Below are 279,425 nucleotides of genomic sequence, written 5' to 3'. Positions count from 1 at the left end.
ATATAATCCTTTGTGTATGTATACCATATATCTTTTGAAAGGATATGCAAATACTGTTAAATGTAACACAAATTTGGCCAGAAAAGAAGCCCCTGGTACAGCATACTGCAACATTTTGCAAATTTTAAAGCTGTTACCATTCTTCTTTTGAGTTCTGGCTGAAGCATGTGCCACTTCTATCATTCTGCATAGATGGCATCAGCCCAGCTGTCCCCTCATCAACTTAATCAAGATTTCAGATGAGCCGGTAGTAAGCATGACTTGGCTGAACTCTTGCCTTTCTTTCTCCAAAGAGAATATTGGTCTTAGGCTCCTGCCACATTTCTGGATTGCATCCTAAGGGACTGCTGCCTGGATAAAGTGGGGGGCTTCCCTACTCTCTCTAAAGATAACAAGACAGGGAATAAAACCTCTCCTGTATTCATTTGGCTCAAAGGAAAAGTGAACCTAATCACTGTTTAGGTGGGAAATAGGCTTGTGGTCTGGTCAGTAAGGATTGAAATGCTCTTTTCATTACTTATCTGCTACGTAACTTCAATTTCCCTGGCTGAAAATGGAGTAATAATTCCATAACCCACATGCAAACAGGCTGTGTTGAATTCTCCCATGCTTCCTTAAGATCCAACTCAGTATATTGACATTTCTGGGAACAAAAAATAAGCCAAAATCTGCACTGAAAAGTGATGAAGACCTTGACTGGAGGTTACTCGGAAAAAATAAAGGCACAGCGTTACATAACACATACGGACAGTTTTCTAGAATTCTTCCTTAGGAGCAGACATTCAGCCTCGCAGTTAAGACGCCTACATCCCACACTGGATTACCTGCATTTGAGTCCTGGTTACAGCTCAAGTAGCTTAGTTCCTGCTACCCATCTAGGAGGCCTGGATTGTGTTCCTGCCTCCTGGCTTTGGCCCTGGCCTAGACCCAGCTATTACAGGCATTTGGGGAGTGAACCAGTGGATGGGGTCTCTGCCCACCTATCTGTCTCTCACATAAATAAAAAATAATAAAACTCCTTTTAAACATTTTTACTCCCTCCTTCCTGTTTCAGTATCTACAACAGTTTCATATACATTTGTTAAGGTAATGCCAAGGTATTATAACAGAGTCTGACCCAGGTTCTTTTTTTTTTTTTTTTTTTTTAAGATTTATTTATTTATTTATTTGACAGGCAGGGTTACAGAGAGAGAGAAAAGGAGAGACAGATCTTTCATCTTCTGGTCCACTTCCCAGTTAGCCGCAACAGCCAAGGGCCAGGAACTTCCTCCATGCCTCCCACGTGAGTACAGGAGCCCAAGGACTTGGGCCATCTTCCACTTCTTTCCTAGGCGCATTAGCAGGGAACTGGATCAGAAGTGGAGCAGCAGGACTTGAACCAGCACCCATGTGGGATGCTAGCTCTGCAGGCTTTGGCTTTAACCCACTGAGCCACAGGGCCACCTGTGTTCTTTTGAAAGCATTGTTCTACATTGTCATCACTTGCTTCATATAAACAGATGGATTCCAGGGAAGAGGGAAGAGTCTGAAGACCCAGGCTCATAAATTAACATTTCACTCAGTGACAATTAGATCCAATGACTGCACCTAATGTAGCAGTTGGCAGATTGGCCACACTCCTTCATTCTGCCCTGTATCCAACCCCTTTTCAGTGTGACTTTGCAGCTTCTCCTATTGAGTCTGGTTCTCCCTTCTAGAATCTGCCTGGACCTGTGTGTGTGTGTGTGTGTGTGTGTGTGTGTGTTTTCCCTGCTAGAATGTGGCAGAGGTGATGTTGTGGCAGTTCAGAGCCTAGATTTTTAAGAGGGCTCCTGCTTTCTCCCTTGGAATCTTTCCCTACTGTCACATGGACAAGTGAACAAGTCCAATTAGCCTGCTGGATGATGAGAGACTATGTGGAGCAGAGATGAGCCAGCCCAGCTGAGCCCAGCCCACATTGCCGACCCGTGGAACAGTGAGATGCTGACATGGAGTTAGGAATGCCAAGTAGCATGAAGGGAAAAAGGAAGAAGACAGGGTTAGGCTAGGGGCACCGTCAGCACATCATGTTCCTGACAAGTCTCTGTCAGCCCAGCAAGAAGACTGTCCTTTAGAGGACATACGGAGAAAAAGCAGTATCTTCTCTCCCATCACTAGGTTCATGGCTGAAACACATATAACAAAAGACAGATAAATAAGAGACATGGATACATTTTTTAAAAAATGGGACACAGAAAACTTTGTAAATGAGGACCCAAAGAAGCGGGGAAATATATTTTTATGCTTGATTTGATGAAGAAGTGGAGAGTTGTAGAGAAGTATGAGTGGGCAAAGGTGGTACAATCAATAGTAATAGACTGGCAAAGTCTGCTTGTTCAGATTCTTTCCTGTGTTCTATGTCTTCAGAGATGATGTTTGTTTCCTCTAGGTGTAGGGTCCTAAGACCTGCTTTGGAAGAAGGTCAAAGAATTCTTTTGTGACCTGCTTCAGGGGAGAAGGGTGGGAGAAGGTCAGAGACCTTGCTGCTGCTTCTGTGTTTGCGCATGTCAAGGTGCTCTCTTCTGTGTTAGTGTGTCTTAACCTCCACCCAGGAGCCCTGCATGGGGTGGAAGCGGCTAGGCCTTTGTACCACTGCAATTCTCAGTTCTTGGCTAGGGACTCCCTTGAGATGAGAATGACCTAGTGCAAAAATTGCCAGCTAACTATACTTCTTGTTGCCCAGCAGTGAGTCCTCTATCCAGGAGGGATTTGAGTGGTGCATCTTCAAGTATGCCACATTTTGTTTGAAGCCATCTAGTGTTAAAGTTACTTGTTACGCAGCCAAAGCTGATTCACACAATTGTAAGGGAAGCTGAGAAGTAAAAGTACGCTGGGCAATGTTTTCACAAAAAGAGAGTGCAGGTATAATGATATCAAGCCTGTCAATGAGAACATAGTCCAAGACCTGGAAATGAAAATGATGCCACAAAGAGGAGTATAGCTGGCAGCTGTTTAGAGGCACAGAAGCAGTGTCCTTGGTGCATTGCTGTGACCAGTGTTGGTGGGCAGGGTGCAACTTGGTTGTGCCAAGTGGCAACTCCAGTGGTAACTTCCTTGCACCAATCTGAATATAGGCTGGATATCCCTCATCCAAAATGCTTGGGACTGGAAGTGTTTTGTGTTCCATTTTTTTTTTTTTTTGCATTTTGGAATACTTGCATATACCAAATGAGATGTCTTGGGAATGACACCCAAGAACTAAAAATGAAATTCACTATGTTTTAGACACCCTATACACCTAGATGGAGGGTAATGGTATACAGTATTTTCAATGCACCTGCATTTTGCCTGAGGGTGGGGTTTCCCACTTGTGGAATCATGTTGGCATTCGAAAGCTTTTGGATTTGGGAGCATTTTGGATTTCAGATTAGGGATGCATAACCTGAACAGTTCCAGGTCTGCTTTATGGTTTCCCAAAGATTCTATCAGGTGCCCAATTTCTTCTCCACAGATTTCCTATCCTGCTTAATTGAGAGTGGTTCTCTACTGCTTTTACTGAGACCCTGGCTGAAATGCGACACATGGCCTTTACATTTCAGCCTACATGGGCAGGGGCAGGAAACGTTCCTTCTCACCCTGGGTGGATTCTTACATCTGGAGGTGCTGTGCAAAGAGGGATGGGAGTGCCTGATGCAAAGCATTTCCCTCCTCTAGCTCAGATTACTTGACTTTGGTTTCCTGCCATTCACTTGCTACTGCGTGACCTTGGGCAACTCTCTAAAGTCTCTAAGAAGTCATTTATAATGCGTGCACCTGTGTTGTTGTGAGGCTTAATTGTGACAGAACATGTAAAAGTGATCTTTAAGTTGTTATGTACGTAACAAGGGTAAGTTATTTTTAAGTATTAAAAAAAAAGCCTACCAAGCTCTTGCTCCAAGCTTGATCCACTAATTCCCCCTTTGGGGCAGTTCAGACAGTAATTAAAGTCAGCTTACAAGCTTGTACACATTCTTCATATAATTTGAGCTTGTAGTAACTTGTTTGCATAATTAATTGGTGGTATTTACTATGCCAAATATATCTTTATAATTTTTTTCTTGCTGTATAAGTCATAGGAATCACCTACTTTAATAATTTGGTATTTTTAAAAATTTGAAAAATAAATGTTATTTGGGATCTAAAATAAAAGAAAATAACTTTAATGTAAGTGAAAATCCTAACTCTTGCAGTCACTTATGTAATCCAAGATTGATTTTAGTGTTTTTCCAATCTTAGTTTGGAGTTGGGTAAGGAGTAGGGAAAGCTTCCAGGAAACAGTCGGAATAAAAGTATTATTTTTGAGATTGTTTGTAAAATGTTGTTTGGCCTATCTATAAATTAGAATATACAAAAAAGAAAAAATTTCCAAATCCAGTTACTAGTACCTGAGTGCTCAGGTATCTGCTGTCGCGTTGTTTGTTCTGTGTGCATTTACCCACTGCTGGGTATCACACCACACCTGTCACCGTGGTGTGAGGTACTATATGATGCGTGCAAATGCTGTGGGTCAGGAATTCAGACAGGATTGGGCAAAGGCTTGTGTCTGCACCGTGGTGCTGGGGGCCTGAGCTGGGTCGCACTAGCTGCGCACTGAAGGTATCCGGTAGCTTCTTCACTCAAAGGTCTTCGGACCGAGCTGGGGTAACTCAAAGGTGGGGCTCAGCTTGGATTCCTGCCTGGTGTCTGGGTCTACAGTTTGCTTTATTCTTGTTGTGCGTGGCAGCGGCTGACTCCTTTTTTGTTGCTAAGTGATATTCCACGGTGTTCATTCACCAGGTAAGGCACTGGGTTGTTTGGGGTGATTATGAAGAAATCTGCTATTATTGGTCACTGGTTTTCATGTGGACATAAGTTTCTATTTCTCCTGAGTAAACAAGATTTGTGTTTCTCCAAGTGGGATTGCTGGGTAGTGTGTTACGTGTACTTGTATGTTTCACTGTTGAGCTGTTGCAAACTGCTTTCTCAAGTGACCTTAATACCTCGTCTGCCCCGCAGCAGGAGATGCGTGCTCACTAGCGTTTGGTATTGCCAGTTGTTCTTTTAGACACTCTGTGTATTGTTTTTGCCTGCTATGAAGAGTGCTACAATGGATATCCTTACACACATGTCCTTTGTAATTAGGTGTGACTGTGCCTGCAAGATACATTCTTAGAACCAGAATCGATAGGTCCAAGGGTGTGAAAGGTTCATTAGATTTTGTTACAACGCCTTCTGCACAAGTGCTGACAAGTTGCCCGATTACCAACTAGGTATGGCAGAACCAGTTTCCCCAAACCCTCAGCAACACAGTATGTTGTTACTCAGTATCTGTACATGCTCATCAATGAATTTTTAATTCAGATAATTACTATGTATCTACCTCGTGGCATTGTTGGGGAGGACTTAACGTAAAGCTTTTAGAGCAGTGTCTCTGTGTGCCAGTCACTGTGTGATGGCCACTGCCACTAGTTCCGTCACATTGTCGTTCGCCTCTCTAAGATCCTCATCAGTATATGCAGGAGTGCTTTTCTCTGAACAGCTCAAGTGTTCTACCCATGGAATCCTCATAAACCTCAGGTGCTGGCCAGGAAATGAGGTGCTGTGCCGTTACTTTGTTTTTATAAACTTCATTTTTAGAGTAGTTTTAGATTCATGAAAAAGTTGAATGGCGAGTCCTCATAAGCCCCAGGCTCTGCATACACACAGGTTCCTGTCCCCATCAGAAGGGTACACTTGTTACACCTGATACACCTGCTGCACTGATACAACATTTCCACCCAAAGCCCATGATTTACCTGAGGGTCTACCCTTGGTGCTGTACATTCTATGGGCACATGTATAATGACAGGCACCCGCCAACTGCCACATCTGCAGACAGTTTCACTGCCCTAAGAATCCTCTGTGTTCTGCAGTTCAGCCTTTCCTCACCCCGACCCCTGGCAACCACTAACAATTTTAGTGTCTCCATGTTTTGCCTCTCCCAGAGTGCCAGACAGTTGGAATCATGAGTAAATAGCCTTTCCAGATTGGCTTCTACCACTAAGGAGTATGCATTTAAGTTTCTTCCATGTCTTTTCATGGCTTGAAAGCACACTTCTTTTTAGCACTCAATAATATTCCACTGTCTGGATGTACCAGTTGATTTATCCACTCACCTCCTGAAGGGCATTTCAGTTGTATCCAAGTTTTGGCAATTATGAATACAACTTGTGCAGGTTTTTGTGTGGCCATATGTTTTCACTTTATTTGTGTAAAAACCAATGAGTGTGATTGCTGGATCATATGGTAGAATATGTTTAACTAACTTCCATTCTCCTACCAGCAATGGATATGAATTCCTGTTGTTACGCAACCTTGTCAGCATTTGGCGTTGTCAACTTTGAATTTTGTCCATTCTAATAGGTGTCCATTCTAATTGGCTGGAGCTGTGCTGATCCAAAGCCAGGAGCCAGGAGCTTCCTCCGGGTCTCCCGTGGCATACAGGGATCCAAGGACTTGAGCCATCTTCTGCTGCCTTCCCAGGCCATAGCAGAGAGCTGGATTGGAAGTGGAGCAGCTGGGACTCAAACCGGCGCCCATATGGGATGCCAGCACTGCAGGCAACAGCTTTACCTGTTTATGCCACAGTGCCCTCCCTCTCCTTCTTTTAATATGCAATTCTCTAGTGACATATTACAGCCTCTTTCATATGTTTATTTGCCAATTGCATATCTTTGGTGAGGTGTTTGTTCAGGTCTTTTGAACATTTTCTTATCAGATTGCTCATTTCCTTATTATTGAATTTTTTAAAAGATTTATTTGAAAGTCAAAGTTACAGAGAGAGAGAGAAAGAGAGAGAGAGAGAGAGAGTGAGAGAGAGAGAGAGATCTTCCATCTGCTGGTTTTATTCCCTGATGGCTGCAACGGCCAGCACTGAGCCAGTCCAAAGCCAGGAGCCAGGAGCTTCATCCATGTCTCCCACTGGGTGGAGGGGCCCAGATACTGTGGCAATCCTTTGCTGTTTTTCCTAGGCTACCAGCAGGGAGCTGGATCGGAAGTGGAGCAGATGGGACTCAAACCTGAGCCCATATGGGATGCTGGCATCGCAGGTGGTAGCTTTACTCACTATGCAACAGCCCTTATTACCAGCCCTTATTACTGGATTATAAGAGCTCTTTGCCTATTTTGTATAGCAGTTCTTTATCAAATGTTGTCTTTGCAACGACATTCTCTAAGTCCTTGCCTTCTCATTTTCTTGACCTTTTTTAATTTTCATGATGGCTTCCTTTTTTCTTTCACATAGAAGTATACCTTCTGTGGCCAGAGCTATGGTGTAGTGGGTAAAGCCTTGGCTTGCAGAACCGGCATCCCATACTGGTGCTGGTTCGAGTCCTGGCTGCTCCACTTCCAATCCAGCTCCCTGCTAATGTATCTGGGAAAGCAGTGTAAGATGGCCCAAGTCCTTGGGGCACTGCACCTTCATGGCAGATCTGGAAGAAACTCCTGGCTACTGGCTTCAGATGGGCATGGCTCTGGCCATTGTGGTCATTTGGGGAGTGAGTCAGGGGATGGAAGACCTCTCTCTCTCTCTGCTTCTGCCTCTCTGTAACTCTGCCTTTCAAATAAATAAATAAATCTTTAAAAAAAAAAGTATGTCTTCCCCTTCAGTGTTTTTCACATCAGGCTCCATTCTAAAAGGACTACTTGCTGGACGCACACACCTGGCACCCTCAGGTTCCAGTGTAGACTAGTTCCAATAATTCGTGTAGACATTCTTTGCTTTGAGCTTTGAAAGACCTGAGGAAGATGTTTTCAGAAAGGATTGACTCCACACTATGGGATGAGCTATGTACAGATGTAGCTTAGGTATAATGCTATACTGGGCACAGAGTTGTCATTATTTATAGGCATAGTTAAATGTGACTCTGTTTTTTCTTTCCTGCAGAGTACTGATTTCCAGATAGAATAATTGGATTTTGACAATTTATTTTCAGCCTCCTCCAATAGAATACAAGTGCTAAGTCTGCAGGGGCTTTGTTTTATTCACGACTGAGCCCCAACCAGCCCCTGGCATATAATCCGTGGTGTGTTCGTATATGATGAATAAGCTGAGTGGATTTACAAATAAATTACTTTGTAGTCCCAATCCTCAGGTACTGGTGAGACCCCAAGGCAGCTGTGGCTAAGGGAAGTGTGTCTGTTTTGGTTCTGGGCCATTCTTTTCTCTGCTTATCTCCAGACCTGCTTATGTATCCCGGACCAAGTAATTGCCACATTACTCTCTACTGTCAAGAGCAGAAGCCCTAATTGCAAGGAATCCTTGGTTCCCCTGTCTGAAATTGCTCAGAGTACAGATTTAAAGTACAGAGGATTCAAGAACTGTATTTTTATGGCTCTTGTTATAATAAATGTGACTCTACTTCTGCAAAATCCTGGCTACTGTATTAGGTAGCCATAAGTAGATGATAATCAGTGCATCCTGATAGATTGACAAATTCTCATTCATATTACTTAGGATTAACAATTGGGAAATGTGTGTCTGAAATTTTTATTAAAGCAAAGATATACAAATGGCCAATAAACACATGAAAGATGCTCAACATCACTAATAATTAGAGAAATGCAAATCTAAGCCACAATGAGAGAACACTTTGCACTCATTAGGATGGCTGTTATTAAAAAAAAAGAAGAAGAAAGAAAATAACAAGAGTTGGTGAGAATGTGGAGAAACTACTAGTGGGCATGTAAAGTGATATAACTTCTGTGGGGAACAGCATAGTGGGTTCTCAAAACATGTGATCTCAAAATTCCCCCTTGGGGTATATACCCAAGAGCAGGAACTCATGTTTGCATATAAATGTTCACAGCACCATTATACACAGTAGCCAACAGGAGTAATCTACCCAAATGCCCACTGAGGGCTGAATGGATAAACAGAATGTGATATATGCAAACAGTGGAATGTTATTCATAAAAAGGAGTTCAATTCTGTTACACCATGGGGGAACTCTGAAGACATTATGCTAGATAAAATAAGCTAATGACAGAAGGATGAGTTTTGTATGATACAAGTTATGTGAAGCACCTAGCATAGTCAAATGTCTGTTGATAAAAAACAAAAAGTACAACAGTGGCTACCAGGAGCTGAGGGCAAGTGGAATGAGGCTGCATTGTTGACTGTGCACCGAGCTCCAGGCTCGGGGGATGGGAATGTTTTAGAGAAGGGCAGTGGTGACAGCTGCACACAGAATGGATGTACCTAAGGCCATTCAGCTGTATACTAACAAATGATCGAAATGTTAAATTTTATTAGAGGATATTTTACCAGGAGAAAAAGGACCCAAAAAATAGTATATATATTTGGGTCTGACTAGTCTATCTTCATATTAACAATGTAAGTTTGGGACTGGCGCTGTGGTGTAGTGGGTGAAGCCTCTGCCTGCAATGCTGGCATCCCATAAGGGCACCAATTTGCGTCGCAGCTGCTCCACATCCAACCCAGCTCTCTGCTAATGGCCTGGGAAAAGCAGCAGAAGGCGGCCCAAGTGCTTGCACCCCTGCGCCCACTTGGGAGACCTGGAGGAAAACTCCTGACTCCTGGTTTCAACCTGGCTTGCCCCAGCTGTTGTAGCCATCTAGAGAGTGAACCAGTGAATGCAGGATCTCTCTCTGTCTCTTCCCCTTTCTGCAACTCTGATTTTCAAATAGATAAATAAATCTTTTTTAAAAATGTAAGTGAAAAAGAAATAACGACAGTGGTAATCACTGTTTAGTTCTTTCCTAAGGGCTTTGGCTATATCCATTTAATCTTCCTAACCCTATAATGAGCAGCTTCCATTATCATCTTCAATCTACAGCTAAAGAGACACAGGCAGAGACATGTCAAGGAACCTGGCAAAGGATCATGCCGTGAGTGTATGGTGCAGCCAAATCAGAGCCAGGCCAGCAAGATCCTGCAATATACTGATAAGGGGGCCAGGCCAGCATGCAAGGAAGGCCTCAGTAAGAAAGTACAAGAGGCCTTCAAAAAAATCCATACAAACCACACACTTCTGTTAACTCATTTTCCCACAGACGGTGTGCGGTGCCCTCGAGCTCCCTCCCTGCCCACAGAGCACTTGAAGCTCAGCGAACGTGACCCGCCGCCACCCGCGCTGGCCTCCGAGAGGGCCCGAGGCTGCTGCTGAGCAGTGAGGAACAGAGCTCTCCACACAGTCCCTGCGATCGGACTCGCAAACACGGACGTGCACAGGGTCTGGGGGTCCTCTGGGACGTGTGGATGTTTAGATCCCGCCAGGAGCATTTCATTTTATATCGGACGGAACCCAGTTCAGAGAGATGGAAGATTCGAAAGCTGCAGCGGAGTCATTCCTGCCTTCCACGCCACATCATTTTGCTCCGGGGTGTGGAAGTCAGCACCAACCCACCTGCCATGCCCGCACCCCAGCAAGGAAGGCACGCAGGCGGCTGGGGTGTGCCCTGAGGAGTTAGGGCCTGGATATGCCCTGCTGTGAGTTCCACTTTTCTCATCCTGACCATGCAAGAGTTGGGGAACTCAGTTCAACCATCATATGGGAAACAGCCTTACCTTCTATAAGCCAAGATCTGTGGAACGTCTCCATTTTTTTGTTCTGATAGAAAGAGCCAGTGTTAATTGAGAGAGGATTACATGCCACATGTGGTACTACACTGCTATCCCTCTTACCTCGTCCCAACGTTACAACAATCCTCCCATGAAGGTACTATTCTCAGTTTCATTTTATAGGTGGGTAGAGAGGGGAGGATGGTTTAAAAACTGCCCCAACACACACATCTGCAAAGAAATAGAGCCAGGCTTCATTCTAGGTCTTTTTGAATCTGTTGCTGGTCCCTTAACTGCCGAGGTAAGAGTTCTGTTATAAGAGAGGAATGCATTTACAATTACTCTTTATAAAAAAAAAATTTTTTTTAAATTTATTTGACAGGTAGAGTTATAGACAGTGAGAGAGAGAGACAGAGAGAAAGGTCTTCCTTCCGTTGGTTCACTCCCCAAATGGCTGCCACAGCCGGTGCTGCGCCGATCCGAAGCCAGGAGCCAGGTGCTTCTCCTGGTCTCCCATGCGGGTGCAGGGCCCGAGCACTTGGGCCATCCTCCACTGCACTCCCAGGCCACAGCAGAGAGCTGGCCTGGAAGAGGAGCAACCAGGACTAGAACCTGGTGCCCGGCACCACAGGTGGAGGATTAACCAAGTGAGCCACGGAGCCGGCCCCATATAGTTACTCTTTGACCAAGGAAAGAGAGTAAGGTTGAACAACATGAAAGGACCATTTTTGTCAAAATAGTAAAACATGTCAGTTCTACAGAGGACAATCTAGTAATTCATAACTGAGCAATGGATGAATTTCCTCTTCCACACACGGAACAGGGCAGGGAGACTAATGCACGATGCCGGAGCTGCTGTCGGGTTTTGGCATCGTCCTGACCACAGAGGTGTTCTTGCCAGCTGGGTGGGGACCCTGGGGTTACATCCTCCATCCGGGCTTGGTTGCAGAGGAAGTCCTCAGGGGACAGAGGGGAGGATTCTGGAGCAGACCTCACTCCTGGTTGGCCACACATGCTCGCTGCATTGCCCTTTGGGTAGGCCATGGACCCTGCCTGTGATGAGGGGCATCAAGGTTGTAGCCTCTTTCCTCTCCAAATAGTCGATCCTGGCCTTACTGCAAGTATGAAAAGTCATCTCAGGATTCCCTTAATTCATTGTCCTGTAGTCACAGTTACAATGTGTATATGTGTTCAGCTTATGTTGACTATGAAAAACTCTTTTCATTACTTTCTTTTTGTTTATTTGAGAGGCAGAGAGGGTGTGAGTGACGGAGACAGACATTTTCCATCCACTGGTTCACTCCACAATGCCTATAACAACCACAGTTGGGCCAGGCTGAAGCCAGGAGCCAGGAGCTCAATCTGGTTCTCCACACGGAGGGCAGGGACCCAAGTACTCAAGTCATCACTTGCTGCCTTCCAGGGTGCACACGAAAGGAAGCTGGAGTTGGTGGTGGAGCCGAGACTCCAACCCAACACTCTGATGCAGGACCTGGACTTCCCAAGCCACGTCTTCACTGCTCTCTGCCCAATGTCTGGCCCTCTCTTGCTTTCAAAGCACTGCATTTCTATTTATATAAAAACAGCTTAAAATGGGTCTTTATAATAACACATGAAAATATTGAAGTTTTTAAGAAGAAAAGAAATACTGACATCTGTGTGACTCTTGAGAACGTTGTGCTAACTGACATAAACCTGTAAAATACTGTATGACTTCATTTATATGAGGTATCTAGAGTAGGCAGACTCATAGAAAGTAGAGTGGTGGCTGCCAAGGGAAGCAGTAGGGGGATGAGGGGAAATGGAGACCTGTTGTTCAAGAAGTACAGAGTTTCAGTTTTGCAAGATGAAAAATTTCTTCTTTAAAAATACTGTGGGAGCACGGCTATGGCCCAGCAGATTAACACCCTGGCCTGAAGCGCTGGCATCCCATGTGGGTGCCGGTTCGAGACCCGGTTGCTCCATTTCCAGTCCAGCTCTCTGCTATGGCCTGGGAAAGCAGTAGAAGATGGCCCAAGTCCTTGGGGCCCTGTACCCATGTGGAAGACCAGGAGGAGGCTCCTGGCTCCTGGCTTCGGATCGGCACAGCTCTGGCCTTTGTAGCCAATTGGGGAGTGAACCATCGGATGGAAGACCTCTTTCTCTCTCTCTCTCTCTCTCTCTCTCTCTCTCTCTCTCTCGATGCCTCTCCTCTCTCTGTGTAGCTCTGACTTTCAAATAAATAAATAAATCTTTAAAAAATATTGTGTATTTGTTTTTATTTCTTTGAAAGACAGAGAGTCTGGCACTTTGGTGCAGGGGGTTATGCTACCGCCTGTAATGCCAGCATTCCATATGGGGGTACCAATTTGAATCCTAGCTGCTCAGATTTTTTTTTAAGATTTATTTTATTTATCTTAAAGACAGAGTTACAGAGAGGCAGAGGCAGAGGCAGAGGCAGAGGCAGAGAGAGAGAGAGATCTTCCATGCGCTGGAAGATGGCCGCAATGGCTGGAGCTGCGCCAATCCAAAACCAGGAGCCAGGAGCTTCTTCCAGGTCTCACACGCAGGTGCAGGGGCCCAAAGACTTGGGCCATCTTCTGTTGCTTTCCCAGACCATAGCAGAGAGCTGGATCGAAAGAGGAGCAGCCGGAACTAGAACGGGTGCCCATATGGGATGCCAGCGCTTCAGGCCAGGGCGTTAACCTGCTGCGCCACAGCGCCAGCCCCATAGCTGCTCAGCTTCTGATCCAGCTCCCTGCCAAAGCACCTGCAAAAGCAGTGGAAGATGGCCCAAGTACGTGTGCCCCACCACACACTTTGGGAGACCCAAATGAAGTTCCTGGCTCCTGAGTTCAGCTTGGCCCAGTTCTGGCTGTTGCAGACATTTGGAAAATCTCTTTCATTCTCTGTCTTCCCTTCTCTGTATATCACTCTCCCCAAATGGCCTCAATGGCTATGACTGAGCCAGGTGGAAACCAGGAGCCATGTGGGTGCAGAGGCCCAAGCACTTGGGCTATATCCCCATGCTTTCCCAGGTGCACTAGCAGGGAACTGGATTGGAAGGGAGCAGGTGGGACTCAAACCAGCACCCATATGGGATGCTGGTGTTGTAGACAGCTGCTTTACCCATTATGCCATGGGGCCAGCCCCCAGTAAACAAATCTTTTTTTTTAAGTTCTTGTATGGGCTCATTGCCTAGATCTAGGAACCAGATGAAGAGTAAATTCGTTGAGATTTATATGTATATGGGGATTTGCAAAAGACAGCTAAATCTGAAGAAATGGCTAAAGCATGATGCTTTTAGATTTTTTAGAAAAAGAACAGCACATTTCTGAAGGAGTGACAGAACAAATGGATCTCTGGACTCGAGTGGTGAATTCTAGGGATGCAACTAGGAAATAGAAGGGAGGGGTTGTAGAAGTGAGGGGGGAGGCAGTGCTGTGGCACAGAAGGTTAAGCATCCACCTGCATGGCTGGCATCCCATATGGTCACTGGTTTGTGTCCCGGCTGCTACTCTTTCGATCCAACTCTCTGTGTATAGCCTGGGAAAGCAGTGGAAAACGACCCAAGTGCTTGGGCTCCTGCACCCATGTGGGAGACCCAGAAGAAGTTCCTGGTTGCTGGCTCTGGATCAGCCCAGTTCTGGCTGTTGTGGGCATTTGGGGAGTGAACCAATGGATGGAAGTCCTCTTTCTCTGTCTCCCTCTCTCTGCCTCTAACTCTGCCTCTCATATAAATAAATAATAAGAAGTGCGTGGGAGATCAGGTGACTTCTCAGGGTTTGTTGAGGTTCATGGCAGTCCCAGTCACCAGTCTGGACATCAGGCTAGCCTCTGGCCTAACTGAGGGGAGGATACGCCTCCTCTAAGAAGCCTTCTATTTTGCTAACGGTAGGAAAGGACAGGCCCAATAGACCTTTCTACATTACAGGTCCTCAAGTGATTTTCGGCTTCAGATAATCAATACACCATGTCAGCATGTTTTTGATGGCAGGCATCCTTTATGAGCACAACAACACTGTAGGGAAGACTTTATCCTGACCCACCCCCACTGTGCAAACACCCTCCTGGGCTATTTTCAGGAAAATCAGAAACATATTCATATCTTTTTAAAAGTTTTATTCATTTATCTTTTAATTTTATTTGATGGGTGGAGAGACAGACACACAGATCTTTCACCCACTGGTTCATTCCCAAATGCCGACAACAGATGGGACTGGGCCAGGCCAAAGCCAGGAGGCGCGAACTCCATCTGGGTCTCCCATGTAGGGAACCATCACCTGCTGTTGCTTCCCAGGGTGCGTATTAGCAGGAGGCTCCAACTGGGAGCAGAGCAAGAACTGGAACCCAGACTCTTCGATATGGGGTGTCCGTCCCAGATGGAATTTTTTTTTAAAGATTTACACAGAGAGAGGAGAGGCAGAGAGAGAGATAGAGAGAGAGAGAGAGAGAAAGAGAGAGAGAGATCTTCCATCCACTGGTTCACTCCCCAATTGGCCACAACAGCCGGAGCTTCGCCAATCCGAAGCCAGGAGCCAGGAGCTTCTTCCAGGTCTCCCACGCGAGTGCAGGGGTCCAGGGACCTGAGAGAGACAGAGAGAAAGGTCTTCCTTTGCCGTTGGTTCACCCACCAAATGGCTGCCATGGCCAGCGCTGCGCTGATCCCAAGCCAGGAGCCAGGTGCTTCTCCTGGTCTCCCATGTGGGTGCAGGGCCCAAGCACTTGGGCCATCCTCCACTGCACTCCCTGGCCACAGCAGAGAGCTGGCCTGGAAGAGGAGCAAACAGGATTCCGGAATCCGGTGCCCCGACCGGGACTAGAACCCAGTGTGCCAGCACCACAGGTGGAGGATTAGCCCAGTGAGCCGCGGTGCCGGGCCGTCTTCTACTGCCTTCCCAGGCCATAGCAGAGAGCTGGATTGGAAGTGGAGCAGCCAGGTCTCGAACCGGTGCCGACGCTTCAGGCCAGGGCGTTAACCCGCTCTGCCACAGCACCAGCCCCCCAAGTGGAATCTTAATGGTTATTCTACAACACTTGCCCCTTCATATCTTATATTATCTTTAATATTGCTAGCTGAAAGTCCCCCAAAGATTGTTGTAACCCCCTCTGCCCCCACCACTGTTCAGGTGACAGGAGGTTATTGGTCATTGTGCCTTTGTTTTTAAAATGAGGAATGATGGCAGTGTGGCTGTTAGAGTTCTTTCTGCTCAACTTCTGATCTAACTCCTTGCTAATGCCCTTAGGAAGGCAGTGGGAGGATGGTCCAAGAGCTTGGGTCCCCTGCCACCCACACAAGAGTCCCAGACGGAGTTACAGGCTCCTGGTTTCAGCCTGGCCCATCTCTAGCCATTCCAGCCAGTTGGGGAGTGAATCAGTGGATAGATCTTTCTCTCCATCCTCCCCCTCCTTCTTTTTCTATCACTCTGCCTTTCAAATAAGTAAAATAAATCTGTTTTAAAAATGAGGAATGAGGGGCCATCATTGTGGCACAGTGGGTAAAGCCACAGTCTGCAATGCCAGCATCCTAATGGGTGCTGCTTCATATCCTGGCTGCTTCCCTTCTAATCCAGCTCCCTGCTAGTGGCTTGGGAAACAGCAAAAGATGGTCCAAGTGCTCGGGCTCCTGCCACCCACATGGGAGACTCAAACAAAGATCCTGGCTCCTGGCTCCTGGCTTCAGCCTGGCTCAGCCTGGCTCAGCCCAGCCCAGCACTGGCTATTGCAGCCATCTGGGGAATGAATCAGTGGGTGGAAGATTTTTTCTCTCTCTCTCTCTCTCTCTCTCTCTCTCTCTCCTGACTCTGTAACTCTGCCTTTCAAAAAATGAGGAATGAATAAGAATGTTTTATATAGTCTCTGGGATCACATTTAAGCCTCCTTGCTAATACTACATGGATAAGTGCTCCTTCGTGGACAAAAGTTCAGATGCAAAGAGTGCGATTAATGGGGCTGGTGCTGTGGCGTAGCAGGTAAAGTTGCTGCCTGCAGTGCCAGCATCCCATATGGGTGCTGGTTTGGCTCTCTGCTATGGCCTGGGAAAGCAGTGAGCAATGCCCAAGTCCTTGGGCCCTTGCACCTATATGGGAGACCTGGAAGAAGCTCCTGACTCCTGGCTTCAGATAGGCATAGCTCTGGCCATTGTGGCTATCTGGGAAGTGAACCAGCAGATGGAGGACCTCTCTCTCTCTCTCTCTCTCTCTCTCTCTCTCTCTCTCTGCCTCTGCCTCTCTGTAACTCAGCCTTTCAAATAAATAAATAAATTAATTTTTAAAAAGAGTGAGATTGGCCGGCGCCGTGGCTCACTAGGCTAATCCTCCGCCTTGCGGCGCCGGCACACCAGGTTCTAGTCCCAGTCGGGGCGCCGGATTCTGTCCCGGTTGCCCCTCTTCCAGGCCAGCTCTCTGCTGTGGCCAGGGAGTGCAGTGGAGGATGGCCCAAGTGCTTGGGCCCTGCACCCCATGGGAGACCTGGATAAGTACCTGGCTTCTGCCATCGGATCAGCGTGGTGCGCCGGCCGTAGCGCGCCGGCCGCAGCGCGCCAGCCGCGGCGGCCATTGGAGGGTGAACCAATGGCAAAGGAAGACCTTTCTCTGTTTCTCTCTCTCACTGTCCACTCTGCCTGTCAAAAAAAAAAAAAAAAAGAGTGAGATTAAGAGAAGTCACAGGAGTTTTACAAGAATAAGATAATTATATGTTAGAAGTGAGGCAGTCATAAGTCTAATGCAAGAGATAAAAGAAGATATTATGTGTAATTAAGCAACTTCAAGATCAAAGAACCTAAACAAGTGACGTGGACATGGGCATATTAATTTCTAATCCAGGTTCTTTTTTCACACGGAGATAAAAATTCTAATTGCAGACCAGTAATGTGAGCAAATAGGAACAGGACATCCGATTTGAGTGTGGGCTGCTGCCCTACAAGGAGAAATACCTGTCATGACTGAATCAGAGGTTGCCCGTGGAAGAGAGAAAATGAGAGTGGTACCCCTAAGTGTGGGCCGTGATGAAAACAGACCTCTTCCCTGCTTTCTGCCTCTTTTCATGAGGTAAGGGATGGTACTTCAATCAGATATACACTTGGGACAGGGTCTTAGCATGCATCCTGGCCCAGGATGAGATAGGTGCAACCTGGGAAGGTGGGTGTATGAAGCCAACAGTTAAAGAGAAAAACATTAGTTTGCAGGGGTACAAGAGTTCTAGTTCATCTAAACTTCAACTAACTGCCCAGGTACACCATATCACAAGGTCTTAGAAGCTTTCAAGGTACTCTCTGTAGGTAGGGACTTTATACGACGAACTCCGCTCTAAAATTTGTTCTGTACTGAAGGCAAGGACTGGGGGTTTCTTTGGACAAAACTCTCAGTGAACATCATGAGGCAAAAGTCTTACAAAGTCATCCTTGGTGCCTCTGAGAGATTTCTATTTTTCCTGTTTCTGTTGCTCTCTAAATCATATGAATATTTCAGATGGCTATGGCCTTCTCATTTTATGACTTCATTTTATTACTAGTCAATAATCATGAGTTATTAAAACTGTCTTTTCAATTGATCTGCCTTAAATAATGCCTCATGAGTGATTATTCACTGTTAAGTTGGGCCATAGATCTTGGGTGTTGCAATCAGCTGCCAGTGATGGAAGTCTGCATTTGGGCTCACATCGGTTTGGTCAGCCTTGCTGAGAAACTCTATCTGTGTAGGCTGCTGTGATTGCTCTGGTCATGAAATAATGATGGGTGTGCTTTAGAACATAGCGTTTACAGTTTCATTCATTTTATTTTATTTTTTTAAGATTTATTTATTTTATTTGAAAGTCAGAGTTACACAGAGAGGAGAGGCAGAGAGAGAGTTATTCTATCCACTGGTTCACTCCCCAGATGGCCGCAGTGGCCGGAATGTGCCGATCCGAAGCCAGGAGCCAGGAGCTTCCTCCAGGTCTCCTACACAGGTGCAGGAGCCCAAGGACTTGGGCCATCTTCTACTGCTTTCCCAGGCCACAGCAGAGAGCTGGATCAGAAGTGGAACAGCTGGGACTAGAACCAGCACCTATATGGGGTACCGGCCCTTCAGGCCAGGGCGTTAACACACTGCGCCACAGCGTTGGCCCCATCGTTTATTTTAAATAAACATTTAGCCTTGTCCAGGCTATTGGACCTGAGGTGTCTGAGCAAGTCTTAGCTATGCTTTTACCCAATTACTAGAGATAAAATAACTCAGTGTTCACTAGGTCTGAGTTTGATTTTGCAAGAATATTAGATTTTAGCCATTCTTACACAAAGACTTGGCAACTTTACAAAAAGATACAGATACAAGTTATTTCCATGTGTATATTTCTTTTGTTAAGCTTTTTAAAAAAACATGGATTTGCCTTTATTTCAGAACAATGAAGTAGCTAATGGTACAAATAACCACACACTACCTAATTCTCCTGAAGGAATATCTATTGGTCCAAATAATTTTTTATTACTCAGCTTAGATCAGACACAGAACTACGGCTTTCTGGTAAGACACAGGGTATTGAGTTAAGTTTCAATTTCAGATAAACTTTGAATAATTTTTAGTATCATATCCTAATTATTAAATGATACAAACTTACAGTAAAACAATGTGTTATTTATCTGGAATTCAATTTTAGCTAGGTGTCCTATATTTTTATTTGTTAAATCTAGAATCCCTACACCAAACACATTGGATTCTGAAAAATAAAATAATTAATTGTAATATGTAATATAACATTTTTAAATGGGAAAATTAAATAAGAAATGAGAGCTTCTGATAGGAGCTGCTAGCAGAAATCCCATTTCCTATTATATAAATAAAGTAAGACATTGAAAATATGGATAAGGAGCCGGCGCCGTGGCTCAATAGGCTAATCCTCCACCTTGCGGCGCCGGTACACCGGGTTCTAGTCCCGGTTGGGGTGCCGGATTCTGTCCCGGTTGCCCCTCTTCCAGGCCAGCTCTCTGCTATGGCCAGGGAGTGCAGTGGAGGATGGCCCAGGTGCTTGGGCCCTGCACCCCATGGGAGACCAGGAAAAGCACCTGGCTCCTGGCTCCTGCCATCGGATCAGCGCGGTGCGCCGGCTGCAGCGGCGGCCATTGGAGGGTGAACCAACGGCAAAGGAAGACCTTTCCCTCTCTGTCTCTCTCTCTCACTGTCCACTCTGCCTGTCAAAAAAAAAAAATATATATATGGATAAGGAACAGGAAGTTATTAATATGATCAGGGAGATTTGAAAAAATAGTAACTTTCTAGAGATAGAAAATAAATGAAATTTAAAATTCAACTTTAGGAGTGGGCATTTAGCCTGCTGGTTAAGAAACCTGCATCACATATCAGGTACCTGGGTTTGATTCCTGCCTCTAGTTCCTGACTACAGCTTCTTGCTAATGCAGACCCTGGGGGACAGTGGTGATGCTCAGGTAATTTGGTTCTTGCCTCTCCGTATGAGACCTGGATTTCATTCTGGCTCCCAGCTTCCAACCCAGTCCAGTCCTGGCCGTTGTGAGCATTTGGGGAGAGAACCAACAGCGAGAGCTCTATCTTATCTATTTACCTACCTATCTAATATCTCTCTGCCTCTCAAATTATGAATAAACCTCAATTTCATGCAATGGAAGAGAAAATAGAAGGTGAAGTTGGAATAAATTACCCAAAATGCAGCCAAGAAAGGTAGAAATATGACAGTTACAAAAGAGCAGAAAAATGAGGTTTAACATGCCCAAAAGGAAGTCCAAAGAGAAAGAAAAGAGAAAATGGGGTTCAGATAATATTTGAAAAGATAATGACTGAGAAATTTCCAAGCGATGAGAAACACCAATCTTAAAATGCAGTCATGTCTGGTAACTCCCAAGCAACATCCACAGAAAGAAACGCACATCAAGACACCCCCCAGAGAAACTGGGGAACAGCAAGACCAGATCTTCAAAGCAACCAGAATGAAAGAAGAGATCACTTATAATGAAAGAGGGATTACTTATAAGGAATGGAAGAGCTAAATTCTCAACAGAAAAAATGCCTGTCAATCTAGAATTGTACGTCTCATGAAATTATTTTTCAAGAACGAGAGGAGGAAAAGACAATTTCACATGAACTATGCAGTGCCCACTACCAAGAGTCCTAGACGGACGGAAGCTCTAAAGGCTGTCACTGGCACAGATGGAACTTGGCTCTAGAGAAAAGATCTGTGAAGCAGGAAGGAATCATAAGCAAAGAGAGAGAAATCCGAGAGTTCTTTAATAAACAAGAGTCACTGTGCACTAACTTCCCAGGCAGGACCTCTGTCCCCGAAGGGTTGTACCATGAGACTTAACAGTAAAACTTGTTCTCAAGAATCACTTCCTTTTAGTGTATTAAATGGAGGGTATGTCTCATAAGTTATAGCTATACCTAAGAGCTCGCAAACGGTGTATCATCCTTGGGTTCTTCTTTAAAGACAATTAAGTTTCTAAAAGGAAAGAAGGGGGAGGAAGGAAAGGAAAAGAGGAAGAGGGGAGAAAAAGGCAAAACCACCTTCGGGAAGCAGTAGCATAGAACGGCCCTTGTCTAGACTGCTGAGGATCAGTTCTCTTGATTTTTCTATTCCATTCTTTCCTTTTTTTCTTTTTCTTTTTCTTACTTGGACTAACCAGGAAAAGGAGGAGAGGGGGGAGAGTGGGTGGGAGGGCAGGTATGGTGGGAAAAATTACTATGCTCCTAATGTTATATTAATGAGAAACATACAAATTAAAGAGTACTTTAAAAAGTTCATAAAGGCCAGCGCCGCGGCTCACTAGGCTAATCCTCTGCCTTGCGGCACCGGCACACCGGGTTCTAGTCCCGGTCCGGGCGCCGGATTCTGTCCCGGTTGCCCCTCTTCCAGGCCAGCTCTCTGCTGTGGCCCAGGAGTGCAGTGGAGGATGGCCCAAGTCCTTGGGCCCTACACCCCATGGGAGACCAGGATAAGTACCTGGCTCCTGCCATTGGATCAGCACGGTGCGCCGGCCGCAGCACGTCGGTCGCGGCAGCCATTGGAGGGTGAACCAACGGCAAAGGAAGACCTTTCTCTCTGTCTCTCTCTCTCACTGTCCACTCTGCCTGTCAAAAAAAAAAAAAAAAAAGTTCATGGAAAAATCAAATTAAAAGATAAGTTGATTTCAGTACAATATTTTTTGACATCCAAGTGCAGTTTTTCATAATATACATTTCCTATGAATTTTTGAAGACTCTTTTGGTATGTGCAGGTCAATTTGAAAAATATTCACTATTTAAAATAACAACATATTGCTTGTAGAATAATAAAAGAACTAAAACATAAGATATTTAAGGTCTTTGTACTGTGATGGGATGTCTAAGAAATTAAAAAGATGTAATTATTTTGGTGCAAAAGTGTTTAAATCCATATATAATATATTCAAAAAATCCATGGAAACTGAATATTATAAAAAAGCTGCACGGATTTCATTTTTGCACCAAAATAAGCTTATTTTTAATTCCATTTTTCCATGTACTTTTTGAAGTTTTTTAGCAGAGGTAGATTAAATAGCTCTATCAATCAATTGATAGATGATAGATACTCTAACAGAGAAAGAATTCAGAAAATTGTGGCAAGGACAGTGGGAACTCAGTCATTTCAAGTAAGATAAGAAGAAAAAAAAAAAAAACAGAAAAACGTGTGACAGCTAAAGTGTCAGCGGTGGAGCCTGCACGCACTATGATTCAGCCGCCTGGGGACAGCAGGGAGAGACGGCTCATCCTGATCACCAGGAGTCCCCTGTCTGGACCCCACGCTTGCCACAGGGGCTGGCATGGGGGGAGTGCAGAGATCCAGGACACAATGCCCGAACAGTGAGCAGTGTTCAGGCAAGTGTCAATGTCGTTAGTCCAGGAGACCCAGCACAGTGGGGTGTCAGGGCAGCAGGTGCAGAAGTCAGAGTGGCACTGATGAGTGGAGCCGGGGCAGCGGCAGCTCCAGGACGGCAGTTAGCAGTGGTCGCTTCCAGGCCTCCCTCCACGGGGTGCAGAGAGGGCTGCCGGGCTGCAGAAAGACAACAGCAGGCCAGGGCAGGGCCACTGGGCGGAGAATGAGGGGGGAATCCAGGCCAGCTGGTAGCAAAGAATATTTGAGGAGCCCTGCAAGATCCAGTCTTGGGGTTTGGACCCTGGTTTCCAAGTGCTCATGAAGCTGGAGACACAGCCAGGAAGTCTTCCAATCCTCACCCCTCTTTTCCAATCACTCTCCCTGTTAGGTCAGACACGTTTTTATTTGTATTTTCTACTGATGAATCTACACTCTTAGAACTTCAATGTCAGAAATTGTCCCTGAGGTTTTTTAAAATATTGACTTATTTGTGAGATGGAGAGAGAGCGAGCGAGCAAGAGAGTGCGCACTCCTGTCCATTGGCTCATTCCCAAATGCTCACAACAGCCAGGGCTGAGCCAGGAACTCATTCCTGACCCCTCATGTAGGTGACAGGAACCCAGATGTTTGATCCATCACCACTGCCTTCCAGGGTCTGCATAACAGGAAGTTGGAGCCATAGTTGGGTATTGAACTCAGATTCTCACATGTGGGATGCAGGTGTTTTAACCACTAGGTTAAATGCCTACCTCATGCCTGTTTTGTTTTTTTTTTTTTTTTTTTTTTTTTTTTTTTTTTTTTTGACAGGCAGAGTGGATAGAGAGTGGACAGTGAGAGAGAGAGACAGAGAAAGGTCTTCCTTTTCCGTTGGTTCACTGCGCTGATCCAAAGCCAGGAGCCAGGTGCTTCTCCTGGTCTCCCATCCAGGTGCAGGGCCCAAGCACTTGGGCCATCCTCCACTGCACTCCCGGGCCACAGCAGAGAGCTGGCCTGGAAGAGGGGCAACCGGGACAGAATCCGGCGCCCCAACTGGGATTAGAACCCCGTGTGCCGGCGCCGCAGTCAGAGGATTAGCCTATTGAGCTGCGGCGCTGGCCGTCCCATATCTGTTTTTACACTGAAATTCCAGATACTAATTCATGCCTCAATAAGATTGTAAGTCTGCAACAAAACCAAATGAACCATAATGCTTTTGTTGTTATTGTTTTTAAAGCAAACCCTTTCATCAGTAACAGCCAAATGGCAACATCAATTCTTCTGATACTATTTACCAATAGGCTTGCATAAATCATTGCCAACCTTAAAAAAAATAAAACTATTGTTAGGAAAGCTTTAATGGTAAAAGGGAAACAAACAATGTCCCCCAGAGTTACATTTGTTATGGAAATATAATACCATCTGTAACAAAGTATGAAATTTAAAAAAAAACAAACTAGTAACTCCGGGAGCTCTGAGAAATCGTTCCTTGATTCATTCAACATTTGTTATGTGCCTTTCCTATGCCAGTCCCTGTGCTGGTGATAAACCTATGAATTAGACATAGACTCTGAAGGACTTAATGCCAGCAGAGGGAGAGGAATATGTAAAACAAACAGCTAACAACAACAACAAAATAATGTGAAAAAGTCTTTACTAAGTGAATGAACAAGAATTGACTTTTATTATCAAGCACTCGATGAAATGCTCCAGATCAGGGATCAAGAACAATCATCAAAGTCAATTTCAGCAGTCAAATGTAACCCTCCTGACAGGCATGTGCAGTTGGTGCATTGCTATAGTCTGTCTTCCTTCTATAGACGAAGACACTGAGCTCCAGGAAATGTAAAGATTTGCCTAAGTTAGTCAACAGTGGGGCTAGGATTCAAACCAGAGACCTCTGGCAGTGAGGAGGTGACCCATGATAAACAACAGGATGCTTCCTATCAGGGGATTTGGAGGAGATGGGGTGATAGTAGGGCAGTCCTGGAAAGAGAAGAGAATATGCAAGGGGATGGGACACAGGATCCTTGGGGAAGCCGGGAGCAGTCCTAAGGGATGCAGCACCGGGGAGGTGTGGTAGGGAGGAGGCAGGAGCCAGAGCAAGGAATGCTGAGTTTGTTCCATCAAAAGCATGCAAGTGACAGGATCTGAATTACATTTCAGAACAATTACCCTGGCAGCAGTGTGGGTGAGAGCAAGACAGGCAGGAAAACTATTTGTCTCCCTGGCTCAGGAGACCCAGACAGTAAGGCCACTCTTGAGAATATATCCTAAATGACATCTCTGACATCTGCTCAGAGCGAGCCGTGCCACTGTTTGCATTCACAGAAAGCCCTCAACAGCCTTCAACAGAGAATACATAGGTCAATGGTAGAATGGTCCCATGGTAGAATACCATAAAGTGATAACATGCGTGAGAGCATCATGTGTCAACAGGAAGAAGAAATTAAGTGAAGAAAGCAGGTTTCAGAGGACGGGTACACTATGCTATCCTTTTAGTAGTTTTTTTTTTTTTTTTTTTTTACAGGCAGAGTGGACAGTGAGAGAGAGAGAGACAGAGAGAAAGGTCTTCCTTTTGCCGTTGGTTCACTCTCCAATGGCCACCGCAATTGGCACTGCGGCTGGCGCATCTCGCTGATCCGAAGCTAGGAGCCAGGTGCTTCTCCTGGTCTCCCATGCGGGTGCAGGGCCCAAGCACTTGGGCCATCCTCCACTGCACTCCCAGGCCACAGCAGAGAGCTGGCGTGGAAGAGGGGCAACTGGGACAGAATCCGGTGCCCTGACCGGGACTAGAACCCGGTGTGCCGGCGCCGCAAGGTGGAGGATTAGCCTAGTGAGCCGCGGCGCCGGCCCCTTTTAGTAGTTTTAACACCTACAAAGCAATGCTTTAAAATTTTTTATGGTTGTATAAATATCTAGAGAAAGAACACAGCACACATGAGATTCACAACAGCAAGTTAACTAGAGAGCCTGGGGCACAAGGGACTTGGAGATAGCAGCCAGGCTAGTCAAGGTGGGTTTAAGTATACATCATAGCTGGTGCCACGGTTCACTAGGCTAATCTTCCACCTGCGGTGCCAGCACACCGGGTTCTAGTCCCTGTCGGGGCGCCGGATTCTGTCCCGGTTGCCCCTCTTCCAGGCCAGCTCTCTGCTGTGGCCCGGGAGTGCAGTGGAGGATGGCCCAAGTGCTTGGGCCAGGAGGAAGCACCTGGCTCCTGGCTGCAGACCAGCGCAGCATGCCTGCCATAGTGGCCATTTGGTGGGTGAAACTATGGAGGGAAGACCTTTCTCTCTGTCTCTCTCTCACTGTCAATAAATAAATAAACAAATAAATAAACACCATAATATATGCCATATATTTCATACATCTACATTTCTTTTTTTAAAATTTTGTTTATTTGAAAGCGTTACAGAGAGAGAAACAGATAGATAGATGATAAATAGATAGATAGATAGATAATCTTCCATCTGCTGGTTCACTCCCCAGATAGCCACAATGGCTAGTGCTGGGCCAGGCTGAATCCAGGAGTTTCTTCTGGGTTTCCCACATGGGTGGCAGGGGTCCAAACACTTGAGCCATCCTCCACTGCTTTTCCCAGGCCATTAGCAGGAAACTGGATTGGAAGTGGTACAGCCAGGACTCGAAAAGGTACCCATATGGGATGCCAGTGTTGCAGGCAGGAGTTTCACCTGCTGTGCCACAGTGCAGGCCCCGTCTACATTTCTTTAAATAAAATGGCAAGTATGACAACATTAAGACTGGTAAAACAAGTGGTCAGAACACACTTGCTTATTATTCCATACACTCAACTGTGTATTTAAAAAATGACATTTTTGGAAAGTTAAGCTATTATGCAAAAGCATACACTTCGTTCAACAAAGAGAAAGGAAGAAAGAGAAAGCGTTTTCTCTGCAATGCAACCAGGAACAGAGAGCTGGAAGACCACTGGCAGATCTTGGCAAGAGGTGCCAGGGCTGCTGCTGTGGCAGTGGGAATGTGGAGGCCACGACAGACAGGAGGGATGTGATGGTTGGGTCACAGGAAGCGGGGGAGTGAGGAGAATCTGAATGATTCCCAGCATTCTGGCTGGTGTTCCTGCGTGGGTGGCACATCCAAGAAAGGGAATGTTAGAAGTAACAGGTTTGGCTGGGGTGTGGTGCATGGGGATCAGTTTCAGACTTGTTCTGTTGAATTTCTTCCAGGAAGAAACGTCCAGTATGCAAGTTGATAATCAGGCCAGGGGTTAAAGGACTGGGAAAGCAATAGAAATGTGGTTATCGCTAGCATTTGGGGGAAACCATGAGAGTAAATGAGATTATGTCTTAAATAGGTACACACTATGCATAACAATTAAAACACATTTTAATGGGAGATGAATTCAGGTATGAGGGTTATCACACGTAAGTAAAATACTATTCCTGACTTGTGCTCATTGTATTTGAAACTTTTACAAGGTTGAGTAACCCGCGTATGACAAATCCCACGACCATGTTCCAGAGTGCGTGCTGTCCTAACCCCCCATCTCCACAAGGAGATAACCATCCACCAGCAAAAAAGACACTGCCAATCAGCAACGGGAAACCAACGTGATGCTGGCAGCACAGCCGAGGCTCAGAATCACCTGGGGAGTTCACAGAAGCCATGCAGGGTGCAGGCTGATTGAACCAGGATCCTGGGATGGGGCCTGAGAATCACAACTTTGAAAAGCTCCATGGTCAGGCTGGTCATCAGTCAGGTCTTTGAGCCCCAGTGACAGCCTGTGGACAGCAGCTGTCGTCTGATACAGCGGCGCCTGTCTGCCTTTGTGACTACCGATCCTTCATTGCAACCTGTGTCTCAATTTCCTCATCCGTAAACGAAGATGAAAATAGGACCCACGCTTGTAGCTGTTGTGAGGATTAAATGAGTTCATTTATGCCAACTACTTATCATTGGTGTTTGGCTTAATGGTGTAAACAATCAAATATAGTAGTGACTATAAGTATTATTTTTATTAACATACGTCACTAGGATTTCGGAACACTATTTTTGCTAATTAAAATATTCTAATGATTTTTTCAAAAGAAGAATAAAATTCTTACACGTGAGTCTTTTGTGCCAGGACTGCCATCCAGCCTTCCAGCCTCCGGAGGCGTGACCTGCCTTTATTTCCTTGCCACAGGATGTTTACGCGGAGCAACTGGAAGCGCAAGGCTGAGAGCGAGCTCCCGCCAGCCTGTGGGAGTTCCGGCATTCAAGAGAAGGCGGATTCCTACTCAGCTGGCTCTCCTGATGGACCAGGTGTCTCACAAGCCTGCTGATGGTTAGGATTCCTGGCAGTTTCAGAGGCAATGTTCCCATGGTTAAGAAACTCGCTCCTCGGTGAATTTAGTTTGTTGGACTTCAGGCCTGTGCATGCCCCAAAGATCTAATTCCATCAACTTCCTGTGTTAGACAGATCACATTACACCCACATTTTTGAAGGGAAAATCCCCTACATTATTATAGTGGACACAGATTATTCATCTAAACAGGTTCATAAGGATTCAAAAGAACGCATGTACATTAGATACATTCTGTACCAATATTATGATCACTCTCTACTAACTATGCACCTTGGGTAAATTTTATGAATACTGTGCTGGCTCATTTGACAGTTAGAATTCCTCTATGTTGAACGTCGCTCAGTAGTTTTAACTTAATGAGAAGCTAATAATTCTAAGATTTTCACCTACAAAGTAGTTAATTATTTCTAAGCAATTACTAGCACATTTAAATAGCTAAGTGAAAGGAGGCCAAGTTGAGAGAGGGCATGAAATGATGCAACACCAAAATTTCAACACATAAAAAAAAATGCTCAACCATACTAGTCATCAGGGAAACGCAAATTAAAATCACAAGAAAAGTACCAGCACACACTAAAACCAGAAGAAATGACAATGTGACTACTGACAAGGACCAGCTCTCAGATGCTGGTGAGAAGGCAAAATAGTACCACCACTTTGGAAAACAGTTTGACAATTTATGAAGTTGACTATGTGTATCAGGGTATTTCAGTTTGTGGAGAATGAGATTAAGAAATGTTTATTTTGATGCAAGATGTTTTTAAATCGATGCAGATTTTCATGATATGCATTTTCATGGACTTTCTGAAGACCCTCTGTATGAATAGATTTTAAAAAATTCCTTGTACTAGAATACAATTATCTTTCAATTTCATTTCCTGTGAACATTCTGAGGTACCCTCATATTACTTTTTGACCCAGCAATCTCATTCTTAGGTATTTATCCAAGAGAAATGAAAACTTAGGTTCTTACAAAACCCTTTACACAAATACTCATTTCAGCTTTATTTACAATTATCCCAAATCTCCTCCTGGAGTGAATGGATGTTCTCTGTGGTGTATGCACATGGAAGACTGAACAGTGCTTCCCTAGAAGCTACCCCTGTCCTAATACCTAGAATCTTGAGTGATATCTTATATGGAAAAAAAAAAGGCCCGATCTGATCTGATAATGCTAAGGACCTTGGGCTGGGGAGATTCACATGTGTCCTAATAAGAGGGAAGTAATGGGGAATTTTGACTCAAGAAGACTAAAGAGGGGGCACTGTCACCTCAGAGGCAGGTGATGTGGCCCTAAGCCCAGGAATCTGGCAGCCTCCAGAAGCTGGAACAGGCAAGGAAGAACTTTGCCCCTAGATTGTCCAGAGGCCCCGCTCAGACCTTGATTTTGACCCAGTGGTGGATGTTGGTGAGAGAATAAATTTCTATTGCTTTTAGCTACCATATTTGTGGTAATTTGTGATAACAGAAGTAGGAAACTAATGCTCTACATAGTGGGATAACACCTGCTGATAGAAAAGAATGAAATATTGATATACATAACAACATAAACGAATCACAGATGCATATGCTTAGTGAAATAAACCACAGAGGCCATATACTGCATGACTTCACTTATGTACGTTCTTGAAAACACAAATCTACAAGGAAAGACAACAGATCCGTGGTAGCCAGGGCTGAGGGTGATCACCCTGGGGCAGCCTAAAGGAACTGTTTCACAATGACACAATGTTCTGAACCTTGACTGCGATGGTGGCTTATATACTCTCTGTCTGTGTTTTTCAAAGCCATAAAACTGTATAGCAAGGAAGGTAAATTTTACTGTTTGTATGTTTAAAAATAAAAATTTAAAAATAACTCAAGCTTTAGCAGCCAGGAAAAAATGTTGGAGTGTTAAACTTCAAAGGTCACATAACACAAGTCTCTGCCCAAAGAGGCACTGGGTTTCAGCTCAGATCTCAATCAGGAGATTTCTCTTTCCAGAAGTTAACCCCGTGGAGACTGACTTCTGTGTATCACAAAGTAGAGGAACTGAGAGCATATTCTCAGTTGACTGGAGAGGGCACAGAGCTCATACAAGAGAGGAGAGAGAGCTCAGGGCCACAAGGAGAAAGAGACTCCTCATTCCCTGGACACCTGCTAGCAGGGTGTGCAGAGGGAACAAACTTCTTCAAGAACTGTCCTCAAGGTGAATTGGAAATAACAAAGTTTGAGAATTTCTGCAAAGAGCCAAAGATACAAGAAAGTGACCTCTTACTGCTTGCAGATCTGAGTGAGACAAGAATCAAGAGGCACGGCTGTTTAGACAGCACCAGATGAAAGACAGACCAGAGCAGGGGCCAGCGCTGTGGGGTAGCAGGTAAAGCTGCCAGCTCAAAGCTGACATCCCATTTAGGTACTGGTTCAGGTCCTGCCTGCTCTACTTCCAGTCCAGCTCCCTGCTAATGGCCTGGTAAAAAGCAGAGGAAGATGGCCCAAGTGCTTGAGCCCCTGCTACCCACATGGGAGACCTGAAGGAAGCTCCTGGCTCCTGGCTTTGGCATGGTCCAGCCCTGGCTGTTGCAACTATCTGGGGAGTGAATCCGTGGATGGAAGACCTCTCTCTCTCTGAAACTCTTTCAAATGAATAAACAAATCTTAAAAAAAAAAAAAAAAAAAAAAAAAAAAAAAAAAAAGGAGGCCGGCACCACGGCTCACTAGGCTAATCCTCCACCTGCGGCACTGGCACCCTGGGTTCTAGTCCCGGTTGGGGCGCCGGATTCTGTCCCGGTTGCTCCTCTTCCACAGCTCTCTGCTGTGGCCCAGGAGTGCAGTGGAGGATGGCCCAAGTCCTTGGGCCCTGCACCTGCATGGGAGACCAGGAGGAGGCACCCGGCTCCTGGCTTTGGATTGGCGCAGCACTCCGGCCGAAGCGGCCACTTGGGGGGTGAATCAACGGAAAAAGGAAGACTTTCTCTCTCTCTCTCTCTGTCTAACTCTGCCTGTCCAAAAAAAAAGAAAAAAAAAAAAAAAAAAAAAAAAAAAAAAAAAGACCAGAGCAGAGAGCAGAGACCATACTCAGTTATTCCAAAGTTGCTAAAGTGCTTTTACTCAGGGGAACTGGGTGTTAACAGAATCTCTCTCTCTGCCTGTAACGCTGATAATGCACAGGATGTAATCAAGCTTATATGTAGTTTCTTGTTCTACATGCTAGTTCTGTTGTTCACGCTTCTTCTGTGGATTTCATAAAGTTCAAAATGGAAGCAACTCTCTCTGGTATTCCTGCCTTACAGGGTTGACAATGAAAACCAAGTTAGATGTTGGAAGATATTTATCAAAAATGACCATTTCTGTTTTGAAACACTGTAAATATCACCACTGTAAGTTGTGGGGCCTCAAAACTCAAGCAGTGAATGATGCAGTCTTGTTATTTTTTGGGCAAGTTACAAAAAGGTCAGCTGAGCATTCTAGGAGTTCAGCTTTGCCATTCAATCTATCCTTGTCCTTGCTGGCAGTTGAAGTCACCTGGTGGCAGTTTATTGACATAAATATTTCTGGGGATAATTCTGGGTCCTGTGTCTGGCTGGGTCTTCTGGAACAGCAGCGCTAGGACACCAGGCAACTATTGGTTGGCTGGCATGATCCTGATGGCCTAATCCAGAGAGAGTAGACCAAGAATATACTTTGGACTCAGGGACTCAAGAGTTGGAATTGTATATGGTTTTCCTGTTAGGCCTACCTATTATCTCCATATCATTCTGCAGAAGATAAGAATTTTAACTGGCCTCCTTTGGGAATCAGGGCTAGATGGATAATGGAAGCCAAGTGACAGCTGCATTATATTTGAAGCAATCTCAATGCAGGGTGTTTTATTGCTGTGCGTTTTTGTTTGTTTCCTTATCTTTGACAGCAAGCTGAAACAATCTGTTCAGCTAGCCTTATCTTGAAGAAGAAAAGAACCCCACAGTCCTAAATGCGGTGCTCCTGAGTCTGCCCCTTCTCAGATATACCCTTCATTTCCCTGCTCTGCAGCTCTGTTTCCCAGGCCTATGTATCACCTGGATTTGGCCAATGGGAGCCTGTGGTAGGCGCAATAATGACCCCCTAACACTGTTACTTTTCTCACTGTAATCACAGGAGCCTTCAACAGAAGAGGACTTTCTCAGTCCAGGTCTCCTACATGGGTGGCAGAGACCACCATCATCTGCTGCCTCCCAGTATCAGCAGGGAGCTGGAACTGGAAGTCAAACTGGGGCTCAATCCCAGGAGCTCTGACAAGGGATGTGGGCAGCCCAACCTGTATCTAAACTGCTGTGCCAAATACCTGCCTGGTGTATATAAATACCTATCCATGTAGACATAGATACACGTTGATACATATATATCATAATTTTTTAAAATCTCCTTGTAATTTGGGACATTTAGGTATTTCTATTATTATGTTATTATAAACAATGCTGCAGTGGACATCTTTATGCCAAATCTCTCGTTTATTCTTCTAGCTCTTCTTTCTGCTCCTTTTCCTCCTCTGAGCTCCACTCTCCTTTAGGGATTCCATTAACTAGTTTCCCTGATCTCCAGCTTCCAGTAAACACCCTGCCCTAGCAGGAGCTTGGATGAAAGGACCAGGATGAGATCAGAGAATGGGTTCCCAGCTCCCTCTTGTGAGGTCTCCTACCGTTCGTTGGCTGTGCTTGACGGCAGGGCACGTTTTTTAAGGTGACCAACTCTACCCAATCCTCTCTTCCTAGTTCTCAGGACCAGTCCCTCCTTTGTCCTTTTCTTTTTGGCCTAATGGTGGTGACAGCTCTGCTGCTGCTGCTGCTGCTGCTGCTGCTGCTGCTGTCAGCCCTGGGTACCTGCACCATCCCTGGGGTTTTCCTACAACTCCCCCACACCACTGTGCATTAAATTCAGGCATCCTACTTCAAGTGTGCCAGTTATTCTGACTGCTAAACCTTTGCACCTAAATGCCTATGCATATCTTTATTTTTTCAAGTAAGTTCTTATATGGAGACTTCTCTAGGACATTGAATACATTTGTTTGAAAGTTGTGTGATAGATGTTTTGGCATTAATTTTAGGTCAACTATTTATAATCTTGATGACAGAGAAAGCCACCCTTTCCAAAATGTGTAATTTATACCCTAGATCCAACCAGATAAGGATATACCTAAAAATGTAAAAGGGTAACGAAATTGTCAAGGAATACAATCCACCATTTACTTTGATATTTTGAAAGTTCTGAAAACCCCAAATATTCTTGACTTTTTAATAAACCTATTTTGGGAAGAACTATTTAGTATTCTCCAGGCAAAAATATGACTTAGGAAAGAAAATCTGAACAGTTGATGTTGGTTTATAGCACAGAATAAGTAAGTCTCCTACGTGTCAGTTTTCCTCTGGGCTTCTGAGATACCATTCATCCAGTTCCTTACACAGGTAGCTATGTTCTCACAGTTTGTCTTTGCTTTTCTATTTAATGCCAGAGGCTCTTGACAAGATATCTTATGTTGGAACTTTTCTCTGACAATAACAAATTTAAAGCAGGTGTGGCAGCTTTGAATATTTTTTTTTTTTTTTGACAGGCAGAGTGGACAGTGAGAGAGAGAGACAGAGAGAAAGGTCTTCCTTTGCCGTTGGTTCACCCTCCAATGGCTGCCGTGGCTGGCACGTTGCGGCCGGCGCACCACACTGATCCGATGGCAGGAGCCAGGTACTTCTCCTGGTCTCCCATGGGGTGCAGGGCCCAAGCACTTGGGCCATCCTCCACTGCCTTCCCGGGCCACAGCAGAGAGCTGGCCTGGAAGAGGGGCAACCGGGACAGAATCCGGCACCCCGACCGGGACTAGAGCCCGGTGTGCCGGCGCCGCTAGGCGGAGGATTAGCCTAGTGAGCCGTGGTGCCGGCCGTGAATATCTTCTACAAACTCAAGGGTACAAGAAATATTATACTGTTTAGATGCTGAGCCATAGGAACTCGATGGTTTTGCCAGTCCAAAACATTCAAATATCAGCAATTTCATATGCTTTACCTTAGAAATTTTCTCTAAACCAATTTAATCCTATTTTGAATCGCCATCTTTCCATTTGGTAAGAAAGTTAACCTCAAACAAATTTTAAAAAGAAAATAAAGTTGGCCGGTGCCACGGCTCACTAGGCTAATCCTCCGCCTAGCGGCGCCGGCACACCGGGTTCTAGTCCCGGTCGGGGCGCCGGATTCTGTCCCGGTTGCCCCTCTTCCAGGCCAGCCCTCTGCTGTGGCCAGGGAGTGCAGTGGAGGATGGCCCAGGTGCTTGGGCCCTGCACCCCATGGGAGACCAGGAAAAGCACCTGGCTCCTGGCTCCTGCCATCGGATCAGCGCGGTGCGCTGGCCGCAGCGCGCCGGCCGCGGCGGCCATTGGAGGGTGAACCAACGGCAAAGGAAGACCTTTCTCTCTGTCTCTCTCTCACTGTCCACTCTGCCTGTCAAAAAATAAATAAATAAATAAATAAATAAATAAATAAAGTTAACTTCAGTCCTTTGTAGGGGTTCTCTCCACCTTGCCTTTCATCTATTCCATCCTTTATCCTCCCTCCAACCTCCTCCCCTCCCTAGGACTATGTCAAGGTTCCAGAGAAGCAGGGGGGTGTAGGGAAGGGAGGGGCATCCGGTTAGGTGGATGCTGTACCCTGCATGCCCCTTTTCTGCCTCTGTCCTTTTCTGGGAGCCTGGGAACCAAGAGAGGCAGCCTAGGGATTTTTTCTCTGGGATCTTACTCCTTCCACTCTAGCACAGCACTGAGTGCAAAGGGCTGCCAAGGCTTACCATCAAGGAGATGGATCCCTGTCCACAGTGCCTGGAACATCAGTAAATATTGATTGAAGGAATAAATCAATGATCTGATGTGGTCAACCCAAGCATAGTAAGCAGAGTGAGCAGAAAAATGCAATTGCAAACACTAATGTGGCAGGCAGCCTTCTAATTACTTTACATACATTAACTCCCTCAGTCCTGGAAATGACTACAGGAGCTGCTTAAAAGAGGAGAGCTAAGTCAACTTCTTCAGTGTGTGGCAGACCCCTGCAGTCTGACTTGAAAGCCTGTATGTTTAAACACTAGTCTACACTGCAGCCCAAGGCATGGAATGAAGGACACTTTCTACTTTTGTAGAGAAAGAACAGAGCTTTCAGTGCCCTGGGATGTTAGATGTCGCCTCGACACAGATTTCACCAGTCATGCTTCTACGTGACACTTAAGATCACTCACAAATCCTGGGTGTCATCCCAGCACGCAGCCAGCTCACTGGCATTCCTATCTGGCATACTTTTCAGGGCTGGTCCTGTGAGAAAGACAGCTAACAGCAACAATTGCTGGATGATGAATGGCTAGAAGTAGGGCAGCTTGAAGCATAACGGGGACAAGGAATGCAATCAGGAAATGCTGACCTGGAACTTGGAACAGGGTGAGTTAGGCTGTGATGGATGGAAGGCAGCAGCTGCACGTACAGCATGCTGGCACGTACAGTCTGGGCAACACTGCTTAATCTGAATTGAAACCGGCAGCGTGAGTGGTGGAGAGGCGAGCAAAGCCACTAACCAAAGTACAGACCCTTTATTCATCTTTCCAATCGCACTCACTCTTGGGAACACAACTTTCCAGTGAGATGAACACAACTCATTCTTGTTCAGCATAATTTTTAATACGATAAAGAACCATGAAACAAGACCGTGGGCCCAGCACCACCTATTATGAGGCTTCTGGTACAAACAGGGAAGGACTGGCAGAAGAAACTTCAAGCCAGGATCATACAGCCGTGTCTGAGCCAATCTCTGAACAAGGTCCCTGCTTACTTCTCTGAAATGGTAGCTCTGACGTGCAGAAAGGAACTCATGAGCACAAGCAGAGTATAACAGGGTCCGCTCAACAGCATCTCAAAGTTGAAAGCCCCCTTTGTTACTTTCCTCACTCCACACCATGCTTTCAGCTCTTGTATCTCAGCCAAGGTCAGAACTCTGGACCTCCTGGTGGTCACCAGGGTCAAATCAGAAAAAAATCTAACCCCGGACATTTAGTGCACCTGTCAGGTTTCATGTTGTCCTGGATTCAGTTTTCCAACATGTAGGAAGGGCACACTTCATGGGTCTATGACTTTTTATTCTAGGCTTCAAATGAGACTTGAAATGAATGATTAAAGTTAAGAAAAAAAATCTTGAGGCCAGGGCCAGTGCTGTGGTGTAGCAGGTAAAGCCACCGCCTGCAGTGCTGGCACCCCAACATGGGCGCCGGGTCAAGTTCCGGCTGCTCCACTTCTGATCTAGTTTTCCGCTATGGCCTGGCAAAGCAGTAAAAGATGGCCGAAGCCCTTGGGCTCCTGCCTCCATGTGGGAGACCAGGAAGACACTCCAGGCTCCTGGCTTTGGATGGGCACAGCTCCAGCCATTGTGGCCATCTGGGGAATGAACCAGCAGAAGGAGGACCGCCCCCCACCCCCATCTCTGCCTCTCTGTAACTCTGCTTTTCAAATAAATAAATATTTAAAAAAGTAAATAAAAATATTGGGGCCGCCCTGTGGTACAGTGAGTTAAAGCCCTAGCCTGCAGTGCTGGAATCCCATATGGGCACTGGTTCAAGTCCTGGCTGCTCAACTTCTGATCCAGCTCCCTGCTAATGCACCTGAGAAAGCAGCAGAGAATGGCTCAAGTCCTTGGGCCCCTGCACCCATGTGGGAGACCCAGAAGAAGCTACTGGCTCCTGGCTCTGGATCAGCTCAGCTTTAGCCCCTGTGGCCATTTGGGGAGTGAAACAGTGGATGGAGGGCCTCTCTCTTTGTCTCTACTTCTCCGTCTTTCAAACAAATAACGAAATCTTTAAAAATCTATTAAAAAGAAAATATTTTACTTACTTTTAAAATTTAAGGGACCGGTGCTATGGCATAGTGGGTTAAAGCCCCAGCCTGCAGTGCCGACATCCCATATGGGCGCCAGTTCTGGTCCTGCCTGCTCCTCTTCCGATCCAGCTCTCTGCTATGGCCTGGGAAAGCAGTAGAAGATGGCCCAAGTCCTTGGGCCCCTGTACCCACGTGGGAGACCTGGAGGAAGCTCCTGGCTCCTGGCTTTGGATCAGCTCAGCTCTGGCTGTGGTGGTCATTTGGGGAGTGAACCAGCGGAATGGAAGACCTCTCTCTCTCTCTCTGGCTCTACTCTCTGTAACTCCTCTGTCTTTCAAAATAAATAAAATAATTCTTTAATAAAATGTAAGGATTTTCCTAAAGTCAGCCTCTAAAACAAAATTGTAATTCAAGTCATGGTACCTTCACATTTATGAAACTAAGTCCAGATCTAAGTGTAAAAGATTAATGATTTCCTTATATGAGCTCTTTAGATGATTTATTAAGGACTTAGTAATTTATATAATAATGAAATTCTAGGCCTAGAAGAAATTCAAAGACAGCCTCATAAAACTCCTTGGTGTGATGATAACTAGGGGATGAAACGACATCCTACACCATACGTTTGAGGACTGATACGTGCAGTGCTACCAGAGACGTCATTCCCCCTCCTCCTGGTTCCAGCCGACCATGCTCCTGGTCCATTTCTGCCCCTGAGCGTGCAGAGTAGCACGCTCTGGCATGCTCGTTTTGGTACCCTCTCCATCTTCTCCTTCGCCAGAGCCTCTGCCTGTAACCTCCAGGCTTGGAGGGGGAATGCTATTAGTGGGGTCCCCTTCAAGACTCCAGAACTTTATGGAGTCTTTTCATGGTGACACCTCCTACTGCAATTCACTCCTCTCTATAGCCTCTCAGAAGGAAAAATCACAATCATCCTATTTCCAAGCAGGAGTCATTTTTTTTTTTTTGACAGGTAGAGTTATAGACACTGAGAGAGAGAGAGAGAGAGAGAGAGAGAGAGAGAGAGAAAGGTCTTCCTTCCATTGGTTCACTCCCCAAATGGCCGCTTCGGCTGGCACTGTGCTGATCCAAAGCCAGGAGCCAGGTGCTTCTTCCTGGTCTCCCACATGGGTGCAGGGGCCCAAGCACCTGGGCCATCCTCCACTGCCCTCCCGGGCCACAGCAGAGAGCTGGACTGGAAGAGGAGCAACTGTGACTAGAACCCAGTGCCCATATGGGATGCCAGTGCCATAGGCAGAGGATTAACCAAGTGAGCCACAGCGTCGGCCCCTGGATTCATCTTTATTTTGCTGCCTTCCATCCATCAAAGCCTAACTCACCCCACTCCGAGTTCCAGGTCAGCATTTCCCAATTGCATTCCTTGTCTGTTACGCTTCGTGCTGCCTACTTCATTCCCATCCATGTCACACCAAGTTAAGTGCACAGTTGGTTCTCAATTTACTATTGAATGCACCAGGTTCAGCTCTGGAAACCTTCCTTAAAGTGAAAGTTTTAAAGATAAAGAATGGTGATGAAACACCAGGACATGTAGCTGATGTAGACATCAGCTATGTGGTTATGCCAGTTACATTTACTCATATATCCCTTTCATTTACTCTTCACAAGAACCCGAGTATTAGGTTTTATTCTCTCCCGTTTTCCATAGAAGGAACTTGAGGTTCTGAGATATCAGGAAACTGGCCCAAGGTTGTACAACAGTGGGTTGCTGAATGTCAAGGGAATGGAATTTTACAGTGGGTAGGTAGTCTTTTGTATCTGGCTTCTTCCACTTAACATAATGGCTTACATTTGTTTATTTATTGTGGTAAAGCATTTACTGTTACATCCATCTTAACGTAGATATTTCAGTGATATGAAGTACGTTCATAAAGTACTTCCAAAACTTTCACCCCAAATGGAAACTCCATACCTATGATTACGCAACCATCCCTCTTCCTGTAAGTCTCTGACAATCACAGATCTCCTCTTGTTCCTATGGAGTTGTCTATTCCGAATATTTCATATAAGTGAGGTCATACAATATATAGCCTTGTCTGTCTGGCTTCTTTCACTTGGCCTAATGTTTTCAAGATTCATTCACATTGGGGCCAGTATTGCATTGTAGTGGGTTAGGCTTCCACCTGTGACACCAGCATCCCACATGGGTGGCGATTTTGTGTCCTGGCTGCTCTACTTTTGATCCAGCTCCCTGCTAGTGGCCTGTGAAAGCAGAGAAAGATGGCCTACAACCTGGGCCCCTGCCACACACATGGGAGACCTGGAAAAAGCTCCAGGCTCCTGACTTTGGCCTGGCCCTGCCCTGGCCATTGCAGCCATCTGGGGTATAAATCCGTGGACAAAAGGTCTCTGTCTCTGTAATTCTGACACTCCTACAAATAATGTTGTTATGGACATTGGTGTATAAATAATCTGTTGAGTCCTTGATTTCAATCCTTTCCAGTACATACCTAGAAGTAAAAGTATTTGATTATGTGGTAATTTTCTGTTCAATCACCATTTTCCAGTGGCTGTATCATGTTCTTCTCACTAACAATGTACAGTGATTCCAATTTCTCCACATTCTCACCAATGTTTTCTGTGTTTTTCAAAAATAAAAGCCATCATAATTGGTGTGAAATGGTATCTCACTATGGTTTTGATTTGCATTTCCCATGTGACTAATGAGAGTGAGCATCTAGGCACGAGTTTGCTGGCCATCTGTATGTCATCTCTGAAGACGTATCTATGTAAATCCTTTGTCCATTTTTAACATAGGTCCTTCTCCTTGGTTGAGTTCTAAGACTCCTTCATCTATCTAGACACATCATACTCATGGATTCAACCCACACATGTGACTTACAAATATTTTCCACCATTGCATGGGTTGGCTTCTTGATTTCTTGACAGTGTACTGTCACATGCACTGGTTTGAGCTCCGACATGCAGGTCATTGATCCATTTTGAGTTAAATTTTGTACACACTTGCCATGGTTTGAATGTTTGTGTCTCTACCAAAATTCATGTTGAAATGGAATCCACAATGCAGTAGTATTAAGATGTGGGGCCTTTGGGAGGAGATGAGGTCATGAGGGCTCCTCTTTGCTGAATGGGACTAAGGCTGTTATAAAAGAAGCTTCACACATGTTTCGTCCTCTTGCCCTTTCACCTTGTGCCAGGTGAAGACACAACAGTAGTCCCCCGCTGGAGGACACCGTTTGGAGGTAGAGAGGGCAGGCCCTCGGTGCCTTGTTCCTGGATTTCCAGCCTCTAGAACTATGAGAAATTAATTTTTGTTCTTTATAAATTCCTCAATCAGCCGGCGCCGCGGCTCACTAGGCTAATCCTCCGCCTAGCGGCGCCGGCACACCAGGTTCTAGTCCCGGTCAGGGCGCCGGATTCTGTCCCGGTTGCCCCTCTTCCAGGCCAGCTCTCTGCTGTGGCCCGGGAGTGCAGTGGAGGATGGCCCAGGTGCTTGGGCCCTGCACCCCATGGGAGACCAGGAAAAGCACCTGGCTCCTGGCTCCTGCCATCGGATCAGCGCGGTGCGCCGGCCGCAGCGCGCCGGCCGCAGCGGCCATTGGAGGGTGAACCAACGGCAAAGGAAGACCTTTCTCTCTGTCTCTCTCTCTCACTGTCCACTCTGCCTGTCAAAAAAAAAAAAAAATTCCTCAATCTATGATATTCCAGTTTTTCCAGCATTACTTGTTGAAGACACTATTCTTAATCCCCATTGAATTATTGTGGCACCCTTGTCAAAAATCAATTGACCACAGATGAATTGCTTTGTTTTTCTCTGGGCTCTCGATTCAATTCCATTGATCTCTATATCTATCCTTATGCCAATACCATACTGACTTGATTTCTGTAGCTTTGTAATAGGTTTCAGAATTGAGACATGAGATTCCATGACTTTGTTTATTTTTTAAAGTGTTTTGGCAATTGGGGTCCCTTGTATGCCATATGAATTTTAGGGCTGGCTTTTCTGTTTCTGCAAAAAGTGGCCATTGGAGGGTGGTATCTGGCCTGATAGTTAAGCTGCATGTTGGATTTCAGTCCAAGGTTTGAGTTCCAGCTCCATTATCAATTCCAGCTTCCTGCTAATCCATACCCTCAGAGGCAGCTGATGATGGCTCAAGAAGTCAGTCCCTGTGACCCACATGGGAGATCTGGACTGAGTTCTGCGCTCTTGGCCTTGGCTTGGCCCAACCCTGGATGTTGTGGGCATTTGGGGAGTGAACCAGCAGGTGGGAGCTCTGTCTCCCTCAAATAAAATAAATTATAAACAAACAAATGAATGAACTAAATAGGATGTCTATCTTCTTTACATATTCTGAATACAAGTACTTTTCTGGATATCTGTATTGCAGATGTCTTTGTCTTCTTCCAGGCTCCAGTTTGTATTTCTTTTCTTTTTTTGTATTTATTTATTTAAAAGGAAGAGAAGATATATATATCTATATATCTATATCTATATATATATACACACACACACACATATATACACATATATATATACACATACACACACACACACACACACACACACACACATATATATATAGAGAGAGAGAGAATCTTCCATCTTCTAGTTCACTCCCAAATGGCTGCAACAGCCAGGGCTGGACCAGGCCAAAGCCAGGAGCCAGGAGCCTCCTTAAGGTCTCCCATGTGGTTAGCAGGGGCCCAAGGATTTGGGCACATTAGCAAGAAACTAGATGGGAAGTGGAGCAGCTGGGACTCAAACTGCCCATTTGGGATGCTGCACTGTAGGCAACTGCTTAACCTGCTGCGCCATAGCGCTGGCCCAAAGTTCTTAATTCTAATGAAGTATGATTTTAATGTTCTGTGTTATGTTTATATTTTTTATCTCAGATTTGATAATTTTTTGTCCACCGCAATATTTTGATCATATTCTGTTGTATTTTCTTCTAAAAGTATTACTTTACTCTTCTTATTTTCATATGGTCTTCAATCCTTTCCAAATTAGTGTTTTGTGTGTATTTATTGCAAGGTAGGAATCATATTCCTTTTGCCCAGTTGATGCACAACTATTTACTGAAGGAGAGGATGCATAAAATTTAAACTATGAATGGTATGTGAGGAATGGAAGGCAGTGATACTCTAAAATGAGGGCATGCATGCCAGTAGCAATGGAATGACATTTAGGAAGGGGTAAATAGGCCTGTTTGAGGTGGATTTCTTTTTTTTAATGGTTTATTTATTTATTTGAAAGGCAGAGTCACAGAGAGCCAGAGGCATACACACACACACACACACACACACAGGGGTGAGAGAGAGAGAGAGAGAGAGAGGTCTTCCATCTGCTGGTTCATTCCCCAAATGGCCACAATGGCCAGAGCTGGGCCAATATGAAGCCAGGAGCCAGGAGCTTCTTCTGGGTCTCCCAAATGGGTACAGGGACCCAAGGACTTAGGCCATCTTTTACTGCTTTCTCAGGCCATAGCAGGGAGCTGGATCAGAAGAGGAGCAGTTGGGACTCAAACCCCGGTGCCCACTTGAGATGCCAGCACAGCAGGTGGTGGCTTTGCCCACTGCACTGCAGATCCAGATCCCCTCAAATTTTTAACATCCACAAGAGCATTTCAGGCATGGAAAGCCAAGAGACTATGGCAAAAAATGTCGTACATGAAAGACCTCGGTGGGTGAGACCCCAGTGGAAAAAAGTGATTATCAAAGAAGGAGGTACTTCCACTTTGCTTATAGTCTTATCTAAATACTGAAGGAGTTTGTGAATTCAAAAGGCTTCCATAGCCTAGGCAGCTCATGTCAAGAGCCTTGGGTGATCACTGACATCATACATAAGAGTGTTAATTGTTAAATTAACAACAGGAGTCAATGTACTAACTCCCCATGCAGGACCTCTTTCCTCAAAGAGTTGTATTATGAGAGTTAACAATAAAACTTGTTCTCAAAGATTTATTTTGTTTTAGTGTATTAAGTGGAGGATATTCTTATGTCTCTTATGTCTCGTAGGTTTTAGTTATCCTAAGTGTCCAACTCCATTGCATGATTTCTTAGGTGCATCCTTAATTAATGATAAAACTCATTCCCAAGTACTTACTTTTTAAAAAAAAATATTTATTTTATTTATTTGAAAGACAGAGTTACAGAGAGAGGTAGAGACAGAGAGGTCAGTCCTCCATCTGGATTCACTCTCTGAATGGCTGCAACCGCCAGAGCTGTGCTGATCCAAAACCAGGAGCCAGGAGCTTCTCCTGTGTCTCCCACATGGGTTCAGGGGCCTCAGGACTTGGGCCATCTTCTACTGCTTTCCCAGGCTATAGCAGAGAGCTGGATTGGAAGTGGAACGGGCACCCATATGGGATGATGGTACTGCAGACTGGGGCTTTCACTCACTCTTTCACAGCGCCGGCCCTAAGGACTTACTTTCTTTTAATGTGTTAAATGTAGGATATCATGTCTCATAAGTTATAGTTATGTCTAAGTGCTCACAAAAGATGTATCATTCTTGGGTGTTTCTTTAAAGTTAATTAAATTTCTAAAAAAAAAAGAAATGAAATTAACTTTGAGATGCAATGACTTTGAACAGCCCTTGTCTCCACTGTTGAGGAACAGTTTTTTTTTTTTCATGCAAATTGTTGTATTCTTTACTTAGTATAAAGATGGTCTTCTGTGAATACAGTTAATTGAAAATAGATCTTGGTGGAGAATGGGACTGGTAATGGGAGAGGAAGGAGGAGGAGGGGTAGAAGTGTGGGTGGGAGGGTGGGTATAGTGTGTAGGGAGAATCACTTTATTCCTGCAGTTGTACTTATGGAATGCATTAAGTTTGCATTCCTTAAATAAAAGGTTTCTTTGGGGGAAAAAGAAATTCAGACCAGGAGGTCTGCTGTGGATCACAAGTAATTTGCAAATTACACTCTGAGAAACACTCGTACAGTTAGTGTGAGTACTACACTGTTTCTATCTTTCTGAGATAAAAGTGATAGAATGACTTTATTTTTTAATTTTTATTTATTTATTTTTTGACAGGCAGAGTGGACAGTGAGAGAGAGAGACAGAGAGAAAGGTCTTCCTTTTGCCGTTGGTTCACCCCCCCAATGGCTGCTGTGGCCGCCACGCTGCGGCCGGTGCACTTCGCTGATCCGAAGCCAGGAGCCAGGTGCTTCCTCCTGGTCTCCCATGCGGGTGCAGGGCACAAGCACTTGGGCCATCCTCCACTGCCCTACCGGGCCACAGCAGAGAGCTGGCCTGGAAGAGGAGCAACCGGGACAGAATCTGGCGCCCTGACCGGGACTAGAACCCGGTGTGCCAGCGCCGCAGGCGGAGGATTAGCCTAGTGAGCTGCAGCGCCAGCCCATAGAATTACTTCAATAACTTTGTAGATTTCCTAAGTGTCAGTTTATAGTCCACTCCAGTATTAAAAAAAAAAAAAAAAAGCCAAGCCCACAAATCTCTTTCAAATAACTTCTATTTAACTTGGACCCTCTCTCTGAGGTTGCTGTGGGACAAAAGCCTTAGATTCTCAGAAGCCCTGCTGTTTAAACAGAGGGAGTCTGCAGGATGCACTCCTAGCATCCTCGGACTGTCTCTAAGAGTCTATGAGGCACCACCTCAAATTTCCCTGGTCTCTCAATAAAGATCCTACAGCTCTATCATAAATCTGATTTTTGCTCTGAAATCACTGGAGAATTGTTTACCACCTATAATGGACTCGTAGAATGGATTAGACATATGAAAGATGTTGGAAAAACGCTAAGGGGCCATTCAGGCCTGAAGCTTTGTGTAATGCTCTAGCTGTTGAAACTCTTCTTAATCCAAACATTTTTCTTTCCTTTCAGGGTTATCTTTCCTTTTCTCAGTGCTAAATGCCTTTGGACAAAAGTATTTATGGAACTTCTTGGTAGAGCATTGATGCCGGGATGGAGGCTTTGCTTCACATTGTATGTTCTGCTCTTGGGCTAGAAGCGGAAAGGAGTTAGTTGCTGCTCACATTTGTGCCCCCGCAGTGGTTTTCTTTACAAACTCCTGAGCCAATGTGAATTGAGATCTCATATAGCAATTCTAATGCATGCAATAGAAGAAGTAAAGTTTTAAAATAACGACTTTTAAAGTCAAAAAAGGGAAAACGTGGTTTAAAAAATCTTTCTTTAAAAAGCCCCTTTCTTTCCTGTCAACTTCGTGGGAGGCAGATTCTAACAAACTGACATGAGATTCCAAGCATAATGAGTATTTCTTGTTCTTAGTATTTAAAATCACAGCTGATTGTTCTGTAAATTCTTCTCTTCATTGTTGCCCTTGATTCATTAGAACATAATGCCAGACCAGTTGTCTATTTCCCCCATTATTTGGTGGACAGTAGCACCAGCGGAGGTTTTGTGGGAGGGTATTGTTTATCACATTTGTTTCTCTTCTGAAATGAAACAAATCTTAATCTTGGTTTTTGAGTTCTACCCTGTGATTGGTGCCATAAGCCAAGTCCATATGGAAGCAAATCTTTTGACAATCACAGATCTCATTACCAAGACACAATAGAAAATGAGACTGATGTACAATACTTACAAGACCAAGGTCCCTCCTCAACAAGCTCTCATTGAGTGGTGATTTTTGATGAGATGCTAGAGAACACTGCGGTTTTGAAAGTTCAAGCTCAGAACCGTTATAGATGCGACATACTCAGTGGGTTAAATGTCCAAGTGTAAGTCTTGGTCAGATGAGGAAATAAATGCCTGGGGAACATGACAAATTGCACACTAAAACCAAAATCATAAAGTTTAAATGATAGGGCATAATCGAGTAGAGGGAAGAAGTTTGACTAATGGATACTAAGTGATAGACTAGAGAAAAAGCTTTGGTGTTCTATTGCACAGTAGGGTAAACCAGTACATAAAGATTCTCTCTCTCTCTCTCTCTGTCTCTCCCTCAACTCTGCTGTTCAAAAAAAAAAAAAAAAAAAAACTGGAGTGATTATAATGATAATGTACTGTATATATTTAAAAATGCTAGAAGGAGTTTGAATGTTCTTATCATAAAGAAATGATAAATGCTTGAGTAGATACGTTTATTCTGATTTGAACATTATACGTGTATCAAGTCACCACATGGTAGTCCTTAAATGTATATGATTTTATGTATCCATTAAAAACTTAAAAAGTAGATTAGAAAAATCATAAAAAGTAAAAATAAATAATAGAACAATTACAAGTAGAAGTATTTGAGTTAGATAAGAAGATTTCTGTGGTCCCTTCTAGAGCAAAAAATCTTCTATACTACTGGAAAAATTAGCCTAATAAGAGAATTAATTGAAAGGTAAAGAATAAGGTAGTGTATCATTTCTAGAAAATTCTAGAGTATATTGCAAAAAATGAACTGAAGTGTATGACATCCAACACTTTCTGTCTTTTCCTGCAACTCATCAGGGGGTGTCACTGTCCTCAGAGGCACCCAAGCCAATGAAGATAATGTCTGTGAACAGAAGTAAAGTAAAAAAGAGGGGAGCCAATGTTACTAACCAAAATCTTCCTTGGGATGCAAAGTAAGCTGCAGTGTCCTGAAGGATGTGTTTTGGGAGGGTAGGGGCAGATTCTGTCCTACATAAGCAAGATCCACTGAAAGCAAATTAATTGAGTGTCTTCAAGGTGTCAGTGAAGTTGGCTGCCTGACCAACTATCCCCATTTGCCAAGGCCTGGGGTGGGGTTTCCTGGGATGTGAGATTTTGAGTGATAAAACTGGGAAAAATCTCCAGCAAACTGGCACAAGTAGGCAATGGTCACATCCCCTTGATGGTATAGGCCTCATGAGCTCAGAGGAGCACATCCCTCTGTCTTGCTGTTCAGTCATATGAGAAATAGAAACACAAAACAGCCAGATGGAAGCCTCAATTTTCAGTTCAAATAGGACTATGTCTCCTGATAGAAGCATTCTTCCCTTGGGAAGACCTCTCAATCTGCAGTTATCAGAGCGAAAAAAAAAAAACTTGAGTAGATCATCAGGTATAATGATGGGAATAAGCACCTCACTTTTCCCTCTTGGTTTCTGCACCTATATATTCTGTCTATGGAGTTATAAATGCATACATACATACATATGGATAGCTGATTTATGGCATATATTGCTTCTTGTAGAACAGCCCTCTCATATTTGTAGGCATTGTCTCTCTTTTGTCATTCAAATTCAGTCTTTGACAGCCATTCTAATCATTCTGTGGTGTCAGCTACTTCTGTACATCCTTTGGGCCTTACTTAGCCCATCGCCCCAATCTCTCAGCTGTGGAATGAGTTTCTTTGTCAGAAGCAATTTTAACTGGCATCTCAGAAGAACCCCGTGGGTGACATGACCGAAGTCTAGGAAAGAGAAGTTTCTCGAGAAGTAATCAGTGGTGTCATATACAACCGAGAGATTCTACCAGAGAAACATTGAGACGTTTCGCTGGAGTCAGCAGCAGGAATATCATGGGTAAATCTGGTAAAAAGCGTCTCTGAATCTAGTTGTAGATGCAGAAGCAGATTACTGTGATATAAAGAGGGAAGGAACAGTGAAAATACACAGTCAAGTGAGTGCCTCTTACCCAACAAATCAACCAAGAAAACACCTGTCTTTGTAGGAGCTGAGGTAGAGACGATGGTCTGGAGTTTGAAGGAACCTTTTTTTTTTTCCATTTAAGTAAAGAGAGCCCTGATGCACTAAGAGCTGACAGAGAAGGAGAGGTTAATGATGCAGACAGGAAGGGCATTACTGATGAAGCAGGGAGATCCCTGGGGAGGCCGAGAGGGCTGACATCCAGAGCTCTGAGTCATGAGATTTGGCATATAGAGAAATTATCCTACAGTTTTCATAGAATAATGGTTTGTTATGGAGCTTGGAATCTGTTTACTTCTTTTCATAAATATGAAATGTACCAAACAATATGTAGAAGTACCAAAAGGTGGCTTTTAAAAATTGTTGACAGGATCAAAAGACACTTACACTGGAGCTGTAGTCAGATGTCAAGGGAACAAAGCTTACAAAGGTGAATCATGGGGTTGTTGGACTACAGGGAGGAAAAACACTGGGCAAGGACTGCCTGGGACCCAGGAGTCGTCTTGAAGGTGCTGAATATCAGTCAACAAACCAAAGAATGGTTTATAAAGTGAGCACCAGAGGTGGGCGTCGGGTGCAGCAGTTAGGATGCTGCTTAGGATGCCAGCATTCTGTCACCCTCTGTGTCTCAGCCTTCCAAATAAAGTGAAAAAATAACTTCAGAGGAGAACACCATTCTAGAGAATGTACTTTTTGAGTGCACGTTTCCTATTCCAACACCTAATGTGATGGCATATTTGCTGACTTGACTTCGTTTGTTGCTACTGACCTGTCCTCAGGTTATATTCTTCTTTTTTTTCTTTTAAATTTTAGACAGCCTTGGTTTTATTATAAAGGAGACATGGAAACGATTTACATGATGAAAGATTGCAGCCCTTCAGTGGAATGGGCAGCTTTATGTGATGCCATTTCAGTAGAGATTTCAGTCTACATATTTCTCAAGAATGTCATCATCTCTAAGTAAAAAACAATCTTTTTCATCTAGAACTACTTTCATGCTTCCACATTCTGGAAGACGAACTTTATCTCCAACTTTCACACTCATCGGGTGAATCTTTCCTTTAGAGCCTGATCCCACAGCTACAGCTGTTGCTTGCAGTACTTTTCTTCGAGATTTTTTTCTGGGAGCACAGTGCCTCTAGTTATTGTTTCCATGACACCCCTTTCAACCAATACTCACAGAGCAGAAGAGACTTCCTAAATGTCCTGCCATGGTCCCCGTGCTGCAGCAATGTCATATTCTTAAAAGAGTTATTTGGGCAGCAGTGGTGACGGTTAATGCTGACATATCCACACCATCCTCTTGCCTTCACCCTCTGTGTTGGAAGTGCAGGTGGAAGAGAGGGTCTCCCCTAATCCCACAATCCCCACAACTGAGTAGCCTGCATTGACCACATTTTTTATTTAGGCTTTTCTAAAGACCTAATAGTAAACAATTAAAACTGATAAAACCTACCAAAGCCAACTTGTAATGTGAGGATAAAAGAATTATGGAGTAATCTTCCATGAACCTGAGCATCACTCATGAATCTTAATAGCAAAAGGGTAGCTTCTACTATTTAATGAGAGCCATAAAGCAAGTTTATGACAGGACCCCAAAGAAGAGACCTGGAGAAGGAAGACCTGTGAGAAGCTGTATTAGAGAACGCAGAAGACTCCTAGGTTTGCTTTCAGAACCTCTAAGTATTTACAGAGAAATGTGACCATCACACAAGATAAAAAGTGAAAGACCAGACTCATTTTTGTCTTTACAGTTTTTTGTTTTCTGCAAATTTTCCACAATAATTATGTTTTTTCCAGATTTTTTTCCTCTCAGTATATTATTGCAAAAAATTGTCAAACATATAGAAAGGTTGAGTAACAGTGTAATGTACACCTGCACACTCAGCATTTAGACTCAACAAATGGTGTCAAGTAGATCTGCATCCAAGTGGTATTTGCCAGCCCTGTGTCCTTGTGCTACTAATTTATTCTGTATGTTCCTTCTACTACAATATACTGGGTGAGCTAGTGTACGTTAAATATGGGCACAGTGCTTCTGCACAGGAAATGTAGACTGGTTCTTTCTCCCTATTTAACCCACCAATTTCTGACTCATCGGGCAGCCTTTGAGGCTAGAAGACATAAAGGCGATCTCAATCATGCTAAATTATGTCGCATTCTAAGTCTAACCAGCCACTCCTGCCCAAATTTCCCAGGAAACATCCCAGTGATGTCTTGCACTTATATGAAGAGAGCAGAGATTCTTTTCTGCTTATCGGAGATTTCTTTCAGCTCTTTAGAGAAATGGAAGAAAGCTGTCCTATGTATCCATTACTGCAGGACAAACTATCCAAAAATCACAAAAATGGTTTTATTTCTTTTCAGTCAGAGATTCCAACAGGGCTTGGCTAGTGATTCTTCTACTCTGTGTGATATCAAGTAAGGTCACTTGGTGCTACGTAGCTTGTGGTGTGGTTGATCTGAGGGCCAAGAAGGCAGACAAGGAGACAGTTGGAAGGCTGGGTTCAGCTGTCCGCCCTCCCTCTGCATGTAGTCTCAGTGCATCTCCTACGTGGTCTCTACAGCGAGGTATCCGGACTTTTTCACGCTAGCTCAGGGCTCTAAGATCAATGGTTTTAAGAGGGAGTGGAACTGCTGGGTCTCATAGCCTGGGCCCACAACTTCTGCCACATTCCATGGGTATAACAATCACAGAGCACTTCCCAATTCAAGTGGAATTGATGAAAAGTGGAATTGATGAAAAGTGGAATTCATGAAAAGAGTGGCAAATGATTTCTGGTCACCTTTAATCTGTCACAAAAGCACTTGAATGCCACATGCTTGAAGAGGTCACAAGTCAAAGGGGCACAATGTGGACCTCTCTCGCGAGCCAGATACTCTGTTAGAACAGCTCATGACTTCCAGATCTGCAGCTGGAGAGGTCCAGGAGCCTCCCCACTCCGTGGTCTGAGTAAAAGTACACCTGGAATCTTCCTTACACTTCCGGTTCTGTAAATCACTTCTACTATACGCTCATGTCTGCCATCCCTGATCCCGTAGAGTCAGCAGATAACAATCTGTTACTCGCCCATTACTGAAATCTCTACACAACCCAGCACTTCTGGGAAATCTACCGCTGACAAAACGGGAATAGGCAGCTTTCTCTTCCTCTGCTGGACAGATGTTCACTCTCTCTTTAAACTTTTCCAAAACTCAGAATGAAGTCCACTTTAGTTAAATTATAAAAAAAGAGAGGAGTACTTTTTAAGTAACAGTGTTCTACTTCACAGCTTTCCATAAAATCCAATGTCATAGCTATTTCAACAAGAGATAACTCAGATGCCAGGTGTGCTAATCCTTTTAACAAGTTAGTTACTGGTTTCAGTAACATTGGAGGGTAATAAGCAGCAGCCAGAGTTAATTATATCTTAGGTTCATTACATATTAATTATAGTTAATTGCAATACATTATACTACGCTGCAAAACTTAGAGGGTTGGAATTCCTAATGAGGCTTGCCATGCATAACATTTCTAGCAAATCTTTGTTTTGATGTGAAATAGAAAGCTTATAAACACTGAGGCATCCAACCACTTCCCTTTCAAAGTCAATCACCCAGAAAAGCTGCATGACAAAGTAGTTAGCTTTTCATCACCATAAACACCTAAGATAAGCTACTAACGGAAGAAGGAGGTTGATTTTGGCTCACGATTTTGAAGGTTCACAGTCCAAGAATGGGCAGCCTCCATTGGCTCTGTGGTCTGTCTGGCGAAGGCCCGGGTGGCAATGTCAGACTTGTGCAGAGGAAGGAAGGGTCATATAGCCAGCCAGCAATCAGAGAGCAACTGGATCTTGTCAGGCCCTTAGAACCAACGCTCCAGGGAGACCCACCTGCCTGGGGCATGCTCCCAGGGCCCCAGGGCCCATTGCCTAAACCTCTCAATTGGAGGGCTTCCACCTTCCCAGCACTATCAACCAACACTCTGGGATTCAAACTTTAGGAGTTTGCCTTAGTCTGGAGACCATACCCTATCCAAACCATAGCAGACAGGTCTTTAAAAAGCTCATGGAAGGGTCTGCATTGTGGCATTGTGGGTAAAGCCACCGCCTGTGACTCGGGCATCCCATATGGGCGTTGGTTTGTGTCCAGGCTGCTCTCTGCTAATGGGCCTGGGAAGGCACCCATGTGGAGACCTGGAGGAAGCTCCTGGCTCCTGGCTGCCGCCTGGACCAGCCCAGCCCTGGCCATTGTGGCCATTTGGGAAGTGTACCAGCCCATGGAGGAACTCTCTGTCCCTCTCTCTGTAACTCTGCCTTTCAAAATAAATAAATCTTTAAAAAAATTTCATGGAAAATGTGTATTATGAAATAATTATGCATGGATTAAAACATTTTTCACCAAAATAACTTTTTCTTTGAAGTCCATTTTTGTAGGAAATTTTTAAAACATTCTTGTAGTTGACACATTTGCGGCCATTGTTTCAACCTACGTAACAGAAATAAATGATCCTTGACTGTATTGTAGATATATACATAAATTCTACTTATTGATCTATTTGTAAATGTACATAAATATTAACAGTCTCTAAAATGACTTTGTGTATTTACTTGTCAGGAGTAAAGTTTTTTGATTCTAACCGACAAGGTGCTTTAAGTACTAACCCGAGGACACGACACGGGTTGGTCGTAAACTAAGCAAGAGCCCTAAACTGCACAGCAGAAATGATTCATTTTCCCTTTGAATTCAGAGACTGATGGCTTCCCCTCCAACCCAGCCGGGTCTTGGGGCACCCGCTGGAGGGCAGGCAGCCAGGGGATCCCTGGCACGGAGGGCGGGAGCCGAGTGACCCTGACAAGAAGGGAAGAGGTGGCCGCAAGTGGCGTGGAAATGACCAGGTCTTTAGAGAACTCTGCGAAAGACGGGCAGTCTTCTCAGCGTCTCGGGCTGCTACTACACACCGCTCGGTTTTCATGGGCACTCTGCAGGTGCCCCGGGGAAACTCAGGCACACGTCCGAGGGACTTCTCCGTCGGTGTAGACACTGCTGTGCCGTCCGGTCCGTGGAGAGCGCTCGGGCCGGTCCCCGCTTCCTCAGCGCGGCTAGGCTGCTCGCTCGGGGAGCATGCGGGTCCTCGCGTGCCCTCGCAGCTTGGGGACAGGGCTGCGAGGTCTGGCACCCGGCCCGCGCGGGGCCCTGAACGCGCAACCGGGGAGACCGCGGCCGTCCTTTCGCACACAGCAAACGCTAGCGGGGGTTCCGGCCAAGCCTTTTCTTTTCCTTCGTTTCCAGTTATCGCCCCCCCCCCCACCCCCCCACCCCCGCTCGAACCAGCTGGCAGGCACAAACAGCTCCCTAATATTTGCGCACAATTTATCTGGGTCGGTTTCTCGTGTCTCTCCACCCGAAGGAGGATTTAAAAAGAGAAAGTCTGGAGACGGAGGGTTTTTCGGTTTCCAGACATTTCTGTGGAGAAATCCAGGCAGGGCCGGGAAAGTCTAGGGCCATCTGCTGAAGGTAGGGGCCAGGTGCTGCTTCCCGGGCCAGGGCGGTGTGAGACCAACCCAGCCTCAGGGGCCGGGAGCGACCATCCGGCTGCTGAGCCGCGCCCTCCGCCGGGCTGCGCGCCCTGGGCTCGGGAGCAGAAGGCGAGAGCACGAGCCGGCCCACGCCCCGGGTGCCCGAGCGCGCGGGGCCCGAGGCCGAGCGGAGCCTGTCCCTTTAAGGGGCCGGTCTCCGGGCACCGCCGGCCCAGACGCCGGGACGTGCCGGAGCCGCCCCGCCCCGAAGCCGCCCGTTTCCTTTCTGGCGGCGCGGCGGCACCTGAGCGACTGCGGCGGCGGCGGCGGCGGCGCCTCCTCGAGCAGGCATCTCGGGCTGGAGTGCCGGCGCCGCCGCGTCTTCTCGATCTCCCCTCCCAGCCGCTCAGGGTGAGGGCAAGCAGGCCGCGCTGGGCCCGGGCGCGGGGTCCCGGAGGGAGGGCAGCTCCGGCCGCGGGGCCCGGGGCGGGCGGGCCGCGCCGGGCGGGGGGCGCGGCCGCACGGCCGGAACATCACCCGCGGCGCCGCTCGTCCGCTAGGCCTCGGGCGCCCGGGGGCCGCCACCTGGCTCCTGCCCACGCCGGGCCGCCGCAGCGGGCGGGCTTGGCGGGGCCGAGTGGGCCTCGCCGGGCCGCGCAGGGCCTGACCCCTGTTCTGCCGCGGCGGCCGGGAGCGTGGCTGGGGACTCTCCCGCGGGGACGTCTCCTGAGGGCGAGGTCGGCCCGAGAGGGCCCTGGGGTGACCGAGGCGTCTATTTTTAGCCAACCCTGAGGGCCCCCGGGAGGGAAGGCGGATTACCGCCTGCTCCGCCGGGGGCCCGGAGGGCGTGCGTGTCCCGTGGCGTCGGTGGCCAGAGCTGGGCCACGCTTACGCCATGCTGGAATGTCGCTCTCGCCGCGCCCTCCGGGTCCTTGGGGGGCACCGGCCTCCCCCAGCGCCCCCCTTCTCGCCTGGTGCCCGGCAGGGCTCGCTGTGGGGCGGCGGATGGGGACTGGAGTTTGGAAAAACGAGTGGACGGCCCGCGAGACGGGCGAAGTTAGCCTTCTGCTCCCCGAGGGGTGTGTCTTGCTCGGGCGTCCCCTCCCCCTCCGCGCCCAACAATGAGCTGTTTGGCGTCGGGGAACCTGGGCCGAAAACCAAACTGGCGGCCCAGAGCCGTCTCCCCCGCCGTCGGAGCCGGTGTGGAATGCGCGGCCCCGCTCGTGGGTGGCGGAGGGACGCGGGAGCGCGGCGCCCTAAGCGCGCCCCGCTGCACCTGGAAGGGGCTGGGAGCGGGCGAGCCAGCGTGAACCATCCCTTCCGGGAGGAAGGAGGAAGCCGGGTCCCCCACTGTGGGGTCCCTACCCGGGACGGATTCCTGAGCAGCGGCTGTATGACTGAGCGCTGCGTGCAGAGCTACGGCCGGCGTTAACTGTTCAAAGTTGTGGGTGTCTTTTTTGAGCTGCTTCGGTGGGACGTCTTGAGGAATGTAGATGCCCATAGCCGGCCCAAAGAGAACGGCCTGGGGTTGACTCCACCCTGGAGATGGCGTGGGCGTTGTCTTCCAAGCTTGAATTTGGCCAAATTAGGCGGCACTTGTTCCCACAGCCTCACCTAGCAGGTTCACCGCACCGGCACCCGCGGCTGCAGTTTGGCCCAAGGCAGTTGCCGGTAGGACTTGAGAAAGACTTTCCAAGAACAATTAATGCATGGGTATTCTTTTGTGCTGATCTGTATTTTGGGTAGAGGTGCCTTGCACTGACTTCAGTATTTGATGTTCTTTGGTAAACAGAGCTTTTCTGTTTCTTCCCTTTTTAGTTGAAAGATCTACCTGGGCTTACGGTTGTAGGTTCTGAGTTTGTTATAACCCCACCCCAACGCTGGCTTACAAATGTTCTGATTGTGTAGCTGGTGACATAGCCGACAGTTTCTCAGCCGTCAGGTGTGCTTGCAGAATATGATGTTATATTTACTTTACCTTTCTGAGGCTCATACTGAAACTTAAAATACAACTAGACTACTGAACATTTTTCTTTAGTGTATTAAACAGTTCAAAGTTGTAAAGGATACCAACTGTTTAACCCTTTCCTGATTTGGTGCTAGCATTAATGGAGACCTGTTACTTTACCATTTGTTCCATATATATGTATATATTAATATATAAAAGAGCCCCACTACTGAGATATCACCATGTTGGCTTTCAGTAGTTTTTTAAATTACTTTATTTGAAAGGCTGAGAGAGGGAGGGTGGGGGTGGGGAGAGAGAGACAGATATAGAGACACCATTCCTTCCATGTGGTGGTTCACTGCCCAAATGGCCACAGTGGCTGGAGTCGGCTCACGCCCAAGCTAGGAGCCTTGGACCTGCATCCCGCAGGGACCCAAGTACTTGGACCATCATCCACTGCTTTCCCTTGTGCATTAGCAGGGAGTTGGTTAGGGATGGCCAGGACTCTAACCGGTTTATCCTATATGGATGCTGGAATTCCAGGTGTTGACTGAACCTGCTGTGCCACCATGGTCCCCTAATTTACATATTTTGATATCCTGCCTTAATAGTAGTAGTTTCTTCTGCTTAAGGTAGTGTTTTTTTTCCCAAAAATCTCTTATTCCAAGCTGCCCTAAAATTGAAGATTTTAGTCTACTTTTAGTAAGGCGATCATTCTAAGAATCACGTCAGTGTGGTTTTTCTAAAGGGTACAAGAATTGAAGACTGTATGTTCATTTGTTCTTGTTTTGCGTTTTACTTAAATATATTGAATATGTATTTTTAATTGTGGATTTATTAGTTTTTTATAGCTAAGGAAGTTTAAGTATAAAAGACTTTTTTTTTTTTTTTTTTGGACAGGCAGAGTGGACAGTGAGAGAGAGAGAGACAGAGAGAAAGGTCTTCCTTTTTACTGTTGGTTCACCCTCCAGTGGCCGCCGCACTGCGCTGATCTGAAGCCAGGAGTCAGGTGCTTCTCCTGGTCTCCCATGGGGTGCAGGGCCCAACGACCTGGACCATCCTCCACTGCCTTCCTGGGCCACAGCAGAGAGCTGGACAGGAAGAGGAGCGACCGGGACAGAATCCGGTGCCCCGATTGGGACTAGAACCCAGTGTACTGGCGCTGCAGGTGGAGGATTAGCCTATTGAGCCGCAGCACCGGCCAAGTATAAAAGACTTCTAATACTTTAAACATTTTAAATTGTTAATAAACTTGATAGAAAGCTTTAGGTTTCTTAGGAATCTGACATAAATGTTAGTGTACAATCTGGAAATTTAGAGAAACTGCATTAAAAGGAGATCTGTTGAACTGCTAGTTAGGTATACTGTTTGTTTTGAAGGTATAGCAGAACTCTTCTAGAAGTAAGAAACTTTTTCTAGATGTGACATTGGTATTTACCTGTGCACAGAGTTGCATTTCGTTGCTTTCAGTTATCTTTTTTTTTTTAAAGATTTATTTGAAAGGCAGAGTTAGAGAGAGATCTTCCATCCGCTGGTTCACACCCCAGATAGCCACAATGTCTGGAGCTGGGCCAATTCAAAGCCAGGATCTACATCGGGGTCTCCCATGTGGGTGCAGGGGCCCAAGGAATTGAGCCATCTTCCCCTGCTTTCCCAGGTACATTAGCAGGGAGTTGGATAGAAAGTGGAGCAGCTGGGACTCAAACCGGTGCTCATGTGGAATGCCGGAGCTGCGGCAACAGCTTTACCCACTATGCCACAGCGCCAGCCCCTGCTTTCAGTTCTTGGCAATGTGATTTTGGGTGTTCTGATCTGCAAAATGTAATTGATGTGCAGATCACTGGGAAAGCACTGGCTTAGATAAGAATATAAGGTGTTTTTTTTTTTTTTTTTAATGACAGAGTTGAATAATAAGGAAAAAAACCTTATGAACTAAGGAATTTAAGTTAATCTGAAGTCTAGAAGAAGGAAAGAAATGACAAAACTGTATGGTGTATGCCAGGTTGTTGAATTGGTACTTAAATGTATTTCTGTTCTTTGAGAGGTGGGTTTCGGTTATTTCTCTTTCTTTTTTAAAAATGAGTGTTAAAAGGAAAATGGGCAAGATATACTTTAAATATTAAGAGTAATTTTACTAAAGACTCCAGTAGGAAATAACAGTATCCCTAGGACATGTATAGAAAATGCTCAACTCCTTTTTTTAGATTTATTTATTTATTTGAAAGAGTTACAGAGGGAGGGAGACGCAGTGGGAGATATTCCATCCTGTGGTTCCTTAGATGTCTCTCACATGGGTGGCAGGGGCCTAAGTACTGACGTCATCTGCTGCTGCTTTCTGAGGCCATTGGGTAGGAACTGGATTGGAAGTGGAGCAGCTGGGACTTGAAACTGGGCCCATATGGGATGCCAGCATCCCAGATAGCAGCTTTACCTGCTGTGCCACAATGCTGGCCCCTCAATCCCCCCCCCTTTTTTTTTGAGATTTTATTTATTTATATGAGAGGTAGAGTTACAGACAATGAGAGGGAGAGAGAGAGAAAGGTCTTCCATCCACTGGTTTAACTTTCCAGATAGCTGCAATGGCTGGAGCTGAGCCGATCCGAAGCCAGGAGCTAGGAGCTTCTTCCGGGTCTCCCATTTGGATTCAGGGGCTCAAGTGCTTGGGCCATCTTCCAGTGTTTTCCCAGGCCATAGCCGAGAGTTGGATTGGAAGAGGAGCAACTGGGACTAGAACCAGCCGCATATGGAATGCCAGTGCTGAAGGTGGATTAACCTGCACCGCAGCGCTGGCCTCTTCAACTCCTTTTTTAAAAGCATTTTTCCCCCCAAGAGACAGAGCTTTCCCGTCTACTGATTCAGTCCCCAGATGCCTACTGGCTGGGGCTGGGTGGGGCTGGAAGGGAATTCCATTTTTTGTTTTCCTTGTGGGTGGCAGGAACTCAATCACTTGAGCTATCTCTACTGCCTCCCAATGTCTGTATAAGCAGGAAGCTGGAGTCAGGAGCCAGAGCTGCCTTTTTGAATCTGCATTAACAGGAAGCTGAAATCAGAACCCAGGTATTCCAGTATGGTGCCTGAGCGTCTTAACTTGTGTCTTAGCTGAAGGCTAAATGCTTGCTCCTCAACTCCTTAAAATCTTCAGTCTGGTTTCAGCAAAATGATTTGTGTACTAAATACAATTGAAATTGTTTATAGTGTTTCTTCCATGACACCCTAGATATTTGGGTTCTCTCCTTAATGATTGTGTTGTCCATCCTATCCTTATAGCTTATCCTCTCTTAAAGTTGACACGCTCAGTCTTTGGTTTGTTTTTTCTTTTTATATTCCTCTGGCCATCTTCTCGAGTGTTATTGCTTTAAATACCTGTATGCTGACGGCTGCCATATTTCTGTCTCTGGTCCAGACTTTCCTCCTACGCTCTAGACAACTTATTAGGTCTATCCACCTGAACGTGTAGTTATCAACCCAGACTTCCCGATTCTTCTGTAAACCTACCTGAAATGTGGTCTGACTTATTTGTATCTGATGGCAGCTCTGTCCAACACTCGAGTCATCCCTTTCTTACCCTTGACATTCTGTGCTTTTTCTTATCTTGAAAGCGGGTCCAGAATCCAGTCATGTCTTATTGCCTACATTATTTACCAGCCTTGTCCAAGCCATTCTTTGTGTCTTGCTTAGATTTTTCCAGTTAGCCACTTTTTATTTATTTATTTATTTATTTGAAAGTCAGAGTTACACAGAGAGAGCGAGCTTCCATCTGATGGTTCACTCCCCAGTTGGCCACAACAGCTAGAGCTGGGCTGATCCAAAGCCAGGAGCCAGGAGCTTCTTCTGGGTCTCCCACATAGGTGCAGGGGTCCAAGGACTTGAGCCATCTTCTGCTTTCCCAGGCCACAGCAGAGAGTTGGATCGGAAGTGGGCGCCTATATTCGATGCTGGCGCTTCAGGCCAGGGTGTTAACCCACTGCCCCACAGCACTGGCCCCAGTTAGCCACTTTTTAAAAACACTGTTAACACCTGTGCTAGTGCTAGTGCTAACTGCCATTTGCTGTTTCACTTCCTAAATGCCTGCGATGTCCAGGCCTGGGACAAGGCCAAAGTTGGGAACTGGGAGCTCAGTCCATGTCTCTCATGGTGTGTGTCAGGATCCCAATTACCTGAGCCATCAACGTTGCCTCCCAGGTGCTGCATTAGCAGGAAGTTCGAGTCAGGAACCGCAGCAGAGGCTCAAACCAGGCACTCCATAGGGATTATGGATTTCCTACCTGATGTCTTTACTGCTGGGCCTGATGTGCACCCCTTCGTTAGCTTATTAACTGACCTCCCTGCTTTTGTAGTGGCAATCTACAGGCATCTTATTAAAGCAGCCGGATCAAATCACTTCTCTCCTCAAAATCCTGTAGTCACTTCCCGTTGTAGAATAAAGGCTGAAGTCCTTATGGCCTATACAGCCTTGCAGAATCTGGGCACTCCCACTCTCCCCGTCTTCCCCTTAAGGCTCAATTTATGGCTGCTCTCCCCAGGCTTGCTTCCCTGCAGCCCCAGAGGCTGTTGGACCTCTTTGGATCACTTTCTCCCTAAGATACTGGCTTAGGTGAGTCTCTTGTCCGCTTTTGTTCTTGACTCTTTAAATGTCACTCTCAAATTTCTACCTGACTCTCTTAGTTAAAACTGCACTCCCCTACTTTTGTTGGTACTTGTATACTGCTGTTTCTCCATAACACTTGGAACCTTTTGTTATACTATGTAGTTTCCTTATTGATTATATCTCTTGTTTTCCCCTGCCCTCAAACACCATAATCAAGCTCTGTGAGGGCAGGAATTTTGTTTGTTTATTGATGGGTCAAGGGTTTAGAGGATTGTCTGGCAGGTGGATGGTCAGTAAGGATTTGTTGAATGAATGAATTAAACCTATTCTGCAGTTCTTTGACGGATACCTCATTCGTGGATGTGTGCAGTTTTCAGTTGGCTCCTTTCCTCTCCTAGGAACCAGCAGAGGGTTGAAACGAGTGGCTGGGAGCCTTTGGGAACCCGATGCTAGCAGGAGTGATGTTAGAGTGTGATTGAGATCCTTGTTCCTGTCCAGTGTGATTAGACCTTAATTCAAAAAGTAGATTGAAAAAATAAGGGCTCAGAATACACTTGTACCTTAAGTGTTTTACATAGTACAAACTTAATTTTACTTTTATTTTTATTTGCCTGTATTTTTATTTGGACCAAGCTTCCTCCTTCCCTCTCTTTCTTTCTCTTAAAGGTATGTATTTAAAAGGCAGAGTTAACAGAGAAGGAGAGACAGAGATCTTCCAGTTGCTGGTTCACTTCCCAAATGGCTGTAATGGCTTGTACTAGGCCATGTCAAAGCCAGAATCTTCAACCATGTCTGCCACACAGGTGGCAGGGACTCAAATGCTTGGGCCATCATCTGCTGCTTTCCCAGGCATATTAGCAGGAAGCTGGATTATTGGAAATGGAGTAGCCAGGATTCAAACTGGCCCTTGGATATGGGATGGTGACTTAACCTGCTGTGCCATGATGCTGGTCCCCAATCTGTTTCTTAGACTAGGGAGTTTCTTGATCATCCTTCCATGAATTGTACCCTAATTTAAAACATTATCTGTGGTTTCTAGTATTGGTTACTTTAAAGTGGAATGAAAGTGTAGGCCCTGGCAAAGTCCAGGTATAGAACCCTTCTAGACTTTTCTAGTCTTCACTATTCCCTTCCTAGGATTTAACTTAGTTTCCCTAGAAATAACATCTTTTGGCTTTATTCTCATATTTAATTTATTTACGCAAGTACCTGTGTAGGTCAGTACACTGTTAGCCAGAAGCAGCTTTCAGTGGACACCAGCCTATTTTTACAAAATTGGAGCGTGTTCGTTAATTCAGAGAGGTCCTTTAAGATAGCTTCCCCTTTCAGTAGGCTTTGTAGGGGCTGTAGCAGTTTAGCAGTTTACCATTACTGGAGGAGTATGTTATTTACTCATATTTCTTTATTTTTTAAAGATTTATATATTTATTTGAAAGTCAGAGTTACACAGAGAGGAAAGGCAGAGAGAGAGAGGTTTCCGTCCAATGGTTCACTCCCCAGATGGCCGCAACAGCCGGAGCTGTGCTGATCTGAGGCCAGGAGCTTCTTCCAGGTCTCCCACTTGGGTGCAGGGGCCCAAGGACTTGGGCCATCTCTGCTTTCCCAGGCCATAGCAGAGAGCTGGATCAGAAGTGGAGCAGCCAGGTCTCGAACCGGCGCCCATATTCGATGCTGGCGCTTCAGGCCAGGGCACTGTGCCACAGTGCCGGCCCCTCATATTTATTTGAGTGAGTAATATTTTAAAGTGCAGTTAGTTAATCAGAACTCAGTTGAGCTTTAGTAAGTATGTTGTCTATCGAAAGATGTGCTGTTAGACTACATTTTCACAGGAAAATGTGGGACAATTGTTTTTCTTGCAAAGAGTCATTTGAATTGCCAAAACAGTCAGCTTTGGTGTAATAAGTGTAGTTAGGTGACCTACAGATCTTAGAACTTTTTACCTCTTAAGATTTTATTCAAGTTCTTTATTACTCAGTTCTTTAGTTATATAACGTCTATGTGAGCTAGGGAGTTTGAATTTGGCTTTCATATTTAGTAGTACATACTGAATGTGTGATCCTATCTCTTAAGTGAGGTTCATTAAGAAATTATCTTAATTGCTCTATAAGTGATAGCTAACATTAGAGTGCTCATTTGTTGTCATGCACTGTTAATACAGTATTGTATTATATACAGTATACAATAAAGTATAGCATTGTATCCTCCCCACATTCTTTTTTTTTTTTTTTTTTGGATAGGCAGAGTTAGAGAAGGTGAGACAGAAAGGTCTTCCTTCCTTTGGTTACCCCCCAAATGGCTGCTATGTCCTGGCACGCGCCGATCCAAAGCCAGGAGCCAGGTGTGTCCTCTCTTCCTGGTCTCCTATGTGGGTGCAGGGCCCAAGCACTTGGGCCATCCTCCACTGCCTTCCCTGGCCACAGCAGAGAGCTGGACTGGAAGAGGAGCAACCAGGACAGAATCGGGCTCCCCAACCAGGACTAGAACCCTGGGGTGCTGGCGCCGCAGGCAGAGGATTAGCCAAGTGAGCCACGGCGCCAGCCACCGCACAGTCTTAGAGAGTAGATAACTGTTTGGAAACTAAAGAGATAAGTTATATAGTTTGTCCACAGACAGCACATAAGAACTTGAATTTAAACTGAGATATTCTGACTTTAGAGCTCATTCTTAACTCACTGAACTGTCTGTTTTCTAACAGGAGAAAGATGCACTTGTGTATGATGTGAGAAAACTAAATTAAGTTTATAAAGATTTTCCTTCTGAAGGTAGAGGATTAACTCCTAACAATGACTTAAATTTGAGTATGTGAATTCCAAATGGGGAAAATAGTAAGAGCTACTTAAAACCAAATGCTATGACATGTTTTAAATTCTTTTATTTATTAATTTGAAGGGGTTTGGGGCAAAAGAGAGATCTTCCATCTGTTGGTTCACTTCTTAAGTGTCCACAACAGTCAGGGCTGGGCTAGTGCAAAGCCAGGAGCCCAGGACTCAGTCTGGGTCTGTCTCACATGGGTGGCAGGACAGAACTACCTAATCTGTTACCTGAGGCTTACAAAGGGGGCATTAGCAGGAAGCTGGAAGTGGAAGTGGCTCTGGGACTCAAACCCAGGCATTTTGATATGAGATGTGGGCACCCCAAGTAGCATCTTATCCGCTGTGCCATGCACTTACTCCATATAAAATGGTTTAGTTAGATGGAAAGCAGTGGGTAGACTGTGATCCTTTTGAATTTCCAAGAATTTTTTTTCTGTCTAGATTTTTGTGTTTTGTGCATTATGAATCACTGTCATGATTTTATAGATAAAAATCTTAGATTTTTTTGAGATTTTTTCTTCTCAGCTTATCTCAGAAAGGCTGACCTTGAATTCTCTAATTACACATCCTCTCTCCTCTGTGTCCCAGTTTTGTTTTTCTTCATTGCATTATCAGTCACCATCTGACCTTAAACTACTTACTATGCCCACAGAAGATAAGCTGTGTGAGGTGGGGACTCTGTCCTCCTCATCGCTGTGACTGTATTTCTGGCCCTTCGGTGCTGGTGCTCAGTTTGAATGAGTGCAAGGCCTTATATGAAAGTTACCGTGACTCGTGAGTCTTCTGCTTTACTTGTCGTCGAGTGGTGTTTGGAATGCCACGTAAAGTGAAGCTGCAAGAACAAGGGTTTCAGGTTGACTCTTGGGAGAGTGGAATGGAAAACATTCCAAAGAGTTTCAGCAAAATGCTTCCTTATAGGACCAATTAATCTTGTTGATCAGTTACATATGTGTTCTGAGTGGCATCTCTACATAAATAACTTAGTGATTACAAGTGTTGTCTTGGAAATTTTGACAAGCTAAGCTACATTGAAAGGTTCCAAGTGGCTGTTGCTGAACATGTAAGATGTTTCCTTAAATCTTTAATTTCCATGTATAAGTTGATTCCTTTATGTGTTGCTGACCTTTGGGTAAGTCATGTTCATTTGAAATGTGTTCTGTGGTTACTTTACTTTGTCCTTATGCCCTGGACGTCTGAGGTTCACTGAATGTCGTCATCTGTGAAGTGTGCTTCTCAAGGTTGTCATTACTTAGTGGTCTTATTTCTAGGTACAACTTCAGGTACTGTGCTGTATGGTCTTTGTGACTGGTACACCAGTGCTGATGAATGGGATTCATTTCTTAAATAACTTCCAGTTTGATTCGGATGTTAACAGTAATTAATTTTTATTTTCTTAAAGATTTTATTTATTTATTTGAGAGGCAGAGACAGAGGGAGAGACAGGGAGAAGGTCTTCCATCCGCTGGTGCACTCCCCAGATAGCTGCAGTGGCTGGAGCTGGGGCTGATCCGAAGTCAGGAGCTGAGAGCTTCTTGTGGGCCTCCCACGAGGGGGAAGGGGCCCAAGCACTTGGGCCATTTTCTGCTTTTTCAGGCCATAGCAGCGAGCTGGATCAGAAGAAGAGTACCTGGGACTCAAACCGGCACCTATATGGGATGGCGGTGCTGCAGGTAGAGGCTTAGCCCTCTACCCCACAGTGCTGGCCCCCAGAAATAATTTTTTTAAACATTTATTGTTGTATATTTGAAAGGCATATTAAAGAGAGAGAGAGATATTCCTTCTGAGAGGGAGAGACAGCAAAATCTTCCATCCACTGGTTCACTTCCCAAATGGCTGCAATAGCTGGGATTGTGCTAGGCTTAAGCCAGGAGTCCAAGCACTTGGGCCATCTTCTGTTGTTTTCCCAGGCACATTAGCAAGGGCGCTGTGTTGGAAGTGGAGATTTGTGTCTTGAACCAGCGCCCATACAGGATGCCGCTGTCACAGGTGGTGGCTTAATCTGCTGTGCCATATTAATAGTAATTGTACGTTTAAGTTTGACCCTTTGTAAATGTTGCTTAGTTCTTTTGTCTTTTTTGGGGGGAGGGCTATAACTTGAAGTATAAGTGTTTCAGAGCTCAAAATTTTTGGAACAATTTTCAAGTAAAGTACACGTTTACACATTGGAATTATGTGTAAAATACAGTTCATGCATTTACATTGTCTGAAACTGGAGAAGAATAATTCATAAATATAAATTAGTTGCAAAATGAGCAAAGATTCAGCTTTGCTCTGTTTTTTAAGGTTTTATTTTTTTTATTTGAAAGGTGGAGTTAACAGAGAGAGACAGAGATCTTCCATCTGTTGGTTCACTTCCCAAATGGCGACAATGGCCAGGACTAGGCCAAGCTAAAGCCAGGAGCCTGGAACTCCATCTGGGTCTCCCTTGTTGGTGGCTGGGGCCCAAGCACTTGGGCCATCTGCTGCTTTCCTAGGCATGTTAGCATGGAGCTGAAGTGGAAATGGAGCAGTAGAATTCAGACCACTTCCATATGGGATGCTGTTTCACAGGCTTAATCCCCTGACTACTCTTCTAGCACTGATTATCTGGCAGAAATAGGTATTTCCCATCCTTTTAGTGTTAATGTAATTTTTGTTAAAGACAAAAAAAAAAATCCCAACCGCATTTAAAATAACATAATTTTTTGGGGCCGGTGCTGTGGCACAGTAGGTTAATCCTCCGCCTGCGACACTGGCATCCCATATGGGTGCTGGTTCTAGTCCCAGCTGCTCCTCTTCCAATCCCGCTCTCTGCTATGGCCTGGGAAAGCAGTGGAGGAAGGCCCAAGTGCTTGGGCCCCTGCACCCGCATAGGAGACCAGGAGGAAGCACCCGGCTCCTGGCTTCAGATCGGACACAGTTTGGGCTGTTGCGGCTATTTGGGGAGTGAACCAGAGGAAGGAAGATCTTTCTCTCTGTCTCTCCCTCTCACTATCTGTAACTCTACCTCTCAAATAAATAAATAAAATTTAAAAAAAGTCACCATTTCAGTTTTCTAAGGAATAATGTGTAGACAAAGATCACTGTTAGCTGCTAATTCCACAGAAACATCCAGACACGGGGCATTCCCCAGTGGAAGTAGCACATACCAGTTCTGCTTTAGGCTTGCTCTCAAATCAAAGTCCAGACATTTGATCTAGTCTCCAAACTTTACTCATTGAAAGGAAATAGAAACACTAAAAATACCTGTTGGGACTACTGGGATGTCATCAACAAAATTCAGATTCTGGGATGACATTTGGCCTAGCAGTTGAGAAGCCACTTAGGATGCCTGCATTCAGTGCCTGGTTTTAAGTCCTTGCTCCCTTCTCATTCCAGCTTTCTGCTAATGCACTTCCTGGGAAGGAACAGGTGATGGCCCAAGTAGCTGGTTTCTTGCCACCTACACAGCTGTGTGGGAGACGTGGATTAAAAAATGAGCTCCTTGCTTTGACTTGGCCCAGCTCTGTCTGTTGTGGGCATTTGGCAATGAAGCAGCAGATGGAAGCTCTTTGTGTCTGTTAAGTGAATACAACAAATACATAATAATTAAAAAGTACAAACAAATTCAGACTGGAAACCTACAGTCTAACCACATTCCTGCCCCCCCCCCCCCATCCAGAGTTCTAAGAAAGAGATAGAGGGATGGTAGATGAGACACAAGAAATAATCAAATAATAATAAAGAATATTTACAAAGTTGGCAAGCAAACGTGAACACTCTTGATAATTGGTATTAAGGAATTGTTTTTGATTTGCTGTGAGACTAGATATTTTATCCCCTCATTTCCTCCTTCCATCTTCCCACTTCTTTTAAGATTAACACTTTTTTTAAAGATTTTACTTATTTGAGAGGTGAGCTCCAGAGAGAGAGAGAAACAGAAATGTCTTACATCTGCTGGTTCACTCCCCAAATAGCTTCAATGGCTGGAGCTGGGCCTGTCTGAAGGCGGGAGCCAGGAGCCCAAGCACTTGGACCATCTTCCACTGGTTTCCCAGGCCATAGGCAGAGAGCTGGATCAGAAGAGGAGCATCCGAGACATGAACCAGCACCCATATGGGATGCTGGCACCATAGGTGGAGGCTTAGCTTACTACACCACAGTGCCAGCCCCCTACCACTGTGTTTTACAAGTATTTTTTTTTTTTTTTTAAGATTTATTTACTGGAGTGGCTAGTGCTGTGGCATGGTGGGTAAAGCCGTCCCTACAATGCGGGCATCTCATATGGGTGCCGGTTTGAGTCCTGGCTGCTGCATTTCAGATCTAGCTCCCTGAACCCACACGGGAGACCCAGAAGAAACTCCTGGCTCCTGGCTTCGAATCTCCTCAGCTCATTTGGGTAATGCGCCAGTGGATGGAAGACCTCTCCTCTGTATGCCTCTGCCTCTCTTTACCTTTTCCTTTCAAGTAAATAAATAAATCTTAGAAAAAGATTTATTTACTGGAAATACAGTAGGGGCAGAGACAGACCTCCTGTCTGCTGGTTCACTCCCCAAATGGTTACAGTGGCCAGGGCTGGGCCAGGAGGAAGGCAGGAGTCTGGAACTCCAGGTCTTTCATGTAGGTGCAGGGGCCTTAGCACTTGGGCCATCTTCTTTTTTACCAGGCGCATTAGCAGGGAGCTGGATCAGAAGTAGAGCAACCAGGACTCATACTGGTGCTCATATGGTATGCCACAATGCCAGCCTTGCTTTTTACAAGTTTTGCAAATCACGCCCTCTGTCTTTACCCCTAGTATCATGCAGAGAACCTCATTCTCTTCAGGAGCTGTACTTCTGACTTGACAGTATTCATTTAGTCCTCTTCCCTGTTCCTTCTTTATATTCCAGTTGGGCCTGGGGTACTGTTTTAAATTTTTAGTGCATTTCTGACCCAGGAAGATATTTATTTTAGTTTTGAATTCAGCCATCTTTTAAATAATTGTTTGTTTCATGCCATTACTAAGTGTTAGAAGGATCCTTACAGGAAATCTAACTCTTTATTTTTATCTGTTTTGTTCTTCTTGAAACTCAGCTTGTTATATCCTGGATAACAATATTATTTTCTTCTTTTGCTCAAATATGTCCTCTTTTAATCTTGTTAGAAATTATTCAACGCCATTGAAAAAAATCTGATTTTAGTATCATGCCTATTGATGGTTATAATTAGTATCCTTTAGCCTACAAGTATGCTGCTTGGCTGTGCAGGTTGGTCTCATGTTTTTTCAGTATGTTTTGAAATCACTAGTCCAACTAAAGATAAATAAATTTATTTTAAAGGTTAGAACCGCTGCGGCTCAATAGGCTAATCCTCTGCCTAGCGGCGCCGGCACGCCGGCTTCTAGTCCCAGTCGGGGCGCCGGATTCTGTCCCGGTTGCCCCTCTTTCAGGCCAGCTCTCTGCTATGGCCCGGGAGTGCAGTGGAGGATGGCCCAAGTCCTTGGGCCCTGCACCCCATGGGAGACCAGGATAAGTACCTGGCTCCTGCCTTTGGATCAGCGCGGTGCGCCTGCCGCAGCGGCCATTGGAGGGTGAACCAACGGCAAAGGAAGACCTTCCTCTCTGTCTCTCTCTCTCTGTCCACTCTGCCTGTAAAAAAAAGAAAACAAAAAAGAACTTCCGTCCTTTGCCATCTGAACTCTTATTTTTTTTTTATTCCCCTCAAACTCGAAAATTATTTGTTTAATAACTAGGATTCTTAATTCTTGATAATTCTGCTGCTAAAGGAAAAGCCATAAAATGGAAACATGCTTCCCTTAATTTTAGTGGGAAACTATGCTCTAATACCATCTCAACCAGTTTTTCCACATAGGTAAATATTAATCTACAGAGAGGATGAGTTTATATAAGAAAGTCATTTGAAAGTAAGTAATATAATGAAGGCCAGTTGTATTTGCTGAGGCAGAAAGAGAATTTGGTGAGGTGCCATTCTTAGAATAGTCTGTTCTTTGATGTCATTTTCTTCATCAATTTCAGCCCTTTTTGGAACTTAGAATTCTCTTGCATTTAGCCTACACTTAAAAATTAATTTGTGGCACAGAATGCACCATGAAGGCCTAACTTTACAAGCACTTTATTTTTTAAATTTTTTATTTTTATTTTTATTTTTTTTGACAGGCAGAGTTAGACAGTGAGAGAGAGAGAGAGAGAAAGGTCTTCCTTCCATTGGTTCACACCTGAAATGGCCGCCACAGCCGGCGTTGTGCCAGTCAGGAGCCAGGTGCTTCCTCCTGGTCTCCCATGCAGGTGCAAGGCCCAAGCACTTGAGCCATCCTCCACTGCCTTCCTGGGCCACAGCAGAGAGCTGGACTGGAAGAGGAACAATCAGGACAGAACTGGTGCCCCAACCGGGACTAGAACCCGGGGTGCAGGCGCTGCAGGTGGAGGATTAGCCTGGTGATCTGTGGCGCCTGCTTTATTTATTTATTTTTTTTTGACAGGCAGAGTTAGACAATGAGAGAGAGATGGAGAGAAAGGTCTTCCTTTTTCCGTTGGTTCACCCACCAAAGTGGCTGCGCTGTGCTGATCTGAAGCCAGGAGCCAGGTGCTTCTCTTGGTCTCCCATGGGGTGCAAGGCCCAAGTACTTGGACCATCCTCCACTGCACTCCCGGGCCACAGCAGAGAGCTGGACTGGAAGAGGGGCAACCAGGACAGAATCCGGTGCCCGGACCGGGACTAGAACCCGGGGTGCCAGTGCTGCAGGTGGAGGATTAGCCTAGTGAGTTGTGTTGCCGGCCCTACAAGCACTTTAAACAGTGTGGAAATCAAATACAAAGGGAAGGGTTACAGGAGGTGATAGTGTTTCACACCCATGCATGTGAAGCAGAACATTCTGTGTCCATCTAATGGTTGTGTACAGTACAGCTTTGTTACCCGGGATGTGCTCTGACTGGAAAGCATTATGTTGAATAAAAATTAGAGTGCACGAGGTCATAATGTGGAAATTTTACTCTTTATATGATATTTTGTATATGTTTAGGCAAAGAGTCGTTAATAATAAAAGAGGTCCTTGCTTGAAAAGTAGTATTTTCAAGAATCATTTTGATGAAAATCAGTTAACTGAACAATTCATTATGAGAGGTAGTCTGTAAAGTTTAATACCATCATATCCTTGCTTTTCTTAATGAGCTATTGAAATTGCTGCTGCTCCAACTAGGTAAATAAAAGAGTAGCAAGGAGTAACAAAGGGAAAAAATTTATTTTATGAAACATTTAGTTGGTTTGCCTTTTGTTTTCATGCTTGTGTTTAACACATCATTTACAAACTGGCAAGTTTATCATGAGTAATTGTTTAAAATGTTAGTAAGGTCAGGAAAGGAAGTCCTTTGATGCATGATTAAGATATTTTCTAAACCATTAAGTGACAACTTTGGGTCATGGTTGTCTAACCTTTAAAATTTTCCCAATTTATGCTACTATTCAGCTATGTTCAGGATTTAGCTATCTTGTCTCTAAATGTTTTGCCAAAATTAGACATTATATAAAATGTTTTGGGTTTTTCTGATTTAATAATCCTTTTGTTTTTTTAAACAGGCACTAGAATGACTTCTTCACAGTCACTGATTTATAGTGTATTACTTCTTGACACCCCTGCATTGTTTTTTTTTTTTTTTTTTTTTTTTTTTGACAGAGTGGACAGTGAGAGAGAGACAGAGAGGTCTTCCTTTTGCCGTTGGTTCACCCTCCAATGGCCGCCGCGGCCGGCACACCGCGCTGATCCGAAGCCAGGAGCCAGGTGCTTCTCCTGGTCTCCCTTGGGGTGCAGGGCCCAAGCACTTGGGCCATGCTTTACTGCATTCCCGGGCCACAGCAGAGAGCTGGCCTGGAAGAGGAGCAACTGGACAGAATCTGGTGCCCCGACGGGGACTAGAACCTGGTGTGCTGGCGCCGCTAGGCAGAGGATTAGCCTATTGAACTGCGGCGCCGGCTGACACTCCTGCATTTTTTAGTGACAGCATTTTCTTTTACCTAAAGTGAATTTACCAGTTTTAGTGTGGCTATTTTCTATTTTTAGTTTTAACTTAACTCTTCTGGCATTTTTTAAAAAAGATTTTATTTATTTATTATTTGAAAGGCAGAGTTACAGAGAGGCAGAGGCAGAGAGAGAGGGAGAGCAGTCTTCCATCCACTGGTTCACTCCCCAAATGGCTGCAGTAGCTGGATCTGGGCTTATCCAAAGCCAGGAGCCAGAAGCTTTCTTGAGGTCTCCCATGTGGGTACAGGTACAGGGGCCCAAGGACTTGGGGCTGTCTTCCACTGCTTTTCCAGGCCTGAGCAGAGAGCTGGATTGGAAGTGGAGCAGCCAGGATTCAAACCGGTGCCCACATGGGATGCCAGCACTGCAGGTGGTGGCTTTACCCGTTATGCCACAGCACTGCCCTGGCATCTTCTGATAGTAGGGAAAGCAGGAGCCTTTCCTAGAACTTGAAATGTAGGATTTGGGCGGCTACATCCTATCTATCCAGAGGTGATGTTTATCTTTGTTATGACTATGGTGTAACCATGGCTTCCAAGGACAGTCCCCGGAACAGGGAGGCATAGGATAGGGCCTTCTATTTGTGGCTCTATTTTAGTTTTCTGATAACTGATTGCCTTTCAAATTCTTTTTTTTTTTTTTTAAAGATTTATTTATTAATTTGAAAGAGTTACACAGAGAGAGAAGGAGAGGCAGAGAGAGAGAGAAGTCTTCCATTCGCTGGTTCACTCCCCAGTTGGCTGCAATGTCTTGAGCTGTGCTGATCTGAAGCCAGGAGCCGGGAGCTTCTTCTTGGTCTCCCATGTGGGTGCAGGGGCCCAAGGACTTGGGCCATCCTCTACTGCTTTCCCAGGCCATAGCATAGAGCTGGATTGGAAGTGGAGCAGCTGGGACTTGAACCGGCACCCATGTGGGATGCCAGCACTGCAGGCGGTAGCTTTACCCACTACCCCACAGCGACGGCCCTTCAACTTCTCTTAACTTGGAAATTTTCCCTCTCCACCCCCGAAGTTATATTTGTTTGAAAGGCAGAGATAGAGAGAGAAGGAGAGAAGAGAGATCTCTCATTTGCTGGTTCACTCCCCAAATGGCTGCAATGCCTGGGGCTGGGCCAGGCCGAAGTCAGGAGCCAGGAGTTTCTTCTGGGTCTCCTGTATGGGTGCAGAGACCCAAAGACTTGGGCCATCTTCCACTGCTTTCTCGGGCACATTAGCAGGGAGCTGGATACTTACCTGAGAGCTGGATCCAGGTCTCTGGGATGCTGGCACAGCAAGCGGAGGCTTAACCCATTATACCACAATGCCAACCCCAAATAATTTATATCTTTTTTTTTTTTTTAAGATTTATTTATTTGAAAAGCAGAGTTAGAAAGATGTCTTCCATGTGCTGCTTTCATTCCCTCAAATGCCTGTAAACTGCCAGGCTGATCCCAGGGCAAAACCAGAAGCCTGGGTCTCCCATGTGTATGGCAAGCAGCTAAATACTTGAGCCATCATCTGTTTCCCAGAGTGCACATTAGTAGGAAGCTTGCTGGGCAGCAGAGAAGCTGGGAATCCATCCAGGCTCTTGTCCCACATAGTGCCTTTTTTTTTTCCCTTTTAAAAATTTTATTTATTTATTTGAAACTCAGAGTTACAGAGAGGAAAAGGCACAGAGAGAAAGAGAGAGAGGGGTCTTCCATCCGCTGGTTCACTCCCCAGATGGCTGCAATGTCCAGAGCTACACCAGTCCAAAGCCAGGAGACAGGAGCTTCTTCTGGGTCTCCCCCATGGGTTCAGGGGCCCAAGGACTTGGGCCATCCTCCACTGCTTTCCCGGGCCATAGCAGGTAGCTGGATTGGAAGAGGAGCAGCCAGGACTCGAACCGGCGCCCATATGGGATGCTGGCACTGCAGGTGGCAGGCAGCTTTACCCACTATGCCGCAGCGCTGCCCCCCCCCCCCATGTAGTATTTTAACTGTTGCATCAAATGACTGCCTCTTAAGATTCTTAATTAGCTAATTTCTTTCATCCTCTTTTGCTTAAGTTTCTTACTGGGAGTGAAGTCAGAAGAAAGGAGCTTTTTTTGGATAAACTGTAGTTTTTTTGCTGTTGTAGAATTAAACATTTGTTGAAATATATAAGTTATACTTACTTTCCGCTCATAGTAATTCCATCTGTGCTTTCAGTGTTTCATTTTTCAGTCACATATTCCTTTTGCAGCTTCAATAATATTATAAAGTTCATATCATGATAAAATGTCTTATTTTGTGTTTCAGAGTACTAGTTAATCCAAATAGGATTGGTATATATTGTATTAAGTATGGTTTATTTTGAAGGAAAATGCAAAAGGAAGGACTCAAAAGGACTAGCTGTGTAAAGTTGAGTTGATTTATAGTCAAGGAAGTAGGCCCCCCCCCTTTTTTTTTTCTGCTTCCCAGGTTTATTCTGGATGCGCTGTAGTCAACCAGGTTTTGGAAGTGCTATGCATGGAGTACTGTGTGGGCTCTTTGATAGTGGGTACAGGAAAAAGTATAGATGAGGAAGAGTTATTCATTTGGCATGCTAAACTTTGAGTAGGAAAAAGTAAACCTTGTTTAGGGAGTAAAATATCTGTAGTGAATTTTTTAAAAAAATATTTATTGGAAAGAGCTACAGAGGAAAGGAGAGACAGCTCTCTGTCTTATCAAATTAAAAACAAGGGAAAAAAAGAAACTGGGAATTTGCAGAATAACATTTAAAGTTGAAATTAAAAAGTAGATATGTAGGTTTGTGGTGTAGCAGGTTAAGCCTCCATCTGCGATGCCACCATCCTATGTGGGCACCAGTTCAAGACCTGGCTGCTCCACTCTCCATTTAGCTCCCTGCTAAAGCACCGGGGAAAGCAGTGGAAGATGATCCAAGTCCTTGGGCCCCTGTGCCAACATAAGAGACCTGAAAGAAGCTCAGCTATTATGGCCTTTTGGGGAGTGGACTGGTAGATGGAAGATCTCTCTCCTCTCTCTGTAACTCTGCCTTGCAAAAAAAAAAAAAAAAAAAAAAAAAAAGTAGGTATGTAATAATTACATATAGAAGTTGGAATGTATACTATAAAATAGATTATGTAATTTTTAGAAAAGTTAACCAGACTTTCAGTACTCATTGGTATACTTTATTAGAAAATGCTGTGAATTTTGTATGACTTTGTAGTTGGAAGCTTATAACTTAGGAGGCAGAGAGGATTTTTTTTTTTTGCTAGCATTTATTTTTCTGGCCTTAGAAAAATTTTTTAGGTAAAAAGGTCATCTGAAATGTTATATGAAAGGGTATTGGCTTAATTGCAGTCATATTCTGGTTGGAAGACTTAGTCACACACACAAAAACTTCTGAATTAGTAAATTTCATGTGCAGTATTGATTGCTGACATTAATAATTATACATTACTTCTGAAAACTAATATTCCACTGTTTAACTGGGTCTAGGAGTCTTTGTTAATAGTTATTGTTTCTTTGGAGATTTTATTTCATTATCTTCCGTCTTCTTGCTGACTAATAGGTAATTCTAATTTTACTTCTTCATAGATGGTCTTTTCTGTGTTGCTTTTAAGACTTGCTTTGCATCTTTAGAATGATAGTGTTACTATAATATGCTTAAATATATATATATATATTTTAAAATTCTGTTCAGATTTTGTTGCCCTTCCTGAATTGGAAGATTGATGTTTTCAACAGTTTTTGAAAATTCTCAACCATTCCCTCATCAGATACTACCTTTGTTACCAATTTGCTTATTAATCTGAAATATTAATAAGCCTTGTGGGTTCTTGCCACAAATTCAAAAAATAATTCTGAATACTGGCACCAATAAACCAGGCAGCATGATAAGTTTTTAAGCTTTTTATTTAGTGAGATAAATGCATAGGAGAGGGAAGCCGTTAGTCTAATCTAAGGGAGAAGGGAAAGTCTAGAAATTAAGTTGGAATCCATACCAAGCATAAAGCAGGCCAAAAGCCACTTGCAGCAAGTGTTTGGTTTTGAGCAGTTATTAACAGCTTATCACAGGGAGCAGAGTGAAGGCAGAGAGTGATTTTGGGGTGTTCCTCACCTTTTACATGCTTTACAAAGGGGAGTGGTTTCATGGTCTGTTGGGCAGGTGGGTGCCCAGGTGTGGTCAGGTAGGGACGTGAGGTCACATGGGGGCCATGGTGGAGGGTGTGGTCTCCAGCTTACAGACCTAGTAGGCTTTGTTCTATCTGTCTGCCTATATCACTTTATTTATTTTTTTATTTTAAGACTTATTTTTTTCTTTGAAAGCCAGGGTTACAGAGAGGCAGAGAAAGAGGGAGGCTTCCATTCAGAGAGGGGGGAGGAGGGGGGGGGAGGGAGGCAGAGAGAGAGAGAGAGAGAGAGAGAAAGAAAAGCTGGGAGCCAGGAGTTTCTTCCAGGTCTCCCACATGGTGCAGGGGCCCAAGGTCTTGGGCCATCTTCTACTGCTTTCCCAGGCCATAGCAGAGAGATGGATTGGAAGTGGAGCAGCTGGGACTCAAACCGGCACCCATATGGTATGCTGGCACTGCATCCCTTTACCCTCTACACCACAGTGCTGCCCCACCTTTATTCTTTTTCACCTTGAATTCCCATTTTACTTGATCTTTTCATTTTTAGCCTTCATTTGCATTAATTTTTCTTCATATTTTCCCTTATGTATCCCTCTATGCTATATTGTCAGCTGTTATCAGATCCGTTTGATAATTCTTTAACTTTGTATACTTATGAGTCCAGTTTTTAATTCTGGGTATGTTTGTCTATGTGTGTGCATGTATTTGTATTTCTGCAGGTCTTTCTAATTTCTCTCTGTGTGTATGTTTTCTGAGAGCTTGATTTCTTTTATAGCTGAAAGAATTTTTTATGGTCTCTTATATTTTGTTATCTGGAGTTCTTTTGGATGTACTGCCTGTTCACATCTACTAGCTCTTGTTCATTTTTTGTTTTAAATGTGTATGTATTTTCATCTACTTGAAAGGTAGAGTGACAGAGATAGAAAGAGAGAGAGAAAGGGGGGGTGGGAGGGGAGAGAGAGAGGGAGGGAAATTTTGACAGAGATCTTCCCGTTTGCAGTTTCTCTTCTCCAATGCCTACAACAGCCAGGGCTGAAGCCTGGCCTTCCATGTGGGTGGCAGGGCACTAACTACTGTAGTTAACCTCTGTTGCCTCTTAGGCTGTGCATTAGCAAGAATTTAGATCCCAGGGGAGTAGGGGATTCAAATGGAACTCAAATGGCATCCCAAGTGGTGGCTTAACCTGTTGTGTTACAGCAGCTTCTCTTGTTCATTTCTGATTGCAAATTTATCTTCAGCAGGAGTATATCTCCAAATACTATACTGTGAGGACATGGCTGGGATACAAGGAATTTTTCTCGAGAGGGGTTTTGTTTTCTTCCTAAGACTGAGAATTTCATCAGGGCTTCTATAACCTTTGAGCCATCTTTCCATTAATGTATTTTTGGTAAGAGGGGGGTGAGCGTGTTCTGGATTGGCAGAGATTGTAGATGGAAATCCCAGTTCAGAGTTACAGATTGTTAATGGCGATTTTGTTTTCTCTGACTTTTGGAAAAGCAGATGAGGTTTCTATGTATTTTTCTTACTGTGTTAATATGGTGGTTCCCCCGCCCCCCTTTTCCCTTTTTGTTCTCTGAAGGTGGAGCCCTCCGAAAGCCCTACTGTATGTGCTTTTTATTATTTCCACTTCCCCAGTTTGCAGCTCAAGGGCACTTAGCCTTAAATTGGCATTAACACTTTACATTCTTTTTTTTTTTTTTTTTTTTTTTTTTTTTTAAATTTATTTGACAGAGTTAGTGAGAGAGAGAAACAGAGAGAAAGGTCTTCCTTCTGTTGATTCACCCCCCAAATGGCTGCCACGGCCAGAGCTGTGCCTATCTGAAGCCAGGAGCCAGGTACTTCTTCCTGGTCTCCCATGCGGGTGCAGGGCCCCAAGCACTTGGGCCACAGCAGAGAGCTAGACTGGAAGAGGAGCAACCGGGACTAGAACCCAGCACCCATAGGGGCGCCGACGCTGCAGGTAGAGGATTAACCAAGTGAGCCATGGCGCCGGCCCGCCCAACACTTTAAATTCTTATTTGATCTCTTCTCCCACCCTCCCCCACCAGCCAGAATTTCCCTTAATTTCCAGAAAACTTGCCTATTTAAAGCAAAAACAGTTTCTCCTTTTTAGTTGAAAGAATTACAGCTCGTATGTATGAGTTACACAGAGAGAGAAAGATTTTCCATCCTCTGGTTCACTCCCAAATTGGCCGCAACGGCTGGAGCTTCACTGATCCGAGGCCAGGAGCTTCTTCCGGGTCTCCCATGTGGGTGCAGGGGCCCAAGAAGTTGGGCTGTCTCCTGCTCTTTTCCCAGGCCATAGCAGAGAGATGGATCGGAAGAGGAGCAGCCGGGACTCAAACTGGCACCCATGTGGGATGCCAGCACTGCAGGCAGCAGCTTTACCCACTATGCACAGTACTGGCCCCTTTAACTCAATATTTTTAGAAATGGATTCTCCAAATCTTTTTTTTTTTTTTTGGGTAATTGCCTGGGGTCTAATTGCCAATCTGCTCCTCCCCCGCATTTAAGATTTATTTTTTTTTATTTGAGAGGTAGATTTACAGATAGCGGGAGAGACAGAGAGAAAGTTCTTCTATCTGCTGGTTCACTCCCCAAGTGGCTGCAACAGCCAGAGCTGGACCAAAGCCAGGAGCTTCTTCCAGCTCTCACACATGGGTGCAGGGGCCCAAGCACTTGGGCTATCTTGCGCTGCTTTCCCAGGCCATTAGCAAAGAGCTGGATTGGAAGATGAGCAGCTGGGACTCAAACTGGTGCCCATATGGAATACTGACACCACATGCGGAGGCTTAACCTACTATACCATAGCACCACCCCCCTCATTAGTTTTTTTAAAGTATTATTTAACAAATTATAAAAGTAATAGTTCATTGTGGGAAAATATCAACATTCTGAAGATTATGAAGTGAAAAGTTAACAGGAAAAGTAGTTACAAGTCATCACAGAGTTAGTGGTTTCCTGATGTGTCCTTCCAGGAGTTTTCTATACATGTATTGTCATAACTATATACTGTTTTGCTGTTTCCTTTTTTTTTTTTTTGAAGATTTATTTATTTATTTGAAAGTTAGAATAAGGCAGAGAAAAAGAGGGGTCTTCCATCCACTGGTTCATTCCCCAGTTGTTGCAGTGGCTGGAGCTGTGCTGATCTGGAGCCAGGACCCAGGCGTTCTGGGTCTCCCATGTGGGTGCAGGGGCCCAAGCACTTGGGCCATCTTCTACTGCTTTCCCAGGCCATAGCAGAGAGCTAGATCGGAAGTAGAGCAGCTGGGACTCGAGCCAACGCCCATATGGGATACTGGCACTGCAGGCAGTGGCTTTTACACCACAGTGCCAGCTCCGCTGCTTGCTTTTTATGTATGTTCTGGTTTACTTAAAATATATTTTAAGTGTCTGCCTTATCACATATGAAGCTCTAATGCATGCTTATTGAGCCATTTCTTTAATGCTGGGCACAAGGTTCTTTTTATTTATTTGAAAGAATGACAGGGAGAGAGGGAAACGGATGGAGAGATTCTCCGTCTGCTGGTTCTCTACCTACACACCTGCCCAACAGCCAGGGCTGGGCCAGGCAGAAAGCCAGGCACCAGGAATTCCCTTCAGACTCCCATATGGATGGCAGGAACCCAAGTACTTGGCCATCATCCCTTGCCTTCCCATGCGCATTAACTGGGAGTTAGGTTGAAGTGGAGTAGCCAAGACTTGAACTGGTCCTCTGATATGGGATGTGTGTTTACCAAGTGGCAGCTGTTAACCTGCTGAATCATAGGCCAACCCCTTCTTTCAAGTTCTGTAAGGTTACATTGTTAACAGTGAATACACTTGAGTATATCTTCCTATTTGTATGATTGTAGAATAAATGATCTCTTGAAGGGTAGGCACTATTTTTATACTTTGATAAAAACCTTTTCAGATTTCTGAGTTGTGCTAGTTACCCTCAAACTAACATTGTGAGAGTACTCATGCCTTTGATTACCAATCATAGAGAAAAGAAGTGTGTGTGTGTGTGTGTGTGTATGTGTGTGTGTGTGTGTATGTGCACTTGTGCATGCGAGAATGCATGCATGCAATTTTCTTAGACGGCTTCATTGAAGTATAACTGCTTACAGTAACAGTATATATTTAAAGTGCACAACCTAAGTGTTGTCCTATATACACTTGTGAAAATGTGTACGTCCAAAATTTCCTGATCTCCCTTGTAGTTCCTCCTTTTGCACTTCTTTCTGCCTCCTAACCCAAGTATAAAGAGGTCACATACTGTTTTATTTCTATTTCTTTTATGTGACTGAGGTTGCATTTTAAAAAATACACTTAAATTGGGTATCTTTTTCTCTTCTGGATAACTTGTCAGCATATCCTCTTCCCTGGTTCATCTCTTTCTCAGTTTTAAAGGATTTCTGTAAGTTGAGGCAACTAGATCTTCGTAATAAAAAAACAATTTTCTTTTTTTTGTTTACTTTGTCTTAGGTCTTTTGAGGGTAGTTATCTGTTTTTGCTGTAAAATCTGTATCACATCTTTTCAGATTTACTAGTGTTTTTTGAGGTGATGGGGAATGACTCTAGGTTTTACATGGGACATAGAAAAGCCTTTAACAGAACAAGAAAATTGAAATTATTGGGGAGCTCAAGAGAGCTGGTATCCACTGGTTTACCCCTCACTGGCTGTGGCCTGAGCGAGGAGCTGTAACTCAGTGCAGGTCTCATACATGGGAGGAAGGGACCTGATCACTTTATCCAAGCATATGGCTTTAAGTATAATTCATATACTGAATATCTCCTGATTTATTTCTCCATTCTGCATTTCTCAGCCTGGCCAAGCACTCTGTTAGGTGAGGATGTCTAGCAAACAGCTGTCTAAAACTTCACGCCTGATCTTCAACCCCAGCTGTCACCAATCTGCATCTTCTCCATCTCAGTATAAGGGCAACTCCATTGCATTTGGCTTAGTCTGAAAACTATAGAGTCATCCTGATTTTGCTCGTTTTCTTGCACCTTTATATCTTTCTAACCTGTGAGCAGTTCTTCTTAGCCCTACTTTCATAATCTGTCTACCATTTGGCCACTTTTTTTACTGTCTCACTTGCTCCAACTTTTGCTATCACATCACCTCTAGATTAATTCAGTTTTCTCCGCTTTCACTTTTTTCCTAAACCAGCCCCTACTCAGAATTCTTCACTGTCTTCCCGTGTTACGAGGAGTACTAGCCACAGGCCTTCAGTAGCCTGTAGGAAACTACATGGTTTGTTAACTGTTCTCCTGATTCACATTATTCATTGACCTCATCTTCTGTTTTCCTCTCTTTATTTGTTCTACTGAACCAGGTTGTCCATCTTGGTCTTGTTCACCTATGCCAGGTATGTTACTTTCGGTGCAATCTTTGTACTTCCTCTTCCCCCGTTTGCTCTGCTCTCTTGTTCACTTAGATATAAACAATAATGTGGCTCTGTTATTTAGGTTAGGACTTTATTCAAGTATCTCTTCTTTTTTTGTTCTTCTAATGAATCCTCCCTGGAAATTTTTTTTTTTTTTTTTTTTTTAAACAGGCAGAGTGGACAGTGAGAGAGAGAGAGACAGAGAGAAAGGTCTTCCTTTGCCGTTGGTTCACCCTCCAATGGCCGCCGTGGCCGGCGCACTGCACTGATCCAAAGGCAGGAGCCAGGTGCTTCTCCTGGTCTCCCATGGGGTGCAGGGCCCAAGCACTTGGGCCATCCTCCACTGCACTCCCGGGCCATAGCAGAGAGCTGGCCTGGAAGAGGGGCAACCGGGACAGAATCTGGTGCCCCAACCGGGACTACAACCTGGTGTGCCGGCGCCGCAGGCGGAAGATTAGCCTATTGAGTCGGGGCGCCGGCCTTGAAATTCTTTTTAAAGTAGTAACCACTATCTACTTCTCACTTCCCCCCATCATTCTTCCCTGCTTATCATTTTTACTGCTTAGTGATCTTTTCATATACTGTATAGTAATTGTTGGTTTGTCACTTAGTGGAATGTTACCTTTGTCAGTGCAAGGTCTGTGACTTTTTTATTGCTGTTTATTTAGAATATCCTAGAACAGTACTGACATGTACATATATTTTGCTAAATAAATGAGAGAATGAATAATGAAGACATGAGGAAGATAGTATTTGAAATGATATTCAGAGGTATGATTTGAGCTGAGCTTTGAAGCATAGTTGAAGATTTGATATAAAACACAAGGTAAAGATTTTTAGGTTAGATTGTAGGGAGAACGAGAAGTACTTTAAATTGAGCTTCATTATTTTATTTTTTAAGAGTTAGAAGGAAAGACAGAGAGTCTTCCATCTGCTGGTTCATTTCCCAAATGGCTGTATAGGCTGGGGCTGGGCCAGGGCTGGGCTGAAGTCAGGAGCCAGCAATTTCATCTGGGTAGCAGGGACCGAAGAACTTGGGACATCTTCCACTGCTTTCCTAGGTAGATTAGAAGGGAGTTGGATGGGAAGCAGAGCAGCTGGGACTTGAATCAGTGCTCTTGTAGGATGCCTGTGCTGTAGGCTGCAGCTTAACCTGCTGTGCCACAATGGCAACTGCTAAATTGTAGAAAGTGGCTCCTAGGGGCGGTGCTGTGGCGCAGTGTGTTAAGACTGTCTGTGGTGCTGGCATCCCATATGGATGCCGGTTCTAGTCCTGGCTGCTCCTTTTCCAATCCAGCTCTTTGCTTATGGCCTGGGAAAGCAGTAGAAGATGGCCCAGGCGCTTGGGCCCCTGCACCCATGTGGGAGACACAGAAGAGGCTCCTGGCTCCTGGCTCCTGGCTCCTGGCTCCTGGCTCCTGGCTCCTGGCTTTGAATTAGCGGAGCTCTGGCTGTTGCAGCCATTTGGGGAAGACCTTTCTCTGTCTCTCCCTCTCACTGTCTGTAACTCTCTTAAATAAATAAATAAATAAATCTTAAAAGAAAGTGGCTCCTTTGGTTGCTTGATGTAGAAGCCACAGTTATCTTCACTGCTGATTTTGTCAACTTAGTTGATTGCTGGCTGCTAGCTGATTTTGCTTTATAATTTTTCAAAATTATATCTAGAACTACCAGACATGAATCTATTCTTATATTCTTAATCCTATCAAGTGGTTACATTGATTATGGAAGTCTTCTAAACTAGAAATGCGGGAGTTATTTTAGATTCTTCACTTCCAGGTTGTTGCCTTTATTATTAGTTGTTCCACGCAAGTATTTCTATTTTATCAGATATGGTTGAATCATGGAAAGCAGTTTGGTTTCCTTGCACTTCTTTTTAACCTGTCCGTTGGGTTTTAAGTTGATTATTTTTTATTTGTGAACATCCTAATTCAGGTCTGCCCAGTAACTTTTGGTACTTTCTGTTCTCTGCCCACCTTCCCAATTCCTTCATTCATAAATAAATAAATAAATAAATAAAATATCTATCTATTTATCTAAATATAAATTTGAAAGAGACAGACTGAGAGAGCCAGAGATTGATTTCCTGTCTGCTGGTTCATTCCCTAAGTGTCCATAACCTCCAGGATTGGGCCAGGCCAAAACTAGAACCAGGAATTCAGTCACATCTCACATGGGTGGCAAGTACTTGGACCATCACTTGCTACCTCTAAGGGTGTGCTTTAACAAGAAGCTGGAATGGAGAGCAGAGCCAGAGCTGGAACCCAGGCGTGCCAATGTGTGGACATCTAAAGTGTCTTGTTAACTGCTGCACTGAATGCCCATCCCCCAATGCCTTCTTGTTATGTGTGTATTTTATAACCTGTAACTGTTAATTCCAGAACCTTGAATCTTTAGGGATCTAATTCTTCCGATTGCTCTGCTGCCTCTTAGTCATGGTGAGGTATCTCTCATATGGCTGGGTGCTCCTATCTGGTGCTTTTTTTTTTTTTTTACAGGCAGAGTGGACAGTGGAGAGAGAGAGAGAAAGGTCTTCCTTTTGCCGTTAGTTCACCCTCCAATGGCCGCCACGGCCAGCGCGCTGCAGCCAGCGCGCTGCAGCCAGCGCACCACACTGATCCAAAGCCAGGAGCCAGGTGCTTCTCCTGGTCTCCCATGGGGTGCAGGGCCCAAGCACTTGGGCCATCCTCCACTGCCTTCCTGGGCCACAGCAGAGAGCTGGCCTGGAAGAGGGGCAACCGGGACAGAATCCGGCACCCTAACCGGGACTAGAACCCGGGGTGCCAGCGCCGCAGGCAGAAGATGAGCCTAGTGAGCTGCAGCGCCAACCTTGGATGCTCCTATCTGGATAACAGCCTTTGAAAATCTGGAGGCGCAGAGCTTGGGGGAGGATTCTAGCACAGAGGGTGTTTTTGGGTCTTCCACGTGCACTCTGAGCATCACTAGCTTGAGACCAGTATAAATTTTTTGGGTTAACATTTCTGAAACCCTGTAAATAGTTTGTACCCTAACATCATGTAAAAAGAAATTCTTGGGTGCTAAATTTTAGAGAAGACCCTGAGTGAAGGCAGAATTTGGACCAAAAGCCCAAGAGTCCTGGCTTTCATTTTTAGTGCTTTATTATATTACTGTTGAGCAATCTTAAAATAGTTTACTTTTGCTCAGGATGTATCTGGAACATAGCATGCACACATTATTTGAAGGTTAGCAACTATACAATGCCTAATATTTAATTTTAGCAAGAGGAGCTCATAAAATACTGTACTGAATTCTGTTGTAGAATGACAATCTGATTAAATGATACTTGGCCACTAATTATAGACCTTATTGCCATAGACTTCTTCCTGTTAAACCAGTTTTCTTAAGAAAAGACCAACTTGTCTGTTTAAAAACAGAAAAAGAAGCTACATAAGATATTGTGGATTTAAAGAAAGGGAAATAAGGTGTGAGTGTTGACGCTTGGATTCAGGTGATTAAATTACAGTCCCCCCCCCCCCCCTTTTAATGAACTTTTCAAGTATTTTTATTTTATTTATTTTTTCCCTAAAGCAAAAATTTGAACTAATTTTTAAAAGATTTATTTATTTATTTGAGAGGCAGAGAGAGAGAGAGATATCTCTGGTTCACTCCCAAAATGGCTGCAGCGGCCGGAGCCGAGTCAGTCTGGAGCCAAGAGCCAGTTCCGGGTCTCCCATGTGGGTACAGTGGCCCAAGCACTTGGGCCATCTTCTACTGCCTTCCCAGGCCATAAGCAGAGAGCTGAATTGGATGAGGAGCAGCTGGGATGTGAACCAGAGCCCGTGTGGGATGCTGGTGCCACAGGCGGAGATTTAACCTACCACACCAGAGCGCCAGATCCCAAAATTTGAACTATTCTTGTTTTATCCTTTTCCTTCCTAGCCAAGTTAGAGTAGTCTTTGTAAAGAAAAATAAATCCGAAACAAAATCCAGTAATTCTCTTTAAAAGCATTCCTGGTTGACCAGTAGTACTGAGTTAAACACATAGATATGTCTAATCAGTGTAAAACCTGGATAGTTCATGTTAATTAACATAAACCCTCAGGGAAGAACAGTATTATATAGAGTTTCTTTCTTTTAGTTTTTTTTTTTTTTTTTTTAAAGCACATGATTCTTTTTCCCCTTCAGCTTGTCTTTGTGAGTAATGAGATTTTAAAAATTGCTTAGGGAAGTGTGGACTGTTAAATTATAGGTCATACACAAAGTTTAATAATATGCCTGTTGAACAAACTATTTTGTTCTCAAATTCCATTGATGACTGATTTCAGACTTAGATAATTGCTGCTGTAACTTAAATATGCTGTGCATTTTTTAATGGGATATAAATTAATTGAGAGACAGAGTTTAATAAGTTCAAGTTGATTGTGTTAACAGTAGAAGATTCTTATCTGTCTTGGCAGTTAATAGACAAGTGTGAATAGCTTTATTTTGTCTTGTAAAATTCATGATTTCTGTTAACATGGTTCTGGTAAAGTTGATAATGTATAAATGCAGATTTATCCAACTTAAAAGCAGGTGTTTTCTAAGGTCTAAGGTAATCCTTTGAGTAGTGATTTCTCTGTTCAGGTGGAATTTGGATTCTTTATCCAGTCATTATCTGTTCAGAAACCCTTCAAACTGATCATTTAAAGAATTAAAAAATCCTTAGATTTTATTTGTATATTGAAAGTGCAGAAGTTGACTGATTCTTTATCCCAAGCATACCCTCTGGGGCTTCCTTGTATCTACCTTACACAGCTCAATCTTCTCCACAACAAAACACAAGCCACTTTCATTTGGCTCATACATATTCATAGGAACATTGATGTCTAGAATCTAAAAGTAGAGACCATCAGGTGAGGGTTAAGGCATCTATCTTTAAGTCTGATCTCGGTGATCAAATTGCTTGCTCACTCCTTCCTTCTTTCCCTCTTTCCTTTATTCTCTCTTCCCTCTGTTCCACCATTTGGGTAGGATGGTGATAACCAACCAGCCTTGCCTTTGCCATATAACTTGTTTCATTAGTAAGTTGTACCTTCAAAAGAATTGAGAAAAGCATCTAATTTGTGGCTTATTACAAAGCCAAATCCTAACATTTATTTTTTTCTTCTATATCCTTGATGTATCTCAGCATGTCATGAAGCTGTTAGTCACTGGAATGAAGATGCCAGCAGTTTGTGTATGGTCTTAAATCTCTAAATGAAGAAATGAACTATCTTTTTTTTTTTTTTTTGCCTTAAGAGTAAGGATTTCTGATGACTATCCAAATGTTGGTAATAGTTAATACTTCTTTGCTTTCACATATTGTAGTATTCATAAACATTGTGCAATTATGGCCGGCGCCGCGGCTCACTAGGCTAATCCTCTGCCTAGCGGCGCCAGCACACCGGGTTCTAGTCCCGGTCGGGGTGCCGGATTCTGTCCCGGTTGCCCCTCTTCCAGGCCAGCTCTCTGCTGTGGCCAGGGAGCACAGTGGAGGATGGCCCAAGTGCTTGTGCCCTGCACCGCATGGGAGACCAGGAGAAGCACCTGGCTCCTGGCTTCGGATTAGCGCGGTGTGCCGGCAGTGGCGGCCATTGGAGGGTGAACCAACGGCAAAGGAAGACCTTTCTCTCTGTCTCTCTCTGTCCACTCTGCCTTTAAAAAAAAAAAAAAAAATTGTGCAGTTAAAAGATAAAAAGTAAATACTCAGACCAGAAGTGAATATTTGGTAGGAATAATGAACAATAAAGTTTATTTTCCCTCCCATTAGGATCTTTTCACATAACTTAAAAATGGAAGGACTTGTTACAGTTACTCTAATTACCACTCATTTTTCTTTCATAGTTTATTTGAATTGTAGCTGGCAAAGTGATCAAGTATGTGATTTAAACAACTAACCTATTTAAATTTGTAGATTAGGTAGGTTAGGTCTGAAATGCTACTTTAAATGAGCAGATGATTTGTAAACTTACTTTTTATAAAACTGAAGTAATTTTTTTTGTTTCTCCTTCATTTAGGTTTTATAGGATCACATTAACAAAAGCACCATGGAGTTTTATGAGTCAACATATTTTATCGTCCTTATCCCTTCCGTCGTTATTACAGTAATTTTCCTCTTCTTCTGGCTTTTCATGAAAGAAACATTGTATGATGAAGTTCTTGCAAAACAGAAGAGAGAACAAAAGCTTATTCCTGCCAAAACGGATAAAAAGAAGGCAGAAAAGAAAAAAAATAAAAAGAAAGAAATACAGAATGGAAACCTCCATGAGTCTGATTCTGAGAGCGTACCTCGAGACTTTAAATTATCTGATGCCTTGGCTGTAGAAGATGAGCAAGTTGTGCCTGTTCCGTTGAATGTGGTTGAAACTTCTAGTGTTAGGGAAAGAAAAAAGAAGGAAAAGAAACAAAAACCTGTCCTTGAAGAGCAGGTCATCAAAGAAAGTGATGGATCGAAGATTCCTGGCAAAAAAGTAGAGCCCGTCCCAGTTACTAAACAGCCCACTCCACCCTCCGAAGCTCCTGCCTTAAAGAAGAAACCAGGGCAGAAGAAGTCTAAAAATGGAAGCGGTATTATAATCTATTTGACTTTACTGCATGATTCTGTTTCTCCTAATAACTTTAGGTCTTTGCAATTTAGACACGTCATGAAATATGCACACTGGAGCTTAAATACTGATTCTGAAACGGGGATGATTATTTTTCACTGATGGATTTACTTTTGTTAATATTAGTTGCTGTAATGGTGATCACAAAACAGCACTTAAAACTGAACTTTATATTATAAATATGGGAAAAACCCTTAGTGGGATATTATAAAATACAACTTTGGTGGTTTTACCAATACAACCAAGGACCTGTAAATATCAGCAGTTAGAAATTTCTACATTTATTTCAACAACACTTTATAATCAATGTAATAAGAGTTAAAGATGAGAAGATAAATTATAGTGTCTTTGACTGCATTTTGCAAACATTTATCACATAATTGTTTTATGGTGGGCATTGTGCTAGATATTAGGTTAGGAGGTGAATGGTGCATTTTCAATGTCACTTGCTAGCTATAGACACATAAACAGGTCATTAGAATAGAAAATGTTTAGTCTAATGATCAAGGTTTATCTAAACCATTGTAGGAATTCTGAGGTAGGCACTCAGAGCATGTAATGCCTAAAAGTAATTTTAAAGTTTGTGTAAGTTTGAGCTAGATTTTTTTTTTTTTTTTTTTTTTTTTTTTTTTTTTGGTGGATGGGGACAGTCATCCCTCTGGGTCCATGGGTTCTGCATATTTGGATTCATCCAACCACAGATCAAAAAAAGAAGAAAGTTGTAGTGAATGTATACAAAATTTATTTGGTTGTCATTCGTTCCTAAGCAATATAGTAAAACAACTATGTGGCATTTACATTATATTAGGTGTGTTAAGTTCTATGCAAATACTATACTATTTTATATAAGGGACTTGAGCACCTGTGGATTTGGGTATCCTAGGGGAAGGGTCCTGGGGCTAATGCCCTGTGGATATCAAGGGACAACTATACAGTGGAAAGGGCTTGAGAAATGGTGCAGTGATGTGTGGAACTGCAGATAGTTTGCTTGTATGAAAGGAATTGACATGTTTGTTAACAGAACTTGTGGTGTGTTAAAATTAGTTGTATTGAATTTTTTTTTTTTTTTTTTTTTTTTTTTTTTGACAGGCAGAGTGGACAGTGAGAGAGAGAGACAGAGAGAAAGGTCTTCCTTTTGCCGTTGGTTCACCCTCCAATGGCCGCCGCTGCAGCCGGCGCACCGCGCTGATCCTGGCAGGAGCCAGGAGCCAGGTGCTTTTCCTGGTCTCCCATGGGGTGCAGGGCCCAAGCACCTGGGCCATCCTCCACTGCACTCCCTGGCCACAGCAGAGAGCTGGCCTGGAAGAGGGGCGACCGGGACAGAATCCGGCGCCCCAACCGGGACTAGAACCCGGTGTGCCGGCGCCGCAAGGTGGAGGATTAGCCTATTGAGCCACGGCGCCGGCCCTTAAAGGTATTTTTTTTTTTTTGACAGGCAGAGTGGACAGTGAGAGAGAGAGACAGAGAGAAAGGTCTTCCTTTGCGGTTGGTTCACCCTCCAATGGCCGCTGCGGCCGGCGCGCTGCGGCCGGCGCACCGCGCTGATCCGATGGCAGGAGCCAGGAGCCGGGTGCTTTTCCTGGTCTCCCATGGGGTGCAGGGCCCAAGCACCTGGGCCATCCTCCACTGCACTCCCGGGCCACAGCAGAGAGCTGGCCTGGAAGAGGGGCAACCGGGACAGAATCCAGCGCCCCGACCGGGACTAGAACCCGGTGTGCCGGCGCCGCTAGGCGGAGGATTAGCCTAGTGAGCCGCGGCGCCGGCCTCAGTTGTATTGAATTTTAAGTATTTGCTTGCCAACTGTAATCAAGGCATGGTACTAGAGAAAGAAAAGTAAGTACCACATGTTTTAGCAGAGTAGGAGGACATGTAAGCCATTACTACAATGTGATTTATATAGATGTACACAGCATAGGAGAAACACAGAAGCCAAAGCAGCTATTTCTTAGGAGGACAACATATAAATTGGGTCTTTATGACTGAATCTCTTCACCAAGCGAATAGGGGAGTCTTACTCCACAGTGACGGAACAGCATGTGTGAAGGCAGAGATACAGTATTATCATTGAGCTGTTTAAAATGAGAGTGGTAGGGAACAACACTGAAAAGATCGCGGTGCTAGATAATGAAGATTTTTGTATACAGTGTTAAGTAGCTGGGACTTTGTAAGTTGCAGCCACTGTTTAGATTTTCAAGCAGATTAATTATGTGATTACATTTACATCTTAGATTTCGTTGTCAGAAAACCTTGTGAAGACAATTTTCATGGGATATAGGTCAGCCAGTTAATAGGTCATTATAGTTTTTCCAAAGTTAAGATATAAAACTAACATGGTAATAATAAAAATACAAAATAGACATACAAATGACAAGACTGACCTCTTTATGCAGGGCTATGGCAGATGAAGGAAAAGACAGGATCAGTGCTGATCTCCCAAGTTCTAAAGTCAAGGTCAGCAAATTGTAACCTGTGAGTCAAGTCTGGCCTGCCTCCTAATTTTTACGACCCAAGAACTGAGAATAGTTTTTACATTTTAAATGGCTGGTTAAAAAATCGAAAGAATAATATTTTGAGAAATGTGGGAATTATGAGTCAAACCTTAGTATCTGTAAGTTTTTTTTTTTTAATTTTTAAAATTTAAGAGGCAGAGACAGAGCCAAACAGAAAGCGTTCTCATCTGATTGACTCCTCAGATGCCTACAACATCTGGAGAGTGGGAGGTGAAACTGGGAGCTGGGAACTCATTTCAGATCTCCAGGGGGATGGCAGGAACCCAGCTACTTGAGCTGTCACCACTGCCCCCAAGGTCCTCATTAGCTACAAGCTGGAATCAAGAGCTGGGAATTGAAGATGGGCACTTTGATGTGGAGCGAGGGCATCCTAACTGGTGTCTTAACTGGGTGGCAAGATGTCTGCTCCCGTAACGTTTGTTGAATGTAGCTAAGTCATTCATGTTCATCCAGACATGCCCAGCTTTTACACTGGAGTGGTGACTTGACTAGTTGTGACAGAGGCTGTGTGGCCTGTAAAACCTAACATTTTCACACTCTGCCCTTTTACAGAAAAAGCTTGGCAAATCCTTGGTTGTTATAAGCCCTAAGATAGAGACTATTAGAGGTTAAATGTGTTTGGTTCCAACACTTGCAGTTTGTCTTCCAGATGCCTGTTTGGCCGTCTGCATGGAGAGCAACAGAGTGCAGTAGGGAATGTCAGTGCAGAGCCTAAGGCTACGGTGTATATTCAGGAGCCATAGCATGAAGGTAGTTGAAGTCATTCAGTGTTCATAAGGTCATCCAAGGGAAATACCTAACTTGAAGATGACTCTGAAGAATACTGTTATCTGAAGAGTTCAGTGGAAGCAGTTCACAAGGGAGACTTGGGACCAGAATGGCATAGCTGGTAAAGCCTCCACCTATAATGCAGGCATCCTACATGGGTTCATGCGCCGGCAGCTCCGCTTTGGATCCAGCGCCCTGCTAATGTGCCTAGGAAAGCAGCAGAGGATGGCCCAAGTACTTGGGCCTCTCCACCATGTGGAAGACCTGAATAAAGCTTCTGGCTTTTGCCTGGCTCAGCCCTGGCCATTGCGGCCATTTGGGGAGTGAAGCAGTGTATAGAAGATCTCCTCCTCCCTCCCTCCCTCCCTTCCTCTCTGTAATTCTTCCTCTCAAATAAATAAATCTTAAAACAAAAAAAAGGATTCTCATGGGAGGTGATAAAGAATTTTGTATTTTGTTTATTTTTATTGTGGTAAGATACATAGAACATGGGGCCTTACCTTTTTAACCATTAAATAATATTTAATTGAAAGGCAAAGAGGACAGAGATTTGTCATCTACTTGTTTACTCCCGAAATGACCACAACAGCTGGGTCTGTGCCAAGCTGAAGCCTGGATCTGGGAACTCAACCTAGGTCTCCCACATTGGCTGCAGGGCCTCAACTGCTTGAGCCACACCAACTGCCTTCTAGGCTGTGCATGAACAAGAAATTGAAATAGGGAGTCAAGGCCAAACTTGAACCCAGGCATTATTTTATGGGTATGTGGGTTTATCATTAGGTATCTTAACCATGGCACCAAATACCTGCTTATGTATTTATTTGTGTGTCTCCCTCTCTAACTGTTTCAGGGGATAGGGGGAGAGACAGAGGGAGAGAGAGAGGGAGAGAGGATCTTCTATCTGCTGATTCACTCCCCAGATGGCCACAATGGCCAGGGCTGGGCCGCCCTGAAGCTAGGAGCCAGGAGCTTCTTCCAAGTCTCCCATGTGGGTGGCAGGGGCCCAGGCATTTGGGTCATGTTCTGCTGCTTTTCCCAGGCCAATTTTAAGGAGCTGGATCATAAATGGAGCAGCTGGGACATGAACCAGAGCCCACATGGGATGCTGATGTGTAGGTAGCGGCTTTACACTCTACACCTCAAGGCTGGCTCTCATTTTAACCATTTTTAAAGGTCCTGTTCATTCACATACTTGTGTAGTTACCACCACCTGCTATCTCTAGAACTTATGTTCATCTTCCCTAACTGAAACTTTATACTCATTAATAACACTAGTTTCACATTCCTCCTTCTCCAGCCCCTGTCAATCACCATTTTATTTCTGGTTTTAGGACTCCCATCCTGTAGGAGCTTCAGATAAAATCACATTATGTGCTCTTTTTTAAAAATTTATTTTAAGATTTATTTATTTATTTGAAGGAGAAGGAGAGGCAAAGAGAGAGGGGTCTTCCATCCGCTGGTTCACTCCCCGATTGGCCGCGACGGCCGGAGCTGAGCCGATCTGAAGCAGGGAGCCAGGAGCTTCTTCAGGGTCTCCCACGCAGGTGCAGGGGCTCAAGGACTTGGGCCATCTTCTGCTTTCCCAGGCTATAGCAGAGAGCTGGATCGTAAGTGGAGCAGTCAGGACTCGAATCGGCACCCCTATGGGATGCTGACACTGCAGGTAGCAGCTTTACCTGCCACTGCGCTGGCCCCCGTTATGTGCTCTTTAGTTGCTGGCTTATTTCACGTAACATAATGAAGAGGAAAGACTTTTTTAGAAAGAGATAGTGACTCAACAGTGTGAATAGTGAACCGTATGAATGTTAATGTGTAGTCAGGCAAGGATTGATGGGATTTATTTGTAGGGTATGACATTTGGGACATGAGGGACCTGAGTTCATCCTTTTGTTTACTGGAAGAGGTAAAAATCAGGTTGCAGTAGTTGAGAAGTGATCTATAGAAAAGGCAGTACAGACAAGGGTGTTGGAAGCTAGAGATAACAGGATGGAAGGAATTTTTATTTCCTAGGATGTAAGATGTGGGAGGCTTATAAGCCAAATTGGGCTGGAAGTGGCTTTGGAATGAGTTCTAAATGAAGAGGCAAGAACCTGAAAGTGTTTTGGTGTGGTAGAGTAAGCAAACTAGAATGATAAGTTATTGGTGAGAGTTAAAAATCAGACTTTAAAATTGTAGTGTTACAGCACTTGAGACTTACTGATAATTGTGCGTTTTCTGTTGTGTTCATAGTTTGCTATGATGATTGTTTTTCACTTATGTTTAATAAAGATGACCAGGATAAAAAGGTGGAAACTCTCATGGCATCCTCAAAAAAGCAAGAAGTATTACCTTCCCATCCAGAGACTAAACAAGAAAGTGGAACGGCAAAGAAGAAAGTGTCATCAAAGAAGCAGAAGACAGAAAATGGTGAAATGTGTAGATAAGTATTTTATAAATGCTAATTCTAGAAGAGTACACGAGGACAGGGACTGTGGAGACCTCATATGCTCTGAAATTGCTGGTAGTACTTATTTATTTATTTGAGAAGCACAAAGAGAACATTGAGAGAGATCCTCTGTCTGCTGGTATACTCCCTCAGTGCCTGCAATATCCAGGGCTTGGCCAGGCTACAACCAAGAGCTTGGAGTTCAGTACCATCCGAGCTCTGGGACTCAACTGCGTGAACCATCGCCTCCTGTGTCTCAGGGTCTGCATTTGGAGGAACCTGGAATCAAACTTAGGCATGGGTGTCTTCACTGCTAGGCCACCCTGCGTCAGTAGTTTAATGTGTACTGTAGCAACTAATTCTAGTACAGGTCTAACATTCTCTTTAGCATCGTGGTTTTGTCATGCCTTAACAGAAGGGCAGAGTATAAATTTGTGATGAAAAAAGTTATTTGAAAGTTAAGAAGGGCTCAGGTTTGGAAGAAATCATAATGTGGGGCTGGCATTGCACAACACATTAAGCTGCTGACTGCAATGCTGGCATCCCATTTGTGTGCTGGTTTGAGTCCTGACTACTCCATTTCCCAGTCCAGCTCTCTGGTAATGTGCCTGGGAAAGCAGCAGAAGATGGCCTAAGTACTTGGGCCCCTGCTGCTCATGTAGGAGACTTGGATGGAGTTCCAAGCTCCTGACTTTGGCCTGGTCCAGCTCTGACTGCTGCAGACTCTTGGGAAATGAACCAGTAGATGAAAGTGTGCGCTCGCTCGCTTTCTCTCTCTCTCTCTCTCTCTGTCTCTGTCTCTCTTTCTCTCTGTAACTCTGCCTTTCAAGTAAATATATAAATATTTTTTTAAAAAAGTAAATAGCATACAAAGTATATAGAAAAAAATTCCTAAATATTTGTACCTTTAAATACCAGAGGTTATGCTTACGGACATTAGCTAGATTACTCTCCATTCTCTGCTATTTCCTAAACAAGATGTGCCTGGGTATATAGTAAGCATATATAGTAAGCATATAGACAGAGCAGTTTTTTTTGTTAGGAATTTTCCAAAAGAGCTTGTCTTTGAAATTTGTGTAGATTAAACAACAAGTAATTTCTAGATAATATTGGGCTATAGTATCAACCAATGCTAGAAAACAGTAAAATTGGAAAGGAAAAAAATGAAATTTTATTACTTGAATTAAAATTATGAGTTATAAAACATTAAGTATATGAGAGACATTACCGAATATATTTAATAAAATTGTTAATATTTAACATTTAAAAATTAATTTAAAAACAGAAACAGAGATCTCTCATCCACTGGTTTACTCCCTAAATGCCTCCAACAGCCAGGGCTGGGCCAGACTGAAGCCTGGAGTTGGGAACTCAATGTAGGGCTCCTACCTGAGTGGCAGGAACCCAACTATTTGAGTTGCTACCTGCTGCTTCCAGAGTGTGCATTAGCGGGAAGCTGTCACAGGAAGTGGAGGTGGGACACAGAACCAGGCACTCTGCCAGTATGGGGTGGGAGGGTCCCAAGGGACATCTTAGCTGTTGTGCTGAATGCCTGCCCCTAATATTTAAATTTTAAAAAATTTATTTATTTGAAAGGCAGAGTAACAGAGAAGAGAAGAGAGATCGTCTATCCATTAATTCACTCCCCAAATAGCTGAAACAGCCTGGGTAGAAGTCAGGGACCCAGAACTCCCTCATCCTGATCTCTCACATGGGTAGCAGGGCCCAAGTACTTGGGCCACTTTTCACTCCTTTCCCAGGTGCACTTGTAGGAAACTAGATCAGAAGCAGCCAGGGCTTCAACCTGGCTTGAATATGAGATGCCTGCATTGCAAGCAGTGGCTTAACCCAATGTGCCACAAACCAGTTTCACATATTTAATTTTATATAAGAGAATTGTATCTGCAAAAAAGCTCTTTTTGAAAAGATAGGATGTAGAAATTTCCATCTGGGTCTGGAAATTTGAATCTCTAACCAAGAGACATCAATTTTGGAGGTCTTTAGGAATAAAATATGGAGGCTTCCTTCTCTATTTTAATGTTATTCTGGAAGTTTTGGGAAATGTAGTAAGATGTGCCATGGGAATTAGCAGCATAATTGTTAGAAATTAGAAGATACTTGCAAGGAACAATGACTATGATTTTTGTATTTAATAAGTGAAAGGAAGTTAATTAAAATTAATTGCAAGAAGAATTGAGCAAAGTACCAACATAAATAAAACTTAGTAGTTTTCTTTGAGCACTGATTAATGTGAATTGATTTTTATATTAAAACAAAACAAATGAAAAGGAAAGTTTGGATTTTAAATACTGTTAAAGGAGATATGCTACACATTTTTAGATTATTTAAATTTTTACATTGTTTACTATAAAGTAGTGAGCTGATGGTGCTCAATTAGAAATGTGGTTTTGACTTGTTAAATGATGAAGTAGGAATTTAAACAGCTAATATTGGAGCTTTGAAAATAAATGCATTTTTCATTAAATTTAAGTGTGCTTGCATGTTTAGTTTGTTTTTAAAAATTCTTATTATGATTTTGTTGAACTTAAATTGCAGTCTTGGTAGATGAACCCCTTATTCACGCAACTACTTATATTCCTTTGATGGATAATGCTAACTCAAATCCTGTGATGGATAAGAGAGAGGTTATTGATCTGATTAAACCTGACCAAGTAGAAGGGATCCAGAAATCTGGGGCTAAAAAACTGAAGACTGAAACTGACAAAGGTAATTGCAGAATGTTAAGATATAAAAACACACTTTTGAGTTCTGAGAGTGACAAATACATCTTCCCTTTCAAGCAGTGCATTGCAAACACTGATAGAATCTGTGTAGTGAAAGTCTCCATGGTCATCTGCTAGTCCAACCTTGATTTTGCAGACCTGGACGCTGGCATTTGACTGGCACAAGGGTCCCACAGATATTTTGCTATCTGGGGATCTTTTCCCTACCTGTCTTCTATCAGATTTCAGGGTCATTGACAATTACCTTTTTTTTTTAATTATTATTATTTTTCAGAGCTGTTTTCAGGTCAGAGCAAAATTATGTGGAAACATAGAGTTCCTATATACTGCCTGTTTCCACAAATGCACACAGCAGGCTTTAAAAACTTGGAATGTAGGTGAAGGGTTTTGGTTTAACGGGTAGAGATTCTTTATATGGAAGTTGGTGTCTGAGGGCCGGCCCTGTGAGAATTGGGGTGGGTGAGTCCAGGAACTTTGTGATGCATAGATTTTTGTTGTTCATTTATTGATTTGATAGGCAGAGACAGACAGACATAGCTTCTATCTGCTAGTTCACTCCCCATATGGCCAGAGATAGATACAGACAGACCTTCCATTCATTCCTCTCATATGGCCAGAGAGAGAGATGCCTTCCATCTGCTGGTTCACTTCCTACATGACTGCAGCAGCCAGGGCTGGGCCATGCTGAAGCAAGGAGCCCAGTACTCCACCCACGTGGGTGGCAGGGACTCAGCCCCTTGAGCTGTCACCTGTTGCTTCCCAGGATTGCATCACAGGGAGCTGGATTGGAAGACGCTCTGATATCAGAAGTGGCTGCTCAAGTAGAAGTTTAGCCTGCTGCACCACAGTGCCCACCCCAAGGATTTTGTTGTGTATTATCATTATCTTAGAGTTTATTTTTTCATCTATGGAATTTGGCTTATATCTCTGAGGATTATTTAAATTGAATGGAAATATCATAAACATATTTCGTGCACATAACTAGCATATATTAGATGCTTAACTGATTTTTAAAGTGAAGGCATACTGGCATTTTAGTACTTTTGAGTTTGAGAAAGCTTTCAGTTAATGTGATTATTCTGTATTATGGATGGTAAACACCTTCCCCTTGCTCTTGATTGGAACATTTATTATTTGACAAGAAGTATAAATCTGTTTTCTTTTGGTTATTGACTTTCTGGGCCAGAAATTCTAGGTGCTTACCTTTGCTGAGGTTATTGCTTACGTCTTTTAAAATGTCAACTCCCTGTTTTTTTTCTTAATTAAGAAAATGCTGAAGTGAAATTTAAAGATTTTCTTCTGTCCTTGAAGACTATGATGTTTTCTGAAGATGAGGCCCTGTGTGTTGTGAACCTGCTAAAGGAGAAGTCTGGTGTGATACAAGATGCTTTAAAGAAGGTAAGCATATTTGTTGATGATATTTGTGAGCAGTAATTAGAAGTACACCATACAGCACTTCTGCCAGAATGATCATTATCTACTCTCATCCCTAATACCTCAAAACATGGAATCACATCTAGAAGTTCTGTAGGACTTCAGAAATTATTTCATATACCGATACTAATCAGGGTACTTGCATAGTTTAATCATGCAACTTTTGAGTCATCTGATGCTTGACAGTGGCCAGTTGCTTTAAACTGAGATTTCTGTGGCTTTAAAGCCCTTTGCCATTTGGACAAGGTGTACCCTGCGTTGCTCTGACTGAAGTACTGAACTCTAGATCAGATGATTTCTGGATAATGTATGTAGAATGTTTTTGTAACTGAGGATAGCATATTCAAAGAGCCTAGGGACTATTGTTGCTTGATGTGTGTGTGTGTCTAATATTACCCTTCTAAAATAAGTAATTTTTGTATGGCAGAATCACTACTATGGCTGATAAAAAAATTGTAAAATCTCAAAAATCCTGTGGAGTTAACTTTTGTATTCTTATGCGCCGGGCTCACTTCTAATGCCACTTACACTCTAAATACTGGGAAAGGTATTAAGTTTTCAAGCATTACTTATGTAAGATAAGATGACGTGGTATCTAGTGTCTAAGATTAGATGATTGACTTAACTGTCCACAACACACAGGACCTCATCTTCAGAAAACATCATAGTCTTCAAGGACAGAAGAAAATCTTTAAATTTCACTTCAGCATTTACTCTGAAAATGTAGTTAACACTTATTTATGCCCCATTCCACCCTGTAACCACTTACCTGCTTTAAAAGCTTAAGTGTTCTTTTTCTCTTTTTGTTTTTAAAGATTTATTTATTTATTTGAAAGAGTTACACAGAGAGAGAAGGAGAGGGAGAGAGAGAGAGAGAGAGGTCTTCCATCTGCAGGTTCACTCCCCAGTTGGCCACAATGGTCGGGAGTCACGATGGTCTGAAGCCAGGAGCCAGGAGATTCCCCTGGGTCTTCCACCTGAGTGCAGGGGCCCAAGGACTTGGGCCATCTTCTACTACCTTTCCACGCCATAGCAGAGAGCTAGATTGGAAGTGGAGCAGCCGGGACTCAAACCAGTGCCCATATGGGATGCTGACACTACAGATGGCGACTTTACCTGCTATGACACAGCACAGACCCCCTTTTGTTCTGTAGTCCAATCTGTTACTTCTCACCTGATTTCCTGATGTAGTCTCAATTCATGTTTCTGCTTTTCATTTTAGCTATCTCAGCCATTTTTCCATATAACTCTGAAGTGATTTTATTTTGTTATGCACTGCTTTAAAAATCTTTCAGTGCCTTTCTCTCTCTACTTAAGACACAGTCTTCCAAGCTCTTTAAGAGTCCTATATGTGTGTCTCTCTTAAACCTCATCTGGTCTCATTGGATTCCCTTGTTATGTTGCACCCATACGCAGTCTTCTCCAGTTCCTCTAGCATACTAGACTGCTTTCCTTCTGTCTCCTGCCCTGCCCCATTTCTGTCCATGCCTAATGCCTCCTTTAGGTCTCTGCATTAATACCATCTTCTGGTATAAGGCAGACTTGAGTTCATAGTCTAAATTGTTTTTCCTGATGTTCTGTCTCATAACTGGAGTTTTTATCATAGCATTGTAAGTCTGCCCTGACTTCCAAGTGTCTGTTAACAGTGCATTTTAGAAATTGTGACGTTTTGTAAGGTCTGTGCTTGTTAGATCATCTCCATGTGGTACCTGCCAGTGGTAGCTTAGAGTAAACAAGGTATTTGGGGGTAATCAGAATATAAAGTGATAAACTCTAAATGACTTTGAATACACTGTTCGATTGTTCTGTTGCAGAGAACTTTTCTTGAATGAAGAATTTTCCTTTGGTTCATTTTATTTTAATTGGATGAGTACATACCTAAAAAAAATTGTTGGCTTTTTTTTTTGGAAATTGGGAAAAGCTCCCAGCAGGAAGAAACCTCTGCCTAGCTGTTGGCTGGCGTTGTGGCTGCAATGCTGGCATCCCACATTGGTGCTGCTTCCACTGCAATCCAGTTCCATGCTAATGTGCTTGGAAAAGCAGAGGAAGATGGCCCAAGTCCTTGGGCCCCTGCACCCACATGGGAGACCCAGATGAAGCTCCTGGCTTTGGCGTGGCCCAGCCCTGGCTGTTGCAACCATTTGGGGAGTGAACCAGTGGATGGAAGATCCTCTCTCCCTCTCTCTCTTTAACTCTGCCTTGCAAATAAGTAAAATCTTTAAGCCAAATAAGTAAATAAATAAAACATTCTTTTTTAAAATTAAAAAAGTTGGTTTTTTTAAAGATTCATTTATTTATTTGAAAGAGTTACACGCAGAGAAGGGAGAAGGAGAGGCAGAGAGAGAGACAGACAGACAGACTCTGGTCTTCCATCTGATGGTTCACTCCCCAGTTGGCTGCAATGGCCAGAGCTGCGCTGATCTGAAGCCAGGAGCCAGAAGCTTCTTCCGGGTCTCCCACGCGAGTGCAGGGAGCAACGGTCCAAGGACTTGAGCCATCTTCTGCTTTCCCAGGCCATAGCAGAGAGCTGGATCAGAAGTGGAGCAGCCGGGACTCAAACCAGTGCCCATATGGGATGCCGACACTGCAGGCTGTGGCTTTACCCACTATGCCACAGCGCTGGCCCCAAAATTATTTTTTAAGTGTGTGCTGACTAAGGATATTGCTGGTGGCTTAGTGGGCAGCAGTAGTCATTTTATTGTTTGAGGCAGCTTTGAATTCTTGAGGCTGAGTGGTAAATGGGACTACTGTTTATTTTAGCAGGTCTAGGGAGTAGGTCAGGCCTGTGAAAAGGCAGGATTTGAAACAGAGCAAGTGTTTTGAAACTGCTCACATTTCCCCCTTTCCTTGGAGATGTTTGGCTTTGGGTGAAAGTCTTGTTCTTGATTTCTCACGGGGTGATTCTGTGCTCTACTGAAGGAACTCTGACCTTGTAGGTCTCCTGTATCTTTTTTTTTATTTTTTATTTTTTTATTTTTTTTGACAGGCAGAGTGGACAGTGAGAGAGAGACAGAGAGAAAGGTCTTCCTTTTGCCATTGGTTCACCCTCCAATGGCTGCCGCAGCCGGCGCGCTGCAGCGCGGCGCACCGCGCTGATCCGGTGGCAGGAGCCAGGTGCTTCTCCTGGTCTCCCATGGGGTGCAGGGCCCAAGCACTTGGGCCATCCTCCACTGCACTTCCCTGGCCACAGCAGAGAGCTGGCCTGGAAGAGGGGCAACCAGGACAGAATCCGGCGCCCCGACCGGGACTAGAAGCCGGTGTGCCGGTGCCGCAAGGCGGAGGATTAGCCTAGTAAGCTGCAGCGCCGGCCTGGTCTCCTGTATCTTAGAAAGCCTAGTGGAATATAATTTCACCCTCTTCCTGCCGTAGAAATTGAGTCTTGTTCAGACCTTTTAATAGATTTCAAAGTCCCAGATGTCAGTGGATTCTCATACCTAACTAAAGGCCATTCAGAGGCAGAAGGAGGGTCAGTACAGGGGCAGTGGCAGAGAGCAGAGAGAGTTAGAGGACTTACTGACCAGTTACATATAGTGGCTAACAAAGAGTCTAGGGTGACTGTTCCCTCTCCTGAGTAACCAGAGAGCATGTGTGATAAAGATGTTGTGAACATTTATAGAGAGTAGGGGATGCTGAAAGGTGTTTTAGGCCTCCCCTGTGCCATTTTTGTGGATATAATCATTTCACCCTGGAGCATCTACTTCTCGAACTGAAGAAAGGCTGCGGGGGGAGTGCGTGAGGAAAGCAGTGCACCATCACCACTGCGTGCTTGGTGGATGTGTGTCCGATGAAGCAACATGTGCAGAGTGGGAAGGCAGCTCGAGAATGAATCCTCACAGCACCGGCAGCCAGAGGGCGATAAGCTCAGCAAGAGGGCACTGAAGAGGAGCGAAACACCACGAGGTGGTGGAATCACAGACGCCTAGGAAGATAGAGAGTACAGGGCGACGAGGGGTGGGCAGAGAGGTCAGGGTGGAGAAGAATGAAAAACTGGGTTCGTGTCCTTAGTGACAGCAGCTGTGGTTTCATTTCAGAATTAGACTATAAATAAATGACAAATGAATGGGAAAGGTGACAGTGAGTATCCACCATAAGTGAGCTTTAGGTAGGAAGGGTAGAGTAGAGTGAAAGCTGGAGGGCTGCACAGATGGAGAGGAGGTGCTGCGTTGTGTGTGCACATGCCCATGCGTTTTAGTGCAGAGTGTATCCCAGGCTCCGAACTCAGATTTCCTGCATTCTAATCCAGGGTCCAGCACTTTAAGCTTTATGGCTCTAAATAAATTACTGAACTTCACTGTATCAGTTTGTTCTTCTCTGAAATGGGAATGATAATACATCTGTGAGAGTTAAATGAAATATATGCATACATGTTAGGTACTTAGAGTACCTAGAGTAACTGCTTGTACTTATAGTAATTGCTGGAAACTGTTAACTGATAATGCATTTACCAGTGAGAGAATGACTGATTTTATTTATTATTTTTAGGATTGACCTTTAAATATACTTCTCTCAATTAGATCATTTACCCTTTAAATTATGCTGTATAAACAGGATAAACTATTATTTTGCTGCACTGCTGATTTTTTTTTTTGTTCTCCTTTCCTTTCACTTTTATTAATTATGGCATTTCAGTTTGCTAGATAATTGTGATACTTAATACCTGTCCCTTGACTACAATTCACATGTTTGTTTCAGTCTTCCGTTTCATGGTGGGTTCAAATCTCAACACCATTTCTTTTGTTATAGCTTCTTTATTCTGTTGATTGACTCAGGTTGTTTTTTTTCTGGAATTTTTTCAAGAAGGGATCATGGACACTATTTTGTCCAAGTTGGGCAAGTAAAGATGCTTCCTTGTTGTTTTTATACTTGAATGACAGTTTGGTGAGGTATACTATTCCTGTGTTTCACCCTCTTTCCTTGAAGAATTTTCTTGAATTTGTTGTTCACTTTGTGTACATTCATATTGCTGGCTAGAGGTCTGAAGCCAGCCTGAATTTTGTAATCTTTTCCTGCATTTTTACCAGATTATACTCTCACAATGAAACTTTGAGTGATTAATCAAGTGTTTATTTTTTATTGGCCATTTCTGCTCTCTGCTTGACTGCATACTTCAAGAGACTGAGTTAGAAGTACAGCAGTAAATTTACTAAAATATGTCTTGACATTGATTCCTCTATTAATTTTCCCTTAGATGTAGCATGTCTTTTCAGTGATTAGATTAAAAGTCAACTTTTTATTACTGGTGGGTTCTGTGTTATGTTCTTGAAATAACAGAAATCATGAGTATCAGGTCAGTGATAAGAGAGCTAACGTGTCTCTTCTTAACTTCTATTTCTCAGTCTTTGTAAAAACAGAACAGTACCTAAACAGAGAAAATCGTTTTTACTTTTTTTTTATTTGTTTGCATCCTGCAACTCTCTGGCCAGTACTGTGCTTTTAGGACCGTGTCCTTTTCTGTTTCCTGCTTCAGCTTAGATTTTATTTCTGAGACTATTAATTTTATTCCACTTTGATTTTTTTCTTTAGATTTATTTATTTGAAAGAGTTGTAGCGAGAAAGAGGGAAAAACAGAGAGATCTTCCATCTGCTGGTTCATCCCTCAAATGATCATGGTGGCCAGAGGGCTGGGCCAGGCCAAAGCCAGGAGCCGGAGCTTTACCTGAGTCTCTCATGTGGGTGCAGGGGCCTAAGCACGTGGGCCATCCTCTGTTGCTTTCTCCACTTCTATTTTTGATAGCTTATTTTATGTTATTTTCTCTGAGCTCTCTCTTATAAACTCTGTTCTTTTATTTTTGTAGAGGTGAAAACTGTATTTGTATATTAGATTTTTAAAAATCATGTTGATGTTTTTAATCGTACTTTGTGGTTGCTCTTTGGCTATCTTTTTCTTGTGGCTTTTGTACATTTGTGTTTTCCTCCCTTCCCCTCCCCTCCCTTTCTCTCCCCTCCCCTCCCCTCTCCTCGAGGTAGAGTTACAGTCAGGGAGAGACAGAGAGAAAGGTCTTCCATCCAGGGCTGGTGCTGTGGCTTAGCAGATAAAGCTGCTGCCTGGGATGTTGGCACCCCATATGGGTGCCGGTTCGAGACCTGGCTGCACCACTTCCTATCCAGCTCTCTGCTATGGCCTGGGAAAGCAGTAGAAGATGGCCCAAGTGCTTGGGCCCCTACACCCACATGGGAGACCTGGAGGAATCTCCTGACTCCTGGCTTTGGATTGGCCCAGCTCCAGCCATTGCGGCCATTTGGGGAGTGAACCAGCGGATGAAAGACCTCTCTCTCTGTCCCTCCCTCTCATTCTCTGCCTCTGCCTCTGCCTTTGCCTCTGCCTCTAACTCTTTGAAATAAATAAATAAATCTTTTTTTTTTTTTTAAAGGTCTTCCATCCCCTAGTTTACTCCCCAGATAGCTGTAAAAGCCAGAGCTGAGCTGATCCAAAGCCAGGAGCCAGGAGCTTCCGGGTCTCCCACATGGGGCCCAAGCACTTGGGCCATCTTCTGCTTTCCTAGGCCATAGCAGAGAGCTAGATGGGAAGTTGAGCAACTGGGACTGAAACCAGTGCCCATATGGGATGCCTGCACCGCAGGCAGAAGCTTAGCCCACTATGCCACAGTGCTGACCTCTTTATTTTCCTTTTAAAAAGATTTATTTATTTGAAGGGCAGGGTGACAGAGAGGGAAAGACAGAGAAAAAGAGATCTTCCATTGCTAGTTCACTCCTTAAATGGCTGCAGCAGCCAGGGCTGGGCCAGGGTGAAGTCAAGAGCTTGGAACTCCCATCTGGGTCTCCTCTGTGTGTGGTAAGGGCCCATATCCTTGGCCGTCATTTGCTGTTTTCTCTCACGTGTAGTGGAGCAGCCAGGACTGAACCTGGTGGTCTGGCCTGGAATGCTGGCATTGCAGGTGTTGGCTTAACCTGCTGCGCCGTAGTGCTGGCACCTTTTTCTATTTTTGGTGTCCTGTATGAACCTTGTTTTCTTTCTCTTTGACTAATATTTCTCTTCGATGAGCGGTGCTCCCTCTGGATCATCTGTGTGCAGGAAGGTGATACTGGTGAAGGGCTAAGGCTGGTGGGTGTTCTCCTTTTGGGCAGGGTGTGCAATTGAATTCTTTGGCCATTTTGCTTTTTCCCAAGTAAAATGCTCAGGGACTTACTACAGTGTCACCTTCTACTCTGTCTCACTAGCTGGCTGTTCTTTTTAGGAGTTTGTGTTTTTTTGTGTTGTTTTCTTCCTTTCTTCTGTTTGGGACCTCCTTCCAAGAACGTTTCTGCTTTCCGTCTTTGTATTTGTTCTTCATATCAAATGAAAGCTGGTTGGTTTTACCTTACCTGTTAACTTCAGAGGACGCTGCACCAGTGTGGTACTTCTGTCACCTTGGGCGTATTCTGACAGGGTTGTTGAGTACGTGAGTTCAATTTTCACTACTTTTGCACCCTTTCCTGAAATTACGCTTTGAGGTAATAGATGACTGTTTCATTGATGATAGTTTGCATTTGTTTCATATTGTGTCTTTTGGTGTCCTTCTATGAAAAGGGGTGAAATCACTATCTTGACTCTGGGTTTAAAACTTCAGGTTTTGTAATTCTTTTTTAAAATTTATTTCTTGTTTGATAAATATCTTACTGATAATTTTATAATATATTTTTTTAAACAGAATATATAATGTTACAATGATTTCTGAATTATAGTTCACTGATCAGTATTTCAGTCATTTTATTTGCCCACAACTAAAATTGGTACTTCATTTTGATAATTTTCATTTCTTTAGCTCTTGTTCACTAATTATGCATTTGTTCTTAAACTGCAGTCCAGTAAAGGAGAATTGACCGCACTTGTGCATCAGCTCCAGGAAAAGGACAAGTTGCTGGCAGCTGTGAAGGAGGATGCTGCTGCCTCAAAGGATCGGTGTAAGCAGCTAGCACAGGTGAGGACCTCCAGACACCTGCTGAAGCAGGGGCTGCGAAGCAGTCCAGAAATTGTCCACCGTCCCTGATTCAGTCACTTACACGATAAGTTTATAGCCAACAAAAGTACTTGTAGAAATTTGGGAGGGAAGGGGTGTGTCGCATTCTTCCATGTTACTATGTGCTAGAGTTGAATTATGAATTTCAAATAATGGTACTTATAGATATGCTAGTTTCAGAATAGCAGATGCATTCTATTCAGGTGCATGGGAGTTTAATTGGATCTGACCTCGCTCTATTCTCTGTGGTGTGATCGTGGTTAAGTCTATGTTATAGGATCAATGTTAAGCTTTTACATAGTTACCTCAGTACAGAGATTCTTGTGATGGCTCTTTATTACTTTTAACCTGAGCAGTTTTAGTCCAAGAGATTGTCTTACTTTGTTTTCTTTTTTTAAAAGAACTTTTTAATATCATGTGGTCTGAGAACTATAGAAAACGTGATCACACTCCTCTTGAAGTGCTCTTTCTCCTTCAGAGATTAAGTGTAGTAGAGTAAAGGAGGTTTACTTATGAATCATTCACTTAGCTAAGTAATATCACCAAGAGCATGGCCTTATTTGAAGGTAAATCATTTGTGTGATTTCAAAGTTAAATAAAACTCAATGGAAATTCCTGGTTAGATTAAAATCAAAGCTGTTAATAAAAATAGGTGTCTCTTACAATTAGAAACCTTAGTACAGCTTTATGTGACTATTATTTTTTGCCTGCAATGAAAAAAATTAGGAATAGGTGAACATGAGGTGGGCCTATGGCATGGAGGGGTAAGCCACTGCTTGGGATGCTTGTATCCCACATCGTAGTGCCTGTTTGAGTCCTCGCTATTCTGCTCTAATCCAGCTTCCTGCCAGTGCTTCTTGGGAGGTCTCAGAAGATGGCTCAAATGCCACCCATACAGGGGACCTGGATGGAGTTCCAGACTCCTGGCTTCATCCTCTTCTAGCCCTGGCTCTTGTAGGTGTCTGGGGAGTGAACCTGTAGATGGAAGATCCCTCTCAGCTCTCTGTTGCGTACTCTTTCTGTCATTCTGCCTTGTGAGTAAACGAAAATAAACAAACTACCAAGAACAAGAATAGATGAATTGATTTTTTTAAGGTAACTCACTGAATTCTATATTTTGGATGTGTATACTTCTTTTTTTGTTTTAAGATTTATTTTTATTTGAAAGTCAGAGTTACACAGAGAGAGAAGAGAGGCAGAGAGAGAGAGGGAGAGGTCCTCCGTTTCCTGGTTCACTCCCCAATTGGCTACAGTGGCCGGAGCTGCACTGATCCGAAGCCAGGAGCTTCCTCCGGGCCTCCCACGCAGGTGCAGAAGCCCAAGCACTTCAGCCATCTTCTACTACTTTCCTAGGCCAGAGCAGAGAGCTGGACTGGAAGTGGAGCAGTTGGGACCCGAACTAGCGCCCATATGGGATGCCTGCACTGCAGACAGTGGCTTTACCTGCTACGCCACAGCGCTGGCCCCGGATGTGTATACTTCTTAGATCAGTATAACAATTTGCAAATATAAATGTATTAACAGAATTATTATATAAATATATAAATTAACAGGGACAACTATAAATTTCTTTAAAATTTTAAGTTTTCTCAAGCTTTTTTTAAAAATTTATTTATTTATTTGAAAGAGTTACACAGAGAAGGAGAAACAGAGAGAGGTCGGTCATCCATCCACTGGTTCACTCCCCAGTTGGCCACAACGGCCAGAGCTGCACCGATCTGGGAGCCAGGAGGTTCTTCTAGTCTCCCATATGGTTGCAGGGGCCCAAGAACTTGAACCATCTTGCACTGCTTTCCCAGGCCATAGCAGAGAGCTGGATTGGAAGTGGAGCAGCCAGGACTCGAACTGGTGCCCACATGGGATGCTGGCACTGCAGGCAGCGTCTTTACTGCTACGCCACAGCACCAGCCCCTCAAAAATGTTTTTAGAGCAAGGACATGGACTAACTGTACCTGCAGATAACTTTAGAACCTCTAGGTTTTCATGTACTTTGGTGATTAATATTTGTTTTAGGAATATATAGTACTTGCAAAAGTCAATGAAATTACCTTTTGAGATTTGATTTGAGAAGAGGATAAAACTTTTCTTTTTTTGTTTTTATGTACCTTTGTTGCAAGCTTCTTTTCTACAATAGATTTGTTCCAGTCTCTTCCTCTGGGAGAAATAATCTATTTTGCCTTTTTAGGCTTTTTTCCTAGGCCTCTTCAGTACCCTAAAGGAGGAATGGTACCTGGAATAATAGAGAGTTAAGTGTTATGTTTTAAATTGTTCTTTCTTATAATCAAGTTAGAATGTAGGACTTATTCTAGGTGCATCGTCTTTAACTCTGAAACCAGAAACTGCATTTGAAATAAGAGTGAACAGAGTGGCCAAGTGTTTGTGAAGGGAACTGGTATGAAGAGCTGGTGACATGTATAAGATTGTTTTTTAAACTTGATTATTCAAACAAGCACTTCCTGGTTCAGCATCCATGATCATTTTACTGACGTTAAAAAATGTTTTCTTACATTTATAGGCTTATTTTGATAACTGGTTTTTTTATAATTTTTTTTCTGATTTTCTCTCCTAGGAGATAATGACAGAGAAGGAACGAAGCAACGTGGTTATTGCAAGGATGAAAGATCGGATTGGAACCTTAGAAAAGGAACATAATGTATTTCAAAACAAAATGCATGTCAGTTTTCAAGAGACTCAAAAGATGCAGATAAAGGTATAATTTCATTCTTTGAAAGCAAGATGAAATATGTTTATTTAATTAGCAAACTTTTAAATACCTCTGATGTGCAAAGCCCTGTGTTCTGTCATCAACATGTAGTGACTGTTAAACTCACTCCTTTTCATTAAGTTAGCTTATCTGCTTCTGGTCTCCCTAACTCATCCCCACCTATAAAAGTAGCTAACTTAATGAAAAGGAGTGAGTTTAACAGTCACTACATGTTGATGACAGAACACAGGGCTTTGCACATAAGAGGTATTTAGCATTGGGTACTTAGGAGCAATGGAGATGGGAGGTAGGGAAGACAATATCCAGGCTGTGTTGAATCTTCTGAAACAATTAGATATGGTCAAGTAAGATAGTGAAGAAATGGACACTGAGTACAAGTTACTCAGGGTGGCTTCTTAGTTCTGTCCCTAGAGCTGATGGCTCAGTGGGTCAATGAGTGTCCTCCAGGCATTCTGATACAAGTTGTCTAATATTAACAGTTTGTGAGAAATACAGTTAGAGTTGTGGTTACAGCATTTTGATGTAGTGGGTTAAGCCACTGCTTGTGATGCTGGCAAGCCATATGGGTGTGGATTCGATTCCTGGCTGCTCCACTTCTGTCTAGCTGCCTGCTAGTGCACCTGGGAAAGCAGTGGAAGATGGCCCATGTGCTTGGGCCCCTGCACCTAAGTAGGAGACTCAGTGAAGCTCAAGACTCCTGGTTTCAGCCTGGCCTAGCCCTGGCTGTTGGAGCCATTTGGGGAGTGAACCAGTAGATGAAAGATACTTCTTGGGGCTGGCGCCGTGGCTCACTTGGTTAATCCTCCGCCTGTGGTGCCGGCATTCCATATGGGCGCCGGGTTCTAGTCCTGGTTGCTCCTCTTCCAGTCCAGCTCTCTGCTGTGGCCAGGGAAGGCAGTGGAAGATGGCCCAAGTGCTTGGGCTCCTGTACCCGCATGGGAGACCAGGAGAAAGCACCTGGGTCCTGGTTTTGGATCAGCATAGCTCTGGCCGTAGTGGCCATTTGGAGAGTGAACCAATGGAAGAAGACCTTTCTCTCTGTTTCTCTCTCTCTCTCACTAACTCTCTGTCAAATAAAAATAGAAAGAAAGAAAGAAAGATGCCCCCCCCTCTCTTTTCCTCTCTTTAACTCTGCCTTTCAAATAAATAAATAAATCTTGAAAACAGCAGCAACAAAAACAGAGTTGTGGTACCTGGGGATCAGGACTGGCATCAAGAATAATCTGTCTGTGAGTGAGATCCCAGTGGAAAGAAAGGGCCATCAAAGAAGGAGGTACCTTTCTCTGAAGGGAGGAGAGAACTTCCACTTTGATTATGGCGTTGTCTAAATAAGGTCGGAGTTTGTGAACTCAAGAGGCTTCCATAGCCTTGGCAGCTCATGACAAGAGCCTCGGGTGATTACTGACATCATAAATAAGAGTGTCAGTTGTTAAGTCAACAACAGGAGTCACTGTGCACTTACTCCCCATGTAGAACCTCTGTCCTTAATGTGTTGTACTATGAGAATTAATTGCAAAACTAGTCTTCAAACAGTACTTTATAATTTGTGTATCTGTGTGGGTGCAAACTGTTGAAATCTTTACTTAGTATAGAGTTGATCTTCTGTGTATAAAGCTAATTAAAAATGAATCTTAATAAAGGATGGGATGGGAGAGGGAGTAGAAGGTGGGATGGTTTGTGGTTGGAGGATGGTTATGGGGGGAAGAACCACTATAATCCAAAAGTTATACTTTCAAAATTTATATTTATTAAATAAAAATTTTTTATTAAAAATAAGTATAATTAGGTATTTTCTACACATTATTTTCTTTTCAACGAGGTTTATATATAAAGTTACTAAGATTTTAAAAGAGGAGGGGATTTAAGATGTTAAATAATGTGTTGAGCTAGCCAGTAAGGAAGCTAGAATCAGCTCTCATGTCTGCCTCCTCTCTTTGCACTTTGGCTCCATTCCAGACACATCTCCATCTCCCAAAGTTAAACATTTTTTTTTTGTATAGTTTATAAGCAACTGCGTGTGGAGACAGAGCATTCTCTCAATCTTTATGGTAGTTCTAAGCCTCTAAGTCTTTATGTAAAACAGAGATTTGTATTACATTTATTGGAAATGTGGATGAGTATATAAGTCATACCTCCATATCCTTGAATTTCACATATTTGGATCCAGTTGATAATAGGTCAAAAACATTTACAAATAAAATTGCATGTACTGGAAGACCAGGAAGGCAGTAAAGGAACTTAAGCAACCCAGCAGTGTAATTATATTAGTATTTTAAATTACTACTCTGGCATCAGAGCAGAGATTAGAACGAGGGAACGTTGAAGGCTTTTGCAGGAATTTAGTCAGAGACCAAGGCCCTGGGTTCAGATATTAGATATTGTCAGTGGGAGGATGACTTTGAGTAGGGCAAGAGAACTAGATAGGGCTTAGTGTTAGAGCAGGGAGGTGACCTTGAAGGACTCCAGGGTTTTGGCTTAAATGACCTTCGGTTTCTTCTGTCACTATTTCGGGAGGTTCAGTTCTTACCATCTGTCTTTTCTGTGATTCTAGTTAGGTCTGGGCTAGTTAGTATATCTTTTCTTTGTTACCAGAATTTTTTTTTTAAAAACAGATAAAAAATCATTGTTAATGATAAGGAGGCTGTTGAAGATCATGGCTTGGGTCTGCTTGCCAAGTGCACATATAATGCTGCCCTTAATTGAGTTTTCTGGACTAGTGATTTATTAAAATTATTTCCATTTGGTGGCAAATGCTTCCATTTGGAATGTGTGCCATTAGCTCAGGTTCATTAACATGTGTCAGAACTCACAGTCTTGGTGATCAGGTTATTTTTATTTTCCAGTATTATGAAGCATTATTTATCCTTACGCTTGACTCCTTTGGCTTCTTTCTTTTTTGACCAGTCTATAATTTGGTCTGAAATCTTAAGGAGACTTTATTTTTAGTTATTCTTTCCATCAGTTCATAGCTCCTTAGTTTGTTATTTCACACTAGCATAATTGTAGCTCCTTACTAGGTTTCTCATTTACTAAGTGTTCTAACTTGTGATTGGTATTCTTTTTGTTAAAGATTATTTATTTATTTATTTGAAAGTCACAGTTGTCAGAGAAGGAGAGGCAGAGGCAGAGAGAGACATTGTCCATCAGCTGGTTCACTTCCAAATGGGCACAACCATCAGGGCTGGGCCAGGCTGTCTAACTCTGCCTGTCTAAAAAACAATATGTATATTATATATATAATTTTTATATATATAATCACTAACAGTGAAAAAGAAGTGAGTCATGCCGTTGTCAGGTCTTTCCTCATCCACAGCTCCTACTTGATCCTCTGTCTTCCCATTTCCCAGCCACTTGAATTATTCTCCCTTCCATCAGCTAGGTTATTGAAGTACTGATCTTCCTAGCCTCAAGTGTTCTTTTCTTCTTGATTCTGTTTATTGCCCATTTGAAAGTTAGTCATATGCATTGTAGCAACATCTTTTATTGAAGATGAAAGATGTTTAAGGGATTGATCTTTTTCTTTGATTACTTGGAGGACAATTTATACATTCTGTATGAGTTCTCTGAAAAATAAAAACATATGTACTGTAGTTTTTAATTGTTATTAAGATTATCAATAACTTTTTTTTTAGATTTTTTTTTATTTGACAGTAGAGTTACAGACAGTGAGAGAGACAGAGAGAAAGGTCTTCCTTCTGTAAGTTCACTCCCCAAATGGACGCAACTGCTGCAGCTGCGCCGATCTGAAGCCAGGAGCTGGGAGGGTCCTCCTGGTCTCCCACATGGGTGCAGGGGCCCAAGGACTTGGGCCATCCTTTATTGCTTTCCCAGGCCATAGCAGAGAGCTGGACTGGAAGAGGAGCAGCCAGGACTAGAACCGGCCTCCATATGGGATGCTGGCATTGCAGGCAGAGGATTAACCTAGTGTGCCACGGTGCTGGCCCAAGATTATCAGTAACTGTTAATTTCCCTCTCTCTTTTTTTTTTTTTTTTAAAGATTTATTTATTTATTTGAAAGGCAGAAAGACAAAGGGGGAGAGACAGAGAAAAAAATCTTCCATCTGCTGGTTCACTCCCCAAATGACTACAACAGCCTGGACTGGGCCAGTCTAAAGCCAGGAGCCTGAAACTCCTTTTAGGTCTCCTACCTGGGTGGCAGGGGCCCAGGTACTTGGGCCTTCTTCCACTGCTTTTCCTGGGAACATTAGCAGGGAACGGAAATGGAAGCAGAGCTGTGAGGGCTCAAACCTGTGCTCTCCATATTAGTTTCTCTTAAAGTAAGCAACATTATTTCATATAATAAAGTAATGCTTTGGGCCGACACTGTGGAACAGCAGGTTAACACCCTGGCCTGGGCCACCGGCATCCCATATGGGCGCTGGTTCGAGTCCCAGCTGCTCCACTTCCGATCCAGCTCTCTGCTATGGCCTGGGATAGCAGTAGAAGATGGCCCAAGTCCTTGGAGACCTGGAAGAAGCTCCCGGCTCCTGGCTTCAGATTGGCGTAGTTCCGGCCTTTGTGGCAAATTGGGGAGTGAACCATCGGAAGGAAGACCTCTCTCTCTCTGCCTCTCCTCTCTCTGTGTAACTCTGACTTTCAAGTAAAATAATAAAATAAATAAATAAATCTTAAAAAAAAATTAAAGTAATGCCTGTCCTCGTAAGAGTCAATGTTCTTTACCTTTTGATCCTGTAGCTCTGAAATTAAAAAATTAGACCTCAGGAGAAAATGAGAATGATGGTTGCCAAGGATTGGAAGAGGGAAAAATGGGGAGTGATTACTTAGTACAGTTTTTTGTTTGCTTGTTTTTTTTTTTTTTTTAATTATCAATTTGAGAGGCAGAGAGAGGGTGAGTGAGCACACTCCCCCATCCACTGATTTCCTTTCCAAGTTCTCACAATACCTGGGGCCAGAGCTGGCAATGCAGTCTGAGCCTCCTGCTTGGGTGGCAGTTGCCTGAGCCATCATGGCTGCTTCCCATGGTTTTCATTAGCAGAAAGCTGGAGCCAGGCGCTGGAGCCAGAATTGCCATCCAGGCACTCCAGTTTCTAATGCGGATATCCTAACTTATGCACCTGCTTCTAGAGTTTTGTGTTAAAAGATGAAAAGAGTTATGAAGATGAATGTAGTTATGGATGCACAACATTATGATACCACTGAACTGTGCATTTGACTGTGGTTAAGAATGGTGCATTTTACATTGTGCACACTATGGTAGTAAAAAACAGATTAGAATCTTCAGCAAGGAAGTAGATTTTTCTGTTATCACTTATTTGATTATAGCTCAATTTGTAGTCTAATATAAATATATTGAAAATATTTTCAAGTTCTGTAGTTTTAGAATACTAAAAACTTTTATTTAAATATGTTTCCAGGGGCTGGCATTGTGGTGTAGTGTATGAAGTTGCCACCTGCAATGCCAGCATCCCATATGGGTGCCAGTTTGTGTCCTGGCTGCTCCACTTCTGATCCAGCTTTCTGGGACAAGCAGCAGAGGACAGCCTAAGTACTCGGGCCCCGGCTACCCACCTGGGAAACCTGGAGGAGGCTCTTGGCTCCTGGCTTTGTCTTGGACCAGTCCTCGCCTTTAGGGCCATCTGGGGAGTAAACCAGCTGATGGAAGATCTCTATCTCTATCTCTCCCTCTCTCTCTGATTTTCAAACAGATAAATAAACGATCTTAACAAAAAAAAAATACATATACATAAAAATACATATACATTAAAGATACATACATATGTATCCAATATGAAATTGACATGTTTTCCAAGATCAGAACAGGTTTAATTTCCTATCAGGTAGAAAGAGAGTATTTTTTTTAAAAGATTTATTTTATTTATTTGAAAAGGCAGAGTTACAGAGAGGTCTTCCATCTACTGGTTCATTCCCCAGATGGCTGCAATGGCCAGAGCTGCGCTGATCCAAAGTCAGGAGCCAGGAGCTTCTTCCAGATCTCCCACATGGGTGCAGGGGCCCAAGGACTTGGGCCATCTTCCACTGCTTTCCCAGGCCATAGCAGAGAGCTGGATCAGAAAAGTAGCAGCCGGGACTAGAGCAGGCGCCCATATGGGATGCGGGTGCTTCCGGTCAGGGCTTTAACCCACTGTGCCACAGCGCTGTCCCCAGGCAGAGTCTTAACTCATCTTTTAGTTCTGAAATAGTCATCTCTGTATGTGTTTATATTTCTAATGTGATAGCAGCTAGCACCTACTTGTATTCAGATTTTTGAATGCTGTGACAACTTGTGTTTACTTTGCATTCATTACTAAAAAAATGTAATTCTTCCTTTAGATTTGTTTATATTTATTTGACAAGAATGATTTAAAATTTCATTCTGTTGATACTTTTCACATTCTAATCAAATAAAATTCTTTTTAAAAGGTAGCTTTGACCATCTTTGTTTTCTAAATCTTATGTGTGTAAAACAATTAGTTTCAGCAAGTTCGTGAGCAGATGGAAGCAGAGATAGCTCACTTGAAGCAGGAAAATGGTATACTGAGAGATGCTGTCAGCAACACTACAAACCAACTGGAGAGCAAGTATGTTTCTAATTGCTTTAGTTTTCAATGAATAGCAAAGTCATTTTCTTGAATTCATGGAGTGATATTTGATGGTAATGGGCTACACTTGTTTCTTACATTTGTTTCTTTTTTTTTTTTTATTTTTTTATTTTTTTTTATTTTTTATTTTTTGACAGGCAGAGTGGACAGTGAGAGAGAGAGACAGAGAGAAAGGTCTTCCTTTGCCGTTGGTTCACCCTCCAATGGCCGCCGCGGCCGGCGCGCTGCGGCCGGCGCACCGCGCTGATCCGATGGCAGGAGCCAGGAGCCAGGTGCTTTTCCTGGTCTCCCATGGGGTGCAGGGCCCAAGCACCTGGGCCATCCTCCACTGCACTCCCTGGCCACAGCAGAGGGCTGGCCTGGAAGAGGGGCAACCGGGACAGAATCCGGCGCCCCGACCAGGACTAGAACCCGGTGTGCCGGCGCCGCTAGGTGGAGGATTAGCCTACTGAGCCGCGGCGCCAGCCTACATTTGTTTCTAAAATAAATTACTTTTCAAAGACAGTTCTCTGGCTGTGTGAAGAACTTCAGCTATTTAAAAATTCGTATTTATGTATTGTATGAAAATTGCATATTTATATAAATTTATTTATATTTTATATTTAAATACTAGTGCAGCGAGTCAAACAGTCTACAAATTTATGAGACAGAATTTAGAAGTTTTAAATCATTTACCCCCTTCAACAGTAGTTTTCAAACTTCATTATTCACCTGGCATGTTAGTTGAAAAATAAGTCTCATCTCTAATAAGTATGATCCTTGTCTGGGAATCCGCATAGTAAGGCACATTCCAGTGACAGTGATGTGGTTAGTTCTAGAGCTGTTCTTTGAGAAGCAGTCCCTTAGAGAGACCAACAGTATGCTTACCTAGAGTCAGATTTCTGGTTAATTTTAATAGGTTTTCAGAAGACCGTTTGATGCACTGTTTACTCATACTCATGAATTGGTGGTCATCTGTTGCTTTTGATATTTTGTAGTTGCTTTACATAATTTGTATAATTACTATAATTATTCACTCAACCTTCATTTCTAGCAGTTATTGTGTTATTTTTCACTTGGCTATAAGTAGAATTACTTGCTCAGCAAAACTAAAAAAAAATTCATTTCTTATATGTGTTATAATGAAAGTTTCTAATCCAGTTACTGTTTTTAGGCAGTCTGCGGAACTAAATAAACTGCGCCAGGATTATGCTAGATTGGTGAATGAGCTGACTGAGAAAACAGGAAAGCTCCAGCAAGAAGAGGTCCAAAAGAAGAATGCTGAGCAAGCAGTTACTCAGCTGAAGGTAGTGTATTCCCACATGGATTTATCGTTTCATGAATAATGTTGGTATTTGTTTTGATGACTTGCATGTGTATATGTGTTGGTTTGATAAACATAGGTTGAGCCTTAATGGGACTGAAAAATGTATGCTTTGATGAAAGAATTGCATATAATCTTGAATTTGAAGTTGAAGACTGTCTGTAGGTATGTAGGTATGAAATTAGGGGCTGGTATTGTGTCACAGTACGCTAAGCTATTGCTTGCAATTCTGGCATATCAGCATATCAGAGTGCCAGCCAGAGTCCCAGATGTTCCACTTCCAATCCAGCTCCCTGCTAATGTGCTTGGGTAGGCAGAGGAGGATGGCCCAAGTATTTGCCTTCTGTAAGAGACCCAGATGAAGCTCTGGGCTCCTGGATTCTGTCCAAACAGCCCTCAGCCCTGGCCATTTGGGGAGTGGATCAGTGGATGGAAGATGTCTGTCTTTCTCTGTCTTTTTCTCTCTCTCTGCCTTTCAAATACATCTTAAATTAACTGATTGACATGTATAAGTAGTAGAATTTCCTCTTATAAATGGAGGTTTGGGTTTATATATATATATAAGGCAAAAATTGTGTAAAATTGCATTTAATATCCATTTTGTCGTCCATAAATTAGACTTTTCAGTAAGTCCAATAGAGTATTTTTCTTTCAGCATTGGAATAGATGTTTTTTTTTGCTTGTATAGAAGACCCAGGTCGTGTTCCAGTGGCTTGTACTTGAGCTGTGATATACAAAAAAATCACTTACTGTGTTTCTAGCCAGCACAGTGGCACTTGGTTCAATGAGTTGCTCGTACTATCAGGAGACAAGTGGGGCTGCTCAGGCCAGCTGAGAGAGGAGCGGATTATCTTCTCTCCTGTCGTATGCACTGTGGACCATGTGTACATTGGGTGGAATGATAGAGAATTGCCCCATTTATTAAGGGATTTGTTGAAATTGTAGTTGGGTTTGTATAAGCTCAATGTACTAGATACCTACCTAGATGACTGATTTCCTCATACCTTGATAGTTCTAGAGTAGCACAGGTTAAAAGGGCTTTGAGACTGATTGAATGGAAAATAGTGAATTTGTATTTCTTGAAAGTTTTTGGGTCCCACGTGAGACCATTAAAAGCTGAGTGTACTTTTGTTTCGTCTTGGTCTTGCTGGCAGGTTTGCTGCTGGCATTTTTTTTTTTTTAAAGCTTTATTTATTTATTTGAAAAAGATACACACAGAGAGAAGGAGAGGCAGAGAGAGAGAGCGAGCGAGAGCGATCGATGAGTTGATCTTCCATTCACTGGATGACCTCAGCGGCCAGAGCTGTGCCAATCTGAAGCCAGGAGCTAGGAGCTTCTTCTGGGTCACCTGTGTGGTTGCAGGGGCCCAAGGACTTGGGCCATTTTCCACTGCTTTCCCAGGCCATAGCAGAGAACTGGATGGGAATTGGAGCAGCCGGGTCTCGAACCGGCACTCATGTTGGGATGCCAGCACTGCAGGCAGTGGCTTAACCCGCTACGCATCAGCGCCAGGCCCGCTGCTGGCATTTATGGATGGAAGTCTATTGTCTGTGAATATAGATAAATAGATACTGAGAGTAAAGATTGTAGTCCAAATTGGAGTGTTGTGCTAAAAGTATATGACCTCAAAATAGGAAATTTAGGTACTTCCTGAGGTTTAGCAGTGAAGATAACTGTTCTGTATTTTGAGAGCTTATCAGCTGGAAATCAATGGACAACATATCATAGCTGAGTGGATCAGATATGTACACAGAAGTAGCTAGCTATCCTGATCCAACAATAAAAAAACTGAGTTTCTGATCTAATCTCCAATCTGTAAACCTGTATATTGGGAGGACAAGATGGCTGTGGCTGCTATATAAATCTTTCAAACTGTGCGTATCTGCATATCATATTAAAATGTAGGAAACTCATGGCAATAAGCAATTTTAAGACACAACTAACAGTAGAAAATGCTTTTTCCTTATTAAATTTTAAATCTCAAGTTTATGTTATCTTGTCTCTCTCTCCCTGTAAATATCAAGGTTCAACTACAGGAAGCTGAGAGAAGATGGGAAGAAGTTCAGAGCTACATCAGGAAGAGAACAGCAGAACATGAGGCAGCACAGCAAGGTGAGGGGAAGAGATACTCATTTAAATGGTGTATAAAATTGGGGGTGAAATTTCCTCCCCTGTCCATTTGTGAAGAAAGTACAATTGGGCATTTTGGTTATAGTGCAATAAAAATAGCTTTTATACTTTGAAAATATATTTATTTTCTTGGCATTTGTTGGGATTTTACAATAAAAACCTATGACTTTGGCTGAAGCAGTAAGTTTTCGCCAGAGTTACAGTACATAATAATGTAAGGGAGGGAGCATGGGCGGTGTGCTTTCATGTAGTTACTCCTTTTGTTCCTTGATAGCTCTTCATTTTGTTTTTTAAGAAAAGATTCAATTCTGTGTTGTGAAGAGAAAAATAGAGCATTACCAATCCAAGTGGTTTACTTAAAACTGTGCCACTTAATAAATAACTTTTACTGCTCACTTATTCATAATTTGATGGATCCATCTGGGAGATAATGGAACTTGTACTGTGTGTTTTCTGTGTATCTCTCCTACCACCTTTTTCCCCATGCAAGAGGGTGATCTGGCAAAATGTAGTTTCAGATGAAAGTAAGGAATTTTGGCTCGTTAAACCTTTAGTTTCCTCCGTCTCTCCCCCAGGAATAAACCTCTGGTTCAATGTCTAAGTGCACCCAAAATATTTGATGACCTATTTCTCTTTATGTAAAGTTTATATTAAGAACATTAGCTCTCTGTTGTGGCCTGGGAGTGCAGTGGAGGATGGCCCAAGTGCCTGGGCCCTGCACCCCATGGGAGACCAGGAGAAACACCTGGCTCCTGCCATTGGATCAGCACGGTGCGCTGGCCACAGCACGCCGGCTGCGGTGGCCATTGGAGGGTGAACCAACGGCAAAAGGAAGATCTTTCTCTCTGTCTCTCTCTCTCACTGTCCACTCTGCCTGTCAAAAAAAAAAAAAAAAAAAAGAACATTAGCTTATTTTTGAAGTTTATATTTCATCAGTAAAGCACACAAATTATCCTAAAAGACTGTAACAATAAACTACATATAACTGTGGACATTAATACCTCCCTCTTGCCAAAAGCAGTTGCTCTGAATTTTTACATTTTGCCTTTAGTGTTTTACTTGGTATTTCAGAACAGTATACTTAATACTGCTTGATGGGCATCCACCTTCCTGTTACAGAAAAAGAGGACTTAACACATTTACCCCATTTGTACTACCTGTCCCTCATTCTTCCAATATGGTTATACAAGCTTTTTGATTATATCATTATTGTTTGTTTATATAATTACGACTATAATTCAATGCTGAGCCAAGAAATATGTTAAAAGTGATTTTTTTTCTTAAAAGTTTGTTTTGTTAACAGTAATTGTACATCTTTGTGGGGTATAATGTGATATAATGTGATATTTACACATTGTGTAATGATTAACTCAGGATATTTAGGTTAGTCATGATCTGAGACATTTATGATTTCTTTGAGATGAGATAGTTCAAAATGTTCCCTTCTAGTTATTTTGAGTTACACAGTACAGTACTATTGACTATAATCATTCTTTTGTGCAATGGAAAACCAGAAGGTATTCCTCCCGTCTCTGTGACTTTACATGTATTGAACCTCTTCCTGTCCCCTCTGCCCTGAATCCTTTGAACTACTGTGTATTTCCTAGAGCTAGTCATTGGTTTATTTCTTTACCTATTTGTTCTTTTGTCTTAATGTTTAAAATTTTACCTATGGTTAAACTCCTCTTAATACCTACACACGCACCCATATATCCATCTCAGCATGATAAATAGTAAGTAAGAATGTATCAGTTTTTCTTGGTGATCTCCCTCCTAAAATCTTCCGTCTTCCTCGCTGTTGCACTTGTTGCTCTCTAGGTTGGCATCATACCTGTCTCCCTTGCTTTTCTCTCTCTCTACCCTGTATCGTGGGTCCTAGGTATTGCCATCTTTCTTGCATTTCTCCTTCATTTTAATAGAGCATGTCTTTCAACAGCTGCATGCATGAAAGTGTGCCTTCAGGTACATTTGTTGAATTGAATTTTGTGGATCTGAAAATGCTTTTATTATTGTCTTTACCTTTTTTGGCTGGATATAGAGTTTTTTTTTTTTTTTTTTTTTAAAGATTTATTTAGTTACACAGAGAGGGAAGGGAGAGGAAGAGAGAGAGAGAGAATCGATCAATTGATCGATCTTCCTTTCACTTGTTCACTCCCCAATTGGCCGCAATGGCTGGAGCTGTGCCTATCCAAATCCAGGAGTCAGGAGCCTCTTTTGGGTTTCCCATGTGGGCGCATGGTCCCAAGGACTTGGGCCATCTTCTGCTGATCTGAAGCCAGGAGCTTCCTGCAGGTCTTCCCATTGTGGTGCGGGGGCCCACTGGTTTCCCAGGCCATAGCTGAGAGCTGGATCGGAAGTGGAGCAGCCAGGATTCAAACTGGCACCTATATGGGATTTCAGCACTGTAGGCAGTGGCTTTACCTGCTACACCACAGTGCTGGTCCCAATATAGAGCTTTTAAGTTTGCAAATAATTTCTGCCACAGAATTTTGAAGACGTTGATGTGATGTTTTAGCTTTTACTGTTAGTGTTAAGAAATAGTCTACTCATTTGAGGTCTAGTCCCAGATATGACCATTTGTGTTTAGTTTTCAAGAGTTCTGTGTTGAGTTGTATTGTTATTAGTGTCTTGTTATAGAGGTGTTTCCTTTTGAGACACACACACACACACACACACATTTTCTTTCCTGCTTTCTGTCTTTGGTGTTCATCACCTATCCATCTTCTCTACTGCCTCCATTTTTAATTTATGTTATGAAACAGAAAGGCATCTGTTAGGCTGATAACTCCATTTTATTTTTCTCTTTCTGGAACACTTTTCCCTTTTTCTTTGCCAACTTAGTTATTATCACTATTCACTTTGTCTTCATTTATTGTGATTTTTGAGTTACATTTATTTTCTGATTGCCTAAAGACAATTTGTGTTTGTTTCCCATTTCTCCTTCTTGTTTGGGCTTATTAAAGAGAGAGAAACAGAAAGGTCATAACATTTTAAATCAGAACATTTGTTCATCTTTAGATAATGGATTTTTTTTTTTTCCAGCATGTTTTGATGTAGTGGAATATGGGTATTTCCAGGTAGCAGAGTTTAGGGAATTTGCAAGAAATGTACTACATGACTTCATTAAAGTTTCTTTGGGAAAATCTTTCAAGAAATGATGTAATGGTTTTTATGTGAACCATTCCATTTTTAATGTGTACCATTTGGTTAACATGCTTATTCAGTGTTTACTGTGTTCCAAACCTTGGGCACAGCTCTGGATATTGGGAAAGGGCAATGTCTGATTTCAAAAAGCTCACTCCCTAGGATAGGAGATGAATTAATACAGTGTGGCAGGTGCTTTTATGAAAGTAAGCAGAGGCTGCAGCAAGAGTATGCAGGAGAGGGAGTGGGAGAGATGCAAGGAAAGTTTTCTAGGTGAGATAATGCCTGTCATCAAGACTAAGAGGAGTAGCTAAAAAAAGGAAGAGACCTTTTGTGAAAAGGTAATATTTTGTTACAGATTTGCAGAGTAAATTTGTGGCCAAAGAAAATGAAGTACAGAGTCTGCATAGTAAGCTTACAGATAATTTGGTATCAAAGCAACAGTTGGAACAAAGACTAATGCAGTTAATGGAATCAGAGCAAAAAAGGGTGAACAAAGAAGAGGCTCTACAAATGCAAGTTCAGGTATCTCTTTTTCATTCTTTAAAAAAAAATGAAGGTGGGCGGTATTTGGACATGTGTGTCTAGAAGAGAGCAAGGGCTACCTCGTCCTACTTCTGGAGTGGTGGCAAATCATTACTTAGCCTTTGAGCACTGTACATTATATGGTGTGTTTGAAGCTGTATGCACATATAGTCTATGCTCAATGTGTTAGATTAGGGAGAGCATAACATACCCTTAATTTCCACATTACAAATTAACTCAGAATATAATTCCTGGTCACTGTTGTTAATAATGCCTTTTAGAATCTAAGAATGAATCTTAAAAAATAAACAGATATAACTCATTGTGTTTATATACATGAGATACTTATTAACAGCACATTTTCCCTCTGTTTTTAATTGCTACTTGTAAAAGGATATTTTGGAGCAGAATGAAGCTTTGAAAGCTCAAATTCAACAATTCCATTCCCAGATCGCAGCTCAGGTAATGGTGCTTTGTTATTGCTTATCAATAATATTAGCTTCACAGCCACTTAAACAGCCTTCTGAGTGCCTGGTGAAGCTGGGACCCGAACTGGCTCCCATATAGGATGACAGTGCTGCAGGCGGCGGCTTTACCTGTTATGCCACAGTGCTGGCCCCCTTTATAGAATTCTCAGTTGTTTATAGCAAAAGTATTAGTTTAGAAAACTAACTGTAAAAGTTAAGTTTCAGATAAGTTCACACTCTCAAAGCTTTGAGCAATTTTCCTAATTGCTTTCTTTGTAGAAACTACTGCCTAGAATTGGGAGAATTATGTTCTAGGGGGAAAAAGTGTGGGTGTGGGGCTGCATGGATGTGTTATCAACTCAGATTGAGAGCTTTAGTTAACCAGCTGTGAGATAGTTCTAGAAAGTTTATCAGAAACCAAGTAATTCAAGAACGTTTGAATTTATAAATCCTTTTAGAAAGTAAAGATGAACATGTGTATTACCAAACTGTTGAATTATCTTATTCATGAAGTAGATTATTCATTATTGAAAATTGTTACTAAGGTGAAGCAACTAGCCCAGGAATCAAATAAAATGGCCTTTGTGGCTGTTTTTCCTATAAATTTGTTTCTTGTCACTCAGGTAGTTTCCAGGACTGTCAGCTTGTTCTGATCTAAATGTCTTGTGATACATTTAACCGCTGATACTGGCTGTTGGTGGTTAGACAGGCTTTGAGAGTAGTAGCTATTCTTTGTTGAACACCCACCAGGGGCCAGAGACTTCTTTAACAACTTTATATGTAGATTAATTTGTCTTCCAATTTTCGAAGCTGTGTTGTGATTATTACACAACTTTTGAGCTTTCTTTCAAATGATTTTATGTTGACATTGTTTTTCTTTCTTAGACCTCCGCTTCAGCTCTAGCAGAAGAATTACATAAAGTGTAAGCCTACCTTTCCAAACTTCTCTTACGATTGTGTAGTCACCACTAACTGATATTTGTTAGATTTGATACTTAATGACAAACTTGATGCTCTGTCCTGTTTGCGAAATACTCTGACCTAGATTTGGACCTACCTTTTTTCTCTTTTTTTCCTTTTAGTTAGTTGGGTCCATACATATTATACATTCTGTTTTTGTGTATTCATGATAGAAAGTGGAAGACTTTGTTTCATTGTGGGTGTTAGTAATTATGTGGAAGAGGTCATTTTGTTTTTTGAGTAATGCAAGTAAATTCATTTTTGTATCTAATAAGTAGTTGTGGCCATTCTGTGTTTAGCTTTGTGGTAAGGTACCCCAAACAAAGGTCTATGCTTATCTCTGTGTATATGTTGTGTAATTTTGTATAGATACAGATAACTGGAATTCAGAAATCTGGAACGTGAAATCTGGTTTTGATATTGCCAGCCTTCTAAGCCTAAACAAATGAATTAATTTCTGCAACCTTGAGACTTAATATAGAAGTTTGTATTTTAAGTAGCTGCAGTAATGCATTGTGATAGTTATTAGTAAACTGAAAGGATCAGTAGAGAGCAGGCACAATTTTATGAGAGACTATTTTAGTAAGATAGTGCTGTTTAAGGCTTTTAAATCTTTAATTTGTGATTTGACTTCTAAATGTTTATTGAATATGCAAATATATTTCCTTTAAAGGATTGCAGAAAAGGATAAGCAGATAAAAGAGACTGAAGATTCTTTAGCAAATGAACAAGATCATTTAGCAAGTAAAGAGGAGGAACTTAAGGTACAGTACTTCTTTTTCTATTTTTCAGGTTTATTTAATTACTTGAAAGGCAGAGTTGTGCAGAGAGGGAGAGTGAGAGGGAGACAGACAGAGAGAGAGAGAGAGAGAGAGAGATTGATTTTGTTCACTTCCCAAATGGCTGCAACAGCTGAGGCAGATCCAGGCTGAAGCTAGGAGCCTGGAGCTTCTTCCGTGTCTCCCACGTGGGTGCAGGGGCTGAAGCACTTGAGCCATGTTCTTCTGCTTTCCCAGGCATATCAGCAGGGAGCTGGATTGGAATTGGAAATGGAGCAGCCAGGACTCAAACTGCATTCATATGGGATGCTGGCGTTGATGCTGCAGCTTTACCTGCTCTCCTGCCATGCAGGCCCCGGTACAATAATTCTTAGAAAAGGCTGCAGCAGTTTACAGGATTTGACACTGTGTAACACTTGCATATATTCAAGATGAATGCATACATGTGAAGAATGGAAAAACTTCAGAACTCACTTGAAAAATGTACCCCTTTGCTAAACTACAACATCCTCTTTAGTTCTCTTGAGAGGAAAAAAAAATCAAAGGACTTTTCTCACATGATATAATTCACATTAATTTTAGGAAAAGGCTTATAAGAATTGGTAGTTTCTCTTTCTGATTTAGGAAATTTATAGTTTGAAACTTTTGCTTAACTCATAGGAAGCTCTCAGAGATGCTTTGCAACTTTTAAGTCAGTTATGTTAGTTGTAATAGAGTATTCTTTTTCCTTGTTCTAGGATATACAGAATATGAATTTCTTACTGAAAGCTGAAGTGCAGAAATTACAGACCCTGGCAAATGAGCAGGTGGGTATTTATTGCTTTTGAGCACTTATGTTAGAATTTGAATTTCTTCTTTTTTTTATTGCTATTTCAAGTGCCAATTTCCTTGTGTAAACAATAAATATAGTGGTTTCTTTGTGTAATTGTATGGTGCATTTTGTAAGCTTGCTTTTGTTGACCATGATCTTCCAACCTGTTCGATATTACTATTTCACATTGAAATAACGTTTGATTCAGTGAATCAGTCACTTTTAAGTTAAGAGAGGCGTCAGTTAAAACTGTTTATGTGCTGGTTTGGTTTAGCTTTTGCTGTTAAATTTAAAAAGGATACACTTTTTTTTTAGGGCAGCAGTTGACATGTGAGTAGTAAAAATCAGATGGCCAAAAAGAAATGTATGTTATTCCTGTAACTTATTTCAAATATATGAGAATGATAACTTTAGTATGTAAAAATAAGTGAAAGAATGGTTTTGAGTACCTTCTGGGAGTGATACAGTTCTCTTCTCATTTCTGACAGGCTGCTGCTGCTCACGAATTAGAGAAGATGCAGAAAAGGTGATGAACGTATTGTATATAGAAACATGCAGATGTTTATGTTGAAGTCTAATTGTTGCAGAAAGTATTGCTGCTTATAGCAGATAGTTATATACGTGGTTTATGTACACTTTCTCAATGTATGAACTATTTTAATTGATGGTTTTTTCCCTTAGTATTCATGTTAAAGATGATAAAATAAGATTGCTTGAAGAGCAGCTACAATGTGAAATTTCAAACAAAATGGAAGAATTTAAGGTATGTGATGAAGCTTGTGAACTCAACTTCCTTATAATAATAACCTTTTATGATTTTCAGTTGAAGAGAATCTAGAAATAGTAATTTTTACAAGTGTGTTTGGATTTCAGAACTTTTTTGTACCAAAATAAACGTCTCTTAATCATTTTCCATGGACTTTTTTTTTGTAGAAAAGACTTAACTTAAAAGATTCATTTATTTATTTGAAAGAGTGACAAAGAGGGAGAGACACAGGGAAAGAGGTCTTCCACCCCCCTGGTTCATAACCCAAATGCCGGCCGGCACCGTGGCTCACTAGGCTAATCCTCTGCCTGCGGTGCCGGCATCCTGGGTTCTAGTCCCGGTCAGGGCGCCGGTTCTGTCCCGGTTGCTCCTCTTCCAGTCCAACTCTCTGCTGTGGCCTGGGAGTGCAGTGGAGGATGGCCCAAGTGCTTGGGCCCTGCACCCCATGGGAGACCAGGAGAAGCACCTGGCTCCTGGCTTTGGATCAGCGCGGTGTGCCAGCCGCAGTGGCCATTGAGGGGTGAACCAACGGAAAAGGAAGACCTTTCTCTGTCTTTCTCTCTCACTGTCCACTCTGCCTGTCAAAAAAAAAAAAAAAAAAAAAAAAAAAAAAAGTCATAACCCAAATGCCAACAACAGCTGGCAAAGCCAGGAGCCTGGACCCTTCATTAAGTTCCACAATTTGGGTGGCTGGAACTCAAGTACATGGGCCATCACTTTTGCCTCACAGGCACAGTAGCAGGAAGCTGGATTGGAACCAGAGGTGAGACTTGATCCCAGGCACTCTGATAAGGGATGTGGACTCATCCTTCCATGAACTCTTTGAAGTACCTTCATATATAAAGTTTCTCTGAAATAACATTTCTATGGTTTATTTGGGGGCTTGTACAGTGAACTTTATAATGATTTTATTTTGTCCAGATCATGTTCCCTGTTCTAATAGACTTGTGTGATTTATTTGTCCTTTTTCTTGGCAGTTTTCAGTTGATAGTTTGTGTTGGTGATTGTTTTATCTTTCTCCATTTTGCTGCAGTATTGGTCTCTAGTGATAGCCAGCTATTTTGACAGTCTGTCAGTGAGATTTGAGTTCTTATGTATATAAGAACTGTATATAATTTACCTGTACTTTGAGTACTTGATCCAATAATAAGGGTTTGATTGTTAAAGAACCCATTCAAATGTTTGCTTTGTTTCCTGTTTCTTAATAAACTGTAAATTGATATTCTTTCTTCCAGATCCTGAATGACCAAAACAAAGCTTTAAAAGTGGAGGTTCAGAAGTTACAGACCATTATTTCTGAACAGGTAAGGCTTTTCAGACATTAAAAAGTAGAAATACCCACTATAAAACATAACTTGATTTCTTCTTAGTAATCAACTCACTTATAGGAAATTCTACTCAAGCTTAGTTGTGTCTTTTAATTGCATTTCTATTCCTCTTGTGTTCATCAAGTATCTAAATCAGGAAACTTTTTCTTATCTGAGATGAAGCTAATGCTAATCTGCTTGTAGGCACTTAAAAAAAAAAAGATAATAGAATGCATACAGAGGACCTCTTTAAGCCATTTTGGTACATTCGGCTCTCAGGGTAAAAGTCCTGCCCTCGCCTTTTAGAACTTCAATTTCTTCTTTTAGGCAGCAAGTTTTCTTAAAAAAGACAATGGACTTGAAATCTATTACGAGCACTGAAAAGCAGTGATGTTGATCAAATCGTCTACATTTCTGATACCGCACATCCCAGATCTTTCACACTGAGATGGTACTTAACATAATTTGTCAGATTTAAATGGGGAGGTTTATTGTATATAGCGCACATCTAATCCTTAATTCTTTCCCTTCATACTTATTTTTTCTGTCTTATCTCCAACCCATACCATCATCAGTCTTCTGTATTTATAGGAAGTCATCAAAACTACACCAGCTTCAAACAGGCTTGGCTCCATAAAATGGAGCCCAGCAGTGTCTGTTCTCTGGCTATTTCTGAGTCACCTGTGTTACACAGCTCTTCAACTTAGACTTTTACAAAGTATTCTAGATACTCTCGACGTTAGAATAAATGCTTGCATGTTTCAGTAACATTAAATTTTTGGCATATACTTTTTTTTTTTTAAGAATTATTTATTCATTTGAAAAAGTTAGAAACAGAGAGAGAGAGAGAGAGAGATTCCACCCACAGGTTCACTCCCCAAGAGCCACAACAGCCAGGGCTGGGCCAGGCTGAAGCCAGGAGCTTCTTCCAGTTCTCCCATGTCGGTGCAGGGGCCCAGACTTGGGCCATCTCAGATGCGCTGCTTTTCCAGGCCATTAGCAGGTAGCTGGATTGGGAGCAGAACAGCCAGGGCTCAAGCAGCACTCATATGAGGTAAAAAATTCTTTCCTCCACTTGCTCTTTTCTGCCATTGAAGCTCTCAGTTGTATTTTTTTATTTCATTGATTGATGATTTCATCTCCAAAATTTCTATTTTTTCTTTTTTTTTTTTTTAAAGATTTTATTTATTTGAGAGGTAGAGTTAGAGAGAGATGGCCAGACAGAGAGAAAGGTCTTCTATCTGCTGATTTACTCCCCAAATGGCTATAATGGCCAGAACTGGGCTGATAAGAAGCCAAGAGCCAGGATTTTCTTTGGGTCTCCCACACGGGCACAAGGGCCCAAGCACTTGGGCCGTCTTCCACTGATTTCTTAGGCCATAGCAGGGAGCTGGATCGAAAGAGGAGCAGCTGGAACATGGACAGTGCCCATATGAAGTGCCGGTGCTGCAGGCGGAGGCTTAGTCCACTATGCCACAGCACCAGCCCCTATTTTTTCTTCTTAACGAGTTCTGTCTCCTTAGTAATATTTTCATTCATGTCACTCTGATTTCCTTATTTCCTTAATCTATGTGTATTTTCTTGCATCTCATTGAGTTTCCTTACAATCGTTTTGAATTCTATATCTGTCATTTCATAGCTTTCCTTCAGTTCAGGATCTAATTCTGGAGGAATATTGTGTTCTTTTGGAGGCGTCTTGCTACCTTGCTTCTTCATGTCTCCAGTGTCCCTATGTTGACGTCTGCCCATCTGGTGTATTGGTCATTTCCTCTTTATGGACTAGATTTTATTGTAAGAGTTTATGGTTTACCCGGAATGCAGTTTCTCTTGGTTTGTTGCTTTAGCTTTGGTTCTAAGTGAGCCCAGGAGTGTGTAGTCTCTGAGTGATTTCTTTTGTCTTGATCGGTGTCGGCTGTGTCCATAAGTGACACAGTGGTCTGGTCTGCTTCCGTCCGTAGGGACAGAAGTGTGGCTAGGAGAGGAATAAGGGTTTCTTTGGCCGTGCACCTTTGTTCACAGAGAGTCCCATTCAGTCTCCCTGGCAAATATGGTGGCCAGGACCTTGTTCTTGGTGCTGAGGGAACAAGGGTACTGCTCTCTTGTCCCACTGGCAAGCCTGAGTGGTGCTGGGGCTCATGGCATTGATTGCTGTGGCTCTAGGACTGTGTGATACAGATGGACCCTTCCTCAGCTCCTGCTAGGAGACTCCAACGTGCTGTGACTTCTGATACCCACAGCCATAGTTGTAGGGCTAGTTGATGTGAACTGGTCCCTGTTCCAATCATACAGTGTGACTGTAAGATACACAGAAGATTTTATTCTGAAGGTGTGAGTTTAGGGAGGTGGAATGTAGTTAGATTCTTCCATATGTCCACCGGGTAGATTCTAGTGGCGCTGAGAAGTTTATGATGAATTGTTCCAGTCCTGGTGCTGCATGATACAGTGGGGTCATTACCCAGACCTCCCAGGGTGGGAGCAGATTGTTTAAGAGGCTGCTTTTATTGTAAGCCCCCAGAAGCTGGGGTGAGTTCTCCTTGCTCACATAGGGTACATGAGCAAAGTTCTGGGGCTAATGCCCCAAAACTCCCACAGTTGCAAAATGTGGGGGGTCTGTTCTTTGCCTCATAGGTCACTTGACTGACTGTGATGTGGCAGGAGAATAGAGATGTGCAGTGGGAGTTTCTCTGCAGAGCGTGTGGTGCCTGCGGGAGTGCGGGAGGGGGAGGAGGCACGGGAGCCTCCCTGCTACAAGCCTGGCAGGTGCTCAGACCCCAGTCAGCGCTCCAGGCTTGAGTCAAATAAGCGGGAGACTGGAATTCCTTCTCAGCTAAAACTGCGGGCCTGGGGTGCGTGGCAGTTTCTTCCTACTTTGATAGTTTTATATTGGAGGCTCACAGCTGGCAGTGGGCTGTGCCACGTGACTGGTTGTACCAGTGTCTGTCTTAGTCCTCTTGTCCCATGGAGCCTTCATTGTTTTTTTTTTCACTTCACCGAAAATTTCCAGCAGTCAGACACCTGGAAACATAGCTCTTCTTTTATTCTTTTCATATCCCAGAGAAGCTTAAGTTAGTGTGGCCATACATACCCTCTTCAGCCAACTTGGACCTGCTTCATAGGATTTTTTTTTTTATTTAAAAGATTTTTATTTATTTAAGAGGTAGAGGTACAGACAGGGAGAGACGGAGAGGTCTTCCATCCACTGGTTCACTTAACAAATGGCTGCAACGGCTGGAGATGAGCTGATCCAAAGCCAGGAGCCAGGTGCTTCTCCTGGTCTCCCATGGGGTGCAGGGCCCAAGCACTTGGGCCATCCTCCACTGCCTTCCAGGGCCACAGCAGAGAGCTGGACTGGAAGAGGAGCAACCGGGATAGAACCGGTGCCCTGACCGGCACTAGAACCCAGGGTCCCGGCGCCGCAGGCTATTGAGCTGTGGCACCGGCTGTTGTGAACATTTGAGTATGAACCAGTGAATAGGAGTTCTGTCTCCCAAGTAAATAAATCAAACAAACAAACAAAAACATTTGAGTTAGTAAAAAAGTAGTGTTAACTCTTTTTCTGAGATAGCATTCATCAAAAATAAAGATGGACAAAAACCCAGGTTCATGAAGCATTTTAAACTTACTATGTGATTTGTTTTCATAGTATAAATCTGATTTTATTTTTGACAATTCTGTCTCCTTTCTGATGGTAAGATACTTTTTTTTTTCCCATTGGAAGTTCTTCCTATGCTCCCCTGCCTTCCTTATGAATTCTAGAAGGAAGGAAAAAAAATTAGGCTATTTTGATATTTGAGATGACTGAAACTGAGGAGCTGACCTTAGGGATTCAGGAGAAGAGATTTTAGAATTATGTAAGAAGTCTGCTGTGGCCTGGGAGTGCAGTGGAGGATGGCCCAAGTGCTTGGGCCCTGCACCCCATGGGAGACCAGGATAAGTACCTGGCTCCTGCCTTCAGATCAGCGCGGTGCGCTGGCCGCAGCACGCTGGCCGTGGCGGCCATTGGAGGGTGAACCAATGGCAAAAGGAAGACCTTTCTCTGTCTCTCTCTCACTATCCACTCTGCCTGTCAAAAAAAAAAAAAAAAAGAATTATGTAAGAAGTAGAATCTTAGGCCTTCTGTTTGCCAGTGGAAGAACTGATTTGTGAAAAATGTTTGTAATAATAAGAATGGGAAAAAATTAAGAAATGAACAAGATTAGAAGAGTGGGTTCAGGGGATAAGGGGTTGGCAAAAGAGAATGTTCCTTAAGGCAAAAACCTCCAGACTCCTTTTGTCAGTGTGCAACTGCTTGAATGCTGCGGTAAACTGCTTGTGGACACAGTAAGTTCTAGCAGTGTGGACTTGGGATATACAGGAGGAGGCTGAGAGACATGGCAAAGGAGAGTCAGCTTCCATTTCATGTTTTAATGCTTTAAAAAGAGAATGTGTTTGTGTTTTTTTCCAGTTTGTGATCAGTTTTAAAGCATTCTCTATCTTGGTCTGAATGGTGGTTATGTAACATCTGTGTATACCTTGAGCTGCAAACAGGATTTGGGCACATGCCTATGTAAATGTCATACCTTATAGAAAATAAATAACTGCCTCTTTTCTTACTTGTGAGACCGGAAAGCCTTGAAATTACTGTATGTGAAGGACTGGATTAATGTAAACTGATACATATTCTCTTTAACCACAAGTTATAGTTTGTAATGATTCAAAAATTATTCAGAGGGGAGTAGGAGACACAGAGAAGTTGGTAGTTGGGATGCCCATGTTCCGTGTCTAAGTACTTTGAATCCACTTCTGATGAAGCATTTCCTAACATGCACCCTGGGAGGCTCAGGTGCTTGGATCTGCTACTCTCCTGGAGATCTAGATTGCAATCAGAACTTCTCACTTTGGCCTGTCCAGCCTTAGCTGTTGGGAGCATTTTGGGGAGTGACTTTGTGGATAAAAGATCTCTTTCTTTTCTTTCTTTTCCTTTTTTTTTTTTTTTTTTTTTTGCCTTTCAAGTGGAATGAAAATAAAACATTCAAAAATTTTCTGTTAAACATTATTCATGTTGGGGCCGGTGCTTTGGCATAGTGGTTAAACCCCTGCCTACAATGCTGGCATCCCATATGGGCACCAGTTTGAGTCCTGGCTGTTCCACTTCTGATCTAGCTCTCTGCTATGGTTTGGGAAAGCAGTAGAATATGGCCCAAGTGCTTGGGTTCCTGCACCCGCGTGGGAAGCCCAGAAGAAGCTCCTGGCTCCTGGCTTTAGATCAACACAGCTCTGGCTATTGTGGCCATTTGGGGAGTGAACCAGCAGATGGAAAACCTCTATCTCTCTTTGCCTCTGTGTGACTCTCTTTCAGATAAATAAATCTTTAAAAATAGATTTTCTTAAGCTAGTTTTACTTTATGGAAATTTGATAAAATTAAACTTTTTTTTATGTTGTTTTTCATTTTAGCCTAGTAAAGATGTTGTGGAACAAATGGAAAAATGGTAAGGTTTTAGACTTTCTTTTACTGTTTGGATAATTGATTTGTCAAATCTGAAATAAAAAATTATTAACTACATTAATATGTATTCTTAAAATTCTCTTTATACTTTGTAATGGAAGAAAATGTGTGCTATTAATGACCTGGGGTGACAGTACGGTTTATGATTGTCCTATGTGGCAGTGCTTCGCTTGCTTAGGCTATCGTATAACAAGCATCATTGGAACACATTTTAATAGTGGTAAGGAAGTACCCTCAGATCAAAATCCATGATCCTCAGAAGCCATGCCAGAAGTAAAAGTTGATAAGGGGTGATAGGCAAAGGTATTTCTCCTTGAAGATACTTAAAAATGATTAAGGGAGAGAGAGGAAGAGAAGGAAATGTGGTTATCTTCTTAGAACTGTTCTTACGAAATACATGAAATCTGTTCTCTTTTTATTAATAAAAATAAAAGAAATATTTCCCTTGGAAAATAATTTACACATGTGTTTTAAATTTACAATTTTCAGCATTCAAGAAAAAGATGAGAAGTTAAAGACTGTAGAAGAATTACTTGAAACTGGACTTATTCAGGTGGCCACTAAAGAGGAGGAACTGAATGTAAAGCATTTTTGAGATTTGTTTTCTTTGAACATGAAAGGGTTTCATTGTGATTTGTATGAGGTTTTTCCTATAGTTTTTGAACTCAGTTACTCACATTTTAATAGATTTATTTACTGTCTTTTTTCATTATTTTAAAGATTTTTTAAAAAAAGATATATATACATATACAAATATGTGGTTGATTGTAGCATTTACTAGTTTAATGAGGTGTAGTTACTGTTACAGTCTGCAGTACGTTTTCCCACTTGCATCCATGTCCAAATTACCACCTAATGATAACTAGTGGATATCATGGATTCATTAAATGATGTTGGAAGCCAGAGGAAAAAAGAACCTGCAATTCTCTTTTATTGTCATTAGCCATAACTAAGTTGATTAAGATATGTTTGCTGGGAGAAGTAAGATGTTTTTGAATTTAGGGAGAGTCAGGTAGTATACTATGTGTTTTTGTGATTTTGGAATATAAGTAAAAATACTTGTGGGGAATAATTGAATTAGTAATTCATTTGGGTATCTATAGGAAATACAGAATTACAGAACAAGTGGAACTTTTGGGTCTTGAGAAAGGAAAAGTAGCAGCTTAGAAGAAGTGAGAAGCGGGTCTATTTTGAGGTTTCCTAGCTTTCCAGAAAATAAAATGTGTTGTGCTTATGTCTTTGAAAAAGGCAATAAGAACAGAGCATTCATCTCTCACGAAAGAAGTGCAAGACCTAAAGGCTAAGCAAAATGATCAGGTAATGTGCATGGGAGATCCTACAACTGTTCTCTTTTAAACAGTGAACATATCTATTACATAAAAACACACCAAGTCCAAGGGTTGGCGCCGTGGCTCACTAGGTTAATCCTCTGCCTGCGGCGCCGGCATTCCATGTGGGTGCCGGTTCTAGTCCCGGTTGCTCTTCTTCCAGTCCAGCTCTCTGCTGTGGCCCGGGAGGGCAGTGGAGGGTGGCCCAAGTGCTTGGGCCCTTGCACCCACATGGGAAACTGGGAAGAAGCACCTGGCTCCTGGCTCCGGATCGGTGCAGTGGTGGCCATTTGGGGGGTGAATTAACAGAAGGAATACCTTTCTTTCTGTCTCTCTCTCACACTGTCTGTAAGTCTACCTGTCAAAAAAACAAAACAAAAAACAAAAACAAACAAACAAAAAAAACCAAGTCTTTTCATCTGTTCTTCCTTTTTCCAGGTAAAATTTGTTGATTAGGGCTTTTATCTATCAATGACTAGTGATTTGATTATCAGTAATAGAGACTTCACCAGGCATGTGTAGAGTAGTCTAGAAAGGTAGTGGTAATTGTTTCTAATAGTTAAAGAGGCTGCCTGAAATCAGGCAGTTTTTTCATTTTTCTCTCATCTAGATAATTCTATTAATTCTTTTGGCCTACATTTATAAGTAGTCTTACAGTTTCTTATTTTCACAATGGTTATTGTCTTCATTAAAGGAATCTACAAAGAATGAATTTGAGTTTACTTTTCTTACTTCGATTTTGACAGTGGAAAATTTAAGGATACTATACTTTTCTATTTCTGACTCATTTATATTTTGATCATATGACTAAATGAGGATATCTTGATGTTTCCAGGTTTCTTTTGCAACTCTTGTTGAAGAACTTAAGAAAGTGTAAGTGATAATAATATTATTAAACTGGTCTTTTCTTTTGGTTCCCTTTTTTTTTACTGATTATGAATTAATTTTATTGCGTAATTGGGACAGCCAATGTATATTAGTTTGTTACACTAGAATTTCTCATCGATGGAATAGGAAACTTGGCTGTAATCACCTAAGTATTTTAAAAAAAAATAAAAATCTATTTTTGGGGGGCAGCTGTTTGATGTGGCAGTTAAGCTGCTTGGTGGGGGACACCACATTTTATTTTGGAGTTCCTGTGTGGGAATCCTAGCTCTACTTCTGATTATGGCTTCCACCACAGGAAGGACTGTCCACTGCTTCCTGCTAGTGCAAACCCTGGGGAGCAACAGTGGTGACTCACATGGTTGGAGCCCTGGACTGAATTCTTGGCTCCTGGCTGTGGCTCCGTGGCTATTGAGGACATTCAAAGAATGAGCTCATAGTAGGAGCACTGTCCGTCTCTGTCTCTCTGCTTCTCAAATAATAAAATTAAAAAAAAATCCTTTTCTGTAATTGATTCCATTTTTTATGAAATCAGTTAATTTTCTCTAAAGTTTGCTGCCATAATTGTTTAAAAGTTTTGTCATAGCTTTCAGAGCCCTGGAAGCCAGTATTGTTGGATGGAACTTACTGTCCTGTGATCTTTGGGGTACAAATTTTACTTACTCTGTGTGCTTTTGAAGCACATCACCAACTTCTTGGGTGCGTAGGCTTTAGCCTACTGGTAGTTGTTGATTCTCATTTAGGAGGAACTTTAGTATTTTTTTTCCCCTTTCTGTGCAAAGATAGGTTGTGGGGGATAGCATTGTATTGCAGCAGGTAAAAGCTGCCTCCTGCAATGTATTCAGCATCCCACATGGGCGCTGGTTCATGTCTGGCTGCTCCACTTCTGATCCAGCTCCTTGCTAATGGCCTGGGAAAAACAGAAGATGGCCCATGTGCTTGTGCTCCTGCTACCTACAGGGGAGACCTGGAAGCAGCTCTTGGCTCTTGGCTTTGGTCTGGTGTGGCCCTGGCTGTTGCAGCCATTTGGAGAGTGAACCAGCGGTTAGAAGATCTCTTCTCACCATCGCTCCTTCTCTCTCTGTAACTCTTACTTTCAGATAAGGAAATAAAATCTTAAAAAAAAGGGGGCCCATGTTAAGGCATAGTGGGCTAGTCTTCTGCTTGCGGTGCTGACATTCCATATGGGCGCCAGTTCATGTCTAGGCTGCTTCTCTTCCCGTCCAGCTCTCTGCTGTAGCCTGGGAAAGCAGTGGAAGATGGCCCAAGTGCTTGGGCCCCTGTACCCACATGGGAGACCTGGTAGGAGCTCCTGGCTCCTGGCTTTGGATTGGCTCAGCTCTGGCCATTGAAGCCATTTGGGGAGTGAACCAGCAGATGGAAGCATTTTCTCTCTGTTTTTCCCTGTCTGTGTCTGTAACTCTGCCTCTCAAATAAATAAGTAAAAAAAATTTTTTTAAAAAAAAGATATGTTGCCATTTTACTTAAAATGGGAAGGGGTTGGAGAGCCTTTAGCTTATTATTATGTGTGCTGTTTTTATGTCTTAGTTGGTGGGTCTTGGTGATCTCTATTGGGTCTTGGTGACCTGTATTCAAATGAATACTGTATTTCTTCATTTAGGATTCATGAAAAAGATGGAAAGATCAAGTCTGTGGAAGAGCTTCTGGAAGCTGAACTTCTCAAAGTGGCTAATAAGGAAAAAATTGTTCAGGTATTGGGAGAGAAAGAACTGTATATTCCACTTTTTGTCTATCAATTTTAGTTAATCTCATTTAATTTCATGTGTTTGTCTGTGCATTGCATCTTACGTGAACTCCGTGTCTCCATTGTCCAATCCTGTCTGCTTTGTCATTGTCAAGGATTTGACACAGGAGATAGAGGCTCTGAAGGAAGAAATAGGAAGTGTCCAGCTTGGAAAGGCTCAGCAGGTAACAATCCCGGAGCCACAGCATGGCAGACTTACTGGTTACGTGTTGTGTACGAGTGTTTCTAATTACTCAGAAAATTGTTGTTAGTAGTATGCTGTAAGCATATTGGGTTATGTACTGTTTATTTTATTTATTTTTTACCTGATTTGAGTTGATGTTCTTGATATTTACATTCACTTATCCTTAAACATTGCAAACTTTGAAGGTTCTGCCCCAGAAAAGTATCTCTATTAATGTTGTATTTTATTACTCTGCCAACTTTTGAAACACAACACTTGGTAATTTTTTTTTTAAAACTGTGAACCAAATGATGTTTCTTATATTGCTTAACCTCTGCCTGTTGAACAAAGAACAGGTTTTGTTGAGAGATTTCAGAGGTAGAAATAATAACTAAAAATAGATGCGTTTTGGTGAATTTAATCTGATATGGTAAAAAATGATGTGATTACATGTAAGAGATGATTCATCCATCGGATTAATTCAACAATATTTAACTTCCTCCTCCTTGTCAAAACACTGTGCTAAGGCCGGCGCCGCGGCTCAACAGGCTAATCCTCCACCTAGCGGCACTGGCATACCAGGTTCTGTCCCGGTTGCTCCTCTTTCAGGCCAGCTCTCTGCTATGGCCTGGGAGTGCAGTGGAGGATGGCCCAAGTGCTTGGGCCCTGCACCCCGTGGGAGACCAGGAGAAGCACCTGGCTCCTGGCTTTGGATCAGTGTGGTGTGCCGGCCACGGCGGCCATTGGAGGATGAACCAACCTTTCTCTCTGTCTCTCTCTCTCACTGTCCACTCTGCCTGTCAAAAAAAAAAAAAAAAAAAAAACAACAACAAAAAAACAAAACACTGTGCTAGTGATTAGAGATGATGTGTGAATGAAACGAGGCCTGATGAGAAGATCACACTGCTCTAATGTAGATGCGGAAAGGCTTCTCCTGAGAAATTTGAAATCGAAGTCAAGGTCTGCAGGGGCTATGGGAAGAGAGTTGGAGAGAAGAGGCAGTGACTGTGTGTGATTAAGAAAAATGAAATGAAAGGTAGATGGTATAGTATAGGAACAGAGTGGAGAGGAGCTCTGGTGTGGTAGGGCGACATGTAGGGGAGTGACTTAATATTCTGATTTTCACAGCTGTAGAAATGTCACATTATTTAGACTTATTCATTACCAACTTCCTTGTCTTGTCACCACTTATATTTTTAGTTTGTGACTTCTTCTGTCATTGGAGTCAAGAGAAGATGAAATCAAAACACATCTCATTTTGGCACAAAAATTTTTCCTAGAGTCTTTGTAATTTGAAATGTATTTGTTGTGAACATCTTTATCATAAAGGTTAGTAAGATAAATTGAATGGATTATGAATTGCTTTATTTTTCTATTTTTTGTATTTCAGTTATCTCTCACTTCTCAAATTCAGGAGCCTCAGAACTTGTAAGTATTCTTTTTCTCATACGTCCCCCCCCCCCAGCTTTAAAGATTTATTTATTTATTTATTTGAAAAGCAGAGTTTCAGAGAGGCAGAGAGAGAGAGAGAGAGAGAGAGAGAGAGAGAGAGAGGTCTTTCACCCTCTGGTTCACTCCCCAAAATGGCCACAGTGGCTGGAGCTGGGCCGATTTGGAGCCTGGAGCCTGGAGCTTCTTCCAGGTCTCCCACATGGGTGGAGGGGCCCAAGGACTTGGGCCATCTTCCACTGCTGTCCCAGGCCATAGCAGAGAGCTGGATTGGAAGAGGACCAGCCAGGACTCGAAGCAGTGCCCATATGGGATACCAGCACTGCAGGTGGCAGCTTGACCCATTATGCCTCAGCTCTGGCACCTCTCATTCCCTTTAATATCTCTTCCACAGGTTAAACACTAATATAATGAAAATCATGGTTTCTGTTTGATTTCAAGTAATATTTTTAGAAAATACCAAATTGTCTCAAAAGGCTTAAGTTTTTCATTATGCTTGAACATTATCAGTTTTCTGGTGGGAAGGAGAAAGGCTGAGAAATCTTTATATGTATGTGTGTGTGTATATATAAATATATATATATAAATTCAGTATACCTTTTTTAAATTAAAAAATATTTTTAAAGATTTTATTTATTTACTTGAGAGATAAATTTACAGACAGTGAGAGGGAGAGTTAGAGAAAGGTCTTCTGTCTGCTGGTTTACTCTCCAGATCACCACGGTGACTAGTGCTGAGCCATTCCAAAGCCAGGAGTTTCTTCTGGGTGTCCCACGTGAGTGCAGGGACCCAAGTGCTTGTGCCATCTTCTACTACTTTCCCAGGCCATAGCAGAGCGCTGGATTGGAAGAGGAGCAGCCAGGACTAGAACTGGCGCCCATATGGGATGCTGGCTCTGCAGGTGTAGAATAAAACTCACTGTGCCAAGGTGCCGGCCCTGGGGAATCTTAATTTTCGTGATTTATAATCTGAAATGACCTTAAACTGAGATGTTTCTCTTTACCTGTGTTAATAGTTATATGAAACTGGATATATATTTCCTACCAAATCCAGTCAGAAGGAGCTGTCTGAAGTTGCTGATATTGACTTCAGCAGGCTGATATAGGGTTGCAGTAGAACAATCTTAATGTTTTCCATTTCCAGATCCTCAGTGATAGAACAGTTTTTGTTAGTTACCCTAGAATGATTTTCTTTGAGCATTCATACTTCCCAGTTTGATTATGTTTTCAAAATTTTATGTACCTTTATAATAAAATTTTTTTGAAGATTTTATTTATTTGAGAAGTAGAGTTACAGATAGTGAGAAGGACACACAGAGAGAGAGGTCTTCCCTCCACTGGTTTACTCCCCAGATAGCCGCAACGGCTGGAGCTGTGCCGATCCGAAGCCAGGAGCCAGGTCCCTCTTCCCAGTTTCCCACAAGGGTGCAGGGGCCCAAACACCTGGGCCATCCTCCACTGCTCTCCCAGGCCACAGGAGAGAGCTGGATTGGAAGAAGGGCAGCTGGGACTAGAACTGGCACCCATATGGGATGCCGACGCTACAGGTGGAGGATTAACCTACTGTGCTATGGCGCCGCCCCTGTAATAAAATGTTTTTTAGTTTATTTTAATTAGTTTGGGCTCTGAGTAATACTCCAGTATTTTTGTTTTTAATGGTCAATGTTGCTTTTTATGGTTGTATAGCATTTTCATTTATTGTTTTTAATTTTTGTCAGATTAAAAGGAAAGGAGGAACAAATGAATACCATGAAGGCTATTTTAGAAGAGAAGGAGAAAGACCTTGCTGATAGAGGAAAATGGTTACAGGTGAGGAGGTAAAAATAAAAGTTAAAAAAAAACCCTCCTTTATGCTTGAATATCAATTAAATTCACGTCTACTCTTTTTAAGGATCTTCAAGAAGAAAATGAATCTTTAAAAGCTCATATTCAGAAGGTAACACAGCATAACTTGAAAGAGGTATAGTTGAAACAATTACCAACATACTACAAAAAGAATTAGAAATCCCTTATCTCATTTACTAGAAAGTCAATAAGTTCATATGTTTTGAGTTTCTTCGCCAGAGAAACTATCTTGTAGCATAGTTTTGGTATTGCTGGTAAACATAAGTTAACTTGTATACCTGTCAAGTCACATACTTCATTAACTGATTTGTCAAGCTTAAGTGTATTTCTTTGTCATTACTTTTTCAAGTGATCTCTTAAACTCATCCTTGACTGTTTTATTGTATTAAGGTAATCCTTTAAGAAATAAATATTAAACTTAATAAAGAATACCTTTTGATTTTATTTTATAAATGGCTCCATCTTAAATTTACATGTATTGTGTTTTTACTTTGTTGGTAACTATGTATTATTTTTTTTTTCATCAATATTATTGTTTAAAATGTCAATTTGTTTCCTAGGCACGTTCTGCATCACAGTTAGAAGAGCTTGAGACTGTGTAAGTGTATTTTAGCTGGCATTTTGAAGAACTTATCACTGGTTTCCAGAATGGCTTAAATGTTGTGATGGGTTTCTTTTTCTTTTCTTTTTTTTTTTTAAGAAGGCTTTTATTTAATGAATACAAATTTCATATGTACAGTTTTTAGAAATATAGTGGTTCTTCCCCCCCATTTCTGCTCTCCCACCCCCACTCCCATCGCACCTCCTACTCCCATCCTACCTCCTACTCCCTCTCCTATCCCATTCTTCATTAAGGTTCATTTTTAATTAACTTTATATACAGAGGACAAACTGTATACTAAGTAAAGATTTCAACAGTTTGCACATACAAACATCAGGTATAAAGTACAGATTGAGAGCAAGTTTTACAGTTAATTCTCATAGTACAACTCCTTAAGGACAGAGGTCCTACATGGGGAGTAAGAACACAGCGACTCTTGTTGTTGATTTAACAATTAACACTCTATTTTTTACGTCAGTGACCACCCAAGGCTCTTGACGTGAGCTGCCATGGCTATGGAAGCCTTTTGAGTCCACAAACTTCATCGGTATTTAGACAGGGCCATATGCAAAGTGGAAGTTCTCCTCCCTTCAGAGAAAAGTACATCCTTCTTTGATGGCCCCTTCTTTCCATTAGGGTCTCACTCACAGAGATCCTTCATGCAGAACATTTTTTTGCCACTATGTCTTGTCTTCCCGTGCCTGACATACTCTCAAGGGCTTTTCAGCCATATCCGAATGCTTTAGGGGCTGATTCTGAGGTCAGAAGGGTATATAGACCTTATCTTTTTTGCCCCTAAAGAATTAAATTTAAAGACATTTTCTTTGATGTAAAGTTCATCAGTTACAGTGATTTCTGTTTTTCAAGAAGTGTCCATTTGAAACTGTGCCTTTTCAAGTAAAATATTGAAGACAGTTACTAAATCATTTTTATGGAAACAAAGGAGACAATTTTATTCTTGGCACCAGGATTGCTAGTTTATGTAAGCAGTGTTTATCGCTTAGCTATTGTGTAACTGTCAAAGTACTTCTCTCTCATCTGCCACTAAGAACCTTAGAGGCTTGTTTGTGGTCTCCTTTTAGTATGTTTATAGGTCATAGAACTACATAATTTTAGTTTCATGTGTCTGCCTTACATTTTCCTTGCCCTTTGTTTTCTTTTTTAAATTAGTAGACTATTTTGGAGGGAGCAGTTATAAGTTTACAGAGAAACTTGAGCGATGTATCCGAGTACTCCCATGTACCTGCCCTCCTACCCACTCCAGCCTTGATTTTCTCTGTTACTGACATCCTGCCTTACTGCGCTACATTTGTTAACATTGACAAACCAGTAGCAGCAATACATGATGATGTATCTGTCATTGTAGAGTCACACAAAATAATGTCACTGCCTAAAAAGCTGTGCTGTAGTCATTCATACCTCCCTTCCTTCCTTTGACCCATACCTTCCAGTCCCTGGCAACCATTGATCTCACCTTCTCTGTAGTTTCACCTTGTCCAGAGGGTCAGAGTTGGGCTCATACAGTGTGTAGCCTTTTCAGATTGGCTTCTTTGACTTAGTGACATGTATTTATGATTGTCCCTTTTCATTGTGCAGTCTCCCTCTCATGTACAGTGCTTTGTCATTTTTTTATATGCACCTGTAAGCTTCTTAACATTCTTTCTAGATTAAGGTAGAATAAAAATAGTGTTTAAATTAGCAAATACTTGAGAGTGTATGATGTGAACTCTGGTATTAGGGATATTGAAAAGGATAAGATAGATTCCTGCCCTGAAAAAACAGTTAAAGAGATAATTTTAATAGTGTCAAGTTTTATACTAGAAGTCTGTTGCTTAGGATTTCAAGGGCATTTAAGACTCATATGGGCTTGACAGATTGATTTATATTTAGGTTGAGTAAAGGAGAACCAGATTAAATTATATGTAGCATCACTTTAGCACACAAGTTAGACATATTGTAATTTCCAGGGCTACTGAATTATAGCTAAGATTGTTGGGACCAAAAACTGATTTTTAAAAAAAATACATTTTAGGGACAGAGAGTGAGATGTGTATACACACACACACACACACACAGATCTTCCCTCCCTCCCCTTGTCTGCTGATTCACTCCCCAATTGCCTACAGCTAGAACTGGACCAGGCCGAAGGTAGAAACTGGAAACCCCATCAAGGTCTCCATTGTGGGTGGCAGGACCCAACTACATGAGCTATCAACTGCTGGCTTGGTCAGGGTGCACATTAAGAGGGAGCAGGGACTGGAACTCAGCCAGTCAGTCTTATATGGGAACAGCTAAGGCAAATGCCCACCCCTCATTCATTTTAGGTAATATGTTGAGGAAATAACAGTTTTGCTCTTGGCGTTTGTTCTATTAGAGTTTCTTCTTAGATAAGGCCATATTTGTTTAACAAATGTTTTATCTAAAATGAACCATAGCAATTTAGAAGGTCTTTAACTTTGAGTGGAATGATCCTGGATATACTGTCTTTTAAAACAAAGTATAAGTTGGTGCAATGTGGAGAAAAGGAACTGAAGGCATTGTTTCTGCCATCTTTTTGCTTAGGGGTAATGGTAATGTTGGACTATGGTTTTTCTTTTCTTATGTACATTAGTAAATATAAAGTCTTTGAAAAATTCTAGGTTGAAAGAAAAAGAAAATGAAATGAAGAAAGTAGAAACTACACTAAAAGAAAGGGAGAGTGATCTTTCTAGCAAAACAAAGCTATTACAGGTGAATATGTTTACTAAAAATTAGTATTATGTGAATTATTGCCTTTGCATGTTTTTTTTAAAGTTTTAAGTGCTACAAAAGGAAATAAAATACAGAGCGCATCTCCCTCTGACCCAGATACTAGATCTCATTCCTGGGAAATAACTACTGTCAATTGCTGGTATATCTTTGTAGAAAGAATTCATGGATAAAATGTGTACACATGTTTAGACTTTGTTATTTTTAAAAACATACTGTAATTATACACGTTTGTGTTTTGTTTCCTCCCAAATTCACAGTGTTTTGAGATCTTTCCCTGTAAACACGTATCTGCCTCTAACTTTTACTAGCTTTGTGGCATTGTGTCATTCTATCATTTATGCAGTAGTCATTTATATAACAATATAGTTTATGGTTATTTAGGATTATTTAGGATTGATTTTCCTGTCACAAAAATGTTACAGTAAATGTTTTTGTGCATATATTTTGACTACTTTTTCTAGAATATCTGTATTATACAATCCTATAAATGAACTCATAAAGTGAATTCTGGGTCAAAAGAGTGCATATAGGTGTTTTTATTTTTATTTTTTTTAAAGAATTGAATAATGTAGCTTTGACAATCAGTATCTTCTCCCCTTCATGTAGCTGGTATTCAAAGTACTTAGAGAATATTGAGTTGAGATAGCAGATTTGTGGATACCTTTATTGTTATGGATTGGCTGTTCCTGCTCACTTTTCATACTCCAGGGATTCTGTTGTATTTTCTCTTACTCCTAAGCAGGTTAATTTATTAGTTGTTTATTTTTTGGAAGACAAACAGGATGGTGTAAGTGTCCCAAGTGGCATCTTAATGCCTGTTCCAAATGCCTGTCCAGGTCCATAGGCGATTAGATAATACTTGTGCTCCAGAAGTGCTCTTACTATTTACACGCTCACCAACAGAGAGCCATTTCCCTTCTTCTGCTTCAGTGCTGACAAAGATGTAAACATTTGATGTTATGCCTGAAGTGATGGTAGGGGATTTTGTTATATGAAATGTTTATTTTCATATACTTGCAAAGCAGACAAAGTGGGCAGAGAGAGAGATCTGTCGATTGAGCTTCCTTCTACTGGTTAACTTTCCAGATGCCCACAACAGCCAGGCGGGGCTAGACCAGAAATCGAGAACCTGGAACTCCATCTAGGTCTCCCATGTGGATGGCAGGGACCCAATTTTTTGAGTCATCACCATCTGTGAGGGTTGTTATAATTTGCATTTTACTGTGAGAGGACCTATACAACTCTTCCTGTGTTTAAGCCATTTATATAATTTTTTTATTTTTTCCTTATTCATTTATAAGATCCTTTTTATATAATAAGAGAAATTAACTTTTATGTGAGGTGATTTATTTTCCCCAGTTTTACTTTTAACTTCATTTTTGTTTTTTCTCTTCATTTGGAAGTGTTAAACTTATATACTCAAGTAAATATAATTTACTGAATTTAAAGTCTTGTGAAGAAAGATCTCTCACTCTGATCATAAATTTTTTACATGCTTTCTTCTCATGTTGACAGTTTCTTTTTATTTAGACATTTTATTCATGTAATTTATTTCAGTGAGTTATGTAAATAATATTTTAAGCTGTTTTAAGAAAGGGCTAGCCATATTACTAAACAATCCATCATTGCTGCAGTGGTTCTTTCTAGGGAACATCTTTGATGGTCCCAGCTGGGGAAGAGGGTTCTACTGCATCTGGTAGGTGGAGACCATGGATGTTGCTAATGTCCTACAGTGCTATGATAGAACAACTCCTCACAACAAAGAAACAACCAGCCCCAAATGCAGCAGACATTGAAGTTGAGAACCCTTGCTGTACTGAATTGAAACATTACCATATACTAAATTCTTGCAGGTGTTTGCATTCTATTTTATGTTGTTGAAACACACCTATTCCCAGGCTAGTACTAAATATAATTAGTATATTTGCACGATTAATGTAGGGCCTTATCTACTTTTTTTTTAAGATTTTATTTATTTATTTTAGAGATAGAGTTACACACAGTGAGAGGAAAAGACAGAGAGAAAGGTCTTCCTTCTGCTGGTTCACTCCCCAGATGGCCACTCTGGCCAATCTGAAGCCAGGAGCCAGGAGCTTTTTCCAGGTCTCTCACACAGGTGCAGGGGCCCAAGCACTTGGGCCATCTTCTACTATTTTTCCAGGCCATAGCAGAGTGCTGAATCTGAAAAGTAGCAGCCAGGACTAGAACTGGAGCCCATATGGAATGCTGGTGCCACAGGCAGAGGATTAACCTACTGTGCCACAGCACTGGCCCTGCCTTATCTACTTTTTAAAATTGTATTTTGAAATTTTCCTTGTTTGTATATGTTCAGTAGTTTTTATGGAAACTAAAAATCTGTCTAGGTATTCATGTTCAATTTTTGTTTACATAGGAGGTACAAGATGAAAACAAATTGTTGAAGTCCCAAATTGAGCAGCTTAAACAACAGAACTACCAGCAGGTAAGGTACTACTGGATGTCTTGCCTTTTATTTATGTAATGCAAAATTATTTAACCAGTTTCTGTTAATGCCACTTTTGCATTCTCATTGAGAATAAGGTGTGATATTTTATTCATGTATTTCACAATTTTCCTATAAAACAGAACAATTTGCTATGCCATATTCAAGATAAAATGATCTATAATTTTGGGCAGACATTTGGCCTGGTAGTTATGAGGCCTGCTGTGCTGCCCATGTCCCACATTTGAGTATATACCTTTTTTTTTTTTTTTTAAGATTTATTTACTGAAAAGGTAGAGTCACAGAGAGAAGGGGAGAGACACAGAAAGAGAGAGATCTTCCATCTGCTGGTTCATTCCCCAGATAGCTGCAACAGTGGATCTGGGCCACGTTAAATCTGGGATCTTGGAACTTCATCCTGGTCTCCCAATGGGTGGCAAAAGCCCAAGTACTTGAGCCATTAACTGATGCCTTCCCAGGTTCAATAGCAGGAATTTGGATTGGCACTGGAGTAGCTGGTACTTGAACTGGCACTCTGATGTGGAATGCCAACATTGTAGTCAGTGGTTTAACCTGCTGTATCACATATCTGACCCTGGTACTTGATTTTGATACCCAGCTCCAGCTTTTGACTGCAGCTTCCTGCTAAAGGCAACTCTGGGAGGCCGTGGTGATGGCTCAAGTATTGACTTCTGGCCAAGACCTGGATTGAATTGGTGGCTCACTGCTTTGGCCTATTATGGACATTTGGAAAGTAAACCAGTACATGGAAGTGTTTCTGTCTTTCTCTTTTATTTTTTTATTTTTTATTTTTTGACAGGCAGAGTGGACAGTGAGAGAGAGAGAGAGACAGAGAGAAAGGTCTTCCTTTGCTGTTGGTTCACCTTCCAATGGCTGCCGCGGCCAGCATGCTGCGGCCAGCGTGCTGCGGCTGGCGCACCGCGCTGATTCAAAGGCAGGAGCCAGGTGCTTCTCCTGGTCTCCCATGGGGTGCAGGGCCCGAGCACTTGGGCCATCCTCCACCGCACTCCCGGGCCACAGCAGAGAGCTGGCTTGGAAGAGGGGCAACCAGGACAGAATCCGGCGCCCCGACCGGGACTAGAACCTGGTGTGCTGGCGCCGCAAGGTGGAGGATTAGCTATTGAGCCGCGGCACCGGCCCTGTGTTTCTGTCTCTCTAAAAAAAACCTGTAATTTCTAAAACATACAGCAATAATATTACTATCCATATTCTAGCTCTGTTTTATATGTATATGTTTTCTGATTATCTAGAATATTTTTCTTAGCAAGTCAATTAAAATCGTAATGTTGTCAGTTTAGATGTATGTGTATACCCCATTTTCCTTCTGTTTAAACAAAACAGCAGTAGTTGGAGGGGAACTAACAAATGTTTAGTATTAAAGGCAATACTCTACCACTATTTAAAATAACCTTTTCACAGTGTAATTCTACAAGGTAAAAATCAAAAGAAATGTGTGTGTGTGTTCAAAATAAATGTATGTGTGTTTTAAGATATGTTACCGAAAATTTCCTTCAAATTACTTGATGAGTGTATACAATAGACTAGAAAGTAATGGGGCCGGCGCCATGGCTCACTTGTTTAATCCTCTGCTTTCGGTGGCGCCGGCATCCCATATGGGTGCAGGGTTCTAGTCCCAGTTGCTCCTCTTCAGTCCAGCTTTCTGCTGTGGCCCAGGAGGGCAGTGGAGGATGGTCTAGGTGCTTGGGCCTTGTACCTGCATGGGAGAGCAGGAAAAAGCACCTAGCTCCTGGCTTTGGGTCGGCGTAGTGCCAGCTGTAGCGGCCATTTTGTGGGGTGAACCAACGAAAGGAAGACCTTTCTCTCTGTCTCTCTCTATCTCACTGTCTATATCTCTACCTGTCCAAAAAAAAAAAAAAAAAGTATCTAAAGGGCCAGAAGAATTCAAATCCTTATTGACAAGAGGCTTAGTGATTAGTTTGGGAGATTGTAGTCAGCAAGGAATAAATACCATATGTGAATGCCATGTACTTTAACATATTATATAAAATAACCTTTTTGTTAGATGTGAAGATATTAACTTTCCTAGTTTTTCTTTGGATTTCATTTATGCTTTTATTTTTTGGAAGCTCAAACTTTTTATGTAATCAAATATGAACTGTAGAATATAAAAACTTAAGATATCTCAGTACTTTGCACAAAGAAATTGGTAAATGCTTATTAACTAGTTTATGTAATGACAAGATTGGATTTAGCAGTCAGTGCAGTTTATAAATTTGTACATATTTTTACTGAAATCACTTGATTAAAGACAAGGTGATAGTACATATGGAATGTAAGGTATTTTTACTTTCGGTGTTGTTTTAGTTTATATCTAATAATTTAATTGTTTAAGTCTTCTAGAAAGCTTTGTTTTGAAATAATGTTTAATTTTTTTAATAGACATCTTCTTTTCCCCCTCATGAAGAACTATTAAAAGTGTAAGTAATACACTTGATTCACAGTTTGGAAAGTAGCTGTTTTTATGTTCTACAGCAGTTTTCAGATAAACACGTGAATGTAACTGCAAATAGTTAAATATAATTTTTACACTTTTGTTTGAGTACTTGAACTACAGGTCACTGGAGCTTAATTATTCCTTTGGCTGACTAATTCACCTTGTTGTAATAGTTGAGTTTGAGTATTGTTGAACAAGATTCTTGGTCTTGCTTTTTTTCCTCAGTCAGCCAGCAAACACTGAATCCAATTCTCCCTTGCTTTGAGCTCTTTCCTCACTCACCTTCAGTTATGCTGCTTGTTCTCCTGAGTCTTCTTTCTTGGGGATGTCATTGTGGAATTGAGTGATGCAAATGTTGGTTTAACTTCTGCATTTCTAAGAAGACTCAAACTCTATATGGTTGCTGTTTTAAGGAGAACTTTTTTTTTTAACTGAAAAATATTTTTCTTGCTGGCTTGTAGTTTCTTTATGAAAGTATATTTGATTAAGATCATTTCAGATAAGTTGTAGTATATTTCAAGATATTAAATGTCCACCAAGAATGTTAATAGGTAATGAAAGTAATCTGAATGTTCTTCTCCGTGGGCTTACCTACAAAGCTGATTGTTTACCATGTTAGAATTAGTAAGTATTAAATTAAGTCTTGAATTTGATTACGTGAAGCAAGAGTTAGCAAACATTTTCTGTAAAGGGATTAATAGTAAATATTTTATGTTTTGTGGGCCATGTAGATCTGTTTCTTTTTATTTAAAATAATCCTTTAAGTACATAAAAACTGTGCTTACTTTGAGCATCATACACGACACACTTTTGGCTGGGCTCACTGCCATAGTTTGCTAACTCTTTATTCTTTAGAAGTAGCTGTTTTGTGATTAACTTTCCACCCAAAGTATTCTCAGCTTTAACAGAATTGCATTATGGATCCTTGCCATGAAGTTTGTGTCTGGGAAATAACTAACTCATTAGACAGGACCAGAAAACAACTCAATCCTACAATGTGTGAGAATGGCAAAAGGACACCTAATCAGATTAATATTGTACTTTTGCTTTGGGTTAGCCACATGAAGTCATAACTTGTTTCGTTCTTTTCTGAAGAAAAAGTATGCACACATGCATACACATAGTAATTAAGTGATTTTCTACATCAGTTTTCACTGCTATGAAAACAGCTACTGCTGTGACCCAGCTGAAAAGAGAAGTAACTACAGCTACACAGATTCTCATTCATGAACTTTCTTAGGGCATGGGATTTCTCATTAGCACAAACCTCAGCATGTCAAGCAAATCTTATTTTAAAAATAATTTCTGAAAGTAAGAATTCACGAGATGGGCTTTCTATGGTAATCAGCTAGTAGCTAAGCTGTTAAGTTAGTTCATTTTTTTCAAAGCATCATCTACCTGTTGGTTACTTGTAGTGACAAATGTTGATAGCAGGGGTAATAAACTGCATTACTTTTTCCCTAAACTCTTGCTGTATGTGTTAATGTTCTGGCTTAGAATTTCGGAAAGAGAAAAAGAAATAACTGAGCTCCAGAACGAGTTAAAATCTTTGAAGGACGCTGTTGAACACCAGAGGAAGAAAAACAACGTAAGCAGATCTTGGTCACAATCAGGCTTTCTTTTTATTACTCCTCCCTTGGAGTACAGCTCAGGAATCATTCTTTAAATCTTTTACTTTAGATTTCTGAATCTTTGTGTAGCCTTTGGAGGGGGAGGACATTACTAATTATTTTATTGGAGAGTAGATTTTAAAAAGTAAGTAAACAGATTAATTTTTACACCTAAATATTTTAAAATTGATGTTAATATTATACCTTTTCTTTTTAATAAAAATGCAGCTGAGTTTTTGTTAAATTTTAATTTTAGAAAAGTAATTCTTTCAACCTAGTATTTAAAATCAAAGGTAATTCCTCTTACTTAGATTGGGCTAGCCATTTTTGTAGTCTAAAAGTAATGTCAGTATCCAGATCAAATATTTTTTGAAGTCTTCTGGAACCTCTCTTTTTCAGCTGAGGAGAAGTTCAAATTTTAACAATTAAATATGTTAAAATATGAATATATTTATATAAATGTGGGAAGAAATAGTACTTTAAGAAATTGAAGTCCTGCTATTCTTACCGAATACCGACAAATAGCAAATTTAACTGAATTCTTTACATTCTTTCTAACTAGAGGTAATGCCTATCCTAAACATTCTTACCACAGAGAGAATTTTTATACACAGAAAGTATGATTGCTAATACTTGAGCAAAACTAAAATGTTACTGAAGTCTGAGGGAGTATTGACAGTAAATGGGAATATGTTTTATAATATCAGTTAAAATTTTCAAAGTTTGTATTAAATTTTAACAACTTGTTGTTTTCCTGCACCTCTGAGTTTGTCAAAATTAGGTACATGCGTTGCCCTTTGTATGTTGGGTAACATCACTAACAGCATTGCCAGCCATAAAACTTGAGGTGAACCTGCTGAAAAACTGCTAACATCTTACCTGTGTTTCATTATCGGTATTCTGAGAGGAGGGCGTGGTAACGCCTGTCTAGTGCAGCAGCGGCGCCGGAGGCATTGCAGCGTGAGGAAAGAGCCAGGACACTGGAGCCAGCAGATCGCGGCGCTCGTCTGTTCTGGGTCTCCACCTCTTTGGCTGTGTATACTTGGCCAGATTTCTTAACTGACTTGAGCTATGGTTTCCCATTGGTAAAATACAAATACTTCACTGAGTTGTTGTAAGGATTAATGAGAATTTGTGGTACTTCAAGTGCAGTGTTTGGCACATAATTAAGCATACAATATGGCGATTATTGGTTTTTTTATTTTTGCTTTTTATGTGTAGATTTCTAATAGTGAAGAAAGACTGAACTATAGTAGATTGTCTTTATTTTGGCCAATGAAATGCCATTAAAAATCTAGGTCTTTCAGAGTCCAGTTTTCAGTGGCCTTTGTTTCTTCTCCGAGAACATGTTTGCTAGCTCCCTAGCCTCCCCCTTTGCCTCGTCAGCTCATTGATGTGATTCCTATCGGGTTGCTTTGTGGCATACACATTTGACCATGCCAAGGTAGACACAGAAGACAGTGAGCTACTACTGTGTCGTTTGCAGGTAGATAAGAAATGTGCTACTTTTTTTTAAAACATAGAGGAAAAATGGTGTGCTGCAGTGGAATGTCCCCCGAGTGATGCTGGCCTTGTTTTAAAATCGAATGAAAGCTTTTTCCAATGTTTGTGTATTTGCTCTGTCTTCAGTCCTCCAACGTTCAGTGTACCTGAAATCACATTTATAATCTTGGTTTGTGTGTTTACTTTTGAATGCTTTCTTCTCTGTCACATGTGCAAAGTAATTATTTTAAAAGCTAGCATATTTGGTGTGTACTAAAACATGGAAATGGGCACCTTTATTTTCTCATTCAAACTTCTAAACATTGCTTTTTATTTTTTTGCTAATATACATATTTTCCCATTGAAATAATTTTGCAGTAACCAGCATTTAAATGCAGTGCAAAATACTGATGAAGTAAAAAGCAAAAATCTTTCAATAATGGATAAACTGAAATCATTCTTTCTAAAAATGATTAGGAACTTCGGGAGAAAAACTGGGAAGCAATGGAAGCATTGGCCTCAACTGAAAAAATGCTGCAGGACAAAGTGCACAAGACTTCCAAGGTTGTAATGCTGCCTCCTAGAAGCAATCCATTGAACAGAGAAAATCTGCAGCTTGTCTTAAAATCAGACTAAAGCATTTAATTTTACTGCAATTTAAATATAAAGTTTCCTTATCATCCGCATTTATCATCTCTGTCATCTCTGCTTTTTTTCATCTACTCCCTGAAGCTTTAGTAGAAGGCATGCTGATTTGTTGTGATTACTACTTGTTTGAGCTTTGGTGAGCACTACTTGAAGCTGAAGAGTTGCAGAAGACCTGGGATATCCGTGCAGTCCCTTGTCAGACAGAAGTGTACCCGTTGTTGTTGGATAGGAGACTGGGAGTGACAGCCCTGAGTCAAAGAAATCTAGCTGAGTTAACAGCGTGTTTGAGTATCTAAGATGAAATTATGCACAGTGAACTAGGTTTTTTGGGAGCATGTCAAGAAGAGCCAGACAACATGGAAAAATGAGGAACGTCTTAAGAAATACAGGAAAGGGGTCAGTTCTGGGAGTGCTGCTGGTGATGGTTCCCTAGAGGAGATAGACAAACTAGATTCTGAAGCAACTGAATAGTGGATGTTGTATGTCTTGTGTAGTATTAGTATCAAGGGGAAATACTCCTGATCAGAGTGTGTAAAGTACTTTTGAAACACATGATTCTGTCTGAATTTGAATGTGCCAACTCAGTCAAGTATTCTACAAATTCCCAGCAAGAATACATGTGGAAAAGGGGTACTGAATTTTGCAGATGAGTTAATGAAGGCACCTGCATGGCTGAGTTCAGCATTCTAAAAAGTTATTTTGTCTGCTGAGGTGATCTAGTGCATTTTGAATACAGGTCTTAATGATGTTTGTATGTAGGACTTCCAAAGTGAATATAATTTTAGAAACTTTATGGAGTGTATGTTTGTAGTTATATTTCCTTTAGTTTAGTGAATTTGTGTGCATTTATGTACCTGTTCACCTTGCTGTAATTTTCAATAACACGTAAGTTCATAGGTTTGATTCAACTGATAGGCATTGAGACTAGGGAAATTTAGGCCAGACAGTAGAGAAATCTAGGTCAAGTAGGATGTTGTTTAATTTCAAATAGTTGCAACTGTGCAGTCATTTTTATCATAACAATGGTTATGGAATGGTTTCTGGTTGTTTCTATAGCTGTTTTTAATTGTTATGAGCTACCATTACAGTTTTGTTTTATTATTGAGACTGTGTATCTTGGAAGTGCTAGCCACGTCATTCCTGCAAGAAATTGTTTGCCACCTACTATTGCCATTCTTGCATGTTATGTTTCCAAAAGAAAGTTTAGGTTTATGTGCCTGAAGGTATCTTACACAGGTAACGATCTACATATATTAGAATTCATAGTATTTAGATGTCAGCAGAATTTAGATAACCCTTAGTATAGGTATAAAATTATGTGATTGACCCAGTGCCATGAATTGTACTGAAGAGGGAACTATATAAAAAACCTTTAGTGGTTTTTGTTTGCTTGTTCGTTTCTTTGTTTAGCTTTGAAAGACTATCACAGAGAGAGAGAGAGAGAGAGAGAGAGAGAGAGAATATGATCTTCCAACTGATGGTTCATTTCCCATAAGACAACAACAGCCAGGTCTGGGCCAGGCCAAAGCCAGGAGTCAGGAACTCTGTCCTGGTGTCCCAAATAGGTGGCAGGGGCCAAAGCACTTGGGCCATCTTCCACTGCCTTCCCAGGGATTATGGCCTATTGGGTTAAGGCACTTCTTGCAATGCTACCATCCTATATTGGTTTGAGTCCTGGCTGCTCTGCTTTTGACAGTTAATGTTTTAGATGCTGGGAATAAGTAATTATTTTTATAACAGAGGATACTCTTGAGTGTCTACTATAAATGATAGGTTTACTTTAAAGATATTTTAATTGTATTTATAGATGTTAAGAATGATAATAATACCAGGTCTTTCCCAGGGGTTAAAATGGAGTGGGAATTGCTATCTGCATACAGACTGTCCTGTCAAACCATAGCCTGTGAGCTAAAATTGTACAGAGCAGAGGTAATTTCTTACCTCCGTGGCTCTTGATTACTAGTTACTTCTTTTAGATTCTTTTTCCCCTGGGAAGTTTTCAAAAATCTTCTGTTTCACAGTATCTGTTTTCCCCACTGATTCCCTTTAAAGGTTGCTCTAGCACCATTCTGGTCAGATAATAAGAAATACCTCTTCATTATCTCTGAAGTAACACTTAATTATTTGCCCTGAATTAACATACCTCATTTCATGCAGTTAAGTGTATTTCTGAAATTTAGTGGACATTATTGAATTATTGAAAATACTCCATCAAGACACCTATTTAAAAAATAGTGCCACTAATATAATAACTTTGTTTCTAGAATATGATGAAATCTCTGGCTTTTTATTGTGTAAATTTAGATTTTTATGTGATTAGATTTTCTTAAGTTGAAGTTGGTGCATGTTAAATTAGTAATAGGTTTTAAAGATCACATCTGAATGGTGGGGTAGAAACGTAGTTAAGATGGTGCCGGCTTGCATGCGTTCTTGTCACCTGTTGAACTTTACGAGTCTTGTCTTGAGATGATTTTCTTGGCTTGGTTTAGATGTACATTTTTACAGGTGTCTCTTTTAATGTTGTAGAGATAATTTGAACAGATTTTTTGTTTTTTGGCGTGAGATCAAATCGTCCTAATTTTGACAAACCATGGTTTTGAGTGTATAATTGATATCCATTAAATTTTGACTTAAAACCAACCAAGTTAGACTAACACAGTTGTAATATTTATCTTTAAATTTATGACTGATGGAGACTATATGCAAGTACCAGGATTAGTTGTCTTGATGCTTAGTCTTAGTGAAGGTAGTGACTGTTTTTCCTTGTTCTCTTTCTTCTTTTTCCCATTGTACCACCTATCAAATTTTGATGGTCATTTTTGCTTTGTTTATCATGAGTGGCTTCACGACCTTGAAGCTGGAATTAATAAAAGTGGCTTTTTGATTCCCATGGCATTATAGTTCATTAGTGATAGATACTTTTATATGGATTTATTAGCCAGAGGCTGCTTACGCTCAGTTTTAGTAAGGTAGTTTTTAAAGTTGTAGTTGTAGCAAATGTTTTATGTGTATTTTGTTTTTTTTTTTTTTTTTTTTTTTGGGGGGGGTGCATGCATGTTTGTTTTGAATTATTCCTGGAGAGACAAATCATTCGATTTTTAAATACTTATGAAAACGTCCATATTGTCAGATACAATTTTGACTTGGTTAATTTAAGACGTTTTCTGTTTAGGATGCTTTAGAGATTTTGCAGATTTTTTTCTGAAGCATTTTAATATCCTAAAATGGGAACTTTTAACATTTGTCAATATTAAATAATTTCCTTAAATTGACTTTTTTCTCTCATTAAAAGACCATAGCTCTTTTTGAAAAACAAAAAAACATTAGGTTTGATTTGGTTTGTCTTCTACTTTAGGAAAGACAACAACATGTGGAAGCTGTTGAGTTGGAGGCTAAAGAAGTTCTCAAAAAATTGTTTCCAAAAGTGTCTGTCCCTTCCAATTTGGTAAGATTAATGTTATTATTGTTCTTCATATGATGCGTTGTCATTATTAAGAAAGTTGGGAATAGCAGCATCTGTCGCCTGTGCTTGGTTTTAGTAATCCACTGACGCTGTAATCTTTGCCACTATTAACCTGAGGTGCTTTCCAGTGGTTAAGATAAATAACTTGGTTCAAAACTGATTTCTGTTTACTCACCTGATGTTTTTATTGTGTTCTTTAAATTTTGCTTATGAGACATTTTTAAAAGATTATAAAGATCATAATTGGGAAAGATGCTTCTGAATGGTTAATAAAACCAATAATGTTCTTAATGGCTATATTCAAAGTAGAATTTGATTTTAAGTGACTGCTTTTTAGTTTTAGCAATACTTTATTTCTTTGTACGTTTGATGCTATAAATCAGTTTCTTTACATTTCAAAGTTGAAGATTCTAGTTGCCTGTTAACTTATGTAAGCAAAAGTCCTGAAGATAATGTAGAACAACGTGCTTTACTTAAGATTGTACATTTTTTAAGTTGGAGAAAAAAGTTACTTTTGTTCAAAGAATTGATACAGTAAATACTTAAGGGCAGAGAAAGCCAGTGAGTGTGCATATGAGTTTCCTAAAGTGGTAGGTCTTTATTTATTTTAATGCAAAATTGTAGAATGGCTCAAAAGTAGAATAGCATAAAGATATCCCACTTAAGCAGTTATTAGTATCTGAAATGTGTAACACATAAAATCTTACTGTGCTACCAGTAATGTGCTTCCTAGCTTAGTTTGAAGAACTCAACCATCAGAGTGTCTCATCTGTAAATATTCCAGTACATATTCCTTTAAAACTTTGTGAAATTAATTTTCTTTTATTTGAAAAGCAGACAGAGCTAGACAGACAGCTAGTTCTGCTATTTCTCTTCCCAAACACCCTTTGGGGCTGAGCCAGGTTGGCGTCAGGAGCCAGGAGCTCCATTCTGGTCTCCTACATGGATGACAGAGAGTCAGTTACTTGAGTCATCACTCTGCCTTGAATGGTGCAGATTAGTTTGGAAAGTGGATCAGAAGAGGAGGAGCCAGGACTCAGTAAGTTCTCTGATATGGAGTTGAGCATCCCAAGCCATGTTTTCACGGCTGTGCCAAATGCCCACCCTCAGCATGTATTTCTAAAAGGTGAGAATTCCTATGAGTGCCAGTTCTGTCCTGGCTGTTCTGCTTCCAGTCCAGCTCCCTGCTAATGGCCTGAGAAGGACAGTGGAGAATGGCCCAAGTGTGTGGGTCCTTGCCACCCAGATGGGAGACCCAGATGAAGCTCCTGACTGGCCTGGCCCAGCCTTCTGTTGTGGCCATGTGGGGAGTGAACCAGCAGATGCAAGCTTGATCTCTCTTTAATCTCTCTCTCTCTGCCTCTCTGACTCTTCCTCTCTCTTTCAAATAGATAAATAAATCTTTTTTCTTAAAGATAAAAATTCCTTTAGAAAATACTAACATTGAATTTAAAAGAATATGCTTAATTTTGTGTGTAGGGGTGCCAAGAAATTTATGGAAAAACAGAGTGGGAAGAGTGCACATATTCCATGAACTTTCTAGGGTTCCCTCATATCTGTCATTAAAGCTTGCATTTCTCCCGTTGTCATGTATGTTCTATAAGTAATAACAACCTAATATAGTTTGTTTTAATCAGGACTCATAAGGTCGACATGTGACTGGATATTTAGATCTTTTTTATTTTCTTGGTTCTCCTTTTTTTCTCCTCCTCCCATCCCTGCACTTCTTTGTTTTTGTTTCTTTTCTTTAAAACCTGGTGGTCTCTGAAGCAGTTTCCTGCAGTTTGGATTTAACTGACTGCATCCCTTTGGTGTGTCAGCATATTTCTTTATCCTTTGTGTATTCCATGAATTGGTAATTGGTAGAAACCCGAACAGATTCAGGCATGGTGTTTGGGGTGGGGTGAGCTGGGGGCAGGGCCATCCCATAGTTGGTATCATGCATTTCCTTCTGGAGGCCCATTGGAGCTTATTGAGGCTGCCGGCCCAGTCCTTTGGACACACATTGGGAAGCTTTGATAGCTTCTGTGCTTTGTATTACCGCAAGATGCTCGTGATGGATTGTATACATTCCATGCCCTAATCCTGGACTCAGCTTTTTCTCTAAGATCTAGCTTTGCAGGTGTGGGTTCCAGGGATGGTGTGAATAAACTTAATGTCCAGTTGTATGTGTAGTCTGAGAAAATGTAACAGAATGAATAGAAAGGGAGAGACAGAGAGGGAGGCCTTCCAACTCTCCAGTTGGCTTCATGGCCAGAGCTGGGCAGATATGAAGCCAGGAGCTTCTTCCAGGTCTCCTTTGTGGTTCCTGGGACCCAAGCACTTGGGCCATCTTCCACTGCTTTCCCAGGCCATCAGCAAGGAGCTGGATCAGAAGTGGAGCAGTTGGGACTTCAACCTGCGCCCATACGGGATGCTGGTGCTGAAGGTGGTAGCTTAACATACCACAAAGGGGCCACAGGTCTTAGCACAAACTTAATGAAAATGCAGTTCTTTTAAAATGAACGGATTGTGCTTGCTTCAGCAGTACATATACTAAAATGAACAGACTCAGAGCTAGCATTGTGGTGTAGAATGTTAAGCCTCCACCTGCAGAGTTGGCATTCCCACATGGGTGCTGGTTCCAGTCTCCGCTGCTCCACTTCTGATCCAGCTCCCTGCTTATGTGCCTGGGAAAGCAGAGGAGGATGACTCAAGTCCTTGGGTCCATACATCCACGTGGGAGACCTGATAGAAGCTCTCGGCTTTGGCCTGGCCCAGCCCTGGTTGTTGTGGCTATTTGGCGAGTGAACCAGTGGATAGATCTCTCTGTAACTCTGTGTTTGTAAGAGAGAGACAGAGAGGTCTTCTACCTGCTGGTTCGCTTCCCAAATGGCCCCAGTGGCTGGAGCTGGGCTGATCTTAAGCCAGGAACCATTAGTGAAAAAAGACTCTTTGAAAGCTAATTGGATACTAAAGATATGTGTTATGGAGTGATCTCAACCTCTATTCTGTTTTTTATTCGTATTTGATATTGACTGTTTCCTTGAGAATCTTGATAAAGCCCCATAAGGAGTTAGTAGAAATTTTGTGAGTTCTTTTTTCTTGAATTAAACTAAATCAGAGACCTAAGAGCAAGAAGAGGATATTATATTTAAAGTATTGAACAAATACTCCTCATTGGAGTTTGAAATTCACTCAAGAAGCCTCAACAGTTTAGAATTTGGAATAATTGGCCGGCGCCGCGGCTCACTAGGCTAATCCTCCGCCTAGCGGCGCCGGCACACCGGGTTCTAGTCCCGGTCGGGGCGCCGGATTCTGTCCCGGTTGCCCCTCTTCCAGGCCAGCCCTCTGCTGTGGCCCGGGAGTGCAGTGGAGGATGGCCCAGGTGCTTGGGCCCTGCACCCCATGGGAGACCAGGAAAAGCACCTGGATCCTGGCTCCTGCCATCGGATCAGCGCGGTGCGCCGGCCGCAGCGCGCCGGCCGCGGCGGCCATTGGAGGGTGAACCAACGGCAAAGGAAGACCTTTCTCTCTGTCTCTCTCTCTCACTGTCCACTCTGCCTGTCAAAAAAAAAAAAAAAAGAATTTGGAATAATGACAAAGTATAATTAATGCATGTATTATTTACATTGGCTGACCTGTCAGCATAAATTTTTTGTTGCATTTATATAAGTATATATTTGCATATGCAGATCATGTCTCATGACCTTTAAGATAATTCATAATACTTCTTTAAGATTAACTTTTAAAAAAAAAGATTTATTTATTTTATTTGAAAGGCAAAGTTACAGAGAGGAAGGAAAGACCCACAGAAATCTTCCATCTGCTGGTTCACTCTCCAGATGACAATGACCAGGGCTGGACCGAGCCAAAGGCAGGAGCTAGGAGCTTTGGGTCTACCACATTGCGGTGGGGGGGGGGGGGGGGCGGCGGCGGCAAGGATTTGTGCCATCATCTGCTGACTTCACAGGCACATTAACATGGAGCTGGATCGGAAGTGGAGCAGCCGAGGCTTGAACTGGCACCCATATGGGATGCCAGTGTCACAAATAGTGGCTTAACCCTCTGTCTCACAATGCTGGTCCCAAGATTCACTTATTTTGAAATTCAGAGGGAGAGAGAAAGAGAGATCTTCCATCCAACTACTGGTTTACTCCCTAGATGGCTGCAACCTCTAGTGCTGAGCCAGGCTGAAACCAGGAGCTTCATCCAGGTCTCCTGCATGGGTAACAGGAGCCCAAACACTTCTGCTGCTTTTCCCAGGCCATTACTAGGGAGGTAGATTGGAAATGGCAGCCAGGACACAAACCAGTGCCTATCTGGGACTTCAACCTGAAGTTGCAGGCTGTAGCTTACCTACTATGTCACAGTGTTGACTCCCCTAATATGCAGTTCCTAATTTGAATGAATAATTCTTAGGGCATCTTCAAATCTGAAATCTTAATAGAGTGTCTTCACTTGGACTCTTCGTTTATGAATTGAAAACATTTAGTTTTCAAGAACTATTTTGCTTTAGAGAAAGTTTTAAAAATTAATCATTCTGGTTTTCTGTGTTTTAAAGATTGGTGCTAGTGATTATAGATGCCATATTCGAACATATGGTCTTCTACCTGTGAGTCCATCATTCAGTTGTTGGTATTCTTAGTCAGGAAAAATAAGATTTTACTTTGATGATGGTAGCATAGAGATATTTTTAGTGTTTCTCAAAATTGAATTATGTTCACTTTATGTAGCAGTTACAGTGCTCTCTGAAATATCTGGCAGGGTGGTGATGTGCATGTAAGTTTCTTTTATAATTGGCTAATTTGTTATTTTGAATGATCTGTTTCATTTAGTTTTTTTTTTTTTTTTTTTTTTAATTGACAGCTTTCACTTTTTCTTCCACAGAGTTACAGTGAATGGTTGCGTGGATTTGAAAAGAAGGCAAAAGAATGTGGAGCTGGATCTTCAGGTTCAGAGGAGGTTAAGGTTAGTTCAAGAAGTGAGCTATCTGTATTTTAACCAAACATAATAACAAGAAGTAAATTGCAGGTTGTTTTCATGTGCTTGGGAAAGATAATGATATATGATATATTATTGGTAAAATAGTGATCTTTTGAGAAAGTATAAAATTATTTCATTTTATATAAATTTTTAGAATACTGTAAATCTACTTCAATTTGATTTTCTGCATGGCTAGTACTTGCCAGTTCTGTAACTGTATCTTATGTTTTATTATCCTATACTCTCTTTTTAGCTTGAGCTTTAAAAGTAAAGATAATTGAGAATAGGTTACTGACTGGTTTGCTGGTGGGTCCCCAGATACAGCATTAAGACTATTGAGAAACTGGGTTGTTAATTATCCTTAGCTAGTAAGGTTGAAGAATTCATTAGTATTATTTCCCATATCTTCAGTGGTGTGAATAAAATCCCCTTTTCCCATGTAGCATAGATACTGTGGCCTTCACACGGGGATCTGCTCTGATTTTACCATCTGACTACTGTGTAACAAACCTGTTTATTCCAAAATTGTGTAGTATGTTTTCTAGTAAGAGCATAATTAGCAAAAGCCAAATGACCAAAAAGATCATTGAGATTAATTGCTACTTAGAAAGGTTGAGAATTAGAGTTCCATTATAAAACACTTTGGAACTATTTATCATAATAAACCACTAAGTGTTGCAAAAATTTGAAGCACCAAACTTACTGGTAAAAATTATAGAACTTGATTTCATTCTTTGCAGGTTCTAGAGCACAAGTTGAAAGAAGCTGAGGAAATGCACACATTGTTACAGCTAGAGTGTGAAAAATATAAATCCGTACTCGCAGAAACAGTAGGAAATGATTTTTAATCTACATTTTTATTTTATTTTTAAATTAGTAACTATTTCCTTCCCGGCCTGAATAGTTTATTGTGGCATTAGAATATGATTTTTTCAGAACACCTATACTTTTGTCTGTAGGAAGGAATTTTACAGAAGCTTCAGAGAAGTGTGGAGCAAGAAGAAAATAAATGGAAAGTTAAGGTCGACGAATCACAAAAGACTATTAAACAGGTATTTTTGAAAAGAGCTAGGAGCAGTGGATCTCCAGGTGGAGGACCTAGGTTCCTCTTCGCATCACCTAGGAATGAAATGCAGTGGTAGTGAAGCAGGGCTGGAGGCAGCAGTCTGCTTTAGTGAGGCCCTGGGCCGATTCTGATGGACCCCCTCCCCTGCCGAAAACCACTGAGTTTTAGAGGATGGCTAATGGAACATAAAGTACTCTGTAAGTTCTAGAACTAATGTATGATAACATAGGTTAAAAATCTGGGTTCAAAAATTAGTTATTAAAATATTGATATTTAATCCCTGTCAGTATTCAAGAAAAACTTAAGACATTTTTGTGTTTGTGGGACTTGAGTGTTACTGTGTGGTGTTAATTTTTCTCCCATTTGCTTGAATGTAGTAAACAGTACCATCTGTTACTTTCTTGGGCTATTTGTGCAGAATTTAGGGCTACTGGTACTTTATGTTAATACCTTTGGTGATTAAATGTAGGAGATTATCTGTTAATTGTTAATTAAAAATTATGCACTTTAAGCATGCCTAATTAAAATACCATGCAAATGAAGTAAGTTTTGACCACAGTTTCTATCAGGTTATATGGGATTCTATCATTTTTAGGCCTTTTAAAAATTTATGACTTCTAGGAGCTGGCACTTCGACGTAGTAGGCTACGCTGGCATCCCATGTGGGTGCCCATTTGTGGCCTGGCTGTTCCTCTTTACTCCAGCTCTCTGCTTATGGCCTGGGAAAGCAGTAGATTTCCCAAGTGTGTGGACCCCTATACTGGCCTGGGAGACCCGGAAGAAGCTCCTGGCTCCTGGCTTCGGATTGGCCCAGCTCTGGCTGTTGTAGCCATTTGGGGAGTGAACCAGCAGATGGAAGACCTTTCTCTCCCTCTCTCTTTCTATAATTCTACCTCTCAAATAAGTAAATAAAATCTGAAAAAAAATTTATGATTTCTATTAAGACACATTGAAAATCTCTGAAATGTCGTGTGTGTGTATTTATTTATTTATTTATTTGAAAGTCGCAGTTACAGAGAGAGAGAGAGAAAGAATATTTTCCATCTGCTTGCTGGTACACTCCCCAGAGGACTGCAATAGTCGGCACTGAGCGAGACTGAATCCAGGAGCCAGGTGCTTCTTCTGGGTCTCCCACATAGGTGGCAGGGGCCCAAGTACTTGGGCCATCTTCTGCTGCTTTTCCCAGGCCATTAGCAGGGAGCTGGTTTGGAAGAGGAGCAGCCGGGACTCAAACCGCACCCGTGTGGGATTTTTGTGCTGGAGGAGGCTACTTACCTGTTTTCCACAGTGCTTGCCCCTGAAGTGTCTTAATTGGTTCACAGTTCTACAAAGCAGAAACTCAATATCCTTGATAACTTTACTTGGTCATATAATTGTTTCACATTTCAGATGCAGTCATCATTCACATCATCAGAACAAGAGCTAGAACGATTAAGAAGAGAAAATAAAGATATTGAAAATGTATGTTATTTGTTGATTTGGCATGAACTCAATGTTAGCATTAAGGATTGTCTAAAGATCTGTGTTTTAAGATTACTTTTATCTGGTGATACAGTTATGCACTTAATATTTCATGTAATGTTTGAGTTGCTATACTTAGGAATATAATAAAGCTGTAATTTTACATTATGGGCAAACATCATGAAAGGACATCTTAAATGTGTTAACTTTTCCTTCTTTGTTGCATTGCTAGCTAAGAAGAGAACGAGAGCATTTGGAAATGGAGCTAGAGAAGGCAGAAATTGAACGATCTACCTATGTTACGGAAGTCAGAGAGGTACTTACAATAGAATTTTTCACACTTGCTTCTCAATTCAAATTAAGTTTATAACAGTGATAAGGTAGTTCAACATTAACTATTTGTGGCAGAGCGTCCAAGTAGCTACAAAACATGGAATAACATAAGGAGATGAATTTTAAACTCTAAACTTCATTGCAGCTGAAAGATCTGTTGACTGAATTGCAGAAAAAACTTGATGATTCATATTCTGAAGCAGTAAGACAGAATGAAGAGCTAAATTTGGTAAGAAGCTTGTTCTCCACTGGGCATCAAGTAGGCTCTGAAAACACTTGTGTTGACCTGTGGAGAAACCATCCAAACTGTTTCCTTGCTAACCTTCTTAGCTTGGCATTTGTAAGTTCAGACAATCTTCATATTCTGATGACTCCTGAGATGATCTGTCTTTGCTTGACTCCTAAGATGATTCTTTTCTTATCTTTTAACAATAGCATGTTTGGCTTTCAGCTCTTGATTTTCAGATTTTTTTTTCTATGTTTTATAAAGCCTTATTTCTTGAACAGCATTACTTTCAATGACTAAAGAAACAAAGGCTGAGTTGTGAAGGTTATTTGTAAAGCATACTTAGTATTAGAGCTATTTATGGTGAGAATCTCTGTTGGAGTCAGCAGCAGTATACTTTGGGAAGAAGTTCAGAAGCATGGTGGTTCTTGATGTGAACCTTAAATTTGCACACAGTACAGACTTCTTATTGGCCTAACTTCTGAGAGTATTGAAGACTAAAGATACTACTTTTTGTTCAAGGGCACTAATCCAGTCCTGTTTGTTATTTTCAGTAGATTTTTTTTGTCTGTAAGTTATAAATAAAAACTTGTGAAATTCTTTATCAGTATATTATTTAGAGCATGGTAGTCCTATGGAGTTAGCTAAATGTCTTAAGATACACATCATCCTGTATTAATGGTTCCTAAGTTTTCCACTGATTGTGACAGGCTTAGCTGTTAGACAGATATGGCTGCCTTGTTCTGTTTCAAATACAGTCATGTCTTCCTGTGACAAAATTGTTAAAGCATGGGATTAAATTTTTAAAACATATCCAGATAAACTCCAGGAAGATTATGTAAGTTTGCCCCTGACTCCAAGTTAACCTTGCCCAATTTGGAGTCTCTCATTACACTGCTGCATGTACTGAGGAAGACTACTCATTTGTTGGTGGTTGGTCTTCTGTATTATGGTAATGACTTTATTAGGAATCAGTATTTAGAGTAGTACTACATGGAACCATGTACGCACACCTCTCTTAAATGAAATGATTGTTTCACTTACTAGTGCTTTGCTTTAATTGAATTCATTCACATTGCTGTTTAAGACTCGTTTTATGTTTGCTGTACATTGCACAGATCAGACCTATGATATGTCGTGGCCGAAAGTCCTTGCCCTCAAATATGAAAGGTCATTTGAAAGTAGCTGTTGGAGATTTTACTTTTGACCCTGGTGCTCAGTGGCTGACCCAGCAGTAGCATCAAACCCATAGGATTGTGCCCCGTATTCTCTATCTTGTTTTCTGTTTCTGGGAAGAGACCATTTTGAGTGGTAATTGTTTGGGTTGGTTGTTTTGGAGGTTTTTTGTCTTGAGTTTGGAATCTTTATTTTAGTCTGTTCCTTTGCTCAGAATAGTTGTTACCACATTTTAAGGTAAAATAATTTTGTTTGCCTATACATGCTTTGTGCGTTCTTGGGCCAAAAGATTCACCTCTTTGACATAAAGTATTGAACTACTATTGGGGTATTTAAATTGAGTTTGTCAAATAATTTCCAAGTGGAATGCCCCCTATTAAATCTTCCTTCAATTTTAAATCTTATATTTTCCCATTTTGGATCTCCAGAACTGTTTGAAAAATCATACCATGGAGGGTGGAAGGCAAAAACAGTTGATGAGTTGAATACAAGAAAGTGTTTTTTGGGGCAATATAGTCTTTTTCCTTATTTCTATTCAATTGGAACGATTTCCAAAGAGGCATTATATATTGGCCCCAGAGTTTTATATAAGCTTTGTAACTGATAAATTGGTCATTGAGAAGTCTTTTTTTTTTTTTTTTAAGATTTATTCATTTATTTGAGAGGCAGAGTCACAGAGGGAGGGAGACACAAAGAGAAAGGTCTTCTGTCCCTGGTTCACTTCCCAAATGGCCACAGCTGCTGGAGTTGGGCTGATGTGAAGCCAGGAGCTGGGAGCTTCCTCTGGGTCTCCCATGTGGGTGCAGGGCCAAGCACTTGGGACATCATCTGCTGCTTTCCCAGGCTCATTAGCAGGGAAGTGGATTGGAAGTGATGCAGCGGAGACTCGAACCAGTGTCCATATGGGATGTTGGTGCCACAGGTGGTGCCTAACCAATGGCGCCATAGCGCCAGCCCTTGAGAAGGCTATCTTAAGACATTTCTTATTGGTGTAAGTTAGGCCAGTGTGGACTTTCGCTGTACTTGCTTTATCCTGTTAAATGTCTTTTAAAACATCACAGAATTGACTCTTTTAATTGAAATGTATAAAGAAATACTTTAAGAACCAATTTTATTAATTGGTAAAATTTGCTTTCCTTTTGATTTGGAATAATTTCAATAACTATTTTATGAATAGTGGTTTATTTTTCGAGGCAGTTTACTAGGTTTTGATGGTTTTGTTTTTACATTTGCAGTTTTCTGCTGTAAACTCTAGTTCATTTCTGAAGCCTTTCTTACCTTTAGCTTTACAGATGGGAACTCCACTGCTTAGCTTTTCTATATATCTGGTGCAGCATATTGGCTAATCTCCTGTGCATAGTAACTGTTGGTGATTTCATTCTTTTACATTCATTCTTCAGTTCTAGAAGTGTCAGCATAATTGAAGGATGCAAATGAAGTTAATTGTGGTGTTGTTTTATTTTTACAGTTGAAGACACAGTTAAATGAAACACACACAAAACTTAAAACTGAGCAAAATGAAAGAAAGAAAGTAGCTGGTGATTTGTATAAGGTATGACACTAACTTGTCCTAGAGCTGCCATGTCCTGGGCCTGTGTGTGCCTCCAGTCATTTTGCATCATTCTGTTAACTTGCTTATAAATTTAGGCAGGTTGTTACAGTTTTTTAGAACTAAACTTCTTGACTTGTTTTTCCATTCTTAATTTACATCATCATCCAATTTATATAATTATTTTATAGAGTATAGAGTAAAATTTTAAATTTAATTGGAGTTATTTTTGAAAACTTGGTTAAATTAAGGTCTGATTGTATAGCTACTCACAAAGAATGCTTTATTAGAAACCAACAAGTATGTAAGTGTCTAGTGTTTGAGTGTGTTCCTTTCATTTTCTTGTTTGAATAGATAACTTTTCTTATAATCTCATATACAAATGGATGACATTTAGGATTGCATGTCTTATCCTGTGCTTTAAGTTGACAAGTTACTTGTTTGTGGTATTGTTTGGAGATATTTTAGTAGTGTTATTCATGTGTGCTTATGTCTCAGCTGCCTTAGAGCTGTGCTAGTGTTGTGGGGGAGTCCAGCATTCACTACACTACACATGGAATGAGGGTACCTGTATCTGTCTATTCTCGCTAGTATAGACTGTCACACTTTGTAATATTCGATATTTTAATAATTTTTTTAAAAAGATTTATTTCTTTTGAAAGAGAGAGATATCGTCTGTCCGCTGGTTCGCTCTCCAGATGGCCACAATGGCCAGGGCTGGGCCAGGCTGAATCTAGGAACCAGGAGCTTCTTCAGGTCTCCGCTGCTTTCTCAGGCTAGTAGCAGGGAACTGGATTGGAAGTGGAGCAACCAGAACAGGAACCAGCACCCACATGGGATGCCGGCATCACAGGTGACAGCTTTACCTGCTCTGCCACAGTGCCGGCCTCCTAAATTAATTTTTAAAAGTATTTTGTTCTCATTTGAGAGAATGCCTGTTAGTTTAATGTACATTTAAGCTAAATCCATCCTGTAGTGTTCCTGGAGAAGCTAAAGCCTGATTTATAGACAACTACTAGAAAGTATAAGACTGTCTCAGATAACTTCTACAGTGAAAACTGGTGGGACTGGAATGTAAAAACTGGGAATCCAAAGCTTAATTCTGAATTACATGCAGTAAAGGGGAAAACCATGCTCATAGCAGTGCCAACATTTGAAGTGGAGTCTTAACACAGTGCATCACCTACAATGGAGGTAGCTAACTGGAAGAGGTTACCAAAAGAATAAACAGACTGATTCAGTTTAAAAAAAAGTATTCTGCTTTAAAAAAAATCGCCTTTTGAAAAATTAAAAGAAATATTTTTGTTGGTTCTGGTGCTAAGAGCTTATAACTATTATTATGCAGAAATCTAGGAATAAAGAAGTACTTCCAATTATTTTACTGTAAATGTGAACTTGGGAAGCTTGTTTCCGAGTCTAACATTTTAATATATATTGTATACTGTCAGAAGCTGAACAAATCAGTTACCTTAATAGTTCGTTTAAATTTTTGACCTCTGGATTAAAATACAAAGCTTGCAATTTTAGCTTAGCAATGTAGTTTCTCACAGTACAAAGGATATAAAACAGAAGCTCAAAGATGTAGACATGTGATGTTATTTATGATTGCTAAAATGGCAATGATAGGCAAAAGTTAACTGTCCCATATCTACACACTAGAAATACTGTGTGACATTCAGTGTGAAATGCATATGAATATTTATTGACTGAAAAGGTTAGCAAAATACTTTGTAAAAGAGCCAACTATAAAAGAGCATTATGTTAAGGCCTATTTCTATGAAGTTTGCTGCTGATTTTCTATAAGCACGTGATATGAACAGAGAGGGAGTAGGGGTCAGCAACCCACAGACTGTTTTAGGGTTTGTGGGCAACATGGGGTCTCTTTTGGATATTCTTGTGTGATTCTTTATTTTAACATAAATATTTAAAGATGTAAAAAACTGTGAGCTGTGAGTACCCAGGCTGAGGCCACATTTGGCTGACCCCTGGTCTAGACCAGTATTGATCTAAATACCAACTGTGGTATACAATTTCTGTATTATTTGAACTTTTTAAAGAGTGAGCTTATGTTTGTTTTTGTTTAATCTGATGGGGGAAGAAGCTTTTTCAATTTGGAGGAAAAGCCTTTAATTTTGAGAGGAACTTTGATCTTAATCAAATATGTACTAAAACCACTGTGTATACTTTGATTTACCAGATATTTTATTTAGTAGCTGTTATATTGCTTTCTGTTCAGGCCCAACAGTCACTGGAGCTGATCCAGTCAAAAATAGTGAAAGTTGCTGAAGACACTACAGTTATTGGGAACAGTGATATTTCCCCAGAAATGGTATGCATCTTATTTAGCTTTGAATCTCTGGACTAATTACCTTGTAAAGTGAAGAATAAATTTTATATATGTAAAACATATATATACGTGTTGCAGACACATACACACAAACACCATCAAACTCTGGGAAAGAATGTGCTTCGTGTCAGTTATGTTGCACCCTTAACAAAAGTTATCTTCAAGACATTTCATCTTTACAGTGCAGTGTTTTATGGAGGTTCTTTTCACTTTGTGTAGATTTTAAGATTTTTATGTGGAGAGGTATTATGGCATAGTGTTTGTGAGTGTGAACTCTGGAGATAGACTACACGTCTGCATCCTGGCCTGCCAGTTAGTAGCTGTGTGACTTTGGGCAAATTCTGTAACTGCTCCATGCTTTAGTTGCCCCATCTGTAAAAGGCAGTGGTAGAAGTACCTGTCTTGTAGGGCTGTTGAAAGGAATAAATGAGCCAACTTATAAGATACTTATACTTGGCACTTAGTATACTATGTTAACTATTTCACCTTTTTTAAAAAAAAAATTAATTGAGAAAGAGCAAGAGTTCTTCTTCTTCTTTTTTTTTTTTTTTTTTTTTTAATTTTAATTGGGAAGGAGAGATGGAAAGAGCTCTCATCCTCTCGTTTACTCCCCAGATGCTGTGATGTCAGGTACTGGGCCAGGGCCCAGGCTGGGAGCTAGGAACTGAATGCAGGTCCCCCTTGGGGTGGCAGAAACCCAGTTACTTGAGTCATCACCTGCTGCCTCCCAGGGCCTGCATTGGCAGCAGGCTGGAGTCAGAAGTTAGAGCTGAGTACTGAACCCAGGTACTCTGATGTGGGTCGCAAGCATCTCAAATGCTAGGCTAAGTACTTGTTCTTCTGACTTTTATTGTTATAGTGTACTCTTTGCTGTGCAAGTTTTTTTTAAAGGAAAAATTGGCATATTTCTGATACTTGCAGGTTTTAGATTTCTCCCTTCGTGGCCAAATGACAACAGTTATAGTACAGTCTTTTTTAAAAAAAAATTCATTTATTTATATGAAACCAGAGTTACAGAGAAAGAGAGTTCTATCCACTGGTTGGCTCCCCAAAAGGCTGCAATTGCCAGGCCTTGGCCAAGCTGAAGCCAGGAGGCAGGAGCTTCTTCCTGATCTCCCACGTGGTTTCAGGGACCCAAGCACCTGGACCATCCTCTGCTGCTATCCCAGGCCATCAGCAGGGAGCTGGACTGGAAGTGAAGCAGCCACGTCTCAAACTGGCACCCATATGGGATGCTGGAGTCACAGGTGGTGGCTTAACCCACCACACCACAGTGCCAGTCCCCTGTAGTATAGTTTCCTTTGTTGCTAGAAAGTTTGTACCTCTAGTTAGCAAACAGTGCTTCTCTGTGGTTTTTGCTAATTTTTGATGTTATATTGTTTTTGAGCTTTGTATTTTCTGTTTTTGGTTGCAAATTCCTCTTCCTTATGTTTGGAGTTTCTCATCATTTCCGTCTCCTTTTCAGGAGTCTTCTGAGAAGGAGACAATGTCCGTAAGTCTAAATCAGATCGTGACACAGCTACAGCAGTTGCTTCAGACAGTAAACCAACAGCTCACAAAGGAGAAGTAGCATGACCAGGTGTGCTGGTGAGGACAACCGAAGTGTTGCTATTGGTGGGTGCTGGGGGGAGAGAGGGAGAGAGAGAGATGTATGTTTCCCTTCATTAAAAGAAGCTCTTATTTCACTAGAGGAAATATTCCTTTCTTTCGCAACTTCCAGTCAGATGACAGCCTTTAGCTTTTTCAGTTATCTTTCTATGTTGTGCGTATTTCAAAGGTATTGTAGCTCATAGTGGGGAGCAACCTTCACCTTTGCCTACTTTAACCTTTTAATCAAACAGATCGCCTTATGACTTGGCTACCTGGGTGTTTTCATTGCCGCAGCTACTTGGTTAGTTTATTCTGATCTTTGTTCAGGTAAAATATTTATGTGATCTCTTTTTCTCTCTCTCTTTCCCTCCCTCCCTCTCCCCCCTTCTTCACCTCTCTCTCATGATTTGGTAAAATAAAATGATGGTAACATTTTTACTGAGGTGAGATTGTTAAACTGAAAATCACGCCATCACAGTTTCATTGAATTGGAGGCTGGATTCTTGGTCATTTTATCTGTTTTGGCACTGCTACCAGGAGCCACAGCATTTACAATCCTTGGAGGGGTGTTTGCGTTCATAACATCAGTATTCTGTTTTGTGATGGTTCCCTTATTTACCAGAAGCTTCTGTTTAATCCAAGTGGTCCTTATCAGAAAAAGCCTGTTTGTGGCAAAGAAGATTTGTAATTTATTACTTCTTTTTAGTTAATACTAAGAATTAAACCTATTTCCCTATGTTTCTTCAATAAAAAAGTTTGCTTTTGAAGATCATCTAAGAAATATCTTCTTTATTCCTGAAACGAGTCTTCAATTGAAGCTAAATAAACCTGTTATTAACTAAGTCATGTTATAAGTTCTTATTACTCATATAACCTTGAAAGGTTGCATTTCTTAGCATTTAAAAATGACTTGTATTCTAACTGGTGAATGTAGGGTTATGTTTGTTTTGTTATATGGGTTTTACCTATTTTATGTGTGACTTAAGTCATAGTACTTAGGATAATTATAGTATTTGAGTTCACATTGCATACTTGGTATTCTTCTTTTGAAGCTGTTTGCTTTAAAATTAGCATGGAATCCTAGATACCCAAAGGGGCAGCTTGTCATGGAACTGCCCTTTCAGCCCCATGCATAGCACTGTGAAAGCTACAGATGTTCCAGGGACTGGATCAGCATCTGGGAAAAGTTGGGGTGGACCATGTTGATGGCCCAGACCATAGTTGTCTAGCTTTTGCACAATGACTACTCTCTGGCCTGTGCTTTCATTTAAAATGCTTATTTTTGTCAGTTACCTTTAAGAAATCTTTCTAAATAATAAAACCAGCTCATTTTTTATGTACAGCAAAAGTAATTAGACCTTGTCTCAATGTTTTGTCCTGCATTTTTTTTTTCCTCTTCCACATTAGGAAATAGCCTTGCTTCATGGAGAAGTGCTTCTGTCTCACTTCCCCATAACTTCAGTCTCTTTCTCCATACATTCTTGATGTTGAGATGTCTCACTGACTCTGTGTACTAATTTCAGGTTGCCTTCTTAAGTTTTTACATCTCTACTTAACAAAGATCTTAAAATAAGAAACTATTCTCATAGTATCTGTTTCTTTACTTGCTATTAATTCCCTTGTCCACGGCAGAATGGCTTCTCTTTCTGATGTTCATTCCAGTGAAACCAATTTTGCTGATGTCACTAGTGATTTCCTAATTGCTATATCTAATACAGGCCCTTCTTTTACATTGGCAGGTTGATTGTCCTGAAACCAAAGATCTGAAATTCAAATGCTCCAGAATCCGAAACTTTGAACACTGGGGTGATGCTCAGAGAGTTTTAGATTTTGAAGCTTTTTGGATTTCAGGTTTTTGGATTAGGGTTGCTCAACTGGTAAACTCTGTGGAAATATTCCAAAGTCTGAAAAAGTTCTGAAATTTGAAACACTTCTGCTCCCAGGCATTTCAGACAGGAGATACCGAGCCTGTAATGAGACCGAAGGTAGTTGGGAAATAGGTTAGCATGCGTGCTGAAGTTAGTCAGCAGCTTTGTTTCCACAGAGCTGAAACAATGAGGAGGCCCCTTGACTTCAGATGTCCTCAGGATTCTCTCGTCAGCATCTCGTAGTATTTTCTTTTCTTGCTGTGATGGTCCATTTATGTTAAGTCTTGTGAACCATTTTGACTTGCATGTTTCCATGTTCACTTTAATGGTATTTGCATTGGAGACTTACACTTAACATTGATAACACCACATTTTTTATTCCTGATTTATAAAATCAAAGTAACTTATTAAAATAAACACATCTGCCCTGATGACCTAGCTGGTTGGCAAGCAGCTTCCCTAAGTGAAAATGCAGCATTCTTTTGTCAGCTGATGAATATAGATCCAAACTTGGTGAACGGAAGAATGGCTGGCTTAGTGCCTCATGGATAGTATGAGACCAGAGCTCCGCCAGGCACTTGTGAGCTCTCTCCTCCCTTAGGTTCAAGCCAGTATTGACAGTGGTCACTCCTTACCCTTGAAAAGTTGACCTCACCCTCAGCTGACACTTTTGCGCAATGTATTCACCCTCTGGTGTGTGCTCTTAAAGCTGCTATCAGATGATTAAATTGAAGATAGTTTTTTTTGTTTGTTTGTTTGTTTGTTTGTTTTGGGGGGGGTGGGGAGGGTTGTTTATTTGAAAGGCAGAGAGAGACATAGAGGGAGATCCCATCCATTAGTTCAGTCCCCTAAATGTCTGTCACAGGCAGGCTGGGCCAAGCTGAAGCCAGGAGCCTAGAACTCCATCTAGGTCTCTGATGTGGGTAGCAGAGACCCAAATACTTGAGCCATCACCGGCCGCCTCCGAGGGTATGCAAAAGGAGGGAGCTGGATCAGAAGACTAGAATTAGCACTCTGTTACAGGATGCCAGCATCCCAAGCTGCTTGTACCAAAATGCGGGCCCTGAAAATGTAAATATTTTAATCATCATAATGTAGATAACAGGTTAATTAATATCTGATGTCAAGAAACTTTTTTTTTTTTTTAAAGGATTCTATTTGTTTATCTGAAAGAGTTAGCGAATGAGAAAGAGAGGTATCTTCCATCCACTGGGTCACTCCCCAATAGGCTGCAATAGCCTGTACTTTGCCTGGCTGAAGCCAGGAGTCAGGAGCTTCTTCGGGTCTCCCATATGTGTACAGGGGCCCAAGCATTTGGGCCATCTTCCACTGCTTTCCCAGGCACATTAGCAGGATGCTGAATTGGAAGTGGATTAGCCAGAACTTGAACTGGTGCCCATATAGGATGCCAGCCTCACAGGCATTGGCTTAATCTGCTATGCTACAACACTGAATGCAAAGAAGCCTTGTTCAATATGCACTACAAATAAACATGACTTATTCAAGATTGTTCTGTGCATGTTCAATAAAGGGAAGCTGTTATTTTAAAATGAAAAATGACTCTGCAGTAATTTAGATTTTCTAAGTCCAGATATACACTACTTGGAATTTCTGAGAGCTGCAGGGGTCAGATGTATTTAGTGTATATCCCTAACTTGTAAAAATCTTCGCCCTTCTTTCCCTTTGGAGGTTGTCTTTTCCATTTCCTGCTCAGCCCACACCTATACAGAAAGGCTGCCACCTCCCTCTCTCCTTTTTGGGAAGTGACGGAATTGATTAAGATGACTTGTGTGTGGATTCGCAACACTGATGCTTACAGTGTGCTGCTTTTGTTCCCAGATACTGATTTTTCCTGTTCACTGGCCTGCTCTCTGGGTGTTGTAGGTGTATTTCTGACCGAATCAGGAGACTTCACTATCCCACTTTCCCTCCTGTTGGAACCAGTTTGTGGAGTCCTGTGAAAGGTGGATAGTCGTAGCTGCGCTGGATGAGTGTGCCTAAGCGTGCTTCCAACATCTGGGGACTCCTCTGAGCACTAGATGGGGGTTAGATTTTATTCCTGTGGTACAGCAGACCCAGGGAGACTCTGCACCTTGCCCTCCGCTAGCCGGGGGAAGCTGGAATTTAAATAAAGGTGGTCTGGTCCAGGGCCTGGCTCCTCATTTCTGCTTTTCTCCTCCCTGATTCAGGTGCTCTGTTCCCCGGTTCCTTGTGTCTCTGCTTTCTTTACTCCTCATTCTGATTCCTTGGTGCCAGCATCTTAGGAGTTTCTCTGGTTAAATCTGACTTTTTCCTTAAATTGGTACTTGGTTTGTCAGTGATGAGTTGGGGAGACCTGCAATAGTATGTGTAGAAAATTGAGATGAAGGTGTGTGTGTGTGTGTGTGTGTTGGCACATGTCTGTGCACGAACTCTCCCTGCTGCTTTGAGAAGTAGAAGTAGTCTTGTGTTTCTCAAAGAAGAAGTCCTTTTGTGGTGCTGCTGAAGCACAGGAGTTAGTAGGCCAGGTGGAAGGAGCTTTTATCTCTGTGCCCCCCGCTCGGCTTTCGCGCAAGCAGGCTTTCGTTTTTGCAGTGTTTCTGTGGCACGTCAGGGTCTAGTGAAGGCTGTGTAGGCCTCTGATCAACAACAGTTGGTGCTAACTTTGCTTTTTAACCTTCTAATTGTTTCTTTTCCTCTCTGCTCTTTATCATGAAAAACTTCACACATAAAATTAAAAGAATAGGGGCAGACTTTGGGGCTAGTTATTAAGCTGCCCTTTGGGACAGCTGTGTTTCACATCTGACTGCCTGGATTCAGTCCCCATCTTATTCCAGCTTCCTGCTGCTGTGGACCCTGGGAGTCTGGTGATGGCTCAAGGACTTGGGTTGCTGCCACTCATGTGGGAGACCTGGATTGAGTTTGAGCTTCTGGTCTCAGTCCCCTTAGTTCTCCCAGCCTTTGTGGATAGCTGGGAAGTGAAGCAGTCAATGGAAGCATTTCCTGTCACTGTCTCTCTACCACTGAAATGTTAAAAACAGGCAACAGAATAGTGTGAACATCTATCAAATCTTATATCCACTTTATCTCTATGTACATCCATCTGTGTTTTGTTGACCTTAAGCATTTGAAAGTGAGTTTCAGTCATCATGGCCTGTCACCCCTGAGCACTTCAGTATGCATCTCCTGAGAACCAGAGTGTTCTCTTCCAAGCCTGGCGTGTTCTTATATCCAGTGTTAAGCTCACATTCAGGTGTCTTCAGTTGCAGCCAGAATAGCATTTTGGTTATTGTCCCCCAACCAGTACCCAAAGCAAAATTTACATGTTGCATTTGCTGAAGACCTTTTACTCTCTCTCTCTCATGACTTTTAAAATTTAATTTTTTAGTCATCTGACTTGGAAATCTTTGTATGATTTCAGAAAATCCCACGTAGATTCCTCATGGGCGGAGAGTTGTCAGTTTCAGCCCCTTGCTCTTCAGGTGCTCTCACCTTAGCTTTCCATGCTCTGGAGTAGGCGGTGCCTAGAGGGCTGGTGTTAGGGCGCAGAAGCATCCGTATCTGAGTGCTAGTCTGAACCCCCACTGCTCTGCTTCTCATCCAGCTCCTCAGTGCACCTGGGAAAGCAGCAGAGAATGGCTGAAGTGCTGGGCCTCTTGCACCTCCATGGGAGACCAGGATGGAGTTCCAGGCTTCTGACTTTGGCCTGGCCCGGCCCTGGCTGTTGGGGCCATTTGGGGAGTGAGCCAGTGGCTGGAAGACCTCTCGGTGTCTGTCACTCTGCCTATCAAATAAATACATAGGCCTGTGAAATGTCTGCCTGCAAACTTTGTTCTGAATCCTGAGGTTTTTATCGTTTTGATTAGCATTAGTGTGAATCACGTGGTGTATAGTTGAAAGGGCCGTGCTTGGGCAGACGGGGTAAATACAAGACAGATGTCTTCTGGTTGCCTTTTGTTGCCCTGTTGTTAAAATGGATTTCTTTCTCGTCTTTTACAGAATGAAGTAATTGGGAAAACTGTTCATTCAAGGATAACAGAAGGCATTGTATTATATTTTGCCAAATTAAAGCCTTATTTATGTTTTCACCCTTTCTACTTTGTCAGAAACACTGAACAGAGTTTTGTCTTTTCTAATCCTTGTTAGACTACTGATTTAAAGAGAGAAAAATAAAAGAAGCCAACTCTGTAGACACCTTCAGAGTTTAGTTTTATAATAAAAACTGTTTGAATAATTAGACCTTTACATTCCTGAAGATAAAATAAACATGTAATCTTTTATTTTGCTCAATAAAATTGTTCAGATGATCCAAGTGGTAAAGACAATGTAAAATTTCACATTTTAATACTGATGTTGTACACTGTTTCACTTAACATTTTGGGGAGTAATTGCCTCTGACTTCAACTCAAGAAAACACTGTTTTGTTGCTAATGTAACCTGTTTTTGTAATGGCATCAGCAAATAAAGGGATGCTTATTATTCAAACTTGACTTCCTGTGGTTTGCACTGAGCTTTAATGCGTTTTGTTTTACTACAGACCAAGGTTAATCTAGAACGTAGTTACGTAGTTACGGCAGCCATGGAACACGATAGGATGGCCTCGTTCCGGCATGGTGCTTCTGACTGGAGCTTGGGGTCTTCTCTGGTTCTGTGCGGGGTAGATGGATCCCAGGTGCACTGTGGGTTGCAGGAAGTGTAAGCAGTTAGGGCTTCAGACCTGCACTTCAAAGAGGAAGATGACTTCATTTTTGCTATGACTGTTATTTCTGAAGTAATGATTGACTTTTCAGTTTCCTCTTTCAAGCAATGTGTTACACAGTTAACATCTGTTACCTTGTTTGTTTAAAGTTCCCTTTTTAAAAAAATTACTATTAACAGGTTTCTTGTGCCACTGCGTATCCAAGTACCTGTTAGGGCTCCCAGAAGCCCTGGCTGCGGCTCAGCGCGGCAGTGGGCCTCCCCAGGCGCGTCTGCTCTCTGTGGGGCTGCCGTCTCTCGGCGGCGGTTGACCTGGATCTGCTCCCTGCTAGCCCTTCTCAGGGAGCTTTGCTGCCCGTCCACCGTCCTCCCTGCCCTTTCTGTCCCGCTGTAGTTGCTGTCTGTGACGTGAAGGAGTTTCTCATACACACTTGGTTACTCCTGTCCCCAACAGAAAGTCCGCCCTGTGAGTGCATGATTTGTCTCTTTGGGTCTTTGCTGTGTCTCTAACCCAAAGAAAATGCCTGACATTTAATTGTCCTCTGATACTTTAATGAAAGAATGGATGGAATTCATTATTAGGGCCTGCGAATTCACTAATGTGCTGCCTCCTAACCTCGCCACCTCATAGCATACATGGCAGCTAGTATTTCTGAGGTGGACAGGGACAGGTGGGTCAGACCACTCAGACCCGTGTTGACGGGCGTGGGGCCTTAGTGGCGCTCATGCCTGACCTGGGTGCGTTCAAAAAATCCCTGGAAAATTGATCTGCAGTCCAGACAGGGTGACGTCAGCCTCTGTCCTTTTCCCTCTGCCATGGCCCGTGAAGCTGCTGACACCTGCCGTCAAACCACGAGCAGCCCTCTTCGTGTTTGGAAGGGTTTGGGGCTGCCTTGACTTTGCCGTGGCCGTGCTGACAGGTTCCTGGGGGTAGGTGACGGTGGCTAAGACATCCTGGCTTCAGCTGCTTTAGTGCTGATAGAACAAAAATGAAAGCTCTTCCTACTACTCCCGTCAGAGCCAAGTCCCTCATAAGAATTGTCTAATTCTTTGTAAAATATACAAATATAGAAATGTGCATTTGTGTTTTAACTTCCCTGTGTGGATATTTTAGAAAAGGAAACCCCGGGGACACAGTCTGTCTCCTGTGTTTCTGACCGCCCTCCGCATCCCACCCACACAGTGCTTTTTCTTTGCTTCTGAAGGAGCAGGTAGCTCACAGCATCGCCGGTTCCAACTTGGGACAGCTGTTTGTCGTTAGTGGCTTTTATATGGAATTATCATTGAAGGTACTTCAAAGAACTGACGGAAAAATGGAACTAGAAGTTTATTTTGATTCTAAAAAGCTGAAGCCCATGCAGCTTTTTTCCACACTGCACATTTTCCATGAACTTGTGGAAGCCCCTTTGTTAGAAGGACTTGTCTCCCGGTGCTTGTATCCATCCCTCCTATGTCCTCAGCCCAGAACGCGCCTCACTTTCCCACAGTGTTGTTCGTATATCCAAAGATAGCAGCTTGCTCCGAGTCCACTCGGTTTTCAGTGAAAGGTTCCTGATCGCTTAGTTGTACCAGACAATGCAAGGCCGCCGCACTAGCCGCCCTGTGCCATCTTTCCCCACCGCGCCCCTCTTCCAGGGTGTTGTCAGCTCCCAGGAGAAGGACCCAGTGTCATCCGACTCCAGGAACTCCACTTGTCACTCAATGTGGCAGGCATCTGAGAACGTTACTGTGGGTGGGAAGGCTCACAGGAAGAGGGGAAGGCAGCGTGTGGGTGGGAGCAGACTTGCTGGTCTCTGCAGAGGAAGTGGGAGCTGTGGAAGAGAGAGGTGGACGTGGGTTCGCTGTGATCAAACCAAGTTTCCTGGAGGGAGGGGACAGCGGGCAAGGCATCCAGGCTTGAGTGGGTTTATTCTTGATAGAAATAACAGTTTTTAAGTCTATGTTTTATTCTAACAGGTTTTAACTAATTATGTCTGGCATCTTGGTCAGCCTTTTTTATCATTTTTTTAACTATTGTGTATTCAACTTATGTTTAAGTTTTTCATCCTTTTTGCTGCCTTTGGGTTTGTTTTCCTCATTGTCAACTTGAATGTAAAATTTACCTTATTTTCAGTTCTTGTTTTCTAAATCATGTTAGACTATAAATTTGCCTCTGGACTTCTCTGCCATTGATATGTACAGATTTTGGCCCAACTCCTTGGGCCTGTGTACCGGTGTGGGAGACCTGGAAGAAACTCCTGGCTCCTGGTTTTGGATCGGCACAGCTCTGGCTGTTGCAGCCATTTGGGGAGTTGAACCAGCAGATGGAAGACCTCTCTCTCCCTCTCTTTCTTCTCTCTCTCCCCACCTCTTCCTCTCTGTAATTCTGCCTTTCAAATAAATTTTTCAAAAAATTTTGTTACTTTTCAGTCCTTAACGTTAAAAATAATCATGAATATTTCAAACAGAAAACCGCGGTACATGAGGCAAAAGCCCATGTACTCTTCCTGTTAACCCTAGCATTTTGTCACCCTGACGTTTTCAGTAGAAGTATAGGCACGAGTGTGGTGCAGGGTCCTGTGTACCCTCCCTGGTCCCATTCCCTCCTCCAGATGAGGCCACTGTGGTAAGGTTGAGGCTTAGCATTTGTGTTACACAGCTGATACCTGTGTACAGATCCATGTGCCTAGTGCTGTTTTGCATGTTTTCAAAGTTTTAATCACTGTCATTTGCCTTATTTGCTCAAAAATTAGCTTTAAAATTTACAGATGGTTCAATTAATTGATTTTGAGCTATGAAAATGTGCTGTAGTTTATTTGTACAACAGCTCTGCTAAGGGACATTTCGGTTGAGGGATTTGTTTTGGGCAGTGGTTTTATACCCTCCACTTCCACGGATTTCCTAAAGGAATGTTTTCTAATCGTTGGGCCAGTGAACATGACCTGTGGGACACCAATTTCCTGAATTTGTGGAGACTTCAGAAGAAAGAAATCACAAAACATAGTTCACCTCGGTTTAGAATAAAAGAGGGTTTCAGCAAGAATGTGAGGCTTTGGCATGAAATGACTTTATCTGGAGTAGTTTGTAAATGACTATTCAGGGCGGGTTATTACCCTCTGATGCTAGAAATGAGAAAGCCCTGGTTAATCCTTATTTCCCAGTGGCCGTAAGGACACGGGAAATGACGCAGACAGGAGGGGGGGGTCTCTAGTTTCTGCATCCTTCGGCTCATGCTGTGGGGGAGGTGGCAGTTAGCAGTTAGGAGCAGGTTCTCCCTGAGCTCTTTAGTCAGGAAGGAGTTCTAGGAATGTCAGTGCCAAGTCCAAAGGGTACCTGTCTGCCTGCTGAATGCTGTATTCATTACAGAACGTCTACTGTACACCATTGTGGCTTTAATCCGTAGACCATACTTACTGCAGGAAACGGAAGTTGGCTCACTTACCTGGAGAAATTAGGTTCCATCACCACCTGAATTGTGCAGACTCCTGGGACTCCTGTCTGGTTTTTCTCTTGCTGTCTGTATAAGTAAAAGCAAAATGTGGCTGTAGCACGTTCTACCCAAATGCAGTATTGAATTTTTTTCCAATAATTCTTTTGTTGCCTAGTGTAGGGTCAATGCTTGTAAATGTCTCAAACAGTTGAAAAAGAGAGTATGTGTTCTACTTGTTAAATTCACTTGTGTTCATGGATTTAGCCCTTCTTCCCAGACTCGGTTTCTGATTCTGCTGGTCTGTGGTGGGGCTGAACAGTGTGTATTCGGAACAGATTCCCAAGTGATTGAGGCCAGTGTTCTGGGAGCACGCTTGGAAAAGCACGCAGCGTAGCTTTCCATTTTCTTCTGTAATTTCTTACAAAATGAGAGCTCTTGTTGCCTTCAGACATTGCTAAATACTAGTTATTTGCAGGTGTGGGGAGAGGCTGCGCCAGCGCACACGTCACAGGTGAGGATTCTCAAGGAGTCATAGTTTGAGATCTGGCAGGCAGGGGGGAGTGAGGAGACAGCAGGGTCTCTGCGCTGCCCCCGGGTCTGCCCTCCAGCTCCCTCCTCGCAGTGTGGGCACCGCCACTGGGTGGATCCACCTTCCCGCTGATACTCTCTGTGATCTCTGTTTGCTATGTTAATACTAATGAGGACTTGTTGAGCTTTAAGATTTATTTATTTATTTATTTGAAAGAGTTACACAGAGAGCTATCTTCCATCTGCTGGTTCACTCCCCAATTGGCCGCAATGGCTGGAACTGTGCTGATCTGAAGCCAGGAGCCAGGAGCTTCCTCCTGGTCTCCCATGCGGGTGCAGGGGCCCAAGGACTTGGGCCATCTTCCACTGCTTTCCCAGGCCATAGCAGAGAGCTGGTTGGGAAGTGGAGCAGCCAGGTCTCAAACCGGCGCCCATATGGGATGCCGGCACTGCAGGCAGCAGCTTTTCCTGCTACACCACAGCGCTGGCCCCTTGTTGAGCTTTTCATCTGCTAGCACCCTTCTCCCTACAGGTTCATCGTCCCCCCATCTCACCCTGCAGTCAGCCCCATGAAGCCAGGAGCGTTTCCTAACTCCTGCCTCGTCGGGCTGGCGCAAGATGCTCAGAAGTCCTCAGATTGGAGTGAGTGGTAGTTGTCACTGCCTGGGCGCCAAGTCCTCTGCTCTGTAATCACTACGTTCTTCTTCTTTTTTAAGATTTATTTCTTTGAGAGGTAGAGTTACAGACAGTGAGAGGGAGAGACAGAGAGAGAGAGAGAAAGAGGTCTTCCATCTGCTGGTTTACGCCTCACATGGCTGCAACGGCCAGAGCTGGGCTGATCTGAAGCCAGGAGCCAGGAGCTTCTTCTGGGTCTCCCATGTGGGTACAAGGGCCCAAGGACTTGGCCCATCTTCCACTGCTTTCCCAGGCCAAAGCAGAGAGCTGGATCGGGAGAGGAGCTGTCTGGACCCCGACCACAGATGGCTTTGGGCACCAGCTAACTTGTTCCAAAAAGTCTAACAGAGGGAGGAGGACTGAGGGAGACCAGGAGTGAGACCGAGCATCCCTTACAGCCCAGCCTCTGGTTTTGAGTTAAAGCAGACATACTGGGTGAGTTTTTCTCTGGCCCCTCCTGAGGTCCCACTGGGGTGGTAGTGGGGAGCTGTAGAAGGTGTCGGCTGAGTGTATTTGTATGTAAGTGAAAGCAAAGCGCTCTTAGCACCCACACACCTGCACTACAGCAAATACTGAGGGTCCCCCCCTCTGGCTGGAGGCAGACGATACTAGAGGAAAACTTGAATGTGCAGGGGAATGAAGAGTTCTGAAAAGCATAGATATGCAGAGAAACACAAAACACTATTCTTCTTTTCTTAAAAAGTTTCTTTAAAGGGTAACTAGATTTTAAAGTAGAGCAACATGTGTAGATGTAAAATAATGACAAAAGGTGCACAGAACCCTAATGTTTATTGCAGCACAATTCACAATAGCCAAGACCTGGAACCAACCTAAATGCCCATCAAAGGTAGACTGGATAAAGAAATTATGGGATATGTACTCTAGAATACTATACCGCAGTAAGAAACAACAAAATCCAGTCATTTGCAACAAAATGGAGGAATCTGGAACACATCATGCTGAGTGAAATAAGCCAGTCCCAAAGGGACAAATACCATATGTTCTCCCTGATCGGTGACAACTGACTGAACACCAAAAAGGAAACCTGTTGAAGTGAAATGGACACTATGAGAAACGGTGACTTGATCAGCATAGCCCTGACTGTTAATGAACAACTTAATACATTATCCCTCTTAGTAGTTTTTTCTGTCTGTTCTACTTAATATGACTGGTTTAATTCTGTAATTAATACACAGTTATTCTTAAGTGTTGAAATTTAACTGAAATGTGATCCCTGTTAAACATAAGAGTGGGAATAAGAGAGGGAAGAGATGTACAATTTGGGACATGCTCAAGCTGACTTGCCCCAAATGGTAGAGTTAGAAACATACCAGGGGACTCCAATTCAATCCCATCAAGGTGGCATGTACCAATGCCATCTCACTAGTCCAAGTGATCAATTTCAGTTCACAATTGATCATAATGAAAGGACTAAGAGTCAAAGGGAGCACATAAATTAGTCTAGTACCTGCTAACACTAACCGATAGAATAAATAAAGGGGAGAGTGATCCAACATGGGAAGCGAGATACTCAGCAGACTCATAGAATGGCAGATGTCCTAAACAGCACTCTGGCCTCAGAATCAGCCCTAAAGCCATTCGGATCTGGCTGAAAAGCCCATGAGAGTATTTCAGGCATGGAAAGCCAAGACACTCTGGCAAAAAAAAAAAAAAAAAAAAAAAAAAAAAACTAAATGAAAGATCTCTGTGAGTGAGATCCCAGTGGAAAGAACAGGTCTTCAAAGAAGGAGGTACCTTTCTCTGAAGGGAGGAGAGAACCTCCACTTTGACTATGACCTTGTCTAAACAAGATAAGAGAGAACTCAAGGGGCTTCCATAGCCTTGGAAACTCATGACTGGAGCATAGGGAGATTACTGATGCCATAAACAGGAGTGTCAATTTGTAAAGTCAACAACAGGAGTCACTGTGCACTTACTCCTCATGTAGGATCTTTGTCCTTAATGTGCTGTACATTGAGACTTAATGCTATAACGAGTACTCAAACAGTATATTTCACTTTGTGTTTCTATGGGGGTGCAAACGGTTGAAATCTTTACTTAATGTATACTAAACTGATCTTCTGTAAAAAAAAAAAAGAAGAAATTATCAATTCTCAACTTGACTCTCACTGGGATTAAACATGATAATAGGTCTGATCTGATTTCATCATCATTTAAAAAATCATCTATTATTTTTCACTTTATGTTTCTGTGTGGGAGCAAACTGTTGAAATCTTTACTTAATGTATGCTAAACTGATCTGTATATAAAGAGAAATGAAAATGAATCTTGATGTGAATGGAAGGGGAGAGGGAGTGGGAAAGGGGAGGGTTGCGGGTGGGAGGGACGTTATGGGGGGGAAAGCCATTGTAATCCATAAGCCGTACTTTGGAAATTTATATTCATTAAATAAAAGTTAAAAAAAAAAAAAGGTGCACAGAAGACTTGGGATACGTGGAATCACAACGTTCCTGGCTGTGACATGAGGTGGTACCGTATAGACTAATCTCGAACTAAAACCATGATGCGGAACTGCATAGCTGAGAAGACAAGGGAGTAAAGTACTGAAAAGACTCATGGAAAGAAGGAGAGAAGCACAGCCAAGAACAGTGTTAAAACCAACCAACCAACAGGCCACGACGGAGGGAAAAACTGAACCAAGCACGGATCCCAACGCTGCGGAACTGGACACCACAACAGGACGCTGGCGACCCAGAACAGGAAGGCAGAGGGAGGCGAGCTCTCGGATTGCCTGGCGTCTCGGCCTGGGAGTGATGTCCCGAATTCTGTGCTGGGGAGAACTGAGCAGCGCTGCAGTCTGAGTTGAAGAGAGGGTTTGGAGCAGCCCGAGCAGTTGGAGGTTGTGGGCAGAGTCTCAGGAGGAGGCCGCCATGGGAAAGAAAGCCTGTTCGTGCATAAGTGAAACTGAGCTGTGGACATTTCAGGCAGAGTAATGGCTCCTGGACACTTAAAGTGTGTATGAAGCAGTTTGCTATAAGCAGGCAATGTGGTATGTCTGGCCCCCAGGCGTCTAACCTCAGTGTTCACAGTAAAAATCTTCATGCTGCTCCTCCAACACACACGCACACACACACACACACACAATTCAGCATCAGTGGAGACCCCATCAAAGTCCAGGCCACCACAGTGAAGGTCCAAATTACAATCGTGACCTTAGTGGCTTACAGAAACATGTTTTTATACTCCTGGAGACCAGAAGCCCCCCAAGCAGTCCCAGGGGCTAAAGAGATCAGGACTGGTTTTGGGGAGGCTAACAGAAACTGTTCCCTGCCCTTGTCCAGTTTCGGAGGCCTCCTGCGTTCCCCACTTCCTCCCGTCACCCCAACCTCTCATCTCTCGTCACATCGCCTACTTTCCCCTCCGGCCTTGGTATTTCTCCTCGAGAGAATCAGATTCAATAAGACACATGCACACATGCATACATCTCACACACGTGCTCCCACACACACATGCTCACACAGGGTTCCAGGCACACACATGCTCCCACGCGTGCACTTAACACGTGAACACACGCACATGTGCACACACAGAGCACGTTACAAAGTGGAATGGGATTCTGAAATCTGCAGAATTCTGCAAACGGATGTGGAAAATGATGTTGCTGCTCTTAATTCCTGCACCTACGCAGGAAGGGGAGTTAGAGACGAGGAGAGAACTTTCCAGAGTGCTGTTACCGTGCCAACCACATCCCCTTGGGAGGGGCATGCATGGGGCCATCCTGAATGCCGATGCTGTAACCCCTGCACTTGGGAATCCGAGTGCACGGGGGATCAGCTACCCCCGGGGAACCCAAAGGCTGAGAGACGGCCGCACGGGAGAGGGGACTGTGCCACCGGGCCTGCGCCTCCCAAGGCTTTCAGGAGAAAGCGTGTGTGGACAGCTGCCACAGACTAGACGTGCGCCATGGGAAGGAGAAGCCATCGTGTTGTCCTGGGCGTCACCAGGAGGAAGGAGGCCCTCAGCAGGCGGAAGCTGAAGATGCTACCAGGAGGAGGAAAGAGCACCGAGGGGGAGGAAATGTCCTTGCTCCCAGGGGAGCGGCCGGGGCGGGACCCCCATGGTTGGACCCAGAGTTGGCCGAGTCATACCAAGAAGCTCAATGCGGGCGCTGAGGCCGGGCACGCGGTGGGGGAGGGGAGTGGCTTCTGCTGGGCTCAGCCGCCAGGGTGTGTGAGCGGCCCCCACAGCCTGAGCACACCCACCCCGGGGCGCTGTGACAAAGACGAGGCGACAGGGGGTTCTCCATCAGAGGCAGTCCTTCCCGCGGGGCCACCAGCGCGATTCCATGGTTACCGCTTCCAGGAGCCAGGCAGAAGGGTGGGGCTGGGGCCACGGGAAGGAACTTCACAGGCGTGCAGGTGCTGCCAAGGCGGGGGGGGGGGGTCGGGGGGCACTGAGCCCAGTCAGGGACAGCTCCCGCGAGGTCTACGCTGAGGCTGAGCGGGACATGGAGGCAGAGAGGGAATGCGGGGAAGTGGGGAGCAGAACGTGGAGTGGGAGGCCCAGGAGAGGGAGGCGGGGCAGGGGTAGTTGCGTTAGGTTCCATCTTCGTCTAAAATCAGAGGTGGGGAAACTTTTTTTTTCCCGTAGGGCCATCGGGTATTTATAACAGGATTCACAGGCCATACAGGATGATCAACTTAAACCAATTAGTAGCCTTATGGATTTCAACTCCCACGTGGTTGAGGGGGGAGGGGGAGAGCGGACCAAATGATAATAGTAACGTGAACATTCCATGCATGGGATTTCCCTCAAAGGATTTCTGAGTTCTGGTTTAGGAATCTGCTTGCTTAATTGTCACCTGTGCTTCGGAACCTTCCTGATCATGTGTGGCCTGGCTACCCAACGCCCTCCCACGCTCCTCTCCCTGGCTGCCTCCTACCAGAGGGGCTGAAAAGCCAAGGACCATTCATTCCCCCTTCCCTTGTAGCCAAGAGTGGCCATGTAACCTAGCCCTGGGCTGTGAACCCTGAGGAGCCTGCAGGAGACGCTCCGGAAGAACAAAAGTTCTCTTGATTGAAAAAAGAAAAAGGAACACGTGAGCTGGTGTAGCCCTTTTACCTCTGCCTTTTCCTGCCTTGAACACTGACATGATGGCAGGAGATGCAGCAGGCATTTTGTGACCATGAAGGAAAGGCCAAAGGAGTTGCAGAACAGGCCCTGAAATCATTGAAACTGACTCAACACAGCCACCTCTCACCTCAAATATTCTGAGAATATAAAAAACACTGGGGCTGGGGCTGTGGCATAGCGGGTAAAGCTGCCGCCTGTGGTGCCAGCATCCCCCATAGGTGCCGGTTCGAGTCCTGGCTGCTCCACTTCTAATCCAGCTCCCGGCTAGTGTGCTTGGGAAAGCAGTTGAAGATGGCCCAAGTGCTTGGGCCTCTACACCCATGTTGGAGACCTGGAAGAAGCTCCTGCTCCTGGCTTCAGCCATTGCGGCCACTTGGGGAGTGAACCAGTAGATGGAAGAGCTAGCTGGCTCTAATTCTGCCTTTCAAATAAATAAATAAATCTTAAAAACAAACAAACAAACAAAAGCAGCATTCTGCTCCCTCAACACAAAACCCAAACCAAAAAGCACGTAGCGTTGCACACACACAGGCTTGGTCACGTGGCCAATGTCTCACATCCCCGAGCGGGGACTTTCCAAGGAGCCTTCCTAGTGCACGGTGGAAGCCCCCCCCCACCTTCCGCGGCCTGGAGGCACCAGGGTGGCTGTCCCCCCGGCCGTAGGAGGGGGGCATCAGGATGCAGAAGCCTTGCAGATCCCATTTGCCCCTTCTGCTGCTTCTCCTGCGAATGAGCTCCTAAGACCCCAGGGAGATGCGGAAGAGTCTGGACTCCTCCGAGGAGCAGAGAGAGGCCACACCTGTCACGAGGGCAGCCCAGGTGGCCCCCGGTCGTGTGAAAGGTGTTTACCCGGGATCCACCTGTCAGCTCTTCACCCTGCCATCTGCTATGTCCGGGTGCGGAAGCTGTTTTTGGTAGCTGACTTCAGGAATCCCTCCTTACCACCCCAAGCCTGCAACTGCTCTGCAGTTCTTTCTCTCTCACTCCACACGCACACATCAGCAGCTTTCCCAGCGACAATGAGCTGGGTTCAGAGGCTCAAGGTGCTCCCTACCTGATTCCCACCCCCCCCCTTTTTTTTTAAATTTGACAGAGCTATAGACAGAGAGAGACAGAGAGAAAGGTCTTCCTTCTGTTAATTCACCCCCCAAATGGCCGCAAAGGCTGGCGTTGCGCTGATCCGAAGCCAGGAGCCAGGTGCCTCTTCCTGGTCTCCCACCGGGTGCAGGGGTCCAAGCACTTGGGCCATCCTCCACTGCCCTTCGGACCACAGCAGAGAGCTGGACTGGAAGAGGAGCAACCGGGACTAGAACCGGCGTCCATATGGGATGCAGGCGCTGCAGGCAGAGGATTAACCAAGTGAGCCACGGCGCTGGACCCCCACCCTTTCTTAGGGCCCTACGATCCGCTTTGACCCCTGGGGATAAAGTCTTTGAAGAAGAGAATTGTCCTGGGCAAAGCCTGGTCTGAATGGGCTCTTCTGGCTGGACTTGGCTCCCGGGGTGCCTGGGAGTAGACAGGAAGTCTCAATGGCTCAGGAGGGGCTTCCTGGGGGTTTGCACTTCTTGCAATGCCAAGGTTCTCCTTGAGGAGGGGCCTGAGAGATGGGTCAGGAGCCAGGCCACGGAAGGAAGAGGCATGGGTAACGCAGGGACAGGGGACAAGAGAAGGCAGCCGAAGCAGTTAGAGCAACCAGTCCTTCGGCGACAGACAGGGGAGAGTCGCCGCCCAAGAGTCTCAGAAGCCACAACTGGGATTCCAAAGAGGGGAAGATGCCGCTCACAGCAGCCTGGCCTGGCCGCACCACGCGGCGAGGTCTTGCCCCACACCAGGCACGGCCCGCGAGGCGCGGTTAAGCGGCTTTGTCACTGTTGCAGCCTGTGCGGCTCAGCCCCTCCCCTCTCTGCATGGACGGAAGCCAAGACTCAGCATTGAAGCCTCAGGCTCAAAACCACAGAGGGGGCCTGGCGACCTCACTGTAAAGCTCCGGGCTGTTTTCTCTCTCTGATTTCCATGACCAGGCGCCAGGGCGGTGTCAGAGTGAGATGAGGTGGTGATAGAACACGTCCTATTTCCCAGAGTTCTTCTTCTTCTTCTTCTTTTTTTTTAATTTATTTATTTGAAAGTCAGAGTTACACAGAGAGAAGAGGCAGAGACAGAGAGAGAGAGAGAGGTCTTCCATCCCCTGGTTCATTCCCCAGATGGCCGCAATGGCCAGAGCTGTGCCAATCCGAAGCCAGGAGCCAGGAGCTTCTTCCGGGTCTCCCACGAGGGTGCAGGGGCCCAAGGACTTGAGCCACCTTCTACTGCTTTCCCAGGCCATAGCAGAGAGCTGGATCGGAAGTGGAGCAGCCAGGTCTTGAACCGGCACCCATAATGGGATGCCAGCATTTCAGGCCAGGGCGTTAACCCGCTGTGCCACAGTGCTGGCCCCGATAAATAACCAGAGTTCTTTGGATGTGCGAGCTGAGCCGGTGACAGTGCATGGAGGAGCGTGCAGCGCTGTAAGGGTTCAACGGGGCTTGATGAGCCTAGGCCTTGGCGGGTCGTCAGGTTTTCCCACCTCCACCCGTGGAGACTCACGGTATTTCACATATCCAGTCACTAGGGGGAGGCAAGAGACAATGCACATACCAAACGTCGTTTTGCAAGGAAAGTGTTTTTCTTGTGAACGAGGGATTGAAAATAGGTAAACCAAGGTTTGTGTTGTGGACACCTTGAACATCACAATTAATAATAACCTTTAAGGGTGATAACTCATTGCATTTAAAAAAGAACCTCTCAGTCTATGTTTATTACTAAAAAACAAAAAAAGAATGGGAGAAGAAGCCCTTCTAATTGTAGAAGAATGTCAATTAATAGTCCCAGGTGAATGATAGAATTACAAAGCACAGTTCTCAGCCACCATCACAGTAATTGATGTAGGCAGAGCTATTAATGGATGCTAAAACCATTGGGTCAAAGGTTGTGAGTCTCAGAGTGTCATCCCATAGGTGAGTTACTGATGTCAACAGAAAACAGTGCTTTTGTGGTAGGAAATCTGGGAGACAACACCTTAACTAAGTGACAGAATTCCATCGATAACGGACACGCGGACAGCGTGGCCTCTGGTGAGACACACGGGGACACAACAGCAGCTGTGTAGAATTCCTGCCAAAACGTTGAATCCGCATCTAGTGCAGACTGAGGCACACTCGACTCCACAACTGGCTGGGGTGGTTCAAAAGGTCAAAGTCATGCTGTTTCGGTGGTTCTCCTAGACTCGAGATGGACACGGCACGGAGCTGAAACACAAGGTGTGATTTTCGCCTGAATCCTGGCTATGGGGCTCGGGGAGGAACTGATATCTAAAGGACATTATTAGGACAGCCGAGCAAATCTGAATGTGGGCTACGGTATTATGATCAATGTTAAAATCATAATTTGGCCGATAAAAGAACTGAAATGAGACATTATTATTTATGCCTGTCTCAGAAAGACAATCTCTGTTGTTCTAAAAGTCTCTGTCTTACAAGTTGCTCAATATTCCTGTGATCCTCACTCCTTTTCTGATCTTCTCTCAATTTTCTTTCCTTATTTTTTTGCTACAGAGAACTCACAAAGAAATGAGGAAAAATAGAGAAATGGCAGTTTAAGGGGCACCATTGTTTGTAAATTTATCGTTTAAATTTCATTTCTCCACAAAATTTTTAAAAATGTATTCAAGAGGCAGAGAGAGAGAGATGGATGGAGAGAGCTCTTTCGGCTGGTCCACTCCCTAAATGCCTACAACAGCCAGGAACCAGGAAGTCAATCCAGATCTCCCACTTGAGTGGCAGGAACCCAATTGCTTGAGCTGTCACCGCTGCCTATCAGGGTCTGCATTATCAGGAAACTGGTGGTCAGGAGCCAGAGTTGGGAATCAAACTCTGATGGGCGCTGGTGTCTTGTCATCCTAACCGCTGCACCCAACATCAGCCACTAGAGGGCAGTATCATTAGTGTTCAGTGTGGGACATTTGTGGTAGGGCCACAGCCTTCAGTGGCAGGAACCACTTCTGTATTTTTAATTTTTTTGCAGGGGGTGTAGGAGGGGGCAAGCACTTGTCTGGCATTGTTTGGTTTGAGTAATATTTGCTTCCTTTGGGTTCTGAAAATTTACTTATTTATGTGGCATAGGTGGTTAAGCAGCTGCCTGTGACGCCGGCATTCCGTAAGGGCACCAGTTCATATCCTGCTGCTCCACTTCCGATCTAGCTCCCTGCTGATGTGCCTGGGAAAGCAGTGGAAGATGGCCCAAGTGCTTGGGCCCCTGCGTCTGCGTGGGAGACCTGGAAGAAGCTCCTGGCTTTTGCCTGGCCCGGCCCTGACCATTGTGGCCATCTGGGGAGTGAACCAGAGGATGGAAGATCGCTCTCTGGCTCTCCTCTTTCTGTAGTTCTTTCAAATAAGTCTAAAAAAATTGCACACTTTCTTTGCTCTAATTCTACACCCAGGGCAGAAGCTGGCAGTCCTCGTCACTGGGCCGGGTGCTGGTGCACTCTGTGGGTGACACCGGGCAGGGAAGGTCACAGCTCCATGCCAAGAGCAGAAGAGTCGTTGCTATATAAATTATTGTTATTCCTTATTACTACTTGAATTCCAACAGTCACATTGTCCGAAGGCACATCAGTGGATTTTATAAACAGCAGCACTGGCCATTGGAGGGTGAACCAACGGCAAAGGAAGACCTTTCTCTCTGTCTCTCTCTGTCCACTCTGCCTGTAAAAAAAAAAAAAAAAAAAAAAAAAGTGCACACTGTCAGAGCCGAGCTACAGGTGTGTGTGTGGGGGGGGGGGTGTGCTGAAAGGATGCCCAGCTCCGGGTAACCCTGATCACAGGCGCTGTTCCCCATGTGTTTCTTGGGGCTCCCTGTGGGCAGGCTGACCCCACAGAGGTGCAGAAGTTTGGGGGATTGGTGATAGTAACAAGGCCCCGAGGGCAGCCTTGTGGGGTGCTGGCACCCCGTCTTAATGCAGATGGGATACTCCAGGGTTCTCACGCCCCTGAAACGGTGGGCTGGGGAAGACACAGCGGGTGTGCACGGACATTTGTTTAAACTTGATGAGATCAACTGGCTCTGATTCAGACGTGAAATTGGTGTCCATAAAACTAGTGCTAATCCTTGAGGGTCTGGGTCGGAGGCTGTGGAATCTTCATGTTCGTAGCGAATTCGCTGGGTCTCGTTGCAGCCGAAGCCACCGAGCAGGCCCGCCCGGGCTGCCCACGGCAGGTGGGAGCCGTGTTCTCGGCCTGTTGCGGTTTGTGCGCCTGGTCTCCCGCACTGAGAACCACCTTTTACTTCAGCCCGGGGCTCCTGGTTCACGGGCACGCCCCTCCCCTCTGCTGGCCCCAGTGCCCCGGGAGGTGACAGCTGGACCCTACCTGGCTGTGCACTGCTACTGAGGTGGGGGACAGCCCACTGCAGACACGGAACCCAGTTTCTCAGGAATTCAGGCCTGCCACCAGGGCTCTGCTCACCAGGCATCTCCTCCACAGAAGGTGCGGTACAGGACACAGGCCAGCAGCCGCCTCCTTTAGCCGGAAAGATGGGACACTGGGAGGAATAAAGCAGCTTGTGAGTGATGAGGGCAGGTGGTGAGGGAGAGGCACGCGCGGCTCTTTGCTGGCTTCATCATTGACCCGCGGTGGCCCAAGGGGACAGCCCCGATCTCCTCCCATCAGTGCCGTGTGTGCAGGTGCCATGAGGCTCGGAGGGTTGTTCCCAGGCCCCAGGGTCACTTAGGCAGGCTCGGGGGCAGGGAGCCCGTGCTGCACGTCGGGCTCCCAGGCCTTCAGATGCTGGGTGCACTCAGAATTGAGACAGCTGTGCTGAAAACTGGGCGTGAGAGACAATGGTCTCCCTGGGGGGCATCACTCATTTCAGTTCACCTGGCTCCAAGGTTCAGGGCTTGCTCCACCTCAGCTGTGGCAGGGATGATTGGCGGGGCTCTGACATGGGTCAGTGCCTAGACTCTCTGCCTCCTCTCAGCACCATGGGCGGGAGTGAGCATCACGCACAGGCGTGGGACCTGGCTTCCCAGGGCCAATGGGCCACTTGGTACAGCTCAGAAACCCCAAATGGGACCTTGGTCCCACGGGGCCAATGAGGCTCCAGGTGAATAAGCAAATCCTCCCTCCAGCCTTCTCTGTGCGGCCTGGTTGGAGAGGCCCAGGGCAGACAGCAGGTCCGCTCATGCGGAAACAGCTGCATCTCTTCGAGGCTCGTTGGGAAGCAGTGGGCAGCGCGATCAGGCATCAGCTGCCTTTACTCTCCCTCCTTCTCCGCACCGCTTGCCTTCCCCACCTTGCCTGTTCCCTGCTTCCCAAAGCTTTGGTCCTTGCCTTGGGATACATTTTCAAGGACTCCAGGCTGAGCATCACCCAACATGGGCTGTAGAAGTTTCTTCTGTGCTTTTCCTCTAGGTCACTGTCCTGTACCATTCAATGCTGAGGGATGTTGACTTAGTCCTTGGGCCAGGTTGTCCAAAAAGCAGGGCCCAGTGGCTCTGATAGGGGAGGTGTATGTGTGGCCCGGGGGACCCGATCACCAGGGGTGCATGACATTGGCCACCAACTTTCACTTTCTTGTGACTTGCCTCTTTTGCCTTGCCGGCCCCGTCTCTTCTGTCTGTGCCCTGGGAGGGCTGCCCTTGGCATTCACGTGTTGTACTGAGATGATCCCAATTCCTCTGGCTGAGCCTGTGTCTTTCCTTACTAATACGGGGAATGGTGGCTCACTCCCCGAGGACTCTGTTGTGAACGGGGCGGGGGGTGGTATTAGAAAGCTTCAAGCCATACATTTTCATTCTGATCTCTCTGAATGAGGCCCCTTGCTCTGATGTGGCGGCCACATTCCAGTGGAATGCTTCACGGATGAATTCCAGCCAGCTGAGCATCTTGTCAACCTGCAGGGACATAAGAGCTGGACATTTTCTTTCCCTGGATTAAGAAAATGCTGAGTGTGCGATGTCCTGGTTTCCTCTGACGACAGCCCCCTTCCTGGTGAGTGCTGTGGCCATCGGTGCACCGTGAGAAGCCGAGGGTCAGTGGAGGCACATTTGCTCACCCTTTCTATCGGCTCTGGTACAATGGTGATATTGCCTAAGATTCTACGGGCTATCAGTTCTCTAAAAATGCAGCGTAAGTCTTTTAGAACTTTTGTCCCCAAGTTCTCGGGTAGCTGTCAGGGTGGAAACTCCCAAGCAGAGAGGCTGGCTCTTTCTGCCAAGTCCACTGTGAGGGGCTGCCCCGGCCACACCCCTGTGATAGAAGGAGGAGGAGTGTCCCCTGGGCTGGGTCAGATGGAGGGAAGATGGAGGAAGTGCATGGAGAGGCAGGGCAAGCCCCTCCGCACTGCACAGTCTGCACCGTGCTGTCCTTTTTCTCCTCAAAGTCTCCAGGGAGACAGCTCTGGGGCATGCAGGTGCACTGTGGGGGCCACGCTCTTTAAGCTGAGTCACTCCTTATTACAGGAAAAGGTGCCCTTCCTGGGGTCTTCAAAGAAGCCCCATCTGGGCATAGGGTGCAGGGGCAATGAGCTCAGAAGCAGTGGTCGCCCAGGCCCGCTCTGGAGGGAGCTTGCTCATGGAAGAACATACGGCGTGATGAGAGGCAGCGACGTTGGGTGAAGGTGAAGAGGGAGACGAAGTGCTAGATTGTGCACAGGAGAACTGCGGTGGTCCAGGGGCCAGAATCAGGCCAAGAGTTCCGAGAGCCCATTGCCCGAGCCTTGGATCTCTTTCTCCTTCAGCCGTCAACCCCACCATTCGCCTCTCTGGCTTGTGAGCCTCCCTGTCCTTTTGGCCCCCAGGAGACAGGAGGATCCCCTCTAGATCCCGGAGTCTGGATTCTTCTGGGAAGATCTTCCTGCTCTTCCACGTTGGGCACCCGTTTGTGGCTAATGGCTGAACACCGGCCACCTGTGTTGGCTGTGTGTGTCACGGTGACGACCAGGATGACACAGAGGGGTGCATTTGGAGTCTAAGACTTTCTGCTAAGGGGTCTTAGGGCGGGCAGAGCTGTAAGCAGGGACATGTGTCCGGCATTCGGTTGGTCTGGTCGTATCTTCGGTGCCAGGATGTCTGACTGCTGTTTGGTGCGAGCTGCTTGCAGCACGGACTGCAGACTCCTCCGCGAGAGGTCTGGCTTCCCTGTCTCAGGAGACTCGGCGGCACTGTGGGTTGGTAGGTTTTTACTGCAGGGCCTCTGAGAGCAGACGCGGCCTCACAGCTGCTTTTGTCTCCTGACTTTCCTCCTGTCTGCACAAACCTGAAACTAGACCAGCCAGACCCTCCCTTTAAAGAAGGCTGGGTAAATTCCCGTGGAGCAAGGTGACAGCTTAGTGCTTCGATGTGGTGTAGTTCTGCTGTTTCTCTACATGTTTTGCTCCTCTCTCTTCTCCCTCCCCTACTTGGCTTTTTTGTAGGTTAATGGAGTAAGGGCCTTGGTAGGCTACTGCAGCACCAGGGGTGCTGGTCTTTGTGCCATGCTGAGTGGTAACTACAGTTCAAGGTCAAGAAAGGAAAACACCTTAGTCTGTAAACCTAGGGTATTTCGGTAGACCTCGTTCCCTCTCTGTGCTGAGGCACTCTAAATGCTAATTTTATTTTTCTGATAATCTGGGTGCCTCCTAGAATAGTGGTTTTAAAAAGTGTTTAAAGAACCAGAGCCCTTGGCCGGCGCTGCGTCTCAATAGGCTAATCCTCCACCTTGCAGCGCTGGCACACCGGGTTCTAGTCCCAGTCGGGGCGCCAGATTCTGTCCCGGTTGCCCCTCTTCCAGGCCAGCTCTCTGCTGTGGCCAGGGAGTGCAGTGGAGGATGGCCCAAGTGCTTGGGCCCTGCACCCCATGGGAGACCAGGAGAAGCACCTGGCTCCTGGCTTCGGATCAGAGCAGTGCACCGGCTGCAGCGCGCCAGCCGTGGCAGCCATTGGAGAGTGAACCAACGGCAAAGGAAGACCTTTCTCTCTGTCTCTTTCTCACTGTCCACTATGCCTGTTCAAAACAAAACAAAACAAAACAAAACAAAACAAAACAAAACAAAACAAAACACCAGAGCCCTCCTCCAGTGAAAAATCATGTTCGTGATGTATTCAACAGATAAAGTGGAAGCCCTGAGTGTGGCCACCCCCTGAACCTTGTTTTTCTCCCTTTTTCTCTTTTGTTAGTCCCTCTGTTAACCCCAGCACTTGGCAGGACAGTGAAACACTACCATGTCAGCAGGCAGAGTGAGCTGCCGAATTTTGGTATGTATTGACAAGATCAAGATACACTGGTTTGACAAAAGCACTTTCAGATATTAGTGGTCCAGATGTTATGGCCTCTCTACCAGCCCATTTAACAGTGAATTTCTGCCCAGAGGGAAGTAACAATGTAGGTTGTGTACCTGGCATGTGGGTATTTGTATGGTGGTGGTGGTGGTATTGACACCCATTTCTACCACAGCCTCTCCGAGTTAGCCCAGAACACAAGTGTGTGAGGAAGATGTCCAGGAAGCCACAGATCTGCCTAGGGCCCAAGAGGGAGAGATTCTTCCATCATTTTTGAATCCAGGCTCCTTGACAGTCCAAAAGCCAAAGGGCTTCCCTCTCTCACTGATATCTTGATCTTCTCTTTATTCAGTGCAGCTGGTCTGTTCTGGTTGACTTGAAGGTTGTTGATAACAAATTCATGATTTGGGTGACTGTTTCTTAGTTGTCTTAAGCCTTATGAATTTGGATTGACCTCTGCTTCCCAGCATGGATTCTCAAACCTCATCTGTTTCCGATTCCCATTGGTAGTAGATCCCATGGATCCTTTATCAACTGTGCTGGGCGTGAGTCTTTCTCAATCAGCACAGCTAAGGAGATGCAGAGAAGACAGATTGAGCTGAAGATTGTTGATGGATGAGGTCCTTTATAGGATTCTGATTGCTATGGTCTAGACATGGTTTGAGTTTGTCTCCAAACATCTGTGTGTTGGAAGCTTGGTCTCCAGTTTGTGGTGTGAGAGGGAGAGTCTTTAAGAGGTTGGTTTAGCGCAAGGTAATTAGGTCCTTGGGTGGGTTGCCCTTGGGAGGGATGAATGCTGGTGTTCCTCTGTGAGCCAGTTCTCATGAGAGTGAGTTGTTCTGAGAGCAAGACTGGCTCATTCCTGGGACTTTGGCTTCTTATCTTGCCGTGTGATCTCTCCTTGTCATATGTGCTCCCACTGTGATGCCATCTGCCAGGATGTGATGTAGCCAAGGGGACCCTCACCTGAGGCCCAACAGATAGGACTGCCAGATCTTGGACTTCCAGCCCTCAAAAGGGCGAGTTAACAAAGCTCTCTTCTTTGCAAAGTACCTGCCTCAGGCACTTAGACTACTGTTATAGCAATAGACTACTGCTACTCTAACCTATGTTGGCCAACAGCTATTACCCTGAAGCCTCCTCTCATCAGTGATTCTCTGTGATCACAGCATTTGTTAGTTTCAACCTCTTCATGTGAAAGAAGCCAACAAAGACTTGGAAGTAGCATATGGGCTTAGTCTAATGTATCAGATCCTAATCAATTACCTCTATTTCTGAGATATCGGGAGGAGAACTCAATAAGTTCTTGTTGAGGTGGATTCGTTCTGAGAGGAGGAGCGTGGTAGGGGCAAGAGGCGTGGAGTCACCACACAAACCCTTGGAGCCAGGTGAAAGCAGGCCAGAGGCAAGCAGCCTGCAGACTCATTTATTTCAGTTGGTACAGCAGCTTAAATAGCCAAGGCAGCCAATCCAGTCAAGGGGCAGTCTATGCCCTAACCAATCACAGCCTGTTGCCAGTTAGGCTCTGTTGTCAGCGGCCATCTTGGCATTTAAATGTGGTGGAATGAGAAGGCCATGCTATTTAAGCTGCTGTACCAACTGAAATAAATGAGTCTGCAGGCTGCTTGCCTCTGGCCTGCTTTCACCTGACTCCTGGGGTCTGTGTGGTGACTCTGTGCCTCTTGCCCCCACCACACTCCTCCTCTCAGAACAAATCCACATCAGCAAGTTCTGTTAGTGCATGCCTGAGTGATGGCTAGTTGGCATGCATTTAAAAGCTCCCAGGGACTCTCATTAATTGCTGTTGTCTTCATCTGGAGGGGGATTTGTTGTATCTGATCTTGTGTTAATTGTGATATCTTGGGGTTAGTGTAAACCATGTGGTCCTACCTGAAAACATCATAAAAATGGGAATTTAAAATTTTCTAGAGGTATTAAAATGATATTCATTGAATTCTCTCTTCAATTTATTGATCCCACTGTACTGCATTCTTACCTGTCAGTTCTGATGGAGCCCACCTACTCCCTCCAGGGTAGTTCACCCTCTCCCTGGAGTTGGGCATGAGTCCCCTCTCTTGCCTTCCTACTATGGCAATTCTCTGAAAACACTATTAACTGTTTTACTTGGTATATAAAAAGGCAGTGGTGCAATGAGGTTCAATATGAATGCAGAAGCTGGCATTCATATCATGTGTTAAAGGGCTGAAAAACATGAAGTAATGAACTTCATTTATGAAGTGGGTGTTGACTATCATTGATTAGGGTTTTCTTTAATCAGTGATGATGAATTTGCCATTCATTGGTTCAATAACTATCAATAGATCACATTCACTGTGTTCTATTATTTTGCTTTTTTTTTTTTTTTTTTTTTTTTGAGAGGGAGAGAACAGAAGGGAAGAGAACTTCTGTTTACTATTTCATCCCCAAATGCCTGCAACAACTGGGACCAGGCCAGGGCCAGAGCTGGAAGTCAGGAATTCAGTCCAGGTCTTTCATGTGGATGGTAGGAATCCAATCACTTGAGCCATCAGCACTGCCTCCCAGGGCCTACAATAGTAGGAAGTTGAATCCAGATACTCTGCTATAGGATGCAGGCATTTTAATTGGAGTTATCACAACTAAGCTAATTGTGCTTTCTCATTTGGTCTTTCTTTATATGCTCAATAACCTATTTCCTGATTAACTGTCTAGTGTTAGGGAAAGTGAAATGTAATCACGGTGCACTACATTAATCCCTTGATGGAGGTGAAGCACCTGTGACCCAATTACTTCCTAGTGGTCCCACCACATCTCAGTGCATTGAGGACCAAGCCTCAGCATAAGTTTGGTGTGGAGAGACCACATGCAAACCCTAGTACCTACCTCCTAGGGTTGATGTTAAATGGGATCATCCGTGAAAGGTTTATAGAATATTAAGTGGCACAGGGTAAATTCCCATGAATGCTGGCCATTATTATAACTATTATAATTGTAATCCTGGTTTCTATAATTTTCCTTAGTTTTCAGTGAAACAGTAATGTACAGTGATCATTGCATGTGAATTATGACAATAGCCTTTTAATTTATGTGATCCTTGTCTCAGTGCTTGCTGCTGAAAATGCTGTGCTGAGGCACAGTATTTTGTTTCTCCACCTCTCAAGCCACAAAAGGAGGAGTGTAGCAGTAGGAAGAAGGACTGAAGTAGAAGGCAGGGGACACAGACTTGGATGGAGCACCGTTTTGACTATGGAACACACTTGGGTTAATTCTTTAAGCACGTTTATGTTCCCTTTCCCCATGTGCAAAGCAGAACTTTTAGAAACCATAGTATGGCCGTGAGAACCTTGAGACATGGCTGCATTATGACTTCATATATATTTTCGAGATTTTTTTGTGCATTGTGGCATAAGTGAGCAAAAGCATCTATCCTAAGCCTCTGGGTGCTGTGGAAGTCTTTTAAGGTAGTAAAACCCCAGTCGTAGTGTTTATTGAGCTTCTAGTGTTACACTAGGTTTTGTATGTTTATTATCTCATTTATTCTCTATAGCAACATAATGAGTAGATAGTATTATTCCCATTTTCAGATCAGACTGAGTCTGTAAGAGTTGTCATGATGCTTTCAAGGTCACATGGTTAGTGAGAAGCAGAGAAAGGATTGAAAGCCAGACCTATGTTAAGCAATGTCTCTGCGGTGGTCATTAGGGCTGTTTATACTTCCGTGCTAGAACATTTCATTGTTGATGCAGGATTCTCCAGGGCACTGCTGTTCCCTCTGAAATGTGATTGGCTGCTCCATCAGCCTGCAGCCTGGAGTGACACCCTCCCAGCCCAAGACGGCCGGCCAGTGGGGTGTAATAAACCTCTGTAATTCTCAGTCATAAGATTTGGGGGTTCTTTGTTCCTGCAGTTTGGGCCTGGCAGACAATTTGGTAAAATAAGCAAACAAAACCACACACACACACACACACACACACACAATGTGTAAGGATTTGTCCTTTAACCCAACAAATAGTTGTAGGACTCCATTGTTTCTAGCTTTCCCTTCTCTTCCAAGGTCTGGTTACCCCCATTTCTCTTGGTTTTGTATCTCTGTGGCATGGGTGCTACCTTGGCTAGGATGTGGTCTGTACCCGGGTAAGCAGATTGAATCTATTTCTGGTGACATCTATCCTTACTGTCACCCAGTTACTGGCAATTAACATTTAAATATCAAGCCAGCACCTGGGGTGGAGCCCTGAGTAGCAGGCCTTCATGAATCCCAGCTGATGGTTATTAATTCAACGAGTATAGTTGTAAATGGGCTAAGAACACACAAGGGAAGCGATTGCAAGTGCTCTTGTCAGTGTGGGCTCACTCCACTGAGAAATGATTCTGATCTGCTTTTGCCTCATTCCCTGAAAACACGAGATACGGTTGGCTTTAATCTAAGTGCTCCTTTAGTTTCTTGTCCAGATATTAAACAAGGCTCTGGTGGGGTGGAAAAGCCCTCCCTGGAATGAATTGTTCTAAGTGGCTCAGAGGTCGCAGTCACTTTCTAGCTAACGTGAACTGGCAGGCAAAACCCTTTCCCTGGAGAGGATTTATGTGCTCAGGGTTACCTGGCTATTTTTTTTTTTTTATGCTGAGTTAGAGAAGTCAGGGTAGATAAAAATGAAACGACCCATTATCAAGTAATCAATGAAAAAGCTGTACTTCTGCAATGTTTCTGGATCGATATACAAGTTACGTTTCAGAGAGAAGAATTATTCTTGTGTAATTCAGAGCAGAACAAGGCCTATTTCCAGCCAACCTCCCCAAATGCACTGCATGGGAAAGCAGAGAAAGAAGATACTAACCCACCGGGGACAAACCAACCAAACGAAAACCACCGTGAGTGCTCTCTGCAAAGCCCCTCTCCAAGACAGTGCCCGGCAAGACTTCTTTCGGGCACTTGGCTTGGAAAACCCTGATCCAGGGCCGCGTGCTGTGGGAGGTCACGGGGGTGGGTGGATGAGGCTCCGGAGAAAAGGCTTGTTCACACCCTCAGGGCGGGAGTGTAAGGTGGCAGAGGCTTTCTGGAAGGCAAATGGCACGGTATCTACCAGAATTTGAATTGCTGTGCTCTTTGACTTAGCAATCCAATTCCAGGGAGTTACTCTCTCAATGCAGTCACACATGTATGTGAAAGTGTGAGGATGTTTCTTGTTTGTGATGGTAAAAACAGAAACACAACTTGAAAGTGTCCATCAAAAAGAGAACAGTTAATCAAATTATATACCAATACATATATGTATCAATAGCATTCATATCCACTAGATTACATATCAATGCTGTTGAATATTCTTTTAAATTCATTTAAAAGAATGAAATATGGGACTGACACTGTGGCGTAGTGGGTAAAGCCGCCACCTGCAGTGCTGGCATCCCATATGGGTGCCGGTTCAAGATCCCGCTCTCTGCTATGGCCTGGGAAAGCAGAAGAAGATGGCCCAAGTCCTTGAGCCCCTGCACCCATGTGGGAGACTGGAGGAAGCTCCTGGCTCCTGGCTTTAGATTGGCACAGCTAAAGCCATTGCAGCCATCTGGGGAGCGAACTAGAGGATGGAAGACTTCTCTCTCTCTCTACCTCTCCTTCTCTCTCTGTGTAACTCTGATTTTCAAGTAAATAAATAAATCTTTAAAAATTAAAAAGAATGAAGTATATACACATATACATACTTCATATATATATATGAAGTGCTTCATATATATATATGGTACTTTCACAAAAAATGGAATTAAAATATAAGTTTAATTTAAAATATTTTATTTGGGAGGCAGAGAGAGAGAGTTCTTAACTGCTGGTTCACTCCCTGAATGCCTGTAATGGCTGGGGTTGAAGCCAGGAGCTGGCAACTTCATCCAGGTCTCCTATGTATGCATGTATTGAAATGTTGTATTGTAGTACTTAAAATGTGCAAGTATTACATGTTAACCCAAAAATTTAAAGCAAAATTGAAAGAGCTAAGTTTATTTTGGTGTAAAGCTTTAATAATCCATGTATGGTTTTTCATAATAAGCATTTTCTATGACCCCTCAGAAGTACTGATTTGTGACCTTGGGAAGTTAATCAGTCTCTCACTGCATGTTCCATTTGTAAAAGAGGTATAACAATCTTAAATGTTTGTTGAGTGACAGGATAAATGAATACATGTGTGTACAAACATTTTTATTTGTGGAAAGAGTACATTTTATAAAGGTAACTGAGAAACTCACTAGGAAGAGCCACGCTTAGAATCCCAGGACTCTCACTTGGGATTTGGGGGTGGAGAGTGGGGAGAGAAAGGAGGCTGTGCAGGGTGCACTGTGCCAGGCCATGTACTGTACTGTGCATGATCATTTTCATTGAATTCTCACCATCATCTGTTTAGGAGAATTGTCCCCAATTTACAGATGTGCTAATGCAGTTCAGGGACTCTTAGCAGAGCTCAACAGTTATGGGTAGCAGAACCAGGCTTCAGGCTAGGTCTAAGGTCCAAGCCCAAGTTTCCTACCACCTCCTTCCATGCTGAGACCATGTCTTACTCATCTCTGAATTCTCAGTGTGTTGAAAAGCACAGGGCCTGGCTCCATAATGTTTATTACTGTTAATGAGATACTGGCTTAAGCAGTTGTGGACACTGACATAGATCATCCCTTTATGTTCTTTAACAGGTGGGAATTAAATTTTTCTTAATGTTTAAGGGCTAAAAACAATCACGTGATCCCACCTGCATCAGCATGGACTAAGTTTTGCTGCAGTGACAAACAGATGCATGAATCTTAGTGAATTCCTATTTGTTACACATACTTCATGGACTGACTACTACTCTGCCCCTCCTTCCCTTCATTTTTGGGACCCAGGCCAAAGAAGCAGCTTTCTGGGACATTGAGGGTCTCACCGGAGAGGAGGAGGAGATGCAGGAACCATGCAGTGGCTCTGAAGCCTTCTGTGTGGGAGCAGCATCCGTCAACTCCACTCCCACCTCACTAGCCCCTCTGGCTCTGTTGGCCAAGCATGGACACAACACATATTTTTCCCATAGACAGAGTCCATGGACAGAGCCCAGAGGAGCAGGCTGGTATAAGAGGCAGCGATTATTTTGAACAGCAATGCAATATACCAGACTACCTTACTGCAAAGTTTGTTACAAGGCCCTGAAAGTAGACAGTGCCTTCTATTTCTGTTTAATATCTAAAATGAAGTTCTTTTACTTCCTAATGCCAGTGCTATCTTCTCTAGATAATAAACTCAACATAATTTTTCCGAGAGTCAAACTCGGCCATCCTCGAAGTGCGTTGTGGAACCTCAGTCATCCCTAAGACACTTTCAGTGGGTCTTTGAGGTCAAAATGATTTTACTACTACTACTACCATGTCATCAGCCTTTTCATTCTCATTCTCTCATGAATATACAGGGGGGTTTCCAGATGTGATATCAGAACAGGTTGAGCACAAAAGCTGATGTGAGAGTTTAGTTATCTTCTATGAAATCAGACATTAAAGAGATTCCCAAAATGTAAAATCACTCTTCTCATTACTGTTTTTTTAAAGTTTATTTGATAGAGAGGTACATGTGCATGTACAGAGAAAGAAGAGTGAGAGAAGGGGAGGGAGATAAACACACACACACACACACACACAAACCCCTCTCCCGATCTCTGATTCACTCACAGAATGCCTGCAATGGCTAAGAGTTGGGCTGGGGCCGGGGCTGAAACTGGGAACTGAGAGCTCAATCCAAGTCTCCCACCTTGATGGCAGCAACCCAATAATTTGAGCCATCACCGCTGTCTCCCAGGATCTGCATTAGTAGGAAGCTGGAGTCAGGAGCCAAGTCAAATCCAGGTATACCTATGGCTAATGTTTTTGTTTTAGAAAATATTATTGAGAGAGGTTCCAAGATGACGGAATAGGGAGGGAGCTCACTGATAGTCCAGGAAAAGATAGTTTAATAAAAGTAGAGATAGTGTAGTCTCAGGGAAGAGTTAGGGGAAAAACAGCAGAGGAAACTCTTCCAGAATTAGAAGGACATTGTGAATCTATGTGGAGGGCACGGGTACCCATGGCTGAGGACCCCAGCTTCCGAGAGTCTTTGCACCAGCACTGGAAAGGGAGGTGAGGCGAAACCGCAGTAGCCCGAGACACTGGTGGAAAAGCAGCAGGAAGAACCTAGATGGAACGAGGCTTGAAGCCCCATGGGAGAAAGTACACCAGCCTAACTAGAGGGGAGAAAAAAGGGATAATACGAACAGGATTCTCTCTCTCCACTCACCTTACAGAGGCTTGCAAGACAATAGAGTAGGAGCCATTTTGGACATATGTAACTGCTGCACTAGCTCAGGGCTGTGTCCGTCCTCAGCCAAGCAGAAAAGCCTGACTCTGGTGGGGAGCAATAACAGGAGACTAAGACCTAGTGAATGTGTGGAGCTTATGAACCAGGACTGTGGAAACAAACAAACAAACAAAAAAACAAAACAAAACTGAGGGTGTGTGGGAGAACTCATGGTGTGGCTAAGACATGAGTAGTCTCATGGGAGATGCCACAAATTCGGGCGGCCTTGGCTACCCAGTGAGAGACATTGCAGGGGAATCTGAGCTTACACTGAGGACTGCGCAGATCCTTTGTGAGGTCCTTGGGACAGAGCAGAGGAATATTATACCCACAGGGGCTAGCGCTCAGGCTCTGATCACCATCAAGGAGAAGAGCTGAGCAGAATTACTTCCCTTCTGATTTTAAAAAAAAAAGGAGAGAAGATTTTACCACGCCAAACCCTGAAGAACTGGACAGAGCTCTCTGGCCACCCCCACCACAAGCCTCTAGAGATTCACCAAAAGCAGACAGTCCACTTAATCTAGAGTCACAGTATAACAAGAAAAGCTACCACAGGAAAAAAAAAAAACACAGAAGAAACCAAATATCTCCACAATGCCAAACAACAAATGCAAAAACTGAGGAAACAAGAACAAGGAGGACAACATGATGCTCCCAAAAGAACATGACACTCCAATACAAGATTATGAAGATGATGAGATAGAAGAAATGCAAGAAATGGAACTGAAAACATTTATGATAAGAGTATTTAGAAGTAACCAAAAACAAATGCATGAGCTACTGAAATCCATGCAGGACATGACAGAAAATCTCTCTTGTGAAAATGAAATCTTAAGGAGGAATCAAAATGAAATGATGAATTTAATAGAACATGAAATTGAGATATTGAAAGAAATCAAAATGAAGAATTCAATAGAACAAATAAAAAACACAGTTGAGACCCTTAAAAACAGAATCAGTGAGGCAGAAGAGAGAATATCGGACTTAGAAGACAGAGCACAGGAGAGTATACAGTCAAACCAAAGAAAAAAAGAAGAAATTAGAAATCTAAAAAATATTGTTGGGAATCTATAGGATACTATTAAAAACCCCAACATTCAGGTTCTAGGAGTTCCTGAAGGCATGGAGAGAAAGGATTAGAAGGCCTTTTTTAGTGAAATACTAGCAGAAAACTTGCTGGGTTTGGAGAAAGAAAGAGACATCCAAGTACAGGAAGCACACAGAACTCCCAATAAACATGACCAGAAGATATTCTCACCATGAAACATTGTAATCAAATTAACCACAGTGAACCATAAAAGATTCTAAAATGTGCAAGAGAGAAATGCCAGATTACTCTCTGAGGATCTCCAATTAGACTCACAGCAGACTTCTCATCAGAAACCCTACAGGCTAGGAGGGAATGGTGAGATATAGCCCAAGTACTAAGAGAAAAAGGACTGGCAGCCCAGAATATTATATCCTGCAAAGCTCTCATCTGTGAATGAAGGTGAAATGAAGACCTTCATAGCAAATAGAAATTGAAAGAATTTGTCACCACTCGTCCACCCCTGCAAAAGATGCTTAAAGATGTATTGCACACAGAAACATAGAAACACGGTCATCAATACGAAAGAAGGTAAAGGAAGAAAATCAGTAAAAGGTCACAGGAAGTTCAAACTAAATATTAGAAATATCTTTGGAAAAATGGCAGGGCAAAGTCACTACTTATCAATAGTCACATTGAATGTAAATGGCTTCAAATCTCCAGTTAAAAGATACAGGCTGGCTGAATGTATTAAAAAACAAAACCCATCTATTTGCTGCTTACAAGAAACACATCTCTCCAACAAAGGTGCATGCAGACTGAAAGTGAAAGGTTGGAAAAAGATATTCCATGCCAACAGAAACCAAAAAAGAGCTGGCGTAGCCATCTTAATATCAGACAAAATAAACTTTAACACAAAAACTGTTAAGAGAGTCAAAGAGGGGCACTATATAATAATTAAGGGATCAGTTCAACAGGAAGATGTAACTAGTATAAACATATACACACCTAATTACAGGGCACCGGGTTATTTAAAAGATATGTCAAGGGACTTAAAGGGAGACTTAGACTCCAATACAATAGTATTGGGAGACTTCAATACTCCACTTTCAGCAATGGACAGATCAACCAGACAGAAGATCAATAAGGAAATAGCAGATTTAATCGACACTATAGACCAAATAGATCTAACAGATATCTATAGAAGTTTTCATCCTACACTTGAAGAATACACATTTTTCTCAGCAGTACATGCAACTTACTCTAGGACTGACCACATACTAGGCCATAAAGCAAGTCTCAGCAAATCCAAAAGAATCAAAATAATACAATGCATCTTCTCAAATCACAATGGAATGAAGCTGGAAATGATCAACTCAGGAATCCCTAGAGCATATGCAAACACATGGAGACTGAACAACATGCTCCTGAATGAACAGTGAGTCACAGAAGAAATCAAAAGAGAAATCAAAAACTTTCTGGAAGCAAATGAAGATAACAACACAGCATATCAAAACTTATGGGATACAACAAAAGCAGTGCAAAGAGGAAAGTTTATAGCAATAGGTGCCTACATCAAGAAATTGGAAAGGCACCAAATAAATGAGCTATCAGTGCATCTCAAGGATCTAGAAAAACCGCAGCAAAACTTACCCAAAACTAGTAGGAGAAGAGAAATAATTAAAATTAAGAAATCAACAGAATTGAATCCCAAAAAATTACAAAAGATCAACAAAGTGAAGAACTGTTTTTTTGAGAAAATAAAATTGACACACCATTGGCCCAACTAACTAAGAAAAGGAGAGAAGACCCAAATCAATAAAATCAGAGATGAAAAAGGAAATGTAACAACAGACACCACAGAAATAAAAAGAGTCATCAGAAATTACTACAAAGAGTTGTATGCCAGCAAACTGGGAAATTTATCAGATAGATTCCTGAACACATGCAACCTACCTAAATTGAACCATAAAGACATAGAAAACCAAAACAGACCCATAGCTAAGACAGAAATTAAATCAGTAATAAAGGCCCTCCCAACAAAGAAAAGCCCAGGACCAGATGGCTACACTGCTGAATTCTACCAGACATTTAAGGAGGAACTAATTGTAATTCTCCTCAAACTATTCAAGACAATTGAAAGAGAGGGAACCCTCCTAAATTCTTTCTATGAAGCCAGTATCACATTAATTCCTAAACCTGAAAGAGATGCAGCATTGATAGAGAATTACAGACCAATTTCCCTGATGAACATAGACCCAAAAATCCTCAATAAAATTCTGGCCAATAGAATGCAACAACACATCAGAAAGATCATCCACCCAGACCAAGTGGGATTTATCCCTGGTATGCAGGATGGTTCAACATTCACAAATCAATCAACGTGATACACCACATTAACAAACTGCAGAAGAAAAACCATAAGATCATCTCAATTGATGCAGAGAAAGCATTTGATAAAATACAACACCCTTTCATGATGAAACTCTAAGCAAATTGGGTATAGAAGGAACATTCCACAACACAATCAAGGCAATTATGAAAAATCCATGGCCAGCATCCTATTTAATAGGGAAAAGTTGGAAGCATTTCCACTGAGATCTAGTACCAGACAGGGATGCCCACTCTCACCATTGCTATTCAATATAGTACTGGAAGTTTTAGCCAGAGCCATTAGGCAAGAAAAAGAAATTAAAGGGATACCAATTGGGAAGGAAGAAGTCAAACTATCCCTTTTTGCAGATGATATGGTTCTGTGTTTAGGGGATCCAAAGAACTCTACTAAGAGACTATTGGAACTCATAGAAGAGTTTGGCAAAGTAGCAGGATATAAAATCAATGCACAAAAATCAACAGCCTTTGTATACACAGGCAATGCTACAGCTGAGAAAGAACTGCTAATCCCATTCACAATAGCTACAAATCAATCAAATACCTTGGAATCAACTTAACCAAGGACGTTAAAAATCTCTATGATGAGAATTACAAAATCTTAAAGAAAGAAATAGAGGATACCAAAAAATGGAAACATCTTCCATGCTCATGGATTGGAAGAATCAATATCTTCAAAATGTCCATTCTCCCAAAAGCAATTTATAGATTCAATGCAATACCAATCAAAATACCAAAGACATTCTTCTCAGATCTGGAAAAAATGATGCTGAAATTCATATGGAGGCACAGGAGACCTCGAATAGCTAAAGCAAACTTGTACAACAAAAACAAAGCCGGAGGCATCACAATACCAGATTTCAGGACATACTACATGGCAGTTATAATCAAGACAGCATGGTACTGGTACAGAAACAGATAGATAGACCAATGGAACAGAATAGAAACACCAGAAATCAATCCAAACATCTACAGCCAACTTCTATTTGATCAAGGATCTAAAACCAATTCCTGGAGCAAGGACAGTCTCTTCATCAAATGATGCTGGGAAAACTGGATCTCCAGATGCAGAAGCATGAAGCAAGACCCCTACCTTACACCTTACCCAAAAATCCACTCAATATGGATTAAAGATCTAAATCTATGACCCAACACCATCAAATTATTAGAGAACATTGGAGAAACCCTGCAAGATACAGACACAGGCAAAAATTTTTTGGAAAAAACCCCAGAGGCACAGGCAGTCAAAGCCAAAATTAACAATTGGGATTACACCAAATTGAGAAACTGCTGTACTGCAAAAGAAACAGTCAGGAAAGTGAAGAGACAACCGACAGGATGGGAAAAAATATTTGCAAATTATGCAACCAAAAAAAGATTAATAACAAGAATCTACAAAGAGATCAAGAAACTCCAACACAACAAAACAAACATCCCACTTAAGAGATGGGCCAAGGACCTAAATAGATATTTTTCAAAAGAGGAAATCCAAATGGCCAACAGACACATGAAAAAATTCTCAGGATCACTAGCCATCAGGAAATGCAAATCAAAACCAAAATGAGGTTTCACCTCACCCTGGTTAGAATGGCTTACATACAGAAATTAACTGACAACAGATGCTGATAAGGATGTGGGGAAAAAGACACACTAATCTTTTGGTTGGAATGCAAACTGGTAAAGCCACTATGGAAGACAGTTTGGAAATTCCTCAGAAACCTGAATATAGCCCTACCACATGATCCAGTCATCCCACTCCTTAGAATTTACCCAAAGGAAATTAAATTGGCAAATAAAAGAGCTGTCTGCACCTCAATGTTTATTGCAGCTCAATTCACAATAGCTAAGACCTGGAATCAACCTAAATGCCCATCAACAGAAGACTGGATAAAGAAATTATGGGACATGTACTCTTTAAAATACTATACAGCAGTAAAAAAAATGAAATCCGGTCATTTGCATCAAAATGGAGGAATCTGGAAAACATCATACTGTGTGAAATAAGCCAGTCCCAGAGGGACAAATATCATATGTTCTCCCTGATCAGTGACAACTAACTGAGCACCTAAAAGGAAACCTTGTAGAAGTGAAACTGACACTGTGAGAAACGATGACTTGATCAGCCCTTGTCCTGACTGTGGAGGAACAGCTTACTATTTTATTCCTTTTAGGTTTTTTTTGTTCTACTTAATACCATTGGTTGAACTCTTTAATTAACACACAGTTATTCTTAGATGTTTAAATTTAACTGAGAAGCGATCCCCATTAAATATAAGAGTGGGAATAAGAGGGAGGAGATGTACAGTTTGGCACATGCTCAATCGGACTTGCCCCAAATGGTAGAGTTAGAAACGTGCCAGGGGATTCCAATTCAATCCCATCCAGGTGGCCTATGCCAATGCCATCTCACTAGTCCAAGTGATCAGTTTCAGTTCATATTTGATCATAATGATAGGATTAAGAGTCAAAGGGATCACATAAACAAGACTAGTGTCTGCTAATATTAACTGATAGAATTAAAAACAAGAGAATGATCCAACATGGGAAGCGGGATACACAGCAGACTCATAGAATGGCAGATGTCCCAAACAGCACTCTGGCCTCAATGTCCCTTAAGACATTTGGATCTGGCTAAAAAGCCCGTGAGAGTTTATCAGGCATGAAAAGCCAAGACACTGTGGCAAAACAACAACAACAACAACAACAACAAACCAACCAACAACACCTAAATGAAAGATCTCTGTGAGATCCCAACGGAAAGAACAGGGCCATCAAAGAAGGAGTTACCTTTCTCTGAAGGGAGGAGACAACTTCCACTTTGACTACGGCCTTGTGAACTCAAGAGGCTTCCATAGCCTTGGCAGCTCATTACAAGAGCCTCTGGTGATTACTGACGTCATAAATAAGAGTGTCATTTGTTAAACCAACAATGGGAGTCACTGTGCACCTGCTCTCCATGTAGGATCTCTGTCCTTTATGTGTTGGACTATGCAAATTAACGATAAAACTACTACTCAAACAGTACTTTATACTTTGTGTGTGTGCAAACTGTTGAAATCTTTGCTTAGTATATACTCAGTTGATCTTCTATATATAAAGATAATTGAAAATGAATCTTGATGAAGAATGGGATGGGAGAGGGAGTGGGAGATGGGATGGTTGCAGATGGGAGGGAGGTTATGAGGGGGGAAAAAGCCACTATAATCCAAAAGTTGTACTTTGGAAATTTATATTTATTAAATAAAAGTTGAAAAAATATTGTCACATTTTATAAAAATCTTTAATGTTTATTTTCTTATGAGATTAGTAACTTTTTCATTTTAATTTCTAATATGGCAAGTAGCAATACTTGTACTACATCATCACAAAAGCTCTTTTGGGTGTCCTTAATAATCTTTCAAGAGTATAGAATGGGGGCTGGCATTGTGGCGTAGCTGGTAAAGCTGCTGCCTACAACACCAACATTCCACATGGGCACTGGTTCGTGTCCTGGCTGCTGCTATACTTCTGATCCAGCTCCCTGCAAATGGCCTGGAAAAACAAACACCTGAACCCCTGCCACCAATGTGGGGGACCAGGAGGAAGCTCCCAGCTTTGGCCTGGCCCAGCCCTGGCTGTTGTGGCCATCTGGGGCATGAACCAGCAGATGGAAGATCTCTCCCTCCCCCTCTCTCTGTGGAACTCAGACTTTGAAATAAATAAATAAATCTTGAAAAACAAAAGAGTATAAAATGTTTCTGAGAACAAAGTGCTTGAGAACGTATGTCTTCTTGAATTTTTTAAAGTTAGTTTTATCAGATTCAATGTGCTTCATAGAATTGACAAGTAAAAGGCAGAAGGACCCTAGTTTAGTGTGAATATAGACAATACCATAAACAATAATTGAATGGAGAACTTCTGTCTTAAAGGGATTGTGACAGGCCCTGCTGTCTTGGTGAGAATGTTAGTTGGGAAGATCATTAAACATGGTTAAAGTTTCCTTAGCTCTCCTGGAGACAGCACTGAGCCCAGTGGGTTCTTAAGAACATTGTTATTTTTCATAATCACCAGTGTTCCATATCTTGTACTTCTACAGGAGAGCAATGATTAGTTTGTTAAAGAATATTGGTGGCATCAATTATTTCCAGCTTGGAGAAGTTCGCAGCTTGGTGCTGCGTCAGTAATGCAACAGAAACACACTGCTTTCTACTACGAGGCACGGCGAAGTGAACGTTGTCTCAGAACTGTGTCATCGTGTCTCCCTGGCTTCCACGCAGGGTTGAAGACACGCCCCGTCCATGTGGATGAATCACCGGAGTGAAGAATGCTCCGTGCAGAGCCTTGCCTCGGGCTCCACTGTGCTTCCTCCTCTGAACTCAGCAGGCCAAGCCCCACTGGTTGTTCAGCTTCCCTCTGCCTTTGTCTTTGCGCCTTGCCAGTGCTCCCCTCCCCAAGGAGCATCACCCAAGAAGAGGACTGGACTTTGTGAGCAGTCTTTTTCTTCTGACACAGAATTCTTAGGCAAGAACTGCACAGCACAGTCTTGAAAGAGCCTCTGGGCACGGAGATTTGTGAGATTTGTGAGGGGGTGTGGTGTTGGAATTTAATGTCAGGAAGAACTTTGCTTCTTAGGGGAAGCCGACAGAGCCTATAGTTACTACCAATCATTCTGTTTTATTTCTTTTTTTTAAATGTACTTATTTGGGACTCGTATTGTATACAGTGGCTTAAAGCCATCTCCTGCAACGCCTGCATCCCACATGGGTGCCAGTTCAAGTCCTAGCTGCTTCACTTCTGATCCGCTGGTTCACTCCCCAAATGCCCACAACAGTGAGGGCTGGGCCAGGCTGAAGCCAGGAGCCGGGAACTCCATCCTGGTCTCCCACATGGGTGGCAGGGACCCACATACTTGGATCATTCTCTCTGCCTTCCCAGATGCATTAGCAGGAAGCTGGATTGGAGGCGCCACTCACCAAGAAGCAGCCTAACCTGCTGCACCTCCACGCTGGCCCCAAGCATTTTGCTTTCTGCCTTGGCTTCCAGGACACTTGGTGCTCTCACCTGATATTTAATTTTGGTGATTTTTATTGCAGTTGACTACAAGCCACTTGCATTTTGGATACGTGATATGAATATATAATATTCATATGAAATATATTAATAAAGGAACAATAACAAATCTCAGTTGGATGTGGGGCAGCCTGTAAGTGTGGGCAGTGGCCATAGCTATAGCATTTTGAGGGGCCCAGCAGAGTCAGACACTCCTCCTCAAGACCATGATATATCTGCCACTGTTACCGGGTATCCCTCCATCAGTGGGGTTCTCATCAGAGGAAGTATTTTGTGCATAGAAAGCTGCTATGTTACAAAGAATCCTTGCTCTGTAAGGCAAATGCTAACCTACTGGACCTTTTGAGGGCTGGGCAGGGGCTTGTGCCTGGCTGGCTTGAGAGCTTAGCCATTGGAGGTGTGGCAGGAACCTAGAGTTACTGCAAGGGGCAGGCTGGGTCATGTGGGTTATCTGGCATCCTAGGGAAACAGGAGGGGCCTGGCCTTGGGGCAGTAGTGTGGGGAGGCTGGGCTACCAGTGTGGGAAGGAAAGAGGAGCGTCAGTGTCCTTGGTCTCATCCTTGGCAGGTTCTAAGGCTGCTGATGACAGGTGTGGGTGGAGGGTGAGGGTCTATGGGAGCACCTTGGCCATTTAAGAGTTCAGTCGGTGGTGTGCTGTTTCCTGGAGGGGTGTCTGCAGCACTGGCTAGCCCCTGCAGTAGAGGGATTAGTGATCGCTAAGACTTGTGCTTGTCCTCTTGTCTGCCTGCATTCGCCTCCAACTGTTGCTGTACAACAGTTAGGGGTGTGCACAACTTGTCTTCTTCCTGATTTAAAAATGTTTATTTTCATTTACTTGAAAGGCAGAGCGAGAGGGAGAGGGAGAGGGAGAGATCTTGGATTCCTTGCTTTGCTTCCCCGTGATCATGCTCTGTTTGCTCCTTTAGGGGACTCATAGGAACACATTCTTGACACTGATTTTTTTTTAATGAAATTTCCTAATGCATTACTCCTTTAATGCATTACTGGATTCTTTTTGAAAAGGTTTTTGTCAGTTAAAAAAATTTGTTTTCTTTTAATTTGAAAGGCAGATGGAGAAAGATCTTCCATCTGCTGGTTCATTCTCCAAATGCTGACAGCAGCCAAGACTGGGCTAAGCTGAAGTCAGGAGCCTAGAATTCAACCCAGGAAGCTAGATTGGAAGCAGATGAGCTAGGACTCAAACCAGGCACTTTGATAAGGGACACAGGCACTCCAGGTAGCAGCTTAAACACTGAGCCAAATATCCACCCCTTGCCAGGTTTCCAATTCAGTGGCTTTTCTGAAAGCTATTGATGAGGTTTACTTCTTTATGCTCTGGAAGAGGGTAACTTTATAAAATGTAAAAGAATTCATCCAGGGATCCATCTAGGCTGGGTAGTTTGTTCAGTGGCAACTTTTTGCAACACTTGCAATTTTCTTCAAAGTTATTGATCATCTTTCCCCCTGTATTACTTGTTTGAATTTTGATATATACGCTCCCAGAAATTTTTTATTTCATCCAGGCTTTCAAATTTATTAACATAAAGCTGTACATCATATTCTATTATTATTTTATACAACATTATTTTTAATGTCTGCATAATGTTCCATCATGTGGATATGACATAATTCGTATAAGCAGTTTTACATTTTAGTAGTTGCTGACTGATAAATGGGGCCAAGTCTTTCTTCTGGAGTTCTGATGCCAACTCAGCTCTAGGTGCTCTTGCTGAGAGAAGCAGAGCAAAGGGACCGGGCCTTTGGATTCAGGTCTTGGCGCTGCTACTTAATAGAGTGGGACATCGAGGGAAATAAATTAATCTCCCTATATTTAGTATTCTTGAGAGTGGGGCTCAAGATAGCAGTTCCTTCTTCAGCCAGGGGAAAGAAAGAAAACCCCCTCTAGATATCTTAGCAGAAGGAGATTTAATACAGGATGCTGTGAGTGTGCACAATTGTTAAGAGCTGGAGAAGCAGCCGGTAGTCTACACCTGCTGGATGAGTCCCTGTCACAGCGCTGCCCTGCCAGGGGAGTCGCTGTCCTGAAGCCACCCCCGTGGGAGCTGTTGAGTTCAAGAGCACGCCACTGAAAGGTCATGCTGCTGTTACTGAAGAGGGATGTCAGTCCTCCTGCAGAGAGACCGCCCGTCTCCCACCTCTGCTTGCCAGATGAAGCTCCCCCAAGGGGCAGGAAGTGGCCTCTGCCTCCTTCCCACCATTCTGGACTCACACCCACAGGGAAATCCCAGCCTCCAAAGGAGAGTGGGACATGTGCTTTATGACCTCTTAGCACAGAGGCCAAGCAAGCCCCACTCACAGAATCTACTGCAGCACCCCTGAGGGATGGTTCCGAAGATGAAAGAATTCACGTGGGTGCGCAGTGAGGAGCATGAGATAGCAGCGGTGCCAATGGCTATTTATTATTTATTATGGCACATCATGTGCCGGGGACTATGATTATTTACCAAGGTTGGGAAAACTAGGATGTCTTTGCTGTCCTCAAACTATTCCCAGTTTATGGAAGAGGTAGATATTAAGGAAATAATTATATCACAGTAAGAAAAAAATCTGTGAGAAGATAGGGAACCAGGTAAACTGTTGATGGTGTGTGTCAATTCATGTATTCACTCATTACAAAATTAAGTTGATTGGCACCATTCAATACTGAGGGCTGGTACTCAGTGTGGGGGTGTAGAATTAGTCAAGAGGTGTCGACTCTGCTCTGTGGTGTCTGTGTGTTGAGTTGGGGGAGGGTGGAATCAGGGAGAAGTCGGAAGAAAAGGCTTCAGATGAGAGGAGTCACTCAGGCTGGATCTTTAGGGATGCAGGAGATTTTAGGCTGAGAAGGAAAGAAGGCAAGTAGAGAATCAGGTGACGCCAGGCTTGTTGGTATCGTTGAGGCAGCGTTTCCCAGAATACTGCTCCCTGGAGTGGTTCCTTGAAGAGATCCTTCTGCGTCCACAGCGACTGGAAGCACACTAGAACACAGAGAAGGCTTGCAGTAGAACGTTAGCTTTGTTACACTCAGTGTTTGCTAGGTTTTCAACCACAGAAAGCTCCTTGGACCTGTGGCCTCTTAGGGTGAACCACTCAGGGGAAGCTGGGGGTGAGCATCTCTCCATCACTTACTCCAGGACCTGGCACTTAGTAAGTGTGCGAAGAATATCTGGGATGAAAAATTGATGAATGGATGAGGAAGTGATTTAGGAGAGCACTCGGGTATCTCAATTCTCATACTGAGGTTTTTAAAATCTCTTCCTCTTTAGCCAATGAGGAAGCATTTCCAGAAAGATACAGAGGGCTTCTCTCGTGCTGATTGGGCAGAGCCTGCCCCTTCCAATGAAGTACAGGATGCAGGCAGTGCCTGGTATCCACTTCCACCGTAAAATTACTCATTGTGCATCTGAAATTCAAATTTCACCAAGCATCCTATATTTCTATTTGCTAAATCTGGCAACCTCTGCCTAAGGGGACAATATGGAAACCTTTCAGCTTGTTAATGTTACTTGCTAATCACCTTGAAAAGTGATTCATAAACAGACGAGTATTTTGCTTTCCTGTCTGTCGGAGGGTCAATCCTGTTAAGTGGGTCTAAGAAGATAAACCGATTATGTACAACTTAGTTTCTTTCTGGTTGCTACTGAGAAGGAAAGCTTTTGTGTAAACACAGGAGTGACAAAGCATTTATTTCATCAGCCTGGCTGCACCACCTGTCAGACAGCAGCCGGTGAATTCTGGTCAGGCTGGCCCCGTACACCTTGCTCATAGGAGGGGCACAGGCAGAGTCCATGACACACGCATGAAAGAACAGGGAGGCAAACTCCTGAGAAATGGGGAGTTTCCACCTCGCAGGGGGGGCCCACTTGCTGTTCAACACCCCAAGCCCAGCCCACGTGTCTTGGAGGTGGTCCTTGGAGCCACAAAAGGCTTGGAGCTTGGACCCTTGGATCCCTTCATTTTGGGCAGGGCAGGCCTGGAGATAGAGCGCAAACTGTCCTGCTGTCCAAAGCTCTCTTGTTCCTCCTCCATCTTTGTTCTGCCTGGCAGCGATGCCCTGAGACCTCTCACAAACTATCCATTATGACTTTGCCAGGAGAATCCTGACCTTCACACATTAAACAGTTACAAGAGACCAGTAATGGTCTTGATGCCATTGACTTAGGCTGTTCATTTTGCTTTCGTCTCAGCATGGGTGCAAATTTGATGTGGTTTTGTAAACCGAAACTTAAAACCTAGTGTGTGTTTAGATGGTTTTCTGCACGACACTCTTCATGTGGTTATTTCGCAGCATGTACAGGGATGGTTCTGCTTTTGCAGAGAAGGGCGGTGACATGCTTTAGGCATTGATTAATTGCAGGCTCGTTCATTGGCTTGCTCATTTTACAAACATTAAAAAGAAAAACTATATACAATGTGCTAGAAAACATGTGCAAGGCACAGGTGAAACATAAATATAGCAGTCTGTGTTTGAGGAGCTGAGAGGTTAAACAAATATTTGCGATCTGCTGTGATTAGTCAATAGAGGTTAGTCCAGGGTGCTGCAAGGGGAGGGGCTGAGCCATCAGCATCAGCTCCACCTGTGGGAGGTGGCGGGAAGGAAGAGCTGCACAGAGAAGATTTATGAGCTGAATCCCAAGAATAAATAGGTTTTTTTCTAAGTGCAGAGGGTGTTTGCATGGGAAAAGCATGCAAAGGCAGGGAAATGTGGAGAGGGACAATTCGTTATTCCGTGAGAGACTCGAAGGCTATAGATCCATTGGGATCCAGAAAGAAAACAGCGTCACTTCCACAGTTACTTTTATTTAAAAGTAAACCTTACTAATATTCAGTACATGGTTTACCATTGGGCATATAGAATTTATCAACATGATAGTCCCAGATTACGATTTTGTGACTTTATCATAGTGCAAAAGTGATAGACATTTGGCTAGCCATGTGCCCTAGGGGCCCCTCTCTCATTGCTGGTGGCAGCAGCCCCCAATCCTGTTCGTGCTCACAGGGGAGACCACGGACGCTCTGTGGTGTACTGTGTTGCTGAGCAATGCTATTCAATACAGTGGGTGCATTTAATGTGTTTTTCACCTACTATATATGTGTATATATATATTAATATATCACGGGCTTATTAGGCTAAAGCCCGTGTAAGCCAAGCATTTACACACATACCTGTCTGAAGGGTTATGTGCTCAAAAATGCTTTACCAAAAGGGGGCGCACTATGATCAAAATAATTTGGCTACAGCTTCTGGAGTGGCAGAAATAGGGTTCAATTCATGGCTCCCAACTTGGGCTGCAACTTGGCATAATTATATTTATTTGAGTCTAAGATATCCCCAAGTATGATCTGTGGATACAGAATGCCTAGAAATGTTTGATAAACAAAAACTAAAATTAAAAAACCTGAACTCCTAGGATCAATAGAATTGGCAACTCTTGGGAAGAGGGCCCCAGAACCGGTGTGTCTAACGTATTCCCCCGGGGGTATTTCTGGGCTTAGCTCAGGCTGCTGCATGAACATACCGCATGCTGGGGAAAGCTTAAACAACAGGCATTTATCTCCTCACAGTTCTGGAGGGGGAAGCCCAGGAGTGGGGTTCCTGCAGGGTGCAGTTCCTGGTGAGGACTCTTCCTGGCTGGCAGATGGCTGCCTGCTTGCTGTGTCCTTGCACGGTGAGGGGAACAAGCTCTCACAGGTCTTCCCATCTTATTAGGGCACGGGTTTTGTCTGATCAGGGCTGTACTCCGATGCCCTCGCTTAACCTTAATGACCTAATTGAGGGTTCTGTCTCTACAATAGTCATACGAAGTGGTTAAGGCTTCCTTAGGAGTTTTAGGGGGACCCAGTTCAGGCCACAGCACTTATGTTCATGGAAGTTTGAGGACCACCATCCAACCCTAGACAGTAGAGCTGGGGAGCGCTCCTGATGGTGGCCCCTTTGCTCCCAAGTCTGACCTGAGAGCAAGAGGCAGAGAAATTTGGGATTTTCAGCTCCTTCCCTTCTTTTTCCTTCCCAACTAGTGCCGCCTTCCACATGCATAATGGGAGCCACAAATGTGGATTATGCATAGGCAGTCTTCTCCTAGCCACGGAGAAAACAAAGTGAAACAGGTGAAATTACTTTTAGCAGGTAGTTTACTGTATCCAAAAACGTTATCCTTTCTATATAAAACCAGTGATTGACAACTAATGGTATAATGTGTTGGCACAAGCTCTTTGAAATACTGTGAGGCTTATTTTTTTGAAAGATTTTATTTATTTATTTGAGAGTTAGAGTTACAGACAGTGAGAAGGAGAGACACAGAGAAAGGTCTTTCTTCCATTGGTTCACTCCCCAAATGGCTGCAACAGCTGGAGGCTGTGTCGATCTGAAGCCAGGAGCCAGGTGCTTCTTCCCAGTCTCTCATGTGAGTACGGGGGTCCAAGGACTTGGGCCATCTTCTACTGCTTTCCTAGGCCATAGCAGAGAGCTGGACTGGAAGAGGGGCAGCTGGGACTAGAACTGGCACCCATATGGGGTGCCGGTGCTGCAGGCGGAGGATTAACCTGCTGTGCCACAGAGCCGGGCCCTGTGAGGCTTATTTTGTCCTTTTGTTTTTGCTCATGTCAGTTTGGACCAGCCAGGTCTCGGTTGCTCAGTGGCCACAGGAGACTAATGGCTGCTGTGCTGGACTTCAGTGAGGGAAAATTCCAGCCGCCAGTTCAGTGCCTGAGGCGGCAAAGCAGACAGGTGCGTCCTGCAACGCACTGCACGAGGAGCACGAGCTGCGAGACAGGCTTCAGGAGCGTGATTAGCCCTGAAATGTTTTTGTTAACAGCACTCTCCTCTAACCAGGAGCTTAAGATGTCAGGTTTCAGCAAAGAACAGAAGCTGACAGCTCACCCTAGCTGTTGAAGAGGTTGTCACCCTTCCCCGCTCTGCTTGCCGCTGACCTAAGAAGTCGCAGGCTGCCCCGCTGGCTGCTGACGGACTCGTGCTGGCTCGGCGACAGTTCGCCCTGAAATTAAAACTGAGCCGCGTTTGATTTATCACCCCCAGCTGTCATTCCTCACCTCCACTAAAACTTTCCTAGGGCCACAATACAGGCTGCTTCTAAGGTTCAAGACTGGATCTCGACTGTGGCGAACATAGTGATCGGAAGAGAGACTCCTTCAAACCCAGCAGTGTCTGCCATCGGTGTTGGGGGTGGGGAGGGTATAGAGGAAGTCTCTTGAGTTTTATTGAATGAAGAGAGAATTCGGCTAATTATCTGGCAAGATCAAATTCGGGATCCTCAGGGCTGCTCAGGGTTTTCTGAGTTTACAGGTCATGGAGCTGAGAGCAGCGATACAGCTCCTGCCCCAGGTGTGGTGGCAGGTGAGGGAAGCAACATTTGCAGCAGGATCTTATTGTGAGTGCGTAAGTGCTCAGTACACTCCTCCTTCCAAGCCTGCCTTCCCTCCCCTGCTTGCTTCTCTCCCTGGCCCTCTCCTGCCCTCTCTTCCTCCTGGGTCTGAGCCAGACCTCGGATTTAGCCACTCTGGTATTCACCGGACTCTGTGACCTCTGGACAAGAGGATGCCTGGAAGGCTTGGGTCTTCCTTATGTGGGGCAACCCTGAGACCCTCCCTGCCCCCAGTCTGCACTAGCCTGGATTTAGAATGGGATTGGAGTGACTCCAGTTTGGTGGGGAGCCGCTGGAAGTGAGAATGTGAGGGACTGCTGCAGCAACAGTGTTGCGCCCTCCTAGGCTCTCCCTGAGAGGGCTGTCCCTCTATTCCAGGGCCATCGTGGGAGTCACCAGGGACGGGGGTGGCACCATCCTGCGTCTGGAACCTGCTCAGTGTGAGTGCTCAGCTTTCTCAAGTAGAATTTATGTCGCAGACGGGAAATCCAATGTGAATGTCACTTGCTCTCCATGTTGGATGAAAAGGGACAACTTGTGTGTCCTGTGTGGTGGAACTTGAATTTCACAGATGAGAGGCATGAAAACAACCTCACAAAACTGTAAAGGCTTTTATTTAAGCCAGCACTTCCCATTCTAACAAGTGAGAATATGCATCATGGCAGGGTCTAAATTCTTATTTCTAGGAGCAGGAGCATTTAAAAGTTTTTGCTAGTCTACAGTTTGTGTGTCCATATCAATCTGTTTTGCTAAGATATCTTTTATTGTTATGAAAGAATGTGTTCAGAATTCAGTTCTAAAATGCATACCATTTTTTCTTTTCTCAGAGATTTATTTATTTGAAAGACTGAGTGAGAGAGAGAGAGACGAGAAAGGGAGAGGATCTTCCATCTACTGATTCACTTCTTAAATGGCTTCAACAGCCAGGGCTGGGTCAGGTCAAAGCCAGGAGTCTGGAACTCTCGCACTCTCTCCAGCTCTCCCAGGTGGGTGGCAGGGGCCCACGTACTTGGCCATCTTCTGCGGCTTTCCCAGGTGCATTAGCAGGGAGCTGGATCAGAAGCACAGCAGCCAGAACTTGAACCAGCACTCCAATATGGGATGCCAGCATTGCAAGCAGACACTTAACCTGCTGTGCCACAGTGCTGGCCCCTAGTTTCTTTTTGTTCTACCAGTGGAGTACATTGTGACTAGAGCTACCTCCCATCTCTTGGGGCACGTGGTGGAACATAAATCTTTGTATGTGATACAGACACACTCATAAAATATGAATGGCTAATACTGAGGAGTTTTATGCAACAGGCATTGTTTTAGGAGCTCTGTGATTCTTCACTCATTTGTTCCTGACATAATCTCCCATAATGTAGATACTGTTGTTACCCCCACTTTATAGCAGCAGAGTGGTTACGGAAGGCCTCTAATGTGGCGGCCACATGTGGCTTTTGAGCACTTGAAATGAGGCCAGTCCAAACTGAGGTATTCACTGAGAGTAAAATGTGTGCCAGAATTTGAAGACTCAGTATCAGAAAAAGAATGCAAAATAACTCTTGTAATTATAGTATTTCCTGTTGGTTAAATGTTGAACTAACTTTTTAGATACAGTTTCTCACTGATGGTGGCTCAGCTTCCCATTTTTCTTGACTGTGTGCTCGTGTAAGAGGTGTGCACTCAGTAGAAACTGAGCTTCAGAGTTTGAATTTGGGTCTTCTCCTGGGCCCTTGCCAATGCAGCAAGATATTCACGCAGCGCTGGGCTTCAGCAGGACTATGTGTCCCAGCTGGCCTCCCGAGCATGAAACAAAACAACCCATGTGCTGTGTTGGTCTGCGTTGCTAAGCGAGGGCGTTCTGCAAGTTAGGTGGTTAGGTGTATCGAATGCATTTTCAACTTAGAATATTTTCAGCTTACAATGGGTCCATTGTGTTATAACCCCATCATAAGTTGAGGAGCATCTTCTATTGGGATAAATAAAATATATTGTTACAATTAATTTCACCCCTTTCTTTAAAAAAGTGTGGTTTCTAGAGAACTTAAAATTACATGTGTGGCATGCTGTTGCTAGCATTCCAGTCGGTGCTGGCCTAGGCAGTTTGCTCATTCCTCTTTCTTTCTCTCTCTCTCTCTCCCTCCCTCTCTCTCCCTCTCCCTCTCCCCCTCTCCCTCCCTCCCTCCCATCCTTCCGTCTTTCTTTCTTAAGATTTATTTATTTGAAAGGCAGAGTGGCAGAGTTAGAGAGCGAGAGCGAGCGAGGGAGCAAAAGAGATATCTTCCATACACTGGTTCACTCTCCGAACGGCTGCAATGGCCAGAGCTGGGCTTCCAGATCTCTCACATGGGTGCAAGGGCCCAAGGTCTTGAGCCATCTTCTGCTGCTTTTTAGCGGGGAGCTTGATTGGAAGTGGAGCAGCTGGGACTTGAACGGAGCCCATATGGAATGCTGGCAGATGGCAGCTTAACCTGCTACGCCATTGTACTGGCCCTACTCATTTTTGTTTCTTCTCATTCACTCATGAATTCTGGCCCCCAGGAAGTGCCCAGAGTTGCTAGACTCTGAGGATAGAGCAGTTAAAATACAGATTTGGCTCCTCCTGTTCCCAAGTAGCTCCAGTTCTAAAAGGTAGGTAGTAGGGAACTGTAAGAATTATTGATGTATGTATTTAAATAATTACCATAATTATTAGGTTTAAAGAGGAAGAAAGGGGTAGCTGGAGAGATCACACTAAGGGCTTCCAATCCTGGGGGGCCATCCAGTGAATATGAGGGGACTTCCAAAAGTTCTTGGAAGATAGTATGAAAACATGAGTTTATTGTGTTGCAAAAATGTTTTGAAATCCGTGCATGGTTTTTTCATAATAGTTTTCTCCATGAATTTGTTGAAGACCCCTCTTGCATGCTTGATTTCAAACTTATGTACACCAAAATAAATGTATCTTTATTCCACTGTCAATGAGCTGTCTGATTGGCTTGGATTGGTTCAGCAAATATTTGTTGAGTGAATGAATGGCCCTGGGAGATTAAAGGAGGCTTTCCTAAGGAAATAACTTACAAATAGGGTTCTGGGGATTTAGGAGAGTTGGGTGGGGTGCTGGTAGCTTTTGCTGTGGCCCCAGGCCCGTTGTATGAAGTGGCATTGGTGACTCTCCCCACTGGGTCAGGGACAGTTGTCTCTGGTTGGCTCTCAACTGCATATCTATGCCCGGGAGTTTTGTGCAATAGGCAGAAGCTAGGGGCACTGTGTTCCTTGGGAGGAACAGGAGTGGTTCTCTGTCACGGGGGCATCTTCGGGAGAAGGGTAGAGGGGAGGCACCCTTCCACCCACCCTGCAGCACCCCTGGCCTCAGTGTCTCCCACTTGGAGGTCTCTGGTTGCCTCCTTTCCCTTTCCTCTTCACCCCCACAGGCTTTGTCTCTGTAGCATTTCCCTTTACTGCACAAGTCACTCGACAGGTTTTGCTTTTGTTGTTTCTGCCCAGCATAAATGAGCTCTCCAGTAGGGAGAATGACTTTTAAATCTTTTGTGACCCTGGAGCACAAAACGTTCCCAATTTCTTCCCCTGAGTGGTTTCCATTTCTGTGGCAAGTTACAATAGAGTGCTTATTGTCAATAACACTGTGGCAACAGAGGCGGCTACAGGCTGGTGTTTTGCTACCCAGCTAAGTGGCCGGTGTTTGCTGCCTGTAACTGGCCCTGAGTGGGAGGCACAGATGGCAGGAACCTGGCCTGGGCACAGAGGGCAGTTGTGGGCAGCCTGGGAGGAATGTTGGGCACCTGCCCTTGGACCCCTGGGGGGTTGATCTTGGCTGAGTCCCCTTGGGTTCTCTGCAGATCTGACTTGGTGTTGCCAAGGTACCCAATGAGCCAGAAAGCAATCAAACCAGCATAACCCAGCAGGGGGTGATTTTACTGGGTTCCAGGCCTGTATATCTTACCTGGATCTTATCCTGGGCTTCAGCACAGAGAGGTGTGTCTCAGGCCGGCCTACTATTTTGGCAAGGAAATTAGGCACCATGTCCTGAATGTGCTGGGCACCTAAAAACATTTGCCAAATCAGTGGATAACAATTTGCAGTGAAGAATATGACTTTTCATTAATTTGCCACACATGTACCACCTGGGTGGAACGTGAAGCCAGCAAAGCATAATGATGTGGTGTGGTAAACATCGCTGGCTTTGCTCTAAGATGGTCCTAAAACCCAACTGGATTTCCCTTGGGCTAGCTGTCTCCGAAGTCTCTGCCTGCTCAAAGTTTTCATGAGTCTGTGAGCCATGCCTAGCCAGGGATAAACTTTGTGCCTCCCTGGGGGTGACGATCACTTCCTTCTGTAGCAGGGACTCTCAGCCTGGGCACTGTTGACCTTTGGGGCTGGCTAACTCTCTGTGGCAGGGCCTGTCCTGTGCCCTGTGGGGTGCTGAGCAGTGTCCTGAACTCTACCCACGAGATGCCAAGGGCACCTCCTGACTTCCTGGTGAGCAGTGACAAGCAAAGATGCTTCCAGACACCGCCCAGTGCCCCTGTCTGAGAACCACTGGTCCAAGGGCTAAGATAGGAAAAAGTGCATCATGCAAAGCCGGTCTCCACTGGAGTAGCTCCTAATGCATGCGGGCTTTGTGGCCTTACCGTCTCACTGCAGTTACTTAGCAGGCATCAAAGTCGCCTGTGCCCCCTTAGTGCCCTGGGTGGGGACAAGGGCCCCCTTAAGCACAGAATGACCTTGGAGGTGGTTAACCGAACAAGGACTGCATCTGGCTGTCTCCCTCTTCTGTTCCTTATGTAGGGCAGTGGTTCTAGATCCTTACAAAAGCCTACTTCACTGCCCATTTAACGGGAGGCAGCTGGGGGCTGAGTGTCCATATTTTCCCAAAGCTTCTTAGGTGATTCGACTGCAGCTGGGGCTGAGAGGCCCTGGCTGGCCAATGGCACAGGTGGTGCTGTGGGGTGTCTGGCTCAGCTTTAGGAGGTGGATGAAACCAGCAACAATAACAGTTCCCTCCCCAGGGCGGGGCCAAGTGAAGGAGAGACCTTGGGCTCATACATCCCCTCTCCCTCCGGCCTTCTGCCCTCTCCCACTTCTTCCCCACCCGCTCTTCCCTCTGGGTCCCAGCCAGACCCCAAGGCACTCTTGGTGTCTCCGCATGGCTGGTGTGGAGTGACATCTCCCTGTGGAGCCACCTTGCTTGCCTGCACCTGGGAAGAGCCAGCTCCTGCCCATGTGTAGAGGCCGGGGGCCATGCCAGGGGCTTGGAGGGCACCCCTGGTGTGTTGTCAGAGAAGCCCTGTGAAGGACCGTCAGCCAATGCGAGCCTGGCCTGTGGGTTCTGCTCTCTGGCTTGGTTGGTTGTTGAATAGGGGACGGAATGGGAGGGTGAAGGCAGAGCCTACACACCCAGTACGCCTGGGTCACAAGGGTGGCTGAAGGTGACTGGAAAGGAGACATTCCATTCATTCTTCCACTCATTTTTATTTTCTTTTTAAAGAGTCCCCTGCAGAGGCTCGCCTGGGAATTGGACCAATGCCTTGGTTATGTTTAATTACCTTTGAAAAGAGTGCTCAGTGTCCCTCTGTTGGCCTGCCTGGAGGCTACTGACTGGCACAGCACTTGACCAGAGCACAGGGGCTCCCGTGAACATCCGACAGGAGCCTGAGGTCTAACCCGTACCCCCCACCACTTTATCAAGCAGAAATGAGCCATCACGGATGTGTGAGTGTGGTGAGGGAGTAGCCTGGTGAGTAAGCACCAACATTACAAACACACAAAATTATTTCCCCAGCACATTCTCTTCCCTTGGACTGCAGTATTTGTAAAACACACGAAATGAATGTGCCGCCATGGTTTACAAGACAGCGGTAGCTCTGAGTAGATGATTTTTAACCAGCAACTTCGAGTATGTGCCTTGGTTCTGCCTTAGAAACCTGTCATGGACATTTCATGGGGCCAGTGGGTAGCATCAGGGCCGATTTTGCCTCCCCAGGAATTTGTCTGGTTGTTACACCTAGGGGAGGGACTGCCCCTGGGATGTCGTTTGTCTGGTTGTCATACCTAAGGGAGGGACTGCTGGTATGTAATGAGTAGAGGCCTGGGATGCTGCTGACACCTTACATGCATGAACACCCTCCATCACAAAACATTTTCGAGCCCAAAATGTCAGCAGTGCTGTGTGTGAAATCCTGTGTTAGATAATGCACGCGTGCACAGTGCCGCCCTGGGATGTGAATCTCACACACCCAGGCCTCACCTGTTGAGACAGCTAGCTTGGCTCGGTCACGGTCATGGTCATCGTCATGGCTGGACCTGTGCACGTTGTGGCCAAATGCCACGTAACTCTACTCATAACCATATTTCCTACTCTGTGTGGAATGCAGAGTTGGGCCCCTTATGCATATTATTTCATTGGATTCTCACAATAGTCCTTGATGATGGAGACCAGGGAGTGGCACTTTGGACAAAAGAAACTTCCTGGCCAAGGTCACACAGCAAGGGACTCTTGGTTCATGACCAGGTCTCCCCTCTGCGGGTCCTGAGTGTCTGTTCCCAGGAAAACCAAGGGAAAAGCCTGTGGCTGAGCATCTGGATTCTTTCAATCAGCTTTGGGACAGATTTTTTTTTTTTCCCCAAGAGGTGGTCTTCCCTACTCTTCCTTTGAGTGATCTGCAGTTGGATTAAGTCCTCACCTTGGTCATTTTTGAACCCTACTTTTTTTCATTTCTCATGACTAAGTGATCTTGGTCAGTATCTCCCAGAAATGACAGCAACAACATTTCACACCATGGGCAGGGGACCTGGCCTGGGTTTCTCAGGTCACAGACCAGGGCGGCAGCTCCCTGGCTTCTCTGGATATTCCCAGATGTTTGTCATCAGCCAGAGTAACACTGCTTTGTGCCCAATGGGCTGTGAGGGGGATGGAAGCTTAGGGATGCTCCAGGCTGCCCACGACTGGTATCTTGGAAGATTCCTGTCCATGACACAGGTGATGTGACCCCAGGGTGCTCTCTGGACTTCTATGGTGACATCAGGCCAGATGCCTGCTTCTAAGACAAATTCCCCCACAGGCATGTGACACTGCTGCTTTGGGTCTTGATTTCTGTATCTAGAAATGAGAGGATAGGGACAGGTATTTGGCTTAGCAGTTAAGACACCTGCAACCCATGTTAGAGTGCCTGCCTCCAAGTCCTGGCTCCCATCCTAATTCCAGCTCCCTGCTAATGCACACGCTAGGAGGCAGCAGTGATGGATCAAGTTTCTGGATCCCTGCTACCCATGTGGGAGACCCAGATTTGAGTTTATGGCTCCCTGCTTCATCCCAGCTCAGTCCTGGCCTTTGCAGGCATCTGAGGAGTGAACCAGCAGAAAGGGGTACTCTCTGTGTTTCTCTCTCTCAAACAATAAAGTGTGAATATTTTTTAATAAGGAGATGTGCACTTTGCAGCTCCTTTTCCTTTTCTAGCTCGGTAATTCTGCAGCTCAACTCAGGGGGCAGTTTGAGCTGAATCGGAGGAATATGAGTGGAGGGGGCAGGTCTGAGGAGCGTCTCATTTCCCAAATCAGAAGGGAGGCAGAGACTTCAGAGTAGGGGTCTTCTGATCAGACTTCTGGAACCTTCCGTGACCTTTGCAGTGGTTTCCCCCACCCCCATCTCGTTATTTTGCTTTCTTTTGATTGATGGGCAGTGAAGCCCTGAAAGTGGGGGGTGAGACCTAGGAGGAAGAAGGCAGACCGAGGCCAGGCCCCCCAGTCACACCATCCCTTGACCTCCTTCTCCGTGTTCACAGCTCCCTGGAGACTTGCTGTTGTGGAGAAGGCCAGGGAACCTCCCTCAGCTTCTCCTGGCTGAATACCCCTGAGTCAGCACTCGGTCTTTCTTTCTCTACCAGATCCGCCTCCCTCTTCCCCTGCCCTGCCTCCCCTTCTCAGAGAGGGAGAATCCCTCTCCACCAAGGTTCTCTCCAATGCCTGCAGTGAACCACAGAGCTCCTGGCCTGGGGCCTGCCTTTCCTGTGTTGGGAGGAACCTGAAGCAGAAGAGGGGGTGCTTCCTGCTCTGCTCTGATTTGAAAGCAGGGGTCCTCGTCTCACCTGACTCTTGAAGGAGCAGCTGTAGTCATTCTCACCTGGCCACACTAGCAAGCCAAGGACCCTTGGAAGATGAAAGATGCTGATAAGGGTCAGGATTTGCATCCAGGGCTGAACTGGGCAAACCTGGATGGGCTGCTTCCTGCCCTAATCCTGGCTGTCCTGGGTGCTTCAGGGCTGACCAAACAAGTTAGGCCAGTCCTGTGTCCTTGGCAATGAGTGATAAGAGCTCCAGCGAGTAGAAGAGGCTCGAACAGGATTTGTTTTCTGACTTGCTCTTTGCTTAAAGGGCTCTTGGTGCAAGTGGGAATTTGGATTTCAGGAGCAACAGTACACGTGTAAAATCCATTCTTTAAAGCCGAGCTCGGAGCAGGCCCGGGGCAAAATCACGATGTCTGTGAAGTGTGCTTCAAGTTCCGCCAGCTCCTTGCTTCTGCCTGCATTTTCTTCTTTCTTTATCTTTCCATCTGTCCCCCAGCTTCACAGTCACCTTTCCCCTTTAGTGAGGGAAAGATGGCTGCCACGGCTCTGTTTGTTAGATTCCTAGATAGTTTTACCTTTGCAGAACAAGTGGTCTTTCACCAAAGAAGAAGAGCTGCCAATGTTTAGTAGAAAGAATGGCGCACTGCAACAAAAATAGCATTTGCTCTGTGTGCCGCCAGCTGTGGTCGGCACTGTGGCTTCCTTACCCTGTGGCCATCCGATCAACCCCTCCTTCTCCCTGGCAGAGCCCTGATGTCCGGCTGGCCTTGCACCCTCCTGGGCTCCAGGCGGGCCGTATCGCAGGGTTAGGAAGTGCATGTCGCCTTGGTCTAATCTGATCCTGTGCCTGGATTCCTGCTGCCAGGAATTGGCTTCTTTACGGAAATAGGAGGCAAACCTGCAATAGACACAAGTGGCTTCTGGGAAAAGCTATGCCTTTCAAGATACTCAGGCTCTCTGGGGGGAAGACCTGCCCTCCTGCTGGCCACTGTTGCTGCGTGGTGTTTTCTGCCATTTTGCAGTAAGAAGAGAGACCCATTGGAGTATGGTGGGAAATATGTGACTACTTGTTGGCATTAAACACACACACACACACTTAACATTCTTGGGACTTCTTTTTTGGTGAGATACTAAATTCTTTATATATACAAAGATGCTTCAAAGACTTCATGGGAAATAGAATTAAAAGATAAGTTTAGTGCAAAAAATTGAAATCCTTGTATAGTCTTTTTATAACATGCATTTCCAATAATGTTTTGAAGACTCCTTGTATACATGGATTTCAATTTTTTTTTGCCAGGATTTCAATTTTTTTGTACTGAAATAAACAGTTCCATTTCCCAGCCTTTGATATACCATGTGTATTTCAATGATAATTTTTTAGTTTTCTTAGAGCCAAATCCATTCTAATGAGTGCTGTGCTAAATGCTTAATGTAGGTTATCTCACTTGATCTTCCCAACTTTATACTGATAAGAAGATGAGTGTTCAGAAAACTTAAATAACTTTCCCGAATCACAAAAACAGCAAGTGAGCCCTCAAAGCCAGATGCTTGCTTTCTTTTTTTAAATTTATTTTTATTTTAATTTATTTAAAAAGTGTATTTATTTATTTGAAAGAGTTACACAGAGAGAGGAGAGACAGAGATCTTCCATCTGCTGGTTCACTCCCCAATTGGCTGCAATGGCTGGAGCTGTGCTGATATGAAGCCAGGAGCTTTTTCTAAGTCACACATAGGTGCAGGGGTCCAAGGACTTGGGCCATCTAGTGCTTCGTTCCCAGGCCATAGCAGAAAGCTGGATCGGAAGTGGTGCAGCCAGGTCTGGAACTGGCGCCCATATGGGATGCTGGTGCTTCAGGCCAGGGCGTTAACCCGCTGCGCCACAGTGCTGGCTCCATGACACTTGTTTTCAAAATGCCTGACTTTCAACCAATATAATCAAAAATCCACCTCTTGCCCCAACCTCCCTCTGCGACCTTAACCTTAGTAAGGTAAGTCCCTTAACCTTGCTGGGCCTCAGTTGTCTCATCACTGTACTGAACGGCCTCCAGTGTCTTTTCAAGTGATTTCTTTAAGATTTCTTTTATTTATTTTGAAAGAGTTACAGAGAGGAGAGACACAGAGAGATCTTTCATCTGCTGGTTCACTCCCTGAATGGCCACAACAGCCAGGACTGGGCCAGGCTGAAGCCAGGAGCTAGTAGTTTCTTCGGGGTCTCCCACATGGCAGTAGGGCCCAAGCACTTGGAACATCTTCTGCTACCTGTGTTAGCGGAGAGCTGAATTGGAAGTGGAGTAGCCGGGACTTGAACTGATACCCATATGGGATGTTGCCACTGCTGGTAGTGGTCCTGTCTTTTCCATTTTATTCTAGAAATAAAATTGTAGCTTTAAAATTGTCAGTCCTTGGTCTAGGCACTGTTGTGCAAGAATGGAGTTCTGCATTTAGTTAATAACCTAGGTGGAAAAAAGAAACATTGTTGTGACATACCAGGGGCTCACAGTCAAGGTCGTGCCCTAGGCGTGCCCTCATGGGGCAGTCACTGCTGCTTGGTGGCTGCTGACTGGTTTCTGCAGCTGACAGCAGCGTTACCACCTTACTGAGCACCGAGGGCCCTCGCCACTGTGCTCACGTTGAATTCTAGGCTATTCTTAAGGTTTCACTTGCTTCAGGGTCAAAGCCTCAGGTGGAAGCATTTGGGTCAGAAGGACATGAGTCGTGGGCCTTATTCACTAAGGCCTGGGTGGTCAGAAGGAACCATGAAACAAGGATTTGAGTGTGAGGCTTTTGTTTGGTTGGTAATCCAAGGAAACGTTGTCAGGGGAGTGAGGAAGTCAGACAGCGAAGGAAAGAAACAAAAGGTTTGCTATCAAGCAAATTGTGCTGTGAGTGGCTTGAGCTGAATTCTGCTGGGGAGTTCTGAGAAACAGCGTGGACCATGTCCTGCAGCGTTTTCCCACCAAGCAGCAAGGGAGATGGCTTATTACCCATCAACCCTCGACCGTCATTGGTTGAGGGTCTGCAGGTGCAAAAGGGAAGTAACATTCCCCACGCATCCTGCTTCCTGTGTGAGCACGGTGGGCTCTCCTGGCTGGAAAAGGCTCTCAGCACTGAGTCTCGAGGGCAGCACTTCGGAGCCCAGATGCACAGGCACCAGGCCTTGGCTGCTTCTCCCACAAACCCAAGAAGGACGCTCAGAAGCCAGACAACGCTGCGTGGCAGATTTACAGAGAGACAGAGGGAGAGGGAGAGGGAGAGGGAGAGGGAGAGGGAGAGACAGAGGGAGAGGGAGAGAGAGAGAGAGAGAGAGAGAGGAGGAGGAGGAGGGAGGAGGGAGGAGGGAGGAGGGAGTCAGATAGAAAGGGAGGGAGGGAGGAAGGGAGGGAGGGAGGGAGGGAGAGAGGTCTTCCATTCACTGATTCACTTCCCAAATGGTCGCAATGTCTAGAGCTGTGCCAATTTGAAGCCAGGAGCCAGGAACTTCTTCTGGTCTCCCACATGGATGCAGGGGCCCAAGGACTTGAGCCACCTTCTACTGCTTTCCCAGGCCATAGCAGAGAGCTGGATAGGAAGTGGAGCAGCCAGGACTCGAACCAGTGCCCATATGGGATGTTGGCACTGCAGGTGGCAGCTTTACCCACTACAGCACAGCGCTGGCCCCGAATGCTAATTTATTTTTCATATTCTTGAAAGGCAGAACAACAGAGATAGGGCTCCACTGGTTACCTGACAAATGGCTATAACAGCTAGGGCTCTGCTAGATCAAAGCTGGAGCCTTGAATTCCATTCTGGTCTCCCACATGCGTAGAACCAAGCGCTTGAACCATCATCACTTCCGCCTTCCAGGACACATCAGCAGGAAACTGGATCCGAAGCAGAGTAGCAGGACTTGAACCAGGCACTCCTCTAAGGCATGCAGGTGTCTCAAGTGGTAGCTTAACCTGCTGAGCCACAAACACCAGCCCGACACTAAATTATAATTCCACCCTCCTAAAGAAATAATTTCTGAATATGAAATCCTTTGCCTTCTGAAATGACAGAGGCTACTTCTTTTCCATTTGTGTGATTTGTCTTCAAATGAGAGGGGTGAGCTGCCTCTCTAGATACCTTCTGAAAACATCGCTCTGCAGAGGACAAAAGTAGCAATGCCAGCTCATATGTTAAGAGCTCTGAGAAGTCCCCCAGTAAGTCACCCCCCAAACCAATGTGCACATGGAATCCTGTTCTCAGGGGCATCTGTTAGCATTCCTGCAATTCCTGGACACAGATTAGCTGGTTTGCCTTCTTTCAACAAAGTTGTTGGTGTTGACCCCCAAATGCTACAGACTTTGGAATTAAGTGCTTGATTTGCACATATATATTCTTTAGTAAGCTTTTTTGGGCAAACTTAAGGACATCTTTTCCCACCTCTTCGTTTGCTCAGGACTTTAGTTCAGGACTTTTGTCACTGTACAGCTGGAAAGACAAGGGCGAGAAGCAAAGGGGCCTGTCCCTTCCTCCCATAAAGTGTCCTTGGCTTCTGCAAACACTGGCTGCTTCCACCCACACAGTGAAACCCGGCTGCTCTTTTGTGCTCTGAAGAGCCGTCTTCCCGCTGTTGCGAGCATGAGAAATTAAAATCGCAAATATAGGGTGTGATTCACCTTCTCCTCTTCAGCCTTTTCCTGATGCACCTACCGACCAGCCGTGTCTGCTGCCTTTGCAGAAAGAGACCCTGAGCAGAAGGTCATGAGAATGACCGTGGCCTCCCAGGTGCCTTTGCCAGGCCACCCCATGTGACTGGGTGTAGGAGGTGCCTTGGAGAAGCCAAGGGCCATGGGCTCTGAGCCAGGAGGGAAACTTGAAAGTCATTGAGGCCACACTTTCCAGTCTACAAATGAAGCAGCTGCAGCCAGAGAGGTTAAGTGCTTTGGCCCAAATCACAAAGCACAGAGATGGCTTCTTCCCATGGCCCTCTTTGCTTTCCTTTCTGCTCCTTTGTGTGTGTGTGTGTGTGTGTGTGTGTGTGTAAAGGAGATGGGTGGGGTTTATGGCTTCATGAATCTAATTTTTACCTTTCCCCTCTTGTAGCCAAGAAATACATTGCTGGGCTTAAGATCTCTTTCATTCATTCAATAAATATTTATTAAGTGCTTGCGGGGTGTGAGGCCTGGTGCCAGGGCATTCTCCCACTGTTTCTATTAGACATGATTTATTTCACTCTGAAGCTGGTGGAATGAGGCCCCTAGGCCAGTTGCTGTGTGCACAAAAAATACCAGTCTTTATTTTTTGGGTTCTGGCAGCAGGCACATTGTGCCCAGTCACTAAGGAACACCACTGTTGTTTTCTGCACCTTGGGGTCTCTTGATCCAAGACGGTCCATGTCTGAGGTCTCCAACTTGAAGTCACTGTGTATCTATTTCCTTGGAGGGGACAAGGGGCGGTCCCCTTCCTTGAAGACTGTGCTGGTATGGGATGGTCCAAGGGTGATGCACTTCTGCTGGCCCCATCTTCAGTGTGAGGGTCCTAGCTCAGCTGATTGAGGTTGCCTCCCAAATTCTTGCAGACTCTCAGAGTCTAGGGAAGACAAGAAGGGACTGGCAGGTGCTTGTTCTGGCCTGGAGGTGGCCAAAGTCCCTAGGGGAGGTCAGGTGTCACCCTGAAGTATTCAAACTTAAATTCAATAGTTACTGAGCACCTGCTATGTGCCAGCCACTGTTATATGGGTGCTTGTACAGGTGACTTCAGAAAACTCATGGACACATAAAATTAAAAAGGATATTTATTATGGTGCAAAATATTGAAATCCATGCATAGCTTTTCATAATATGAATTTTCCACAAACTTTTTGAAGACTCTGAATCCATCAGTGAACAAAACAGGCAAAGATTTCTGCCACTTGGAATGCACATACCAACTGGCTGGCACCTTCTTGTGAATTCTCTGGCAACTCAGTCCAGAGAGTGAATGTGGCTGATCGCTAGGATGGAGTAAGGGGGGACCATCCATCCAAGAGGGCTTTCAAAGGAATAAATGTTGGCCGTTCCTCAGTTTCTGTGGGCCCTCACTTTTGCTGTGCTCTCAACACAAGCCGAGATTGCCCATGTCTTTCCATTGAATGGAGACCTCTGATCTCCTGACACACTCAGAGCTGTGGACAGCTGGTAGCTGTGGGAGGACCCACCTCACTGTCATCATTCCACCTGTAGAGAAGGTGGGGCACTTTGGTGATTGGGGCCAATGTGTTGACCTTATTTCTACCATCAACGTGGTGAAGAGAGTCAAGGAGGATGCCTGTGCAGTGTTCTAGAAATCAGAACTATCAAAGACAAGCACTTTGCAGCCTCATCAAGTGAAAAGGTTAAGGAAGAGGCGGTCCCATTACAGCCAAGGTTTTCAAACAGCAGTCTTTAGATCAGCAGCGTGTTTGTTACATGTGACTTTATAAGTGTTTTTGCTCAAGATAAACTTACCTTTCAATTTCATTTTCCTCAAGACTTTTTGAAGCTTACCAATAATTTGCTTAAAAAATTATTTCAAATCTCAGTGGCTTAATGAAGCTAACCATTCTTATCTCCCAGTTTCTGTGGGTCAAGATTGTGGGTCAGGTGGCTTGGCTGGGAGCCCCAGGCTCAGGCTGTCTCACATGAGGCTGTGATCAGAAGGCTCCCTTCAGTCTGGGAGGGGACTGCACTTCCAAGTTCACTCACCTGGCTGTGGCTGGGCCCCCAGGTCTCAGCACATGGGACTCTTCACAGGAGTGTTTCCTGACCTGGCAGCTGGCCACCCCCAGAGCCAGTGATCGGAGAGAGTGAGAAAGTAGCCAAGGCAGAAGTCCCAGGCTGCAGATAACCTGAATTTGGAAACGATGGCCCATCACTTCTGTTAAGCCTGTGTGTGGCAAGCAGACAAGGAAGCCCAGTCCGCCTTCACTCAGTGGAAGGTATTACAAGGGTCAGAATACCAGGAGGGGAGAATGATTGTGGGAAATCTTAGAGGCTGCCCACCCACCTGGGAACTTTTAGGAATGCAAAGTGTTGGGTCTCATCCCAGACCTACTACATCAGAAACTCTGGGGTGGCCAGGAGTATGTGTTTTAACTAGCCTTCCACGTAATTGTGACACATGCCAAAGTTCTATAACCATTGTCTTAGGATGGAGGGTGGTGTCTTGGGTGTTGTGTGCCCTATTATCTCTGCTTCAACTCAGCTCAGCTGTGTCGTGGGGAAGACATTGTAGCAATATGGATATGAATGGATATGGCTGTGTTCCCGTAAAACTGTGTTTACAAAAACAGGCAATGGGTGGGATTTGGCCTGCTAGGCTGTGTACATTGTCTGCTCATGCCCCAGAGTAGCAGAACAGCTGTATGTTATCTGCATTGGATGGAATTACTTCCAAGTTTCTTTTTTTTTTTTTTTTCATTGTTTCTTTTTATCAGGCAAAGTTGTTTTCTCTTTCCTCCAAGATTGTCTAATACTTACTTCCCAGCCCCTGTGTGATCACCAAGACTCAGAACAAGGGGGTGGGCATAGGCTTGAGTTGCCAGGTGCTGCTGTGTTCCCAGGGAATCACCAACTCTTGGGGATCATTTAAGAGAGAGACTAGAGGCCGGTGCTTCGGCTCACTAGGCTAATCCTCCGCCTTGTGGCGCCGGCACACCGGGTTCTAGTCCTGGTCGGGGCACTGGATTCTATCCCGGTTGCCCCTCTTCCAGGCCAGCTCTCTGCTGTGGCCCGGGAAGGCAGTGGAGGATGGCCCAAGTGCTTGGGCCCTGCACCCGCATGGGAGACCAGGAGAAGCACCTGGCTCCTGGCTTCAGATCAGCCCAGTGCACCAGCAGCAGCGGCCATGGGGGGGGGGGGGGAGGTGAACCAACGGAAAAGACCTTTCTCTCTGTCTCTCTCTCTGATTGTCCACTCTGCCTGTCCAAAAAAAAAAAAAAAAAAAAAAAAAAGACTGGAGATATGTGTGGGCTCTGGAGTGAGGCAGATGTGAGCGTGAAAGCTGGTTCTACCAGCACTGTGACCATGAGAAGTTACTTAGACCTTCTGTGCCTCAGCTCACTCAGCTGTAAAAGAGATAACAACAACGCTCACCCCACACAGTGGTCAAAAGGAGGTGGCCTAATTGCCTGCTGTTGTGTGACACATCACCCCATGTTTAGGGACATACAGCAACAACGGCTGGGGAGGTCTGCTCAGTGCGGTCCCCTGGGGCTGCTGCAGGATCTGCAGGCTGCATCAAGATGGTTTCCTCTGTCACTCCCGTGACGGGCAGTGGGCACTGGCTGTCACTGGAGCATGTTGGCTTTCCTCCACACGGTACCTCCTGTGGCTGGGGTTCTCACAGCGTGGCGTGGTAGCTGGGTTCCTAGGGGAAACACCCCAAGTTCGTGTGTATCTCGAGAGCCCTCACACATCACTTCTGCAGCAAGTCACAGATGCCAGAGCAGAAGTGGCAAAAAAATGTGTGGCCTTCTTCAAGCCAGTTGAGGAGTGAATGAAATGAGTCCCAAGAGGTGCTTGTCAGGGGTCTGGGCTAGGCCAGACAGTAAACATGAAGCACAGTCAGCCCTCGGGGGCAGGCATTAGGTCTGGTGGTTGCGATGCCGATGTGCTGTATCCGAGTGCCTGGGTTTGATGCCTGGCTCTGGGTCTTGCCTGCGACTTCCTGCTAATGCAGAGCGGAAGGCAGTGGTGATGGCTTCCTGGGTTAGGGTGCCGCCCCCCCCCCGCCCCCCACCTTCTCACCAGCACTTGTTTGTTGATTTCTGTGTGAGAGCCATTCTAACTGGGGTGAGGTGAAACCTCATGGTGGTTTAGATTTGCATTTCCCTGATGGTTAGTGTTCCTGAGCGTTTTTTCAAGTTTCTGTTGGCTATTTGAATTTCCTCTTTAGCAAAATGGCGTGGGGTGAGCACTTTCCTCTAAGGTATCCCCAATTAGTCAATATGCTGTTTTCTTTATTCTGAATGAACTAGAAGAAATAAGCCTGGAACTCAGGGAAGAGGCGTCTTCCAGCAAGTATAATTACACAAGTAATGACTGCTGAATTTCAGAGAAGGGAGACTTGGTGTGTGTGTGCGCACACGTGTGTGTTGAGGAGAGTGAGGAGTGTGAGGACCATCTCACTTTCTTCCATTCTGTTCAAACCTTTCCTAGGATTGAACTTTTAGAACTCCAGGTCCACCCAGAGCAGTGCATAGGGAAGATTCTATGAGATATGACTTTCCATACTTGTTTACTGGTAAAGCCAATCTGGAGCTAAAAGCTTATTGTGCCCAAATCGGAGGCTTTTGTGTGGGGCTGGGGAACAGGAGGGTGATAGCCTGTCACCATGACAACCAGCTTTTGCATTAAGAGCAGACTGCTTAGGCCACATTGCAGTCACGTGGCCTGGCCTGGAGGGACCCCTTTGAAGCCCTTGTAATCTCTTTCGTGAGCCTGATTGTTCGCATCTTCTGAACATAATCATTAGCCATGTTCTGTAACAGAATTTCCTACTGGAGTTAGCATTTTGCAGCCAGAAGTGTTCTGTGCAATTCAGTGATCACAAGACCTATCTTAGGAAGTTCTACTTTACCCAACCAAGTCAAGGAAAACGATCTGGTCCTTCCCGAAACTTGGAAAGTTTGCATTTTATACAAAAACGTTGTGTTGACCCCTGCGTCACGTGTGCTTGTTCTCCTGTGCTCTGGTGCTGGTTTTTGGTCGCTGCTTTTGAATGCCTGTTGCAGGCAGCTTCTGCAGGGCTGTGGGCTGCCTTCGTCTGCCTGTGCCGCCTCTTTTCCCCCTGGATGCTCTCACACTTCCTGAGCTGCTGCTGCTGCCTGTTTGTGCTTTGGATTTATTGCACTCTTGTGGATTTTCCTGTACCACCTAACACCATCCTCAGGGACTCCCAGGGGAATTCCTCCCCCCACCCCCGGCTCTAGTTTTCTCAGGAAAATCTCCATTGTACTGGGGACATGCCTCTTTTCCAGGTTCCCTAATCCCATTTTTATCTTTGAGAGGTGCACACAAAATCTCATAGGAGCTGGATGAAGTAGACGTTAAGAGCAATGTGTGAGATACAAGAGAAAAAAAAAAAAAGAAAATTCCAAACCCAGGCCACAGAAGAGATTGATCGTGCTAATGTCTTTCCAAGCAGACGATTATGGCATCGCACACTGGTGCTCTGGCTGGATGCAGTCATTAGGAAGATGGAGGAGTGCGTCAGTGTTTTCCATGTCACCTGGTTGTAGTACCTGGATTCCACAGGTGGCGCACCTGACCGTGATAACCTGGGCTATCTCTTGGGGGAGGGAGGAACACGAGCAGGAGGATGAGGAATGTGATTCACACGTCTCCTCCCTGGCCTGCTCATCTTTCTTTACCTTTAAATTGACCAAAATGAGCTTCCAGAGAGACAAGAGTGCCTTATTTTCTGAGCTGCAAATTGGGACCCATGGCAAAGTTACCATTCTCGTGCTCTTGATAGAGTCAGTCTCTCCTAACTTACGTGACTAAAAGCAATAGCTCTGCTCGGAAGGGGACAGGCCAGGAGAGGAGGCAGAAGAGCCACGTGCTGGGTGGCAGATGCAGGGCTCCCTTGAGGAGGGTGCTGCTTCGTGCTGAGAACACATCTGCACGGGTTCTTCAAACAGCTGGCAGAAAATGCGCATCATCTCTTCAATTCCTTTTTCTGCAAACTCTGAAGTACACTCATATACGCACGTCTAATAAATGTAAGGGTATAACTGTATATGTTGTATATGTATGATTCTTTTTTAGATGAGGCACTTAGGTCTTTAAAATAGCAGCTGGCTGGGTCACTGCTCTCCCCTCAATTTGCTTTTGGCTCCAGCTGCCCGGCTCCTGCAACATTATGGCTTCTCTTTCTCTCCTCCCGAAAGCCCAGAATGGAGCCCCAGTCTCCTCTTTGTGCTACACTGCAGGCCAAGCTTTTGTCACAGCTCCCCTGTGATGCAGAAACCAAGGCGCTTCTGCTGCGGATGCCCAATTTTGAACCAAATCATGCATTTCTTTCTCCCAACTGAGCATTGTTTTATTTAGTGTGCTTTCGCCTTTCTGATGGTAGGTATGCAGTGGTCATGTGTGGGGGAAACCTGCTGGACTCGGATGGTTTGCGTGTAGTGTGTACTGCCGTGAGGAAGGTCCTGTGGTGAGTGTTGAGATTAGGAGCACAAGTGACTCCACTCGGTCATATTTCTGAAGGCCTGTGGCAGAGGTAATTCTACACACACAGAATATAGTAACCCCAAATGGAAGGTGGGGGGTGCTGGCGTTAAGATTTTCTGCTCTCACAGTACAACAATTCAAGGACCTCCCTGTAGTGGACATCGTGGTGAAGCATGGGAAGCACTGCCCGCATGCCATATCAGAGTGCCTGGGGTCAAGGCTGCCTCTGCTTCAGATCCCACTTCCTGCTGCTGCACACCGTGAAAAGCAGCAGAGAATGGCTCAATGCGTGGGTCCCTGCCACCCATGTGGGGGACTCAGATGGAACTCTTGATTCCTGGCTTCTGTCACAGCCCTGGCCGTTTGGGCATTTGGGGGATGAACCAACAGATGTAAGATCTCTGTCACTCTGTCTTTTTCTCTTGCCTTGCCTTTCAAATAAATAAAAATACACTTGATCTTAGCCAAAAGGCCGAGAAGTGATCAAATAAATAAAAATAAATACGCTTTAGGGGCTGTTGCTGTAGTGTAGTGGGTAAAGCCGCCGCCTTTAGTGCTGGCATTCCATATGGGTGCCAGTTCAAGACCGGCTGCTTCACTTTCAATCCAGCTCTCTTCTTCTATGGCCTGGGAAAGTAGTGGAAGATGGCCCAAGTCCTTGAGTGCCTGCACCCACGTAAGAGACCCAGAAGAATCTCCGGCCATTGCAGCCAACTGCAGAGTGCACCAGCTGGTGGAAGACCCCTCTCTTTGACTCTCAAATAAATAAATAAATAAATCTTAAAACAAACAGCACTTCCTTGTCATAACTAGTTGGGCACAATTTTCAGGGCTGAATGAAAGTGTGCAGCGGTGGGAAGAGAGCAGCAGGCTATCTGGCCTGTTCATGGTTCTGCATCAGCTTGACTTTCTGTATTTATATTTTTGATCAGAATCCTGGTGAAGATGAGCTTATTTAAAATCTCTCTGCTTGCCACATGTCTGTTCAAGAATATTTCAACACAAACTGGTATTTGTTACATAGCGCAGGATTTGGGACAACCAATTAGACCCAGTGAATGTGGACAAGTTTTACTCATTGGCAGAAACAGTTCCTGTGACTTGTGCCCGTCAGAAGGCAGCTTATGGGGCAGGCGCTGTGATGTAGCTGGTAAAGCCGCCACCTGCAGTGCTAGCATCCTATGTGGGCCAGTTCGAGACCCGGCTGCTCCACTTCCAATCCAGCTCTCTGCTATGGCTTGGGAAAGCAGTAGAAGATGGCCCAAGTCCTTGGGCCCCTGCATCTATGTGGGAGACCACAAAGAAGCTCTGGGCTCCTGGCTTCAGATCAGTGCATCTCCGGACTTTGGGACCGTTTGGGGGAGTGAACCAGAGGATGGAAGACCTCTCTCTCTATCTCTCTCTCTCTCTGCCTCTCTGTAAATCTGCCTTTCAAATAAATAAATAGATCTTTAAAAAAAAAAAAAAAGGCGGCGGCAGCTTATTCAGGGCAGCACTGTGCCTCAGGGATGAACAGGTCTAGGCTGTGGTTCCCCTCCCACAAAATGGTTCCACTCTGTACACTCAGTCGGCGGGATCTTCCGGGGTGGGCACTGTCAGCTCGGTACTGATATCCATCTGATAAACCGATAAAATCTGCATTTGTCACAGGGCCGGTGCAAGTGCTGTCAACACCCTTGCATGTTGCCAAGAGAATCAGTTGCTTTGGCTTGGAAAAATAAATGTAGTTCTATCATGGCTGGAGCTATGACCTGGTGACTGTGGCCAAGGACATTGGCAGTATCTTTTAATTAACTGACACTGAGGAATACATTTTGACCATGAGTGTGCTATTTGGGGAGCAGGTAGAGAGCCCAAATCTGTCTATCTCTTATACAGAGTAAAACACAAACTCCTCTCCATGGCCAACTAGTCTCAACGTTGTTGACTTGTGGCTAACACCTGATCAACTTCTCCCCTTCTCCCTTCATGTGCCACACTCCCCTAATGCTGGCCTTCTCTCCTGTCCTACCACGTGGTGCTGGACAGCCTCTGCTCGGAGGGCCTTGTCCCCAGCTGTCTATATGACTGGCTCGCCCTTGTCACTCAGCCTCAGCCTAGATGTGCCTTCCCTTGGAGAGCTTCCCTGATCACCACACACAATGCTTCCTGTCCTCACTCCACATTACAGTGCCCTGGCTGTTTGCTTTCATGGCACTTACTGCTATCAGAAAGACCCTTGTTGAAGTTATTTGTAACGTGGTTCCACCAAGTTCACTGCCATACCCCCAGCAGCTGGCATCAAGTCTGATGCACCAAGGAGCAGAACCAACTTTGTGGAGTGACTGAATCTCCCTGGCTCCCATATCTGTTTCTGGACAAGTCAGTGGAGATAGGGTTCAAAGGAAAAGGACACTTGATTGGAGGACGTGGATGCTTCTAGTCTGGTCTCTGCTCCTAACTTGTGGTGTGGCTTTGGGCAGGGAGCTCAAAACTTTCGAGTTAATTCACCACTTCAGTGCTCCTCAACTCCAAAATAACGTGTCCGAGTGCCGTTTTCAGTTGAGAGGGAAGCAAGTTGAATAACGGGTCATCTCTGTTGAAACCATTAGGGTTTTAACCTTGAGGGGGAATGGGAGTGAGCCTTCGAGGTTTACTCCAAGGTGTGCTGGTAAGGAGATACCTATGAGACTCCAAGCAGGTCACTGCCTAGCTGCCACGCTGTTTAACAGACACCCAGCCAGCACTCCCATTTGGGAGATTGCTTTTCTCTCTTTGGCCACCTGTGGCCCAATGAATATTTATAGGCCAGCAAAACCAGATTATTTGCCCTCATCACGGAATGGTTTCTGCTCCGATCCCTGAGTCCAGTTCTCACAGAGCTTGTGAAGGGCGCTGCATTCCTCTCCCCCTGGAGACGGGAGGCTGCTCCTTTAGCCGGGGCTGATAGCAACCCCAGCCCTCCTCATTCTTACTCAATACATTCATGTTCAGGGACCCTGGGGAGCAAGTTCATGGCGGGGGGGAGCACATTGTTCCTGGCTTTAAAAGGCGCTGCACCTTAATGTATTTAAAAAAGAACCCAAGCAGTCTGAAAAGAGGCAAAATCCAAGTGGCAAACTGCTTGTGTGAAAGTGGAGATATTGCTCCTGAAGGTGGAGCCTGGCTACTTACTATCTTTAGAGAAAAACAAGAAACGAGGCTGTTAACTACAAACAAGAACACCAACCTTGTACAAGTTCTTCGGAGAAAATAAGATGTGATTTGCAATAGAAATTTTGGAGCAGTAGTTTTGTTTCAATAGATATGAGTCACGCAGATGCAATTTTCTGATATTACCACTTGTTCCTGGCATAGCAACCCTCCAACCTGCCCCACCACATGTATACACTCAGAGGAATGTCTTTTGTTTTCCTGCTGCAAAAGAAAGCATGAAAAAAGGGAACTTTTTGAAAGGAGCTTTCTCTTGAAAGAAACATCTCTGCTGCCTGTGAAGTTTTCTAGTTTTACATGAAAAATAGCTATTTTAGATCCAGGCAGCCTATGTTCCCCAAGAAATTATTTTGTTTGAAGAAAAAACATTCTACCTTCATGGAAAATGAAAATGATTGCTTCTTTTAAGAACTGATTATTTCATGTACATGTGTTGGGTTTATCGCTATGATAAGCCTGCCATTTGTAACAGTTGCCCCTGTCAGGAATATCTAGAAAACCATTTCACCAAGTAAGTCAGAGTTGCATTTCCTTCAGGGTTTTTCATGCGCTGGACACTCTGGACCTCACCTGCAGATGTCATCCCCTCTGCCAGGAGCACCTGCATGTGGTGCTTTTATTTCCCCCTCAGTTGATATTGCTTATGTAATATTCTAGTTACTGTAGATATTAATTTGTCAGATTCAATATAAGCTCAGATTTTGTTACCTGTCTTTTAATAATGCATATTTTGTCAAATCAAAGATTAATGGATGTTCTGTTGAAAAAAATTAAACAAAACAAAACAAAACAAACAAAAAGAATACACCTATTCTTGAGGGAAATCCTGTACAGCCTATACAACTTTTCATGCACAGTATTCAGCATTACATTTTCAAAATTATCAATTTTACCAGGAAGAAGAATACAGACTCTAAAAAAAAAGAAAGATCAAGATGGGGCCCATATGTAAGAATTATTGCACATTTACTTTGAAATGATCCATTAATTATCTAATGAAATAAATGATAAAATAGAGAATCTCACCGAGAAAAAGAATTTATTTATATAAAAAGTATCACATGGAAATTCTGGAAATAAAAATAAGTACTTCAACTGAAATAAAGAACCAAGTAGATAAGTTTAACAGCAAATGAGCCATAGATAAAGAGGAGATTCATGAACTGTACAATAAGTGAGTAGAAACATCTATACTGAAGTACGCAGGAAAAAAAGATAGAAAATACATAAAAAATTATGAGACATGTGGAACATGATGAATAGGTCTAACATTTGAATTTAAATTCAATGAGAGGACAGAGAATGGTAGACAAATATTTGAAAAGACAAGGATCAAGAATTTTTCAACATTGATTAGAGACATCAAGCCATAGATGAAAAAATTCACAGTGAGCTCAAAGCAGGATAAATACAGTGAAAACCATGCCTATGCACATTATAATATAAGTGATAAAAACCAAGGACAAAGGAAAAATCTTACAACTAGTCAAGGAGAAAAGGATGCATTCCTCTAATGGAACATCAGTAAGACAGCAGACTTCTCAGAAGAAACAATGTGCTCTAGAAAGCAATGGTATGACAGCTATAAAGTGCTGAAATAAAATAATGGCCAAGCTAGAGGTTTACATTAAAGAAATCAAAATATTAAGCCAGAAAAAATTACAAATAATAACTAAATATAAATATCAAATATAAATAACAAGATTTAAAATAATGAGCAAAAGACATGAATTAGTATTTTGCAAAAAGGAAATACAAATAGTGAATTATCACATTGATAAAAAGGAAGCAAAAGGCAAAAATGAAACTACTCTAAGTTCTAAAGCTTATTTTCATAACTAATTACGTCTTGTGGACAGTGAAATGATAATAGATTCTATGCCAACCTTGAATAATAAATCTAGGAAACTAGAGCTTTATCTTTTCGTTTTTCAAAATATATTTTATCACATTTGATTTATGAGGGAGTGGAAGGAACAAAGCAATTGAGTAACAAAGAAGTAAAGTCAAAATTTATAAAGGCAAAGGTAGTACTGGAATTCATATACTACTGACCCTGTTGTCTGAGATTATTTATCTCTATTATTTCAACTGGGAAAGCTTCTGCACAGCAAAGGAAACACTCAACAAAGTGAAGACTCAACTGACAGAATGGGAAAAATATTTGCAAACTATGCATCTGATAAAGGATTAATATCCAGAATATATAAGGAGCTCAAGAAACTCAACAACAACAAAAATAAATAATCTAGTTAAGAAATGGGCTAAAAATACTAACAGGCATTTTTCAAATAATGAAATATATATGGTTACTAGAGACATGAAAAGATGCCCAGGATTACTAGCCATCAGCGAACTGCAAATAAGAACTACAAGGCACTTTACCTTCACCCCAGTTAGAATGTCTACCATCCAAAAATCCAAAAATGACAAATTCTGGTGAGGATGTGGAGAAAAAAGTACCCTAATACACTGTTTGTGGGAATGTAAACTAGTACAACCATATGGAAGACAATATGGAGATTCCTCAGAAATTTGAAAATAGATCTACCACATGAGCCAGCCATCCCACTTCTGAGAGGATATGAAATCAGCATTTGTGAAATAAGTTTTTTGAGAGCTATTACACAAGAACAACTACAATTAATAATACTATATTTTATATTTCAAAATTGCTGAGTTAATTTCAAATGCTCTTACCACAAAAGTATTTGAATAATGAATATGTTAAGTAGCTTTAATCATTCTACATTGTATAAATATATGGCAACATCATTTTCTGCTCCATTAATAAGTATGGTTATAATTTGTTGACTTGCAATAAAAGCAACAAAAATAAAAACCAACAAGATCTATTGATAGATTATTTGTGCAGGTAAGAAAAAGAAAGGAGCCAATGATGATTCCAGAATCCTTAGAAACTGGCAGAATAGAGGAAAAATTTTGCATTTACAATGCATGGGGAAATTTATCACTAGAAGTGAGCATAAGGAAGATAGTTTAACACTAACATTGGTGTAGAGTGGAGTATGGCCAGGAAAGCTTCTCTGTTCTCTATTTTTATTATCTATTTCTCTATTTTCATTGCCCTTTTGTTTTTGTCTGATATTGGCTTTCTGAGTTTGTGAGATGTTTTTGTTGCTCATTTATAAGAATCATCATTCTCCCTCTGCCTCTCCTCTCTCTGTGCTACTCTGACTTTCATATAATAATCATCATTGCCTAATCCTGGCCCACTGATCTTGAGACTTGATCCAGGCCTTAGTACAAACTGATCATCCTATGTAGAGATTTCTGGTCTCTAGGACTGGGCTCTGGACCTGAGCCTTGAGCTCTGCAGGGTCACTTGCTGGATGCACAGCTGAGATGAAGCTGTCAGGGGGTGGGGCTCCATTAATTCCTCAGGGAAGACACCTCCCCCCCTTGGAACTGCAGGTTGACATAAACAGCAGTGGCTGTAGTCATACTGAGGCCACTCAATGGGTTTGTGGCGGAAGCTTTTGAAGGCTTACCCAAGAAGCTGGGAGTAGGGATGGTCCTTCCTAATGCATTTGGAGGAGGTGGATGTTTGAATGACAATTAAACCTTTCTTTCCAAGAGAGGGGGAAAATATATGATGAATGATCCAAACAGAAAATAGCCACTATGTGGGGGTGAGAGGCAACATTCTTAGGGGACAGATGGAGAGAGAAGCATGTTAGGGCATCTGTGGTCTGTGAACAATGACCTGTCCAAGGACAATTATTGGGAGAACATGATCAATTGGGAGGGCAATAGATCATCTATTCTGACCTCATTTATAGACAGACATCTCTGAGGACAGATACCAAGACTGAACCACATCCTGCCTGTAGGCATTATAAGGAAATGACAGGCTGTGTCTGATTCGGGGCTAGTCCCACGAAGTAACAGGAGCTTTCCAAAAAGAATGCTTGTGTTGAACCCTTTTCAGTCATCTTCGAAACCAGCCGTTCCTCTCTCAGATTGAAGATATTTCTAACTTTGCGTCTGGTAGAGAGAACACAGATGGGATATGGACTGGTTTTGCCAAGTGCTGCATCACCGGCCATGCTATGTTGGATCTGAAAAGGATCTCCGTAGCTGCTCAGTCGTCCTTCAGTTGGATACCAGGGAGCAGAGGCTTAAGTAGAATCCTGGATAAAAATTACGCAGACAGCTGTAGGCTTAGTTGACCTCTCTGTGCATACAGAAGAGCCATTTGTGTTCACAGTTTCCTGTTTCTGCTGGGTCCATGTCTGAACGCAGGGAAACTCAGCCCTTATGATTTACACTTTTGTTCTGTTCCTATCAGTCATTAATTAATTAGAAAAGCATTCATCGATACCTCACACAAACCTGAACTCCTCTCAGCTGAGAATATAGCAACAAGCAAGACAGACATGGAGCTTTCTTTCAGGGTCTAGAAGAAAGAGATGGAAAAGCTCAGGTAGATAGTCCAGTAAGTGATCGAGAAATTGTAGTGAGTGTTAGAAAGGAAACAATACAAGGGTGGTATGAAATAGTGAAAAACAGGAAGAGATAAGGTGTTAAGCAGACTTTATGGGAGGACATTGTTTTGATTAGCCTCGTGTGCCCAGCCTCTGCAGACCAGATCACACCAGAATGGAGTCACTTGTGCTAAGTACCATATAAGCAGGGCAAACTTAGAAAGTGTCCATTTGTGGGCCGGTACTGTGGTGTAGTGAGTTAAAGCACTGGCATCCCATATGGATGCCAGTTTGAGTCCTGGCTGCTCCACTTCAAATCCAGCTTCCTGCTAACGTGCCTGGGAAGGCAGCAGAGGATGGCCGAAGTGCTTGGGCCCCTGCACCCATGTAGGAGACCCGGAAGAAGCTTCTGGCCCCTGGCTTTGGATAGACTCAGCTCTGGTCATGCAGCCACTTGGGGAGTGAACTAGTGAATGGAAGACCTTTCTCTCTCCCTCCTCCTCCTCCTTCTCCTCCTCCCCCTCCCCCCTCCTCTCTCTCTCTCTCTCTTTCTCTCTACACCTCTCTCTGTAACTCTGTCTTTCAAATAAAAAAAAGTGGCCAATTTTCAAAACAAGAACAGAAGATATCAGTCAACCTGAATCAGCACAATAAGGAAGTCCCCTCTCTTTTTCTAAGGAAAATATCTTTGAAGCAACCACTGCTGTTGCTTTCTTCAGCCTTTTCCTGCCTATAAGCCAGGCTCCTCTGTTCAGCTCATTGGAATACTTTGTTGAAAAATGTCAAGAACGAATTCCCAGAAGAATGGAATGACTCACAGAATTTAACTAAAGATAATCTGAGAATAGCAATCAGATCTGGACATTTGAAATGATTCTAGAGCTATTCTCTCTCTAGTGAAGGATGCCTAAGTTGCTGGGTGCTTCACCAGTTTCTCTTGGCTGAAGTAATGAATAACCAAGAATGGCATGAGAACTGGGGAGATATTTTCCTGGATGCATCTACAGTTGCCAGATTGTGTCCTGCACAACCTAGGGCTCACCATTCCAATAGATGTCCTTGACTGTCTTTGACAAAGTTTTATTTTAATGTGGTTTTCTCTTTTATCAGATGGAATAGTCTGGCTTGGGAACAGGACATGGGACAAAGGGAGTAGCAATAGGGCAGGTTGATTAAACGGAGAAAGTACGTTCTGCTTGGTTTAATCCAACCTCCTCCTGATGCCTCCCCTCCAGTTAAAGTCCCTGGTGGTGGTCTGGAGGGAGGGAGCACCAGGACAACAAATTTTGGGAACTTTAGCCATGTATGTTTCCAAAGAGTCATCAATGCAGAACCTGAACTACAAAAGCCTCAAGGGGGCTCTTAACTAGTTCTTTGTTCCAGGAAAGAAGTCTGGAGACTTCTTGCTGTTGATAAAGCTTCTAAAATAAGGATCGACTTGGAAAGCTCTGGTATCATCAGTGCCACTCTCCTACCCCCAACCTAGTGAAAATGGGTGTTCATACACATTGCCTTCTCCCTCCCTGGCCGCCTTCTCCCAACCCCACACATTTGATTCATTTATGGCTCCAGAGGCCCCAGCACAGCACTGCCCTCCATGTAGTAGGCACTCAATGACTGTTCACTATGTGGTTATGTCAGTTCACCTGGCAATTCACAGAGTTTATGTGATGATGAGTCAGAGCTTTCTCAGCTGGGGCCTCCCAGGAAGGCTTGGCTCCTGGCCGCCGGGGAAAACGATCCCATTTCCGGGGGTTGGGAAACATTGGGAGGCTCCCAGCTGGGGAAGATGGCAAGCCCAGGGTCAGAGTCAGGCCAGGCTGGAACCAGAATGCCCTCAGAACTCCTATCCCGGTGAGATCGCCAGGACCTGGGCCTGAACCAGCGTGGCAGACATGGACAGGGCTTCCTGGGACCCCTCATCACATCCAGTCTGATGAACTCACCAGCTGTACTCTCCAGTCTGCCAGGACCCTCTCCCACCATTTGTACTCAGGGGAAAACCCTGCTGTCTCCTGCTTTTCCTTTTTTGCCCAGGGATCAAAAGGAAAGTCCTTCCATATCAAGAATGTACCTAACCACCTTTCTGGAATGGTGGGGAAGGTGCCCCTGGTCCCCTATTTCCATCTCAATCGATTCCCTTTCTGGCACAGAAGACAAACAAAAATAACTTCCCAGGAAGGTGTCTGCAGAGGGGAGACTCAGGGCTCTTGGGGTACTCTTTCACATTCAGCAGTTGGTCTTTTACTTTGGTAAACAGTGCTCATGACCTTGCTGGTTTCTGGGCAGATTGTGGGGTATGTCCACCAGGCTTCCAGAAAACCCGACCATGAGGTCCAGTGCCAGGACCTTCCCAGGAAGGGCAGCTCTGTGCTGGTGTGTGACGCGCAGCCACGTATGGGCCAGATGCCTGCTGCTGGGAAGAATGGCAGAGCAAAGACTTTCAGAGTGTTGGCAGTGCTGTTCATTCCTTTGCCATTTCATAGGAGCAGGAGGATTAATTAGTACTGGCTTTGTGGAGTTCTATCTAAATGCATATGTTTTGGGTTAGATATTTCTTTTTAACCAGATTAGTCAGACTTGTTCCCAACTGTGAAGGCCACCTCGTGGGATTCATGCATGTGTTCGTGCCTGTCTGAATGCCATTTTTTTTTTTCTTGCTGGAGTGTGTTACCCAGGGCTGACACTGTTTGCTACAGACAGGCTGCTCTTTCCTTACCTTGTCATACTGCTTTGGAGGAAGAACTCAGAAGAAAAATGGGTCAGGGTTTAGAATACAGGGGCAGACTCGCCCAAAGAATTTCTTTTGTTTTTGTCAATTCCTGTTCATGGCATTTTTTTACACAGTTCTTTAACATGTGCATTTGCTTGATATTTCTTCATTTTCACACTTTGATCAGAGAGAGAAGGAACTCTTTGCAGGGGGAGCATCTTTTTTTAAATTTTAAATTTATTTACTTGAGAGTCAAGAGAACAAGGGAGATAGCTTCCATCTGCTGCTCCAAATGGTCACAACAGCTGGGGTTGGGCCAGGCAGAGCCAGGAGCCAGGAGCCAGGAGTTTTTTCCAGGTCTCCCATGTGGGTTCAGGGGCCTAAGCACTTGGACCATCTTCCAGTGCTTTCCCACGTGCAGGGAGCTGGAACAGAAGTGGAGTAGCTGGGACTTGAAGCAGTGTCCGTATGGGTTGCCAGTGGCTTAGCCCACTGTACGGATGCCGGCCCAGGAACATCTTTTCCTGAAGCTCAGAGTAGCCCTCCAGAGCTACTGACCCCGCCCTGCAGTGTTCAGACTGGAGCCTGGGGGCTCTTCAGCACTTCTTTCTCTCTGTTAAGCCATGATTAGTAGAACAGTTGTTTTTAGATTTTTTTTAGTGGCCTTGGAAAGACAAGAGGTTCCAGAAATGGATGCAGTCTTGATTCTTATTGTTCATAGTGAGGAGGGCGGTTTGTCCTGTGCATCCCCTAGCATTGGGCTTAGCACAGGGGCTGTCCAGTCAGTGCTTGTTGAAGGAATAAGTGTTTGGCTTGACACTTGGGCCACGCAGGGCAGGGATTCTCTGTTTACCCTGTGGGATGCTTCCCAAGACGCGTGGTAACAGTCGTCCAGGTTCCACACTCCAGGGCAGGCTTTAGCCGATTGGAGGAAGCGTCTAGAAATCTGTTTTTTCACAAACGCTCTGGTGGATTTGGATGCGCCTGCCTTTGTACCGCTCAAGCAGAGGGGAACAACTGCTCTTGGGAAAGTGGCCTTTCAGACTGCAGAGGCGAGTGCCTCCAAGCGTGCTTAGCTCCGCCCTGCTTCTGCTGCTGCCCAAGGCCTTCTCTGAGGATCCCTGGTGCTGACTTCCCCCAGGGTCTCCGGGTGCCACTCCTGTGCCTTCCACTCTCTGACCACTGTGCAGTCTACCTTGCACAGGGACAGATTCCTGCTACCCCGCGGGAGCCCCCGCAGAGGCAGGACTGCCTCAGGTTTGCTGCGTGGCCAGGGTGCCTGGTGCTGATTGGTCTGGCTTAGGCCGCCTTGCCCGTACCTTTGCTGTGTGTTTGACACAAGAGGCTGAGTGGGCTGTCATGTGGGCTTAGGTCTTAGGTTTAAACTCTAGGACAGGTCAGAGCATGCAGCCAGCTCCATGCATTGCACTTTCTCTTCGGCAGGTCAGGAACTCCTTGAGGGCCAGGGCCGTGTCTGATCCCAAGGCGATTTTTAGCAATAGCTGATGCCTGTCCCTGGGAAGGGTGCTGATAAAGTTATACAGGAAGTAACTACACACAGGGCTTTCCAGGTGGACTTAGTCAGTATCACATGGCAGGAAACTGTGCTCTCCACACTCAAAAGGCAGGATGCTTGAGACTCTCCTCCCCCGGCCCCGTCTCTACTGCCCATGGCAGGAAAGGGGGGAGTTTTGAAATATAGTAAGGCTATAAAAATGCAGCTATAGAAGAAGGTAATTTTTTAAAGGCAGAGTGGACAGTGAGAGAGAGAGAGAGAGAGAGAAAGGTCTTCCTTTGCCGTTGGTTCACCCCACAATGGCCGCTCTGGCAGTGCGCTGTGGCTGGCGCACCGCGCTGATCCAAAGCCAGGAGCCAGGTGCTTCTCCTGGTCTCCCATGCGGGTGCAGGGCCCAAGCACTTGGGCCATCCTCCACTGCACTCCCTGGCCACAGCAGAGAGCTGGCCTGGAAGAGGGGCAACCAGGATAGAATCCGGTGCCCCGACCGGGACTAGAACCCGGTGTGCCGGCGCCACAAGTCGGAGGATTAGCCTAGTGAGCCACGGCGCCGGCCCGAAGGCATTTTCAAATCTGAAGCACACACCCCTGAAGACCGAGGCTGTGACTTCTCTCTATTTGGATCAGCCCTGATTCTCTTGCTGCTTAGGGTATGCATTAGCACAGCCTGAAGGGTGTTGTTTCAAAGTTGGTAGGAAACATGATACTAAGGCATGAAGGTCACTTTCCCCAGAAAATCGCTGGTGTCAAATCAACCATAAGTGGCTTATAACAAAGGACAAAGGAAAATTTCGTCTTGATAAGGAGTTGGTGGGGCCAGAATTGTGGTGCACAGATGAAGCTACTGCTTCTCACACCAGCATCTCATTTGGAGAGTTGGTTTGTGTCAGAGCTGCTCTGCTCCCTGTCCAATTGCCTGCTAATGCTCCCTGAGAAAGCAGCAGAGGATGGCTAAGTACTTGGGCACCTGCCACCCACGTGGGACACCCAGGTGGAGTTCCTGGCTCCTGGTTTTGGCCTGGCCCAGACCTGGCTGTTGTGGCCATTTGGGGAATGAACTAGTAGATGGAAAAATCTCACTCACTCTTTCTCTCTGTCACTCTGCCTTTCAAATGGATCGATCAGTTAATCAATACATCTTTTTAAAAAATAGTTTGCGATCAGCAGTTTCAGAATTTGTTCAGAGGACAACGTACTGGGTAGGTGATTTTTTAAATCTTTGGTTTTTCTGTCAAGGTCACAGGATGATCATCAGAGTTCTGAGGTTCCGTTCACCAAAGAGGTCTCCAAGCAGAAGGCAAGGGAAGGTGTGCGTGGTCTCTCTCTCACCCTCCTCCTCTGTCCTCTCTCCTTTCTCTACTCCCCTCCCCCCACTTTCCTTTCCCCAACTTGTCCTTTCTCTCTCTTCCTCTTTCTCTCTTTTTTCCTCTCTCTACTTCTCATCCAGGAGAAAAGTTCTTCTCAGAAGCTTCTCCAAATATTTCCCTTACCGCTCTTTGGCCAGCATTTGGTCACATGCTCACCTCCAAGCCAATCACTAGCAAAGCCTGCGTGGCTCCTGTTTTGTTTTAGACCAATCGTAGTGTCTTTCTTGGGTCTAGAGAAGGGCTCCTTTATATGAGTGTTTAGCTGCTGCAACAATATCAACACTCCAATAAGTTAAGAATGAAGAGAGGAATGAGTGGTAGGAAGTGGAGTTAGTGTGCTAGGGCTGTTGTAACAAAGTCCCATCGAGGGATTGTCTTCAACAATAGAACTGGAGGACAGAAGTCTGAATCAAGGAGTGGTAGGGTTGGTGCCTCCTGAGGCCGTGAGGAGGAATTGGTTCCACGCCCCTCTCCTGACTTGTGGTGCTTTGCTTGTTTTCTTTGACTTACAGGAGTATCACTCTGGCCTCTGACTTTCTCCCTGTGGGTGTATCTGTGTCCAAATTCCCCCTGATTATAAGGATAATGAGTTGAGTACTCACTCTTCCCTGATTTTCAATCATCATAACTAATTGCATCTACAGTGAGTCCATTCCCATATCCTAGGAGCTGAGGGCTAGGATTTCAACATGGGACTTTTGTGGGGGGGTTCAATTCAACCCTTAACAATAGTCAATGGGGGGTGGTGCTGTGGTATAGAGGGTAAAGCCACTGCCTGCAGCACTGGTATTCCATATGGACACTGGTATTCCATATGGGTTCGTGTCCTGGCTGCTCCACTTCTGATCCAGCTCCCTGCTAATGGCCAGGGAAAAGCAGTGGAAGCTGGCATGAGTTTTTGGGCCCCTGCACCCATGTGGGAGACCTGGATGAAGCTCCTGGCTCATGGCTTCAGCCTGAACCAGCCCTGGCTGTTGGTGGCCATTTGGGCAGTGAACCATCAGATGGAAGATTTCTCTCTGCCTCTGCCTCTCCCTTTCTGTAACTCTGTCTTTCAAATAAATAAATAGGGGCCAGCACCATGGCACACTAGGTTGATCCTCCGCCTGCGGCAGGCACCAGCATCCCATATGGGTGCTGGTTCTAGTCCTGGTTGCTTCTCTTCCAGGCCAGCTCTCTGCTGTGGCCCTGGAAGGCAGTGGAGGATGGCCCAAGTGCTTGGGCCCCTGCACCCGCATGGGAGACCAGGAGGAAGCACCTGGCTCCTGGCCTCAGATCGGCGCAGCTCTGGCTGTTGTGGCCAATTGGGGAGTGAACCAACAGAAAGAAGACCTTTCTCTCTGTCTTACTGTCTGTAACTCTGCCTGTCAAATAAATAAATAAAAATCTTTTAAAAAATAAATAAATCTTAAAAAAAAACCCAAAGCAGTAGTTAACAGTGTTCTCATTACAAGGTCAAGCCAAGGCATTGACCTCCCCATGACAATCTCAGCTACTTTCTTGAACGTATTTGTTGTTTAATTCAGTCCAAAGCAAACTTGTGTTTTTTTAAATGTTAGAGAATAACCATAATAATAAAAGCAATTGGAAAATGGTAAGAACCAGAAACTCCAGAGAACATAAAAAATTAAAAATATCACGGTCATTATCATCATCATCAATCCATCCATTTATGCATTTGCCTACTTCCTTGCTGTAAGAGCAGTAGAAAGCCACAACCACTCAACTGGCAAATAATATTAAAGCCCTCAGATAGAAATCTAAGAAGCAATAACACTGTGTAGTTACTAAACTCCATACTCATGAGAATCGTTAAGTAACTCTAATCATTTATGAAATTTAGTCTAGTGGAGTCATAAAATTGATTTTTCAAACATTCATATTCATTATTTAAACACTTGTTCCCAGACTTGGCCATGAGAACACATAGAAAAGTCAGTTTATTCACTTTAGACATTTTGGGATTATGTGTATGTCAAAATTTATAAATATTTAAAATACCTTTTAGAGCTATAAATGTTATGCAACATTCTCTTAAAGTAACGATCTATTTACTCTGATTTTTACTTCATTGCAAAGCTCACTTCCAAGAAGACAAGAGTATGACATTTTCTACCTAAAACCTTGTTTATTTACTTGTTTTTAAAAAGATTTGTTTGTTTGAAGGATACAGTTAGAGAGGGAGAGATAGGGAGAGACAGAGAGAAGCAGACAGAGATCTTCCATCTGCTCCTTCACTCCCCAAATAGGCACAATGTCTGGGTCAGGCTGAAGGCAGAGCCTGGAGCTTCATCCAAGTCTCCCACATGGATGCAGGACTCAGGACTGGGACCACCTTGTGCTGCTTTTCTAGGCTCATTAGCAGGGAGCTGGATCAGAAGTGGAGCAGTGGGACTCAAACCAGATGCTGGCATTGCTGTCAGTAGCTTAACCCACTGTGCTGCAATGCTGACCCCAAACCTTTTTTATTTTATTTATTGATTTGAGAGAGAGAGGGAGAGAGAGAGAGCGAGCAAGTACTCCCATTTACTGATCCAGTGGCTGGGGCTGAGCTGGGCTGAAGTCAGGAACTTGGAACTCAATCCAGGTTTCCCATGTGGGTGTCAGGACTGCAGTTATCTGGACCATCACTGCCGCCTCCCAGCGTCTGCATTGGCAGGAAGCTGGAGTCAGGAGCTAGAGCTGGTAGTTAACCCAAATACTCTGATATTAGATGCAGCGGTCTTAATGGGCATTTTCACTGCTAAGCTAAATTCCTGCCTTTAAGCTTTCTTTAAAAAATTCATTAAGAGGCATCAAATAAAGACAATAAAGAACCCTTGGATAGGATTATTTTTAACTTCCCATAAGAGTTTTCTGTGGCCATTGCTGTTCTCTTGTGCTTTCCAGGGGGTGCCAATGCCTGTGGAACAGGTGCCTACCCGGCTTGGGGATTTGCAAGAAAGGAGGCACCTGACCCATGGACCGTGTCTGACCCAAGAAGAGAAGGTGCATGGTAGGCTAGATGGGGTGGCTTTGCTGAGCCATTGCTATGGTGTATGTATGTGTATGGTGTATGCTGGCGCTGTGCCCCCAGCATCATGAATTGAGAAGGGGCTGGGGCTTCCTGTGAGGCCACTGGGCTTGGCTCTCCTTGGGCACGATCTTTTTCTCTCTCTAGCGATATTATGCAAATGAAGAGGCTGTACCAGGTGACTGCTGTAGCCAGGGCCATCTTTTCTGCAGCTGGACCACAGGGGAAAAAGTGTCAATCCAAGAAAGGCCTGGGCCTCAGAAGACTGTGTTTTTCTCAAGCCCTTGCCCAGCAAGGTCAGATCAGCTAAGGACCATTTTGTGGGCTACACCCAGCACTCTCTTCTGCATTGCAGAGCCTGGATGATTTGTACCCAGCTGTCCCCTTCCTAGTGGCCCTGCCCAGTGATGAATTTGAGTGTCCCCAGTTGCTTTTCTTATAGCTCATGATTTGTTCTACCAGCCACACAGATATGGGAATGTCCACTTGCACGAGTTTTTTCCTAGGTGAAAGTCACATCCCTACCATTAACGATTTTTAGACTTACAATTGAGTGACATTTGCACATTCACCATGTTGTGCTGCTGTTGCCTCCATTTACTTCCAAAATATGTTCATCATCTCAAGCAGAAGTCCCATATCCACTGAGCATCACCCCCTATTCTCCCTTGCTTGCCCAGTCTTGGTTTCTGTATAGGAATATGAATATTTCCTATAAATGGAGTCAAACAGTAGTACATGGCCTTTTGTGTTTGGTTTCTTGTGCCCTCCATGACTTGGGGAGATTCATCCACATTGCAATGTGTGTAAGTGCCATTCCCCGTTATGACTGAACAAGGTCCCACGGTAGGGATGGACCATGTCTGCTTCTTTGATCATCCACTGATGAGAGTTTGGCGTGTTTCCCCACTTTGGTTATTGCTATGACTCTGTTTTTGGAAAGGCTGTTTGTTTGTGTACTTGTTATTTTGGGAAGAGAATCAGAGGCCAGAGTCATTGGCTATGGACTTGTGGGAGTCTTGGGAAGTGAGATGAGTGGTGTGTAGGCTCTGGGGACCCGAGCTTCACTGCTCCACTAAGTGTTCTCCTGACCCTTTCCTAAAGGACGTTCTGACTTTGTCGGTCACCAGCTTGGACCTGCCAGCCCTGCTGCGAAGGCCTCCTCCCTCCCACCCGTAGCTGCGTTAGTGGGCTTTGCACCACTACCGTGGAATAGCAGACATGGACTGTTTACAAGGGAAGAAAGTTCTGGAGATTCAGGTCCAAGATTGGGTGGCCCATTGCTTGGGCCCCTGGTGAGGTGGGAGGATGGCAATGGCAGAGTATGTGTGGAGAAAGGAGGATCCGATGAGCCAGGAAGCAGAGAGAGGTAGGGGTGGCCTCTCAGGCTTAATAAACCATGCTCTCTGGAGACCTAGCTTCTGGGCGTGCCCCTGATGACCACTAGTCCCAGCTCTAAACACCATCATGGGATGAGCTTTTTACTCTCTCAGTACTGCTAACATAGGACTTTTCGTTTAGACATCTGCACAAGTTCAGGGGCCAAACCTTGTTCAAACCATAACAGTAGCACTTGCACAGTCACGTGCCGACTCAGTCTCTGCTTCTTCACCATGATCAAGCCTCTTCTTGTAGGTCGTTTTCCTGTCCTGTAAGCTTGCTCTTTGCTTTGCTGCGTTGCTCTCTGCCTTCTCCATGGGCTCAGACCTTCCCGTAACTCCAAGCAGACAACTAGGAATTGTAGGTTGTGATACAAGCCTGTGCAAGTGCCTAGTGCTTTTGTGGGGATTTGTTTTCCTCCCTTGAATGCAGGCCCCGTGGAAACCTTAAGCTACCTCATGCTTTTACCAGTGACCAATGCTATGAAAGTGGTGTGCAAAACAGAAGGACTAGGTGAGTGTGGTTTTAGGAACTTCCAGCTGTTGGGCTCCCCATGGCTGTCCTGGGGGCCACGATGCGCACTTGGGTTTCTGCTGATGCCCTGAGCCATCCCAGCTCAGTCCTAAGTTTTATAATGTCACCAGAACCCCCACTGGTGTTCTAGCTCATAGTGGCCTCTGTCAGTTATATCAAGTGCCTGCCCATAAGGCTGTCCCCCATCCCTAGTCCTGGGCTGAGTTGTATTTGCATGTCGAGAGAGGTTAGTGTCACCCAGAAGTGACCCTGGCATCGGTAGAGCCCCCAGCCTACTGATGTGATGAAGCGCTAACTCTTGAATGCGGAGTGCTTTTCCACTCCAAAACCATGCAGGGCAGTGACAGAGGGGACAGCTAGTTCGAGCTGCACAGCGTCTTTGGTGGCCTTGTCGGCTTCTGTTGCCCATGACGTGGATGCTCTGCTACTTTGTATTCATAGTTTCCTAAGAGTCAGAGGCGCACATCACAGAGTAAAGGACTTCAGCTCTGTTTGGTATGAAAGACGCATCTGTCCTGTCCCTCCCACCAACACCCGGGAAGCTTTCCTGTCGCTCTGAGGCTGGCTTCACCTGTTTATTCAGGCCTTTCCTGAAGCTGAGGTGATGGGCGTGTCACATGGGATGGGAGGCCTCGTGGATGACCACAGGGCACCTCTGGGTCACTGTGTTTCAGAACAATGCCCTTTAGTGCAGAGCTATGGATCGGAGGAATGTTTTCATTCCACAGCTTTGTGTCACTTTATGAGAACAGGAGCCCAGGGAAAATGTCCAGCTCCCAAACCGCACTGCGGGCCTGGAAGCGAACATGGCCCTCGGCCTCCTCCCCCATGAGCCAGGCAGACATCTCCCCACCCCCTAGCCTTCCCCTGGATCATTAGCAGGGCACCTTCCGGAAAGAGCGCGAGGGCCAGCCCCCAGCATTCCACAGCAGCAGCACGCTTTGTAGGGCTGTCTGCCTCGTGACTTGCAATGGAAGGAATTTTGGGCCTCATGCCCACAGGCTGATGCCAAAAAGGTTAACTAGAATTAAAAACAGGGTGGGGGACCCTGTCTATAAACAGGAGGAAGTAGAATTCAGGACTGCTTTTGTGGCCTCATTAGATGGGGAGCTCCATCCTGGGAAATGCTATACCCACACGGGTTCTCACCCTGGGTCATCAGTACAAGCATGGCCCCCCTCCCCTCCCCTCCCCAGTCATCTGCCGTCTTATAGTCATTGGGCCAAGGTTGTCCAGCACACTTGCATCCGAATGGTCTATCTATTCTGGACAAAGAGCAGGTATTAAGAAATGTCTCTCGCTGAGGCCCTGAGGTCCTTAGGCTTAGCATGGAAGGAGGCAGGGGAGGTGGAAAGTGGCCTGGCAGCCAGCCAGCCCGTCTTGCCCTGCTCTGTGCTGGGCATAGGGTGCAGGCTGACTTGATGTGTTGTGCCTGTGAGCTGTGGCGGGGGCATGCTCATCACCCCCTTTCTCACTGAGGAAGCAGTCTCAGGAGTTGGGCTTATTTAGGAGCCTACTTTCCAAAAATGGAACACAGACTTAAAGGATACGTTTGCTTTGGTACAAAAAATTGTTTTGAAGTCCAAGCAGTTTTTTCCTAACATGCATCTTCCGTGAACATTGCGAAGTCTTCTTACAGGAATATTTTGGCCCCTGGGGCTCCGAAAGGATTTGAGGTATTTAACTAAAGTGCTCAGATTCAAAAGGGGAATGATAACTGTGGATGGAGAGGGGTTTGATGGGTGGAGCGTGGAAGGAATGATAAAACCCCCTGGGAGTGCTCGCCAGGGGGCTGAATACATAGACTTGGCTTGGGGTTTCCTAGAAAGCCAAAGAGAAGCAACACAGTTCACGGTTAGAAAGGTGAAGCGGCTTCCATAGGAAGTACAGGGTTTCAACCTGGGTTTGTCTGACTGCAGAACTCACTTGTTCATTCATTGTAAGGAGAGATTTGCACTGTGGTCTTGAATGCAGCTGAAGACCCAGGCCTGGAACATGATGCTAAGATCAAGTCCTGCCACACTATGAAGACAGCTACCAACACGCTGCCAAGGCTTGGGCCAGCGTGTGCCAGGAGGCAAGATGGGGCCTCCCACCACCCGCGGCCTGCCACCCGCCCCTCCCCAGCCCACATGGGAAGAACAGTGTGTGTGCAGTGAGGGGAGGCAGAGAACAACTCAGCCTGGGCCCCCTGGAGGTAGGGGCCGTGGACACAAGGACTGGTGCTCACAATGGCCTAGACAGTTCTGAAAACAGAAAGCCCCCTGGAGTCGTGGGCACCAGTACAACACAGCAGTGAAGCGGGAGTGTTCTTCAGCTTCTCTTCACTGCAACCAACTACCTGAGGTAGCTACCCTCAGAAAGAGAAGAGGTTCATGGCCAGGACTTAGCAGCCCCATGGGTTTGGGCTCTGGTGAGGGTGGTGGTTGGCAGTGGTGGAAGGCAGAGAGGGGTGGCTGGGCACACACTTTGATAACAACCCTCTTGCAAGAACCACCTCCAAAGGGCATGTTCCTGGGGACCCAAGGACCTCCCACTAGGCCCCGCCTTCGAAACATTCCACCACCTCCCAGTAGAGTCTCCCTGGAGACCAAACTTTGAGCACCTGGGCCATTTCGGGCCAAGCAAGCTAACATCCAAGCAACAGTGGTGGAATTGTAGACAATGTCCCTGGGAACCCCATGGTGGTAGGAGGAGGTACTCCCCAGCCTATTTGGTTCTTCACAGTCCTTGGCGGGTAAGACATGGGTTCCCAAAGCTTGTCGTTGTCTTCATTCATTCTTGGAAGAGTTACTTGGTAGAAACAAAAACTCCAAACTAAAAAGCCTTTAGCATAGGGACTTTGAACAAGTAGGTGCAATCCATGAATCCTCATTTTTGTCATCTGTAAAATGGGCACAGGATCCTCCCCCAACCCCTGGGATTTTGCGAGGCTTCTACGTAGGTGCAGGAACTCCAGTACTCAAACCACTACTGCTGTCTCCCATGATCTGTATTAGCAGGAATTTGCACTTAGAAGCCTGAGCTGCTACCCTGCTAGGCGGTGTGAGCATCGTAACCTCTAGGCCAAATGCCTGGAGAGTTCTAGAAGCAGATTCCTGAGCCCCGTGAGGGTGCTGCTGACTCAGCCTCGCAGGGTGTGCTGGAATCAGCAGGTGTAACAGCTGCTCACGGGATTGTGCTTCTGCAGCCCAGGGTGACTGCTGCCTCAGGCTGTGCTTGGAAGCTCTGGTTTGGCTGGTGGCCTGTGGCGTGGTTTGAACAGGTGTTACCCAGCGTTCCTCTGGTCTGTAAAGCCTGTGTGGCTCCCAAGGTTCTTGCTTCCGCTAGAAAGGCAGAGCCCCTGCAGAAGGTGCAGGAGGCAGTCGACTGCTGGTGTCCCAGCTCAAAAGGCTTCGCCCGGGCTCGGCCTTCAGCCTTTCTGAGAGCCCCGCGTGGATTCCCCCGATGAGCTATGATCCAAGCCCTGGAGTCCTGCATGAGAGACCAGAACCCAGCAGTGAGAAGCCAGGGGTCAAGTCAGGAAGAGGGAGTGCCTGGAGGGAGAGGGGAGCCATAGGAAGTCGGTCTCCCTCATATCGTGAGCGTTGGCATCATAAACACTCTAACTTTCCATTCTGAAATAATTTCAGGCTTACACAAAAAGCTATAAAAAATTACAAGACTTCCCTATACACTTTGCTTCAAATATTAACCACTCAGGATTCAGTGCGGTAATCAAACCCAGGAAATTCGTGTTTATAGGAAACTATTCATTGACCTGCGGGTTAATTTTGTCGATCCAAATCCAAATTTAATTTCAGATTAAATCATTCAGGTTTCCCCAATTGCCCCATGTATGTCCTTTCTCTGGTCCAGGAGCCAGCGCAGAGTCCTGGGTTGTTTGCTTGCTGTATTTTGTTAGCCTTCTTTCACCTGGAAGGGATCCTTGGTGTGTCTTCGTCTTTCCAGACTGCTACAGACAAAGAGCACTGGCTGGCTGTCATGTGGAACGTCCGTGGGTTTGCTGTCCGATGTCTTCTTGTGATTGGGTCCAGGTTATTCACGTCTGGCAAGAGCACTCCAAGAGACAGCCTTGTTTCCTCCTACGTTAGCCTCATTTCTGTTGCTACAACAAACTTCTTGAGGCGGGTACTAGGAATAGAGGCTGATTAAGCTCACAGCTTTCGGAGGTTCAAGATTGGGTGGTTCTACAGGTGCAGCCCCTGGTGAGGGCCCCTCTGGCTGCATCACATCACGCTGGATGGCACTGTCGTGGGAACAGGTGAGACGGGGAGACAGGAAGCCAGGGAGAAATGGGGAGGGGCCAGGCCTGCTCCTTTCTGATAATTTTCTCTTGGGAACTAACCAAGGCCCCAAGACAGCTACATTAGTTCCTTCTGGGGCTGCATGGTTAGTGACTTCACTACTTCCCAGCTATTAAGGGATCCACACCACCTGTCCCATCACTACACTGGAGACGAAACTTTCAACACAGGAACCCTTGGGAGACAAACCAGATCCGAACCATAGCACCTTCTAGGGGCATAATAGAGGTGGCTTAGGCTGAAAAGTTTGCATTTTTAGTAAAGGACATCAGAAAATACCCCTTTTGATAATTGACAAGTGATTTTTGGTGCTAACAAAGACCCACGGCTGCATCCTGAACTGTACTGTGTGGTCTTCCTTGGTCTGGCTTATGCTATCTTTCTTTCTTTCTCTTTTAAATTTTTATTTGAGAGGCAGAGAGAGAAAGAGACAGAGAGAGAGAGAAAAAGAGAGGTCTTCCATCTGCTGATTCACTCCTCAAATGGCTGTGAAGTCCAGAGCTGAGCTGATCCAAAGCCAGGAGCCAGGAGCTTCTTCCGGGTCTCCCACGTGGGTGCAGGGGCCCAAGGACTTGGGCCATCTTCCACTGCTTTCTCAGGCCATAGCAGAGAGCTGGATGGGAAGTGGAGCAGCTGGGACTTGAACTGTGTGCCATCTTTCGAGTGCTCAGCTTCCCTCCTTAGGCTGCTATACCCTCAAGTGAGGACTTCTCTCAGGGAGCTGAAGTCATTTGGGCAAGATTCGTGCAACCTGTCATAGAAGCAGGTTCAAATATAATAAAAACATGGCTACTGCCTCTAGTGAGGCACAGGTTTCCTGGGGAAGAAAATTGGATGTAATCAAGAGAATTGAATGTGGTTGCAGAAACAAAGACACTTACGCTTCTGTACGTGTGAGATTTGCCAGTAAGGAAAAAAAATTGCAGAAAACATAGTTGTTAGTTTAAAATTAGCCCGTGTTTCATGAGGGAAGGAGTGGAATACTTCAGAAGGGTACGGGGGAGAGGGAGCCATGTGCAGTTGTGAGGGGGAATGAGAGCCAGGACAAGTTTTTGCCTGTCCAGGTGGAAGTCACATAATTTTAGGGTGACTTCCCGTGAGTGACAACATCCAGAATGTGTTCATGTTCCCTGGATAGCTCTTTCACCTGCTTGTGTCCATTTGGAATAAATTAAGAGCCATGTCATAGGAAAAATACTGAGAATGTCAAAGGCAAATTTCAATTTCATGCTTGCTTTTTCATCTGCGTTGACCAAGGTAGAGGCAAAAGTAACCAGAGGAGAGGGAGAGGAGGCCTTTATTCTTAGACTTTATAGCCAGTGATCTTATTTTTGGAGAGAGTCGTGTTTGCTCAATTTAAAAGAGTAAAACAAACAAGAAAAGGACAAAATACACAGAAAATAAGTAAAAAAATTGCTGGATCCTACTTTTATAGAATTTTGACATCTTTTAAGATCTCTTTTTATTCCTATACCCACACAGAGTTTGTCATCTTGTGATGAGAAAATGCACATGCTTGTTTGTATCCTGTTCCCTTTTTAATTTTTTTTTAAAGATTTATTTATTTATTTGAAAGGCAGAGTTACAGAGAGGCAGAGGCAGAGAGAGGTCTTCCATCTACTGGTTGACTTCCCAGTTGGCCGCAACTGCTGGAGCTGCGTCAATCTGAAACCAGGAGCTTCTTCTGGGTCTCCCACTTGGGTGCAGGGGCCCAAGGACTTGGGCCATCTTCTACTGCTTTCCCAGGCCATTGCAGAGAGCTGGATGGGAAGTGGAGCAGCTGGGATTTGAACCGGTGCCCATATGGGATGCTGGAACAGCAGGTGGCAGCTTTACCCACTATGCCACAGTGCCAGTCCCCCCTTTTTAGTCTTTTTCTGCTTAAATTAATTTTAATTATTGTAAAAAATTTCAAATATTTCTGATTATATATTTCATCCAAGTGTATGATGTAGAATGTGAAAGTCTCCCCTAGTGATAGGCATTTTTAAAAAAGTACTTATTTGAAAGGCAGAGCAACAGAGAGAGATGGAGACACACAGAGAGATCTTCCACCCATTGGCTCACTCCTCAAATGGCCTCAACAGCCAGGTCCGAGCCAGACCTGAGCCAGGATCTGGGAACTCCAGTGTGGTGGAATGAGAAGGCCATGCCAAGATGGCCGCTGGCAACAGAAACTGCCTGGCAACAGGCTGTGATTGGATGGCTTCGGAAACAGCCTGGCATCAGGGTGTGATTGGTTAGGGTGTAGACTGTCCCTTGACTGGACTGGCTGCCTTGGTTGTATAAGCTGCTGTAGCAACTGAAATAAAGGAGTCTGCAGGCTGCTTGCCTCAGGCCTGCTTTCACCTGACTCCCGGGATCTGTGTGGTGACTCCGTGCCTCTTGCCCCTACCACGCTCTTCCTCTCAGAAATGAAATCAACTGCAATACTCCAGCTTGGTCTCCCACATGGTTGGCAGTGGCTCAGGTGCTTGGATTATCTTCCACTGCCTTCCCAGGCACGTTAGCAGGAAGTTGGGTTGGAAACTGAGTAGTCAGGCCTGGAATCTGCACTCTGATGCAGTTTGCCTGCGTTGAAGGCAGTGACTTAAGCTCCCATGATAGCCATTTTAATAGTTCTATATGTACTGTCTTGAAGCTTATTTTTTTTTCCCTTCATGTGTCTTGGATCCAACAATTGGCCTTTTTGGCCCCCAGGTATCTTGGAATCAGTCATTCAAAGCCTGTAACTCTCCTGCCTCTTACGAGTTTCTCTCACTTCTTGTCCAGCATTTCTGGGCATCTGTCCCCATGGGCTACTCTGTCCGTCTTCAGAGCCTCCTGCTTTGACGTTGTGACACTGCCCTCCATCTGGCCAGCTTCCATGGCCATCTCTTCCATCCATCCTGGCATATACAAGTGAACTTCCCAAAGTATGTGCAAGAATGAGTTAAAAGTATGAGTACATTTTGGTGTAATTTTTTTGAAATCCATGCATGTTTTTTTCCATAATGTGCATTTTTCCATATATTGTGAGCAAACTTGTTTTTGCACCGAGACTTTTTTTGCGCTCCAAGTGTTTTGAAGTGCCCTGGTACTTTCCTCAAACCATGGGTTTGTTCTGTTTCCTAATTCCTTGTCCAGTGCCCATCCTGGCTTCTCAGCTTGTTTCCCAGATGTGGCTCTTTCCTTGCTTCCTTCTTGGCTCCTTCCTCCCCTCTGTGGGTCGTCTCCTGGGATGGCTGTGTGCTTCCCAGCCACGGGTCCCTCTCTGGGAATCTGCCTGTGTTAGTTTGCTGGGGCTGTCGTATAAAGCACCATAGGGCCGGCGCCGCGGCTCACTAGGCTAATCCTCCGCCTTGTGGCGCCGGCACACCGGGTTCTAGTCCCGGTCAGGGCATCAGATTCTGTCCCGGTTGCCCCTCTTCCAGGCCAGCTCTCTGCTGTGGCCAGGGAATGCAGTGGAGGATGGCCCAAGTGCTTGGGCCCTGCACCCCATGGGAGACCAGGATAAGCACCTGGCTCCTGCCATCGGATCAGCATGGTGCGCCGGCCGCAGCACGCTGGCTGTGGCGGCCATTGGAGGGTGAACCAACGGCAAAAAAAGGAAGACCTTTCTCTCTCTCTCTCTCACTGTCCACTCTGCCTGTCAAAAAAAAAAAAAAATCAACACCACAACAACAATAACAACAACAACAACAAAAACACCATAGACTGGTGGCTTTGAACAATGGGAGTTCATTATATTTTAAAGATTTGTTTATTTATCTGAAAGGCAGAGTACACACACACACAGAGAGAAAGAGAGAGAGAGGGAGAGAGATCCTCCATCTGGTGGTTCACTCACCAAATGGCCGTAATGACCAGGAGCTTCTTGCATGTTTCCCACTTAGGTTAAGTGACCCAAGTACTTGGGCCATCTTCTACTGTTTTCCTAGGTGCATTAGCAGAGAGCTGGATCAGAAGAGAAGTAGTGGGCTGGCGCTGTGGCTCACTTGGCTAATCCTCCACCTGTGGCGCTGGCACTCTGGGTTCTAGTCCCGGTCAGGGCGCCGGATTCTGTCCCAGTTGCCCCTCTTCCAGGCCAGCTCTCTGCTGTGGCTGGGAGCGCAGTGGAGGATGGCCCAAGTGCTTGGGCCCTGCACCCGCATGGGAGATCAGGAGGAAGCACCTGGCTCCTGGCTTCGGATCAGCATGGTGCGCCGGCTGCAGCGCACTGGCCGCAGCGGCCATTGGAGGGTGAACCAATGGAAAAAGGAAGACCTTTCTCTCTCTCTCTCTCTCTCTCTCTCTCTCACTGTCCACTCTGCCTGTCAAAAAAAAAAAAAAAAAAAAAAGAGGAGTAGTGGGGACTTCATCCGGCGCGCACACGGGATGGCTTTCCTAGCTATGCCCAGTGCTGACCCTGGAAGTTTATTCTTTCCCAGTTCTGGAGGCGAGAAGGCTGACACCAGGTGTGAGGCTCACCAGCCTTTGCAGGCTCTCAGGAGGCTCCTCCTCACCTGTTCAGCTTCAGGTGGCGGCCAGCAGTCCGGGCGCCCCTCGGTTTGCTGCTGCGTCACTCAGGCTCTGCCTCTGTCTTCGCTGGGGCGTCTGCCCTGTGCTGGTTGCGGGGTGTCTTCACGTGGCATTCTGTGGTCTGTGTCCAGATTCCCCCCTTCTCTGGGGATCCCAGTGACTGGACTAGAGCCCAGCTTAGTCCTGTGTGACCCACCCTCTTCACGACAGTCAGAACTTCCTGAGATGCAGGTGGGAATCTCTACTCTTTCTTCTCAACCAGGCAAGGGCTTTCCATCATTCACAGGCTATGTGGCCTCCAAACTGGGGCACCTGCTGGCTGGTGTGTGTGGGTGTGTGTGCACATGTGTTAGGGTGCTGGGAGGGAAATGCTGGAACTATGTCTATTTGCAAGTTAGAAAAGATGAACAGTGAACTTTCGCTTATGAGGGTAGCATTTAAAAGGGTACTTCAAATGCATAAGTAAATAAAAGTTCAAAAAGAAAAGCTTAGAGAACAATGGTCGACAGACTCAGGTTCATGATCCTTAGTAGCGCATGCCCCTTTTAACTATAGCCCCTGGCCTCTTCTACTATGTCCCTTTCCATGGGTCAAACCTTTGCTTCAATTTAAATGTGTCCCTTAGTATGTGTTGGGGGGCTGGCATCATGGAGTAACAGGTTAAGTTTCTGCCTGTTATGCCAGCATCGCATATGGGAGCTGGTTCAAGTCCTTGCTTCTCTACTTCCCATCCAGCTCTCTGTTATGGCCTGGGAAAGCAGCAGAAAATGGCCCAAGTGCTTGGGCCCCTGTACCTACATGGGAGACCCAGAAGAAAGTCCGGGCTTCTGGCTTTAGCGTGGCCCAGCACAGGCCGTTGTGGCCATTTGGGGAGTAAACCAGTGGATGGAAGAGTCTCTGTATCTCCCTCTCCCTCTGTAACTCTGCCTTTCAAATAAATACATAAATAAATCTTTAAAAAGGTGTGCTGGAAACTTAATCCTCATTTCTAAGAGTGTTGGGAGGTGGGGCCTGTGAGAGGTGATTAGGCCATGGGAGAGTAGATCCATTATTGCTGTTATCACAGGAGGGTTCTTTATAAAAGGGTGAGTTTGGCTCCCTTTCTACACACAGTCATCCTCTCTCTGCCACGTGATGCCCGGCGCCATGCTTGGGCACAGGAGGCCTCTCTGGACGCTGCCCCTTGATCCTGGACTTCCCATCCCCCCGAACTCTGAGAAACAGATTTCTGTCCCTCTAAGTGACCCGCTTTCCTGTGTCCTGTTCTCGCTGCACATGATGGGCCACGACATGTCCCCTCGCACACCCTGGGCTCAGGCCGCTTTCTCTGTCTGTCCATCCCTTGTGTCCATTTGGCCATTGGCCTGAGCTCCTTTTCCTTGGCCCTTGCCCCTCTGAGGCTGCTTGCTCCCCTCCGATGTGGGGTCAGACCCCATCTCTGCCAAGTATTTTGTCTTTATGGCCATCCGTTCATCACCCCTCTGCCCTGGCTCTTAGTTTCTCACCTCTGTTCAGCTTCTCTCCTTGGGCATGCAGGCTGTGTGTGTGTGTATCTGTGTGTCTGTGTGTGTGTGTGCGTCTGCCTGCATGCGCTGACCCTGGGCTCCGTGACCCGATGCCCTCTCAGGATGGAGTCTGGCCCCACTCTTCGTTTTTTGTCCCCCTCTTCTCTCCTTCTCCGTTCCAACAAGGCACTCGATATCCGTTTCACTCATTTTTACAGAATTGATTTGTTATGTAAAGATGTCCAAACTGATGCCCTTTTATATTTTGAGCATGGTCTACACTTCCTGTACAGAGAACAGGGATCATTGGTCCAGGGGGAGATGCGAACGCCAGCAGTTCTGAGCTGTGTGCTATCTAGGTTCGATCTCTCTCTCTCTCCCCCTAGCAGTCCTCACCAGGACTGAAGGAGCAGAGGGCTCCGTCTCAGCTGGGACAATGACCTAGACATGGAGATTTTCCATTCTGGCTCTTTTGTTTCTGGAGCCTGCTTTGGAAAACGGCGTCTCCCTGCTTGCCAGCAGCACTTGTCATTTCCTGTAGCGAGAAAAGCATTTCCTTTCCTTTCTGCAGGTCTCCAAAGCTTATGTTGTATCCATTTTTAGCACTTTTATTTTTCGGCAAAAGAAAAACTTTGTTTTTACTTGCTAGGAATAAGTTGTCAAAGTTAAGAGCAAAAGAAGTGGGAGTCTGTGGTCACTGGAACCCGAGTCGGAGCTCACCTGGAGACGGCTGCTGGGAGGGCTGGTTTGTGGCAAGAAACTGATGACGTGCCTTTCTGGTTTGCTGCATCACTGGTTCTGAGGCTTACCTCTGATGACCTGCATTCCGTATACCTGGGCTGCCAGTAAGATCCAGGCCAAAAAAAAAAAAAAAAAAAAAGAATTTTCAACCCTCTCTCTCATCACTAGCCAAGCACATGTGAGAACAAGCATGTGTGACATGTCGTGAACCTGACAAAAGATAACATCCAGTTCTGGCTAAGTTGGATAAAGTAGACTCTGGGCTCCTGTTGGCAGGAGTTTCTGTCAATATAACCCCTTTACAAGGCAATTTGGAAAAATGCATGGACTACTCATAAAATGTGCGTTTCCTTTCCATGTAATAATCTCACTCCTAGCAATTATTAAGACAGAATTACAGTTTCAGACAGATATTTACCTGCAGGCATGTTCCCTGCAGCATTGTTTGTGATGGTGATGAAAGTTTGGAAAATGATTTACATGTCCAATAATAGGGAATTGTTACAAATATAGTTTTCTCCTGCAGTGGAATACTTGGTGGTCAGTACAAATTTGTATTGTAGAAGTATTTTAATGCTAGGTTACTAAGTGAATTAAGCAGGCTATAGTGTGTTCAGCTTGATTGTGGTTTATTATAACAAAAGAATGTGTTGATTTTCAGCTTCCTCTGGCTGCAAGAAGATATGCTTGTTTTTAATATTCTTACCCTATGGCTCTAGCCCTCATCGAACTTGACTGAGTCAGTCTGTCTGTCTCTTTCTTTTGATTTTTTTATTTGAAAGTCAGAGTTACAGAAAGAGAGAGGGCAATAGAGAGAGAGAGAGAGAGAGCAAGCCAGCAAGCGATGGAGCGAGCAAGAGATCTTTCATCCGCTGGTTAACTCCCCAAATGACCGAGGCATGGCTAGGCCAAAGCCAGGAGTTAAAGAGTTTCATCTGGGTCTCCCTTGTGAGTGGCAGGGGTCCAGGCACTTGGGCCATCTTCTGCTGCTTTTCACAGATGCATCAGCAGGAAGCTGGATGGAAAGTGGAGCAGTGGAGACTTGAACTAGCACTCATATGAGTTGTCAGCATTACAGGCAGCAGCTTAATCTGCCACACCCCAACACCAGCCCAAGGCATTCTTTCTTCTAAGATTTCCTTTCTTGTCTCTTATGGACCTGGCCTGGTGCCTCATTCTTTTGCAGGTTGCCTCTTGTCCTGAGAAGCCAGATTCTGCAGGCTAATATCTAGGTCTTTGTGAAGGTTTGCAAAAAGACAGACAATAGTTGTTTTCCTTAATTCCCAAAGTCAGATGAGTTGTGATGCTTAATACAGCTTGCCTAGCTGCTTGGGTGTAGTAGATGGTAATTGGAAACCTAAAAAAAGGGCAGCTGTGGGTGGGGGTTGGGCACTGGTGAAAACACTTGGGATGCCTGTGTCTGTATTGGAGTGTCTGGGTTCAAATCCTCGCTCTGCCCCAGATTTCAGCTTCTGGCTAAGACAGACCCTGGGAAGCAACAGTGGTGGTTCATGTAGTTGAGCTGCTGGCACCCATGTGGGAGACCTGGATAGCATTCCCAGCTCTTGGCTTCAGCTCAGCTCAGCTCAGCCCCAGACCCTCGTGGGTGTTCTGGGAGTGAACAAGAGATGCGAGTTCTCTTTCTCTGTCTTTTTGCCTCTTAATTAACTTTTAGAAAGAATTGCAGGTAAAGTGTTTACTTGGTCTGTTCCTGTGTAAGAAATTATTCTAACAACAGATGTTTGCAGTTCCCAAGGGTCAGGAATCCTCTGGTTCTGGGTCTCCCAAGGCTTCAGTCCAGGCTTCTGCAGGTCTCATGAGCTCAGGGGGGGCGATGCTTCCTGCACGTCCGTTTACTCACGTGGCTGTTAAAGGGCACAGGTGCTGGCTGCCAGGAGCTGGCGAGAGGAATTAGTTCCTTGCCATGTGGGCTTCTCAAGGTGGCAGCTTGCAGTATGTATGCATGCACATGTGTGTGTTTCTGTGTGTGTGTGCATGTGCATATGTAGAGAGAGAGCACAGTTCGTCATGGTCTTTGTAGCTTAAGGTGCTGGGTGACCCCAGGCCCCACCCCCTGGGATTGGTGGTTCTCCAGGAGGATCCTAGGCCTCAGCCACCCTCCTTGGCTGTCATTTATTCCTGTGCAAGGATGAAGCAAGGGAGTCATGGCCAAGGTCCAGGATGTGGAGTCTGGAGGGAACCAGGCACACAAGGGTCCTCTCCCAGTGCAGTCACACAGGGCAGGCCTCACCCCTGGCAGTGAGCTGTGATGTGTGTAAACGGTTGTCTACCAGATGACTTCATCAAAGACCCTATTCCCAGGGCTTTTATTGTGGGCTGGTCACACAGGCCCCTGTCTAGCATGTCCCTGAATTCCAGACTCGAGAGGAAGGCTAGTGTTCCCCAGCGGTGCGGTTGGCACAGTTAGGCACAGTCTGCCGCCTTCTTGGGGGATGCAGAGGAGCTCTCTCTTGGTGAAATCCAAGTTCCTGGGGGCCAGCAGCTGGGAAGCAGGTGTTTCTCAGTGTGTCAGTCTCGGGTCTGCTGTGTGAACGCTCTGCTGCACACCTGGTCCTAGAAGTGAGAGCTGTGGCTTTCTCTGTGTTCTCTTCATCACGAGTGGGCACTGGATGCAGCCCTCAGGCTAGGGCATGGGATCCCACAAGGACATGGATGTTAGGAGAGAGGTGTCATCGGAGACCATTGTAGGACTATCTGTGGCACAAGGTGGCTTTACTTTTTTTCATCTGGACTTTGTCTATTTTTCTCGTTAGTGATAGGCAGTATTTTCAAAATAAGAAAAAGCTATATAATTACTCCCATTAACAGTGTAAACAGCTTTGGGAGAAGAAGATTCCCGTGTCTGTAGGTAGCATCTACATTAATAGATGTGGGATCACATTTGTTAATGTTAGAGATAGCAAAGATACTTGAGAGAAGTTATTGGGACATTTCTGGTTTTAAGAATAAATATTGGTGTCGGCGCTGTGGTGCAGTGGGTTAAGCCACAGCCTGTAGCACTGGCATCCCATATGAGTCCAGGCTGCTCCACTTCTGATCCAGCTCCCTTCTAATGTGGTTGGGAAAAGCAGCAGAAGATGGCCCAAGTGCCTGGATCCCTGCTACCCATGTAGGAGACCAAGATGAACCTCCTGGTTCCTGGCTTCGGCCTGGCCTAGTCCCAGCCGTTGTGGCTATTTGGGGACTGAACCAGTGGATGGAAGATCCCTCCCCCTCTCTCTCCCTCTTTCTCTGTAACACTGCCTTTCAAATAAATAAATAAATCTTTATAAATAAATTTTTTCAAATAAATAAAAAAGGAATAAATGCTGGAAGGCAGCGTTGTGGCTACTGCTTGCAATGCCAATATCCCTTACTGGAGCACTAGTTCAAGTCCTCATCCAACTTCCTTTCCGACTTCCTGCTTACGTGCCTGAGAAAGCTGCAGAGGATGGCCCAAGTCTGGCATCCCTGCCACCCACAAGGAAGACCCAGATGGAGTTCCTGGGTTCTGACGTTAGCCTGGCTTGACCCCCGCCATTGCAGCCATTTGGCGGAATGTACCAGTAGATGGAAAATTGATCTCTTTCTCTGTCTCCCCCTGTCTCTCCGTCACTCTTCCTTTTAAATAAATAAAATAAGCCTTAACAACAGAAGAAATGCTGGGTTAAAAACATTTGTTTCAGGAATAGCCACAGCAGCGTAGAGGGGCTGAAGGAGCCCACCGTGTGCCTGTAGAATGGCAGGCTGTGGAAGCTCGGGAAGCTTCAGACCGAGGCAAATGTTATGTCTGCAAGAGCCTGGCAGGAAAGCCTGCAGGTCATTGTCAAGTGCATGTCACTGGGGGTGCTGCTGTGGGGCCAGGATGAGGATGGAGCTGGCGCTTCTCCACTTGGCCTGGAGCAAGGGAAGGGAGAGGTGAGATTTTAGAGGGGAGGAGGGGGAGAAACTTCTCCCCTTTTTACTTCTTGGCTCAGAATTTCAGAGAGGAAATGGGAGAGGAAGATGAACCTCTCAGTGGCTGCCTGCCTGTCTGTTCTCCATGGAAAATAGGCACGCGCTAACTTCAGAGGTAGGCAAGGGCGGGGGATGCAGGGTTGCCCCAGCTGCCAGTCATGGGGGACAGGCATTTAGAGAAGAAGAAAGAGAGGGGAGAGGGAAGAGGGGAGGGGAGAGAGGGAGAGGGAGAGAGAGAGCAGGGATGAGGCAGGAAAAATGTAACTCAGAAAGGCTATGATTATGATTTTACTGTGTTTGGTTTTGGTCTGTACCTCTTTGCCTTAATATACATTCTATGAAGGCAATAATTTTGTCTGTTTTGTGTCTGGCATACCATAGGCACTCAATAAATGTTCTAAAAGCAAATGAAAAAACACATTGTACTGGTATGGCACAGCCGTTGCCTGGCTTCTGTTGCTTCTTGGTATTTAAATAAAGCTGCACGTGTTTGCCTTTTGACTTCGTGGATTTCATCTGCAGAACTCCGTGAACTTTTAAAACAGATTTGTCAATATTATGCTAAGTGATAGAAACCAGACACAAAAGGCCACACAGTGTATGATCCCTTTTATATGAAATGTCCTGAATGGGCAAATCCATGGATGCAGAGCAGATTAGTGGTTGCCAGGGGCTACAGGGAGGTGGGAACTGGGAGGGACTGTGGGTAGGGGTTTCCTTTCTGGGGTAATGGAATGTTCTGGAATTAGATAAGGTGATGGTTGCTCAACTCCATGAATACATTAAAACCCACTGAGGGGGAGAAAGAGAGTGTGTTCTTCTCACCCGCTATGGTTGACGCCTTGTATCAAAAGATAGATTTATACCAGAAAAGCATAGCAAATGTACTTAACCAAAGTCTTATGTGAGACAGCAACCTTCAGGAGGGAAGAGCCCGAGACCCAGGAGGACAGTGTGCTCTCGTCCTTGTGTTTCATAAGTGGACAGTGGTGCAACAGTGTGACTGCTGGAAGGGGAGCGTGGCCCCCTGGTGCTGAACGGGAGGAAATTAGCAAGGTCTGTTCATTCTCCTTGGTGTCTCTGTGTCTTCGGTCCTTGCCCCTGGGGACAGGACAGGGCACTGTCCCACGTGTCCTAGGACTGGATTTCAGAGGAGGCGGGGCAGAGGGTTCTTGGACGGCCAGCTCTCCCACAGCAAGGTGGGAGAAGGTCCGAGAATGACCTTCTTGCTTCTGTGCCTTTCTCAATTTGCAAGGTGCTGGGAGTAGCACGTCCTGAACCTGGACACCATTGAGCTGTACCCTTGGAAAGGGTGGATTTTGTGTTATGTGAATTATTTCTCAATAAAACTCTTATTAAAGAAAATACATATTTGTCATTGATTTGCCATGAGGTAGGAGTGGCTGTTTATTTTACTGGAGATAAAGTAAAGCAAGGTGTGTTAGCCAGGTGTTGTGAGGCAGAGAGTAGACATTGGAATCAGACACACCCAGTCTGTCTCCAGACTTCTTATAGCCCTGTGACCTAGGCAAGTTATTGCTCTGACCTTGTGGAGCCTTCTAACTCCCTTTGAAAAATGGGTATACTAACACTTAATGGGCATACTAACACTTTTTTTTTTTTAAAAAAAGACTTATTTATTTATTTGAAAGGCAGAGTTAGGAGGAGAAATGGAGGGAGAGAGAGAGAGAGAGAGAGCAAGCAAGCAATCTTCCATCCGCTGGTTCACTCTCTAAATGGCTGCAACAGCTAGGTTTGTGCAGGCATGAAGCCAAGAGCCAGGAACTTCATGCTGGTCTCCCACATGGGTGCAGGGGTCCAAACATTTGGACCATCTTCTTCTGCTTTCCCAGGTGCATTAGCAGAGCTGGGTCAGAGGTGGAGCAGCTGAGACTCGAACCAGCGCCCACATGGGATGCTAGTGGCACAGGTGGCTTATCCCTACTTCACAAGGCCAGCCCTGGGTATCCTAACACTGAAGACAGGGAGCTGTGGAGGAGGTCAGCTGCTCTAGCCACTGTACAGTGGCTGCTACTGGGCTTGATGGACTGACAAAGAACTTAGTCCTCTTCCCTTCCTCCTCCTCCCTCAGAAAAGTACCTGCAAAGTACCCAGGCTGGTGATGAAGTGAAGAATTTGCATCTGATCACAGAGCAGGACCCATTTCCTGGTGTCTAAAATAACGCACCACATCTTGAAACCCATTTTTCTGCAGTAGCTCGAGGTTGTTTGCCACAGTTTGCAGTGGAAAGTCATTGTCACTTGGTCTTCTTTCTCATCAAATCCAGGGCAAAGGCCTAACACTTACCGCCACGGATCCCCACCAGGGGCTGCAACTGCTCCAGAGTTGGTGCTGTGTCCCCAATTCTTTCTGAGAGGGCAGAGGCAGCCGGACAGAACTCATTCGTGTTTCCTACCTGCTGGGCAGCTCTGCAGCGTTCTCCTTCATACAGGGGCATGCTGGTCAGTGCTCAGTGATCAGTTAATTCAGTTCTTTGGGCCATAAAACACATACGGTTTGTAGTGTGCGCCAATTTCCATGGTGTAAATACTTCCACTGGGGCTGATTTCCAGCTGCCACGTGACATCGGTGAATGCAGATGTGCACGATTGGGTCTCTCAAGATGTGCCGTGGAACCCAGCCTGTCCCTGCCGTTGTTGGGTAATTAGACCAGCACTGCTCAGCAGAGCTTGTAGGCAGCTTCTGGGTGCAGCTACTTAGGAAGGAAGGAAGGGGTTGTCTCACGTGAATTTTCATGGCTTGATCCCTCCCTGGGGACTTCTGCCTCCTGAGAACTAGCACGGGACACACAGCATTATTAGCTGGGGGCTAGAGTTGGGAAGCTGCACAGAACTTTATTAGAGAGTGGTTGGAGCTCAGACTAAGCCTGTTTTGGAGATATTTTTAACGGTGTGTGAAGTTGTGTTGGAGACAGCACGTTCGGTGTATTCAGAAAGCAACAGACATGACTGCTGGCAGCCCAGAGGAACTGCACATATGCATGTTTGACAAGGTCAAAACCACATAACTAGTGCCTAAGGATTACAGGATGCGTGCTAATGAGGAAGGCAAAGGGGTTTGGCATGTTGGGGCCTCTCACACAGCAGTTATGCAAACCAAAGTAACAAAGCCCCCAGTCCTCCCGTGGGTTGATCCATCTCCTTTGGGTGACAGGTTACGCATGGAATACGTTTCTGGAAGAAAGAGCAAATATTGATTGAGGTGGTTATGGGGGTAATCTTGGATGCTGGGATTATTTAGCGATTTCAGGAGAGGACGTGGGGTGTAGGAGAGCTTGTTTGCCATGAGAATGATGATTTGGTTTGTATCCATCTAGTCAAGGACGGTAAGCAAGTTAGAGCAACCAAACTGCTGTCACAGATAAGCTCACGCAAGTTTCTCCTGACTGGTGGAAAAGGGAGCAGCTGTACTTCCAGTAGCTGTGCGGAGACCCAGGTTGGCAGGGGCTCAGCTATGACCTGGCTACACCTGACTTCTTCTTTTTAATTAATTAATTAATTTTTTTGACAGGCAGAGTAGACAGTGAGAGAGAGAGACAGAGAGAAAGGTCTTCCTTTGCCGTTGGTTCACCCTTCAATGGCCGCCACGGCCGGCACACCGCGCTGATCCGATGGCAGGAGCCAGGTACTTCTCCTGGTCTCCCATGGGGTGCAGGACCCAAGCACTTGGGCCATCCTCCACTGCACTCCCTGGCCACAGCAGAGAGCTGGCCTGGAAGAGGGGCAAGCGGGACAGAATCCGGCGCCCCGACGGGACTAGAACCCGGTGTGCCGGCGCTGCAAGGCGGAGGATTAGCCCAGTGAGCCGCGGCGCCGGCCTACACCTGACTTCTAATGCTTTCTTGCCATCAGCAGCCAGCCAGCAGAAAGGTGGAAAGGAAGTACGTTGGAGGGTGCTTCAAAAGCCCATGGAAAATGGAATTAAAAGATAACTTTATTCTAGTGCAAGAATTTTTTTGATATCCTTGCATACTTTTTTCATAACTTGCATTTTCCATAAACTTCCAGAAGACCCCTACCGGAGAAGGCATGTCTGCTTTTACACCACATCCATTCCTGTGTGGGCTCCATTTTGCCAGTGAGAGGATTCTTGAATGAGATGAGCATTAAGTGGAGACCTCCTATCTGTGATAAGTTCTGTGAATTAGACAACTGAGCAGTCCCTGGCTCTACATTACAGACAGGGAAATAGTACGTTATAGAGAGGAACAAGATCTTTGGTGAATGGTAAGCTCCATCTGCCACGCATGAGCAATGATTTTGTGGTAGAAATGGTGCTAAGCACTTTTCTTTTGAGGGTGCCTTTACTGAGACAAGCTAGGTAATTGTGTTTTCTTTCCAAGAAAGCTTGATGTTAGTCAAGTCTGTGATTTGTGATTTTCTCTACTAAGCCAACAGGGCATAGTGAATTGCACTGATCTCTCTGTACCCAGTAGGACAGTTCTGGAGGGTGTGGCCTCTCAGGACTGGGGTGGGGGCCATCACCTGCAGGCCCTCGCTGGGCTCTTGCTAACTCCACTGACTTACTCATCATTGTCCTGGGGATTTTTTTTTTTTTTTACAGGCAGAGTGGACAGTGAGAGAGAGAGAGAGAGAGAAGGGTCTTCCTTTTGCCGTTGGTTCACCCTCCAATGGCCGCCGAGGCCCGTGCGCTGCAGCCGGTGCACCGCGCCTATCCGAAGGCAGGAGCCAGGAGCCAGGTGCTTCTCCTGGTCTCCCATGGGGTGCAGGGCCCAAGCACTTGGGCCATCCTCCACTGTACTCCCTGGCCACAGCAGAGAGCTGGCCTGGAAGGGGGGCAACCGGGACAGAATCTGGTGCCCCAACCGGGACTAGAACCTGGTGTGCCGGCGCCGCAAGGCGGAGGATTAGCCTATTGAGCCGTGGTGCCGGCCGTCCTGGGGATTTTTATAAAAGCGAGCATGAGTAACAGTTAAGATATCCAGCAATTATTGGTAAAAATAAAGGACACCCCTGCCCACAGGCAACTGAAGCCACCTGCTAAGAATTGAATCCTCAAGTATTTCTTTCCATGTTCAGAGTTCTTGGAAGATTTATTTCTTTAGTTTCCAGCCTGGAAGACAATGGACAGTGCACATATTGAAAGCTGACTTTTTGCCTAGGGGGAACATCTGTGCCTCAGCATTTAGTGGAGCAGTGACCAATGTCATTTGCTCTCCTTGTACAGAAAAGCAGACAGTTAGCTGAGCATGCGGCCATCAGCGTAGACTTCAGGTGGATCACCAGGTAAGGGCCAGTGCTGATGGCCAGAGACTGGCAGAGAAGGGCCATGGTCATGGCTTACCTGTGTGAGCACCAAGCACGAGTCCTCCGTGGTTCTCAAGGTAGTCCTCAGCTCCGTGTCCATGCATGAAGACTGGCAACTTCCTGCACCTGGAGTTCTTTGGAGGAGGTTCCAAAGGTTCCCCCTTTCTAGGGTCTTTTATGACTTCTGGGATTGTTGTCCTTTGTGAAATCAGAGGGGGTGTCACCCTCAGATCATGAGTGTCCAAATCCCAGAGGTTGGACCCTTCTGGAGTTAACGCCAACCAGAGCTGTCTCATTGCTGGGCATGTGGTTTGCCACAGAGCTGGTTTTCTCCTACAGAGTGAGGGTGAGGAGTTGGATGACTCCATAGGGTTCTAGGAATGTGAATTTGCCTGAAAGTTCTCCAGGTAGCCTGGTTTCATGAGGTCTTCACTGACTAAATGCATTTCTTGCTCTGTTAGGGTCTTAACAACCCAGAGTCTTATGCAGACAGACAAGACGAAGACATTGAACTTCGTCTGTGGTATGTTTGGGAGTGACAATTAGCCCCCCTTTTAGTATTTCCCTTACCAGAATAGTTAAATGCGGAAGAATCCTGGGGACCATCTGTGTGTGCATGTAGATAGCACTCACACATGAGCTCTAATAGGTTGATTGGGCCTGTCCAGAGAGTCATGTTGAGAATTCTGATATTGTATCTGCATTCAGTATGAAAAGCTATTGCGATCAAATAGCAATGTCTGCACGAGTTCCTCTTTGTTGGCAAAGACCAGTGTGTCACTTACTTGAAGCAGGATATTATCCCAAGACCCTCTAGAGGTTATGGGGTGCTGGTGGTGGGTGGGAGCTCCAGGGATCAAGGCATCAGATGGTTGTTGGGCAAATTTTTCCATGGCTGAATTCCAGGAAAATTTTCCCTGATATGGTTCTGTTGTTTAAAGTAAGCCTGTTCCCTCCCAGGGCTTTTGAAAGGAGGCATGTCTAGATGACTGGGTGGAGGGGCACCTGGGAGGAGAGATAATTTTTTCTCATTAAGATCCAGTTTATGCCACCAGTTCCTGAGCTTACTTTTCCCCCATGGACTTGGGGAAAGGGTGTGTGCCTCCCTGCAGTGCTTTTAAGCTGAACTTCAAAGCAGTATGAAACAGACCACTCTATCTCTTTTCCTGCTTGGTCTCCATGGAAAATTGGTGAGATCTGACCCCCTCCCAGTGTCCAGAGTCTCTCCCTAGAGCTTTGTGTGCCCCAGATGCAGAACTCAGGGAGAGCAGAGAGTGTAGGTGACCAGTGGGGACAGCTGTGCTTCATGGGGTCTTGTTCTAGGAAGTGCAGTACCTGTCATTAGATGTTGTTGGATTTGTTGGCACCTGACCCGAGCCCCCTTGTTCCACTCTGAACCTCAGCCATGGACAGTTCTTGCAGAGGCTCAATGTCTCTCTGCCTGAGAACGTTCTTTGCAGCACTCTCTGGGGACAGACGTGGGGTGCTAGGGAGCTAATGCCCGAGGAGCAATGCTCAACCATTAAGCGACAGCAGCAGTGGGTAAATCCTCCAGATTGCCCCCAGCCCTGAGAGTGACCAGCTCTGAGGGGTGTTCTACCTGATCCCTAACAGAGTTGCAGCTGTCTGCAGTGTCTTGCCTCCCTGTCCCCTCCTGGTTTTCTAGCTCAGTCCTTGTGCTTTCTGGTCACCTCTAAGCAAACATTTATACCCTGCTCCTGGTCTCAGGGTCAGTTTGTGGGGGGCCCTGAGTGGCCAGGAGCCTCCCGAGGGCTGCAGCCTGCCTGTGTCCTCTCTGTTGGTTGGTGGTAGGTGCTTGTCCAGCTGAGGGTTTGTCTTCTCCAGGCTGGGAAGCATCACACATGAACAGAGCCAGACTCACAACCTGATGGCCATGTTGGATCAGCTCAGACAAATGGCGTTGTTACTAAGCACAGCAGTTGCCTTGGCAGGAAGAAGGGTGAGCGCTCAGCCTCCGGACAGACCCCGCCCTCTCACCAAGGCACCTGTGTGTGGTTCTGTGTGTGGATCAGAATCCGAGAGTGTCTGCACTCAGCCTCTTTTCCTTGTGAAAAATCAGTGTCCTCATTCACTTTGGGGAACCAACAACCCATCTCCTAGGAGATGCCACATCCCGGGGCCCATGGCTTTGCCTGCCAAGCACAGGCACCTTCAACTGTGTCACAGACAAAGAGGACTGACCTCTTCAGCCATAGCTGAAGTTGAACAGTGTGACTGATCAGATGCTTTTGTCTGCCCCATTTGTAGGAGACAAAGCTGGGAGGTAACCATCTCGTCCCCCAGTGTGGGTTAGAGCCTGTGAGCATCACTTTGACCTTTGGCTCCTGCCATTTGATGACAAGCACAGGGCCAGGCTCGGGGGTGTGGTATTGGCAAGGACCGGAGAAAAGAGGCCGGAGGGGAAGACAGGATCCCTTTGGGAAAGACAGGTTCATACTTGAGAAAGGGCAGGTGCTGCTTTTCTGGCCTGATTACAGCAGCTTTTCTGGGCCTTCCTCCCGCTGTGGTGCTTCCCCGCTGTGCTCCCTGTGCCTTCTTCCCTGCTCTGGGTGCCTCTCCATTCTTGCAGCTATGCTGCAGTGGCAGGAAGCTGGAACAGGAGTAGAGCAGGAAGTCCAGGCACTCCTGTGTGGGACGTGGGCATCCTTTCCAGTCTCTTAACCACCAGGCCCTGCCCACCCTATTTCTGTTCTTAAGATAAGAAGAGCTCACATAACTTTCTAAGATCACACAAGGAGCAGGGTCAATATATATATATATATATATATTTTTTTTTTTGACAGCCAGAGTTAGACAGTGAGAGAGAGAGAGACAGAGAGAAAGGTCTTCCTTCCATTGGTTCACCCCCCAAATGGCCACCACAGCTGGCGTGCTGCACCAATCCGAAGCCAAGAGCCAGGTGTGCTTCCTCCTGGTCTCCCATGCAGATGCAGGGCCCAAGCACTTGGGCCATCCTCCACTGCCTTCCCAAGCCACAGCAGAGAGCTGGACTGGAAGAGGAGCAACCAGGACAGAACTGGTGCCCCGACCAGGACTAGAACCCGGGGTGCCAGTGCCACAGGTGGAGGATTAGCCTAGTGAGCTGCGGTGCCGGCCAGGAGGCAATATTTTTCAAGCAATATTTATCCAGCGCCTGCTACGTGCTCCCTCTGCAGCAGGAAAGTCAGCTAAAAATCCAGGAAGGAAACTTACAAACTCTCAGATAGTAATTAGTGCCATGCCTGTAATTAAAGTAGCCTGGATTGAGGAGCCATCCAGTGACAACTTTAACCTGGGCGGTCAGAGAAGGAAGGCTTCTTGTAGGAGGTGACATCTAAGCTGCAACTTTAAAGACAAGGATCCAGCCTAACAGATGATGGAGAAGAGAAATTCTGCAAACTGCTGGGCTATACGAAACAGTCAAGGCAGGAACAGAAAGGAGAGACAGAGAGACAGACACAGAGAGAGAGGCAGAGAGAGACAAAGACAGAGACAGACTGACTGACTCCAGGAGAGGAGGGGAGGGGATGCAGAGTCCTCCAGAGTCTCTCACTGAACATTCTCCATTTAATGCAGCTCTTTTACAACACAGAGGGGTCCTGAGACCCCTCTGTAGAAACCAAGGCGACAAGGAGCCTTCTTACCTTGTGTTGTCTGCCCCCTGAGGAGGGCTTGGGATTAGCAATGTGAGCAG

General features: G+C 44.3%; 1 protein-coding gene across 50 annotated transcripts; it reads left to right on the top strand.

Moving 5' to 3' along the window:
• Positions 1-52,829: 52,829 nt before the first annotated feature.
• Positions 52,830-174,696, top strand: KTN1 (kinectin 1). 50 transcript variants are annotated; one of them, XR_011380695.1, is made up of 44 exons: positions 52,830-52,978; positions 85,331-85,880; positions 91,465-91,602; positions 94,178-94,348; positions 95,633-95,763; positions 103,602-103,718; positions 106,327-106,467; positions 112,915-113,021; positions 114,196-114,328; positions 116,370-116,457; positions 119,978-120,144; positions 120,538-120,606; positions 121,497-121,534; positions 122,245-122,335; positions 123,088-123,156; positions 123,650-123,687; positions 123,843-123,924; positions 125,163-125,231; positions 130,669-130,703; positions 131,210-131,300; positions 131,969-132,037; positions 132,884-132,921; positions 134,555-134,645; positions 134,794-134,862; positions 136,252-136,289; positions 138,028-138,118; positions 138,201-138,269; positions 138,715-138,752; positions 141,395-141,485; positions 143,899-143,967; positions 146,389-146,426; positions 147,941-148,031; positions 150,013-150,099; positions 153,539-153,628; positions 158,516-158,596; positions 159,352-159,441; positions 159,571-159,663; positions 161,067-161,138; positions 161,371-161,454; positions 161,617-161,700; positions 164,342-165,275; positions 166,659-166,751; positions 168,235-168,356; positions 174,206-174,696. XR_011380695.1 is itself a non-coding variant. In XM_051822901.2 (44 exons), exons 2-43 carry the CDS (start codon positions 85,361-85,363, stop codon positions 168,337-168,339), a joined length of 4,026 nt encoding a protein of 1,341 aa, XP_051678861.2. In that variant the 5' UTR covers positions 52,830-52,978; positions 85,331-85,360; the 3' UTR covers positions 168,340-168,356; positions 174,206-174,696. The 50 variants fall into 50 exon arrangements, 49 of the variants coding, with proteins under 49 accessions (XP_051678861.2, XP_051678859.2, XP_051678858.2 ...); XM_051822901.2 differs by having other exon boundaries at positions 138,201-138,245; positions 164,342-164,425; XM_051822899.2 differs by having other exon boundaries at positions 164,342-164,425; positions 168,235-168,348.
• The last annotated feature ends 104,729 nt before the right edge of the window (positions 174,697-279,425 follow it).

Source organism: Oryctolagus cuniculus, chromosome 12 (genome assembly GCF_964237555.1).
Source record: "Oryctolagus cuniculus chromosome 12, mOryCun1.1, whole genome shotgun sequence".
In the NCBI taxonomy this organism is placed as follows: domain Eukaryota; kingdom Metazoa; phylum Chordata; class Mammalia; order Lagomorpha; family Leporidae; genus Oryctolagus; species Oryctolagus cuniculus.
The sequence above is the reverse complement of the archived record's forward strand: the minus strand, read 5'-3'. Positions and strand labels throughout refer to the sequence as shown.

Coding starts and splice junctions, on each gene's coding strand:
- KTN1 (XM_051822899.2), top strand. CDS start 85,361: ATGGAGTTTTATGAGTCAACATATTTTATCGTCCTTATCCCTTCCGTC. Junction 146,427..147,940: donor CATGAAGAACTATTAAAAGT/GTAAGTAATACA, acceptor GTTCTGGCTTAG/AATTTCGGAAAGAGAAAAAG. Junction 159,664..161,066: donor CACAAAAGACTATTAAACAG/GTATTTTTGAAA, acceptor TTCACATTTCAG/ATGCAGTCATCATTCACATC.